This window comes from Phacochoerus africanus, chromosome 7 (genome assembly GCF_016906955.1).
Source record: "Phacochoerus africanus isolate WHEZ1 chromosome 7, ROS_Pafr_v1, whole genome shotgun sequence".
Classification (NCBI taxonomy): domain Eukaryota; kingdom Metazoa; phylum Chordata; class Mammalia; order Artiodactyla; family Suidae; genus Phacochoerus; species Phacochoerus africanus.
The window spans coordinates 19147763-19372888 of NC_062550.1; the positions used below are offsets into that span (position 1 = coordinate 19147763).

General features: G+C 47.3%; 3 protein-coding genes and 1 pseudogene across 7 annotated transcripts; 2 read left to right on the plus strand and 2 right to left on the minus strand.

The window, feature by feature from the left end:
- Positions 1-668: 668 nt before the first annotated feature.
- CELA1 (chymotrypsin like elastase 1) lies at positions 669-27134 on the minus strand. 2 transcript variants are annotated; one of them, XM_047786655.1, is made up of 8 exons: positions 26984-27134; positions 21170-21252; positions 19300-19400; positions 16872-16997; positions 14767-14903; positions 12632-12777; positions 2138-2287; positions 669-823 (listed from the first exon to the last, which is right to left on the minus strand). In XM_047786655.1, the coding sequence occupies exons 1-8, from the start codon at positions 27000-27002 to the stop codon at positions 806-808; spliced, it is 780 nt and encodes a 259-aa protein (XP_047642611.1). In that variant the 5' UTR covers positions 27003-27134; the 3' UTR covers positions 669-805. The 2 variants fall into 2 exon arrangements, with proteins under 2 accessions (XP_047642611.1, XP_047642610.1); XM_047786654.1 differs by lacking the exon at positions 26984-27134 and adding an exon at positions 21960-22456.
- Positions 27135-27262: 128 nt separating this feature from the next.
- GALNT6 (polypeptide N-acetylgalactosaminyltransferase 6) lies at positions 27263-65963 on the minus strand. 2 transcript variants are annotated; one of them, XM_047786653.1, is made up of 12 exons: positions 65881-65963; positions 58174-58296; positions 52660-53253; positions 51031-51203; positions 41746-41895; positions 40164-40398; positions 35759-35876; positions 33957-34157; positions 33266-33397; positions 32096-32197; positions 30519-30671; positions 27263-28955 (listed from the first exon to the last, which is right to left on the minus strand). In XM_047786653.1, the coding sequence occupies exons 3-12, from the start codon at positions 53148-53150 to the stop codon at positions 28842-28844; spliced, it is 1869 nt and encodes a 622-aa protein (XP_047642609.1). In that variant the 5' UTR covers positions 53151-53253; positions 58174-58296; positions 65881-65963; the 3' UTR covers positions 27263-28841. The 2 variants fall into 2 exon arrangements, with proteins under 2 accessions (XP_047642609.1, XP_047642608.1); XM_047786652.1 differs by lacking the exon at positions 65881-65963 and having other exon boundaries at positions 58174-58399.
- Positions 65964-91938: 25975 nt separating this feature from the next.
- On the plus strand, positions 91939-170964 carry SLC4A8 (solute carrier family 4 member 8). 3 transcript variants are annotated; one of them, XM_047786656.1, is made up of 25 exons: positions 91939-92143; positions 109087-109171; positions 118412-118558; positions 119095-119230; positions 121701-121861; positions 125301-125489; positions 126974-127065; positions 127985-128142; positions 129025-129112; positions 130062-130208; positions 131115-131215; positions 137756-137930; positions 138527-138660; positions 140014-140259; positions 143690-143795; positions 144368-144529; positions 147250-147363; positions 149838-149999; positions 151182-151433; positions 155007-155075; positions 156153-156326; positions 159938-160075; positions 161931-162022; positions 164245-164340; positions 165889-170964. In XM_047786656.1, the coding sequence occupies exons 1-25, from the start codon at positions 92099-92101 to the stop codon at positions 166103-166105; spliced, it is 3486 nt and encodes a 1161-aa protein (XP_047642612.1). In that variant the 5' UTR covers positions 91939-92098; the 3' UTR covers positions 166106-170964. The 3 variants fall into 3 exon arrangements, with proteins under 3 accessions (XP_047642612.1, XP_047642613.1, XP_047642614.1); XM_047786657.1 differs by having other exon boundaries at positions 109090-109171; XM_047786658.1 differs by having other exon boundaries at positions 165637-166017.
- A 33466-nt stretch (positions 170965-204430) lies between these two features.
- On the plus strand, positions 204431-219386 carry LOC125130337 (ubiquitin-conjugating enzyme E2 R1-like; annotated as a pseudogene).
- The last annotated feature ends 5740 nt before the right edge of the window (positions 219387-225126 follow it).

The window sequence follows — 225126 nt, forward strand, 5'->3', positions numbered from 1 at the left end:
AATTTGTCACGTTCATTGTCTGCTGGCATCTGAACTACCACTTAATCCTATACTCCTTTTTGCCATTTCTTGGGCCGCTCCCGCGGCATATGGAGATTCCCAGGCTAGGGTTTAATCGGAGCTGTTGCTGCCAGCCTTTGCCAGAGCCACAGCAACGCGGGATCCTTGCATTGTCTGCGACCTACACCACAGCTCATGGCAACGCCGGATCCTTAACCCCCTGAGCAAGGGCAGGGATCGAACCTACAACCTCATGGTTCCTAGTTGGATTTGTTAACCACTGAGCCACGATGGGAACTCCCCTATGCTCCTATCTTAAAGGTACCCTTGTAGTTGCCATGACCCAGAACCTTGGGGTGAGCACTGTTCTAGGCACTGAAGGGAGAAACAAAAGAAGGACCAGCCCACAGTCTACCTAGGAGAGTCCAGAAACACGGCCTTGAATTATAGCAAAGATGCGTTGGGGGAGGGGCATTCGGGCAAATGGATGGGTAGATCCTAATTTCATCCAAAAAGGATAATGTCAAACCACTCCTACGCAGCTTAGTTTGTGAACTGATAGAGGTGGCAGCAAATAGAAGAAACAGCCCAGAAATGTGAAATCCAGCTTGGGTGGCTAGAACTGCATTTCCCCTCGAGAGATTAATTACCAATAAAAAGACACAGGATGATATGTATATTCGGTTTTATTTGCTTTTTTGTATCTGACTCAATAGTCTCTTAGAATGTAATTTCTTTGGTGGCCTCAAGTCCTGCTGAGCATCTAAGAATCACCTCGGGAAGGCCGTTGGACTCCGGAAAATGTTCAGTTGCTGGCAATGACCTGAAGGAAAAACCAGTTATATCCTTGGAGTTCCCATTGTGGCTCAGTGGTTAACAAATCTAAGAACCATGAGGTTGCAGGTTCGATCCCTGGCCTCACTCAGTGGGTTAAGGATCCGGTGTTGCCGTGAGCTGTGGTGTAGGCCACAGATGTGGCTCGGATCCTGCGTTGCTGTGGCTCTGGTGTAGGCCAGTGGCTACAGCTCCAATTCAACCCCTAGCCTGGGAATCTCCATATGCCACGGGTGCAGCCCTAGAAAAGACAAAAAAAAAAAAAAAGATTAAAAACTCAATTATATCTGGTCAGCAACTTCTGGCCATCCCCTTTCTTTTCTCTTGGGGGCTCTCAGTTGAGTACAGCCCTGTACTGGGTTTATGGGGAGTTGAAGAGGTAGGGGCAGGAAGCAGTTCTCAGCTGCATCAGGACAATTCAACATTATAGACACATACTCAGGACTTAGTGGCAAGAGCAGACCTTGAAAGGGTTTGACTCAAGGTTCACGCCACAAAATTCCAGAAAGTGTCTAAAGGCTGGAGGGCACAGGTGGAGTGGCTGCGAAGCTCTACCCCCAGGTCAGTGTAGGTGGCATCTTTTTTTAAATTTTTTTGGTCTTTCTAAGGCCGCACCCATGGCATATGCAGATTCCCAGGCTAGGGGCCTAATTGGAGCCGTAGCCTCCAGCCTCCACCACAGCCACAGCCACAGCCATGCCAGATCTGAGCCGCATCTGCAACCTACACCACAGCTCACGGCAATGCCAGATCCTTAACCCACTGAGCAAGGCCAGGGATTGAACCTGCAACGTCATGGTTTCTAGTCGGATTCGTTAACCACTGAGCCACGACGGGAACTCCTGTAGGTGGCATCTTGTGGAACCCTCAAGCATTGTTTAAGGTAGTAAAACCTCTTTGAAAGGGAGAGCAAATGCTTATGATGCCCTTGGAAAGAATCGGTAGGGAGAATGTTCGTGCCTTTCTATTGCCCAGGAGTGTGCAGCCCAGGAGTGTGCAGGCCTTTCTGAAGCCATTTTCCCCTTGGCTTCGACTTGGACAGCAGTGATGTGTGCCTGCTTCAGATCTGCTGTTGCCACTCTCCATAAACAATACGGTGAAGCCTGCTTAGTGGTTACGAGGGGGAACTCAGGGTGGCAGCCTCATCGACAGAAAGCACACAATGGAGAGACGAGAAAGAAGTAAACATTTGAACGTGGTGAGGAAGAGGATGGCTACCCTGGACCAGCTTTTGCTTCCCACCCTGGCCAGTGCACGGGTCTCCAGGTGACCCTATTTCAACCCATCACTCGAGAGGACTCACGTTGTTTATCCAAGAGATGTAAGCAGAGACCCTGGTGAAGACTGTGGGCTTCCTGGTGACATTACAGCCCAGGCCGGACACGAAGCTGGTTACACCGTGGACAGCATACTGACCATTCACCAAGCAATGAAGGGGGCCCCCAGAATCACCCTGCAGAGAGAAGAAGCAGAGTCCTAAAACTCCAGATCTTTTGTTGAGTCTTTGCTTCTGCTTACACCCTGCCCAGCGCAATCTCTCTTTATAAAATTCTGAATTGTGTTAAAGCTCCAATTCAGATTCCTACTTCCTTCATATCCCCACAATCAAAATGAATCTCTTCTTGCTTCCTAAATATCCATAATAATTCTTCTTTTCTTTTCTTTTTTGTTTTTTTGGCCATGCCTGTGACATGTGGCAGTTCCAGGGCCAGGGACTGAACCTGTTCCACAGCAGAGACTTGAGCCACAGCGGTGACAATGCTAGATCCTTAACCCACCGCACCACCAGGGAACTCCTCTATGAGCTTCTTGGGACAGGAACTATGTCTTACTGATATTTTTCCTCTCCACAGTGCTAGTTTGAACATCTTAAGCTCAATAGCTGTTACTGATTTAAATTGAACCTGGGGTGGGGGTAGTAGGTTGCTCTAATGATTTCTTTATTCCCAGCATTTAGACTTAGCATTTAGACACAGGGGAGGTAGTCAACAGATGTTAAAACGAAACTGGGGTTAAGAGGAGAGAAAGTGATGTATGGGGTAGTGGTTGTGCGCTCACAGGCTTAGAATCAGAGGAATCTAGGTTTACAGAATATGCTCTTGACATTCCTTTCTCTGCTCAGTTCCCCAAATGTCATTTCTTTGTCTTTTTTTGGGCTGCACCCATGGCATATGGAAGTTCCCAGGCTAGGGGTCGAATCGGAGCTGTAGCTGCTGGCCTATACCACAGCCACAGCAATGCAGGATCTGAGCCGCGTCTGCGACCTACAGCATAGCTCACAGCAATACTGGATCTTTAACCCACTGAGCAAGGTCAGGGATTGAAACCACGTCCTTATGGATACTAGTCGAGTTGTTACCACTGAGCCACAACAGGAACTCCCCAAAATGTCAGTTCTGATTCTATACATAAAACTGGAAAATATTTCACTGGACAATCTGAGCAGCATAAGAGGCAAGAGAGAAGATCTGAGTTCCTGCTGTGGTGCAGTGGGTTAAGAATCCGACTACAGGAGTTCCCACTGTGGTTCAGCAGTAATGAACCTGACTGGTATCCATGAGAACGTGGGTTCAATCCCTGACCCTGCTCAGTGGGTTAACAATCTGGTGTTGCTGTGAGCTGCAGTGTAGGTTGCAGATGCAGCTCAGATCCCGCATGGCAGTGGCTGTGGTGTAGACTGGAAGCTGCAGCTCCAATTCTACCCCTAGCCTGGGAACTTCCATATGTTGCAGGTGAGGCCCTGGAAAAAAAAAAAGAGAATCTGACTCCAGTGGCTCAGGTCACAGCTGTGGCTCTCAGATTCCATCCCTGGCCCAGGGATTTCAATATGCTACAGGTGATGCCATAAACGAACAAACAAAACCCAAAAACATAAGAGGGAAGAACTGAAGGCATCAGAGACCCCCAATGAAATGGCTTAGCCTGCCTGAGCAATGACAAAGCCGTTCACTATAGATGAACCCAACCTAAGGCTCAGAGCTGCCTATCAGCTGTTCACCATCCCACTCTGAAATAAGAGCAGATGGTCAAGGATGACCAAACATTCGAAGAAAGGCTTCAATATAAAAAAGATTAAGGTGTTCCCGCTGTGGTGCAATGAGATCAGTGGTGTCTTGGTAGCATTGGGATGCAGGTTCAATCCCCGGCCCGGCATGTGGGTTGCCACAGCTGAGGCTTAGGTTGCAATTGTGGCTCAGATCTGATCCTTGGCCTGGGAACTCCACGTGCCGTGGGGCAGCCGAAAAAGAAAAAATGAATAAACAATAAAAGAGATCAAAGAGAAAGGAAGAAACAAACAAAAAATGAAGGCAACCTGCATTATGCAGGGAAAAGAATATAAGCGACAAAACTATGATTCATATTGCATCCATGATACAAGAAGAGCAAGTTATTAAATAGAGCATTCAGCAAACAAAAGGAGCCTTTGGAAATTATGAACATAATAGTAGAAATGAAAGGCCAAAGGGTTGGAAGATAAAGTAGAAAAAAATAGAGAAAATAAGAGGGCCAGTTTAGGAGGTAAATGTGTGAATAGCAAGGATTCTAGAAAGAGAATAAAAATGGAGGGGAAGGAGTTCCCGTCGTGGCGCAGTGGTTAACGAATCCGACTAGGAACCATGAGGTTGCGGGTTCGGTCCCTGCCCTTGCTCAGTGGGTTAACGATCCGGCATTGCCGTGAGCTGTGGTGTAGGTTGCAGACGCGGCTCGGATCCCGCGTTGCTGTGGCTCTGGCGTAGGCCGGTGGCTACAGCTCCGATTCAACCCCTAGCCTGGGAACCTCCATATGCTGAGGGAGCGGCCCAAGAAATAGCAACAACAACACAAAAAAAAAAAAATGGAGGGGGAGAAATTATCCACAAATAAACATTTTCAGAAGCAAAGGTCTGGGAGTTCCAGCTGTGGAATGACAGGATTTGTGGTATCTCTGCAGCACTGGGACATAGGTTCCAATCTGGCCCCAGAACAGCGGGTTAAGGATCCAGTGTTGCTGCAGCTGGGAACTCCCTATGCCTTGGGGTGGCCAAAAAAAAACCAATGATCTGGACTCTACAGAATAAAACAACCCACTAAGTGCCCTTCACAATTAATACAAATAGATCCATACCAAGACACAGAACCCTAAGGTCAAGAGAAGATAAAATAGGTCACACAAATTAGTGGAGAGTTTGGGACTGAACTAGCAATAAGTCGAATGCATATTATTCAAATTGAAAACAGACAATTATTAACTCCAGGGAAAACAAAGTTATTCAGGGAATGAAAAGTAATCCTAGGATACAAGCGGTTTGGTTGTGAACAGCATTTCTCATAAGCATAATAAATACTAAATGTTAATTTAACCAAAATCATTTGGAGAGGTTGGGTGGGGGTCAGAAAAGCTCATGCTGGTTGTGGGGGGTGGGGGCAAGTATACGTGCGTAAAAGGAAGAGAGATTCCACACCCGAACCGAAAAATTAAGGGGTGATGTAAGGATACGCTTTTGAAAGACACCAAGAGGAAGCAGCTGAAGAGCTGAAAGTGGTTGCCTCTGGGGAGGGAGAACTCCAGGCCACGGTAGAAGGACTAGATGACTGTTCTGTTCCACTGCTAAGCCTCATAAGTTTCTTTGCTACCTTAAGAAATGTAATATACATAGCCTCAATAAAAAGTAAACCTTAAAGAAAAGAATTAGAGAAAGAGACCCAAAGTTCAAAGTGGGGATAATTCTTTTAAAAAGGAAATGGGAGGAGTTCCTGTTGTGGCGCAGTGGTTAACGAATCCGACTAAGGAACCATGAGGTTGCGGGTTCAATCCCTGGCCTCACTCAGTGGGTTGAGGATCCTGTGTTGCTGTGGCTGTGGTGTAGGCTGGCAGCTACAGCTCTGGTTAGATCCCTAGCCTGGGAACCTCCATATGCCGCGGGTGCGGCCCTAGAAAAGACAAAAAGACACACACACACAAAAAAAAGGAAATGGGGGTTCCCGTTGTGGCTCAGTGTAAATGAATCTAGCATCCACGAGGACACAGGCCTCGCTCAGTGGGTCAAGGATCTGGTGTTGCTGTGAGCTGTGGTGTAGGCCAGTGGCTACAGCTGATTCAACCCCTAGCCTGGGAACTTCCATATGCCATGCGGGTGGCCCTAAAAGCAAAAATAAATACATAAATAAATTAATTAATTAAAAGGAAATGGCAGTATCCCATCCCAACCATGTTTAAGGAAAAGAAGATGTTTTCTTTAGATGATTATATTCATTTATATATTTTTTTCTTTCTAGGTTGGAACCCACGGCATATGAAAGTTTCCAGGCCAGAGGTCAAATTGGAGCCGCAGCTGCCGGCCTATGCCACAGCCACAGCCACAGCCACACCAGATCCAAGATGCATCTGTGACCTACACCACAGCTCACAGCAACGCCAGATCCTTAACCCACTGAGCAAGGCCTGGGATCGAACCCGAGTCTTCATGGATACTAGTCGGGTTAGTTACTGCTGAGCCACAGTGGGAACTCTAGATTATTATATTCAAGACAAAACAAATACTGCCTAAATCTCTCCCACCCAAATTCTAATAGGATTTGAAAGTATTCCTGAGCTAAAGGAATGGAAGGTAATTGAATATAATACTATGGTCTTATGCTAATTGACCTGAAAAGAACCAAAGGCATCTTTATAGAGATGGAGGGTGTGGCTGAGGATTTTAGGGTAGAAGGAAAAACTGGAAAAGAGCTCAGTGGGACTGGCTGAAGTGAGAGGGGATCAGTGAATCCACTCTGAGAAGAAGGGGTTGGGGACCCAGAAACCTGAAAACCCAGAAAATAAAGACACGGTATTTGGGAAATTCCAGTGGGAAGAGACCTGAAGACACAATTGCTCCAGAGAATTGACAATTTAGAATGGCAGCCAGAAGAAAAATACTCGTTTGGAGTTCCCTCTGTGTAGCAGTGGGTTAAGGATCCAGCATTGCCACAGCTGTGGCATAGGTTGCAGGTGCGGCTCGGGTTTGATCCCTGGCCCTGGGTCCATCCATATGCCACAGGCGCAGCCGTAAACAACAACCACCGCCCCCCAAACCATAACTCTCAACTTTTTTTTTTGTCTTTTTCTAGGGCCGCACCCGCCGGCCTACACCACAGCCACAGCAACACGGGATCTGAGTCGTGTCTGCGACCTACACCACAGCTCACGGCAATGCTGGATCCTTAACCTACTGAGCAAGGCCAGGGACAGAACCCACAACCTCATGGTTCCTAGTCGGATTCGTTAACCACTGAGCCATGACGGGAACTCCATAACTCTCAACTTTTAGGTTGTGTGTTTTTGTTTTTGTTTTTCAGTCTGCACTGGGGAAGCCCTGGGAAAACTGGGGTGAGTGGCTCACCTCACTTCCAGAGTTCTACATGCTCATTAAAAAAAAACAAAAAAAAAACCCTTTAATATTTTACTATTCTACTATTTCAGCCAGCCCACAGGCTCCTGCTGGCTTCTCTTTCTCCTCTACCTCCCTTTGAGCTTCCATTTGATCTGCTATCCTGTCTTTATGACCCAATAATGCATGAAAACCCAACTCCAGATTAATCCATCTCCTACAATCAGGTCTTTGAGTAAAATGGAGTGAATTATAAACTCAAATGATTATTGCGTGGCCACCAACCTCAGCCTATCAGTAGCATCTTGGAGGCCAATCCTTCCCCCATTCACCTTAATGAATCCAGACTCATACAACCCTTGCCCCGTCATTTTCAGCAATCTGATTGCTAGTCCGTGAGTAAGCAGAAGCCATAGGCAGAACAGCCACCAACTTCCAGCTCCCCAGCCTGTACTCTTTCATGTCCAGACACAGTTTTGTGTCCCTCTTGTGTTCACAGCCAGCTCCGCTGTTCTCTTGGTTCATCTCTTCCTTCTCCTCTAGGATCATATGTTATCCAGGATCCTTTCCTCTCTGCCTAGAAACACACTCAATTTTCTTCCCTCTTAAAAGATCTACCCCTCAGAGTTCCCCCATGGAACAGTGGGTTAAGGATCCAGTGTTGTCAGTGGCTCAGGTGACTGCGTATGGCACAGGTTCCATCCCTGGTTTGGGAAAGGGCATAGAGGAAAAAAAAAAAATCACCCCTTCCTTGACTTTCACTCTCCTTAAATTTACCAGACTTTTAAAACTCCTCTCTTTCATCCAATACTCTTTTTTGGGGGGAGGGGGCGGCATATGGAGGTTCCCAGGCCAGGGAGTGAATCAGAGCTGTAGCTGCTGGCCTATACCATAGACACAGCAACATCAGATCTGAGCTGCATCTGCGGCCTACACCACAGCTCACAGCAATTCCAGATCCTTAACTCACTGAGCGAGGCCAGGGATTGAACCCACACACAACCTCCTGGTTCCTAGTCGGATTCATTAAGCACTGTGCCACGACGGGAACTCCCCTTGTTCTGTTTCTTATTGCCTCTTCATTCCTTACCCTTCATCCAAGCTTCAGCCCTCACACTCCACTGAAACTGTTCCGGCCATAGTGACAAGTGACCCACCAATTGCCAAAGTAGCCACTTTGAGTCATCCACTGTGGCTCCACGGTGGCTGCACTGTATGCGATGCGATGACCTCTCCGTATTTTCTAGAGATTTCATAAAGCCCTCATTACCATGTTTTTCTCTTACCTCTTTTTCAGATTGTTATGAGTCCTTTGCCCTGCACCTATCCCTGAAGCACTGAAATATTTTTGTTATCACACTTCTTCGTCCAACTCACCAGTTTTTTCCTCATTTGACCATGTTTCCCTGAGGGAGGTGGCAGGGGGCGGCGGGGAGTTCTAGGGATCTCATTCCCTGCTAGGATGATCTCTGGCCCAGCTTTCTCCTCCAGGTTCCACTTTCGCCATTGTCTAATCTCTTACCAGTTAACTATAACTGACTGTCCCTTTGGGAGCTCGGATTCTACTTCTCCAGAGCCAGACCAATCATCCTCTTCCTCCCCTCCCCAAATCCTAGAAACCTTGTCTCATTTGAGGCAGCAAACCCCTACCCCAAGTCACTTAAATCCGATGCCTGGAAGTCATCCCTGGTCCTCCTCTTTTCCTTCTCTCCATGGCCCTAATTCAGGTCCCCAAATTTCTTTTCTTTTCTTTTCTTTTTCTCTTCTGTCCTTTTAGGGCCACACCTGCAGCAGATGGAGGTTCCCAGGCTAGGGGTCCAATCGGCGCTGTTGCTGCCAGCCTACACCACAGCCACAGCAATGCAGGATCCGAGCCGCATCTGCGACCTACACCACAGCTCATGGCAACGCCAGATTCTTGACCCACTGAGTGAGGCCAGGGATCGAACCCGCAACCTCATGGTTCCTAGTCAATTGGTTTCTACTGCGCCACGATGGGAACTCCAGGTCCCCAAATTTCTTGCCTAGATAATTGCAATAGTCTCCTAAGCAGTATCTCTGCTAATTCTGCCATCTTCAAAAACATGCTTGTCATCAGAGGGTGCTTTTTTTTTTTTTCTTTTCAGGGCCACACCCACAGCATATGGAAGTTCCCAGGCTAGGGGTCTAATTGGAGCTATAGCTGCTGGCCTACATCACAGCCACAGCAATTTGGGATCTGAGTCACCTCTTTGACCTACACCACAGGTCACAGCAACGCTGGATCCTTAACCCACTGAGGAGGCCAGGGATGGAACCCGCATCCTCATGGATCCTAGTTGGGGTCATTAACCACTGAGCCATGAAGGGAACTCCCAGAGTATGCTTCGAAAAGGCAAATCAGAGCTGCTGTTCTCCTACTTAAGACTCTTCAAGGGTTTCCCAGTGCCTAAGATAAAGTTCCTGTCCTCAAGCATGACATCTGAAGGCCTACATCACATGGCTCCTACCTGCTTCTGGTGTCATCTCCTGCCCTTCCCTAGTGTGGTAAGAGCTTATGTTCTAAGCCAGAGGTTAGCAAACTTTTTCTATAAAGGGCCAAAGAGCAAATATCTTTTTTTTTTTTTTTGTCTTTTTGCCTTTTCTAAGGTCGCTCCCACGGCATATGAAAGTTCCCAGGCTAGGAGTCTAATTGGAGCTGTAGCCACCGGCCTACGCCAGAGCCATAGCAACAAGGGATCTGAGCCGCCTCTGCGACCTCCACCACAGCTCACGGCAACGCTGGGTCCTTAAAGCACTGAGCAAGGCCAGGGATCGAACCCGCAACCTCATTGTTCCCAGTCAGATTTGTTAACCATTGAGCCACGACGGGAACTCCAAAGAGCAAATATCATAGGCTTGGTAAGCCATACAGTCTGTCTTGGAGCTGTTCAACTCTGTGACAGCAGCCACAAACAATATGTAATGAACAGTGTGGCTGTGTTCAAATAATACTTTTTTTTTTTTTTTTTTTTGGCTGCCAGTGTGCAGCTGCTTGATACGGGATCTCGGTTCCCAGACCAGAGCCACAGGGGTGCCTGTGTCCTAACTGCTAGACTACCAGGAAACTCCCTTCAATAATGGTGTTTTTTGTTTTTTGTTTTTTTGTTTTTTCCTTTTCAGCCCCTCCAGGGCATATGGAGTTCCCCGGCCAGGGATCAGATCCAAGCCACAGTTGCGACCTAAGTTGCAGCTGTGGCAACACTGGATCCTTAATCCACTCTGCCAGCTGGGGATTGAACTGGGGTCCCAGCACTCCCAAGACGCTGCTGATTCCATGGTGCCACAGTAGGAACACCAAGAATGCTTTTAAAATGAACGTGGACATTTTATATCGTTCATGTATCACAGCATATTATAACTTTCTTAATTTCTTTTCCTGCAACCATTAAAAAAAAGTAAAAACCATTCTGAGCTCTTGGGTCATACGAGAACAGACAGCAAGTTGGGTTCAGAGGCTGTGAGCCCTGACCCCTCCTCTAGCTGTAGGGAAGGCCTCTAATTCTCTCTGTGTCCTAGGTTCTGGGCCCATGCCTTTCTTCAAGTTTCCTCTCTCTGAATATCTTTCCCCTTTTTGCCTGGCTTTGTCCTATTTAAGCTTCGGGACTCTCTACAGACTCCCTCTCTCAGGGAAGACAAGTCTTTTCTGACGCCAACAGGTAGGCATAAGTGCCTATCTTTTGCAATCTCCTATCATCCTATGCATGTCTTTATTATAACACTTAACCACATTGTATTACAATGTTTTGTACAATGTTTGCTCTTCCCATTCCTCCACTAGAAACTGTGTTTATATTTATCTTTGCACCTGTTATATCTTTGATACAGAGATAAACACAAACACAGTGCGTGGCATTTAGTCCATGATCAAGAATGGTTTGTCAGAATGTTTGCCCAACTGCATTAGGAAATCTGTAAGATGATGTATTGCTTTAACAAAAACTCTTCTGAGCTAAAAAAAAATTTTTTTTTTTATGGCCACACTGGCGGCCTATGGAAGTTCCCATGCCAGGGATTGAATCCAGGCCGCAACTGTGACCTATGCTCCAGCTGTAGCAACACCAGATCCTTTAACCCACTGTGCCGGCCAGGGATTGAACTGATACTTCTGCAGCAACCCAAGCTGCTGCAGTCTGATTCTTAACCCACTGTGTCACAGCAGGAACTTCCAGATGCTGTATTGCTGACTGATCTTATCTAGAGGGAAGACGAGGAAGTTCCCTTGGTTCAGTGGTTTAAGGATCCAGCATTGTGGGAGTTCCCATCATGGTTCAGCAAAAGCAAATCTGATTAGTACCCATGAGAATGCAAGTTCGATCCCTGGCCTTGCTCAGTGGGTTAAGGATTCAGCATTTTCGAGAGCTGTAGAGTAGTTTGTGCTGCTGTTGCTGGGGTGAAGACTCTGATTCGATCCCTAGCCTGGAAACTTCCATATGCTGCGGGTGTGCCCCTAAAAAGACAAAAAAAAAAAAAAAAGAAAGAAAGAAAAAAGGATCCAACATTGTCACTGCCACAGCTTGCATTTGCTCACTGGCCCAGGAACTTCCACATGTGGTCGGTGTGATCAAAAAAATAAGTAAACAAGTAGACAATTAGAATCATCTTCTATATATACTATACTATATATACTATATACTATATATATATTATGATTATTATCATAAAACTATTCAGTGCACTTTCCCCTACCATATTCACCTGTTTACACACTGCTATCAATACTGCTGGGTCAGGAGTTCCCATCATGGTGCAGCAGAAACAAATCCAACTGGGAACCATGAGGTTGCGGGTTCAATCCTTGGCCTCACTCAGTGGGTTAAGGATCTGGTGTTGCCGTGAGCTGTGGTGTAGGTCAAAGATGTGGCTCCAATCTGGCGTTGCTGTGGCTCTGGTGTAGGCCAGCAGCTGTAGCTCTGATTAGACCCCTAGCCTGGGAACCTCCATATGCCTCGGGTGTGGCCCTAAAAAGACAAAAGAAAAAAAAATACTACTGGGTCAAAAGGGCATGACAGAGGAGTTATGAGAAAAATTAGGGAGGGGAGCTGCCTTATACACCATTACAACCACCACCACCAGGTCCTCTGAGGCTATAACAACTCTAGGTCACAAACAATTTCTAAAGAACACACACATACACCAACACACCAATGTGGGGCCACATACACACTTCTGAGGTGAGGGCATCAGGCACGCTGAATGTAAGGTTCCTTTCAACTCTGAGATTCTGTAAACATCGACGTACTAGGAATCATATCATACGTCGATGTTTACAGAATGACAGAATCACTGTCATTCAGATGCCAGCCTAGAAAGTTGAGTCTGGATGTAGAGGTGGGAGTAGGTGCAGGAAGGAAGGTGAGGAAGGGTGGGGGTGGGGGGCAGCGAGGGGAGGGGCCTGCGTGAGATGCTGCCCACGCCCCGCCCGGGGTTACCTGACATCCAGAGCGAACTCCGTCCCCTCCGGCGCACACCATGCTGTTCTTCACGGTGGAGCCCCAGTACGAGGAGCTGGAGCAGGTGGCGTAGTCCACGATGGGCAGGTAAGCCTGCTGCAGGGTCTGGGCCAGCTGCCCATTGGCTGAACAGGACAGACGGCATTGGACGTCAGCCCCGGAGGCCAACCAGACCTTCCCAAGCTCTGACGACAGCTGACGTCAGGGCAGCCCCTTTGCTCTGCCCGCGTCTTCCATTCGCCTCTTTCCTCTCTTTACATGGAAGCTAGAGGCCCCTTCCTTCCGGGGGTCATCCTTGACCAGCTTTCCCACACTCCAAACCACCTCCTCCTGCTTTTCTTTTAAACTCATGGATACTTAGTTAAGTATCTAGAATGGGGTTTTTTTTGTTTTTGTTTTTTGCTTTTTTAGGGCCACACCCAAGGCATATGGAGGTTCCCAGGCTAGGGGTCGAATCAGAGCTACAGCTGCTGGCCTACACCAGAGCCATAGCGACACGGGATCCAAGCTGAATCTGTGATGCACACCACAGCTCACCGCAACGCCAGATCCTTTACTCACTGAGCAAGGCCAGGGATCGAACCCACAACCTCGTGGTTCCTAGTCAGATTTGTTTCTGCTGTGCCAAGATGGGAATTCCTAGAATGGTCTTATTTGTTGATAACTTACTGTCTGTCCTGCTTCTTCCTTACACTATAAACCCCCTGAAGCAGAACTAGGACTGGGTACCCTTGTTTCATTTCTTTCTTTCTTTTTTTGTCTTTTCAAGGCTGTACCCACAGCATATGGAAATTCCCAGGCTAGGGGTCGAATCAGAGTTGTGGCTGCTGGTCTACACCACAGCCACAGCAGCATGTCTGTGACCTACACCACAGCTCATGGCCATGCCGGATCCTTAACCCACTGAGCAAGGCCAGGGATCGAACCTGAGTCCTCGTGGATACTGGTCAGATTCATTACCACTGAGCCACGATGGGAAGTCCTTGTTTTGGTTTCTTAAGAGCTGGCTGCAGCGCTCTTTATCTGGCTTTTTTGACTTTTCAAAGGGTTCGCACATAAATTATTTCTTTGGGTCCTTCCAACAACACTTTCATGTTGTATATAGATCAGGAAATTGAACCACAGTGACATTAAGTGAACTGAGAGCAGAGCTGGGTTAGAAGCGTGTCTCTCTCTCAGCCCTGGGTTTTCCCAGGAGACTGGCTGCTCACAGCAAGGCCTTGCGTTCTCCAGAGCTCACATCCTGCTGTGTCAGGCCTGCTGTCACTGCCCTTGTGAACCATCTCTGCTCACAGGCTCTCGCATCTTTCCACGTCCTGTAATGACTCTCCCTTCCAGAAATCTCCCCATGATTGACCAGAAGAGGGCTGAGGCCTCCTCTGCCTTGACTCTTCTGGACCTGCAGCCACCCCTGGCTCTCTCACTCCACCCCCCAGCCCAGCGACTGTCTATGGAGGTAGCATGATGCTGTAATGCCCACCAAGGTGGGAGCCAGGATGCCTGCGTTCTGGTTCCGGCTAACTAGTCATTAACTGGTCATATGATCTTGATCAAGTTCTTTAATTTCTTTTTTTCTTTATCTTTTCTTTTTTTGCTTTAAGGCTGCAGCCTCAGCATATGGAAGTTCCCAGGCTACGGGTCGAACAAATCAGAGCTGCAGCTGCCAGCCTACATCACAGCCACAGCAACGTGGGATCTGAGCCACATCTGTGACCTACACCACAGCTCATGGCAACACCGGATCCTTAACTCACTGATTGAGACCAGAGATCGAACCTGAGTTCTCATGGATACCAGTCAGATTCGTTTCCACTGCACTACAACAGGAACTCCCAAGCTCTTTAATTTCTTTGGGCCTTAGTTTCCTTATGTATAAAATGAGAGGCTGGTACAAAATATTCTCTAAGGTAAGGTTTTTCTTTTTAGTTATGAGTCTGTGGATCTCAGATTGGCAATTCCCTGGCTTGCTCTTAGCTGGATTTCATGCTCCAGTTATTTCATCTCTGATTTCCGACTTTGGCACTGAACACTAAGGACCACAGAAAAAGTACCCGAGGAGCTCAGCTACCCCACCGACATCCATGGGGTGGATGGGGCCAATGTAGGCAACTTACTCCTGGTCAGGCCCCAGCCTGTGATGTAGCAGGGACTGTTGTTAGCCAGGATGGTCCCCGCCCTTGGCAGAACACCCAGCTGGACGTAGCTGTTGAGGGTTACACTCTGGGCCAGGCGCAGCAGGGCGATGTCATAGCTGTGGGGGGGAAAGCAGACCGCTCACTCTGGGGATCAGGCTTTCAGGTCAGGGCACGGACAGGCCCTCCCTTAGCCTTGGGTCCTTGGAATTGGAAACGGGTGACTTTGAAGACCCAGGGAACCGACTCGCTGCTAAGCCTCAAAGCGAGGAATTACACATGTGGATTGTAGGACATTCTGCGTTTCACAGCAGCATCTGCTGGTAAGAGCTTGGCATTGTAGCTGAGCGCTGGTCTGCAGCCCAGGGGAGTGGAGCAGAGAGCTGTGATCCAGGTAGCAGGGAGAAGCTCCCAAAGGAGATAGATGTGAAAATGTTCTGTAGAAATATCCCGATTACTTGAATTCATCCCCACCCCACCCCCACCCGACAGAATTGGCCACCATTTTATTTTATTTTATTTTAAATTTATTTTTTGCTTTTTGGGCGGCACCCAAGGCTTAGGGAAGTTCCCAGGCTAGGGGGCGAATTGCAGCTGCAGCTGCCAGCCACAGCCACAGCAATGCAGGATCCGAGCTGCATATGTGACCTACACCACCGCTCTCGGCAACGCTGGATCCTTAACCCAAAGAGCGAGGCCAGGGATCCTAGTCAGATTCGTTTCCACTGTGCCACAATGGGAACTCCTATTTTTTTTTTTTTTTCCTGTCTTTCTGCTATTTCTTTGGGCCGCTCCCTCGGCATATGGAGGTTCCCAGGCTAGAAGTCTAATCGGAGCTATAGCTGTCGGCCTACACTACAGCCACAGCAATGCAGGATCCGAGCCGCGTCTGCAACCTACACCACAGCTCACAGCAACGCTGGATCATTAACCCACTGCGCAAGGGCAGAGACCGAACCCGCAACCTCATGGTTCCTAGTCGGATTCGTGAACCACTGCGCCGCGACGGGAACTCCCTATTTTTTTTTTAATTAAAAAAAAATTTTATGGCTGCACATGTCGCATATGGAATTTCCTGGGCTAGGGTCTGAATTGGACCTGCAGTTGCTGGCCTAGCTACAGCCACAGCCACAGCAACATGGGATCGGAGCTGGGTCTATGATCTATGCTGCAGTTTGCAGCTTGTGGGATCCTTGCAGCTTGCAGGATTCTTAACCCACTGAGAAAGGCCAGGGACTGAACTTGCATCCTCATGGATACTAGTAGGGTTCTTAAAGCACTGAGCCATAATGGGAACTCCTTGGCCACTATTTTAACTCCTTTCCAAAAGTTTCCAGCTCAGTCTTGTGGGGTTTTTTCATTGTAAGATTCACTTTAAGAAATCAACTTTTTTTTTTTTGTCTTTTTAGAGCCACACCCCAGGCATGTGGAGGTTCCCAGGCTAGGGGTCTAATCGGAGCTGCAGCTGCCAGCCTACACCACAGCTCACTGCCACACTGGATCCTTGACCCACTGAGGGAGACCAGGGATCAAACCCACGTCCTTATGGACAATAGTCAGGTTCATTAACCACTGAGCCACAATGGAATGCCCAAGAAATCTACTTTTAATAAACAAAGTCCTACTGTATAGCACAGGTAACTATATGCAATATTCTGTAATAAACCATAATACAAAAGAATTACAAAAGGAATACACACACACACACACACACACACATATAGCTGAATGAGTTTGCTGTAAGTAGAAATTGACACAACATTGTATATCAACTATACTTCAATCAAATAAATTTTTGAAAAAGAAATCTACTTTTGCTGATGGAGTCTATTCCAACAAATGGATAGTGACTAACAATAGAGCCAGGAACATTAAACTCTGCAGAGAAGGAGCTTCTGGGGGTCCAAGCATGCAGACCAGCCTAGATCATACAAATCCCCCAGACAGTCAAACATTCTCAAAGTGCTCCCATGTCTTAATTCTCAAAGTGCTCCTGGATGGATGTGAGGGAAGCCAAGACCCCGAGGCCGGCCGGCCGGCCGGCCGGTCAGCCCCCCGCCTCCCAGCCCCAAGCCAGCCCTGCCTACCCTGCAGCCACGTTGTTTCTGTTCCAGTAGGGATGCACCACGATCTTCTGCACCCCCACGTACTGCTCGGTGCCATCGTTCTGGTTCAGGTTGTGCTCTCCAACCACCACACGGAAGGTCAACTGTCTGGAGGGAGAGAGGGAAGCCCTGAGTCATCCTTCTCTTGCCCCCTTTCAAGAAAAGTTGGGGGGAGTTCCCATTGTGGCACAGTGGAAACAAATCCAACTAGTATCCATGAGGATGCGGGTTGGATCCCTAATCTTGCTCAGTGGATCAGGGATCTGGCATTGCCATGAGCTGTGGTATAGGTCGAAGATGTGGCTTGGATCGTGTGTTGCTGTGGCTTTGGTGTAGGCCGGCAGCTGTAGCTCTGATTCGACCCCTAGCCTGGGAACTTCCATATGCTGCTCATGCGGCCCTAAAAAAAGAAGCAAAAAAAGTTGGAAAGCCATCTTACACCTTATCTTTAGGACAGAAACCCATCTTATCTGGCCCAGGCAGAAGAAGGACGGAAGACCCTGGAAGAGGAGGAAGGAACCAGCCCTCTCATCTCCAATTGGCTAATGTGTGGAAGTGACAAAAACTCCATCAGCTTCATTTCCCTGGTCTACTAAGCTACACATCAGAGGCTGAATACCTCACAACCGGGGAGAGGTGTGGTGAGCTTAAATGAAACAATGGCTCTCAGCCCAGGGAGGGTTTGAGGGACCTGCAACTTCTGGACCAGTGGTTCTTTGTTTGCCTGGTGGCATATGGAGTTCCTGAGCCAGGGATCAGATCTGAGCCACAGCGTAGCTCTTAACCCACTGTGCTGGCCAGAATTGAACCTGCATCCCAGCGCTGCAGGGGCACCACAGATCCTGTTGAGCCAGATGGTGGTTTTTTTTTTTTTTTTTTTGTCTTTTTAGGCCCGCACCTGCAGCATATGGAAGTTCCCAGGCTAGGGGTCGAATTGGAGCTGCATCTGTAATTTACACCACAGCTCATGGCAATGCCAGATCCTTAATCCACTGAGCGAGGCCAGGGATCAAACCTGCATCCTCATGGATGCTTCGTTTCTGCTGAGCCACGACGGGAACCCCAAGCCAGAGGCTCTTAAAGCAGGGTCCCTGGACCAGCAGCATCAACATAACCTGGAAACGTGTTAGAAATGCAGATTATTGGGACTCAGTCTGGGCCTCTGTATCAGAAACTCTACTGGGTGGGGCAAGAAACCTGTGCCCGCCAGGTGATCCTGATATATGCTCAAATTTAAGAACCATTGCTCAAGATAAATATGAAAAAACAGTTACCAGACAGGTATTGATTAGACACTTAAATATTTACCTATTCACTCCTCATAATAATGTTACAAAGTAGGTATTATTACCCCATTTTAGAGATAAGAGAATGAGAGCTAAGTAAGTTATCCTAGTTCACAAAGCCACAAGGTGGGACAACATTTGAACCTGAGCTTGCCTGAGGCCATAGTTTGTACATTTTTTCTCTTTCTTTTTAGGGCTGCACCTACAGGATATGGAAATTCCCAGGTTAGGCGTTGAATTGGAGCTGCAGCTGCCAGCCTACACCACAGCCACAGCAACATGGGATCTGAGCCTCATCTGGGATCTACACTGCAGCTTGCGGCAACACTGGATTCTTTTTTTATTTTTTATTTTTTGGCTTTTCTAGGGCCATACCCTTGGCATATGGAGGTTCCCAGGCTAGGGGTCTAATCGGAGCTGTAGCTGTTGGCCTACACTACAGCCACAGCAATGCGGGATCCGAGCCATGTCTGCAACCTACACCACAGCTCACAGCAACGCCAGATCCTTAACCCACTGAGCAAGGCCAGGGATCGAACCCACAACCTCATGTTTCCTAGTCGGATTTGTTAACCACTGAGCCACAAAGGGAACTCCAATGCTGGATTCTTTGGCCCCTGAGCAAGGCCAGGGATCAAACCCACATCCTCATGGACACTAGTCAGGTTTTTAACCTGCTGAGCCACAACGGGATCACCCATAGATTGCACTTTTCATTCCATTCTGCTACCTCCTCACAGGCCCCAAAATACCTCCTAAATCTTGCCCTGAATGGGCAAAGGTACATATTCCAGACTCTTCCCCTTCTGGCTTCAGAAAAGTTGGTCTTTGGAGTTTCCATCGTGGTGCAGCAGAAATGAATCCGACTAGGAAACATGAGGTTGCGGGTTCGATCCCTGGCCTTGCTCAATGGGTTAAGGACCCGGCATTGCCATGAGCTGTGGTGTAGGTTGCAGATGAGGCTCAGATCTGGCATTGCTGTGGCTATGGCTGTGGTGTAGGCCAGAGGCTACGGCTCTGATTCGACCCCCAGCCTGGGAACCTCCACATGCCACAGGTACGGCCGTAAAAAGGACAAAAAGGCAAAAAAAAAAAAAAAAAAAGCTGGTCTTTGTTTTTCTCACCTGTCCACGCAGTGAGCGGCTGTCATCACCCAGTTCTGCCTGATGAGGGTCCCTCCACAGGTGTGAGCCCACGAACTTCCAGACTGGTACTGGAGGGAAATCTAGTTGGGGAAAGAAGCTAAGAGGGATAAGTTGGTGTTTCTTAAGAGGCTTTGCCCCAGGAATTCCCGTTGTGGCTCGGTGGTTAACAAATTCGACTAGGACTTATGAGGTTGCGGGTTCGATCCCTGGCCTTGCTCAGTGGGTTAAGGATTTTGGCGTTGCCATGAGCTGTGGTGTAGGTTGCAGATGCAACTCGGATCCTGAGTTGCTGTGGCTGTGATGTAGGCTGGCAGCTACAGCTAAGATTAGACCCTTAGCCTGGGAACCTCCATATGCCTCAGGTGCGGCCCTAGAAAAGACAAAAAAAAAAAAAGGCTTTGCCCCAAACCACATGTTACCTCCTGAAATTCTTGCCATCCCTCAGAACATCCTGTCTTGGCTAGAGATATGAATAGGATTCATGGGACCTGTCAGTAGCCATTGACTGGCTGGTAGTGGCTACCTGGAGAGGTGGTGGGAGGGGCATGGGATGCCTCTGAGGGCAGCAGGAGAGAGTGCTGTGTGGTTGGTGATGTTTGCTGGGTACAAGGATGGGGGGTAAGGGCACGCATACACTGGGTTTGGCATCCTTACCCTAGGTTGTGACAAAGGGCCAAGAACCTAGGTCCTTCTCCCTCCATTCCCTCTTGGGAAGGAAATGTAGCCAGGGAATTGCTCCATCACCTAAGCCACAAGCTGAGGCCCCTGGAGCTCCCCCTCCAGTGTTTTCAGGATACACCCTGTCCCCTCACTTCAGCAGACACTTAGAAACACCACTGGAGTATTCATTTTTCTCAGTTCACGCCTTCTCCTTCAGCCTCTCATATCACACACTAGCTCTATTCCTGAAAATAGAAAAGGGCCGCACCCTTTTGTAAATGGAATTAAATTATTTTCTTTAATTTTCACCCTGCCCACAGCAGGCAGAAGTCGCCAGGCTAGGAATCAAACCTGCGCCACAGCAGTGACAATGCCAGATCCTTTAACTGCTAGACCACCGGGAGCTCCCTTGAACTCTAATTGCAATGATTCCTCTCAAAGTGTGGCTATTCACCATTAGTTTGCCAGTTTTACATGTTTCAAATTGCTTACATCAAAGCCTAGCTGCCCTATTTTATTTTATTTTTTTTTTTGTCTTTTTGCCTTTTCTAGGGCCGCTCCCAAGACATATGGAGGTTCCCAGGCTAGGGGTCTAATCAGAGCTGTAGCTGCCAGCCTATACCACAGCCATAGCAATGCCAGATCCAAGCCACATCTGCAACCTACACCACAGCTCACGGCAACGCCAGATCCTTAACCCACTGAGCGAGGCCAGGGATCGAACCTGCAACCTCATGGTTCCTAGTCGGATTCATTTCCGCTGCACCACTATGGCAACTCCCAAAAGTGGAAATTCTTTAAACAGCCAAATGAGCAACATGGGGGCAGGACTATGTTCAAATGTGTAGCACACACTGGACTGCCATGTGTGTGTGTAAGTGTGTGTGTGTGTGTGTGTGTGTAAGTGTGAGGAGTCTGAGGTGTGAGTCTGCCAAACAATGTTGCTCTTGTGGCACAAGTGGTATCATTGGGCGTGTAAACGTGGTTTGTGTTTAAATCCCCTCCTCCCAGCCTTTTGCCTTTAGAAAAAAATGCCTAAGCCTGGTCCCATTCATCTTTAAAATCTAGAATCCAGGCAGCGGGAGAGCTTCCTGTTGATAAGGACATATACAAACCTACCTTACAATGTATATCAGGGCATGGGCAACGCTTATTTCATTGATGTCTGGGGCCGTGAAGGAACACCCACCTGAGATGGCCAAGAATTCCTCGGGGCCTCGGTCCCTCCAACTACCCGGGCGTTGGTTTCTGGAAAGTCCTGGGTGCTGTGTCCTTTGTGGGATAGAAGAAAAGTGAGTGATGACTAAGCGTGGGGTCAGCTCAGGGTGGGAGGGCGGGTGCCAGTTGTGCTTTGTCTGCAAACTCCGCAGTTCCTCCCTAGCAAACGAGGGGCCCAGCTGTGAGTTCTCTGAGCACCTTTTGAAAGCGGGGAGGTCGAAGTGCCTGCCGCTTGCCCCATGTGGCCCCAGAGCTCTGGCTGCTAGGAGGACCCATCTCACATCCCTGGGCTGAGGCTCCAGAGGCCCTTCGTGGTCTCAGCCTTGCTCAGGGTCGTCCCTTGGCCAGAGGTGACTCCTCACTCCCTCTCCACTCCCGCTCCCGCTCCCAGCCCCGCCAGCCCCGCCAGCCCCGCCAGCCCCGCCAGCCCTGCCAGCCCGCACACAGTGCACACAGTGCGGAATTCTCCAGGGGGCAGGCACCACAGTGCACAGGCCAGCCAGGCACCAGCTGAAGATGTCTTCCTGTCAATGGGGGAGGTGGGGAAGCCCAGGGCCCTCGAAGAGGCTTCTCTCCTGTCAACCAGAGGTCCCTGCCTTTCCTGTGATGGGCTCCAGGAAAGTAAAGATTTTGCTAGATGCTCAGGCAGAGTCTCGCTTTTGCCCTGGGATGGTGGGCAGGCCTCCTGGGCTTAGGGAGAGCTTTCCCACCCTCCCGCTTGGTCCCCCTCCCTCTGGAACGCAGCCGGATGGCCCACTTACCATAAAGGACCAGGGAGGCCACTACCAGCAAGCGCAGCATGTTGCTAGCTGAGAAGACCACTGCCCCCTGCCATAGACCAAGCCCTCTTTATACTCCTCTTATCAGCAGCTTTGCTGACCGTCTTCCTGCCAACTGGCAGGGCTGCGGGTGGAAGGCAGGGAAAATCACAGGTGACATGGAAACGCAAATGAAAAGATTGCTTTTCCAGTAAACTAATTTATCTATGTTCAAAGACAGAACAATGTTGGGTCTGAATTAATCATCTGCTCTCAGTTGAAAAGCATCCAACAAACTCTTATTTGGAAATAAGATGGAGAACCAGGCCTGGCTTTTCCCTCCCGTTGCTCCCCGCCTAGCCCTCATGGCCTCACTGTCTTCAGGGGTCCTGTAAGTGCAGAGACCCACCCTGTGCACCCGGAGGTGGAGGCAAGGCAGGCTGGAGGGAAGAGTGGTCAACGAGAGGCAGACCGAGGAGTTCCCACTGTGGTTCCGAGGGTTAAGAATCCGACTAGTATCTATGAGGATGCGGGTTCGATCCCTGGCCTCGCCCTGTGGGTTAAAGGATCCAGGGGTGCTGCAAGCTGTGGTGTAGGTTGCAGATGCAGCTCGGATGCAGTGCTGCGGTGGCTGTGGTGTAGGCCGGCAGCTGCAGCTCCGCTGTGACCCCTAGCCTGGGAACTTCCATATGCCCAGGGTGTGGCCCTAAAAGACAAAACAAACTAACAAACAAAAACCCAAACCCGAAAAACCCCAACAAAGCAGACAGAGGTGTAAATGCAGGGAGACAAAAGCAAAGTAGATGCAGTGGAGGGAATTCTGATGGCGAGGGGTGCTAGGAAACAGGTCTGGGGAGATTCCCAGGAGAGCAAAAAGAAGAGAGAGAGAGAGCTCCCAAAGAAGCAGTGTGTTGGGCAGGTGAGTAGAGGGGGCCTTCAGGATAGGGAGCTAGTCTGCGGCTATGGGGGTGGAGGGCAGAGGGGGAGGGGCTCGAGGAGCAGATGTGTCCTGCCCATCAGTCAGGAAGGGAGCCAGGAGGGAGGTGCCCTGGGCCTGGAGGTGGGTGGAGGACTCTGGGTTCCAGGTCCCTGAGCGGAGGACTGTGGGTGAAGCTGTGATTAAGGCCCAGGGAAGCTGAGAAGCCTAAGGGGAGGCAGGAGGGTCCGCCTGTCCACCTGGGGACTTTTGTTGCCTAGACATTCCAGAATTCAAGTTTCCTTGCCCTCAGGTGTGGGAGAGGCCTGAAAAAGGCTGAGGAAGGAGTGCTGCATGCACATTTCAGGTCCTTGAGCTGTTGGGGGGAATTGCCCTAAAATGCTCAGGTGCCCTGGGGCGCTCCCTCTCCAGCCCAAGCCCCGCATTCCAACACCGAGGAGACCTGGGGGAGAGGCTGCGCTTCCTTTGTCACCTCCTCCTGCCTCCCGGCCTCCTCCGGAGAGTGGAGAGACAGCCCCGGGATGAACAGTCCAAGCGGAGGCTTGAGGACCTCCTAAAGGTTACGCCTCCGCATCACAGGCTCCAAAGAGCCCTTGAGGGCAGGGTCAGTGTCAGATCCGTCTCTTAACGCCCTCATGCTGTTGCCTGATCCACGCGCCCAGCCTCATCTCCCAGCTGGTCAGACTCTTTTCATCCTGACTCTTGGGGTGAGGCGTAGAGGGGGGCTTTGGCTTTCATTTTGAGTCACTGCAGTTGTTCTAAGTGATGCTAGTTCTAGGAATTCACCCCTTTGGAGTAGACACAGGCGCAAAAATAATGAGGAATGTGGATTCTAGTACAGTTTGTCACCAAACTTTGTCTTGTCACAAAACTGGGCAAAACCTATGTATTCATCCAAAGAGGAAGGTTAGAAAAATTGCATTTAATCGTATTAAGGAATGCTATCCAGTTTTTAAAAAGAATGAGTTATAGGAGCTCCTGCTGTGGCACGACGGGTTGGGCAGTGGCTTGGGAGCGCTGGGCTGCAGGTTCGATCCCTGGCCTGGCACAGTGGGTTAAGAATCCATCGTTGGGAGTTCCCGTCGTGGCGCAGTGGTTAACGAATCCGACTAGGAACCATGAGGTTGCGGGTTCGGTCCCTGCCCTTGCTCAGTGGGTTAACGATCCAGCGTTGCCATGAGCTGTGGTGTAGGTTGCAGATGTGGCTCGGATCCCGCGTTGCTGTGGCTCTGGTGTAGGCCGGTGGCTACAGCTCCGATTCGACCCCCAGCCTGGGAACCTCCATATGCCGCGGGAGCGGCCCAAGAAATAGCAAAAAGACAAAAAAAAAAAAAAATCCATCGTTGCCACAGCTGTGGCTTAGCCAGCAGCTGTGGCTGGAATCTGATGCCTGGCTCTGGAGCTCCATATGCCACGGGGTGGCCAAAAATAAATAAATAATTAAAATAATGAGTTAGACTTTGACCTGATGTGAAAAGATGTCCTTGGTATTAAATGAAGATATACATTTCAAACAATACGGTACTGTGTGAATATGTATATTTGCATATTCATAGAAAAGGGGTATGGAAGGTTTATACCTAGAAATTACTACTTCTCTAGAAGTTATGACTTTTGGAGAAAGAACCGATAGGTTTGGGAGCCTCGTGAGGATGACTTTCACTTTTTATTTCTGTTATTTGACTTTCCTACAGCATTATTTTTGTAATTAAAAATAAGTGGAGGAGGAGCTCCCATCGTGGCTCAGCAGTTAGCGAACCCGACTAGCAACCGTGAGGATGCCGGTTCAGTCCCTGGCCTCGCTCAGCAGGTTAAGAATCCAGCGTTGCCACGAGCTGTGGTGTAGGTTGCAGATGCAGCTGGGATTCCGTGTTGCTGTGGCTGTGGTGTAGGGCAGCAGCTAAGTTCCAACTGGACTCCTAGCCTGGGAACCTCCATATGCTATAGGTTTTGCCCTAAAAGACAAAAACAAACAAAAAAGTGGAGGAGTTCCCTTGTGGCTTAGTGGGTTAAGGACCTGGCATCACTGCTGCAGCTCTTGTTACTGCTGTGGTGAGGGTTTGATTCCTGGCCTGGAAATTCTGCATGCTGAGGGTGTGGCAAAAAAAAAAAAAAAAAAAAAAAAGGAAAAGGAAAAGTAGAGAATCTTTTCTGGGACATTTGTCTAGTTTTGACAATGGTACCTATACTCTTCAAGTGGGAAACAGATTCCCAGGTGGACCAGCCATTCAGTGCTAAGGTGAGAGGTCCCTGGAGCCAGGAGACATTAGCACGGGGCGGGCTACCATCAAGCTTTTCTTTTTTCTTTCTTTTTTTTTTTTTTTGTCTTTTTAGGGCCACACCCAAAGCATATGGAGGTTCCCAGGCTAGGGGTCGAATTGGAGCTACAGCTGCCGGCCTACACCACAGCCCCAGCAACAGGGGGATCCGAGCCCTGCCTGTGACCTACACCATAGCTCACAGCAACACCAGATCCTTAACCCATTGAGTGAGGCCAGGGATTGAACCTGCAACTTCATGCTTCCTAGTCAGATTCACTTCTGTCGCACCACGACGGGAACTCCAAGATTTTAAGGAGGATTTAAGGTTTTAGGTGAGCCCTGAGAATGGTGAGAAGGGTGCATTTTATAGTGCAGATGCCAGGTGAGGCAAGGCCAGCCTCCGCTCAGGGGAGCCCATGGTTTCCTGAGCCCTCCCTCCTCCCTGGCAGTGCCCTCTCCCTCTTCTTCTTCTTCTTCTTCTTTTTTTTTTTGTCTTTTTGCCTTTTCTAGGGCTGCTCCTGAGGCATATGGAGGTTCTCAGGCTAGAGGCTGAATCAGAGCTGTAGCCACCAGCCTTGGTCACAGCCACAGCAAATCGGGATCTGAGCCACGTCTGTGACCTACACCACAGCTCTCGGCAATGCTGGATCCTTAACCCCCTGAGCAAGTCCAGGGATCGAACCTGCAACCTCATGGTTCCTAGTCGGATTCGTTAACCACTGAGCCATGATGGGAGCTCCTCTCCCTCTTCTGGAGCACCCCTCTTTCCTAGTTCCCCTTTACCTCCACACCTGACCTTCTCACTAGGCATGCATGGCATATGGTCTTCTCTCTCTGCAGCATCTCTCACTCCCTGTGGGTCACCCTTAGCTGACTGCCCCTGGGGAGGCCATGCTCTTGGGTCGGCTTGAGGAAACTCAGTACAACGACCAGGCACCTCGGTTGAGCGTACATCCTAAGACTGAGATAGATTACTGTTGGGCGATGCTACAGAAAGTGTGAGGGATATTAGGACAAACAGTAAACAATCCACGCCTGATAGCTGTTTGGATAATTCACGCAACCAAGAGTAAGGCTAAGATTGCAGAGTGGCTTCCTAGGGCTTACAGGACTTCCTGGCCTGGCGTCTAAGCCTTCTCAATCAGGCCCCAACCCCCGCGCGCAGTAAGCAGAGCAGGTACAGTGCGCGAGGCTCACAGAAATGTTTCAGTTTCTTTTAAAATCAGAATACAAACAGCCCGGGATTATATTCATCATCATACCATGCAGTGGTAAACCATACTACTTAATATTATTTTTATTTTTTTGCGTTTTAGGGCTGCACCTGCAGCCAATGGAAGTTCCCGGGCTAGGGGGCGAATTAGAGCTCTAGCTGCTGGCCTATACCACAGTCACAGCAACACGGGATCCAAGCCACATCTGCGACCTACACCAGAGCTCACGGCAACACCAGATCCTTAGCCCACTGAGTGAGGCCAGGAATTGAACCTGTATCCTCATGGGTACTAGTTAGGTTCTTACCCTGCTGAGCCACAGTGGGAACTCCTACTTAATATTATTTTAATGAAGGCACAAGGGCCTAGGGCCCATGGCAGCCAGAGCGTGGTCCTGATCGTGCAGTTTCTACAACCACTGCACCCTCACCCTGAGGTCTCCTGGTTCCCCGCCTCCCCTTGTACCTTTGTCCCCTGTGACTTTTCTCACACCCACAGCTTTGCTTCCTGAGCTCTTCCCATCTGAGGACCCATCCTTTGAGGTCTCGGGTGGAAGGCCGCCATCTTTGTGAGGCTCCCCTAGTTCTCTAAATGGAAGGAACGGTTCTCACTCACCTCGCACATCTCTGACCATCTCCAGGCCTGGCACGACTTGCTAACATTTCTGTTTTCGCGGCTAAAGGGTATGTTCCGTGGCGGAAGAGGCATCTATGGCCTCATGTCTACCCCTGCTTGACAGAGTCTGCTGGCCAGCTTGGGGACCAGAGGATGTGGGGAGCCCAGACACAGTGGCTGTGACTGAACTTTTCAGATGTGTGTGATTCTCCACAGGTTGAATCAGCTGATCAGCTAAGAGACGATGAGGGGAGGAGGAACCCGAGGCAGACTTCCTCGACAAATGCCATAAAACTTTTATTTCCACCAGGATCTCCCAGCCAGTTCTCTTCTCTTACTGCCAAAGGACTTTCCCCCCTCCTCCCCTGCTAGGACACATCCTGGCCCCTCTCTCCTCTCTCGTTGGCTGGGACCAAGGAGGTTGGGACCAAGGAGACGTCCTGCTGCGTGGAGTTGCGTGGGAAGGAGAGGCCGCTGTGGTCCCACGGCACCCTCGTGTGGTGATGCCCAAGATGACGGCCTGCCACTCCAAGAAGGATCCCCTCCTGGATGGAAGGAGTCCCCCTCCGGGCAGCTGGCTCTGTCAACTCAGGCAAAGCAGCCACGCGTGCTGGGGTCCAACTTGCTTGGAGAGGAGCGGACATGCGCATCAGGTCTGCTCCCCGTGGGGACTTCATGCGAGAACAGCCGACAAGGCATGTCAGGGCCGGTCAGGCAGTCACGCTCCCTGCCGCCCGCCTTCCCTGCTTCCTCAGCCGTCCCTGGCCTCCTGTTAGCTTAATCTGGGGCTTAGCCTCAGGGCTGCCAACACCTGGTTGTGTGGCCTTGGGCAAATGACTTATCTGGCCTTGGTTTCAGAATGTGAAAATGACAGGGTTGGACGGAAACAATGGTTTTCGAATGGTGCTGGCAGACCTTTGGAAGTTCAGGGGCGGGTGGGCACTGCCCTCAGCCATCCCCCTTTTCATCCCTGGCTACTCTGCCTTCAAACTACAAGAGACATGGAGCACTGGGACTTAGACCTGAGAATCACTGGTTCCACTGGCTTTCTTTCAAAATGAACATCCCGGGATTCCCAAAGGTGGTTTCCCCCATGGCTACCTGGCTCCACGGTTGCAGGCTTTACGGAGACCAGCCAGCCGGGAACAAGCAGTTTGGAGGGAAGAGAGTGCGGAGCTGAAGGCTGGCTGCCTAGTGTTCTCGTGGTGTGTTGGGAGGCGCCCTGGCTCAGAGTTCAAGGTGGAGCCTCAGTCTCGGCTCGAGCCGCCCACCAGCTGTGGGATACAGACAAGCTGCTTTACCTCTGCCTCAGCTGTCCCGTCTCTAAAATGGGTGTGGTGGTACCTGTCTTTCTCACAGGACAACTGTGCAGATGAAGTCAGAGAAGGGATTCCTCTTAAGGTGCTTCAAGTAACATGAGCAAGGGCAACTCTTAGACATTCAATCCTTCTGCTAGAATGTACTAGTTCACTGGATTCTGCAGGTGTTCTAGATGTCTGGGGATGCAGGATGTGGCTGCAGAGATACTTTTCTGGAATTCAGCATCATTGCCCTGGGCCCTATCCCAGCTGCCTCCTCGGCTTTGGAAGTCTGCTTCTGGGACAGAAGGAGTGCTCTAGGCCACGTATTATGTGTCCTTATGCTCTCGTCCACCAAGGTGGAGGAAAGGAAAATGGACCCAATGTGGCTGCAAGGAGTAGGAAGCTCCTGCCTCGACTCCCATTGGGTTTGAAATCCATTTTTAAGGCCGACAGGGAAGCTGATGACCAGGTTCTCAAACATCAGGTTCCCCCAAATCCTGTTTCCTGAGATGCTTGTGGGAACTCCCCCGGGGGGGGGGCAGGTGGTGGTTTGGGGTCTAGACGAAGAGCCAGTGTTGGTGGGGATCACTGGGGTCGCAGGGGGCCATGACTGGCTTTTTGTCCTTGGATGTCAGGCAGGTACCAGATCCTGAGTTCCTGATGAGTTGATCCTAAAGATGACATAGCAAAGGGTCAACTTAGGCCTCAGACCTGTGACAGGGCTACAGGGGGGGCAATGAGATGGGGGACAGTGGATAAAAGGCAAAGAAAACCCAACAAGGCACCAAAGGGGCACTTCCAAATTCCTGTCCTTGGCCTCCAGATACTCTGATGAGACGCATTCCGGCGTTTCTGTCTCTGCCCAGGGCCAATTCCTCACCCCCAGCTTTAGTACGAATGGCTGGAACAGAGGCAGGCAGGACCGCAGGCAGGTTAGCTGAAAATGCTTTCAGGACCCCTTCCTCCAGATGGTGGCCAGTCTCAAAGACCTAGGCCATCACTGGCCATCCCCGCCTTCTGCCTCTGACCACGTTTAGATTCCCCCCCTTCCCTGTTGACCCCAGGTTAGGCTCCTCTTTTCCCAAGCCAAGGACTGGGGGTCGGGATGGAGCGGGGTGTGGAGGCTCACTGGCGGGTACTAGTTCGGGCCCAGGACTATAGAAGTTACATCACATATCCCAAGACAGCGTGGTATAAACCTGTGCTTTCATGAAAGAACCCGTGCTTGCAAGTCAGACTTCTCGAGATCTGAAACCAGGCCTGCCATTTGCCACTGAAGGGTCTTGGGCTAGTCCCAAACTTGCTGAGCTTCAGCTGACCTGTCAATCGTAATGGGGACATCACCTACTTGGTTTTGTTTTTTGGCTTGGGGGTGTTTGTTTGGCTGCACCCATGGCATATGGAAGTTCCCAGGCCAGGGATCGAATCTGAGCCTCATCTGCGACCTATGCCATAGCTGTGGCAACGTCGGACCCTCAACCAGCTGTATTGGACCAGGGATCAAACCCGTGCCACCACAGAGACAATGCCTGTTCCGTAACCTGCTGTGCCACAGCAGGAACTCTGACACCACGTGCTGGGGAAGAGCCTCTGAAAGTATTAACCAAACCAATGTATGTGAGCGCACAGCTCTGTGCCGAGCACACAGCTCTGTGCCCGGAGCACAGAAGCCAGTTAGGAAGCACAAGTGACGTTGCCTTCACCTACTTGAGTCAGCCTAAAAATGCTTGGGCCACGGAGTTTCCATTGTGGGTTAAGAACCCAACTAGTATCCCTAAGGATGCAGGTTCGATCCCTGGCCTCACTCACTGGGTTAAGGATCCAGCATTGCCGTGAGCTGTGGTGTAGGTCACAGACGTGGCTCCGATATTGCCTTGCTGTGGCTGTGGTGCAGGCCAGCAGCTGCAGCTTTGATTCGATCCCTAGCCTGGGAACTTCCACATGCTGCAGGTGCAGCCATAAAAAGAAAAACAAACCCAAAAAACCTTGAGCCATGGCAGAGCTGGCCGTAGACCATAACCCCTGAACCCCATCTTTCTATCAACCAGAACCAGCCCTCCCCAAACACTACTGAAGCCCCGAGAACCCTGCCTGTGACCAAGCCCACCTTCTCCATACTTTCTACCTCGTCCAGATCCAGCCCGTGGTATCTCAGGCAGAAGATGCGGAAGGGAAGGAGGGGGTGGTTGTGGCTTCAGGTTCCTGACTCTGAGCTCTGCAGGCAGCTGACTCACCTGGGTCAATTCCCACTCCTCATCCTTGGGCACGTGGCTATTCTTGCCCGTGAAGTGGCAGCTCCTGAGGCCCAGGGTACCAGCACTGGCATGTAGACACAGCTGCTTTGCGATGTTGTGGCGAAGGTCCCTCTGGGTTGTGTACTCAAAGTACTAGAACACAAGACAAGAGGAGGTCCTGAGGGCCAGGTGGAGAGTTTGCCCACCTTCCCAAGCCACCTGCCCGAAGGTGCCAACCACAGGTGGCTCCCTGGGGAGGAAAGGGAGTGGGGAGCCAAGATATTAATAAATCCTGTGCCGCTTTCAGGATTTTTTTTTTTATCATACCTAGGTTAGATTGGAATAATGGTTACTTATTATTTTTTCCTTGAGTTAAAAATTTACCTGAGCCTCATTTTGAGCATAATCTGTAAAATCATGGGTTTGCTATGCTAGTTCCTTCTTTGCCAATAGATTACTATTAAAATAATGTTCACCAGTGTACCACCTAAAATCACTCTGCAGGCCGGTGGTTAGAGGAAATTGCTTTAAAATGACCTGGGCTTCATTTGCCTACATTGGCATCCTGTTCAGCGTCCCACTCCTTTCCTTGCTTCAGCTCTATTTGAAGTGCCTCTTTTTTGGGGGTGGGGGTGGCACACCTGCAGCATGCAGAAGTTCCCAGGCCAGGGATTGAACCTGTGCCACAGCAGTGACTATGCCAGGTCCTTAACTGCTAGGCCACCAGGGAACTCCTAAGTGCCTTTTACGCATCGAACGCTGGGCATTCAGGGTAGATTGAGGGGTTGGGGCCAGGGAGGTTACTAGGTATTCCTCATGGAAGAGCTGGGTATTTCGGAGCATGGGGGTAAATTCCCAAGACGCCAGGTAACCTGTGAGGTGTCAACAGATGGTTGCTTTGAGGTCAGTGATGGGTGGTAGGATCAGAGTGGTAGCAGGGGAGGCATTGAAGACACAAGTGGAGTGCAGGTGCGGGAAAGAGCTCCAAAATTTCCCAGTCACGGGAAAGCATCACTCAGCAGCTAGTACTCAGCATCCTCCAGCAAGCCTTCTCTAGTGAGCAGTCCTCCCCTCCCAGCCCCTCTCCAGCAGCCAGCACTGAGGCCCACTCCTGCCTGGGGGTTCCTGGTCCATACTTAGGGCCTTGTCTGTCTGCCTCATGCATCCCCCTCAGACTGGGAGCTTCCTGAGAGCAGAGCTGGTAACTCCTCCTCTCTCTGGACCTTCCCCGCCCTTATCCTCAGGAAAGGACTATTCTTCTTCTTCTTCTTTTTTTTTTTAGGGCCACACCCATGGCACATGGAAGTTCCTGGACTAGGGGTTGAATCAGAGCTGTGGCTGCCAGGCTACGCCACAGCCACGCCAGATCTGAGCCGAATCTGTGATCCACGCTGGATCCTTAATCCACTGTTTGAGGCCAGGGATCAAACCCGCATCCTCATGGACACCAGTCGAGTCCCTAACCCACTGAGCCACAACGGGAACTCCAGGAAAGGACTATTCCGAGTGGAGAAAAGGGGGCCTGTGGAGAGAGGAGATGCCCCAGAGACAGGCTTCTCTGGGGGCTGGGCTGGTACCTGGTTGCCGCCGAGGCCATGGCAGGTGTACATGATGAGGGGCTTGCCTCCGTTGTTGCTCTCGCCCACATCCAGGCAGTGATCCATACCGAGGTTCTTGATCTGCAGAATGCAGGGCAGAGAGGGGAGCCAGGAGAGCACTGTTAGGAACTTTTGGGTGTGTGCGGTGGGGTCCATCTGGAAGACACCTGCATGGCTGGATTTCTCCTCCCATTTTTCTCCTCTGCTCATTAACCCAGATGTCCGAAGCTAACAGCAAAGTGAGGAGCAGAGCCCCCGGGCTGGGCAAGGGCAGGATGGGCCCCCCTCCAGGTCCCTGGGAAAAGCCCTCAGCACATGGGAACGGCCTTATGAGCAGTGGTTCTTCTTCCTTTTTGCTTAATGGCTGAACCTGCAGCATATGAAAGTTCCCCGGGAGTTCCTGTTGTGGCACAGTGCAAACGAATCCGTCTAGTAACCACCAGGTTGCAGGTTCGTTCCCTGGCCTCACTCCGTGGGTTAAGGATCCCGAGTTGCTGTGGGCTGTGCTGTACGTTACAGACGTGGCTTGGATCCTGTGTTGCTGTGGCTGTGGTGTAGGCTCGAAGCTGTAGCTCCAATTTGACCCCTAGCCCGGGAACCTCCATATGCTGAGGGTGTGGCCCTAACAAAGCAAAAAAAAAAAAGGAAAGAATAATCTGCGTCTTAATAAAACTTCCTGGGGATTCTGATACATGTGAATGTCTGAGAAGCACTGCTTAGGGGCTGTTTCCTCCTTATAAGGTTTTTTTGTTTTTGTTTTTGTTTTGTCTTTTTTTAGGGCCACACCGGTGGCATATGGAGGTTCCCAGGCTAGGGGTCTAATCAGAGCTGAAGCCGCTAGCCTATGCCAGAGCCACAGCAACGCCAGATCTGAGCCATGTCTTCGACCTATACCACAGCTCACGGCACAATGGATCCTTAACCCACTGAGCGAGGCCAGGGATCGAACCTGCGTCCTCATGCATACTGGTCAGATGCGTTTCCGCTGAGCCACGACGGGAACTCCTCCTTATGAGGTTTTGAGCTAGCTCCAGAAGCCCAGCATGGCCTCTCAATCATCCTCCTAGATAAAGGAGTGTGGAGAGTAAAAACAATCACTTGTCGTGCAGCAGTGCGGCAAGCGGCCCTGAACTTCTCCTGGGGACTTACAGCTCCGTAGAAGGTGGGCTTCAGGTCAGGAACAAACATCTCCGGGTAAATGTTGTCCAGGAACCAGGAAAAGTTGTGACAGTGGAGTCGTTCCCTCAGCTGTAGTCGTTCCGAAATATCCCCGAAGGACTTCTGTCAACCAAGCCAGCCCCCTAAGGGTCAGTTCCACCGGCCTTCACCGTCTCACCCGGGTGGCAGTAGCCCAGCGTTTCTGGGACTGCTTTCTCCCAGAATGGGGCTCATGCTCATTCCTGCTCAGGACCCGCTGGGGCTACTGGCTCAAGCCCCACATCTAATGGCAACCCCCCTGCCTGCCTTGGCTTTGGGACCCCGCACTCCACCCCCCCCCCACCCCATTCCCTCATCTCCTGTGAGCTCCCAGCCAGTTTTCTCCGAGTCCTCAACTCTGAGCATCTCAGAGCAAAGCCGTCTTTCCTGTAAGGGGTTCTTCCTCCACACCTCTTCTCCCTCGCCTCCTAAGAGATGCTGGGACTCTCCAGGCAGGGACAACGCAGCCTCCTCACCTCCTCCTCTAGCCTTCAGAATAGAGCCTGGGCTCTAGCTCACAAGGTCTGCTGGGTACCCGTACCAGGTGGTGGAGATCAGAGGCCTCTGTCACCATTAAGCCCTTGACCAGGGTCTAGATTCTGCACGTCCCTTCCTCCAAACACCTGAGCGTCTCCCCTCTCACCTCCTGGGCCATCTTTGCTGCCTGCAGATTCCTCCTGTAGAAAATCTCCTTGTAGCTGTCCATCCAGACCTCGGCCAGGCGCACCTGGTTGCGAGCGATGACATTGATGCCTTTGGGGAAGGTGTGGGGGCTCTTGGTGCGGAACACGTGGCCCACCACCGAGCAGGGGATGATCTCCAGCTGGCCCCCGCACTGCCACACCTGCCATTAGAGGACACGGGATGGGGTGTTCAGGGGGTGGGAGGCACAGTCTCTGCCCAAGCAGCTCTGCTCCATTCCCAGGATGCCAGACCCCAGATCCAGGGACTCAGGGAAATGCTGCTCTCTCTCCCTGGAAAAAAAAGACACTGGCTGGGCTTCTTCCTAGGCCATAATGACACACTCCTTGGCTCTCTGATGCTGGGCCCTCTGATAGAAACAAAGGGAAATTTGCAGGGTCCTGAGGATCACTGGGGCCCGCTTTGGAGAAAAGACAGTTCGCTAATTTTGTGTCCGTACAGCTATTCTGAGCTCTGGCCATTTGACTTTATTTTTTTTCTTTTTAGGGCTGCACCTGCGGCACATGGAAGTTCCCTTGTTAGGGGTGCAATCGGAGCTGCAGCTGCTGGCCTACGCCACAGCCATAGCCATGCCAGATCTGAGCCATGTCTGTGATCTACACCACAGCTCACAGCAATGTGGGATCCTTAACCCATTGAACCTGGGTCCTCATGGATACTAGTCAGGTTCTTAACCTGCTGAGCCACAGTGGGACCTCCCTGGCCACTTGGCTTTTTGACCTGGAAATGTGATTTTTATCAGCTCACCCAGTTGTTACTGGAAACTCAAGCTCCTCCAAATCGAGATGGACTTGTGACCCAATCAGAGCCTCAGTTCACTCATCAACAGCAAGGACAGTCAGCGGGTGGGTGGCTTGGGGTGATCACCTGGACCTTTAGCACACTAGCCACTCTTTGGGTCAGAGGCTCGCTGATGAGCCTGGGGCTCAGGACCTGGGGATTTATGGTGCCTAGGCTGGTGACCCGTCTCTGTCACAGGGCTGGCTTATGACATCCCTTCCACCTGCATCTTCTCTTTTCTAGGTTTTTGACTGGGAGGTGCTGTCATTCATTTTAGTATAGGAGCAACAGCAATACACAACCATAGCCATAGTACTAGCAGGTATCGATGACGTGTTTCCATGTGCCGGGCCCTGTGCAAGGTGACTTCATAAACAAGCTCTGGGCCTTGATGATTATTCTGCACTGGCTGGGGCTTTGCATAGATGTTATGGAGAGGCAGTCCTTTCTTCCTAACCTAATCCTGATGTGCCTCATTCCTGGAATCCTGCCCATTCTGGGGTCCACTAGAATTCGGGCCAGCATCTCCTCCTAGTTATGAAGAGCTCGCTGAACATACGGGAGGGCAACTCCAGAGGCCACCAAGACATGTATCCTCTCACCTAGAAAGCAGAGCCCGATTCTCCCAGAAAAAGGATAGTTGCTGCTTACTGATCTGTTCCACCTTCACCCTAACCCTTTTCCCACAGACATCATGAAAGACGTCACCAGTCCCCAGATGTCCAGTCCCTATTACCCCTCCCTCTGACAAGTTCTGCCCAGTAATTCGTTCCCGGTTGTCCAATCTGATCCCCAAAGCCATGGACAGGGAGGGGGCAGAGGAAAGGTGGAGCCATGGTGGGAAACAGCCACCCTTTCAAGTTCCGTGCCAGCTGTGATAGCCCTGCGGCTGCCTAAGAGACAGGGTCTCAGGCTGTCCCCTGGGATGTCATGGTTCCCCCGCAAAGCCCTCTTCACTCTCACCCGGAAGGACATTTCCACGTTCTCCCCTCCCCAGATCTCCATCTGATTATCATAGGTACCGATGTGCTCAAAGTAGGACTTGGAGATGGAGAAGAGGCCACCAGCAAACGTCGGGGATCTGGAGAGACAGAGGGAGAAGCAGGTGTATCTTCTGGGGGGAAGAAGGGCCGGAACGGGGTGTGGAAATCTGCAGACTCACTGCTAACGCCCCCTAACCTCCTGCCGTCCTCCTTTCTTCTCTCTGGGGCTGTGTGGCTCCTCTTCCACTAACTTAATCATTTAGCAAATGTTTACTGAGCTTTTATTTATTTATTTATTTTTGGCCACGTCCATGGCATATGGCAGTTCCAGGCCAGGGATCGAATGAGCCACAGCAGTGACAATGCTGGATCCTTAACCTGCTGTACCACAGGGAACTCCCGACTGAGCTTTTATTATGTTCTCATGGCCTTCTCAGACCAGGTGGAGGAGAGATGTAAGTATCATTACTCTCCTCAAAAAGGCACTCATTCAGGGAGTTCCCGTTGTGGCTCAGTGGGAGTGAACCTGACCAGTATCCATGAGGACAAGACAGGTTTGATCCTTGGCCTTGCTCAGTGAGTTAAGGATCTGGCCTTGCTGTGAGCTGTGGTGGAGGTTGCAGATGCAACTGGGATCTGGTGCTCCTGTGGCTGCGGCGTTGGTCGGCTGCTGCAGCTCTGAATCTACCCCTAGCCTGGGAACTTCCATAAGTTGCAAGTGTGGCCCTCAAAAGCAAAAAAAAAAAAAAAAAAGCACTCATTCAGGAGGCACCCTGTGGCTCAGCAGGTTAAGGATCCAGCCCTACTGCTGTTGTCACTGCTGTGGCCCTGGTTATAGCTGCGGCACAGGTTTGATCCCTGGCCCAGGGACTCGTGCATGCCATGGGCTCGGCCGAAAAAAAAAATGGAGTTCCCGTAGTGGCTCAGTGATAATGAACCCAACTAGGATCCATGAGGACTTAGGTCCAATCCCTGGCCTCGCTCAGAGGGTTAAGGATCCTGAATTGCCATGAGGTGTGGTGTAGGTCGAAGACACAGCTCAGATCTGGTGTGGCTGTGGCTGTGGTGTAGGCAGGCGACTGCAGCTCTGATTTGATCCCTAGCCTGGGAACTTCCATATGCCTAAAAGTTCCAAAAAAAAAAAAGGCACTCATTCATTCATTCATTCAACCAAGGACATATCATACATGGGTTACCAGGGTCTGTGCCTCACGTTAGCCGTGCAGAATTAAGAGACAGAGATCTCATCCTCTGAGAGCTCAGTGTAATAGCAAAGGGTAAAGCCACTGCCTTTGCTTTTTGGAGCAAAGTTCCTAAAGCACAGTAGATACTTAGTGATCGGAAGCTGTGTGAAATTCCTTTAGGAAATAGGCTCTCCAGAAACAGAGTAAGAAGAGGGGTGAAATTAAGTGCACTTTGGACTAAAGGGAGCCTTGGGAGGTTACAAAAGGATTCTGGCTTTCAAAGTCAGGACAGCACAGACCCACTTTTGGATAAATTGACAAAAACTCCTAGAACTTAGATACCACGTTGCTCATAAGAGGGGCTGGCCTGAGGGTTGAAGGGGGGGGGTAGGCGCTGCAGAGACGGGGCCAGAGGACACACATACTCATTAGATGTTGGTCTCTGGGCCAGGCCAGGCTGGCTTGGATAGGGCTTTGCTGCCCTCAGTGGGTGGCTCCATGTGATACAACTCAGCAGAAACCTCTTTCTAAGCCCAGAGCCCATCAAGGTGCATCACTCAAAGCAAGGGCTCAATCAGGGTGAGCTGGCCTGACTGGTCACGGTGACTACTTAGGAACCTGACCTTGGTGTTATCCGGTGGTTGCTCTCGTCCAGGAAGTTGGCTCCTGCAGTCACTTCCTGGAAGGGATTTAGGCAGAAATCCTCAAGCTCAGGCAGCCTTTCTCTCCCTGGTTCAGCCTCTCCCAGAGATTCTAGGCCAGCCCGAGGAAGGCCAGGAAAGGACTCCCAGAGAGTCCTGGGACTCGAGATGAGCATTTTGGAACTAACTGGCTGCTGCTGCTGCTTTTTTTTTTTTTTTTTTTTTTGGTCTTTTTAGGGCCACACCTGTGGCATATGGAAGTTCCTAGGCTAGGGGTCCAATCAGAGCTGCAGCTGCCGGCCTACACCACAGCCACAGCAATGCCAGATCCGAGCTGCATCTGCGACCTACACCACAGCTCACAGCAATGCTGGATCCTTAACCCACTGAGCGAGGCCAGAGATTGAACCCCTGTCTTCATGGGTGCTAGTCAGGTTCGTTAACCGCTGAGCCATGATGGGAACTTAACTGGCTGCTTCTTAAGGGTCTCCCCGACCCGGAGCCTGTCGCTTGGCTTTGAGACGTGCTTCTGTGCTTCTGACCAAGAAGCCCCTGACAAACCCTAACCCTAACTACCTTGTCTAGATAGTCCCTCTACAAGAGGAGCTGCACTGCAGACCCGCCCCCAAGGGGCAACCTCTGGAAACACTGTATTTCCTGGGTCCTCTTCACCTCCTGTTAACTTTGGGAGTAGAGGATGGGAGGGGGCCCGCTCCCCACTGGCCTCCTGGTGGGAAACTACGCAGAGCCTTGCACGCCACGGGGCGTTTGGATCAGGGAGCAAACGCACTCCTCAAACACTGGGGCTTTGTCTTCCAATTGTATGGTCCTTGGACATCGGAGCAGGGGACGTCAGGGATGGGGGGGCGGTGGCCAGGTGCCTAGCCCCTGACTGTGCCACCGTGTGCCTGGCCCCCAGCCTGGGGGGATGGGGCTTTGGAGCTGCCCAGCCCACACAAAAGACGTCTATGACTTAAGCAGAGGGTCAGTAGGGAATTCCAGTTTCTTTGTTCTCTCCTGCCCTCTCCTCTCCCCTTTCCCCCTCCTAAAGGAGACAGAGCAGCTGGCTGTGCGGGATCCATGGGATTCCTTCCTGTGGCACCCACCCGAGCCCCCTCTACTGAGGCTCTGAGCAGCATTTCTTGGGATGTGGGCATATGGAGGGGGAGAAACCCTAACCCTCCCCTCTTATCTCCGCTCACCGAAACCACAGCTCCGCTACCCTCCGTTTCATGCATTCCTGGTTGACCCTTCAGTTTCTTGGCACAGATAGTCTAGAACCATAGGATGCTCTAAAAGCCACGCCCCAACTCAGTGTGGCAGAAACACCTGTTAAGATAAACTTGTGGTCTTTTTTTTTTTTTGGCTGTGCCCCCAGCATGTGGAAGTCCCTGGGCCAGGGATCAAACCCGAGCCGTAGCAGCGACCCGAGCCACTGCAGTGACAACGCTGGATCTTAACCCATAAGGGAACTCCAAACTTGTGGTCTCTAATAACACCAACAGGCAAGCTGGAGAGGGAGAGACGGGGGTGGAAGGCAAATCCAACTGGGCAGCAAACAAGAGATAAACTTTCAAGTATCTTCCCTGTGGCTCAGGGGTTGGCAAAGTATGGCCCATGGGCTAAAGCTGGCCTGGATTTATAAGGTTCTGGCAAAGAATGGTTTTTACATTTGAATTTATATTATTTTTTACTTTTTTTTTTTTTTTTTTTTTTTTGCTTTTTAGGGCCGCACCCTTGGCATATGGAAATTCCCAGGCTAGGGGTATAATCGGAGCTGTAGCTGCTGGCCTACGCCACAGCCACAGCAATGCGAGATCTGAGCCGCGTCTGTGATCTATACCACAGTTCACGGCAACAGCAGATCCCCAACCCACTGAGCAAGGCCAGGGATTGAACCTACATCCTCATGGACACTAGTTGGATTTGTTTCTGCTGTGCCACAATGAGAACTCCCTGGTTTTTACATTTTTAAAGGATTGTTTTTGTAGCTGGCAAAACCTACAGCAGCTGCTAGCCGGCCCTTTGGGCAACTGCAACACACTGCAAACTGCAGAGCATTTGTCTGTTTTCCTTGAATATGTTCTCAGTCTTTTCAAAGCTAGTGACCTTGGTGCACACGCCACCCCCTCTTATTACAATGGCTACATAATCACGGCCTCTACCCACCATCTCTCTGCAAGCAGCAGTCACGGCCTTCCACACGGAGGGAGGAATAAATGAGATAAACCAGGGCCTGGCACAGGGGAGTGGTTAGAGCCAGCTATCACTCTGTGAGGCAGGACAGTGCCGTGGCAGGGAGCATGGGCTTGCGCCGGGCTGGCGGATGGGTGTGCTTGTTCCACCCTCGCCAGCATGTAGTCTGAGGCCAGCTGTTCAGCCCCAGGAGCCTCAATGTTCTCACCTGCAAAATGGGCTCATCACATGCCTGCCTCACGGGGGATGAGGATTAACCACGTCGAGTGCTACACGGGGCGCCTCATAAATGCGGACCGGAGTTGGTCCAGGTCCCTGGGGCCACAGTGGCCAGGTTGGAGGCCCACGAGGCTACGGCCCTTACTTGATGGGGTAGGTCTCATCCTTGCGTCTCTGCTTCTCATGCGGAGGGAGTGTCTCCCAGCCGAAGGTCAGGCTCCAGTCGAAGTTGCCGCGACTGTGGACTCTGCCCCGCCGGATGGGCTTGGAGAACTCAAACGTGTTCAGGTCGATGGTGACGATGTCTGGACTCACCACCACGGTCTGGTCCTCCGCGATGCGAGCCAGGAGGGGCTCCAGCCAGCCATGGAAGCACTCACCTGCAGGGCGGGTGGCGGCGGTCGGGGTCCTGCCCAGAGCCGAGCCCACGGCCCACGTGCCAGCGTGAAGACCCGGGGGGACAAGCGAATCAGGAGCCCCCTCCTTCGTTAGAGACAGGGAACAGGCAAGCGGCAGCGCCATAGAGAGATCTCCCCAAACCCTCCCCCAACTGCCTCCTGTGCCCCAAAAGGTGGAGGTGGCTTTGGAGGGAGGGTGGAGAATGCAGGTCTCAGGGGAGTAAGACGCTCAACTCAAATGACCCCAAGACACCGGGAAGGCCCTGGAGGGGTGTCTTCAGGGTCTGGAGCCTATCCTCTGTCAGCCTTCCCCACCCCAGTGTGGGTTGCACAAGGGGGTGCCCCCTCTCCCAGGGGGCTCTGCACCTCGGAGCTTCAGCTCCAAGCATGGACTGATCACCCCTTTTCTTTGTCCAGCCTTTTGGGATTTTTCAATGAACTGCACATATGACTTTACTTGGGCCTCAGAGTAATAATTCTGTCGGTGAGTAAGGCTGGTGTCCTCATTCCGCTTTGCAAATGCAAACGGACACCGAGGCTCAGTTCATCTCAGGGTCAGCATGCAAACCCCTGTCTTCTGACTCCAAGCCCACAGCTTTGCATAACATGTAACACTCTTTTCAGGGAACCCTTTTTTTCCCCCCTTGACAACAGTGGGGAAATGCTTTGCTTTGGGGCAAGAGGCAGGCTTTCCTGGCTCCATGTGGCCCTATAGGAAAGCGTCACACAAACCAGTTCCCAGTGGTAACGGGAGGCCTCTCTGAGGGGCTGAGGTCAGAATGAGGTACAGATTGGGGATGGGGGAGGGAGAGAAGAGTGTCTGGCCAATTGTGGGGTCACCATTTTTGGTTTGTTTTGTTTTTTTGTCTTTTTAGGGCCACACTGGAGGCACATGGAGGTTTCCAAGCTGGGGTGGAATTGGAGCTGTAGCCGCTGGTCTATACCACAGCCACAGCTACACGGGATCCGAGCTGTGTCTGCGACCTACACCACAGCTCACGGCAACGCTGGATCCTTAACCCACTGAGCGAGGCCAGGGATCAGACTTGTGTCCTCATGGATACTAGTCAGGTTTGTTAACCGCTGAGCCACGACGGGAACTCCCTCACCAGTTGTTCTAAGGTTGTGTGTGCCTCCTGAGAAACATCACTGGGATTGGAACGAGAAAGGGGTAGAAGGAGCCGGGGAGTTCCAAGCTGGCTTCGCTCCTGGGACAGCAGGGCAGAAAAGGGCCCTGGTGACGCCATGGTCCCAGCTCTGCATCCTGCCAGGGAGGGAAGGGGGCAGACCCACCAGGCCTCCGGGCGCCGGCCGGCCTCTTCTACTCACAGTGGGCATCCAGGAAGGTGAGCACCTCCGCCTGGGCCACGCTGGCCCCCAGCAGCCGGGCTGTGATCAGCCCCTTCCGCTCCTCCTGCCGCACCACCTTCACCACCTGCAGCTGCTTCACGTACTGCTCCAGCGGCTCCTTCAAGTACTCTGGAAGGGATAGGGGACACGGTTGCCAGCTCACTGCTTTGCGGCAAACCTAATCCCCTATGGACCCCAAGCCCGGTGCTGTCAGGCTGCTGGCAGCCTTGCCTGCATTTTAATTAACTAATTAATTAATTGTCTTTTTAGGGCTGCACCTGTAGCATCTGGAAGCTCCCAGGTTAGGGGTCGAATCAGAGCTGCAGCTGCGGGCCTACGCCACAGCCACAGCAGCGCCAGATCCGTAACCCACTGAACCAGGCCAGGGATTGAACCTACATCCTCATGGATACTAGTTGGGTTTGTAACTTGCTGAGCCACAACAGGAACTCCTCTTTTTTGGTTCAAATATTTTTAAAATTATAGTTGATTTACAATGTTCTGTCAATTTCCACTGTACAGCAAAGTGACCCAGTCATACAAATATATATACATGTTTTTTCTCACACTATCTTCTCTTGTGTTCTATCACAAGTGATTGGCTATAGTTCCCTGTGCTATACAGCAGGACCTCATTGCTCATCCATTCTAAATGTAATAGTTTGGGTCTACTAACCCCAAACTCCCAGTCCATCCCCTTCCCCCTTGGCAACCACAAGTCTGCTCTCCATGTCTGTGAGTCTGTTTCTGTTCTGTAGATTGCTTCATTTGTGCCTTATTTTAGATTTGAATGTGGAATTCTTTAGGAAGCTAAAAAGATGCCGAGTGGCCTCTTTTTTTTTTTTTGTCTTTTTATCTTTCTAGGGCTGCACCCGCAGCATATAGAGTTTCCCTGGCTAGGGGTCAAATTGGAGCTATAGACGCCAGCCTACGCCACGGCCACCGCAATGCCAGATCCAAGCCCCATCTGCAACTTACACCACAGCTCATGGCAACGCCGAATCCTTGACCCGCTGAGCAAGTCCAGGGATCAAACTCACAACCTCATGGTTCCTAGTCGGATTCGTTTCCACTGTGCCACGATGGGAACTCCCCTGAGTGGCTTTTTAATTAAATTGAAAAAAACATGTACCCAGTGCCCCCATGGGCCAGGCACCGTGGTGAACTCAGCCTCCCAGGGAACGGGCGACTGTGGGGCAGGTGACCAGTGACCCACCAGAGGTGGCACAGGGCCACAGGAGTCTGCAGGAGGGGCAGCCATCCTGGATTGGAGGGGGGTGGGAAAACTCTTTGGGGAGGGGGTTATCTGCTGAGATTCCCCAGCAACTTCTGAGAGGGGGGCTTACTTCATGACTCCATTACTCAGTCGGAAATCCTCAGAGCATTACAAAATAGCCCTATTCAGAAGCAGCTCATCTTGGAAAATAGTCCAAACCCTACCGATGTTTCAGGAACTGTTAATTTTGGTTTATCTGTGTCACCGTTCCATTCTCCACTGTGCAGAATGGAGTTGCCTGTAGTTTCAGGAGATGCGGGGCAGGTTTGACGGGCAAGGGTGTCCTCTTTCTCAAGGGCTGTGCGATCGGCCCAGCGCTTAGGCCTCACTCCCGCCGCAGCCTTAGACAAACTGGTCTAAAGTCCGTTTTGTGGGGATGTGGCGGATCTCTCTCTCTGACACACTCACACTGTCCAAACACGTGAGCACCTACTATGTGCCAGTCATTGAACTAGGTGCTTTCGTGTTGACTTTCCCCCCTCCCCGGCTGCCCCCAAGACATATGGAAGTTTCTGGGCCAGGAACTGAATAGGCACCTCCACAGAGGCAAACCAGATCATTAACTGACGGCGCTGTGACCGGAATGCCCTCATGTATTTTATCTTCTCTACGAAGATGAAAATACTACGAAATGGGGAGTCTTGTCCCTGATATTTATGAGTCAAAATTAGCCTCACTTGGCAGCTTCGGCCCAGCACTCACTTAGCAAAACACCTGTTAACACACTGCCGGGTACCAGCCACTATTCTGGGCAGTGGGGTGGGGGTGGGGTGGAGGAGGAATGGGTGGGGGGAGGTGGAGGGGGTGGTGGTGGGGTGCCCAGTCTGGGTCCTGCCCTCACAGAGCTCCTAGGCTTCTACTCCAAGCACAGCCCCCAGCGCTGGCTCTAATAGGAAGGAGGGGAGAAGCCCACCCAGGAGCCTTCCTTGCTCAGCGTGGCTGATGCTTCCCCCTGAGAACCTGACTGCGCTCACCGGAAGTTCATGGTGGTGGAGATAAACCAGGGACCAAGCATCGCAGGAAGTGGGTTTTGTGGCGAGCGCCTGCCAAGCACTGAGCTGTGAATGTCAGCGGCCCTGAGCTCTTCAGAGTCCTTCTCCCCAGGCCTTCCCTCCGGTCTCTGGGGCTAGGCTGGACCCGGGGATTCCGAGCGAGAGGGAACCCCAGGCCCTTGGAGGGGGGTGAGACAGCTCCTAAGTATGCCCCTCCCTGGGCCACTGGAGCACGCCCTGGAGCTGAGTGTGGAGACACAGAGGGGCCCAGCCACCCTCCCTCAGGTCCCCCCCATGAGAGCCTTCTCACTTAGGTTCGACACCCCACCACCCCAGTGCAGCTGCATTCCTCGCGATTGGAGTCTGGGAGACTCCTGTGACCTGCTACACACACGCCTTATTCGGTCCCATGCCTGCAATACCATCTGTATGCAGAAGCTCCTGGGCCTTTTTTCCTGGCTTGGCCATCTCCTCACAAAGCCACAAACCCAACGCACCTGAAACAGAGCTCCAGATTTCTCCCCAGCCTGCCCTCCCAGCCTCCCTCGACGGCAGAGTACAGTATCAGAATTCCTCCAGCTGCTCTAATGGAGGCTCCCTCTGGAGAATCCCCTTTCCTCCCCCTCCACGAGCAGTCCTTCATCAAGCAAGGCTGGTTCTCTCTCCATCCCCCCCCTGCCACTCTAGCAATCTTATGTCTTAACTGGTCTCCCGGTCTGTACACCCTTCTTCCCAATATAGGTATATATTTTTTCTTTTTATGACTGCACCTGCAACATATGGAAGTTCCTGGGCTAGGTGTCGAATTGGAGCTGCAGCTGCTGGCCTACACCACAGCCACAGTAATGCCAGATCCGAGTCACACCTGTGACCTATGCCACAGCTTGTGGCAAGGCCGGACCCTTAACCCAACTGAGTGAGGCTAGGGATCGAACCCACGTCCTCATGGATACTAGTCATAGTAGTCGTAACCCACTGAGCCACAACGGGAACTCCTTCCCAATCTACTCTTGACACAGCAGCGATGGTGAGTAGCAGAGTTGGCTTAAAACTATAAATCTGGAGTTCCTGTTGTGCCTCAGCAGTAACCCTAAAAAACCCCACACGCATGCACACACACACACACAAAAACCTATAAATCTGATCACAACACTTGAGTGGTTTAAAACTGCACTTAAAAAACCAAATCCAAACAGGATGATGGTTCCTCCAAAAATTAAACACAGAATTGGCATATGATCTAGCAATTCCATTTCTGTGTATGTACCCTAGAGAATTTAAAGCAGGGACTAAAACAAATATTTGTTATACCCATGCCAAAGGCAACATTATTCACAACAGCCAAAAATGTGGAAACAATCCAAATGTCCACGGGTGGATGAATGGATAAACAAATGGGGTATATGCAAACAATGACACATTCAGCCTTGCAAAGGAAATTGACAGGTTATAACGCGGATGACTCTTGAGGACATGATGCTAAGCCAGACACAAAAGGCCACACGCTGAAATGATTCCACTCAGACAAGGTACGTAGAATAGTCAAATTCACAGACATAGAAAGTAGGATGGGAGTTGCCAGGGGCTGGGCTGGGGACACAGAGTTTCAATTTGGGAAGATGAATGCGTCAGGCGATAGATGGTGGAGATGGTATCACAACAGTGAGAATGTATTTAATGCCACCGAATGGCACACTTGAAAATGGTTAAGATGGGAGTGCCCGTCATGGCTCAGCGGAAACGAATCTGACTAGTATCCACGAGGATGCAAGTTCGACCCCTGGCCTTGTTCAGTGGGTTAAGGATCCGGCCGGCCGGTGTTGCCATGAGCTGTGGTGCAGGTCACAGACACGGCTCAGATCTGGCATTGCAGTGGCTGTGGTGCATGCTAGCAGCTACAGTTTCAATTCGACCCCTAGCCTGGGAACCTCCACATGTCATGGGTGTAGACCTAAAAAAGAAAAAGGCCAAAAAAAAAAAAGGTTAAGCATATTTTATGCATATTTTACCACACACATCGGAAAAATCCAAACACTGACTATAGCTTACAAAGGTCCTGTGATTCACCTCCTGTGTAAACTCACTTTGCGCGGGTGCTGTTTCTGCTGCCTTGCTTGCTTCAGCCATCTTGGTCTTATTTCTGCCCCAGGGCCTTTGCACTGGCTGTTCCCTTTGTGGGGAGCACTCAGAGTAGCCTTTTCTGGCTCCTCTGACTATAAGAGCTGCCTAATTACTCATTAGCCCCTCATCTGCAGTCTTATTTTTCCTCTTAATTTCTTCATAGCACTTATTACCTGAAGTGATTTCTGTCTTTCCCATTAAAAAAAAAAGTAATCTCTAAAAAGACAGATACCATGCTCAACTGCTTCCTGCTATTCTACACAGGGTCTGGTGCTCAGTAGGTAACTGATCAATACTTATGAAACACACCAGTGACCTGCATTTATTTACTCTTCTCTTGAGGACTCTCCCCCTCTTCTTTGGCTTCTGAAAAATCTAGAAAAGAAAAAACAGAAAGCCTTTCTTGAGGGAGGACTTCCTACTGTTTCCTATCTTGCTTTTTTTTTTGTCTTTTTTGTTGTTGTTGTTGCTATTTCTTGGGCCTCTCCCGCGGCATATGGAGGTTCCCAGGCTAGGGGTCCAATCAGAGCTGTAGCCACCGGCCTATGCCAGAGCCACAGCAACTCGGGATCCGAGCCGCGTCTGCAACCTACACCACAGCTCACAGCAACGCCGGATCGTTAACCCACTGAGCAAGGGCAGGGACCGAACCCACAACCTCATGGTTCCTAGTCGGATTCGTTAACCACTGCACCACGACGGGAACTCCTCTTGCTTGTTTTGATGCTACTTTCATGCCCATCTCTATTCTATTCAGCCTCAAATCTAACTGCAAAGGGGAAATTTTTCTTAATCCCTTTGGAAGGAGAAAAGGAGAAATGAATTAGTGTAACACCCGAGGGGCGTACTCTGCAATCCTCCTGCCCAGATACAACATGTAGACACGGGGCCATATTTCTGAATCCACATCAAGACTCAGCCTGTTTCCCACGTCCAGGTGTGAGGAATAAACTGGCAGGTGAAATTGACATGTGATTGTAGTAGAATTTCCTTATGGGGAAGAAAATATTGAAATGGAAACATTTCTAGAAAATCCAGGACCAAAAAAAACAAAAAACAGAAAATCCAGGACATAGAGTTATGACAGAGACATCTTCCTATCTTATAAAACAAGGACAGAAGTAAAAGCAGTAATAAAGCAACTTGATGGTAATAGAGCAACTTGACCTGTGGCAATAGACACTGGAAGTTGGAATTCAACTAGAATCGGAGTCTTTGTACAATTCCTGACTTGCATGACTGGTGTCTCTTAGGAGGTAAGAAGGCCACGAGAGGAACTGCCACTCACTTCAGTTCTGACGAGCAAGGGAAGATGAAAGTGGGAGAAACTGGGCTAATCCAAAGGATTCCCAGTTTATTTCCTTTTTTTTTTTACAGCTGCACCTGCAGCATATGGAAGTTCCTAGGCTAGGGGTCCAATGAGAGCTGTGGTGGCCAGCCCACACCACAGCCACGGTAACACTGGATCTGAGCATCATCTGCGACCTACACCACAGCTCACAGCAACCTCGGATCCTTAACCCACTGAGAGAGGCCAGGGATCGAACCTGAGTCCTCATGGAGTCCTAGTCAGGTTCTTAACCCGGTGAGACACAATGGGAACCCCAAGAAGGGCACAGCTTTGAACAGACTATCAAAGGAAACCAAATAAGAATGGCTGGTTTGGAGTTCCCGTCGTGGCGCAGTGGTTAACGAATCCGACTAGGAACCATGAGGTTGTGGGTTCGGTCCCTGCCCTTGCTCAGTGGGTTAACGATCTGGCGTTGCCGTGAGCTGTGGTGTAGGTTGCAGACACGGCTCGGATCCCGCGTTGCTGTGGCCCTGGCGTAGGCCAATGGCTACAACTCTGATTGGACCCCTAGCCTGGGAACCTCCATATGCCGTGGGAGCAGCCCAAAGAAATAGCAAAAAGACCAAAAAAAAAAAAAAAAAGGCTGCTTTGAGTTCTTCAGGCAGGTGGATTCCAAGATGCTGGAATTGGCTCTATGAGAGAGTCCAGGGGGACAGGGAGAGATCTCCAGAAGGAATGGGAACACATCTGGTGGCCTGCGAGGGGCAGGCCCTTTGGAGAGGCTACGGCCAAGCCCATCCTACTAGGCACAGGCCATTCTGCCCTTTTGAAGCTGATTGTGCCAGCCTGGCACTGTTGCTTGGCTGGCCTGGTCAGAGGAGTTGCCCAATTGGACAGTGTGCTTTATGGACTTTGACAATTCTTTTTTTTTTTTGTCTTTTTGCCTTTTCTAGGGCCGCTTCCGTGGCATATGGAGGTTCCCAGGCTAGGGGTCGAGTCGGAGCTGTAGCTGCCCAACTACACCAGAGCCACAGCAGCGCGGGATCCGAGCTGCGTCTGCAACCTACACCACAGCTCATGGCAACGCCGGATCCTTAACCCACTGAGCAAGGCCAGGGACCGAACCCGCAACCTCATGGTTCCTAGTCGGATTCGTTAACCACTGCACCACAACGGGAACTCCTGGTCTTTGACAATTCTGAGTGACAAGTTATTGACCGTTTAGAACTTACACCACTTGTGATTCAAGGGAAGAAGCTTCTGAGGGATGGGCAGGGGGACAAGAGCCCAATTTTGTTTTGTTTTGTTTTCCTTTTTTTTAGGGCCGTATCTATGGCACATAGAAGTTCCCAGACCAGGAGTTGAATCAAAGCTGCAGGTGCCAGCCTACGTCACAGCTGCAGCAACACTGGACCCAAACTTGCCACAGCTTGTGGCAAGGCTGGATCCTTAACCCACTGAGTGGGGCCAGGGATCAAACCTAAATTCTCATGGAAACTAGTCAGGTTCCTAACCCACTGAGCTACAACGGGAACTCTAAGAGCCCAGTTTGAGGAAGGCAGCTGATAGATACACTGGCTCCTGTTCCTGACAACCATTCAAATTGCTACTAAGATTCCCTGGAGGCCATTTCCAAGGCCACCCGCCCCCCGCCCCCTGCCCCTTTCCAGAGGGCATCTCTGCTGCTCCAGGTCTGCCCCCCTCCAGACCCTTCCCCCATCTGCCTTTGCTTTGTAAGCCCTGCTAGGGGGTCTGCCCTCCCTGAAGAAAAGGACTCATTCTCAGCTCCTCCTTCTACTGCCCTCACCCAGAGGGCAGGAGGGGGCTGGGGAAGGGGAGGGGAGCGGCCCCACAGCTCCTGCCCTCGAGGTGGGGGCATGGCTACAGGAAGCCAAGCTGGGAGAACTCCAAACCCCACGTGCCACCTGGGAGGAGGGCTAAGCTCCTGGGGGGCGGGGGGAGGGGCGGGGGAACCCCAGTCTACTGATGCATCGGACCCACGGTCCCTTTCCTGGTTCTGGCCCCCGCATCCTGCACTCTCAAGTGCGAGAACCTTCTCTCTGGACTTGGGTCCTCTGTCTCTCTTCCTGACAATTACCCCCCGCAAAGCCGCCATCCTTCTGAGACAGGGTCACTCTCCAGCTTAAGCACCTTCAAGGACCCCTACAGAAATACTTGTAGCACAGCGTGGATTTCAGTTCAGCGTCTTTGAAGTACCACTTTCTGCAGCACAAACACATCAATGTCTCCAGGGCTCTGCTGATGCTGTTCTCTCTGCCAGGACTGGCCTCCAGCACCTCTTGTCTTGGGTACCTCCCTCCTCTCAGGCTTTCAGGCACAGCTGTCATCTGGCCTCCACTGTGGGCCGCCCAGCCGGGCTGCACGGAAATAACGCCTCCCAGAGTGCGCAGCTCCCATACAAAGAATGAAAGGAAGTGACTGCTCATGGAGCTCTTACTCGAGGCTAAGGACTGGGTAGCACATGAGTTATTTCACTTATCACCCATCTCTGATCCCTCACCCACCACGTTAGGGAGTCACTTGTCTTCATTTTTAGAAGACGAGCCTGAGATTCAGAGAGGCATAGTGTCTTGCCCAAGGTCAGGGAGCGAGGAAGAGTCAGTTTTGATTTGAACTTGGGATTTGAATCCATGGGTGTCGGCCTCTCAAGCCCACGCCCTTGCCTGGCCGTTGGGGTGTGTTCTGGCCACACCACTGTGGTCGGTGTCGTAAGCAGTCAAGTGACCTAGGCAGGTTGTTAGCCTACTCAGGGCACGCTCTGTCTCATCTGTCATTTGTCATGCTATCCCCTAGGCCCAAGTGAGTGCCAGGCACAGAGCACTCAGTCGATGTTTGTGGAGTTGCTTTGAATGGCGGAAGTTTGGCAAGCCACCTCGCTTATCTGCTACAACTCGAGCGAAAAGAGCTTCTGAGGTGGAACCTTTGCGAGCTCAAGAGTGGTCCATCAGGTAGGAAACAGAGGGAAGGCCTGCTTGCTCCCACCCTCTGCCCTGACCTCTCCTGGCATTTATTTTTTTGTCTTTTTTTAGGGCTGCACCCTTGGCACATGGAAATTCCTCGGCTAGGGGTCGAATCAGAGCTACAGCTGCCAGCCTACGCCACAGGCATGGCAACACCCGATCCGAGCTACGTCTGCGACCTACACCGCAGCTCACGGCAACGCCGGATCCTTAACCCACTGAACAAGGCCAGGGACCGAACCCTCATCTTCGTGGATACTAGTCGGGTTCGTTTCCGCTGAGCCACAGCGGGCACTCCTCTCCTGGCATTTCTGACTTCAGGCTGGGCCTGGCAGCTCTGAAGGAGTGCTTGAAGCCAGAACTGCTAAGCTTTTGGAGCTCTTGGGGTGAAAAGTGAGTAACATTCAGGCCCTAGGAATGTGGCCCACCTACCCCCTTGCCCCACCTGCCCTCTTTCTGCTCCTGGCGTTTATGATGAGCTGTGATGCCAGGCAACAAGCCATGAAGAGGGGCCCGCTCCCTCGAGAGCCCCTGCCCTCTTTCCCAGCATACCAGCGGGGGACCCCAGGCCCATTCGTGGAGGGGGGGGTGCCCTAGCCTCACCCTCCGTGCTGGCATCATCCACCAGGATGATCTCCTTCAGCAGGATGGCAGGGGTGGTGTGCAGGACACTGTACACCGTTCGTAGCAGCGTGGACCAGGCCTCATTGTGGAACACGATGATGACGCTGGTGGCGGACAGGGGGGGGCAGCGCCGGAACTTCTGGTCGACGCACCTGCAAGGAGGGCAGCGGGGATACAGCTCTCCGGGCCCCTAGGGGGTTCCGTGGGCAGGGAGGGCGAGGTCCACGGATTCCCAGAACCATCCTCAGCGCCTCGGAACCCCCAGCCGCCATTCCCCGTTGGGGCTGGGAACAGCTGCTCCCTGCTTCTAGCTTTCCTTCTCTTTGCCACCTCCTCTGGGCCTCTGCACGGGCACTAACCACCCCTAAACCCCCCGCCTCCCCCAGAGCTGGCTTGGGGCCCCAGCTGTGAGGCCGAGGGCACCCCCCGCCAGCCCACTTTTTTCATCTGCTCTAGGAGTTCCCTGGGCTGGCTCTCTCTTCCTTAGTAACACGTGTGCTGCAGAAAGGTTAATCCTATCCAGGGGTCCCTGAGGGCAGGTAACCACAGGCAAATCTGACAGCTGAGAAAAGTGACTACAATTTTCATACTCAATGAGAGGAGAAGGCTTCTCTCTCTTTCTCTCTCTCTCTCTGTTTTTTTTTTTTTTTTGCTTTTTAGGGCCGCACCCATGGCATATGAAAGTTCCTAGGCTAGGGGTCGAACTGAAGGTACAGCTGCTGGCCTATGCCACAGCCACAGCAACACAGGAAATGAGCCACATCTGTGACCTACACAACAGCTCGTGGCAACGCTGGATCCCCAAACCACTGATCGAGGCCAGGGATTGAACCCATACCATGGATACTAGTCAGAGTCATTTCTGCTGCACCATAGTGGAACTCCCAAAAGCCTTTTTCTCTCTCTCTCTCTCTTTCTTTTTTTTTGCTTTGTAGGGCTGCACCCGCAGCATATGGAGGTACCCAGGCTAGGAATGAAATCTAAGCTGTAGCTGCCAGTCTACGCCACAGCCATGGCAAGGGGCTTTTCTCTTTAAAATTGACAGTTCCTCTCAAATCCATTTTCTCATGAATTTCCCTGTAATCTGAAACTACCATCACCAACAATTTCCTGTGACCCGCTGGCCTGATCATATTACTCTCCAGTCCCAACTCCTGGGATAAGGGCGACTAATCAGGAAAAGAAGTGAGGGCTTAGGAGTTCCCATTGTGGCTCAGTGGTTAAGGAACCAGACTAGTATCCATGAAGTTGCGGGTTCGATCCCTGGCCTCGCTCAGTGGTTAAGGATCCGGCGTTGCTGTGATCTGTGGTGTAGGTCGAAGACGTGGCTTGGATCCCATGTTACTATGGCTATGCTGTAGGCCAGTAGCTACAGCTGTGATTCAGCCTCTAGCCTGGGAACCTCCGTATGTTGCAGTGCAGCCCTAACAAAAGACAAAAAGACCAAGGGAAAAAAAAAAAAGAGAGAAGTGAGGGCTTAGAGGAAATCCTTGCCCATATTCTAAAATCCCCTCCAGCCCTTTCCCTGGCACTCGGCCTGTGGCCATGGCCATACCCGCCAAGCCTTTGGCAGAGCCTGGCCTCACTCCAGGCCTCGGCGCTACTTACTCAGGGGGTCTCGTGTCTGGCCCCAGGGCCCTCTGCAGGGAGATGCGGTCACTGGCAAAGGCATTGAAGCAGTGCTTCTTATAGCCCTTTTCCTTTTCTTGGGTCTCTAGGAGCGTCCACTCTTTCTTCTGAAATGCCTTCCCATCTGCCCCAGGGCTGTTGGGGTCCTGTGGTGGCCGTTCCCAGAAGGGCTTCAGCTCAGCTGGGGTGTAGAAGCCAGGGAGGCAGGTCTGGTTTGTGGAAACCAGTGTCTGCTGGGGCTCCGGAGCCCTGATTTGGAGTTTGGGCATCGAATCCCTGAGGTTATTCACCGCCCCCAGCATCAAGTCCAGGACGTGATCCTTCTGGCTCACCAAGGACCTCAGCCATGGTTTCTCTGTGGCCTGCTCCCTGTGGCTTACATCCCGCTGCAGGATGAAGAGGAAGAGCATGAAGGCGCTGCCCACCACGGCCAGGCGCACGGCCAAGTGGCGTCTGCGGGGGAGCCGCATCCTCTGGAACCAGTGGGGCCCCTGCCTGGGTCAGCTCCGAGGGCTGGGCCCGACTCTGGAAACTGCTTGATGTGTCGTGGTGGCCACACCCTGGGGCCTCCGCCTGAGAAGAGAGGGTTGAGAGAGAGAGATGAGCCGAGGCAGGGGTGAGGGTGAGTCAAGGGGGCTTGGGGTTTGTGTCCAGGCTCTGCTGCTGAATGGCGACATCAACTTAGCTCCGTTAGGTGCTATGGGGATGTTGCCATTAGTCACTTTACTTTCCTGGACCTAAATTTCCTCCATCCAGAAATCGAGTAAAATGGACTCTGTTTCATTTTTCTTGTTTTTGCTTTTTAGGGCCACAACTGTGGCATATGGAGGTTCCCAGGCTAGGGGCTGAATGGGAGCTGTAGCCGCTGGCGTACACTACAACCACAGCAACGCCAGATCTGAGCCGCGTCTGCAATCCACACCACAGCTCACGGCAATGCCAGATCCTTAACCCATTGAGCAAGGGCGGGGATCGAACCCGCAACCTCATGGTTCCTAGTTGGATTCGTTAACCACTGAGCCAGGACAGGAACTCCTACATGAACGTTTCTAGCTGCACTGACTTAGAAGGCAAAAATGAGAAACAATCCGAATGTCTGTTAGCAGTAGAATGGATAGTGTGAAATAGCCTCAGCGTGGAGGACTGCATAGCAATCGCAAAGAACGAGCCACACCTGCAAGCTACAGCACGAGGGTAAGGCTGAGCGAAAAAAAGCAAGCTGCAGAAAGAGATCTCCAGTGTGAGTCCATTTATAGAAAATTTAAAACAACATAAAAGTAAATGCGTTGATGAATATGTGGTAGAGCTGCATATGAAGAAAACTAAAGAGGCGTTCCCACAGTGGCACAGTGGGTTAAGAATCTGACTGTAGCAGCTCAGGTCACTGTGGAGGCGCAGGTTTGATCCCTGGCCTGGTGCGGTGGGTTAAAAGATTTGGCGTTGCTGCAGCTTTGGCTTGGATTCAGTCTCCAGCCTGAGAACTTCCAGATGCCAAGGGTGTGACTTTAAAAAAAAACAAAAACAAAAAAACTAAAACTAAACAAAGAGTGAAACTGGAGTTCCCATTGTGGCTCAGTGGGTTATGAACCCAACTAATATCCATGAGGATGTAGGTCTGATCCCTGGCCTCACTCAGTGGGTTACGCATCTGGTGTTGCCATAAGCTGCAGTGTAGATTGCAGATGCGGCTCAGATCCCATGTTGCTGTGGCTGTGGTGTAGGCTGACAGCTACAGCTCCAATTCGACCCATAGCCTGGGAACTTCCATGTGCCACAGGTGCAGACCTAAAAAAAGCAAACAAAACAAAACAAAACAAAAAAACCCCAACAATAACAATAATAAAACAACAACAGGAGTTCCCGTCGTGGCGCAGTGGTTAACGAATCCGACTAGGAACCATGAGGTTGCGGGTTCGGTCCCTGCCCTTGCTCAGTGGGTTAATGATCCGGTGTTGCTGTGAGCTGTGGTGTAGGTTGCAGACGCAGCTCGGATCCCGCGTTGCTGTGGCTCTGGCATAGGCCAGTGGCTACGGCTTCGATTCGACCCCTAGCCTGGGAACCTCCATATGCCGTGGGAGCGGCCCAAAGAAATAGCAAAACAACAACAACAACAACAGTGAAACCAAAGTTTCTGAAGAGAGAGGAAAGGCATGGGAATAGAGGCACACAGGGGACTTCAATGAAGCCTTTTTTTTTTTTTTTTTTTAAGCAGATGGTGGCTGCTAGTGGTTCTGCTTTTTTTTTTTTTTGTCTTTTTAGGGCCTCACTTGCAGCATATAGAGGTTCCCAGGCTAGGGATCAAATAGGAACTACAGCTGCAGGTCTACACCACAGCCACAGCAATGCCGGATCCCAGCTGCGTCTGCGACCTACACCAGGCTCGCGGCAACACTGGATCCTTAACCCACTGAGCAAGGCCAGGGATGGAACCCACAGCTTCTTGGATACTAGTCAGATTCGTTAACCACTGAGCCACGATGGCAACTCCGGTTCTGCTGTTCTTTACATCCGATGCATATTCTATAAAAATTCTTCTGTATCTCCTCATATTTAACAAAAAAATCTTTTTTAAAAAATCTAAGATTCTAAGGAGAGTGTCTTTCAGGCGGGACTGCACTGAGGTATGCCAAAGCAACTATCCCACGGCCACGGTTCCATGGCTCAGAGGAAGAGAGAGGGTGCAACACTTTCTGTGGACAGCTGTGCGAGGGTAAGGTTCAGGGCGTAAGCAGCAGATGTGGGTAGCAACAGATCTGGGCACAAATTCTGGATCTGCCACTTCTAAAAATAATAGCACCTACTTCCCAGGGTTGTTGGTTATAAGGATTAAGTTCAATGAAATAATTCACGGGAAAATCTCAGCAGTCTGTGTGTAAAGTAAGCACCCCAAAGTGTTATAGTCTTAAGTCATTTGCCCACGGATCACACAGCTGCTGTGTGACCCGTGGGCAAATGACTTAATCTCTCTAAGCCTCAACTTCCTCATCTATAAAGCGGAGGTAACTCATACCTAACCCACAGGGTTGTGGTGAGGATTAAATCCGAAATAATATATGTAAAATACTCGGCCAAGTGTCTGGCACACACCGAGCCCTCAATAACGGGTATCAATTATTTCTATTATTTTCATTAACAAATCCCTGCTCAGTTTCCCAGCAGTTTTCTCGGGCACCTGGTCCCTGGCCAAAGCCACACTCATTACCCTGTCTTACTTAAAAGTAATTCCGGGTGAGCTATCAGTGCTGTCATTCAAACACACAAGCTCCTGTCTAGGAGGACGCCTGGTGGTTGAAGCCACTTGGATCTGGGGAACATGTGGCTGTCATGATGTCAAGACGGGGGCAGGTGTCACTTTGGGCTGGGGGAGACAGGTGGTTTTCTTTTAAATCAGATTCAGCCGCGGTAGCAACAAAATCCAATCAAATGAAATCTTTCTAAGAGTCTGTTTTATATTAGATGTTGTCTGGGAGATGGGAAAGGGATTTGTTCATTCTGTCAGTACCTGGTTTATGTCAGGGAATCTGTCAGATGGAGGAGATAAAGACACGAGGAAGCGCAGCCTTCAAGGAATGTACAGTCAATCGGGGGAGTGAGATTCTTTTATTTTTTGCCTGTACCCATAGCAAATGAAAGTTCCCCGGCCAGGGATTGAACCTGCGACCCAAGCTGCTGCAGTGACACCACCAGATCCTTAACCTGCTGCGCCACAAGGGAACTCTAGGCAGATTTTAAACAGAGATCACCCAGTGAGAAGACAGCACGAGGAAAGTCACCATTGGGGCTTGAGGGAGAGAGGGTGCAGTAAACTTTGAGGGTTGAAGGATGACATTTGCAAAGTCCCTGAGGGAATAAGTTTGGGCTGAGCACCAAGCCACAGGGAGGAGGAAGAGGAGGAGGCTGGAGAGGCAACTGAAACCACGTCATCATGGCAAGACATTTGCCCTTGACCTGAGGTATGGGGAGAAATAAGGGATTAGTGGGAGCCCAGCATTACAGGAAGAGTAGCAGGACAGCTGGTGGAGGGTATCCAGGAGATGGACCTGACTGGCAGCTGGATGGCTGGTTAAGAAGAGCTTGGGGGTCTGAGCCATGACAGCAGCAGTGCCGACGAGGAGAGAGGGTGTGGTGGCAGCAAAACTCCCTTGGGGGACGGGGTGGACAATTCATCCCAGCTGGGACATAGAGGGACACAGAGAGGTGTAGGACCATCCCTTTCCTGGTGGGATTTTAATTTTGGCTGCATCCCTGGCATTCAGAAAGTTCCTGGGCCAGGGATCAAATCACCACCACAGCAGTGACAATGCAAGATCCTTAACCCACTGAGCCACCAGGGAACTCCCCCCATGGGACTTTTTTTTTTTTTCTCCTTTTAAGGTCACACCTGCATATGGAATATGGAAGCCTCTGGGCTAGGGGTTGAAGTGGAGCTGCAACTGCCAACCTATGCCACAGCCACAGCGATCTGAGGCACATCTGCAACCTATGCTGCAGTGTGTGGCCTCCCTTAACCCACTGAGGGAGGCCACGGATCGAACCTGCATCCTCATGGATTACTAGTCAGGTTCTTAACCTGCTGAGCCACGACAGGAACTCCCTATATTGGGCTCTATATCCACTGAGCCACAATAGGAACTCCGGGATTTTTAAATCTAGTTGGAGAACAAGAACTGGTAACACCAGGTCTGGAGAGCACTCATCCAGCTAGGGCAGAGAAGCAGGAAAAAGATCTTTTGCTGAATACCTTTTTTGCATGTTGAACGCTGACTACATTACTTATTCAAACATCAATCAAATTCGAACTCGATAATGGCACAGACAAGGTGAGAAAGGCAGAGTTCCCTGTGAGGCTAAAGAAGGCTTCAAGGAGGAAATGGGGATTCAGTGTAGAGGTGGTTTCCTGATCCAGGGGTTGAGCTGTGCTGGGCGGGCACAAAGGGTTCTGCCCGACCCTGACACCTCATCAGTTCCGTGACTGCCTCTGCTAAGCACGGAGGGCGACAGAACGGGGTAGTGTCTGCCACGCAGGTGTGGAGCCATCCTGCAGGGCGCATCTTCCCTGAACTCTGTCTACCTTCCAACTCCCGCAAGAAGGAGGGAGCACAGTTAGAAACAAAGGCGTGGTACAGGCAGACCTCAGAGACATTGTGGGTTTGGTTTCAGACCACGGCAATAAAGCAAGTGACACAATTTTTTTTGGTTGTTTCTTTGGGGGTTTCCCAGTGCATGTAAAAGTTATGGTTACACGATGCTATAGTCTATTAAGTATGCCATAGCATTATGTAAAAAGCCAAACAAAACAATGTGCATACTTAATTTAAAAATAAAGCTGTTGGAAAAATGTCAGCAATAGACGTGCTCCACACAAGGTTGCCGCAAACCTTCAATTCGTAAAAAACCTCACAATATCTGTGAAGGGAAATGAAGCAAAGCTCGATAAACAAAGTATACCTATAAAGCTTAGTTACCAGCTGCTGCCCAGTGCTTAAGACTCACCTCCTCGGGGAAGGCCTCTCAGATTGACTCACTCAGAATCACCCAGATCACTCCAACTCCCTCTTCCTGGCATTGCCTTGTGGTTCCTTGCAGCGTGGTTCGCCTTTATTCCTTTTCTTCCTCCTGAAGAGAGACTTAGGGTTAAAGTGAGCCCTTCCCAGGCATCTGCTCTCTCGATCCAACCTGGCTGTCTAAGGCTTTCTCTCTGGTGCCTGCAGTTCCTCAAGGTACTAACCACATCCTGAAATGAAACGAGACACCTGTGATTACCCTTGGCAGTAAGGGACTCTGGTTTGGTTTGTTTGCTCAGCATGAGGGCAATGGGAAAGAGTCCCTTGGAAGGGACACATAATTCGATGGGAGCCAGAAGACTTTGGGTTTAAGGCTGTCTGCTTTCTGCGTAGGAGACGATTCCCAGAAGTGTAGCTGGCGAGGTTGGGGAGGTCACCAGCCTTGGGGAAGAAACAGCCCCTCTTGCAAGAGATCTTTGGTCAAAAGTAGGGCTTCACAGGATCCTCTGCCTTGTCGATTCTTCAGCTTTGGGCTGGTCACCAGGGTCACTGGCAAGCATGGCCACTACCCTCATCCACTCAGTCCCCTCCCGATGCAGCTGTGCGATCGTTTCCCACCGTCTTTCCTCCAGCCACCCTTGGGATTGCAACGCATCAGACCATCTTGGTTTTAGTACTGAGAAGACGCCAGAAATCCTCTTATTCTTGGGAAGATTTCCTATACAGAGCCAACTGGACCTGTTTTCCTGGCCTCACCATTAAGATCACAAATGTACCATCTCTCACAGGTAGAAGGGAACTGAGGTGTCACCCAGTTCAATGTCTATCAAGCCACTGACTGCAACTCATTGTAGGATTGTGACATAAATTTAAAGTGTTGCAAATCAGCATGACAGAAAATTCTTTAAAAGTTCAGATTAGAGGAGTTCCCACTGTGGTACAGTGGGTTAAAGGTCCTGTATTGCCTCTGCAGCGGCTTGGATTCAATCCCTGGCTGGGGAAGTGGGGAACTTCCATGTGCTGTGGGTGTGGCCAAAAAAAAAAAGAAAGAAAAAAAAAGAGAAAGAAAATACCAAAGTGCATCACATGTAATTTGGGTAAGCACTGTTTTGTTAAAATTTCTTTTTGGTTATTATACATACATATATAGAGTATACCAAAAGTCCTAGTGCAGTTTTAAGCTTTAATAACTTTAGAAATATACATGCTATGGATTTACAAAGAACATCATTTGAAAGTTTCAAATTTCTTTCACCTTATTTTTATGAATTTTGAATATATTTTTATTCAAAAATTTTGTTTGCCTCTGTCCATTGGAGATGATAAACATTTCCTGGTAGAAAATTAAAATGAGAGATTTGTTATTCAAAATTCACAAAGGTAAAAGAAATTAAAATTATTACATTTTCACATGATGTTTTTTGGTTCATTTGTAGAATTCAGACCTCTTATGTGCTTACAATGTAAAACTTCCCGAAGACTTGTGGGATACCCCGTGACAGGTAAGTGGGTATTAAGTTCCTTATAAAATGTCTTCCTTACTTTGGTCCAGTCAAAAAGCCAGTGACACAGTCCAATCCCTCCATTTCACATCCCCGCCTCCTCCAGGAAGCCTTCCCAGATTTCTAGTGGAATTCATCTCTTCCCGTTTTACCCTCTGGGCAAACTATACTTCTACTCTGGCCTTATCACAGTCTGCCCTCTCTCACACCTTCATGAACTTCTGGATCAGAGAGGATGGGTTGTTTTTAACCTTTTTATCGGCTGCTAAGTCCAGCAAAAGTTTTGTATGTAGCAGGTATTCCATAAACTCTGGCTAAACGAGATGAAGCCGGAGGGGTTAACATGACCTGTTTACATCGCAAGGGTGAGTACTGGCTTGGCTAAATGATGTTTGTTGTTGTTTGTTTCTTGGCTGCGCTCTAGGCGCTCTAGGCGTATAGAAGTTCCCAGGCCAGGGATCAAACCCACACCACAGCTTCAACCTGGGCTGTAGCAGTGACAACACTGAATCCTTAACCCTGCTGAGGCACCAGGGAACTCCAGTCAATGACGTTTTGAATGCACTTATGCCAATATGTGAATTACATGATATTTGGTTGTCACATACTGGTGTGCCACTTAGGCTAGGTCTGCCTTTGAGTCCAGTTCTCTCATTCGACAGTGAGGCCAGAGTGGCTAGGTGACCTCTTTAGTGTCACACAGCTCACGGCTGCTGGGTATGTCAGATGCCCATTTCCCAACTCCCAGGCCAGTGCTCTGTGCTCTTTCCTCCCCCTTGGAAGTCACCTGGGAAGTTTGGGGACTGGGTCTGGCTCTGCTGATTCTGGGGCAGGGCTGTTTTCCAGAATGTCTCAACTCTATGGGTAGAGGCTCCCTCCTACCTCTACCCCTCCCCCTTCCCCTCCCCTCCCCCACTGCTGGCGCTTGTCCTCCTCCAACTCCCACCCAGGGAATAGAAATGCTTTAAAGATGCCGCAAATGAAAGTCCCAGGCAAAGTTTCAGCTTTTGTGAATGCCAGGGGCAGCCACCCAGAACACACCCTTGCTGGCCAGGTGGCCTCTTTGTAACAAAGTTTCTTTCTATTTATCAAGGGAGCTGCTCACCTCCTGCAGACGTGGCGGCCAGGAAGTTAGCCGTCAACGCCACCAACAGGGATGTTTGCTCAAGTTAGTCAGACTACCAATTATAGGTTTCTTCGAAAAAGTGAGGACTGCCCCCACTTTCACTCAGCTCAGGTGTATGGAGGAGCTGGACACCGTGTTGGGGAGGGGACAGGTCAATTTCAAGCTGCTGGTTTGGAGGGAGGGAGCCAAGAGGGCGTTTTGGACAAGTGATTCTCGCTTGCTTCCTGGCAAGCACTTTCTGGCTCTCAAACCCAGCATGCATTTCACTTCCTCTGTTCTATGCTGCGAACCAAACAGCAAATCATCTCCTCTGAACCCCTCCTCCCATCCCTGACCCTGATTACAGAATGCTGGGAGGTTTTCACTTTCCCCGTAATTACACCTTCAAGACACTTCAGCTTTCCCCTAAGACTAAAGCTGCAGGACGTGGCTTATTTTCCCAGAAAGACTCACTGAAAGTTATTTCAGTAGCTAGTCTATCAAGTTTTCTCCCCAGTGAATCTAGGTTCATGTTTTGTTTGCGTAGCATTTTAAGCTTTAGTTACCCCAATACTGATTTCCCATGGAAAAACCCAACCCAACTTTTTGCTCACACTGTAGACCTAGAAGGTGCTCAGTAAATATTTGTTGATTTATTCCAAGTTTGTAATAGTCACTGAAAATCAAAATAATATATGACCAAGAAGGAAATTCAACACCTCACACTTTTTTTTTTTTTGGCTAGAGGACCTCCAGACCCTGCCAGGTGGGGCTGGGATGTACAACTATCTCAAATTGAGCCTTTTTTTTTGTCTTTAGGGCCATACTTGTGGTATATAGAGATTCCCAGGCTAGGGTGGAATCGGAGCTATAGCTGCCGGCCTACGCCACAGCCACAGCCACGCCAGATCCAAGCCGCATCTGTGACCTACACCACAGCTCACGGCAATGCTGGATCGTTAACCCACAGAGCAAGGGATAGAACCTGCGTCCTCATGGATACTAATTGGGTTCGTTAACCACTGCGCCATGATGGCAACTCCTCAAATTGATCCTTGAGAGGCCTGGGAAGCCTGCCTGAAGGAGGACCCCAAGTGCACAGGAACTGGGATTCCGTAATTACCTAGGAACTCCGGTGACAATTAGGCAGGGTTTGCGAGAAGGCAAAAAAAGGAACTTGCATTGAGTCTCATCATCCGTGGATGGGCAGGGGGAAGAGAACGGATGTGGCATTTAACCAGAGGGCCATCTTAAAGGCTTGCACTGGTCTCCAGACTGGGGTGGGGGGAAGGTGACGGCAGAGGACAGAACTGAAGTCTTCCCTTCTCTCCCCACCCCCCAGTGTGCCCCTGGCTGTAGGATACTCCCCTGGGCCACCGGATACTCAAAGTGCCACACCCGGCACTCAGGGTCTGTGCCCTGCCCCCCAAGCTCGCCAGCCTTTCCAATTTCCCCATTGCTGCCAATAGCATCGAAACCCTTGAAACCACTCCCGCCCCTGCTCTACTCCTGGGTGCGGGGTTTTTAAAGTGTTTTCAATGTTTTGGCTGCACTCCGTGCCCACTCCCAAGTCCTGCTGATTCATTCTTTGCCACTTGGGTCCTCCTCTTCCTCTCCACCCTCAAAACCCATCATCTGAGGCTCTTATCATGCCCAACATCTGGAGGATCAGCAGACACTGCCTGCCAGCCTTCTCTGCCTGAGGCCTCTCTCTCCCTTTCACAATCAGAAGAGCCATGTTCATATTCCCTTGGCGCCATTTTTTTGTCTTTTTTTTTTTTTTTTTTTAGTGCTGTGGCATACACAGGTTCCCACGCTAAGGGTCAAATTGGAGCTGCAGCTGTGGCCTAGGCCACAGCCACACCAGATCCGAACCACATCTGCAACCTTTGCTGCATCTTGTGGCAACACTGGATCGTTAACCCACTGAGCGAGGCTAGGGATGGAACCCACATCCTCATGGATACCGGTTGGGTTCTTAACCCACTGAGCCACAATGGGAACTCCATCTAGATTCTTTCTTCGTCCCAATCCTTAAATCCTGGTGCCCAATCTTCTGCCTCTAGAATGCTTTTCCCAACCATTTACATAGGTTTCTTCTTTTTTTGTCTTTTTTGGGCCGCACGCACTGGCACATGGAGGTTCCCAGGCTAGGGGTTGAATCGGAGCTGCAGCTGCCGGCCTACGTCACAGCCACAGCCACGCCGGATCCTTAATGCACTGTGTAAGGCCAGGGATCGAACCCGCCACCTCATGGTTCCTAGTTGGATTTGTTTCTGCTGCACCATGACAGGAACTCCCACATAGGCTTCTAATCTCTGCAGCATCCCTCAGTCCTGAGGTATTTGGTTATGTTATTCCACTGCCCTGGACTGTCTGTTCTTTGTTTTCTGTTATATGCAAAGCTGAGGGGGAGGATTGGGTTTCTTCCTTTCTTCAAATCTCTACATCGGGCTCAGGACCAGGTTGCATGGGGGACAGGAGAATAACCTGACCTCCCAGGGCTCTCAGGTGCCACAAAAGAGTCTTCTGACAGCCCTTTCTCTCCCCAGACTGGGCCCATCCTTGTTCACTGGACAAGCCTTTTATACAGCACAATTACAGCATTGAGCTTGACACAGAGACAGGCACTGCCCTGCACTTGACCTCGCATTTATTCAAACCCTCACTCTCATTCCCTTTCTCAAATGAGAAAGGACGTTTTAGGCTCTCCCAGGGAGGGGTGGAGGGCTGTATGATGAGCTGAGGTCACCCAAATCTTTGGCACAGTCCCTGGGTCCCTCTGGTACACAGACACCCACTTTTATCCTCAGCTTCACGTCCAGGGCTGGAGATGTCAGAACATGTCTGTGGAGCCAGGGGAAGTTCAGGGAAATAGCACCACCATTTTATTTTATTTTTTTTTATCCTCTTTTTTAGGGCCATGCTCGTGGCATACGGCTAGGGGTCAAATCAGAGCTGTAGCCTCTGGCCTACACCACAGCCACAGCAACGTAGGATCTGAGCTGCATCTGAGACCTCCACCACAGCTCATGGCAATGCCAGATCCTTAACCCACTGAGTGGGGCCAACAATTGAACATGGGTCCTCACAGATGCTAGTCAGATTTGTTTCCACTGAGCCACGATAGGAACTCCTACCACCACCATTTTAAATATCACTACGTACCCTGTCAGGTCAAGAAACAGTTCTCTCTTCCACTTCATACATAAGAAAACTGAAGCAGAGGGAGGTTCAGTAACCTGACCAAGGTCACATAGCTCGGAAGTGGCAGAGGCAGAATTTGCTCCCAGGCCCATCTCTCCAAAGCCCAATGCCTTAACCATGGCACCATGATGCCTTGCATCTGGCTGGTGCCTGGAGCTATGCCAAAGCATGTTCATATTCACCTTCTCATTTGCTCCCCACCCAGGGAGTGTTTATGTGATTTGGCAAAGGTTAGACAGCTACATTAGTAACAGAGCTGAGTCAGCTCTCTTGTCTCCCTGACACCTACTGCCTCGGCCCTAGGGGTAGCTGCCCCTCTGGTTCCTGATTTCTGTTCTAGGCCACGGCTACAGGGGCTAAGCCTGTGGTCATATCTCTTGTTCGTGGGCTGAGATGAACCTGGGCTCGTAACTGAACTTGGGCTGAGATGTTTCTGATCTCAGAGGGCATCTGACTTGTATCAGGGCTTCCCCTTTTCAGGCCTGGGTTCTTCCATGCTGCTGCGGATAGGAGTCAGCTGTTCTGCTAACTGTGGGCAGTGACTGCCAAGGATGAGGCCATCTCGGGCAGCCCAGTATCCTTCATGGTTCCACTAGCTCCAGATGACCTCTTCCTTTTGACAGGCCTGCCCTGCTTACTGCCCCAGTGCCCCTGATGATAATTTTTTCTTGTCGCCTCTAATGCCTAATGGCATTGTTAAGGTACAGGAGCCAGGGAAGTACGGGCAATGATACTGGCATCTGCTGGAGAAATGGAACCAAGGTATGCTTCAAACCCCTCACCTTAGCTGGTACTATTCATCACATGCATTTGCCCGTCTCTTCCTTTTCACCCCTCCTGTGATGGGCAGGGACAAGCTCATCTGTCGGAGAGGAGACGAGGGAGTGGATGGTGCACACACATCTCTGGCAAAATGAGCACAGCCTTGGGTTCTTTGGTGTGTCCAGTCATTAACCTTATCAGTATCTGCAAACTGCGTTTGTGGGTCTGGAGATGCACTAAGAGCCCAACATTAAAACCCTCCCTGGGAATGTTGCAATAGCTGGTTGGCTAATCGAGGGGTCTGTTCTAAGCTTTGCTGGCAAATTGACACCCCTCCTCCACTCCCATGCGCAAAGGAGAGCCCTGTCCCGCCCTCGGGGATGTCTGGCTCTGGGCGCAAGTAACAAACTGTTTCTCCTTTCGGTTAGCCTGGGGTTCGGAACAAGTGACAGGAAATCAGGAAGTTGGTGACAGTCACAGTCATGAATACTCAGCAGACTCCCTCCCCACCGTACCATGTACACAGCTCCCACCCCTCAAAGGCCCCAGCCCCCAGAGGGAGGACACTGAGAACCTTACTTCCCACCAAGGAGGCTTCTGGCCGCTTGGAGCTTCTGCTCAGGAGCAAGTGGCGCTGGCAGGAGGGAACCCCTCTGAAAGATTTTCTGCTGCGGAGCACAGGGGGTGGCTCAACGTAGGGAGAAGGGGACAGAAGGACCGTGGGGGCATGGGTGGGTGAAGGGCGGAGGCTGTGGAGTCCTGGAGGGAGTGCTATGGCCCGTCCCTCTCCCATCCTTCCTCTCCAAGTCCCAGAGACCTGAGCTTTTCTTTTTCCTCCTTTAAGGAAGGCGCAAAGGTGGCGGGGTCCTACGGAGGGAGGAGCCAGAGGCCACCACGACCGACGGACCAGTCCGGTCCTGCCCCTTTATTTTACTATGGGGGATGGTGAGGAAGAAGAGGAGGAGTAGGAGGTCGGCGGAGGGGGGCGGTGGGGAGCAACGACTTGGTAGACGCCAGCTCGAGGTGGCGGGAAGTCGCGAGACGCAGGAGAGCTCTGGGTTCCAAGGCCGGGGAGGGGCTCGGGGGCCTGTGAGGGTCGCGGGCTGCTTCTGCCGCTTACCTGTGGCGCCCAGGCAGAGCCGCAGCGGCGCCGGCGTGCAGCTCGCAGGTTTCCAGACGGGATGTCCTGGAGGGCGGGGTCGGGGCGGGCCCTGCACAGCCGCTGGAGCGCGTCCTCCCGCCCCTCCCGCGCCAGGTGCCCGCCGCCCGGCGCCACGCCCCGCGCGCCGCTGCGCTCAGCGGAACGGCCCGCTGCTCCCCGGCCGCCCCCGGCCCCTGCACCCCGCCCGCTGCGCTGCTGGGAGTCCGGCTGCTCCAGCTCCTCCGGATCTCAGTAAACCCCGGGGTGCAGTCTCCGCGGCCAAGGCTTTCAGCGCCGATAAAGATCGGAGGGTCCGAACCACCCCCAAGACTCCAGGCAGTAGCCCGGGCGCCGCCGGCGGAAGCGGCGTGTGCAGGGAACCGCAGCGCGCGGCCGGAGTGCTCAGAGCCGGGGGCCAGAGAAACAACGCCGGCCAGAGAGGCGCCCCGGGGCTCCGTGCTAGATTTGCTTCTAGTAGGCGGGGTGGTCTTGGGCAAATGACTTCTCCCCTCCACCCAACAATCAGAGCACTGTGCGGCCAAGAACAATGCCAAGGGCTTCATGTGTCAGCTTTCAGGCAAACCCAGCCCCAGCGAATACCTATGATTGTTGTCCGGAATATACGTGGGAGGCGGCTGATCACACACCTGGAGGGTGCTACTCAAAGTGTGGTTCCCGACATGCAGCATCAGCATCAACTGAAAGTTGTTAGAAATGTGGATTCTTGGGCCCCACCCCAGACTTAAATAATTTGAACTCTGGAGACGGGGCCCAGCAATTTGTAGTGTTAAAAGCCCTCCAGGTGATTCGAGTGCACGCTCAGCTTTGAGAACCATTGAACGAGTAGTGGCAGGGCTGGAATTAGAATCCAAGTAAATTCAGTTCCTAAACCCACGCTCTGAATCATCCCGCGGAGCCTCGGGCTGCTCACCGATTCACTCCAGCTCTAAGGTTCTATGATGTACTGTTTTGGGTCCTTGTTTCAGTAATACAGAAGGACCACCCCAAAAAGCAGATAATTCGGAATTCCTTGGTAGAAAGCTTGACCACTAATTCTGTTTTTCTTCTGTTTTGATATTTACATGAACTTGTATGCCTCGGACCGTGAGATCTGGGAACAGGGATGTGGGTGGGTAGCTCTGAGCAAGAAAGTGGTTACGACATCAACTGGGAAGGGCAGGGGAAGCCACTGGGGGTTAACAGTTGGATGGGGAGAAGTGATCTTGTTTTCTAATCTGTACTCCACGGTAGGATTGAGCTATTTAGAAGGAGGCCAGAGCTTTTCCAGTGATGGACCCTGAAGAGAGGAGGCCAGTGGAGCGTGGAGAAGATCTTGCCCAGATACACTAGATTAGGAAGCCAGCGAAGGGTGGACTTTCCCAAAGGAGTCGAAAAGTGAGGCGTGTTCATGTTCCCCTGTCGCCTAACACCAAGTCGCCCCCCTCCCCCTCTCCCACCGACCCCCTTTCACATGAGACTGCGGTTTCCATTCCTAAAGAGAGACTTTCTCCAGTTTGCCTTCATCATCCATTTTGGTCCCTTTACAGACCTTTGGGGCTCATTCTAACCCCCACTGCTCCCATTGCCACCGTTGCCTCTTGCCTGGTTCAATAGCTATCTTTCTCAGAATAAGGGCCTTTCCTATTGAAGACGGTGGGATGCTCCCCCTCATTTCTCTCTTTCTGGGGGCTCCCCATTCCTATGCGGGTCTGACCCTATGGTTTTTGCTTCACCCTTCCTCTAACTCTGCTCTGTGACCCTCAGGGGCTGTGCGATCCTAACCTGCCCCTTGAGCCTTAGTCAAGACCCAACCCGACCTGAGGGTGATGGGCTAGACTGGACTCAGAGCCTCCGTTCTCCCCCAGGACAGGGTCATGACCACTCAGCCCATCTGGAGTTCCTGAGAGGGTAATGCCTAAGGAAACAAATGACTCATCCAGTTTTGCTTCAGCTGACTCTGACTTTAAACGTGACTTTGAGTCCTCAGAACAATTAGCTGCCTAATTTGGAGGCGCCTCTAGTCCACAGGATGTGTGACCCCACCCCTAACGCGTCATGCACTGAGCTGTTCTCTCCCTGTCCTCCGCTCCAGGAAGATCTGGAGGTGAGCCACGCAGAATGGTGACTGTGTGGCAGTCTGCTTTAAAAGAAAAAAAAAAAAAGTTTTCTTTCATTGAAAACATTCTGAAAGCACCTGGTTTAAAAAAAAAAAATCCAGGCACTAAAAAAAGGTAGACAGTAGAAGACACATTTCCTGTACTCCACTCCTGAAATCATCTCTGCCTGCTCAGACTTCCCTTCGTGAAGCTCTTTGGCAGGCCAGGCCTGGATTCCTCACTCCTTGGGAAATCCTGAGTATTTTTTTTTTCTTTATCCCTCAGAATCTTATTCTTATCTCTTGGCCATTTTAGATTCTGTTTTGGGGTGTTCTGAAGTTTCGATTTTCACAGCAGTGTGCTTCAGGGGTCCCCCCCCCATAAGGCAGGAAGTGTGGTGGAAGCAAGTCAGATAAGAACAGCTCTGTGAGGCTATTTTTTTGGTGTTTGTGTGTCTTTTTTTAGGGCCGCACCCGTGGCATATGGAGGTTCCCAGGCTAGGGGTCCAATTGGAGCTGTAGCTGCCAGAGCCACGGCAACATGACCTGTGCCACAGCTCACGGCAACGCCGGATCCTTAACCCGCTGAGCAAGGCCAGGGATCGAACCCGCGTCCTCATGGATGCTAGTTGGGTTCTTTGACTGCTGAGCCATAATGGGAACTCCATCTATGGGCATCAGCCTTGGCCCTTAGCGAGTCTCTTCCCTCTCACACATGGTCCCTGGTGAGGAGATCCTCCCCACCCCCACCCCACCTCCCTACCAGGAGGAGGTGCTGCCTCCATTCAAGAGGAAAAAGAGGGAGTTCCCATCCTGGCTCAGCGGAAAGGAATCCGACTAGGACCGTGAGGTTGCGGGTTCGATCCCTGGCCTCGCTCAGTGGGTTAAGGATCCAGCGTTGCCATGAGCTGTGGTGTGGGTCACAGACATGACTTGGATCTGGCATGGCTGTGGCTCTGGTGTAGGCCAGCAGCCACAGCTCTGATTCTACCCCTAGCCTGGGAACCTCCATATGCCGCAGGTGAGGCCCTAAAAAAGGACAAAAGACAAAAAAAGGAAAAGGAGCTTCCAGGAGCTTGGCAGGAAGGTCGGGAGGGAGGGCAGGCAAGACTGTACCCCTCCCCCACCCTGTGCGGGTGGCTGACCAGCAGAAGGAACCTAACTCGTCCCTTGAACTTTACCTTTAAGTCTCCATTTCTTATCTGAAAGGACTAATGCTGCCTTGGGGTGGTTGTGCAGCTGGGGTGGATAAGTGATATGAAAATGTGGCCTTCTGTTCTCTGGTTACATCCATTTACCTCTTTTCTCCCCTAATTTCCCCTTCCTCTTTCTCATCTCGTTCCTGTGCTCTGAAGAGAAACAATCAAAGCAAGAAATGTTTTAGAAACCCAAGCAGAGCCCGTCCAAGTTCTGCTGCAATCACTCATGCATGACAGCTCACTCTCCTCTGGGGGCTTCGATTTCCTCATCCATGAAAAGGCGGAATAATACTATAATTATTTTGGCTGCACCTGCAGCATGTGGACGTTCCCAAGGCCAGGGGTCAAACTGGCACCACAGCAGCGACCCTGAGCCACAGCAGTGACAAATCCTGATCCTTAACCCACCAGGCCACCAGGGAACTCTGGTGTGATGTTATTTTTCTTGTCACATTGTTAGAGTAAATAAGTAAATGTTTACCCCAGTGTCTGGTATACAATAAGCGCTCAATAAATGACAGGGTGGTAGTCGATATCATTAGCTGTTTTCCTTCTTCCCTTCCTACCTTTACCATGTGTTAGCCTCAGTGCTAAATATTGGGCAGGACCAGAGACACAAAGGTAAGTCACTTCTTTCTCCTTAGGACACCCTTAATCTGGGGAGGGAGGTAGATAAATGTAAAAAGGACTGTGACAGGGCAGAGCCAGGACTCTAAAGCGAGCCAAGTGCTTTGGGCACAAAATGGATGGGGCACCCAAAAACCCATATGCCGCAGGTGCAGCCCTAAATTAAACCCAAACACCATCAAAATTAATGTAAAAAATTTATGACAAAATATCAACAATGTAAATTAAAGAGTAAAGACTAGTGCTCTGCTGAGCCATGTTGCAACCCAAGGTAAAAGGAAAAATATGCACCCTGTGTCCATATTTTTCTGTATTTTTAAATGCTTTTTCAAAATAGCATATAAAAGCAGTTAAAAAAAAACATTGAAAAGTTGAAGGTATTGTAAAACTCACAATATTATTTTATTTTATTATTTAGTTATTTATTTGATTTTTAGGGCCACTCCCGTGGCATATGAAAGTTCCCAGGCTAGGGGGTCAAATCCAAGCTGTAGCTGCCGGGCCTACACCATAGCCATAGCAACGCCAGATCCAAGCTGTGTCTGCAACCGACACCGAAGCTCGAAGCAAGGCCAGGTCCTTAACTCACTGAGCAAGGCCAGGGATTGAACCTGCATCCTTATGGATGCTGGTTGTGTTCGTTACCACTGAGGCACAACAGGAACTCCTAGTTTTGATGTACTGAAAGTAACTCCTTCCCCCCAGAAGTAGGGAGGGGTGTGTGTGTGTGTGTGTGTGGTGTGTGTGCGTGCATGTGAGTGTGTGTGCGTGCGTGCGTGTGTGTGTGTGTGTGTGTGTGTGTGTGTGTGTGTGTGTGTGATAATGACCCTGGAAGGCACTAGGGGACCAATGAAGGTAGTCAGCTAGGCTACAGGAAAGTGAGATGTTATCTGTCCTTTTGTGGTAGGAGGGTTTAAAGGAGAAATGCTGACCCCCTTGAGGTGAATCAGGGAAGGGAAAATGGTCTGTGTGGGGAGGGTCCAGGAGGCACCTTGCTGCTGGGAGGTGGCTGTGACGGTCAGTTTTATGCATCAACCTGACTAGGCTGCGATGCCCAGTTGTTTGTTTAAACACTAGATGTTGGCATGAAGGTATCTGTGTATGCCACTAATGTCTTCTTTAATGATGTTTATAACTACATGACATCAAAGCAGACAACCCTCCATGATGGGAGTGGGCTTCATCCAATCAGCTGAAGGTCTTAAGCCTCGGGGAAGAATCAGTTCGGCCTCATAGAAGCGCTGCCTGAGTTTCCAGCCCACTGGCCTGCCCTAAGGATGTCGGACTTGGTGGCCCCCACAGTTGTGTGAGCCAGTTCTTTAAAATAAATCTCTTGGAGCTCCCATCATGGCGCAGAGGAAATGAATTCGACTAGGAACCATGAGGTGGCGGGTTTGATCCCTGGCCTCGCTCAGCGGGTTAAGGATCTGGCATTGCCGTGAGCTGTGGTGTAGGTTGCAGATGTGGCTCGGATCTGGTGTTGCTGTGGCTGTGGCGTAGGCCAGTGGCTATAGCCTAGATTAGACCCCTAGGCTGGAACCTCTATATGCCACGGGTGCGGCCCTAAGAAAGCAAAAAACAAAATAAAACAAATCTCTTTTCTCTCTCTTTCTATGTATAACTTGTTCTTTTTCTCTAGCGAGCTCTGACACTGATACAGTGGCCCTGCATGAGGTATGACCATGAACATGGCAAGTACTCACCGTGGCTCCACTAGAAAATACAGCTCGTATTTTCTATAAAAAAAAAAAAAAGCTATGCACATTGAACCTTCAGAAACAAAGGTAACTGGATCTCAATCTGACAAAAATATAGTAATAAACTCTCTACCAGAGCAAACTCTCCCCCTGCTAACAACAAAACCTCTGCTATCTATCCCTAAACAATAGGAGAGGAGGTTCTTGTCTTCTTAGACATTTGGAAAAAAAAAATACATTTCATCCTAGAAGGTTGAAATCTATCTGAAAGCATTGGCATGTTGTTTTAATATGGTGGTTTGTGTGTGTGTGTGTGTGTGTGTGTGTGTGTGTGTGTGTTTTAGGGCCACACCTGCGGCACATGGAAGTTCCCAGGCCAGGAGTTGAAATCAGAGCTACAGTCACAGCAACACAGGATCCGAGCCGTGTCTGCTATCTACACCACAGCTCATGGCAACTCGGGATCTGTAATCCACTGAGCGAGGCCAGGGATCGAATCTGTGTCCTCATGGATACTAGTCAGATTCGTTTCCGCTGAGCCGTGATGGGAGCTCCCACAATGGAATCTTATTCATTTACTTTCAAGAGGTAACATGTGCATGTGGCCTGACCATCAAAAGTCCACAGGTACAGTGAACTACTCTTCTCCTGTCACCTAGTTTTCCTCCCAGGGCAGGGGGGCAGCCAGCCATTGTTACCAATTTCTTTGGATTCTTTCTAGAAAAGTAGCCCTGAAGAGTCACTCTGATTTGAACAAGTACCTTAGATAGTACCTTTTTTTCCATTATATTATCTGACATGGTTAAAGTTATTTTATTTTATTTATTTATTTTTTTGTCTTTTTGCCATTTCTTGGGCCGCTCCCCCGAGGCATATGGAGGTTCCCAGGCTAAGGGTCTAATTGGAGCTGTAGCCGCCGGCCTACACCACAGCCACAGCAACTCGGGATCCGAGCTGCGTCTGTGACCTACACCACAGCTCACGGCAACGCCGGATCATTAACTCACTGAGCAAGGCCAGGGACCAAACCCGCAACCTCATGGTTCCTAGTCGGATTCGTTAACCACTGCGCCACGATGGGAACTCCCTAAAGTTATTTTAAAAGCAGTCAACTTAGAGAGCTCTCTTTGTGGCTCTGACAGTTGCCCGGTGGAACCCTCTTGGGTGTTCTGGGTGGGCAGACAGAACAACAGCATATGATATTGGGAAAGTGAAAATGGCTTTGGAGTGAGACCTGGGTTGAATCCCTGGCTTTGTCTGATTTTAAATCCAGCCTTTACAACATGTTGGCCCTCTCCAAAGTCACCACCACCTAAGTACAAAGTGGCGGGTACGTACCCAGGCGTGGTGGGTCTGAGTCGGGGGCAGAGGTCGCACAGAGCCAGGGGCTGCTCATCTGCCCTCTCCTGGGTTTGTTCTTGCCTGGATCTGCGGGTAGATCCACAGAGCTTTGATCTCAGAGATGTCTAAACACCCAGCGATCGGGAGGAGAGACTGAGGGGGAATCCTAACCTGGAACGACCTTCTCTTTCTCCGTGAATGGAATGTGAGTTATGTTTGCTGAGCGCAGATTAAAATAGACTTGACTGTTTGAAATCATGGATTTATAGCTCTTTAAAGAGCTGCTGATTATCAGCAAGGTCTGCAAACCCACCCCACCCTCAATGTAGTAGAGGGAAAGAAACAGCCTGGCACAGGGAGGGGGGCCGTTTTCTCAGAGGAGACTCGCTGCCAGACAGGGAGTGGGTGGTACTTGGTGAGGAGTGGTGCCAAGACACATCTTGGTTAGCGAGGCAAAAAACATTCTTACTTGTCCATGGAATCTTATCCACTTGAAAGGATGACCCAGAAGCATCTCCAGGACCTCGGATCTCTTTGACCACTCTATGGCAAAGATGACTGGATGCGGATTATCTCGTTATTTATATCACCTCATTCTTTTCTGGCAGGACCTTAGAGGAGCCTGAATGGATGCCTTCATATCTCGCACGGCCAGGAAAAGACAGACCTGAGTGGGAGCCTTGATATAAGCATTTTCCCTCAGACTTCAGTACGATGGGACAGCCTTATATTGTCACAAGAAGGGGTGAGCTCAAATTTTGAAAAGATCTTGGCTTTGCCTATTAATTATCAAGTTCTAAAATATCCTATGATAAGCGGTTTACAGAAAACTCTGCCAGGCTTGCCAAACCACCGAGTGTCTGAACTGGTACAAAACAAGGATGCCTCAAGAAGGGCGAAGCCCTGCCATGGGGAGCTGGAGACAGATTTTTAGGACCTGATGGTCTCCTGTAATGTGTTATCCTATCCTGGCATTCAGGACTCTGATGAGTCCATAGGTGCTGAACTTGAAGGCTATTGTGGTCAGGGTATTTGACCTCTTGGCATTTTGGGTCCCTTGGCCATTAATCTAAGCTCAATATGGTGATCTCTTTGCAAGTGCTGGACAAAGAATGGTGTCTGCTGGGGACCTTCAATTTTTTCATTCCTTTGAATGAAACAGATGCTAGACTAAGACAGCCCCTCGAAAGCCTATCTGAGAACAAAGCCCACACAGTGAGAGGGTGGAGCAGGGTGGATTCAGTTTGGGTCACACTGACACTGTTGAGCGGGAGCTTCTACTGCCCATACGGTCCATCCCACCCTGGCATCTGTCTTGTGAGATAACTCAGTGGGCTCTTCTGGAGCCAAAGGAAGGATAGGGGGCACCAGCCCAAAGGGACCGAGATGTCCTCTAAGGGCATTCAGATTTTGCTTAGAGTGTGCAAAAACTCAAGTTTTCTACAGCACCTGGAACACAACAGTGGAAACAATCCTACCTGGGGAGCCAGAGAACCCAGAGCCAATTTGACCCTCATCTTTTAACGGAGGAAGCTGTATCTGAAGGGAGCCTTAGCCCTTGCCCCCAGGAGCAGCTCTGCTGAGACCTCAAAGCAGAAGGAAACCTTGGGGCTGGGGCTCATGCACTTCTTGCCTTTGGGATTGGAGATTTGGAGCCTAAGGCACATTCTGGAGGTGCCAGGTCACCTCACTCTTCCTTCACAGGATTATCCCCGCAGCCAGATGCTGTGGGGGGGCATATCTCAGTATATAGGCTGAGAGGCTTGATAGAAATCCCCCCAATCAAAGGAAAGACTTGGAGAGAGTGATGGCATGGGGCCTCTCAGTCCCTGGCAGTTCTGTAATGTAGGCAAATTACTCAACCTCAGTTAAGTTATTCAACCTCAGTTTTCTTTCTCTCTCACTCTCTTTTCTTTCTTTTTTAGGGCCACCCCTGCGGCATATGGAAGTTCCTAGCATGGTTCCTAGGCTAGGGGTAAAATCAGAGCTGCAGGTGCCAGCCTACGCCACAGCCACAGCAATGCCGGGTCTGAGCGGCGTCTGCAACCTACACCACAGCTTGAGGCAACGCTGGATCCTTAACCCACTGAGCGAAACTGCATCCTCATGGACACTATGTCAGGTTCTTAATCTGCTGAGCCACAACAGGAACTCTAGTTTTCTCTTTTTTAAAAAAGGTATTGAAGTGGATCTGTTGTGGAATTTGATGAGATAATGTATGTAAATCATTGGCAATGTGCTCAGAATATAATACATGGCTTTCTTGGGGGTGTGCCCAGAACCCCACCTGAAAGCTTTCCTTACTCCTTTTCAGAGTCTGGGCAGGAGTCTCACTGTTGATAAGCTTGGCTGAATGTGGAGTTTGATCTGGGTTTAAGTCTGAGGAAGAATGCCCACTTGGATCCTGCTCCAAGTTCTTCTTCTTTTTTTTTTGCTTTTTAGGGCTGCACCTGTGGCATATGGAGGTTCCCAGGCTACGGGTGGAATCGGAGCTGTAGCTGCCAGCCCATGCCACAGCCACAGCAACGCCAGATCCGAGCCGTGTCTGTGACCTACACCAAAGCTCACAGCAACACAGATCCTAATCCACTGAGCAGGGCCAGGGATTGAACTCTAGATACTTAGTCGGGTTTGTTATTGCTGAGCCACAGTGGGAACTCCTGAAGTTCTTTGATTTTGGTTTCCTCCCTAAGCAGCTGAAAGCAGCGCAAGGGATAGAAATGAGACAGGGTATATCCAAGTGGCTGGTAGCCACTCCCTGTGGCCTCTTGTGTCAATTCCCAGGGAATCGTCTCTCCCCAGAGGTTGTGACATTGACAGCCCGTGGGGAGGAAGGCATCTGCCAGACCAGAGAAGGGCAGGACTGCAGGTTGGCTGCCTCTGTACCCCTACCACAGCACACCCAGAAACAACAAAAATACCAGAAGGCCATCATTCTGTTATTCAAGACACATTAACCCGGGTCGAAAGTCCAAGCCGTGAAATTCTTTCTGGACCAGCCTTGGAGCCGTTTCTCTCCCCTTCTCTGTTTCTGGGCCACAGGTAGGCGGTTGTCAGCCCATAAAGGGTTGTGAGCAGGCCCCCTTCCTCTGGGCAGATGCAGACCTGTGTTAAGGCAGAATAACTCAGGGAGTCAGTGCAGGAGCAGCGGCTTCCATGCATTCTTTGGTATGGCTATCAATTGACATTTGTGGCTTAAGGGCTCCAGGTAGTAACATCCCCACCGACCTTGTTTACTGTAGGGAGCGTACCTACGCCCAGATGGACATTAATCTCTAACCCTCTGTGACTCAGGCTACCAGAAGAGAAGGGCAAAGAAACCACGAGACTTCCGGAATATTTCCACCCCTAAGACTCCTATCGGACAAGGACTGATATAGGTAACTGGGCAAGGCCAAGGGGAGAAAACCACACCTTTCTGGACCCCACATTGGTAACCCCCCATTTTTAAGGGATTAAAAACTCCAATAGGACAATAGAGAGGGGGACTCTTCTTCCCCCTCCCAGCTGTCCTGGGAGCTGTTTGCTTTCCTGTAATAAAGACTTTGCTTGCTTGCTGCCTGTATGTTCGCAAAGTTCATCTTTGGCTCCGTGAACAAGAACCCAGATTCCGGGAGCATCTTTCCAGCATCAGTGTCAGGGTCCTGCTGGGCAAGCTAAGTGTGCGTGGGGTGCACGCTGGACAGCTACCAGTGTCGGCCTTGGAGTGCCTGTTTCTGCCCTGGGCCTGCCTCAGTGATCTCGTCTCAGAGCCAAAGGAAGGAGGCTTCAGAGTTCCTGTTGTGGCGCAGTAGTTAACGAATCCGACTAGGAACCATGAGGTTGCGGGTTCGGTCCCTGCCCTTGCTCAGTGGGTTAACGATCCGGCGTTGCCATGAGCTGTGGTGTAGGTTGCAGACGTGGCTCGGATCCTGCATTGCTGTGGTTCTGGCGTAGGCTGGTGGCTACAGCTCCGATTCAACCCCTAGCCTGGGAACCTCCATATGCCGCTGGAGCAGCCCAAAGAAATAGCAAAAGGACAAAAAAAAAAAAAAAGGAAGGAGGCTTCAGTCAGGGGGAAACCAGACTTAGGGTCACACTCTCGGATTCGTCCTGCTTAGCTGCTGTTGCTGTTTGCTGTCAGAGCAGACCCAGATCTGATGGGAGGAGCTGCACGGAGAAGACTGATGACCGGCCTGGAAGGGGGTTGCCTGTTGCACATGAACCTGTCAGGCTGTGAGAGTGACTCCTGAGCAAATGCCGGAGAGACTGGGGAGCTTGACTACATATGGGGACAGGTGGAGATTGCGGCAGGGCTGGTCAGGTGTAAAGGACCTGCTTTCTTCATTGTCTAGTATGTCTTCAAGGAACTACCTTCCTTCAATTCTTCGTCCATGAAGGTCAGATGAAGGCCACCTCACTCCCCAGCACCAAGGGTGGACGCGGGATATGTATGTATACGTATGTTGATCCTATGGGCACCCAGCCTTTGGCCACTGTGACTGGTTTAGGGTTTGGCACATTACCCAAGCCAGGCTACTCAGAGCCTTCCCTAATCTCTTTTCTGGAACTAGCTAAAATAAGACAAAAAAATGACTTTTCCCCCAGCTCCACACTCTGATCCCTCACCCCCAATGACCACTGATGGAGGAGCTCTCATTGTGGCTCAGCAGTAACGAACCTGATTAGTATCCATGAGGATGCAGGTTCGATCCCTGGCCTCGCTCAGTGGGTTAAGGATCAGGCATTGCCGTGAACTGTGGTGTAGGTCACTGATGTGGCTCGGTTCTGGTGTTGCTGTGGCTGTGACATAGGGCAGCAGCTGCAGCTCCGATTTGACCCCTAGCCTGAGCTCTTCCATATGCTGCAGGTACAGCCCTATCAAAACAAAAACAAGGAGTTCCCGTCGTGGCGCAGTGGTTAACGAATCTGACTAGGAACCATGAGGTTGCGGGTTCGGTCCCTGCCCTTGCTCAGTGGGTTAAGGATCCGGTGTTGCCGTGAGCTGTGGTGTAGGTTGCAGACGCGGCTCGGATCCCGCGTTGCTGTGGCTCTGGCGTAGGCCGGTGGCTACAGCTCCAATTCGACCCCTAGCCTGGGAACCTCCATATGCCGCAGAAGCGGCCCAAAGAAATGGCAAAAAGACAAAAAATAAATAAATAAATAAATAAACCCAGGCCTGGCAGAGAGGAAGCAGGGAGGTACTCCTAAGAAAAGCTTAGGACATGACACTTCTGACTTGCCAAGGAGCAGAGAAAGAGAGCTGAGCAGTCACTCAGAGTGTTGTGGGGGAAGGGTAGAATTACTGGAGCGGGAGGGAAGGATGAGCCATCTTTCTGGACTTCATCCTGTGAGATGCCCTTGAACCAGACAATTTCCCAGGTAGGACTTGGAGACAAGGGAGATGGAAGCCTTCTTCTGCCTGGGAGATGTCCCCAAGACTAGGGAGGGGAGGCTGCTGCAGGGGCAGTTGGAGAGATTGCCATGTCTCCACCCAGTTACAACCTCGGGTTCATGCTTAGCCATGTCCCCCGTGTTCACTTTGAAGATTGTACCAAATCCCCCAGTGGGGTCTTCCCTGTTGCATATATTTTTTTATTTTTTATTTTTTTGTCTTTTTGCCTTTTTCAGGGCCGCCCTCGCGGTATATGGAGATTCCCAGGCTAGGGGTCCAATCGGAGCTGTAGCCACTGGCCTACGCCAGAGCCACAGCAACGCGGGATCCGAGCCGCCTCTGCAACCTACACCACAGCTCACGGCAACGCCGGATCATTAACCCACTGAGCAAGGGCAGGGACCGAACCCACCACCTCATGGTTCCTAGTTGGATTCGTTAACCACTGCGCCATGACGGGAACTCCTTCCCTGTTGCATATAAAGAATGCTGCTGTAGGGAGTTCCTGTTGCGGCTCAGCAGGTTACAAACCTGACTAGTATCAATGAAGTCTTGGGTTTGATCCCTGAATTCACTCGGTGGGTCAAGGATCTGGCATTGCCATGAGCTTTGGTGTAGGTTGTAGATGTGGCTTGGATCTGGCATTGCTGTGGCTGTGCTGTAGGGCAGCAGCTACAGCTCCGATTCCACCCCTAGCCTGGGAACCTCCACATGCTGCAGGTGTGGTTCTAAAAAAAAAAAAAAAAAAAAAAAAAAGAATGCTTCTGCAACCCATCTCTGGCCGTGAGCTGTGGTGTAGGTTGCCAGAAGTAGAGCTTGTTGGATCAAAGCCTATGAACGTCATTAAGATGTTTTGTTTCGTTTTTGTTTTTTTCATTGTTTTGGCTGCACCCATGGCATTTGGAAATTCCCAGGCCAGGGAATGAACCTGTGCCACAGCCATGACAATGCCAGATCCTTCACCTGCTGAGCCACCACCAGGGAACTCCAAGATTTTTTATTCTTATTCCAGGAGGCACTATTATCCCATTACTAGAAAGGAGCTGTAAAAAACCCTCACCCTTGTCAGCAAGGAGAGGGCTGATGGCCAAATAACTAATGTAAGAGGTGACCTGTTTTTCAGAAAAACAGGGCCATGTCACAAGATCTATAATAAATTGAATGAAGACCATAAAATGTGGTGTGGTTGCCGCAGATCCCATGGCATTAAAGAAATTGGACTGCCTGGTTCTCTGGAGACGAAAGGGTCAGAAAGTACCAGAAAGATGTAATGGGGTTATCAGGGTGCTTCCTTGAAAGTAGAAAGTGTGGGGGCAGCTGCTGAAGTTGCATTAACTGAAAGCGACTTTTGTGTAAATGGGGTTAGGACCCGGGGAGGCAAAGAACACAGCTTGCTCTCTCAGGGAGCTCTTTGTTTAATGAAAGAGCCGACCAGCTACAAATCAAATGATCCCAGGAGAGAGATTTTTGTCCTGGTGTAAGTAAGATGGTCCTAACATTCTACCCGCAGTTGGAAGGGTAAAAGCACGAGACCTTCGAGAAAGCCCTAGCGCATTGCTGGCGTGGGTGCGGGGCTAAGCCCGAGGGGGTCAGAGATGAGAGCGCTCCTTCCCCGTGTGTAAGGAGCTCCCGGTCTACGGAACCAATCCTCTAGCGTGGGATGAGAGCCGTAATGGAGAAACGTGTGCAGAAGGGCTGGGATGGTGCAGAGGAGGGGTGATTGACTTCCCTGCTGGAGGAGGAGGTGCGGTGACCTGGTGTGAAAAGAGTAGGTAGAAGTTTGCCAGGTGGACAAGGGAGAGAGATGCAGGTAGAGGGAGGGGCCTATGTGTGACCTGGGTGACCCCCCACTCTTTTTTTTTTTTGTCTTTTTGCCATTTCTTAGGCCTCTCCCGCAGCATATGGAGGTTCCCAGGCTAGGGGTCCAATCGGAGCTGTGGCCGCTGGCCTACACCACAGCCACAGCAATGCCAGATCCAAGCCGCGTCTGCGACCTATACCACAGCTCAAGGCAACACCGGATCGTTAACCCACTGAGCAAGGGCAGGGATCGAACCTGCAACCTCGTGGTTCCTAGTCGGATTTGTTAACCCCTGCGCCACGACGGGAACTCCGACCCCCACTCTTTGGAATGCAAATAACAGGTCCCCAGAATTCAGTGCCCCAGGTCCCTCGGCCTGCCATGTCAGATCCAGAAGTTTAGCCTGGGGCCCTCTGAGGCTCTACTTTCCCCGGGATCCCTGAGGTTACTAGTGTTGAGTAACATCAGAGCCAGGTTGGGCCCGGCTCGGCAGACTCATTGCAGAAAGGGGCCAACGTTAAGGAGGAGGGGCCAGCCCTGGCCAGCCGTCCTCAGGGCAGAGTCGGGTAAAGTTGGAGGCAAATGAAAGGATGAGGATGCTGGAGTGATTTCTTGCCCCAGGAGTGTGTCTCTCAAGCATGGGATCCTTGCACTCCTGGCTGGCCCAATCAGTCAGAATTCCCTGTTTGAAACTCTATTGCTTTTTGCACCAGGCCACATCCAGTGGACGCTCAGCCTCCTGCCCTGGTGATAAGGAGTGCAGAGATTCTAACTGGAGACATTTGGGTTTGTTGCCTATGGCTGCTGTGGCAGAGTACCACACACTGGGTGGCTTCAATCAGAAATGTATTGTCAGGGAAAAAAAAAAAAAAAAAAAAAAGGAGTTCCTGTCATGATGCAGTGGAAGCGAATCTGACTAGGAACCACAAGGTTGCGGGTTCAATCCCTGGCCTCCATAAGTGGGTTAAGGATCCGGCGTTGCCATGAGCTGTGGTGTAGATTGCAGATGAGGCTCAGATTCTGTGTTGCTGTGGCTGTGGTGTAGGCCAGCAGCTGTAGCTCCAATTAGACCCCTAGCCTGGGAACCTCCATGTGCCGCCGGTAAGGCCCTGAAAAGCAAAAAAAAAAAAAAAAAAAAGCAAAAAAACAGAAATGTATTGTCTTAGGTTCTGGAGAAATCTGCAGGCCATGCTTCCTCTAAAACCTGTAGGGGAACTCCCCCTGCCTTGCCTCCTCCTAGCTTCTGGTGGTTTGCCATCCATCCTTGTCATCCCCTGGACTGGAGACACATGTCTTCATGTGGTGTCCTCCCTGTGTCTCTCCGTGTCTTCACCTGGCCATCACTTTATAAGGACACCTGTCATATTGGATTAGGGGCCACCTCTACTCCAGGGTAACCTCATCTTCATTAAGTACATTTGCAGTGATCACCTGTTGCCAAATAAAGTCACATTCTGAGATACCTGGGGCGGGGCGGGTGGAGCCGGGGGGAGGGTTTAGGACTTCAACATATCTTTTTGGTGTTTTGGGGGTTGGGGCACAATTTAACCCACAATAGCATCTCTCTGAGTGGCGCCTTCCAGGGCTCTGACGTGCCACTCAGGGGTGACATCCCGGGAACACAGTGTTTACATCTTTCTGCTTGCAGTCCCAAGGCTGCAGGGGTTGTGGCTACAGGAAGGTGTGGGCCACAGGGAGCAGGGGGAGGGTCTGCCACTCTGCCGTGAGGTTGGATCTGGAGGTGGTTGTAGAGTTGAATCCCCGTTAAGGGAGCCCTTTGGGGGCTCTTTCATGGCCGTTCTTCAGGGAAAGAGGCTCTCGAGCATTTTCCTTCAGAAGAGATAAGGAGTGAGGAAGGAATCGAACTAGAGAGCCAGTTGTTTTTTTTTTTTTTTTAATTTTTTTGTTTTCCGCCTCCCAGGGCGTTCCTGGATTTTTTGACTGTCCACAAAAAAAAAAAAAAAAGGTAGTTTTATTGTGATGTCCTGAAATTTATGGATGAATGGAAGGAAGATTAACGACTTTAATAAACTTGAGTTTTTCCTACCAGACACAGCATGTGTCTTTTGATTTACCCAAGGCTTCTTTTCTGCCACTCAGTTGACGTTTTCATCTAGTTCTTCCATATTACTTGTTTGCTCAATCTTTTCATCTCTTGGTTTATTAGTGGAATTGGAATCTTTTCTCTCATTCTATTATCTAATCAGTTGAGTTTTATGTTATAGGAAACTATTCATTTTTGCATAACCTTGTGCCCAGCCACTCTTCTGAACTGTCTTTTGTTTGCAATAGTTTTTAGTTGATTCTCTTAGGTTTTCCAGGTTTCCAAGGATATAATTTAGTCTGTTCCTTTCTGATTGTTATCGGTTTTGTTTTTTTCTGGTGTCACTTTCATTGGCTAATCCCTGCCCTGCCCATTATGTAGTAGTGCTGATTGGGGTCATCTTTAACTAGTTCCTGACTTTACTGGAAATACTTTGATTGTTTTCCCGTTAACAATGGTGCCGGTGGAGAGTTCCCATTGTGGTGCAGTAGAAACGAATCTGACTAGGAACCATGAGGTTTAGGGTTCGATCCCTGGCCTTGCTCAGTGGGTTAAGGATCCAGTGTTGCCATGAGCTGTGGTGTAGGTTGCAGACGCGGCTCAGTCTGGCATTGTTGTGGCTGTAGCACAGGCCGGCAGCTACAACTCTGACTCGACCCCTAGCCTGGGAACCTCCATATGCCGCAGGTGCAGCCCTAAATAGACAAAGACAAAAAAAAAAAAAGATAAAAAAGAATGGTGCTGGCGAGGGTTCCCATCATGGTTCAGTGTAACGAACCCCACTAGTATCCATGAGGATGCAGGGAAAAGTGTAAATGTGAAAAATAAGAAATGATGTAAATAAGCTCATTGATGCAAAGAAAATGTGCTCAATTCTGTGTAACTGAAAAACTCAATTAAATGACAAATACTCAAAAAAAAAAATTGCTAGAAGAGATAGAAAATCCAAACCATGGGTGGTGGGAGGAAAGACAGAAAGATTTTAAAGAAATACCCTCCACTAAAAAGATGAATATATTCAAGCTCGGATGCATTTAGGGGTGACTCTAACCAAAACAAAGCTGGCACCAATTTTTTTTTTTTTTGCTTCACCCACAGCATGCAGAGGTTCCTGGGCCAGGACACCAATGCAGTGACCCAAGCCATTGCAGTGACCCAAGCCATAGCAGTGACAATGCCAGATCCTTAACCTACTGAGCCAACAGGGAACACCCATTTTTTTTTTTTTAAGTGGGTCTTGACCAGAATTATTTTTATTACTTTAGTTAAAATGTAGTTGATTTACTTTTTTTTTTTCTTTTTAGGGCCATACCTGCAGCATATGGAAGTTCTCAGGGGTTGAATTGGAGCTGCAGCTTCCGGCCTACGCCACAGCCATGGCAATTCGGGATACAAGCCGAGTCTGCAACCTACATCACAGCTCACTGCAGCTCATGGCAATGCCAAATCTTTAAGCCACTGATGGAGGCTAGAGATTGAAACCTCATCCTCATGGATATTAGCCTGGTTCATAACCTGCTGAGCCACAACAGGAACTCAGTATTTTAGTTTTTTAAGGAACGCACACACTGTTCTCCACAGTGGCTGCACCAGCTTATATTACCACCAACAATATAAGAGGGTCCCCTTTTCTCCACAGCCTCTCCAGCATTTATTGTTTGTAAACTTTTAGATGATGGCCATTCTGACTGGTGTGAGGTGATACCTCATTGTAGCTTTGATTTGCATTTCTCTAGTAATCAGCGATATGGAACATCTTTTCACGTGCCTCTTAGTCTGTATTCTTTGGAGAAATGTCTGCTTAAATTTTCTGCCCATTTTTCAGTTGGGTTGTTTGTTCTTTTTGATATTGAGCTGTGAGAGCTGTTTATATATTTTGGAAATTAATCCCTTGTTGGTCACATCATTTGCAAATATTTTCTCCCATTCCATAGGTGTCTTTTCATGTTGTTTAAGATTTCCTTTGCTGGGCAAAAAGCTTTTACATTTAATTGGGTCTCATTTGTTTATTTTTGCTTTTATTTCCATTGCTCTAGGAGATGGGTCCAAAAATATTGTTGCGGTTTACATCAAAGAGTGTTCTGCCTATGTTTTCCTCTAGGAGTTTTATAGTATCCAGTCTTACATTTAGGTCTTTAAACCACTTTGAATTTATTTTTGTATATGGTGTCGGTATATAGGGCTTTTCCGTCTCTTCCGACAATTCTTAGAGGACAGGGACATGAAGTTCTGGAGAGACCCTGTCACACCTACTGGTTATAATCGAATTGTAATGGCCCTTGTTCATTTTGCCTATCCTAAACAAAGTTGACTGTTCCTATATCTGTTTCAAGGCTGGATTTTTTTTTTTTTCTTTGCTACTCCTTGACGGACCATCTCATAGCCCTGGTTGTTCTTGGTAACTATAGCAAATATTTTTTCTTATATTTTGTAAGAAAGGACCAGAGAAACTCAGCCATCTTCAAAAAGGAGCCTGGCCTTTTGGAACAAAAGACTAGAGGTGGAAAAAGATACATCCATAAAATACATTCAAATTCTATATCCATTCCCTTTTGCCCCAGCCCAAATGTCTGAGTGGGTCTCTTTTTTATTAACTGCAAAATAAAAGGCCTCAAGGGGTGTTTTACTGGGAGTGAGAGTAGCTTGGATTGAATTGATACCTATGTCAGATAAAGTGCTTCTTGAGATAAGAAGCAGTAATAGTTATCTTCAGAACTTCATGAAAGTTTGTTTGGTAAACTAATGAATGGGTATCACTGGAACCTGCCAAAGTGGAAATTATATGAAACTATAATCTGATGGGAAACGGTAACAGAGGAGAAGCCCTCGGTTTCTACTGCAGGGAGTTCATGTCAGCCCTGAAGGAGATTCACAATTCACTGTGCAATGGAAGCCAATTCACTTTTATGCAGGAAGCAGCTGGAGGGAAATATATTTCTAGGAATCCACCCAATAAAGTGAAAAGCATGAGTGGTTCTTTTTTTTTTTTGGTCTTTTCTAGGGCCGCTCCCACGGCATATGGAGGTTCCCAAGCTAGGGGTCTAATCAGAGCTGTAGCTGCCTGCCTATGTCAGAGCCACAGCAATGTGGGATCCGAGCCGCATCTGCAATCTACACCACAGCTCACTGCAATGCCGGATCCTTAACCCACTGAGGGAGGCCAGGGATCAAACCCGCAACCTCATGGTTCCTAGTCGGATTCTTTAACCACTGAGCCACGACAGGAACGCCGCATGAGTGGTTCTTGATCCAGCTCTGCTATTAACTGGCTTGAACAAGTCCCCATTCTAGGCATATTTCAGCTTTCTAGTCTGTGAAATATTCTGTGTACATTTACAGACCCATTGGAGAGAAATGAGATAAGGTGATTTTTAAGGAGTGGGGTATATAGAATTATACAGACGCAAGGTAGGGAATTTGCTGCTACCTTCAGGATATCCTAGGTCTACTGGCTAAAAGTGAATAAAACTTCCATAGTTAGTATAACCAGCTCAAGAGGTCTTATCCCCAAATAGATAAGATGTGGAGCGAAACCATGCAAACAGACCTGAGTTCTAAGCTGAGCTATGTTGGTTAGAAACAGATGAAATAAATGTATTTAATGAATACAAATGTGTTCAAACCTGATATCAAGGACTTGGCAAGTGGTTCTTGGTTAACACCTGTTTCTCCCCAAATCCTGAAGGATTTCCTATCTAGATCCGGAAGTCCCAAAGCTTCTTTCCTCTGATCCCTCTGTAAGTTCTTTCCCATACCTCTTTCTGTCTGAATGTCTCAATTTGATTCCAGAGAAAGCAGAAAGTTGGTTTTTGCCATTTTACCTGGGTTCTATCTCCTAGAGCCTTGCTTAGTCTGGAGTAAGGTGTACATGAGTACAGTATAAGCAATTTCTTTTTTTTTTTTTTTCTTTTTACGTCTGTACCTGCAGCATATGGAAGTTCCTGAGCTAGGGGCTCAAATCAGAGCTGCAGCTGCCAGCCTACGCCACAGCCACAGCAACGCCAGATACAAGCTGCATCTGCGACCCACATCTCAGCTTGTGGCAACGCCAGATCCTTAACCCAGAGTAAGGCCAGGGATAGAACCTGCATCCTCACAGACACTATGTCGGGTTTTTAACCTACTGAGCCACAATAGGAACTCCTGTATAGGGCAATTTCTAAGGGTGATGCTGATGACGCATGGATGGGAAGGGATTTTTCCCAGTCGATAGTCAGTTTTTGTGGTGCTGTATGGTTCTTCCCTGTGATGTGCAGTGTCCCAGGCTGGCAGCATGCTGTGAACAAAGACAATCACATTCTGTCGTCTCTTTAGAGATGCTGTGACTTGGCAAGGGCTCAAAGAGTACCATGCACCTGCATCACCCTTTTACCTTGACAGTGAACAATGCCTCTCTCCGTTCCCCTCTCCCTTCACAGGAAATGCTCCCAGACGACAGCGCAACAAGCTCTAATTAAGTGTTTCCTTGGATCCTGATGTCTTCTCCTCCAACATTTCCTTGGGTTTAGATGTATAATTAAGAGGAAGGAGGAGAAACAAAATCAGGCATGAGATGCAGCTGGGAATTGGAAGCTACCTAATGGCAAGTAAAGACCAGACCCTCTTGCCCTGGTGGCTCTTTTGACAATTTAAACAGAGCAAGAAGTATGGTTAGGTTGATGGAGAAGTTAAGATGCTTTTGATGGAAAAAAATGACTGCAATTATGTGAGAACGTTTTTCTCAGACCTTTTGAGTGTTTCGTGTTTTTATCTTTTTGTCTCTGAATCAGAGAATTTCAATGTTTTCCAGCCAATATTTTAAAACAGTATATGTTAGGTGTCTTGTGCTTCGCTGGGCAGGCTGTGAAAATATCCTTACAATGATATGGAAAATTGGGGGCTTTGTCTACTTACCTGAAAAGAGTCCCACAGATTTTTATCATGTCCTGGGAGGGGTTCAAGACCTACCCTCTCCCTTCAAAGTTGAAGAACCACTGGTCTTAGAGAAGGGAAGGATCTAGAGACAAAACAAAAACACAAGACAAAAAACAAACATTTGGAGACCACGAAGAAAGGATAGAACCTATAAAAGTTAGAGAAGGACAAAGGCTCCAGGCAGCCCCATGGGAGGCAGTAGGCAGTTAAATGTGTGCACGCTGCTGTCAGATACTATTGACCTCAGAGCTCAATGTCTCCATTTATTAACTGTGCCGGCTGTGTGAACGGGGCAGGTTACATCTCTAAGCCTCAGTTTTCAGTTGTCTCATCTATAAAATGGGATGGTAGAACCTACATCATAGAGTTGTTTCAAGAACTGAAGTCAACCGGGGAGTTCCCGTCGTGGCTCAGTGGTTAAAGAATCCAACTAGGAATTGGATGAGGTTGCGGGTTCGATCCCCAGCCTCTCTCAGTGGGTTAATGATCTGGCGTTGCGGCGGTGAGCTGTGATGTAGTTTGCAGACGCGGCTAGGATCCGGTGTTGCTGTGGCTCTGGCGTAGGCAGGCAGTTACAGCTCCGATGAGATCCCTAGCTTGGGAACCTCCATATGCCGCGGGAGCGGCCCCAAAATGGGCAAAAAAAAAAAAAAAAAGAATTGAGGTCAACCATGTAGCATGCCTCCTTGCTTTGTGTGTGTGTGTGTGTGTGTGTGTGTGTGTGTGTGGTCTCTTTCTCCACCCATATTTCACATTTTCCTGTCCATTTTTTTTTCCTTTTTAGGGTCAAACCTGTGGTATATGGAAGTTCCCAGGCTAGGGATCAAATTGGAGCTGCAGCTGCCAGCCTATACCACAGCCACAGTCATGCTAGATCTGAGCCACATCTTCCACCTACACCACAGCTCATGGCAACGCTGGATCCCTAGCCCACTGAGCGAGGTCAGGGATCGAACCTGTGTTCTCATGGACACTAGTTGGATTCTTAACCTGCTGAGCCATAATAGGAACTCCTTACATGTCCATTTTATGTCTCCTTCTAGGCCAAGCCACCTGTGCAGGCCTCAGAAAGTTGTGAGTTCTGTTCTGCTGGTTTTTTCCCCCACCGCTTTCTTTAGCGTGAAGTGGAGTCCGTGGTGGAATATCCTCCTTCCGGCTAACTCCAGCTCCTGTTTGCTGGCCAGGTGAGAGCTGCACATTTGCACTCTTCCAAGCAGTGTAGGGAGAAGTAGGGGCTGGGAGCCCGGAGCCTGGAACCAAGGGAGCCAGCCTCCTTTGGGAAGGAGAGACCAAAACAGCCCTGCATGTGAGGGGAAAGCCTGTCTCTGCAGCACCCCAGATAACTGGTGCCTCAGGCTAGCCTCAGAGGCTGCCTCTGTGGCCTAGTTCCTTTTGTCATTTGCACAATAGACCAGAAGATGGGGCTCTCGACCCTGAAGTCAAGGGCCAGAGGCACTGCCTTTTCCCACATTTCAGCTGAAGGAAAATCAGACCCATTGGAGCTCCGCTGGAACTCTATCTCCTTGTTCCTGTCCCTGCCCAGCCCACTCATACCCACTCCTCTGAGAGCACCCTGGGAACGGCTTTCTGTGGAGTGGGGGGCACACCTTCCCTTTGGTTGCCATCCTTAGTCCCTCCTGAATTACCACGGTGCCCGTCCGTCTCAAGGATCCTCTGCCTCGGGTTCCACCCTCTAACTCATCTCGCTCCCAGGGGCAGATTTGGGCAACGGTAGTAGTTATGATAGGACAGGGTTGCGTAGTGGCCAAGAACCCTGGAATCAGACAGATTCATCCTCGACTCATCTCATCAGATGAGCGTCTCCTCACCTCCTCAGAGAAGCCCTCCCTGACCACCTCGTCTAAAGCAGCTCTCCCCACCCCCAATGCCTGTTATTCTATTGCATAACTTTGCAATTTACTTCTCAGCAGCTCTCATAACCTGTGATGGTCTTATTTGCTTGCTTATTGTCTCCACACTAGATAGTAAGGCTCAGGAGGACAGACTCTGTTTGTCTTATTGCTGTTTCCCTAACACCCAATGCTGAACACACTGATTCTCAGTAAATATGTTCTGACTTAATAAATGATCTAATCTAAGCTTAATGACTGCCTGACCTTGAGAAAGCTGCTAAGCTTCTCTGAGCCTCGGTTTTCTTACCAGTGAAATGGAGACGTAATGGAGTTTTAGGAATATTCAGTGACACTCTGCATTACACCACTAAACCCAGGTCCTGGTGCATAGAAGTGTTCTTCTAAAGTTTCAGTAGTGTCCTGCTTTCTATCAAGTGAGAAAATAGAGAGTGAATTTATTGGCTGGTTCTCCATAACCTGGCCATAGTTGTTCTTTACTACAATTTTTGCTTGTTACTGCTCTTTTCTGTAACTTTCTGTTTTGGTTTAAATCATGGCTCCCCTGAATGGGTCATGTGCATTCCTTTTGATAAGTCTTTGTGCAAGACCTGAGATGTCTGCTTTCCTTACCGTGGCTTGACTTTTTTTTTTTTTTTTTTTTTTGCTTTTCAGGGCCACACCTGCAGCATATGGAGGTTCCCAGGCTAGGGGTCGAATCGGAGCTACAGCTGCCAGCCTACGCCACAGCCACAGCAATGCCAGATCCGAGCCTCATCTGCAACCTACACCAGAGCTCATGGCAATGCCAGATCCTTAATCTACTGAGCAAGGTCAGGGACTGAACCTGCATCCTCATGGATGCTAGTCAGACTCGTTTCCGCTGAGCCAGGATAGGAACTCCCTTGACTATCTTTGGATTTAGCCCAAAACTATGTCTTCTGTATCATATTCCGTAAGTGTCCCAAGTCATAAAGTTTATTTTTTCTTCTGAATTTTTTTTTCTTTCTCTTTTTCGGTTGCACCCAAGGCATATAGAAGTTCCCAGGCCAGGGACTGAATTTGAGCCACAACTGTGACCTACACCACAGCTGCAGCAACAGTGGATCCTTAACCCACTGCCATCACAGCAGGAACTCCTTATTTTCTCTTCTGAATTTTTATAATCTTTATTGTCTGTACTACTCATATGGCTCTTGTTTTATGTTCTATTATCTTGTCATCATATTAACGTATATCCTTTTCCCCTGATTATAGACTCTAAGCCCTTTGGAGATGTGTATTTTATTGTAGATTTCCATGCATCTCAAGTGCCATTTTGGCTTGTGGTTAGTAAGTGTTCAATATGTTTTTGGTTAGACTGAATTAAGAGCACATATATTCACTTATGTGTTTATAAATTATGTATAAGTTTTTATATACTTATATAACTTACATATACTTATGTAACATATATTTATGACTATGTTCTATGTGCCCAGCATTCTTTGAGGCTCTGTGGAGTATATAGAAGGGCATAAGAAAAATAATTATTGCCTTCAAAAACTTACTATATTATAGTAAGCTGAAGTCAACATATAATTAAAGCATGTAACCACAGCATGGTAACTGCTATAAGAAAAGTACAAAGGGGAGTTCCCGTCGTGGCGCAGTGGTTAATGAATCCGACTAGGAACCATGAGGTTGCGGGTTCAGTCCCTGCCCTTGCTCAGTGGGTTGATGATCCGGCGTTGCCGTGAGCTGTGGTGTAGGTTGCAGACGCAGCTCGGATCCCGCGTTGCTGTGGCTCTGGCGTAGGCCGGTGGCTACAGCTCCGATTAGACCCCTAGCCTGGGAACCTCCATATGCCACAACAACAAAAGACAAAAAGACAAAAAAAAAGAAAAGTACAAAGTGCTACCAGGATTCAGAGGAGGGAGTGATAACATCTCTTAGGGGTGTAGGGGAGAGTGGAGTAGAGAAAGGCTTCTTGGAAGAAGTAGCCTTTGAGACTGACTTCGAAGGATGATTAAGATTTTGATGGGCAAAAATGGGAGTGAATTCCAGACTCAAGGGACAGGATTAGTAAGGAGAGCAATAGAGGCTGTGGCAATGAACACTAAGACTCAGAAATGGGACCAAGGCCTTGAACCAGAGATCAGAAATATGGTTCTGCCTCAGGGACACTGAAGCACAACCTTGTTTCAAATTTCAGGGCCAATGCAAGGAGGGGTAGGCAGGTTTTGCAACTTTAACATGCACCAGATTACGTTCCCCAAGTGTAGGTTCTTTGGAGGCTGAGAATTATTTGCAATTGCTCTTTTTCTTTTAATAGTGTGGACTGGCTTATGGTCTGATGTGATGGTGGACATAAAACAAAAGACCCTCTTCCTCCTTTTGGAGCCAGAGGTTTGGTTGGATTACGGCCAGCCTCTCTTTTTTTAAAAACCCAAATCAGATTGAATGTGTTACTCATGGTTTTCTAAAGTTGCCTTAGATCAGTAGGTCTTCTGTTAAATAATTTGCCCTAGAACATTTCTTGTAACAGTTGGAAACATTTTTGTGTAATTATTTCAACAATCATCCTTAGCTCAACTCTGTGTTTTTCACTGCCAACCTGGAGCCCAGGGAGAAGATCTAAATCATAGTGAGTCCATGGAAGGGGTCTGATCACTCCCTGACTGCTTCCCTTTAATGTTCTTTAATCTGGCCACTAGCTCGAGGATTAACAAGTAATTTTAGAAGGCCCCTCCTCCTCATCCTCGGTTGCTTCCTTGTGCGACCCCAAGGGATGGTTCTCCAGAGTTTAAAAATCATAACCCGAGAAATAGAATCACAATAGACAAACCCGACACTTCCTCAGTTTTCAAGGGTCAGGTGCATCCGCAGATGGAAGCACGAGATTTTCGATTGGTAGCAAGCAGTTGGAGAGACCTTCAAGCCCAGAGGCCCCTGAAGGGAGGGAGAAGGTTTCCAAGGCAACCAGGCCCCGGAGCTGTGGGCTCCCCAGGCTCCCCCCTCCTCCTGGTAGCCCAGGGTACCGCCGGACAGCGTCCTCCTGTGCTCCGCGCCCTGATTGGCCGCACAGGCCGCGCGCTGATTGGCTGCGGCGAACCCTCGCGGGCCGGTGGCTATGGAGGCGGCGGCGGTTGATGGTTGACCGTTGGCTCCAGGGTAGGGGTCGCCGCTTGGGCGATCCGCTCAAACCAGACCAGAGCGCGTGGGCTGCTAACGCTCGACCTGGAGCCGGCGGGCGAGACCTAGTTGGGCTCCGCCATGCCGGCTGGGAGTAACGAGCCGGACGGCGTCCTCAGCTATCAGGTAGGGCCCCGCCTCCCGCCCCTCCCCGGGGCTCAGCCTCCTCATCCTCTGCCCACCCGCTTTCCTCTGCCCCCGAGCCGGGGCTCCGCAGGCCACTCCCTGAGGGCAAGGGGAGGCCAGCCCGAGACACCAGGGGGCGCTCGGGGCGGTCGGGGATCGGGCCCGGGCTGCGAGAGGGTGACCTTGGGCCAAATCCGGGAGCCGGCGGATCACTGTCGCATCCCTTACGCGGCCGACTGAGTAGCCCTGACGGCCCGCGGCCGGTGACCTCTGTTCCTCGGATCCTCGTTGCTGGGAAAGAGGCCTTGCAGTGTCCTGCTGAAACATGGGAGAGAGGGTAGCCAGGAACCTCGCTGTGGTGGGGCAGGTTCTTCTCTTTGTGTTTTTATTTCTGACGGTTTCTGCTTCCTCACGGGCTCAGAGGAAGAGCTGGAGAAACTGGAGTCTGGGACCAAACCCTGTTTGTGTGGCCAGCTTTGTGACTTCCTTCATCCCATTGCATAGATAGCTGACAAGTTCTAGGTGGGGAAGTAGAAAGGGGCCGGGGGAGGTGCTGAGGAGTCAGGAACAGGTGTTTATTTAGAGGAACAAGGAAACCAGGTTTCAGTAACTGATAACCCAACTGTAGGGGTGGCTCATGTAAGGTAAAACAGTGGACTAGGTGTCAGAGACTGTAGGTTCAAATCCTGCATCTATTTCACACAGGTTTTATGACCTGGAGTAAGTCACTTGCTTCTCTGAACCGCATTTTCCCCATCAAGTAAAATGGGAATGATATTTACGTTGCTTACCTCACAGGGTGGTTTTGAGGTGCTGTTTGTGAAAGGGCTTTGCGAAATGATGATGTTTACTGTGTGGCAACCAGTATGTGAGTGGTAGCTCATTCAATCCTCACTCCCCCTTTCCCGTGCGGATCAGGTGATGATATAGTTACTGCTCTGGAAAGAGGTATCGAAGGGAGGTCAAATCCGAAGTGAAGGGCTGCGAAGCGAATGATGGACCTTCTCAGAAGGATGACAGGTCTTGAAACAAGTACCATGTTGACGTCAGGATGCTTTCTGTAAAGAGGTAGAGAAAACTCTTGAGTTTGTAGCAAAATGGGTATCAGATACTGACTCACTTCTCTAATTTAGGATAATAGTTTGCTACTGGAAGGTCCATCATTCCTTCTTTGCTTGCTCCATCAAAAGAGGAACCATATCTAAGACTTTGGAAAAATCTTTCCCTGTCTAATCTTCCTAAGGTCTACTGAACTCAGTCTATGTTTGTGACACAGTGAGGAGCAAAAATAGGCAACGTTCTTGCCCCGTTGGAGTTTGCTATTTAGTGTGTGTGTGAATAACCATTTTTAATGAAACAATCACACAAATAAATGTATTATTATAAACTGTGATGCATGCCTAGAAAAAAAGATATGCAGAACTGTGTGTTATCGTTCCAGCTTTGGTCTCATATCAGAGAAGATTTTTGCTAAGGGAGGTAATTTGGGCAAAGAGCTCAAGAATAAGTGTCAGCTGAGGGAGGAGGGAGATCAAAAGGCCTTGGAGACAAAGAACAACAGAGGGGGCAGATCTGGTTTGAAGACCTGAACAAAGTCCAGTATGGCTGGAGCTACAGGAAGCAATGAGGGGAATGGTATGAGATGAACTTTGGGATCATAACCTATAGAGAGAGGGCAGGGGGAGAGAAGAAAGCCAGAGAGAGAATGAGAGCCAATGAGATCATGACCAGATTTTCCTCCTGAAAGATCTCTCTGGCTGCAGTGGGGAGAACAGGCTGGAACGAATATGAGGAGACAGTGTCCTTAACATGCAGAATGTGTTCCATTTGTATTGCCAAGATCACAATAACCCCCAGGCTTCTGTTAGTGCTCTGTGAAACTGATAAGTCCTGAGTGCTTCTGGGGTAGGACAGAAAATAATTATCTCTTTACATCTAGTTCATGAAACTTTTGTGGATGGTGGGGTGAGGAGAGAGAAAAGGATAGAGGGTACATTAGGACCTCATAAAGGCTGAGTCAGGTGGTGGTCAAGTGGGTACTTGAGGTATAGTAAGGAAAAGAAGTGAGGGTAGAAGGAGGAAGGGAAGTGGGGCGATGTGGGGGAGACACAGTCAGCCAATTGAAAATTACCAGCTAAGCCTCCTATGTGCCAACTGGGCTGTGTGCAGGGGAGACGGACCTTGCAAAGTGAGCAGATTGTATAACTTGATCTAAACAGAGATTCCAGGCATCGTATCTAAATATCCCATCTAGGCTGTTTCCTCTGGTTTGGACTAACTGTGCTGGCAGTTCCCTCTGCTTGCTTTCCTGCTCTTCTTTCTACAGTCCACTTGCCACACGGCAGCTAGAGTGAGCTTTTAAAAACACAGATCAGATCAGATCATATCCTATCCTATCATTGAAACCCTTCAGTGGCTTCCCAGTACATTTTGGAATGAAATCCAAACTCCTATTCATGACCTACCAAGCTTCAACGTGACCAGGGCCTTGGCTACCCTCGCTGATGACCTCTCTTGGACTCTCTCACCATGTTCCCCTGCACTGATTCTCTTTCTGTTCTTTCAATATGACCAGCTTCTTCATGCTTTGGGAGCTGTGTTCTTGTCGTTCCTATGGACATTCTTCCACTCAGGCCTTCTCGTGACTCAACTCAGATGTCATTGCCTCAGAGCGACTTTCTTTTGCTGTCACTCTCTCTCTTTCATAGATTCTGCTTTATTTTCTTTTTTTGTCTTTTTTTGCTATTTCCTTGGGCTGCTCCCACGGCATATGGAGATTCCCAGGCTAGGGGTCAAATCGGAGCTGTAGCCACTGGCCTACGCCAGAGCCACAGCAACGCGGGATCCGAGCCGCGTCTGCAACCTACACCACAGCTCACGGCAACGCCGGATTGTTAACCCACTGAGCAAGGGCGGGGACCGAACCCGCAACCTCATGGTTCCTAGTCGGATTCGTTAACCACTGTGCCATGACGGGAACTCCCTGCTTTATTTTCTTAATAGTATATATTACTTATCTGAAGTGTTCTTGTTTTGCATTCTTTTTTTAAAATATTATTTTCTGTCATGGTCTGTCCCAGGAGATTTGATATAATTCCCTGTGCTGTACAGTAGGACCTTCTTATCTATCCACTGCAAATGTAATAGTTTGTATCTGTTAACCCCAAACTTCCAGTCCACTGCACTCCCTCCATGCCCCACCCCCCACTTCCTGCAACCACAAGTCTGTTCTCCAGTGTCTGTGAGTTTGTTTTGTCGATAGGTTCATTTATGCCATATTTTAGATTCTACATATAAATGATTTCACGTGGTGTTTGTACTTCTTGTCTTACTTCACTTAGCATGATAATCTCTGTTTGTATCCACTGAAGTATTTTTTTTTGATTTCCTGTTTATCATCTTTTCAAATAGAAGCTTCGTGAGGGCAGAGACTGAGCAGAAAACTTTGTCATCTAGCACAGTGTCTGGTATAAAATAGGTGTGCAATTGCTGAGTTAATGAGTGACTCTCCTGTATCCAAAGCCAGTGTACCTCTCCCCAAGAAGCTCATGGTTGTGTCAGAAGTGGCACCGGCACCTCAGATAGCCACTGCTTTATTACACAAAAGCTCTCCCTTCTGTGCTGCTGTCTCCACTCAGGTGTTCCAGCTGGAAAACTTTCCCCTTCCTCTGTACCTGGAATATTCCATTTTAATCTTTAAGGTCTGGCTCCGTATCACTATCAGAATTTATCACTCAGTCTTTTCTGCTCACATACCCTCCAAGTGCTATTACTTCTTCCACCCCTGACTTGTGGAATCTCCATGTGCATCTCTGCTGCTAACCCGAAAGCTCCCTTTGATGCTGGTTATGTAAATTAACTCGTTTGGAGTGCTCGCCATATGCCAGGTACTGTGCCAGGTGCTTTCCATGCATTAGCGCCTTTACTTCTCTCAGTAGCCCTGAGATTTACATGCGCTTATCCTTATTTTCCAAATGAGGAAACCAAGAAGTAGAGAGGTTAATTAACTTCTACGAAGTGGCAGAGCTGCCCCTCTCCAAAGAATGTGCCCTCCTTCACTGTACAGTACTGTAGCTGGGGTCTTTGACACCTCGACCAGGGTCTGAACACTTATATGTTTGAGAAGATAAGTGTGGCCAGGTGTACAAAGGATGTATTAGAGTGGGAAGAGCTGGAATGAAGGAGGCCAGCTAGGCATCAGCTGGTATAATTTATTTTTTTGTCTTTTTTCTTTTTCTTGTCTTTTTAGGCCGTACCCATGGCATATGGAGGTTCCCAGACTAGGGGTCGAATCAGAGCTATAGCTGCTGGCCTACACCACAGCCACAGCAATGCAGGAACCGAGCCACGTCTGTGACCTACACCATAGCTCACAGTAACGCCAGATCCTTAAGCCACTGAGCAAGGCCAGGGATCAAACCCGCAACCTCATGGTTCCTAGTTGGGCTCATTAACCACTGAGCCAGGACGGGAACTCCCAGCTGGTGTAATTTAGAATGAGTTAATGAAAGCATGCATTACTGAATTCTGTTGAGTTTTCTGGAGGTGGTTATTGCAATTTCGGTGATCTCTTTTTTTTTTTTGGCTTTTTTAGGGCCACACCCATGGCATATGGAAGTTCCTAGGCTAGGGGTTGAATCAGAGCTGCAGCTGGCCTACACCACAGCCACAGCAATGCGGGATCTGAGCCAAGTCTGCAACCTACACCACGGCTCACGGCAACGCTGGACCCTTAACCCACTGAGCGAGGCCGGGGATCAAACCCAAGTCCTCATGGATATTAGTCAGGTTTGTAACTGCTGGGCTACGACAGGAACTCCCTCATGGGCTCTTTTTTTTGTTTGTTTGTTTGTTTTTAATGATTTTTATTTTTTCCATTATAGTTGATTTACAGTGTTCTGTCACTTTCTACATTACTCTTAAAAGGAGCAGTAATAGCAGAAGATCAGAAAACTTGAGGGAGAGCCCCTAGTTGGGACTGGCACCAGGGACATCTTGTAGCTTTAACATTCTCCTACCAGCACTTTCAGAACCGAGCACAAAGAAGCTCTAGAAGAAAAGGCTGATGAGGTTAGAACCATCAGCACTTGAGCCAAGGGGTACCAGGAGCTGCAGGGAGGTTCAGAGAGGGTACAAGTGGCAGAGGGGGAGCAAGTGAATCGGGCAATTACCAAGACTTTTATGTGAACCAGGCCTGCTCACAATAGGAACTTTTGCAGAAATCTTCAGAATAACAAACGCTGGCGAATGGGTGATAATTGGGAAGCTTGGCAAATGGGAGGAGAGTCACACTTCATGTCTTAAAGTGGATCTGAAAAAGAGTTCCTGAAGGAGAACTGAATGCTAGTGCCCAGGGGCCATGGGATGTGTTGGCGCTTGGTAAATAATTTGCTGAGCAAATGGATGAATGGCTCTGTAGAGAGTGGCTAACTTTTCTGAGGGTCATGGTCAGTTCATGGGAAGCAGTCTGTATATATTTGCTGAATGTCATTGAACAAAGTATCAACCACAGCAGCTTCTCCTGTCTCTGCATTGCAATGTCCAATCCATCCTCCTCAGCCTCTCCCAGTGCAAACTAGGGGTTCCCCTCCTGGGTGGGAATTGGGGAACATGTGAGCATCCCCTTTACCTGGGGAGCTTCTACAGGAGAGGTGTGGGCATTCCTGCCAAGTGGAGAATTGAGGCAGGCTGGGGGACAATTAAGCCTACAAGTTTACTTCCTTCCGAACTTGGAGATAATTGTCTTAGCTCATGGTTTGCCTTGTCAGGGTAGGCAGGGCAAGCCAGCCACAGTGGTGATTAGGGCACAGAAAAGCAATGAGTCCATTCTAAACCTGCTGCTAGGTAACAGCAACAAACCTTAGATAATGGAGTGGTTGATTGTTTCCTGTAGGGTAGTAACAAGTTTGCTCTGGTCTTGGTAGTTAGGAAGCCATAATGTATTAGTGTCTATCGCTGCCCTAACAAATGACCACAAATTTAGTGGCTCAAAGCAATATGGGGAGTTCCCATTGTGGCTCAGCAGGTTAAGAACCCGACATGGTGTTGGTGTGGATGCGGGTTTGATCCCTAGCCTTGCTGCATGGATTACAGCTCCAGCATTGCTGCAAGCTATGGTGTAGGTCACTGATGTGACTTGGATCCAGCATTGCTGTGGCTGTGGCGTAGGCCAGCAGCTACAGCTCTGATTTGATCTCTAGTCCAGCAGGAACTTCCATATGCCGCAGGTGCAGGCCTAAAATAGAAAAAGAAGAACAGGAGTTCTCATTGTGGTGCAGTGGTTAACGAATACAACTAGGAACCATGAGGTTGCGGGTTCAATCCCCGGCCTTGCTCAGTGGGTTAAGGATCTGGTGTTGCCGTGAGCTGTGGTGTAGGTCGCAGACGAGGCTCGGATCCTGCGTGGCTGTGGCTGTGGTGTAGGCTGGCAGCTACAGCTCCGATTCGACCCCTAGCCTGGGAACCTCTGTATGTCGCAGGAGCGGCCTTAGCAAAGGCAAAAAGACAAAAAAAAAAAAAAAGAAAAACAAACACAAACTGATGATCTCAGAGTTCTGTAGTTCAGAGGTCCAGCACAAGAGTCAGAGGGCAAAAATGAAAGTGTTGACAGGGCTCTGCTTCTTTCTGGAGGCTCGAGGGGAGAATCTGTTTCTTTAACTTCTTCAGGTTTGCGAGACTGCCTGCTCTCCTTGGCTCATGGTTCCCTTCCTCCTTAGTCAAAACAGCAACCAACATAGCCTCTCTCAGACCTTGCTTTTGTCATCAACCTCATTCTCCCTTGCCACTCTTCTGCCTCCCTCTTCTATCCTTGAGAGTCCACTGAGGCCACTGGATAATCCAGATCATCTCCTGATTTGAAGGTCCATTGATGAGCAATCCTGTTTCCATCTACAACTTTAATTCCCCACTGCCATGTAAGGTAACACATTCACAAGTTCCAGGGATTAAGATGTGCAAATCCCATGGGGGCCATTATTTTCTGCCAACCGCAGTGTGCTGACTAGTAAGCTGTGCTGAACAGGAGTGACTCAAAGCGGGGCTCAAGAAAAAAAAAATTTCTGAGAAACCAGGGTCACTTCGGAATCTTAGGTTCCTAGCAGGCTCCTGAAGAGTCAGAAAAGGAAGCTCATGGGTGTTCAGGAGCTCATGACCCCTGAGAGGAGGTCTAGAACCGCTGCACTGTCCTCCTGGAACCCCCCCCCTTTCTTGATATGGGATGTCCATATTCAATGGAAAGCAAATCAAGGGCATTAGAGAGTTGGGGACCAGTGGGTCAGAATGAGTGATGAGGTCTGCGTGGGGTCAGAATTCATGGGCTTTTTGGAGGAAGAGAAAGTTGGAAGTGAGTAAGGGAATGAAGAACTATTAGAATTCTGATCAGTGAAGGTAGGATGAGGTACAAGGGTTTAAGAAGGTAACAATGGGGAGTTCCCGTCGTGGCGCAGTGGTTAACGAATCCGACTAGGAACCATGAGGTTGCGGGTTCGGTCCCTGCCCTTGCTCAGTGGGTTAACGATCCGGCGTTGCCGTGAGCTGTGGTGTAGGTTGCAGACGTGGCTCAGATCCTGCGTTGCTGTGGCTCTGGCGTAGGCTGATGGCTACAGCTCCGATTTGACCCCTAGCCTGGGAAAACCTCCATATGCCGAGGGAGCGGCCCAAAGAAATAGCAAAAAGACAAAAAAAAAAAAAGAAGGTAACAATGTAGATCTTGACTTGTTTTTGCTGTGGACATGAATCCATGATTAGGTGACCTGAGCTCTCTGAAATGTCCAGGTTTTTTGCTTTTGGCAACATTAGTATATAATGCGTTTGTTTGTTTGTTATTAATTAATTAGTTGTTTATTTGGACATGCTGGTGGCATGCAGAAGTTCCTGGGCCAGGGATGGAGCCCATGTCACAACAGTGACAATGATCCTTCACCACTAGGCCACCAGGGAACTCCAATAGTGTTAATATATTATAGTGTGTAATATTCATACAGAGAGGCTTGAGTTGGAGTTTCTCCCATCTCACTTAGCTCTTGTGGGATCTTACTTAGCCTTGGTGTAGGACTGCTGTGAGGATTAAGCCAGGTAATATATGTAAAAGCACAATTCTAGGTATACTTTATACTTTAAGTGCTCAGTAAATATTGTCCTTAATACTAATTGTAGTGACTCAGTTTGTTCATTAGAAACCCCAGGAGTCACTTTTTTTTTTTTTTTCTAGGGCTGCACCCTTGGCATATGGAAGTTCCCAGGCTGTAGGTCGAATTGGATCTGTAGCTGCCGGCCTGCGCCACACCCGCAGCCACGTGGCATCCGAGATACATCTGTGACCCACACCACAGCTCACGGCAACACTGGATCCTCAACCCACTGAGCGAGGCCAGGAATTGAACCTGTATCCTCATGGATCCTAGTCGGGTTAGTTACCCTGAGCCACAATGAGAACTCCCAAAGTAAAGAGATTTGAAAAATGAATTATCACGTACCCCACGGTCTGGCTTCAACAATGAACATACAACCTGTCTTATTTTGTCTATGGCTCCACCCCTTCTCCAAGTCCCAGACATAATATCATTTCATCAGTAAAAATAAGTGCCTATCACTGGAGATTAGGCCCCTTTTCTTTTTAATGGCCACACCCATGACATAAGGAAGTTTCTGGACCAGGGACTGAACCTGAGCCATAGCTGCAACCTACACCACAGCTATAGCAACTCTGGATCCTTTAACCCACTCTGCAGGACTGGGGATCAAACCCCGACCTCCGCAGTGACCTGAGCTGCTGCAGCCAGATTCTTAACCCACTGTACCACAGTGAGAATTCCTAGTACCCTTTTTAAAAATGACGTAACTACAATGTCTTGGTTATATGGGCCTACCCTGGGGGATATTGTGGGTTCCGTTTCAGATCACCACAGTAAAGTGAAAATCACAGTAAACAAGTCACACAAATTTTTTTGATTTCTCAGTGCTTATAAAAACTGTGTTTACACTAGACTATAATCTATTAAGTAAGCACTATATCTTAAAAATGTACACACCTTAATTAAAAAATGCTTTATTGCTAAAGGATGCTAATCATCATCTGAGCCTTCAGTCAGTCACGATCTCTTTGCTTATGGAGGCTCTTTGCCGTGGTCTTGATGGTTGTTGGTTGATCAGGGTGGTAGTTGCTGAAGGTTAGGGTGGCTGTGGAAATTTCGGGGTTTTTTTTCCCCTTCTTTCTTTTTTGGCCACAGCATGCAGCAGCTTGACGTGGGATCTCAGTACTCAGACCAGAAATTGAACCTGGGCCACAGCAATGAAAGAGCCAGGTTTGCCACATCCAATGACTCTTCCTCCCATGAATGATTTCTCTGTAGCCTGCAAGGCTGTTTCATAGCATTTTACCCACAGTAGAACTTCTTTCAAAATTGCTGCCTTATTAACTAATTTATGTAATACTCTGAATCTTTTGTTGTCATTTCAACAGTCTTCATACCATCTTCTCCAAGAGTAGATTCTATTTCAATAAATCACTTTCTTTGCTCATCCATAGGAAGCAACCCCCATCCATTCAAGTTTCATCATGAGATAGGAGCAGTTCAGTCCCATCTTCAGACTCCACTTCTAATTCTAGTTCTCTCGTTATTTCTACTGCATCTGCAGTTACTTCTGCCTCTGAAGTCTTAAACTGCTCAAAGTCACCCATGAAGTTTGGAATCACTTTTTTCTAAACTGAATCGAGAATGTTCTTAGTGGCATCTGAAAAGGTGAATCCTTCCCCGAGGGTTTTCAATTTACTTTGCCCAGATCCATCAGCTACTAAATCTATTTGTACATTTACAAAATGTATTTCTTAAATAATAAGATTTGCAAATCATAATGACTCCTTGATCCATGAGCTGCAGAGTGGATGTTGTGTTAGCAAGCATGAAAACAAGGTGAATCTCATTGTACATACTCCATCCCAGCTCTTGGGTGGCATTGTCAATGAGCAATATTATTTTGAAAGAAATATTTTTTTCTGAGAAGTAGGTCTCAACAGTGGGCTTAAAATATTCAGTAAACCATGCTGTTGTTATTCCGTCGATAGAACACAGAGTAGGTATAGTATAATTCTGAAGGGCCTCAGGATATTGGGGGATGGTAAATGAGCATTGGCTTCAACTTAAAAGTCACCAGCTGCATTAGCCCATTGCAAGAGAGTCAGCCAGTCCTTTGAAGCTTTGAAGACAGGCATTGACTTCTCTCTAGCCATGAAAGTCCTAGGTGGCATCTTCTTCCAATAAAATTCATCTACACTGAAAATCTGTCGTTTCATTTAGCCACCTGTATTAATTATCTGAGCTAGACCTCCTAGACCACTTGCTGCAGCTTCTACATCAGCACGTGCTGCTTCACCTTGCACTCATGTTGTTATAGAGATGGCTTCTTGCCTTAAACTTCATGAATCAAGCTTTGCTAGCTTCAGACTTTTCTTCCGCAGCTTTCTTACCGCTCTCAGCTCTCACAGAGTTGAAGAGAGTGAGGGCCCTACTCTGGATTAGCCTTTGGCTTAAGGGAATGTTGTGGCTGGTTTGAACTTCTATCCAGAACACTAAACTTTTTCCACATCAGCAATGAGGCTGTTGTGCTTTCTTATCACTCGTGTGTTCACTGGAGTAGCACTTTTAATTTCCTTCAAGAACTTTTCCTTTGCATTCACAACTCAGCTGACTTAGATTGGTGCGACAAACTCAGCTTTTGGTCTGTCTCAGCTTTCAACATGTCTTCCTCACTAAGCTTAATCATTTCTGGCTTTTGATTTAAAATGAGAGACATGCAACTCTTCCTTTCACTTGAACACTTGGAAACCATTATAGGGTTCTTAAATGGCCTCGTTTCGATATTGTTGTGTCTCAGAGAATAGAGAGGCCTGAAGAGAGGGAGAGATGGGGGAACTGCTAGTCAGTGGAGCGGTCAGAACACAGACTACAATGATTAAGTTCCCTGTCTTCCATGCGCATAGTTCTTAGATCCCCCGATCTATTACAGTAACATCAAAGATCACAGATCACCATAACAGATATAATAATAATAAAAAAGTCTGAAATATTTCGAATTACCAAAATGTGACACTGAAACACGAAGTGAGCGAATAATTCTGGAAAAACGGGGCCAATAGTCTTGCTTGACAATTGCCTATTAGACCTTCAATTTGTAAAAATTTATAATATGTGAAGTGCAGTAAAATGAGGCGTGCCTGTATTATTACTATACCTTAAAATTAACAATAATTCTCTAATAAATCAAATATCCATTCAGCTGATTAGATTTCTGTGAGCCCCTTATAATTTTTTTTTAAAAGTGTTGGCTTATTTGAACCAGAATCCAATTGAGGGCCACGCATTCAGAGTCAATTCTGACCTTTCAAATGCTCTGGCTGATGGTGTTTGACAGGGGCTCTGTTTTCTTTGGCAAGACAAAGAAAGCAGGGAAACATTTATTCAGTGACTTCAGACTGTGATTAACCATTCTGAATTAAGGAAACAAACAACAAGTCAATTTTCAACCTGAATTTTTCAGATGGTTGACCTTGCTCTTTGCATTGTGCTTTTATAGTCTTAGAGTCAAGACATCAATCATCCCTCCCTCTCCCACTTCCTCCAGTTTGTTTGAATCAGAATTCAAATTAAGTCCACACATTGGGATTGGTGTGTTTTTTTTTTAACCTAAAGGTTTTGCCTTCCTCTCTTTCTGTTTCTCTTTCTCTTCTTGTAATTATTTATTTGAAAAAAGAGAATAGGGAGAAGATTTGTTCTACAGCTTTAGAGTTTCCCACAGTCTGGATTCTATTGACTATACTCCTGTGGTGTTGTTTTTCCATGGGACTCTATGTCGCTGTATTTTCGGTAAATTGGTATTTGGGCCTTGATGGGATTCAGGGACAATTTATTTGGTAAGATTACCTCATGGGTGGTGATAAGGTCTCCATTAGGAGGCATATAACGTTTGGTTGTCTCTCCTTTTGTGATGTTAGTGGCCTTGAAAATCAATGCAGTCCATTAGTGATTGCAAAATAGTGGTGTTCTAACATTCCTTTGTCATTTATTCTTTTCTACAATAAGAAACTCCTCTCATCTACTCTATGATACCACTCTATGGTACATTTATAGGAAAGCCAGGATAAAGTTTAACCAGTTTGCAAAATAGTAAGTTGGTTTACTAGTATTATCCTCCAATGTTGACCTGTTAATTACTTTTTAAAGTGATATTGTGAACGGATGGATTTTTAACGTATTTGATATATTCAGTCTGTTGCAGTTACTGATTGATGCTCAGAGTATCCTATTTTTTAGCAAGGGATCTCTCTAGGTGTTTATTATTATTATTATTATTTGCTGATGCCACAACGTGCGGAAGTTCCTGGGCTGGGGATTGAACTTGTGCCATAGCAGTGACAATGCTGGATCCTTAACCTGTGAGGCCACCAGGGAACTCCCAGTAAGGGACCTCTCTAAGTGGTAGCTTGAGTCCTTTTGGCACAACCCTAGGTCTTTGAGTACCTTTTAGTAGAAAATGATATTTTAAGAGACCACAGTCTAGGTGTTGATACTTATTGCTACAGGCTGATCAGGCCTTTTGTCTGGACAGAGATGGGAATATAAACTTATTAAATTTAAAAACATTTAAAGGTAAAAATATATGTTCTTCCTGATACTTCCAATTCAAATTCAAGACTCTGTAGTTTTTTACTTAACTTCTTACAACTGTATCTCCTCTCACCCCTGCAAGCCCCAGTTCTCAGTCACACTGAGAGTGCTGGAGTAGGTTCACATTATTGTTCATTAATTTTATGTCTCAGTACACAACAGTCTCAGGATAATAACACCATCAGAACAATCAGCAATATAACTAGGAGTTCCCGTCGTGGCTCAGCGGTAATGAACCGGACTAGTATCTATGAGGACATGGGTTCGATCCCTGGCCTCGCTCAGTGGGTTATAAGGATCCAGTGTTGCCGTGAACTGTGGTGTAGGTTTGCAGACATGGCTTGGATCTGGTGTTGCTGGGGCTGTGGTGTAGGCAGCCTCTGATTCAGTGCCTAGCCTGGGAACTTCCATATGCCACAGGTACGGCCCTAAAAAGAAAAAAATAGAAGAACCCCCCCCCCCCCACAAACCCAATATAATTAAAAAGCTGCTTAGAATGTTTTCAAATTCTTTTTGCCCTTAGGGTATATATCAGTAAGGGTGTTTAGGCAGTTTATTATTATGTTTTAAAGTTATAGGCTTGGTATATGCACACTAAGGTATGTGGAATGATTGGCCAATGGGGACCTGCTGTATAGCACAGAGAACTCTACCCAATATTCTGTGATTACCTATGTGGGAAAAGAATCTGAAAAATGGGGAGTTCCCTTCCTGGCTGAGTGGTAATGAACCTGACTAGGATGCAGGACGCAGGTTCGATCCCTGGCGTCACTCAGTGGGTTAAGGATCTGGTATTGCTATGGCTGTGGTGTAGACCAGCAGCTACAGTTCTGATTAGACCCCTACCCTGGAAACTTCCACATGCCACCGATGCTGCCCTAAAAAACAAAACAAAACAGAACAAAGCAAAAAGAATCTGGAAAATGATTTAGGTGTGTATATGTATAACTACATCACCTTGTTGTACAGCAGAAATGATCACATAATCGTAAATAAACAATATTTCAATAAAACTTTGAAAAAACTTAAAGGTACTTAGATAATTTCTCTTAGAAGGGTTATGTCATCAATTTGGCATTTATTTTCATTTTGTTTCTTATTTCTGAGAATTGCTTTTTAAATTTTAACTTAAAAAATTATGTAAAGTATTTGCAAGTAAGTTATCTTCAAAGAAGTTTAGTTTCTATCCTTGTCTTTACCTCCCTCCCTCCCTCTGTAGGTAACTATTTAAAAACATCTTTTATGGCTTATTCTTCCTTTATATGTTTTGAAGTATAAGCAGATGCTTTTGTTCCAACACCCTTTCTTAGATACAAGTTAGCAAATTAAACAGTTTTCTCCACCTTGCTTTTTCTTTTTCTTTTTTTTTTTTTTTTGTCTTTTTGCTATTTCTTTGGGCCGCTCCTGTGGCATATGGAGGTTCCCAGGCTAGGGGTTGAATCGGAGCTGTAGCCACCGACCTACGCCAGAGCCACAGCAACGCGGGATCCGAGCCGCGTCTGCAACCTACACCACAGGTCACGGCAATGCCGGCAATGCTGGATCGTTAACCCACTGAGCAAGGGCAGGGACCGAACCCGCAACCTCATGGTTCCTAGTCGGGTTCGTTAACCACTGCGCCATGATGGGAACTCCATTTTTTTCTTTTCTTTTTATTTTTTTTTCACCTTGCTTTTTCAATTTAATATTGTATCTTAGAGACTATACCATGGTAGTAATAATATATAACTTTAAATATGCCTACAAAACTAAATTCATAAATAAAATATTATAAATAGACATTTGGCGATTTCATCTATTTCCCTGCAAGTTTGTTTGGCCTTAAAAAACTTTTTTTGAATCTTTTCATTGAGAAAGAGTATGGGGTTGTCTTATTTGGAAACATAGATGGTAACTACGAAATAGTAAAATTAGCTGGACATTTGAGCAGGATCCGGAAGGATGGTGAGGGTTTGGAATTGGGGAAGGGCCTGTTAGATGACCAGACAGTGTGGGCATAGGTGTGAAGTGGGAATATGCATGGTGCTCGTGGGATTAGAGAGCCTGGCTGGACTGCAGGTTGGTAAAGGAAACTGATTGGCAAGGAAATTAGCTAAGATCTTTTCATAGGGCCCTACCCGAGGCATATGGAAGTTCCCAGGCTAGGGGTCTAATTGGAGCTACAGCTGCTGGCCTATGCCACAGCTCACAGCAACTTGGAATCCTTAACCCACTGAGCAAGGCCAGGGATCGAACCCGCATCCTCACGGATACTAGTTGGGTTCATTACTGCTGAGCTGCAGAATTAGCTAAGATCTTTTTTGAAATAATTCAAGATTTGGTGAGGGCCTTGATAAGGTAGGTGCCATTATATTCATTCTTTTTTCCTCCTAAGGTTTTATTTTTTATTTATTTTTTCCTTTTTTGGGACACACCTATGGCATATGGAAGTTCCCAGGTGAGGGGTCGAATGGAAGCTGCAGCTGAGGCCTACACCACAGCCACGACAATGCCAGATCTGAGTCACATACGTGACCTATGCCACAGCTTGTGGCAATGCCAGATCTTTAACCCACTGAGCAAGGCTTGTAGAACCCTATTGGTTACTAGTCAGGTTCTTTTTTTTTTTTTTTTTTCCTGTTTTAGGGCCATACCTGCGGCATATGGAAATTCCCAGGCTAGGGGTCGAATCCAAGCTGCAGCCATCGGCCTACACCACAGCCAGCCACAGCCACACTGCATCCAAGCCGCATATGCGACCTACACCATAGCTCACAGCAACACCAGATCCTTAACCTGCTGAGTGAGGCCAGGGATCGAACCCTCATCCTCGTGGATCCTAGTTGGGTTTATCAACCGCTGAGCCACGATGGGAACTCCCATTAGTCGGGTTCTTAACCGGCTGAGCCACTATGGAAACTCTGTCATTCTTTCAACAAAGATTTATTGAGCATCTACTCTGAAAAGTCTGCAGGGTTCTGTGGAAACAGTGATGAGGAAGGCAGATATAGTCCCTTCCCTAAGGAGCAGAGACATTCCATTATGAAGGAGAAATACAGTGTGCTGTGGGGGTGTAGAAAAGTGGGGGGGTAGTCAGGGCAGGCTTTGAGGAAGTGCATTTAGATTCAGATCTATAGGATGAAGAATAAATGTTAGCTGCTGGTGATGGAGGTGGGAGTAGCAGGGAAGAGATAGTTCTAGGCAGACAGAGCAGTACTCAGGGAAGAAAATGATGTGGTTCTAGAACTGAAAAAAAGGTCCATTGTGACTGAAAGAGCTGGAGCGTAGGGGATAGAGTGGATGAGAGATGAGAGTGAATCAGAGGGAAACTGCATAGGAGGACTTGATAGGAAAAGGGAGAGTTCCTGCTGTGGTACAATGGGCTTGGCAGCGTCTTGGGAGCTCTGGGACGCAGGTTTGATTCCAGGCCCAGCACCGTGGATTAAGGATCTGGCGTTGCCGCAACTATGGCCCTGATCTGATCCCTGGCCAAGGAACTCCATAAGCTGTGGAAAAAGAAAAAGAAAAAAAAGAAAAGGGAACTATTCCTGGAAGGCACATAATGGGCACTCAGTACACCTGGAGTGGGTGAATAAATAAGTTTGAAATTTCAAATATGGACTAAGAACTGATGGAGCCATGGGTGGGAGTAAGTGAATGAGCACAGGGGTGCCAGCTTAGAGGGAAGATGAGTTGGGTTTTAGACACGTGGGTTTTGAGGCTCGGCATCCCAGTGGTTTGTCAATACTGGACCTCACAGTGCCAGGCTGCTATTGAAATTATAAGACTCAAGTGTGGAAAACAGAACACTCTTCCTTAGAATCATGGTTCGAGGAAGAGGAGCCTTGGATGGGACAGAGGAGCAGGATGGAGAATTTCAAGGACAGAGTGATAACAGGCTCAAAGCTGCAGAGAAGTCAAGGAGACCAGTTTATACCAAATGCCAACACTTGCAAAATGCCAACTCGTTATACAGATAGATGGGTTGAGTGGGGAGATGGCAAAGGCATGGGATCTCTAGGCACAAGACTTGGACTCCGTTCCAGCCCTGCCATTTACCATATTTCTGACCTTGGGCAATAATTAAATTTCTCTGAGTCTCAGGCTTCTTATTTTTGAAAGGAGGAAGAATGGCTGCCATGTTTGTGTCCCCAAGTTATTGTGAGGTTCAATTTAAGAGAATCTGTAAACCATTGTGTTTCCCCCCATGCTGCTGTGTAAAGCTGTGGCACACACACGGTGCTTGCATGGGTGTTTGAATGGATGTGTGGATATTACTGTGGCTACTTATTTATGTTTCAGCAGAGACCAGATGAAGAAGCTGTGGTGGATCAGGGTGGGACCAGCACAATTCTCAACATTCACTATGAGAAAGAAGAGTTGGAAGGTAAGCACTGCTCTTCTATGTCCTGGGGGAAATTAGCGCAAGGCAGCCTGGTGTGGGAGGAGCAGCTTTGCCATCAGGAGACCTGAGTTGAAGTCCTAACTCTTTCTCATTCATGGTAAGACCTTGGAGAAAAATCAGTTAATTTCCCTTAGTCTCAGTTCCTCATCTGTTAAATAAAAGTGGGAATAATAATACCTGTCTTAGTGTTAGCTTATGCAACAGTGCTTTGAGCACAGTAAAGTCCAATATAAATCTTAATAAATGACCAGTTCCTTGAGAATATGAAGTACTCAGATCAGTTTATTGATTCTTAATGTCTACTTAGAAATGTAAATACAAATATACACAACATTTAAAAAGAAAATAAAGTACAAATGGTTTAAAAAACCCAGTTTGGCCATTACCCTGTTTCTACTCCATTTCCAATGTTTGCCCTGCCCATTCTGACTGTACCCATTTCTACCTGGTGTTTTCATCGGAACGTGCATCTCTAACATATTCGCTCTGAGTCCACAGCGCAGAGTTGTATAAAAACCCCACAGAAGTGGAAGGGAAGAGGCCTTTTAATTGACCTGCTCTGTCTAGTCTTGCTTATCAAGGCCCATCTTCCCCTCTCTCCTTCCCACCCCCAGCTCCCCTCAGGATGCTTGTGTGCTGTCCTTCTGCTCTCCTGTTTCCCATGGGGCCTAGTTTCCTATAAGAGGGATGCTCCTTTTTATGAAAGAAAGGCTTGTGTCCACTAGAGCTTTAATGAGAACCTACATTTGGCTCAAAAGCCTTGGTAAAATCTCACCAGCATCTCCTGCAACATTGAAGACTATGATACAGCAACTTTCTTTCTTTTTTTTTTGTCTTTTTGTCTTTTTTGTTGTTGTTGTGGCTATTTCTTGGGCCGCTCCCTCGGAATATGGAGGTTCCCAGGCTAGGGGTTGAATCAGAGCTGTAGCCACCGGCCTACTCCAGAGCCACAGCAACGCGGGATCCGAGCCTCATCTGCAACCTACACCACAGGTCACGGCAACGCCGGCAATGCTGGATCGTTAACCCACTGAGCAAGGGCAGGGACCGAACCCGAAACCTCATGGTTCCTAGTCAGATTCGTTAACCTCTACGCCATGACGGGAACTCCCTGATACAGCAACTTTCTAATGACTGAGACAGCATGTGAAATGTTCTCCCTGTACTGCTTGCTCCCAGGCTGTTTTTTTTTTTTTTCATCAAAGTTGTACAATCCCCAGAGAAAACTTGTCCTTTGGATGGGAGAGCGAAGGCTGTAAAGGCTGACTCAGCCTCTGGGTCTGTTACCATGAGAACTTATGTGGGTGGCTCTGTGGAGGTCAGTGGAGTTCAGATACAGCAAGGTCAAGCTTGCCAAGTTATTTGACCAGATGGAAGAGGAGCCAGTGTGGGTTTCAGCAGTTGGGAGAAAGTGGATGAGGGAAGGGTGTGGAGGTAGGTGACTAACGTGCTGAATGCCGCTTATGTGATTGACATTTCATTAGGCACTTGGTACAAGGTGTACTTTTTATCTTCACAGCCACCCAGGCAGGTAGGTCACATCCTATTTTATATGGTGAGGAGACGGCTCAGGGTCATCTATGGAAGTCTGCTCTTTCTTTCTTTTCTTTTCTTTTTTTCTTTTTTTTTTTTTTTTTTTTGCTTTTTAGGGCCGCATGCATGGCACATGGAAGTTCCCAGGCTAGGGGTCCAATCGGTTGCCAGCCTACACCACAGTCACAGCAACATCAGATCCAAGCCAATTCTTCAACCTACACTGCAGCTAACAGCAACGCCGGATCCTTAACCCACTGAGCAAGGCCAGGGATCGAACCAGAAACCTCATGGGTCCTAGTAGGATTCATTTCCACCATACCACGATGGGAACTCCTGGATGTCTGCTCTTTGCATTCTACCACACTGCTTGCAAGGGAGGACGGTACCCAGTGTTAAGCACCCACCTCCAACATCATGCTCCATTGAATGAACATTTTTATGCATTGCCACACCCCTTTCTGCTCCAATAATCCTGTTGCCTCTCTACCCTCTCGTTGCACCGTGGCAGTTACGCTCAGTTTAGTTGTTTGGGCCCACTAGACCTTTGCCCTCAGCTAGGAGGTAACCATTTCTGAGAGCTCTTGTTTAACAGAATAATAAGCCTGAATCCTGGGGACTGGGTTCCACCACAGAGGTCAGCTGAGTCCCTGGAAGGAGGAGCATCTTCTCAAAATGACATTATCTATTCCTCATGCGTTCTGCGTTTTGCTGTGAAAGAAGGCCATCTGGATGATGGCATTACCAGGGGATAGTGTGTGGGGAAATGGTCCTTTAGGAAAATGGGAATCTTATGTTAGCACTTAAAAAAAAAGCACTGCAGGAGTTCCTGTGGCACAGCGGAAATGAATCTGACTAGTAACCGTAAGGTTGCGGGTTCGATCCCTGGCCTCGCTCAGTGGGTTAAGGATCTGGCATTGCTGTGAGCTGTGGTGTGGATTGCAGACATGGCTTGGATCCCCACTTGCTGTGGCTATGGTTTAGGCTGGCAGCTGTAGCTCCGATTAGACCCCTAGCCTGGGAACCTCCATATGCCAAGGATGCGGCCCTAAAAAAAGAAAACAAACAAGCAAACAAAAGCACTGCAGGCAAATGAAGGAAAAATGGTGCCCACTGCTTAGGCCTGATGTGGTTCTGAGTAGCTCTGGTGAGGAGAGGAAGTTGGGATCTGCTGTTGGATGGGCCATGCTGTGGGTTCCACCTTGACTCTCTCCAAGGGCAGCCCTGGGCTCAGTGAGGCTGCATGCAGGGAGGTGTTGTCTCCAGAAGGTGTGGAATAGAATGAGTCCCACTCTGAGGGAACACAAGTAAATTGTGTTCTAATTCACCGTGTATGCCAGGATAGGAGGTTCTGCAGCTAGTGGTAAACCTCTGGGTCTTTCCTCCTCTTTGTTCTCTATCCCCTACATCATGTGACACAAAACATTGCCTCATCCATTTTCAGAAGTCTTGCTGAGATGTAGCCTCTGGATCATTGTTAGAGACTTTTGTAAATGTGAGTCTTTTTGCCTGAGTTAACTCCCATCAGCAGGAGAAGGTGCGTTAAAACATGACATTGCTTTTTTTTTTTTTTTTAAATATATGAGAAGGTGGAGTTCCCATCGTGGCTCAGTGGTTAATGAACCCAACTAATTTCCATGAGGATGCAGGTTCGATCCCTGGCCTTGTTTAGTAGGTTAAGGATCTGACGTTGCTGTGAGCTGTGGTGTAGTTGAAGATGCGGCTTGGATCCTGGGTGGCTGTGACTGTGGTTTAGGCCAGCAGCTACAGCTCTGATTTGACGCCTTGCCTGGGAACCTCCATATGCTGTGGGTGTGGCCCTAAAAAGACAAAAAACAAAACAAAACAACAACAACAACAAAATATATATAGGTATATATAGAGAGAGAACAGTCAAAAGCAGATATTAGGGAGTTCCTGTCGTGGCCCAGTGGAAACGAATCTGTGAGCTTGCGGATTTGATTCCTGGCCTCGCTCAGTGGGTTAAGGGTCCAGCGTTGCTGTAAGCTGTGGTGTAGATCACAGACATGGCTCAGATCTGGTGTTGCTGTGGCTGTGGTGTAGGCTGGCAGCTATAGCTCCAATTAGACCCCTAGCCTGTGAACTTCCACATGCCGTGGGTGTGGCCCTAAAAAAACCAAAAAGACAAAAAAAAGAAAGAAATCCGAAGGAAGATCTATGTCCTTCCCTCACAGCCAAAGCACATACAAGGAAAGGATCAAAGAAAAAAAAAAAGAAAAAAGAAATCAAGAAAAAAAGAGAGAGAGAAAAAAAAGCAGGTATTAGGACAGATTTCAAAAGAGAAACTCACAAAGAGCAATAGTCCATGATTATACCAGTGAGCCTGTCCAGTCCTGGGAAAACACAGAGCTTTAGAGGAATGGCTTTTTCCATTTATTCTGGCAGATCATTATTCCTGATCAACTACTAGACTTACAAATCCTAGCTAAGTTTAGTGCCTTCTAGTGAGTTTTTAACAGAGGTAAGAGCCATTTGGTCTTAGTTATAAGTTGACAAAAAAAAAAAAAAAAAGGGGCTTGCATGTACTCCACGTGTTAGACTCCCCCGGCTATCAATGACTTTAAGTCAACCTGAAACCCAGGGGATGGGATACCTGTCAGTGTGTGATAATGAGTTCTGTGCACATGCTCCATTGACAGGATGCACAGAATGCACCCTGCCTTGGAAAGCCCCGTCTCCATCTGCAGAGTGGGCTGAACCTGTGATTTCTGTCCTGCTCTGCAAGAATTGGTCCCAGGCCACTGACTGCCGTCTTTATGTGTGTACATACTTATTTAAAAAATTAACTCTAAAATCTTCTGATAAATTTTACTAAATGAATACTTGTGTTTGCACATAGTCCCCAGGGGGTAGTTTTAACAATAACTGGAAAAAAGACTGGAGAATTAGATGGGAAGAAGGCGGAGTTTGGGTGAGTAGGTAGGAGCATGCAGGGGGACGAGGACTGTGTGGGTAGGAGAGAAGTCAAAAGGCCAGCAAAGTGAACACAGTACTGCCAGCATCCCGTCAGATGGACTGGATTCTGTTGGTGCCGAATTTGTTTCCTAGTGTCTGTTTGTCATCTTTTCTGACTTCACTGAAAATATCGAATCCTAGCTTCAGAGTCTCCAGCCTATAAACTGATATCTAGTTTTCTTTTTTCTTTTTTAAAATTTTATGGCCACATCTGTGGCATGTGGAAGTTCCCGGGTCAGGGACTGAGTCTGAGCCACAGATGCAACCTACGATGCAGGCGTGGCAACGCCAGATCCTTTAACCCATGTGCCTGGGCAGGGGATTGAACCTGTGCCTCCATAGCAACCTGAGTCACTGCAGTTGGATTCTTTTTTTTTTTTTTTGTCTTTTGTCTTTTGTTGTTGTTGTTGTTGTTGCTATTTCTTGGGCCGCTCCTGTGGCATATGGAGGTTCCCAGGCTAGGGGTTGAATCGGAGCTGTAGCCACCGGCCTACGCCAGAGCCACAGCAACGCGGGATCCGAGCCGCGTCTGCAACCTACACCACAGCTCACGGCAACGCCGGATCCTTAACCCACTGAGCAAGGGCAGGGACCGAACCCGCAACCTCATGGTTCCTAGTCGGATTCGTTAACCACTGCGCCACGACGGGAACTCCGGCAGTTGGATTCTTAACCCACTGCACCACAGTGGGAACTCCCTGATGCCTAGTTTTCTGATAGCCACTTGGTCATTCTTAGCTCTGACCCCTGCTGGGGCTTGTTTTTGTTTTTGCCTGTCTCTCCGGTGTTTTCAAAAGGCAGGTGCTGTGGTTGGCTAATGTTTGTGGGAGCTGATTGAACCCAAAAATCTCTTCCTTCTCCAAGATTTAAACTTTACCTTACTTCCTACGGGGCCATCAAAGGTATCTGAAGGATGTTGTCCCCATTATGCCTCAGATCTGCCTAATGGGAATTTAGATATCAAGCAAAACCATACATTATTCATTCAACAAACACGTACTGAACCCCTTCTATAGTCCCTTTTTGCAACAGGAAGATAGTGAGAACCACTGGACCATCACGTCTTCTCTGAAGAATAATGTAGCCTGAACCTTTCCTACTTTTGAATGTTAGAATTTGGACAAGAACTGAAAAGTCATTTGGCCCAACCTCCTTGTTTGTTTTTTGAAAAAGCCCTTGTTCCCATTATTGAAACTTCTTCCATGTGGCTTCAAGTTACCAGGACATGGGCGCCCCCCTTAGTCTTCTCCTTGCCTCTTCTGCTGATGAATTTGGTCTTCACAGTGACAGGCTGCTTTGGGAGCTTCCCCTTCCTCAGTGGCCCACTGGCACTGCATCAATGCAAGAGGTTGTTTTTGGAGCGTTTGTGGTGTCTGCTCAGTGACCACTGTCCACAGTTTGTCAAAGCTGACAGTTGGGCGGAAGCTCTGATTGCTCTTTAAGCAGTTATGCCTCACACCAACTTTCCCAATGACACCTGGGTGGTATTTATCGAAGTAGAGCTTGTGGTGTTGTGTGCCCCCCCAAATCACGTGGGCTCCTGGGGCTTCCTGTGCTGGTGAGGCTATGGGTGTGGTTCATGTGGCCCAGAAGTATATCCAGGTCCTTCCTCTGGATGGCATGTCAGCAGCTGAGGTGATAGCGCCTCCTTGTTTTACTATAATGGGGACAGCGAGTAAATTAACCAAGAAAATGAGATGTAATGACACAAGTTCTACTACCTCGCCACTGCCTGCTCAGTTTCTCTTTAGAATGTAGTTGAAAGTGAATAATACTAGCAGTACATCAGCCGGAGCCCAGGGAAAGCCTGGAGGATGTGGTTAAAGGAGAAGTGGTGGCCTCACCTGGCTCCCCGACTGGGGGCTTTTCCAGGAAGAGGAAGCACATGGTTGGGTTGGCTCCACTGAAGGACTGAAAGTCACCCTCAGTGAGTCTGCTTCACGTAAGTCCAGTCCTACCTAGAAGCACTGGATTTTACAGCACATAGGTCATTTATTTAGGGGCTGGTTCAGGGGTTCTGTAGGATCTAATTACACTTTTCACACCCCCCCCACCCGAGTTCTTCATGATCTGTCTGACGTGTTTTCCCCTCCTCTGTCACCTTGTTCTGGCCTTGCTGGCTGTCCTTTTGCCTTGGAACCAGCCCTGTATGTTCCCAGTGTAGGGTCTGTACCCTTGACCTTCCCACATCCTGGTGTGCTCTTCTCCCAGGTCTTCTCATGGCCTCTCCTTCTCATCACTCAGATGTCCCTCCTCATCATCTTGGCTGAAGTCTCCCTTCTCTATCCGACCCTGGCCCCAGACACTTTACTGTATTTTATTCATAATAATTAGGACTATTCAAAATAATATGTTTTTGTCTTCTTGATACCTGTCTTCTGCAACTAGAATATGTGTCTTGAAGACAGGGACTAGATGCTGGTCACTTCTGTATCCCCAGCCCTTGGGAGAGGACCTGGCACAATTAAGTGACTTCAGTCTGGGTTGATCTCAGTGATACACTACAGGGACTTAATTGACACACTATCACGGAGCATCGTTAGGTAACAGGTGGTATTTTATTAAGGTGGTACTCAATTTAGTCTTTTTCACACTTCATAGTTTTCGCTGATAATATCAGATGTCTGGAATCCCACATCTTATAGCAGATGACCTCTTCTGGCTCTATCCTTCTGTTTCAGTGAAGTTGCAAGGCAACCATATTATATTCAGAGATCTGCCCATCAAAAATGCCCAGAGATGTGCACAAGTCAACATATGCCTGTCCTGAGACAGGATAAGGATAAGAGGAACAATTGATTCTACCAGATGCTAAGTATTTTATCCTCTTGCCTCTCAACACTTCAGCTAATCTCTGATCGTCTTTCCCTCTAATCCTCACTGTTTCTTATTTTGCTTTATCACTTTGGAATTTGGAAGACAGAGGAGGACAAAGAAAATGAGATTAGAAATGGAGACAGGGATGTTAGAACTGTACCCCTTGTTAAGGTACTTTACCCCCTCTTGGAAGAGGAGAGCACCATCCAGGAATTCTCAAAGAAGAAGTTGAGCAGTCTTAGGAAGCCCCATTGCTGGGGAAGGAAGAAGATGAAGAGTTGCGAACTCTTTCCGAAAGTCCCCTTATCCAAGAAGTCTTCCTGGATTACGCTCTCCATTCTCAGATTGGCTAGGACCTTCTTAATCATCTCATGCGCTGGTGGGTATCTCATTCACCCTAAACACATTCACTTTGCTTACATGTTCCTCTTGCGGCCCCTCTCAGATCAGAGGCCCTCTTAGGTCAGATTGAGTAATCCTGAGGGAGTCCTAAGGGGTTATGCTCCTGATGGGGGCACTGTGGAGCAATTCCATTTTCTGAACACTTGTGGAGTGCTGACCACGTGTAAGATACTGTGCTTTGGTAAGCACTGCATTCCAAGAGGAAGACAGTCTGGCACTTTGAGGCCCTTGCAGATGAAGAGTGGGGAGAAAGGCATAAGATTAGTGCATATGAGAATGCTAGCCAAGGACTCTGGGGATTTGGAGGAAGGAGGCAGCCCATCTGATCAGAGGGATCAGCAAGAATGCCAAGAAGGAAGGTGCATTTGCAGTGAATCTGGAAGGAGTGAGCCTAGCCAGTATCCAGAAAGCAGTGGCACACAGCTGTGGCAGAGCAGTTTGGTTCAGGTAGAGGAGAGGGAGAGTGAGGGTGAGTGCAGCAGCCAAGGCCGTGAGGAGGAGACGCGTCCAAAGCTGGCTGCCCTGTTGTTGGGGTAGAGTCACAAGGTGTGTTCAGCCCTAGATTTTTTTCCCCCCAGAACATTTATTCAGTGTGAGCATGTGTGGGATTGGCACTTTCATCTCTCTTGAGCTGATCACTCGGTTCTTTTAGAGAGCTTTCCCTTTATTTCCCTATTGAATGTATAATTTGCTGTAGGTGTCATAGAGTGATGGCATTGCTTTCTTTTTTTTAAGCACAAAAGATTTTTTATTATAGTTGATTTACAATGTTCTGTCAATTTCTGCTGTATAGCAAAGTGACACAGTTTTAAAATATATATACACACACGTGTGTGTGTGTATGTATAATATACATTGTTTTTCTCATACTACCTTTTTTTTTTTTTTTTTTTTGCTTTTTAGGGCCACACCCGAGGCATATGGAGTTTCCTAGGCTAGGGGTTGAATCAGAGCTGTAGCGGCCGGCCTATGCCACAGCCACAGCAACACAGGATCCAAGCCACATCTGTGACCTATGCCACAGCTCATGGCAACTCTGGATCCTTAACCTGGTGAGCAAGGCCAGAGATTGAACCTGAGTCCTCATGGATACTAGTTGAGTCCATTACCACTGAGCCACAGTGGGAACTCATATTTTATGTTTTATCACAAGTCTTGGATATAGTTCCCTGTGTGCTTTTTTTTAATTGCTCAAATTGTCCTTGTAGTGGCAACAACTAGCATTTGTTTTGGCCTCTACAGTTTTGCAAATCACATGCACACACATTATTTCCTTTGATCTTAGTAACACTCTTGTGAGGTTTGCAGCCACGTGCCGGATGGGGATCTTCAACTCCCCCATCTCCTCATCTTCCGTCCTGGAGTCTTTGAACTTTTGTCCTTACAGAGTTGTGACCAGGCCAAAGGCCGGTGATCTTTTCCTTCTTCCTCTCAAACAACCTAGTTTCTTTTTCCAAAAGGGGTTCCTTCTATAGATCTTCTGCTTCTTTGCAGGTCATAGAACTCTGTACGTGGGGGTCCGGATGCCCCTGGGCCGGCAGAGCCACCGGCACCACCGAACCCATGGCCAGAAGCACCGGAGACGAGGGCGGGGCAAAGGAGCCAGCCAGGGGGAGGAAGGCCCAGAGGCCCTGGCCCACGGTAACACCTGGGGAGAGAGGGCAGGTGTGCGTGGGGGGCTGTGAGGCTGAGGGGGCATGGGATGACATCAGGCAGGTGACGGTTTTCATTCTCCAGCCCTTCGTCGACTTTTCCCAGCTTGTTTCCAAGAAGCAGAAGAAATACCTCTAAGAATCAAAAATAGCTTCCTGCAAACTTCTCAGTTCAGCCCCCTCCCCCCAGTCAACACCATAGAAGGTGAAATTATTTGCCAGAGAATTAGCCCTTCCTTTTGATCAAAATCATCAGATTTCTGGTTTCTTGTGGATTTTCTTCAAAGAGTCTTACATAATCATTTTTTCCTCCCATGGAACTTCTTCCAAAGAACAGCTTTTTTTTTTTTTTTTTTTTTTTTACCCCTCTGGGAATAAAGAAATCTTTTTGATCTGAGTTTGAGCTGATTGTCTTCTTACGTTCTTGAAGTTGGGAGGCCCTCAGGTGCAGTGCATATGGCAGGAGGCTATTTCTGTTCTGAGTTGAGGCTGGGGGCAGACCTTTCTCTGTGGCTGTTTTCCCAGACACACCATCTCAGCGCGTTCAGTTCATTCTCGGCACCGAGGAGGATGAAGAGCATGTGCCCCACGAGCTGTTCACAGAGCTGGATGAGATCTGTCTGAAAGAGGGGGAAGATGCCGAGTGGAAGGAGACAGCCAGGTGAGGCCCTGCAATGGCCTGGGTTGAGGTCGCCTTGGGCAGGCAAGAGTGTACTTTTCAGCGAGGGATGGGCCGGCTGTCCTGCCTTTTGTTTCTTCATGGGAGATTGATGACTGACACGGGGACTGATGTTCTAGGGTCTTCTGTGGGAAGTCTTGATGCTGGCCTCTTTGTCACATCTCTGGCAACACCTATGCCAGTTAACCTTGAGCCTGGGATTGGTGACAGAAACATGGAATGTTTGGGGGATCCTCTCTCATTTGTTTAGGGCCCAGAGTTCATGGGTTCTTGATTTTATAGGTCTAGCTTAGAAGAGGCCTGAGGGGGCCACCTTGGTTTAGATGTAGCCTAGCAGATGTAGTGTAGGCCCAGACTTTTGGGCAGGTGAACCACAGCATTGTTTAGGGTTTTGTTGTTGTTGTTGTTGTTTTCTTTTGCAGCTATCCCACAGCATATGGAGTTCTTGGGCCAGGAATCAGATCTGAGCTGTAATTGTGACCTAAGCCTCAGCTGCAACAATGCCAGATCCTTAACTCTGTGTTCTGGGCCAGGGATAAAACCCGCATCCCAGTGCTCCCAAGATGCCGCCAATCCTGTTGCACCAAAGCAGGAACTCAGTTTAGGTTTTAATTCACTGGAAAATCCAGAATTTTGGGGACATCCTATGGGACAATCCAACTTGATAGAGACCTTTGGGATTATAGCCAGCCTGACAGAAGGCTTCCTGGATTAGTTGTAGAGTGACTATGCTTGGCTAAGTCTCAGACCCCAGAAGAGCACTCAGACCAACCAGGGCCATGTGTAGGGCTCTTCTAGGTGGTACAAAGCCAGCATGTCTGAGCCTTGGGGGAGAAGGTAAAGTGGGTAAAGTGTGGCCCCAGTAATCTTTGGAACAGCTCTTCCCGAATACTTGCTGAATCTGTGGCTGTGTTCTGTGGGTAGAGAGGATTAAACAAGCCAGTCAACCTGATATAGGCAAGAAGGCAATTAGTTTTGTCATTCTGTTTGTGCAAACTTCTGAAGGTCGCACAGATGGGCTTTTTAAAAAAGAAAAATATCATCTTATTAATGTGATTTGTCCGTGTAGCCACATGATATAGATTAGATCTGTCTTTTAAAATTGCATAGGTAGGAGTTCCCGTCGTGGCGCAGTGGTTAACGAATCCGACTAGGAACCATGAGGTTGCGGGTTCGGTCCCTGCCCTTGCTCAGTGGGTTAACGATCTGGCGTTGCCGTGAGCTGTGGTGTAGGTTGCAGACGCGGCTCGGATCCTGCGTTGCTGTGGCTCTGGCGTAGGCCGGCAGCTACAGCTCCGATTAGACCCCTAGCCTGGGAACCTCCATATGCCGTGGGAGTGGCCCAAGAAATAGCAACAGCAACAACAACAACTACAACAACAAAAGACAAAAATAAATAAAAAAAAATAAATAAAAATAAAATTGCATAGGTAATGCATGTTCACTCTAGAAAATTAGAAGATAAAGATAAGCAAATAGAATGTGAAAATTAAGTGCAATATTACTACCCCAGGGACAATGGGGAATATAACATTTGGTGTCTTTTTCTTTTCTTTCTTTCTTTCTTTCTTTCTTTCTTCTTTTAAGTGCTGCACCTGCGGCACATGGAACTTCCCAGGCTAAGGGTTGAATCAGTGAGGCCAGGGATCAAACCTGCATCATCATGGATACCAGTCGGGTTTTTAACTCTCTGAGCTGCAATGGAAACTCCAACTTTTGGTATCTTATACATCTGTGTGTTTGTATTTTTTTTTTCTTTTGTCCTTTTAGGGCTGTACCTGCAACGTATGGAGGTTCCATATGGAGGTTCCCAGGCTAGGGGTCAAATTGGAGCTGTTGCTGCCAGCCATAGCCACAGCCACAGCAACGTGGGATCCAAGCCGAGTCTGCAACCTACCCTGCAGCTCTCGACAATGCCGAATCACTAACCCGCCTGAGCAAGGGATCAAACCTGCAACCTCAAGGATCCTAGTCGGATTCGTTTCCCCTGCACCACGAGGGGAACTCCCCGTGTTTGTATTTTAAAATTTTTCTTTAGGAGTTCCTGATATGGGGCAGAGGGTTAAGAATTTGACTGCGGCAGCTTGGATCACTGCAGAGGGTGGGTTCCACCCCCAGCCCCGTGCAGTGGATTAAAGGATCCGGAGTTGCCACAGCTGCAGCATAAGTCACCGCTGTGGCTCGGATTCAGTCCCTCGCCTTGGAATTTCCATATGTCATGGGTGTGGCCATAAAACTTCTTTTCTTTAAATAAAAGTGGAATCAAACTATACTCAGTTTTACCGCGTATAGTTTACAACCTACTTTTTTTTCACTTACCAGTGTGCCCTGAACATACAGATTAGATCACAGTGTTCAGTATGGTTATTTCTTTATGGCTTACATCCACAACTCTCTCCTGAAAATTCCTCCTTCTCTGTCTCTGGCATCTGGTTGTTTATCATGCTTCCAGGTGGCTGAAGTTTGAAGAAGATGTTGAGGACGGGGGAGAACGCTGGAGCAAGCCTTACGTAGCAACCCTTTCACTGCACAGCCTCTTTGAGCTAAGGAGCTGCCTTATTAATGGAACGGTCCTTCTGGATATGCGTGCGAATAGCATAGAAGAAATTTCAGGTAAGGTTTGGTGAGGGAAAACAGAGGAACATTTGTGTCCATTAAGAAGCATGGTGTAGAGGAGGGAAGAAAGTGGCGATGTGTCCATAGGCAAGTCTCCTACCTTCCTAACCTCAGCATCCTCAGCTGTGCAATGGTGACTAAGAAACTACTGGACCTATTTCACAGGCCTGTTATGGGATTCAAATGACATGATGTGTGGTTTTCCATGTGCCTGTTCATTCAGCAAACATTTATTTTGTGTCTGTTCATGTTTGATAATGTGCTAGGCATGGTGAAATAAAAACAAGATACAATTGCTGTCTTCAAGGAGCTCACTTAAGAGTAAGGAAAACAGCCAGGGAACAGTTAACATAAGTGCATTAACAGAGATGTGTTTTGGCGATAGTTAAAGGAAGGGGCAATTGGGAGCTGTGCAGAGAAAAGGGGGTTAGATTTAGAGAAATCTAATATGGCAGCCCGGGAAGACACGTGAGAAACGGAGCCAAAGTACCCCCACCTCTTCTGCGAGATGCGAAGAGGAGATGTCTGATGGAGTTTCCCGGTGTGCTTCAGGGTTAGGTTACTAATGGAGTTTGAGAAACACTTGAGGGTATGTGAAGATTTTTTTTTTTTCCCTCTCAGCTTGGCTCTTTGGCTGGACATGCTAAATAAAGGTTTCTGCAAACTCTTCTCCATTTCAAGTATCCAAGTAATTCTGCCTCCCTGGGATCACAGGGCAGGGTCAGCACTGATGGGCTCTTGTGTCACCTCCGAAGGCTCTAAGGGAAAGTTATTCCTTGCCTCTTCCAGCTTCTAGTGGTTTTGGGCATTTCTTAGTGCATGACTGCATCACTCCAATCTGTCCCTGTCCTCACCTGAGCATTGTCTTACCCGTCTCTCTCTCTCTTGTCTCTCTTTTTTTGCTTTTTAGGGCCACACATGGCATATGGAAGTTCCCAGGCCAGAGGCCAAATCAGAGCTGTAGCTGCTGGCCCACGGCGCAGCCACACCAAAGTGGGATCCGACCCACGTCTGCGACCTACACCACAGCTCACAGCAATGCCGGATCCTTAACCCACTGAGGGAGGCCAGAGATCAAACCCACATCCTCATGGATCCTAGTTGGATTCATTACCCCGGAGCCACAATGGAAACTCCCACCTGTGTCTCTCTTATAAGGATATTTGTCAGTACGAGCCAAGATGATCTCACCTTGAGATCCTTAGTTACAGCTGCGAAGACCTTATTTACAAAGAAGGTCATACTCCCAGGTTCTGGGGGGTTAATACATAGACGCACCTTTTGAGTGGCCCACTGTTCAACCCATTACAAAAGTTAAGAGGGGAGAGAATGTCAGTTCATCAGTGTCAAGTGCTGTAGAGAGGTCACCTTATAGGTAAGCACTAGACACATCCACCAGGTTTAGCAACTGGAAGGTTGTTGATGATTTCATCAAAAGCAGTTTCGGAGTTCCCATTGTGGCTCAGTGAAATGAACCCAACTAGTACCCATTGATGATGAGTACTAGTCAAGTCGATCCCTGACCTCACTTAGTGGGTTAAGGATCCAGCATTGCCATGAGCCGTGATGGAGGTCACAGACCTAGCTTGGATCCTGTATTGCCATGGCTGTGGTGTAGGCCGGCAGCTGTAGCTCTGATTGGACACCTAGCCTGGGAACCTCCATGTGCCATAGGTATGGCCCTAGAAAGCAAAAAATAAAACAAAATAAAAAGCAAAAAAAAGTAAAAGAAAGCCAGTTCCACTGTGTTAGCCAAATTGCAGGGGCCTGAGGAATTTTTCTTTTGAGAACTTTAAGTGATAAGAGAGAGAGGGAGAGAAAGGAGAGACATGAGGTGGACATTCTTTTTTTTTTTTTTTTTCCAAGATGAGGATCCTGAAGCATGTTTATAATATGGGGCAAGGAACCAATCCATATAAAAGCTAGAGCGAGAGATATGGATTTTTAGCTTGATTATTTGAAATAGATTTCCTTTATTTATTGCTTCTAACACTTGGATAGTCATGGATGGAGCTGGGGATGACAAGGGCTTGCAGTTTGGGGACGGCAGGGGGCTAGGTATGGAGGATTGAGGTAGCACTGCTGTGGTTTTTCACACTAGGTACCTGAGGTATTCACGTTAGTGATAAGCAGAGGCACACGGTCTCAAGTATTGACCGTGAATCAGCACTTTCCCTTGTATTAACTCATTAATTTTTCATAACAATCTTCTAAGGTGGGTGGTAATATTAGCTTCACATTACAGATGGGGAAACTGAGGTACAGAGGTGTTAGATAACTTGCCCAAGGCCACACAGCTAGAAAGTGGGAGAAGTGGGATAAATGTGGGCCTTTAGGTCCAGAACTCAGGCTGTTAACTGCTGTGCTGACTGCCTCGCAGTAGTAGGTATCGGGATTTTTTTTTTCTCTTTAACTCTGCCAGGCTTAGCAGGGAAAGGTTGATGCTTGGTGGTAATTGTCTGGGGTGTTTAATCAATAACAAACTTAATTCCGGAGTTCCCGTTGTGGTGCAACAGAAATGTATCCGACTAGTATCCATGAGGATGCAGGTTCCACCCCTGGCCTTGCTTAGTGGGTCAGGGATCCAGCATTGCCATGAGCTATGGTGTAGGTCTCAGGCTTGGATCCTGTGTGGCTGTGGCTGTGGCTGTGGCTGGTAGCTGTAGCTCTGATTAGACCCCCAGCCTGGGAACTTCCATGTGCTTCGGGTTCAGCCCTTAAAAAAAAAAAATTTAATTCTTCTTTTTTTAATGGTCGCACCTGTGGCATGTGGAAGTTCCCAGGCCAGGGCTCAAACCCATGCCACAGCAGTGATAATGCTGAGTCCTTAAGTGCTAGGCTGACAAGGAACTCCAAGGACAACTTAATTATTCCTACAGGCTCCACCTTCAAGTAGCCATTTGGAATTCTACAGTTGTAGTTTCTCTTGGCAGCAGCGTTAAAATCTCAGAGGAAGGGAGTGTAGAGGAATACTGGCAGATGACAGAGCAAAATGGTAATTATGTGGCTTTTGAGTCCTGGGTTTGAACCCCAGCTCTGCAACTTGACTAGATGTGAGACCTTGGGAATTTTGTAATGTTTGGGCCTCAGTTTCCTGATCTGTAAAAATTGCTATAGTTCTCCGTACTTAGAGTTTTTATAAGGATTAGATCAGATAATTATGTAAAAAGTTCCTAGTATAGTTCCTAGCACATGTTAAGTGCTCAATAGTTTCCATTTCTGATAATAATGATTTGTTACATGTAGAACATATAATGTGTCACAGCTGCTGTCATCAAATATCTCTTTCAGGCACTAAAGCAGATTGTACCTCACTGGCTTGGGTAGAACTCCTTCCCCCTGCTCTTTGTCCCTCACCCCTCACCCCATCTGACCTTAACCTCTTTGGGTTCACTGGCCATCAGTTTGAGTGTTCCTGTTGGCACCTGCTTTCCAGACCTGATCCTGGACCAGCAGGAACTGTTCAGTGACCTGAATGACAGCATGAGGGTTAAAGTACGCGAAGCCCTTCTCAAAAAGCATCACCATCAGAATGAAAAGAAGAGAAATAACCTCATTCCCATTGTTCGGTCCTTTGCTGAGGTTGGCAAGAAGCAGTCTGATCCACATTCAATGGATAAAAATGGTAAGATTATTAGGAATACTGTTCTCTCTCTCTCTCTCTTTTTTTTTTTTTTTTGTCTTTTTAGGGCTGTACCCACGGCATGTGGAAGTTCCCAGGCCAGGGGTCAGATTGGAGTTGCAGCTGCCACTCAGTACCACAGCCACAGCAACGCCAGATCTGAGCCGTGTCCGTGACCTACACCACAGCTCATGGCAATACTGGATCCTTAGCCCACTGAGTGAGGCCAGGGATTGAACCCTCATCCTCATGGATACTAGTTGGATTCGTTACCACTGAACCACAACGGAAATTCGTTTTCTCTTTTTATTAATAAGGCATTCAGGAACTAGTTGGAGATGCTGAGTTGCTAGAGGGTAGGGCTGTGTTTCTCTAACATGCCTTCATGCTCGCCTAGCCATGGTCCTTGTTGGTGATGGGTAGGGTGAGACTGGTGACCACCTGTCTCTTGTGGCACTAGGGAGGCCCACCTCACATGGATCTTGTGGACCCCAGGGGAGAGGCTTGTGCCCCAGAATGGCCTCAGAACTGATGTGGCTTTTAGGAATTATCTACCTTGGGGATAATTTGGGGCCAGAGGAGGTCAAAGGGAGCATTTTAGAAGTAAAGAAATGGCTTAGGTTAGGGAGACAGTATACACTAGTGTAGGTTCTTGAGACAGACTTCCAGGCTTGAGATTCTGGCTTCACCTCTTACCCAGTGTGTGACCTTGGGTAACCTCCTAAATCTCTTTAAGTCTCACTTTCTCCTCTGTAAAATAAGGATGATATTAAGGTCTACACCATCAGTTTATTGTGAGGCTTCAATAGGTTATTCCGTGGAAATCCCTTACGCAGGTGCATGGTGGGTTGTAAACGTGATGAATTTTGGCTGCTGACTAGCTTCCTTTTCTGTAGCCAGATCAGGGCCAAATCTATACCTTGTCCCCACATTTACTGCATCATAGTGATGCAGTAAGTCTTAGGGGATATGCCTGGGAATCTGTATATTTGGAAAGTTCTCTGTAGGAGTTTCTGATATGCACTCCTGGTTAAAGGTTATTGCCTTTAACAGAGGAGGAAAAGAGGGTCACAAATGGTTCAGGAAAGGAGTCCCCGCTGTGGCTCAGTGGGGTTGGTGTGTCTCTGCAGCACCAAGGACACACACAGGTTTGATCCCTGGCCTGGCACGGTGGGTTAAAGGATCCAGCCTTTTGATTGTGGCTTGGATCTGATCCCTGGCCCGGGCACTCTATATGCTGCAGGGCAGCCAAAAAAAGAAAAAACAAACAAACAAAAACCCAAATGGTTCAGGAAGAGGGTTGAGGAGTAGTAAGACCTTTGTCCCCCCTTTACCACTAACTAGTAGGTAAGAGGTATGTGTGGGTCCCAGCTTTGTAGTCATCTGAGCCTCTCCTCTGAGTTGCCTCTGTAGGAGTTAGGCACAGGGTGTGTCAGAGGGGAAAAGGGCAGCACTAGGAGAATTCTGTTTGGTTTTTTTCCAAATAGGTCAAACTGTGTCTCCTCAGTCCGTTCTGACTACAAATCTTGAAGTGAAAAATGGAGTGAATTGTGAACACAGTCCAGTGGACTTAAGCAAGGTGAGCAGAGATGTGGGAAGTTGGCGTACAGGCCTGCGCATACCTCCGGTGGAACCCAGAGTCTAATGGCTGGAGGCTGGGTAAGCTTTGGCATGTCACCACCCTTTCTCCAGGACCAGAGCCCCTTCTGCAGGAAAGGAGGCCTATCTGCTCCTGTCTTCTTCCTTTCCAGCCCAGGTGGGGCTGACTCATCAGTTTGTTCCCCAGACTCAACATGCTGAAACCGACTATCCGCGATAATCCTCCCTGCCACACAGCTCCTGTTGTTTCAGAATCTTTTTCTGGGACCTACTCTTCAGCAGCTCCCTCTGACCTCCACGGGTTTTGCTGAAACAATATTTTTTTCTGCTGTCTCCTAAAATTGCTTCATGGTTGAAACTCTTCTTGGGGACTGTGACTGTGGTGTCGGAGGGCTGCCTCAGGAGCAGGGCCCCGCTGCAGCTTCTGGCTTAGACTCCATCTTTCCTTGCTTTGGTTTCTTCTAGACCCTGTCTTTCCAAAGCACAGATAGTGTCATGTCACTTCTAGGCTCATAAGGCTCCCTGAAACCTCTGACAAAACAGTCAAGTGTTTTAAAATAGAAATAATTTGACCTAGAACTTCAGGGACATTCTTCTTTGAGGAGGCATAGTGGAGCTCGCACCTGAGCCCCCGGATTTCAGTTCTCTCTCTTAGAAGCTGTCCTCCCAGGCCAGTCAGCTTCACCTCTCTGGGTCTCAGTTGCTTCTTTTTAAAAAAAATAAAAATAAAAAATGAGGCTAATTAGACCTATCTTATCCACCTTACAGAGTTACCATAAGGATGAAGTGAAATAGTGTGAGAAAATGTGTTCCGTCATAAAGCAATGTATGAGTGTCAGTTGAGGAGGTTGTGTGAGGTTCCGGCTCCTAGACTGTCAGGGGTTCTTTTGCATTTTCAGGTGGACCTTCATTTCATGAAGAAAATTCCCACCGGGGCAGAGGCCTCGAACGTCCTGGTGGGAGAGGTGGACTCTCTGGACCGGCCCATCGTCGCCTTTGTGAGGCTGTCCCCAGCTGTCCTTCTCTCAGGCCTGACAGAAGTGCCCATCCCGACAAGGTAGAGGCCAGGACCACAAAGCTCAGTGTGTTCTGTGCAACGAACAGGTTTATGTGAGCTCTGGTGGAGGAAACCAGCTAATGCCCACATTTAGGATTAATTAATTTGGGGAACGCTGTTGAAAATTCAGCAGTGGTCTCAGAAAACTGGGGTGTATTTGGTTAAGCTCTGTGCAGAAGAATTGTAAGACTTCTAAGGCTCTGTTTGCACAATTTCTATGACCTTGGAAATGGAGAACCGAACGGCATCCAAAGGGCACGGCAACAGCCCCTCACTTGTTAGAATGGGAGGCCTGTCTTGCTCTCGCAGCTCTGCGGAGCTGTCTCCTAGGCAAACGTCTCTGAGCAAAGGTATTGATGTCTCTCTCCACCATTCTGGCAGGATTTGTATGGTTTGCACATAGGCCCACATTTGTTCAAAAGGCTATTCATACGCTCTGAAGGTAGCGATTCAGAGCCCCATTAATTACAGAGTATTCAGGTGACCAGGACACAATTTAGACTCCTCTGCAGGGCTTGATCTTTCAACTACCTTATCCCTCTCCTTTCCCCATCATTTTCTTATTAGAGCAATGAATGAGATTCAGATAACCTTGAATTTGCACTACAATGCCATGTTTTGAAAAAGCATCCTTTCTATAGCAAAGAACTGCATCTCTGGAAACCTTGAGTATTATAACCACATAATTGAATGGAGTCATGCAAATAGCTTCCAATGCCTGTAGCTACTTGACTGCTCCATCATTAGTCTGTCTCCTTTAATTGCAGGTACGTACTGTGATGATTTCTGATAGGAAAGAGAAAGGGTCTGCTGTTGAGAGAAGAGAGTAAGATGCCACTTCTTTATTTTATGTTTAATTTCATCCTCTCTGTGTGTTGCCAGATTTTTGTTTATCCTATTGGGTCCAGCAGGGAAAGGTCAGCAATACCACGAGATTGGCAGATCCATGGCCACCATCATGACAGATGAGGTATGCGCACCACTTCTGCTTTTCATGCATTCATCTCATACATATTTATTGAGTATTTCCTCTGAGCCAGGCACAGTGCTAGTTGTTGGGGATAAAATACTTGCAGTCTTGATGTCTGCTGGAAAGCAGTTCAGGCCATGTCTCTGAGGATCAAGCACTCTGGGGAACTTTGTTTCCTATGTCATCTCTCCCTTTTTGAACAATCAAGGATGCAGAGAAATCTTTTTTTCTGGGAAAATTATTATTGCCAGGTAGAATACCTAGAGAGAAAGATATTAAGGATGACTTAAATTTCTAGAGAAATGCATCCAAGCTATTATATAAAGAAACCTCACTCCCATTTCACATAAATGAGACCAGTTAGTATACAGGTCAGAGGGAGGCTCCTGGGTACTCGAACGTGAACATGCAGAGGTTACTAGACATTTCAGCTCCATGGTCTTGAACCAACCCCCTGGTGAGGACTGGGCTATCAGGTAAGTTGCAGAGTCGGGCTTTCAAGGCATATGTCTTAGCAGGTGGAGTGAGGTGGGGCTGTATTTTATCAGCTCTCCTCGATTGGGAGGCTTATTTCATGGAGGATCTTCACTAGTGATTAATTCCATCTAGGTTTTCCAACCATTATGATCAGGAAAATCTCCCCACGCACCTTGGCTTTTGTTTCATTCTTTGAGGAGATAACAGAATTATAAAATTTTAGAGTTATGTCTGACCTCTTCCTATACTAATAGACATATATTTAGTTCTTTTGGCCCCATCTAATCTTCACATTCATTTTTTATCCTTTTATCCTTGCACTTCTCTAAGTGCTAAACTTATCTACATTTCAGATCCCCATGACACAGATAAAAATGCAAAGATAGTTTTATCCATCCTTCCCCATATCTATTGGTGATTGTTTCAAGTAAAGCGACTTTCAGTTTTCCTGAGGTTTTTTTCTTCTCTGTAGATTTTTCATGATGTGGCATATAAGGCAAAAGAGCGTGATGATCTCCTGGCGGGGATTGACGAGTTCCTAGACCAGGTGACGGTGCTCCCCCCAGGGGAGTGGGACCCCTCCATTAGAATTGAGCCACCCAAAAACGTCCCTTCCCAGGTAATGTATGCACGTGAGCCAGCATTGGTGGCTTCATGTCACTTACTGAGTGCCCAAAGACCCTGTGGGTGTATGCTAAATAAACTGAGCCATGGTTCTGTTTGGGGCCCCTAGAATGTCAGAACAGTAATAAAATACGAATATTCAGCAACATAGATTGGCTCAGGTGTGGTGGGATCAGTGAGGGTTGTCCTGGGATGAATTTTAAGCCAGCTTTTGAAGGATTAATGTGGAATGGCAGAGGGGAGAGAGGAGGACATTTCTTGAGAGTATATCATGAATGAAGCCATTCAGTGAAAACAGTAAGTTGTGTAGAGAGAGCAAACAGTTCCCCACACTTTTTTTTTATGACCACACCCATGGCATGTGAAAGTTCCCCAGTGAGGAACCCATACCTTGCAGTAACCCAAGTGGCTGCAGTCAGATTCTGAACCCACTGTACCACAGCGGGAACTCCTCCCACTCTTTTTGGAGATATTAAGAGGGAAGGGGACTTCCCCTGTGCACTAGTCCCTAGGGGAGGTGCTTTACATGTGCTGATTCAGTCTTCCCAGCAACGCCTCCTAAGAGACACTGTTATTCTTCGTTTCACAAATGAGGAATAAAAAAAAAAGTGTCTTCAAGCTTTTAAGGTAATTATTATGCTGAGGCAGTTTTGAGACTTGAACTTCGGTCATATCTGATGCCAAAACCTCCACTTTTCTGTTTCTGGGCAATGCAGAGTATATATATATATACCCCCAAGGAAAATTGATAAACTGCCCCAAGTCAGTAAATGTGTTTGAAAATTATAATAATCACTTGGGTATTTGGTATTTTTGGATTTTCTCATCACCATTCCTCCAGAGAGCAAGAAAGACAGAGCAGAAGGCTGACTTTGCTAATTTTGTGGTCTTTTATTAAAAGGAGAAAAGGAAAATGCCTGGAGTTCCAAATGGAAATGTCTGCCACATAGAACCGGAACCACACGGAGGCCACAGCGGGCCAGAACTTCAGCGCACCGGGCGGTAAGTTCTGGAATTTCACAGCCAATGCTGGACACAAGTTGTGTAAAGGAATGTGTTATCCTCTTTGCTTTCAGCCTTCTCTGCGATATGTTTATTGTCTGGGAATGACTTTTCAAATGGAGCACTGACTCTTAAGTATTACAAATATTTCAAATATTCTTTGCATTCAATCAAGTTTCCCAAACCACCCACCTTGTTCTCTCTCACCTTCCATCCTTCCCCCACATTGTTCCCTCGACTTGAACCCTCGTCCTGTCCTCATCTCCTGGCTAACTGCTCCTTATCCTTTGTCTCAGCTTAGGAGCCACTTCCTTTGTGCAGCCTTCCAGGAAACTCTATAGAAGAAATTAGGTGTTTCTGCTCTGTGGTTTCACAGCTTTGAGCTCTGTCCTCTGCCCACCCACCACCCTCAACCCAGCACCCTGTTACAGCCCTGATCGTACTTTATATTATTTCTTTTTTTGTTGTTTTATTTTATTTTTTATTACTCAATGAATTTTATTACATTTCTAGTTGTATAAAAACCATCACAACTATTCTTATTTCTTGATTCAATGTCTTTCCTGCCAGAATGTTTGCTCCATGAGGGCGGGGACCTCATTATATTCCTAGCACCCGGCACAGTGCCCTGCACAGAGTAGGTCCTCAATTAATATCTAATGAATGAATGGACACTTTTAGAATGATGCCTGTTCTGTAGCATTTGAATGGATAGGCATGGGGTAGGGAAATGGGTACTATGTTAGGTGTGTGCCTCAGAATGGACAGTCTATGCTCAGATTTTAAGGGGGGATGTCCAAAGAGGAGGTTCTCTTTGGTAGGTGAGGAAAGCAGGTCCCCAGACTTGGAGGCTTCATATTGCAGGTAGGAGGGTCGTAAAAGAGGATGATACCTGGGCTTGGAGTGGCATGCAGAGGTGTTCCTCAGATCGTGGGAGAAGGTTGAGACTATGGTTCTAGCTCTGTAAGTTGTGCTTGTGTTTAAGAAGGATCTCTTGGGAGGAGATTCTCAGGACAGAACTCAGATGATGGAAAGCAGCTTTTTTTTTTTTTTAATTTTTTTTTTTTTTTTTGGCCATGCCTGTGCAGCATGTGGAAGTTCCCAGGCCAGGGATCGAACCCATACCACAGCAGCAACCCAGGCCACTGCAGTGACAATACCAGATCCTTAATACACTGCATTGCAAGGGAGCTCCTAGAAAGGAGCTTTTAATTTCCTCTCTTCTGTTCCTTTCACTTATTTTCCCCCCCTTGCCTGAAGTTGCTTTCTTATTTCTCTCTCCTCAGTACTCTACCCAATGGAAACTCAAGTTTTGTTTGTTTTTTGTTTTAAACGTGGAGAGTCATTTGTTTTTCCATCTTAGAAATTCAAAAAGAGGACAGAAGAGGCTGAAAAGCAAGAGAGAAGACACTAGGAGTGTCTTGACGGGGAATATGCTTCCTGGTTGGAGGGATGTACTAGAGGGCGGAATGGATAACTTGGCTCTGTCGGGGGTGGGGGGACCCCTGGAGGAGAGGAGGAGCCCTTTGATGGAAGGGGTCACTGAAAAGAGGGAGCAAGCTCCAAGAGTAAGTTTCAGATTTTCTTTAAAGTTGGAAGAGGTCTGAATTGGTATTGAGAAGCAGTTCAAAGGAAGCGTCTGTCTTTAGAATAGTTTCCAGCATTAAGACTGCCTTAGAGGAGGCGGTGTTTTTTTAAGGGACAGAATCTTGGGTGGATTTGATAGAATTTCAGAGTTATGATTTATCCTTTTGAAGGGTGTCCACACCTTGGGACTTAGAATTTGGTAGCAGAAATGAGGCCAACAGCTTTTGTCCAAACACGTGATCCAGGTAGACGTGAGAGCTTATCTTTCTTTTGGTGTCAGAGGGAGAATAGGAGTTCCCACCATGGTGCAGTGGATTAATGACCTGGCTTGTCTCTGTGAGGCATCAGTTTTGATCCTTGGTTCAGCAGAGTGGGTTAAGGGTCCAGTGTTGCTACAGCTGTGGTGTACGTTGTTACTCTGGCTCAGATTCGATCCCTGGCCCGGAAACTTCCATATCCAAAAAAAAAAAAAAAGAGGAGAATGAAGTAGATCCCAGCCTTCAGGGGAGGGGTCACTTATAATCAGTTCCACACGGGGGTTTGGGAGTCCATTAGATTGCATTTCAGCAGCTTCAGGATCTTGGAAATGGTGTTCGACATCCCCAAATAAAGTCCCATATAGCCGAGGCTGTCACACACTCTATCACCAACTGCAAGTGTGGGGAGCTACTGAAATCAAGCTGGAAGGAAGGGTTATCTGGACTCAGAGCCTCAATCTGCTTGGTGTGGGAGATGCTGCCTCCTCCTGAGCTCTGGAAGTTTTCCTCGGAGCCCATGACCTTCTGCCCGCGTAGCCATTTTAGGCCAGGAGACCGAATGCCTGCATCGGGGATTATAGTTCATGCCAACTCTGGCCCCTTTCCCAGCCTCACCCTTCTCCTGAAGATGGACATTGCAGGATTTTCTGGACCTCCCTAAACATTGGCCTGAGTCTCCTCATTCTTCATACTGTTAGCTGTGTTTCTCTGAGGTGTGAGCAACTTGGGGACGCCTCATTGGATGGAGAGGTGTTAAGATGCAGCAGTGTAGGCTTTAAGAGGAGGGAAGGGAGGCAGAGTTGAAAACAGCCTGGGTTCTATATGATCTGACCTGCTGAGCCAGGGCTCAGAGAGCATCTTGGGCTCCCTGAGGCCGACATAGGCAGTGATGCTGTGTGTTCTGACCAGAGGGTTCCTGGGCCAGAAGCTTCACAGCAGAGAGGATACTCTGGAGAGGGGTTTTCCAAGCTGGCTGTGTGTGCCTTGTTGGGCTGCCACTTTCGGGAAGGGTTAATGAGGACAAGGATCAGAAGCGGCTCTCTCGATGATCCCCGCTCCCCACACTTCAAACAGGTTTCTTCCAAAGCACAGCAGACAAACGGACGGCTGGCCTGTCCCTAAAGCCCTCCTGAGAGGGCATCCTAAGTCAGTGCTCCAGAGCCTAGTGACCCTCTGCATGGGTAAGTCCTTTCTTGCATCAAGATTAAATTCATATCCTCTGTGCCTCCTGCCCTGCCCCCACCCCCAAACCTGAACATCAGGGTAGTGTTGAAACGGAAAGGGAGTCTCTAATGTGGAGGGAAGCGCTCGTGTCTGATTACTGCCTGTGCTAGATGTGCGATTGCGGTCTGCATGCGTGAGGGCTGAGGCTGACTCCATAAACTGTATTCAGAAGTCACCTTATGGTTTTATAGTCAGACCATCAATAGAGCCTCAGACCTTTTCTCTCCCCTTTCAATCACTGCCAGGCAGATTGATGGCCTCCCTCCCTTCCTTCCTCCCTCTGTCCCTGCCTTCTTTCCTTTCTTCCTTTTTTAGGGCTGTACCCACGGCATATGGAGTTCCCAGGCTGGGGGGCTAATCAGAGCTGCAGCTGCCAGCCTACACCAGAGCCACAGCCATGCGGGATCCAAGCCGCATCTACGACTTAGACTGCAGCTTGAAGCAATGCTGGATCTTTAACCCACTGAGCGAGGCCAGGGATGAAACCACATTGTCATGGGTAATAGTTGGGTTTGTAAATTGCTAAGCTACAACGGGAACTCCTTTTTTTTTGGTCCTCCCTTTCTATGGCTTCTCATAAACCCATTTCACATAAATCTTTTGCCTGTTACTCACAGACCCTCTTGCCTGAAGGCTCCTCCCACATCCAGGAGGACCAGTCACAGCAGCGTCATAGTGTGAGGCTTGTTACTGCAGGTTATTCTCTCAGAATAGTACCCTTCAGAGGAAGGGCATTGGTGATTAGAAGGTGATAGTCACATGTGCTAAAGATGCCATGTTGTTTATATGTATATTCAGTTTAGTTGAATTTATTTATTTATTTATTTTTTGTCTTTTTGCCATTTCTTGGGCCGCTCCCACGGCATATGGAGGTTCCCAGGTTAGGGGTCGAATTGGCGCTGTAGCCACCGTCCTACGCCAAAGCCACAGCAACATGGGATCTGAGCCACATCTGCGACCTACACCACAGCTCACAGCAACGCTGGATCCTTCACCCACTGAGCAAGGCCAGGGATTGAACCTGCAACCTCATGGTTCCTAGTTGGATTCGTTAACCACTGAGCCACGAAGGGAACTCCTAGTTGAATTTATTTTATTGTTGGACTTATTACAAATTCAGATTCACAATTCAAAATAAATAAATAAATAAATAAAGATGCTATCTTGGGTAAGGATCTGGAAACATTTGAATCTTGCCCCAGCCTGACGGTGGCTGCCTATAAGATCCCTGAAGGGCTATTTACCCAGAAGAGCTAGCAGGACCAAGTGTAGCCTTGGTCCCATACCCTGAGGCTGAAGGTTGAGGAAGGGTGAATCTCAACTGTGCCCTCCAAGCCAGAGGCAGAGAGCAAGTGGGTCAAATAGAATAGTGTCTGCTCTGTGTCTACCTGCACAGCCGTGGTACCCGGAGATGAGAGGGAGAGCTTCAAATAAAGGAAGAGAGCTGGCTGGGCCTTCCCCCTGACATACAGCTCCCCGCCCATGTGGGACACCTCTAGGCTCCTGGGCAAAGAGAAAGGAGGAGCTAGCCAAGCCTCCTTTCATGACAGAGTAGCTTGTGGGTTTTTTTTTTTTTTTTTTTTTTTAGCTTTTTATTATGGAAAATTTCACACATACAGACAAGAAGAGAGGATATGGAGCTCTTGCCATGGTGCAGTGGGTTACAAATCTGACTGCAGTGGCTTGGGTCCCTGTGGAGGCACAGGTTTGATCACTGGCCACATGGTGCGGTGCATTAAAGGATCCAGAGTTGCCACAGCTGTGGCCTAGATTCAATCTCTAGCCTGGGAACTTCCATATGCTTCGATGTGGCCATAGAATTAAAAAAAAAAAAAGTGGGAAGATAGTGTAATGAACTACCCATCAATAGTTATCAATATTTTGCCAGTCTTGCTTTATATATTTCTCCCCCCTTAATTGTTTTATTTTTATGTTTTCTAGATTATTTTAAACCAAATCACCAGTAGCATGGTCATTTCACCTGTAACTACTTGAGCAGGTATCTCTGTTTCATAAGGACATTTTTAAAAAAAACTATCATGCCATTATAAAATCTAACAAAATTAACAGTAATTCTTGACATTGTCTCATGCTCAGTCCATATTCAAATTCTCTTGAATATTGCCTTAGCAACATCTTTTCAGATTTCAGTTGTCTGGCATAAGATCCAGTGGAGGTTCACATTTGGTTATGTGCCCATTCTATGACAGCCCTCCCTCCTTTTTTTCCCTCTGCCATTCATTTCTAGAAGAACTAGGTAATTTGCCCTGGAGAATGCGGAACAGCTCTTTCCATTACTTACCTGACAACCTCCTCCTTGTGCAGCGACCCTCCTCTTAGAAAAAGTGCCCTAGTCTGTGTGTACCTCTCCTCCTTGAGGAAGGACTTCTTGCTCTTGATCTGTCTCCTTCTTGGGAAGTGGAGAGGGGTCCTGCAGTCCTGCCACCAAGTGCTGTTGAATCTGCCTCCCGATTAGCCCTTGAATGCACACACTTCTCCTCTCTCCAATCCGTGGCCTCCAATCTTGCCCTGCGTTCCATTCATCACCCCCCTGCCAAGTGACCCTTCCAGAATGCCTGCTTACTTATGCCGCTTCCCCGTTTATAGTCGTTCAGGACCTGACACGCCATCAGAATAAACTTCTAATTCTTTTTTATAAGGCCCTTTGTGACTCAGCTTTTCCAGCATTTCCAGGAGGATGTTCCAGCATCTCTGTTGGTATTTGCCTCTTTCACTGTCTTATCCGGCCGTAACACAGCCCCTTGAACCCGCCATGTGCTCTCACCTCTAGATGTCATCCGTGCCAGCCCCTCTCCTTATCTAGCTAATTCCTGGTCCATTCTCGAGTCCCCACTGAAACGCCCTTCCCTGTTCTTTGCTGCCCTGGCGCCCTCACCATCCTGCCTGTTCCCTGCTCTAGACTGTTGGTCCTGGAAAGAAGGGCTGTGCTTGCCTGGCTACTGCTGCCTCTCCAGTACCTGGCACAGAACCAGGCATGAAATATCTGTTCCTACTTGTCAACTGCTTGAATGAATTATTATGCTAATTTCTCAAGAGTAAGGTGGGTAGCTGTTCAGAGTAGGAAAGTACGTGAGATAGGAGCTTTTTAACTAGAAAACATGTAATAAAACTAACAATTTTAATACCTTTATGGTTTTGCACATTGCTTCCTAACAGCTCAGAATTTGAAATGTAAAGCTAATACTTAATTTCAGGTTAAATTTTTGGAACTTTTGTGGAATGGGTAATAGGTACACCCAGATGAATTCTTTTTCTGCTTGGGATAATCATTCAAATTCATGCCCTTGGTTACAAATAGAATCTGTGCTGGCCCCAGAGAGATCTCTTGTACTTGGGGTCAAATCAAAGCCAAAATCTTTTTGAATATTTAAAGTGCTTTCAGATGTATGCTGTTCACACGCTTTTGTGGGAGAGGGACTGCGTTAGAGCCCTGTCTGCCGTGTTTCTGCAGGCTCTTTGGGGGCTTGGTGCTGGATGTCAAGCGGAAGGCCCCCTGGTACTGGAGCGACTACCGGGATGCACTCAGCTTGCAGTGTTTGGCCTCCTTTCTGTTCCTGTACTGTGCCTGCATGTCGCCTGTCATCACCTTTGGGGGGCTGCTCGGAGAAGCCACTGAGGGACGCATAGTAAGAACTTTTCACCACTTCTAATGGCCCCAAACAAGAGTAAAAATATTATAGCAGCAGCCACGTCTACTGGGAGGGAAATTCCCTGGGCGAGGATTGAGGAGATTGGATTCTTTGTGCTGAATTACTGTGGTCTTCTGACTTCATCACAGCTCTCCCTTTAGAACAGATCCACTCTGGCTTGAACAGCAGTTTCACTAGCGGATCACCCAGTTGCTTTGCCCATTGCTCCAAGGACGGACAATGACATATCATGTCATTTGGAACTAAGATTTAAGGGGACTCTGATGAGAGCGTGTAGTGTGAATGGTATCACGGTGCTTTCTGTGTGCCTTTATAGATACTGAATTGAGTCACGCAGAACAGGACTTAGGTAAGGACTCACATCTGGATGGATTTGGGCGCCTGAATTATCAAAACAGTATCCGTTTATAGCAGGATTAAGCTGTGTACACATCACTCTTGCTAAGACGCAGTGCAAGCAGATGACTTGTCAGGCAGGCACATCGGAGAGCTGGGTTGGGAATGTACACAAGCCGGCATCTCTCGTCGCGGATGAGCGCTGGACTCACTGATGATTTTTTTTCCCCTCTCAGAGTGCAATTGAATCCTTGTTCGGAGCCTCCATGACTGGGATTGCCTATTCCTTGTTTGCCGGACAGGCTCTCACCATCCTGGGAAGCACTGGGCCAGTGCTTGTGTTTGAAAAGATTTTGTTCAAATTCTGCAAGTAAGACATTTGGTTTTCTGCAAACTCTAACTGGATGTGTCATTGTACTGTTAAGGCTGAGTGCTAGGGGCCTGGGCGAGTGTAAGCAGGCAGATATTCTGGACCCTGAAAACAGGAAGGATGAACATGGTTTGGTCCATTTCCTTGTCCCCAGGGAGGACCACACCTAAAATAGCAGATCTCCGGACTTACAGAGTGTTAACATTGCTCAGTCACTACTGAAATCTTGACTTTTTATTTTATTTTTTTCTTTTTTTGTATTTTCTAGGGCCACACTCGTGGCATATGGAGGTTCCCAGGCTAGGGGTCTAATCAGAGCTGTTGCCGCTGGCCTACCCACAGCCACAGCAACACCAGATCTGAGCTGCGTCTGCAACCTACACCACAGCTCACGGCAACCATCAGATCGTTAACCCACTGAGCGAGGCCAGGGATCGAACCCACAATCTCATGGTTCCTTGTCAGATTCGTTAACCACTGAGCCACAACGGGAACTCTGACTTTTTACCTTTAAAAAAACTTTCCTGGAGTTCCCGTCGTGGCGCAGTGGTTAACGAATCTGACTAGGAACCATGAGGTTGCGGGTTCGAGCCCTGCCCTTGCTCAGTGGGTTGACGATCCGGCGTTGCCGTGAGCTGTGGTGTAGGTTGCAGACGCGGTTCGGATCCTGAGTTGCTGTGGCTCTGGTGTAGGCCGGTGGCTACAGCTCTGATTCGACCCCTAGCCTGGGAACCTCCATATGCCGCGGGAGTGGCCCAAGACCAAGAAATAGCAAAAAGACCAAAAAAAAAAAACAAAAAAAAAACTTTCCCTAGCTAATCCAAACTCCTCCATTTCCATTTTCAGTCAGTTTTTATTTGACATAATACTAGTTGCCATGAGCTGTGGTGTAGGTTGCAGAGGCAGCTCGGCTCTGGCATTGCTGTGGTTGTGGCATAAGCCGGCAGCTGCAGCTCCGATTCAGCCCCTCGCCTGGGAACTTCTATAGGCCATACCTGAGGACCTGAAAAAAAAAAAAAAAGTAGGAGCACGTGGAGCAAGGGTCAGCTCCTTTTTCTTAACTGCAAGAAGAGGATCTTAATCACGTTGGGCAGTAACAGCAGAATTGTGGAGGGGGCAGTGTTTAGTTTCTTCACTTTCCATGTCCTTGCTGGGGCGAACCCCCCCTATAAAGCAAATCTGTGTCACAGCCGTCCCAGGGCAGCCTTCAGGAGCAAAGTGCAATCAAAATTAGGGACAAGCTGGGCTGCAGTACTAGGATGGACAACGTGAGATGAATTAACCACATTTCTGGCCCTTTGCCTCTTAATGCCGTCCTCTCATGATGTTTGATGGACTTTGGTCTTGTTTCAGAGACTACGCTCTTTCATACCTCTCCCTGCGAGCTTGTATCGGACTGTGGACCGCCTTTCTGTGTATTGTCCTTGTGGCAACTGACGCCAGTTCCCTTGTCTGCTACATTACCCGCTTCACTGAAGAAGCCTTTGCCTCCCTGATTTGTATTATTTTCATCTATGAAGCAATAGAAAAGCTGATTCATCTGGCAGAGACCTACCCCATCCACATGCATAGCCAGCTGGACCACCTTAGCCTGTATTAGTAAGTGTGCTTTCTGCTTGTCTGTTAACTTTTTTTTTTTTTTTCCCAAATAAAGCAAAGGGCCTGAGGATAATGGCTAATGTAGTGTGCCAGACAGTGCTTATAGCTTCTGTTAAGGAAGTAAGTGCCTTGGTCCTCAGTGAAACAGAGCTCAGACATGGATGTGGAGACTTGGCGGGCTGCCAGGAGGAGAATAGTCAAAAATGATCCATTGATGGGGAGGATGAACCAAGAGTGAAACTCTAGAGGGTATTTGAGAAATGGTTTCCAGAGCCTGTCTTTGGGGCCCAGGCGTTGAGACAAAAATAGGCTGCAAAGAGCAGAGAGTTCAGGTTAGTTGTTGAGAAGAACTTCCTTTTTTAAGAACTTGTGAGACCTTGACCCCCATCAAGATTCTCTGTAAGTGTATATAGGCTACCAGGAATCATTAGGTAGAGAATATTAATAATCCCTTACGGATCCATAAGTTTCTTACTTGGTATCCTAAAGATCTAGAAATCTACTTACCTAGATTTCAACTCAAAAGACTGTGTTTCCTCAGGTGTTTAATATAGTGTGGATCAGTTGGAAAAAAGATACAGTATTTGGCTGTGTTTTCAGCCCTCTACGAGAGTCTGGTCCTAGAAACACTTCTTCTCTAGAACCGTATTCTCCAAATTTTGACTAAATAGAATGTTCCTCATCCTTTAGCTTTGCACATCAAGTTCCCTCCCTTCTGTCCCACTCTGATGTGGAAGGTCTGGTTTCGAAGTGAATAATCTCAATCTGAAACTGCCGGAGCAGAGAAGGTACACTGCAGGGAAGCGCCTGCCAACTAGCACAGATACCCTTTTTTAGATTCTAGCTCTCCAGTCATTCACTTTTAAAAATCAGAACTCACAAAACATTTATTAGAATTTAAAAATTATTTTGTGGAATTCCTGTTGTGGCTCAGCGGGTTAAGAACCCGACATAGTGTCTGTGAGGATGTGGGTTTAATACCTGGCCTCGATCAGTGGCTAAGGGATCCAGTGTTGCCACAAGCTGCGACGTAGGTCATAGACGCAGCTCGGATCCAGCATTGCTGTGGCCTCAGCTTTAGCTCTGATTCGACCCCTAGCCCCAGAAATTCCATATGCCACAGGTGTGATCCTAAAAAAATCATTTTTTTGGCAAAATAATCACCATTAAAGAGTATAATCTTTGAAGCCTAGAGGATTACTGATTGGCATTAGTGTTCTGCATGCCTGTTAGCATTGGAGTAAGCTTCGTTTTTTGACCTTTTTTTATTATTCATTTAACAAATATTTGTTGGGCACCTACTATGTGCCAGGCACTGTTTAGGCCCTGGAAACATCTCAGTGAACATGACAAAGGGCTTACCCTCATGAGGCTTATATCCTAGTGAGAAAAGACGGACAAAAGTGACCAGATCTGCACTGAGTGGACTTTGGATCTGGATACTGCTATTCTTTGTGAATAAAGCCCAAGAAAATATTTTTTTCTTATATTCCAGTTGCATTCCACTGTTGGTTCATATGGAGCTAAAATGAAGCTAGAACTTCCCAACTTTTTAAATGATTTTATATTAATATGTTTAGAACTGATTTTTTAAAATAGACTTAATTTTTTAAGAGCAAGTATTAGAATCACAGCAAAACTGAGCAGAAAGTACAGAGAGTTCCCATAAACTCCCCCACCCAAAATGCACCTGACCTCCACAGAACCCCTCACCAGAGTGGCAGGTTTGTAGGAGTCAATGACAAATTGTTATTTAAGCCCATGTTTACCCTGGGGCTTACTCTTGGTAGTGTACGTTCTGTGGGTTTTGACAAGTGTATGACACATCCATTGTTATAGCTTCTTCCAGAGTAGTTCCCTGCCCTAAAGTTCCCCTGTGCTCTGCCTCTTCATCCCTCCCCATCACCCCACACCCTGGCAACTGCTGATCTTTTTACGCCATAGTTTTGCCCTTTCTACGGTGTTATATAGTTGTAATCAAACAACACATAGCCTTTTCAGATTAGCTTCATTCACTTCATCACATGCATTTAAAGGTCTTCTGTGTCTTTTCATGGCTTGATAGTTCATTTCTTTTGCACACTGAATAACAGTCCATTGTCTAGATGTACCACAGTACATCCCATTCACCTACTAAAGGACATCTTTGTTGCTCTCAAGTTTGGAATTTTTTTTCCCGCTTTTTAGGGCTGCAAGTGCAGTATGTGGAGGTTCCTAGGCTAGGAGTCAAATTGGAGCTTCAGCTGCTGGCCGACGCAGCTCAAGGCAATGCCAGATCCTTAACCCACTGAGGGAATCGAACCCACATCCTCATGGATAGCCACAATGGGTACTCCCTGGAATTTATGTTTGTTATACCTAAATGTAGGACTTCATAGCTTTCCTTGTTTTCATTTTGCTGACTTCCTCTTTTCTTGTTTTTTTTTTTTTTAAACCAGTTTAGATCTCTTTGAAATTTAATTCTGTCATACTATACCCTTAGAAGACATGCTCATTAAATTCAGAGATGAAACAAAGTTGGTGGGAATGGCTCTATCCATTGAGTATACTGGGAGTCAGTTCAGGCATGAAGCATGATGGGACCAGGAAGCAACATGGTGACCAGTGGGACAGGTCTGGTTTGAATGCGGGATAAGACCAGGGAACCCAGGGAACAGCCAAGATAGCGAGATATTACCAGAGATGATGCAGCTTCCATTGTAGTCCCAGGAGGCTCTGACATTTATTTTATTTATTTTTTATTATTTTTGTCTTTTTATGGCTGCACCTGTAGAATATGGAGGTTCCTAGGCTAGGGGTCAAATCAGATCTACAGCTGCCGGCCTACACCACAGCCACAGCAACATGGGATCCGAGTAGAGTCTGTGACTGACACCATAGCTTACGGCAATGCCGGATCCTTAACCCATTGAGCAAGGTCAGTGATCAAACCCATATCCTCATGGATCTTAGTCAGATTCCTTTCCACTGAGCCATCATGGGAACTCCGGCGCTGACTTTTAGAGCAAGAATGTAATGGGGGTTCAAGAAACAAGATATTTAGTCTTGGGTAGGCTTCTGAGAGCCAAATAGGGTATCTGGTCCTCCTGGCTGTGTATGAATTTCACAGGAAGAGTCTAAGACATAGAAACTAAGCAAGGGAACTACCAGGGCTCATGCTGGTCACATCCGATGCCAAACTTGGTTGTCAGCACAGTTAAATGCAAGATCCACCTACTGATTTGAGCTCAATTTTAGTGTGACTGACTGAAAAGTCAGAGTGTGGCTGGGTCTCAGTGAATGGGACCGACCTCAGGGGTCTGAAGTGGTCGAAGAAGAGATAACGTGGGCTTTGACAGGGCCTTTAGCCTGTCGTGGCTAGAAATATTTAACTGAATACTTGGCCTCTTCCCTCAGGAATCGTTTTTTCTCCCCCCCCCCACGCCCCCAGCTGCAGGTGCACTGTCCCAGAGAACCCAAACAACCACACCTTACAGTACTGGAAGGACCACAACATCGTGATCACGGAAGTGCACTGGGCCAACCTGACTGTTAGCGTGAGTCTGGGTGCTGCCAGGCAGCTCAGCGTTGTGACTGCCAGGCTGAGGGGTGCCTTCCTGTTAGAAATGGGGTAGCCCTTTAGCTCGCTCTGGCATTCACAGAAATAAACCTTTTAAGAGATCTATTCTTACTGCCTTTCCTTTCCTCTTCAAAACTCTCTGGTACATAAAGTGGAAGGACAATTACCCATCTTCTCTCCCATATGGTCCCTCCCCACTGACCCTCCACTGAGGAAGTGTGGGGGTGAAATCAGGTGGGGTGGGGGGGCAGATCCAGGTTTTGTTGGGCTTGAAAAGCATTCATGTTTGGAAGTCCTCTGTACTAAAAATAATACAAACTGCTAGGGCCCTCCCAGAACCTTGTGTTTACTCAGGACGGTTCTGGCTTCATTTTCATAAGTGTCTTAGTTAGGACCCTAAGTAGCCACCCTACCTGCAAGGGACCTATGCTGGCGAGAGCCCCACAGCCACATGGAGGGCAAGCAGATGCCGCAGGCAGCCTGTGCTTCCCAGCAGCTGAGGACTCCCTCGTGCCTGCTCTCTGTCACCCAGAATGCTTGTTCCCCCAGGAATGCCAGGATATGCATGGCGAGTTCACTGGCTCTGCGTGCGGCCACCATGGACCCTATACTCCTGATGTGCTCTTTTGGTCCTGCATTCTCTTCTTCACCACCTTCATCCTCTCCAGCACCTTGAAGACATTTAAGACAAGCCGCTACTTCCCAACCAGAGTAGGTAGCACGCTCTTGCATTTCTTGCCTGATGGATTTCAAATAGCCTGTTCTCAGCCTCCATGCTGCTGGAGGTTGGCAGGTGCAGGGCTCCAGATGCCCTGAGGAGCCACTCCGTGGCTCTCTCTTCTTCCTGTGTCCAGCAGCCTCTGTCCTAGCTGTGTGGTCTGGGGTGAGGGGTGAATCCTTAAAAGGTTTTGATTGAAAGATGTCAGGTGAGTTTAAGGCTGTGGTAGTGTTCTCGAAGAGCAATCAAGTCTTCTTTCCAGAATCCTGGGACAGGTGGCACACATAGCTGGAGCTGGGTCCTGGAGACAGTAGATCGTGTTCGTTGCTGGGGATACAGAGGGGACCCCAGAGTCTCCTCCCAGGGATGGCCCTTAAAATAGCTCACTGTGAGATCACTGGTCACATTGATAGCAGAGGCCAAAACCTCCTGACTGGGCTTGCGTGATGGTGTCGAGCCTCAATCACCTCTTCCTGATGCAGATGGCATTGTCTGCCGGTTTTGGCAGAATTAGAGGCTGAGGGTAGAGTGGCTAAAGAGGCCTTTGCTTTGAAGAGGAGCTGAAGTCAGGAGGAAATGGTGGCTTTTCTGTATGTGAGGCTTCATTTAGGTACATTTGCAGAGCAGGATGTGTGAATGGGTGGGGGGCTCAATTGATTAGACATTGTCTGTGCGCATCTTCACAACCGAAACCCACGTTCAGACCTCAGCCTGCATAGTGGTTAAGGGAGGCACATGTCAAATAAGCTCTGGGTCATTGTTTCGGGTCTGGACAAATAGTTAACAAGTGGCAATTGTGTAATGACTACTTGCTCAGGCTTGGGTTACATGCTATGGGGGATACAAAGGAAATTTAAAATCTGGTCTCTGTAACAGATACACGACTATAAATAAAATGGATAAACAAAAAGGACCTACTGTGTAGCACGGGGAACTATATTCATTATCCTGTGATAAACCGTAATGGTAAAGAAGCTGAAAAAGAATATATATATGTTATATTATTATATATATATATAATATTGTATGTATATTATATTACATATGTGTTATATAAAAGAATATATATATATATACTGAATCACTTTGCTGTACACATGAAACATTTGTAAATTAACTGTATGTCAATAAAAATAAAAATAATAAAATGAACTGTAAAATGTGAATTATATCTCAGTAAAGATAGTCTGTAATTCAAAAAAAGATATGGTCTCAGATAGGAAGGGGAAACCCATGCTACATCAAGGCCGTAGGAGGCAGTAGTAAGTAGGGAGATGCCAACCTGGGATGTAAGTGCCATGGGACTTTGGGCCCCAGGATGGTCAGGGTGGGCTTCATGGTGGAGCAGCTACCTTTTCAGAGAATTTATATAACATTCAGAGGAGAACAAACAAAACCAGGGAAGGGGAGCTGGAAACCTCGGGTTTCAAAGGAAAGTGAGGCCAGATGAAGGTGTTAGTGATGTTATATGTGGCTAAGATGTATTTGGCTCTGTCTCATTAGAAGTTCAGATTATGGGGAGTTCCCGTTGTGGCTCAGTGGGTTAAGAACCCGATGAGCATCCATGAAGATTTGGGTTTGGTCCCTCGCCTCGCTCACTGGGTTAAGGATCCAGTGTTGTCGTGAGCAGTGGTGTAGGTCACAGATGAGGCTCAGATCCCATGTGGCTGTGGCTGCGGTATAAACTGGCAGCTGTAGCTCTGATTCAGCCCCTCGCCTGGGAACCTCCATATGCCACAGGTTCGGTCCTAAAAAGAAAAAAAAAAAAAAATTCAGGTTAAGGATTTCCTGCTATGGCACAATAGGATTGGCAGTGTCTCTGGAGCACTGGGACACAGGTTCAATCCCCAGCCTGACACAATGTGTTAAGGATCTGGCATTGCCATAGCTGCAGCATAGGTCAAAACTGCAGCTCCGATCTGATCCCTGGCCAGGGAACTCCATATGCTGCAGGGCGGCCAGAAAATTAAAAAAAAAAAAAAAATCAGATTACGGTGGGCACTGGACATTGTATTCTATTAAAACTACACTAAGCTATAAAATGGGTTAGTCAGTCCTCTTAGGGGCAAAATGGTGATAACTGCTTTGGAGAAAAACAAAGTAGGAAAAGGGTACAGGAGGTGCCAGATGAGAAGGGCTCAAATCCTGGGTGTGAGCTGAAGGCAGAGTCAACAGGACTTGCAGATGCAGTCAGTGTTGGGTCTGGGAGAGAAGAAGAGTTGGTGCTGCTGGAGATTCTTGGCTGGCATAGCTGGACCTTGCTGGTCCCAGGAAATCTTATCCCAGGTTCTCAGAACTATTCCCTGAATGCAGGGCCTAGATGCTCACCACAGAACTCATGAGAGTTTGAAGTGGGTTCCAGTGGAGTTTATTAGAGGATCCATTCTCTCCTGTCATAGCCACACTTGGGGGTATTAATTTGGGCATGTTAGCATATTCCTATTGTTTCAATATGCTTGTATTAATTCAACCATGAAATTAAAGCATCCTTCTGAGGATTTTTTTGGGATATATAATAGTGTTTATTGAAAATAGTTAAGTAGTACATTTGATACATTATTTATTTTTGCTTCTTAATATTTTTGATCTTTTTTTTAATGGGATACGCAAGAGTAGTTTTTCTTCCGAGGGCTTTTAAGCCTCTTACAACACCTGAGTCTTTTCTTTCGTAGTGAACCTACTAAAACACGTCTCCAATCCTTTCTCATGCCAGGTCCGCTCCATGGTGAGTGACTTTGCTGTTTTCCTCACCATCTTCACCATGGTGATTATTGACTTTTTGATTGGAGTCCCATCACCAAAGCTTCAAGTTCCCAGTGTGTTCAAGGTAAACAGATCTCAGATACTTGGTGCCCTTATGTAGTTTCATAGACTCTGGTCCCGAGTTTTTTCAAAGGCCTTTCTTGATCCTAATCATGAATTTTGCAGTCCTCTAAATCTGAGCCTTGCTCCCCATGCCTTACCATTCAGAAAAACAAACTCTTCAGGGTTGGCTGAGTTCAGGTCAGAGAACAGAAAACCTAATGCTGTTTAATGAATGAAAAGTATTATTTATTTTCATTAGTGCCACTTATTGTTTTTAACATATGAGGATTTAAAATGATGGAATGTGCATCTTTACACAGATACATACCAGAGACCGTGGAAACGTGGGTCTCTGGCACAAGTCTGGTTCACAGCACCTCACTGGACATCAGCTGGCTAGGGCAGCGGGAAGGGTGAAAAGGCTCTATATAGGCCTTGATCCCAGCCCTCAAGGATCTAGGGCCCCCCTAGAGTAATCATGACATCGCTTCAGCCCTAATTCATCATTCGTAGAACTCTCTATAATATTTATCCAAAAACTTATACGAAAAAGTAAAACAAATTGTCAAAAGCTGGGGACTCCAAATCAATTTCAGTGTGGGGACACTAACTGAGTAAACTGAGAAGATGGAAAAGCTGAGCTCAGTTCCTTAGATCCCCACAGGGTGGAGAGGGGAGAAAACCTGGGAGTTCGAAGGGACTGGAGAAGAGCCAGCAGAGGGGGAATGAGGAAGCTGGGGAGGAGGAGGAGGCCCGGAACTTTAAACACCCGCACAGTCCTCCATCTTCCCTCTCTCTCCCTCTCCCTGAAGTAGGCCTGGTTAAAAATATCTTTTTCCATATTGCTTGAAAATTTTTTTTTTTAAATTCACTGAAATGCCACCACTTAGAAATCGATGAATTAAAACACACCTTCTTTAAAAATATAATAGCTCTGAGAATATATCATTCTCATCTTTGTGTGAATGAGTGCCGTCAGCTCTTTCTCTAATACGTGGCTGAGGTCTGCCCTGCAGGAGGAATGGATTTTGTGTAACACTAAGTAATCCGGGAGCATTAAGCTGTCCTTGGAGAGGTTCCCTGAAGGGTAGGCTTAAGAGAGTCAGAAGGCACTGGATTTCTGGGACATCTGGGAAGAAGGCCTCTGGGAGGTTCCCTGAAGGGTAGGCTTAAGAGAGTCAGAAGGCACTGGATTTCTGGGACATCTGGGAAGAAGGCCTCTGGGAGGTGGCAGAGATGAGAGGGGAAATGGGAGAATGTCAAAGAAAACAGTGCCCTTGGCAGGCCTCGCTTTTAGGAAGCAGAGAAGGAATTTTCTTCTTCTTCTCTTCCCTATTACCCCGCATGGCCCCCAGTGACCAAGATCCAGTGTGAAGGCTAGTGCTTTTACTAATGGGTTAATGTCAGTCAGGGTTTAGGAAGTTTTTGTGTTGGCCTAACAATTTAACTACCACTCAGAACACTGTTACTAAGGAGAGAGATTCTGTAAACTTTCAGAACCTAACCTGTTCGTAATGTGGGACTTGGTGATGTTATCGAAGGGTGTTTGAATCCTAGAGTCATAACCAATACATGTCCAAGTACTTTGGATATAACAGTCTTTGCTTTGTTCCTTGAGTTTGGGTGAATACTGGGCCCATCTGTATTCCTGGCTTTTATCCCCCATCACTACTTGCCAGACAAAGTGCATTTTTTCCCCAGAGTACCTTGGGGTTTTGTGGAGATCCAGGAGGGTTTAGGTATTTTACAAACACCCAAATAGGGTTTATGAACAGTGGTCTTACACTGCTAAGAGGCATTGGAGAGGGTCCTAGATCACACAAGTCCCCAAGCTCAGCAGTCTTGGGCTCCTCTGTCAAGTCCACTGCCTGGTCCCGTGTGTCACTGCTGATGGGAAGAGGTCCTTGGACCAGTCCCCTGAGATTCCGTGCACCTGGCTTTACTTTGCCTTTATTTGTGCTGTGGACATAAATGATATGGCTACTGGAGTGGAGCAGTGTGGAAGATAATCAAAGTTACTGTGGGTGTTAGTCTTTGGAAATTGTTAAATTCTTTTTTGACAATAAATTTTGTTGTTAATTATATTTTACTTGTACTAATGTTGAGATAAAGTCTCAGAGAACACAGGAGTTTGGAGAGTAGGGGAAAGAAGTGAAGGATTAATGAATATTCTGTAAGAAGCTGACAATTGAGGACTGACTTTCAAAGGGGATTTGGGATGAAGTCTTAGATTTCCTAAGGAATTGTTATATTTCATGATTTTTTCTTTGTTTTGGCCGTACTTGCAGCGTGTGGAAATTCCCAGGCCAGGAATCAAACCCAAGCCACAGCAGTGGCACTGCCTCATCCTTTGTCTGCTGTGCCACCAGGGAATTCCTTCATACTTTTTTTTTTAAAGGATTCAAGAATAAGAATGAGATTCCGTTTGATCTGTTTTGCCCTAATGACTATAGTTAACTTAAAATACAAAAATAAAACCTTGTTTTTTCCTATTAGCCAACAAGGGATGATCGAGGGTGGATTATTAGTCCCATCGGCCCCAATCCCTGGTGGACTGTGATAGCTGCAATTATCCCAGCTCTTCTCTGCACTATCTTAATATTCATGGATCAGCAGATCACAGCTGTCATCATTAACAGGAAGGAACACAAACTCAAGGTAACAGGAAGTTCTGACCTAGAAGGACTGATAATGGCAGCCTGTTATGGTTTTTGTTTGTTTGTTTTTGTTTTTTTTTGTCTTTTGTCTTTTTTTTTGTTGTTGTTGTTGCTATTTCTTGGGCCGCTCCTGCGGCATATGGAGGTTCCCAGGCTAGGGGTTGAATCGGAGCTGTAGCCACCGGCCTACTCCAGAGCCACAGCAACGCGGGATCTGAGCCGCGTCTGCAACCTACACCACAGCTCACAGCAACGCTGGATCGTCAACCCACTGAGCAAGGGCAGGGACCGAACCCGCAACCTCATGGTTCCTAGTCAGATTCGTTAACCACTGCGCCACGACAGGAACTCCTGTTTTGTTTTTTAACTTTAGGGTAAGCCATTTAGACCAGGAACTATAGAACCTAGATAAAGGTAGTCCTGGGAGGAGCTAATACAGGGCTTCCCTGTGTTTCCCATCCCTCCATCAATGACAAAGATTGGTTTGAAATGAGTAGAGCACAATGGTGTGATGTGAAGGCAGCTTGGAGTCCATTACTCTCCTCTCCAAACCCATGGGGGCAGTGGGTGGGCAGAGTTCCTGATGGTCCCTGTATAGACACATGCTCTGGGTTGGGCTTATCTTCCTGAGACTCAGGTCAGCGCTTGGGCCACAGTTTTCTAGAGACAGGTATTCTTCCGTTGATGTCCATGACCAAGGTCTCCAGACAGAACCCTGAGCCCAAGGACCTAGGAGGTACAGTTGGTGCCAGTAGTGAAAGACTTCATGCCTCATTTCTATTCCTTCTTTCCTTAGAGCAGACAACGTCCATATTTGGCAAGGAATGGGGGAGTGTTCATAGGAACCTGTTTATCTACAGCTCCTGTAGGGACTACCAAGATGTGGCTTGGTCTCTTGTTAATCTACCAAGAAAGGATGCATCTTTTTCTTCGTGAGACTTGGGGTGAGATCAGAGGGCATGGGAATAAAAAATGGATATTGGCATGTGTAGGACAGGCTAAGGTTTCTCTTTTTCTTCTCTGTTCCCTCCAAACCAGGAGGGGCGGGAAGATTCTTCTGGAATCCCTGGACCTCTTCTTCCTTATCCATACCTGCCTTCCTGCTTTGGGCCTCTTGGCCCACTGTCCTGTGTCCCACTACAGCCAGACCACTAATGGTGACGGAGACTCTGTTTCCCCACAGAAAGGATGTGGCTACCACCTGGACCTGCTGATGGTGGCCATCATGCTGGGTGTCTGCTCCATCATGGGCCTGCCCTGGTTCGTGGCTGCAACTGTCCTGTCCATCACACATGTGAACAGCCTCAAACTGGAATCTGAGTGCTCTGCCCCTGGAGAACAGCCCAAATTCTTGGGTATTCGAGAACAGAGAGTGACAGGCCTCATGATCTTTGTGCTGATGGGCTGCTCAGTGTTCATGACAGCTATATTAAAGGTAACCATTCATTCATTCATTCATTAGGAAAATTCTGAGTGCCTCATTTGTGCCAGGAATCCTATTAGATGCTGGGAGTAACAGTGGTATGCCAAATAGGCACACATACAAATAGCTGCCCTGAAGGAGTTCATTCTTGTGGGATAAAACAGATAAAATGTACTTAAGAAAGTTAAGACAACAGACATGGTAACTACAGAATATGATGTGTGATAAAAGGAAATATACAGTGCTCTGTGGTACTGTAGAGAATTAAGGGGATGTGTTTTATTAGTTAGTGTGCTCAGAGAAGGCCTCTCTAAGGAGGTGGTATGTAAGATGAGATGGAGCCAACCACGCCATGGGTGGTGGCAGAGGGCATTGGGCTGGGGGGTGGGGGGAGAGAAAAGCAGTCTAGACAGGCCTTGAGGTGGGAAATAGTGATGTGTGTTCTAGGAGATATCAGGGTGTGTGGCTCAAGGGTGTTGAGTTAAGGCAAGAGCGCAGTGAGATGAGACTGAAGAGTCGCCAGGGACGATCCTGCAGGGCCTTGTGACACTGGTAAAGGTAACCTTCCAAGGGTTTTAACAGGAGGGGGACATGTCCCATTTAGTATTCTAAAAAGATCTCTCTGGCTGATGTCTAGACAATAAGTTCTTAGGGTCAAGGTAAAATAGAGGCAGAGAGACCAGTGAGTCTGTAACAGGTGAGAGGTAATGGAGGCTTGGATGAGGAGATTGGCAGCAGGGATGCATAAAAGGCATGGCTTCTGTATATCTTGGAGGAGAACCAAAGGTCCTGCTGGTTGACTGGACAGGGAATGGGGTGTGGAAAATGGGAAAAAATCAAATGCCTGCTAGGTTTCTGACTTGACACCTGGATGGAGGTTGGGTGGCGAGTGGGTGGCATGTCGGATGGAGAAGACTGCATGAAAGAGGAAGTGATTTGTGACCTGTGTCAGGTTTTGAGTGAGATGTCTGGGGGGCATCTGAGTGAAGAGCTAGAGGAGGGTTCTGGACTAGAAATGTAAATGTGGGCGTCAGCAGCACACCCACAATGCCCTCGGTATTGAAAGCCACGGAAGTAGATGAGACCTGCCGAGAGGAGGATGGCTACAGGGAAGGAGGCTCAGAAGGCAGAGCAGGGTCTAAGGGGACCGGGACTCGAAAGTCAGGTTGAGCCGGGTAGAGGAGACAGAAATGGAGACCAAAGAGCTGCCCAGCAGGCGACGGGGACCAGGAGGGTGTCCAGCAGGGAAGCCATGCGAAAGCTGGCTAGAAACTGTCCGGGAAGATGAAGACCAGACCCCCAGGCCACTGGATTTGGCAACATGGAGGCCTAAGGTGACTGGATAAGGGCAGGTTCATTGGAACAGCGGAGCAGAAGCCACCTGACAGGGGACTGAGGGTAAAGAGGTGGTGAGCAGAGTGTGGGCAGCCCACTCTTTCAAGAGGCTTTTTCTGTGGAGTGGAACAGAAAGGTGGGCATCTCCAAAGAAGACGTACAGATGGCCGAGAAACAGATGAAAAGATGTTCAGCGTCACTCATTATTAGAGAAATGCAAATCAAAACCACGATGAGGTACCACCTTACACCAGCCAGAATGGCCAACTAGTACACTGTTGGTGGGATTCTCAATTGGTGCAACCACTGTGGAAAGCAGTATGGAGATTCCTCAGAAAACTACACATAGACCTACCATTTGATCCAGCAATCTCACTCCTGGGCATCTATCCAGAGAAAACCACGACTCACACAGACACATGTACTCCAATGTTCATTGCAGCACTATTTACAATAGCCAAGACATGGAAACAACCTAAATGTCCATTGAGAGAGGAGTGGATCCAGAAGATGTGGTACATATATACACAATGGAATATTACTCAGTCATTAAAAAGAATGAAATACTGGCATTTTTTGCAACATGGATGGACCTAGAAACTATCATGCTAAGTGAAGTCAGCCATACGATGAGACACCAACATTAAATGCTTTCACTGACATGTGGAATCTGAAAAAAGGACAGACGGAACTTCTTTGTAGAACAGATGCTGACTCACAGACATTGAAAAACTTATGGTCTCCAGAGGAGACAGTTTGGGGGGTTGGGGGGATGTGCCTGGGCTGTGGGATGGAAATCCTGTGAAATTAGATTGTTATGATCATTATACAACTACAGATGTGATAAATTCATTTGAGTAATAAAAAAATGAAAAAATAAAAAATATATATAAAAAAAGAAAGGTGGGCAGTAGCTGGTGTGAGATGGGTTAAAAGGGGATTTTTGGAAAGATAGAAGCTACTGGGAACATGAGAAAAAAAATTTTTGTGTGTGTAAGGCCTGCATCTGGGAAAAATGGGATGAAAAGGAACCCTCTGTCACCAAGCCCACCCATTCCAGGGCACTTGCTTTGCTCCCTTGCCTCCTTCCCCTCTTTTTGGTGAATCCTCAGCTACCTATTTAAATGCTATTTAAGGGCGAGAAAAAAGAGAGCTGGGAAAGGATTCTGAGCCACCTTCCCCTTAATCTTATCCCCTCTCCTCAGGCCCCACCCCTCTCCATTCTCTGCCCCCAGCCCTGCCCCCACCCCCACCTCTGATCTAAATGCCATCTGGGGAGCCCAAAGTCGATGCCCCTCTGGGAGTGTAACCATGACAGCATGGCAGTGGGCGTTGCCCGGCCTTCCTATAACTGTCTCAGGAGGGTTCTTTTAGGAAACCATTCCAGTAGATCTTCAAACGAGGTTATTTAGCACCAAATGTCTATTCACCATAGAACCTGAACAATGTAGAGTCCAATGGGGATTTTCAAATCAAAGAAGAATGGTTTGGGGCAATGTTCTTTAGCCCTGGAATAAAAACATGTTGAGTTTAGTCTTTGTAATGAGACTTTCCTCGCCTTGATGCTGTAGGCCTCCCTTCTCTACCTTATAAAGTTGTTCAGAAAGTCACCCAGATTGATGTAACCTAAGTGTGTATGTATGTTCAATGCAATGGAATAATGTTGATATTTCTCGCCACATCACTCCTCCTCTGATAAGATACCTCCCTACTCCTGCCCGCATTTCTCTGGTAAATAAAAAAAGCAAATGTTTTTAGTCTATATTTAAAATACACCAAAACCCTGAGGATATGAGTGTGCGATTACAAAAGATTTAAAAGGTATTGGTTCTGAGACAGCAGAGTTTCACAGCGGAAGCACGCTGGGGCCATAAAAGGTGTCAGTTCTGTAAAAAGGTGTGCGTGTGTGTGTGTGTGTGTGTGTGTGCGCGCGTGCATGTGAGTGCGTGCACATGTGCCGATTTCCATGGGGGAGGAAGAGCCAGATGGGGAGAAGACGTGAGGCCTGTGATTTAACCAGGACCAGATTATACTTATGTGTAATCATTTCATTTCAGAACAAAATGATTTTTATCCTTGTCAGCTTCTGTTTTTGTTTCTCCCTCTAAATCATATAAAGGCAGCAGAAACTAATGCAGCATTTATGTAGCAATTTTGTGACTTTGCTTCCTTCTCGGAGGTTTGGAAGTTTTGATCATATTGAGTGTGCTGTGACCCTGAATTTAATTTCTGGTCTTTCTGCCCTTTCAGTTCATCCCGATGCCAGTCCTCTATGGAGTTTTCCTCTACATGGGAGTGTCTTCACTGCAGGGGATTCAGGTATTGAATGGTTGAGCCAGGCAGTGTCTTCTCTCTGAGAGCTTACCTGTCCTGACTGGAGAGGGACTTGGGAAACCATTTCCTAGTCTTTCTAGTTAAACTGTTTGAGGCATTTCTTTGGACATTGGGCAAAATGTCATGTCAGCATGAGGGCATAGAGACTTCCAGGGCCTGGCTCAATGTCATGGTTCCAGCTATTGGTCAGTTATTCAACAGACAATTTTCAGGCATGTATTAAACACTAGGTGCTTTGTAAGATGCTGGTAAACTTAGATCTGAAAGGTTGTTCAAGAGCCAAATTGGTTTCCATGCATGGTCAACACTAGTTTTAATTCTTGGCTAAAGCATGAGAGGGGTTTAACGGGGGGCTCATTGGTAAGGAGATTGGGAGTAGTGAGAGCTGCTGTAGGTAAGCAGGTAACACTTCCTGTTATGCTGCTCTGTCTTTTCCCATCTGTCAACTCATTCCTGAGTCCTGTGAACAGAAAAAAGCAGGCTCTTGCCAATGATTAGCTGGGTACCCGGACAATACATAACTTAGTGGCTGCTTCTCTTGGTGGCTGGTTCCCTTTGCTATTTTGGACTGCCCAGGGGTCATTCTTCTACACTGAGGTCTGATGTGACTTTGGGCAGATTATTAATTTCTCTGGGTCTCTGTCCTCATTTTCATCCTATAAGGCTGGTCATATTTTCTATATCCAGAATGTTCTGAGGTTTCATTTTATCTTTTTACCATAAATAATGAAAAGCTCCAGACTCCTCAAAGAACAAATGAGAGATTTGGTCTTTTAAGCAGAAAGATGTCACGGCCTTATTTTGTTTTCCCTGAGAAAGATCTCTTGGGAGCTAGGAGAAGGAAGTTGGAATCCAGAATTAGAAGAGATAGATTCAAGTTTTGACTCTGTCACTTGCCAACCTTGGCCAAGTTACCTGTTCTCTCTGAGACTCAGTCTCTACTTCTGTCGGGTAGAAAAGGTCTCACCTACCTTTTGGAGCAGGTGATGTAAGACACATGAACAGGCCTAACAAGGCCCCCAAGAAGCCACCTGAAAATAAATGCTAGTTCCCTCCTCCCAGTTCTTTGATCGTCTGAAGCTCTTTGGGATGCCTGCCAAGCACCAGCCGGACTTCATCTACCTGCGGCACGTGCCGCTGCGCAAGGTACACCTCTTCACCCTCATCCAGCTGACCTGCCTTGTCCTGCTCTGGGTCATCAAGGCGTCTCCAGCTGCCATCGTCTTTCCAATGATGGTGAGTTTAAAAGGTATTAGAATTATTTTTTTTAAATAGTGATAAAATATATATAACATAAAACTTACCATCTTCACTAATTTTTTTAATGGCTGCACCTGCGGCACATGGGAATTCCTGGGCCAGGGGTTGAATCCGAGCCACAGCTGTACCTTATACCACAGCCACCGCAATATCAGCTCCTTTAACCCACTCCTCCTGGTGGGGGATCGAAGCCACGCCCGCACAGCAACCCGAGCCACTGCAGTCAGGTTCTTAACCCACTGTGTGGGAACTCCCATCTTCACTATTTTTAAGTGTACATTTCAGTGGCATTAAGTGCATTCACATTGTTGTGCAACCATCACCAACATCCACCTCCAGAGCTTTTTTCATCTTGCAGAACTGAAATTCTGTACCCATCAAACAATAATGCCCCATTTCTCCATCTCCTCAGTCCCTGGCAACCACCATTCTTCCTGTCCATCTCTTATGAATCTGACTCCTCTAGGGACCTAATGTGAGTGGAATCTGGTATTTGTCCTTTTGTGACTGGCTTGTTTTGCTTAGCATAACAGCTTCAGGGTTTATCCATGTTGTAGCCTGGTGGGTTTTTTTGGATAACAGCCATCCTAATGGGTGTGAGTTGGTATCTTGTTGTGGGTTATATTTCTCTAATGATTAATGATGTTGAGCAATGAGATGCTGCTATATAGCACAGGGAACTATTCCCAGTCTCTTGAGATAGAACGTGATGGAAGATAATACAAGAAAAAGTATGTATATGTATGTATGTCTGGGTCACTTTGCTGTAGGGCAGAAATTGGCACAACAGTATAAATCACCTATAATTTTAAAAAAATAAAGTGTTTTTTTTTTTTGTTGTTGTTGTTGTCTTTTTAGGGCTGCACCCGCAGCATGTGGAAGTTCCAGGCTAGGAGTCAAATTGGAGTGGTAGCTGCCAGCCTACACCACAGCCACAGCAACATGAAATCCTTAACCCACTGAGCAAGGCCAGGGATCAAGCCTATGTCCTCATGGATACTAGTCAGGTTTGTTACTACTGAGCCATGACAGAAATAACCCAAAGTGGGTTTTTTTTTTGTTGTTGTTGTTGAGTTTTAGCTCTCTCTATATTCTGGATATTAATCCTTCATGATGGTGAGTTTGTTTTTTACTTGGTCTTGGCAGGAGCAGCATTTCTAGGGGGGCCTTGAGGTGTGGATGCATATGAATAATAGTTTTCCATGTTTATTTTCAAGGCCATCAGTCGGCCTCTCTGCCTATCTGTCTTTTTTTTTTAGCGCTGCACCCACGGCATATGGAGGTTCCCAGGCTAGGGGTCGACTATGCATACTAGTCAGATTCATTTCTGCTGAGCCGTGACAGGAACTCCTCTGCCTATCTGTATTTCTTTCTATCAATCTCTCTCTCTTTCATGAATGTGACATGGGGAGGATTCTTCATGTTTGCAGTAGTTTGCATATTATCTCAAAGCAATATGGTTCCATTTAGAATCTATTGCAATCGGAAGTTTCTTGGAGTTCCCACTGTGGCACAGTGGGTTAAGAATCTGACTGCAATATCTTAAGTCGCTGCAAAGGCATGGATTTGATCCCTGGCCCAGCTCTGTGGATTAAGGATCCTGCATTGCTGCATCTGTGGCATAGGTCGCAGCTGTGGCTTGGGTTCAATCTGTGCAGCCATTAAAAAAAAAAAAAAGTGCCTGTATCGATGAAAATGTACTGTTTCAAGCCACTGGAAGAGAGGAAGAGGTTGGCTTCACACTAGTGGGTGACTGGGACATCCTTCCCTCCTTTTTAAAGGGGCTTTGGAAAGGGGACTTGGACAGCTGAACTGTGTGATGCAACAGGTGACAAGCTGTTCCCTAAATCTAGGGTGATGGCAGATCCTGCCACATGACCAGCTCACTGTTTCATCTTCTCCCCTTGATGCCTTCCTGTCTTTGGCTCACCCTGTGTCATGAGGATGCTGAGAATTCAGCGGGCTTTTTGAAAGTTTCCTCTAGGACAGACCTCAAGAGGGAAAAGGCAGTGAGGGTGATGTCTGGTACTCGTTTAGTAGGTACTTTTGAACTTGGTCTTACTAGGAGAATATTCAAGGGTGAGGGAACTAGAGATTTCTTTCCCCCAATCTCCTAGATATAAACTGTCCTGATGGGTTTCTCAGTTTTATCAGAGTACACGTAGTGTTGGAATTTGAGTGTTGTGGTCAGAGAGTAAATGGTTAGAGAAATAGCAAATTCCTGGCAATTCCTAGAAGGGATACTATCAATTTTGGATTTGTTGGGAAAATGGTTATTGAAATTAGGGGGAAATGAATTTGCTTCATTCCTTATCCAGTCCCAGATAGACAAGGTGAACACCAGTCTAGCCAGGCAGATCATTCTGGGTTATTATGGGTTCTTCTTTGGCTGAAATAGCCCTTATAGGGAGAAAGTGGAGCTGCAGTTAAGAGCCCTGGTCATTTATATTGAGGAAATTAGCTGTCAGATTTTAGGCAAGTCATTTTCTCTCCCTGGACCTCAGTCTCCTCATTTATAAAATGAGTGTCAAGCCAGGCCAGGGGGCAGAGACAAAAACCACTCGAGATCCATGATTCAGGCATCAAGCAAGGCTTTTGTGAGTAAATGCATAGGCAGAGATGGTCCTTAAGGCCTCTCACTGCATGGTGACCCATGTTGGGGTTGGGCAGGCTGGCCCCAGCAAGGCCGGCTCCTCGAGAGGCCCTCCACCCCCTTGCTGCCGTTGTAACCCTTGCTGGCCTCAAACCAGGGGAAACAGCTCTTAGGCCCATCTGTAGATAAAGGGTTTCTCTTTTCAGTGAAGGAATTAAGTTAGTTCAGCTAGGGGATCAATAAGTTGTAGGCTTATTATGGTGATAGTTAAAATAAAATAATGTGTATAATATAGTTAAACTTAGTACCTGGTACAAAGAGAGCCTCAATAAAAGGCAACTCTTTCTCTCTTTTTAATGGCTGCACCCATAGCATATGGAAGTTCCCTGGGCTAGGGATGGAATTCAAGCCACAACTGCAACTTGTGCCACAACCATAGCACCAGATGACAACTGACAACAGCTGACAATGCCAGATCCTTAACCCACTGCGCTGGGCCAGGAATTGAACCTGAGTCTCCACAGCGATCTGAGCTGCTGCAGTGCTGAAGTTGGATTCATTTTTTTTGTTTTGTTTTTTTGTTTTTTTGTCTTTTAGGGCTACTCCTATGGCATATGAAAGTTCCCAGGCTAGGGGTTGATTTGGAGCTACAGCTGCCAGCCTATGCCACAGCCATGGCAGTGCCAGATCCGAGCCATATCTACATTGCAGCTCACTGTAACATTGGATCCTTAACCCACTGAGCGAGGCCAGAGATTGAACCTGCATCCTCATGAATATTAGTCGAGTCATTACCACTGAGCCGCAATGGGAACTCCCTGCAGTTGGATTCTTAATCTACTGCATCAAGTGGGAACTCCGAAGGCAGCTCTTAAGATTGTTTTGAGTTTGATTTTGCTTGACATGACCTAGTCTGCTGAGAAAATAAGCCTTTGCTATTTAACTTCAGGAAGGAAATGAGCCCCTTTAATTCACTTTCTTTATTTTTCCTCAGGTTTTGGCCTTGGTCTTTGTCAGGAAAGTCATGGATCTCTGTTTCTCTAAGCGTGAGCTGAGCTGGTTAGATGATCTCATGCCCGAAAGCAAAAAGAAGAAGTTGGATGATGCCAAAAAGAAGGCCAAGGAGGAAGAGGTCATAGTTCTTGTACCAACTGTACACTTTGGGGCAGCCTCAAGTTACAGAACATAGGAAGGGCCACATGAAAAGTCAGGATGTCTGGAATCCCAAAGGGTTATATTTAGGAGCTGGGAAGATTACTCCAAAGACATTCTCAGCCAATGGCTGTCCTTAATTTTCAGATTTGATAACCAGTTGTTTTTGCCCCCTCTGTTTGTCTACAGTCTATTCACCAGGTTCACACTTAGAATATGAATATAGAACCTACTCTTATTATCAGATCTAATGGTTCATATTCTCCTCAAAGATCTAATTTGACAAGTATACAGAACCTATTATTTTCTGAGAGTATACATGCCTCATTGCAGATGGTATTGCGGTTTGCAGAGGTAGCTTGCATAGGACTTTCTGTCCTTCCTCATTTCCATCAGCACTTGACATCTGCCATCCACTCAGTGGACCCTCAATCAGTGGCCTATACGTGCAAAGAGTGGATGTGTAGCAAAATGAAAGTACCAGTCCAAGAAATGAATGAGCCTGAAAATGTTTCAAAGTACAGTTAGTGCCTGAAATAGTGTCCTTTGAAATTTATTTTAAAGGATTTTTTCCTAAAATCTTGGATTTTAAAAACCTTGTATTATTTTCTCCAGCTTTATTGAGATATAATTGACATATAACATGGTGTAAGTTTAAGCTGTACAGTGCAATGCTTTGATATATGTACATATTGTGAAATGATTACCATAACAGGGTGAGTTAACAACATCTGTCACCTCACATGGTCGTGTGTGTGTGTGTGTGTGTGTGTGGCGAGAACTTTTAAAATCTAATCTCTTAACAACTTTCAAATACATGACACAGGATTGTTAACTTTAGCTACGGTGCTGTACATTCCATCCCAGAACTTACACATCGTATTGATCCCCTTCACCCATCCCCACCTTCAACCCCTGGCGACCTGTTCTCAGTCTCCGGGACTTCAGTTGTTTTAGATTCAATATGTAAATGAGATTATATAGTGTTTGTCTTTCTCTGACATTTCATTTAGCATAATGCCCTCAAGTTTCATTCACGTTGTTGCAAATGGCAGGATCTTCTTTTTTATGGCTGAATAATATCCCTGTGTGTGTGTATTTTATTATGGAACATTTCAAACACAGTCAATACTCATATTTACCCAGTTGCTTTGTTATTATTTTTAACCCTTTGTATCAGGATCCAAATAAGGTCCATATATTACAATTGGTTAATATGTTTCTTAAATCTCTTTAGGGGTTCCCCTTCTGTCTTTTTTTCTTTTTGTTGAATAATCTGGGTCTCTGACTTATGGGGTTTCCTGCCACTTAGATTTCACTAAATACGTCATTGGTATCATTTAACATATTCTTCTGTCCGCTATATTTCTGGTAAATTGGTAGTTGTATCTAAAGGTTTACCCAGATTCAAGTCCTTTTTTTTTTTTTCCTTTTTAGGGCTGCACTTGCAGCATAGGGAGGTTCCCAGGCAAGGAGTTGAATTGGAGCTGCAGCTGCTGGCCTACACCACAGATCATGGCAACGCCAGATCCTTAACCCACTGAGCGAGGCCAGGGATCAAACCTGCATCCTCATGGATATTAGTCAGGTTTGTAACCCCTGAGCCACAACAGGAATGCCCTCAAGTCCTTTTTTAAAAAATACTATTCCATAGGTACAGATATTGGGTGGTCTCTCTTTTTGTGGTGAGTCAAATCTATGAATGAAAATAATTATATGCTCTTATAATACATGTGAAAGAAAATTAGGTAAAAATTATGGTGATTGAAAAATGGGCTGCTGTAGATTATTGGTTTCATTGGTCCAGGATAAAATAATATCTCCCTTTCTTCTAGGAGGCCGAGAAAATGTTAGAAATGGGAGGAGACAAGTTCCCCTTAGAGAGCAGGAAGTTACTGAGTAGTCCTGGAAAGAACAGCAGTTTCAGGTAAATCTCCCCAAACTCGGAGGAGCTGACTGTTCGGGTTGTTCTGTGAAAGCTCTAGCTCTGGGTGGCGGTGGGGGGGGTCACAAAGGCAGCTGTTGGTCTAAAGAGCTAAACCTTCAGCCTCGCTGTTCCAACCTGTGAAAACCCCTTTGCTTCATCGGTTTACTAAGAGCCTGCCATGCATCAGGCACTGTGCTGGGTGCTGGGAGTCACAAGGGCAGGGGGAAGGGAGCCCATGTGCTGAGCACCTTCTCTGTGCTAGAAGGTTTACCGCGTGCTCTCATTTACCCTGTACAACAACTCCGTAAGAAATAGCAAAAAAAAAAGACCAAAAAAAAAAAAAAACAACAACTCCGTGATGTAAGCCTCACTATCCACTCTTGTTTGGTGAAGACACAGAGACTTGGAGAGTTCTCGGTCATTTGTCCAAGGTCACACAGTGTTTCTAAGTAAGGTTCTAAGAAAGGTTCAGTGTTTCTAAGTTCAAGGTTCAAACCCTAGTCTTCGTACTCCACAAACCAGTGCTCCTTCAGCCTTTCTCAGCCACCTTCCAAAGATGAGTGGCATATAGCCTTTGTTTCTCAGCCTGCTGGGTGTGACATGCCCGAGCTGAGGCCAGCCTTTGGGGATCGCAGAGAGGCAGAGACAGCCCCTTCTTCCAGCTTAGCTCATGGCATCTACAGTCCTAGGAGCCCAGGAGGAGCCAAACTGAAATTCCTTACTTCTGCCAGTGATCTTAGCCCTTTGGTCTGTCTAATTGGAGGCTCACCACAAATCGCTGGAGACCTAATTGATCCATTTGTTTATTCCTGGTATTTTGTTTCTGCTTTGGAAGAGGAACACACAAACAAAAGAAGCCCAGAAGTGGAGAGGGGACGGAAAAGAAAGAGAGCGGGAATCTGGGTCATCTAGATGCTGAATAATATACTGCTGAATTATTGAATTGATTGTGGTTTATACTGAGGGGGAGATGAGGCAAGTCTTTTCTTTGGTCATGATACATATATATTTTTTTATATATCATGAAGGTAAAATATATATTTATTTTAACCACTAAATAGAGTATATATTTAGGGTCTATGACATGATATATATATATATATATATATATATAAATAATACATACCAATATATGTGACTATATATATCAAAGTAACAACACATCCATCGCCTCCTATACTTACCCTTCTTTCCTGTGTGTGCTGAGAACACTCGAGATCTACTTTCTCAGCACCTTTCAAGTGTACAGTACATGATTATTATAGTCAATCACCATACTGTACCTTAAGTCTTCAGACTTTTTTCATTTTATAACTAAAAGCTTGTACGTTTTGATCAGTATCTTCCTTTCCTATCCCCCAGCCTCATTTTTTAACTGATCCCAAAGAAATGGAGTCTTTGGTCCTTAACTAAACTTTCTGCAAGTTGTCATGAAAGGAGCCATAGGCTTCGTATTCTCTGTGCCAAAGCACGAGCCATATTCCTTCTCTAGCAGATGCTGTCTCCTCTCTCGGCCATTTATTTATTTATTGGCCATACCCGAGGCATGTGGAAGTTTCCGGGCCAGGGATCAAATCCAAGCCACCGCCTTGGCAACAACGGATCCTTAACCCACTGCGCCACAAAATTCCTCTTGGCCATTTAGAAGGAGACAGTCTGGCATGTAGAAAACTGTGAGTCCTGGGGGTCTCTAGAGACCAAGGACTGGATTCAAGGTCGTGTTTCTCCGCTTACGGATGTTTCACCTTGGAGAGTCTCTTAACCCTACGAGCTTTGGTTTCTGCACATTCAAAATGAGGATGTTAATAATCTCCGATGCTGTGACAGTGAAGAGAATATATTGCAACCGTCCTTTGTCAACTGCACATGGAAAAGATTTGGCCATGTAAATGAGAACGTGCATGAAGAATGCTCAGCACTGTGCCTGGCACGGGGGGAGGCTGAGTGAATGGCAGCTCCTAAAGCATCCCCAGAGAGCCCCGCATGGAGAGCAGAAGTGTGGGGGCAGTGCTGGCTGCTCACAGCCCCAGCCAGGCCCTCAGCCTACCTCCCGGGCCACCTTGCCTCTCGACGTCCCAGCCATCTGTTCTAGCGCTCCTGAGAGCTGCGAGACGGGCTCCCCCGGGCCTCCTCTTTTCCCTTCTGGCGGGTGGTGGGCGTTAGAGACCGCGATGTCTCTTATCCATTTGTCTGACATTGACTGTCCGAAGCCTTGGTTTCAGGTGTGACCCCTCTGAGATTAATATATCTGATGAAATGCCGAAAACCACAGTCTGGAAAGCTCTCAGTATGAATTCTGGAAACACAAAGGAAAAGAGGTAAAGAAAACTATAATTGCTGATTTTTATTTATTTCTGGCTTTTAAAAATAGCAACCACGTTGAAAGTAAAATATATCTTAGTTATAAAACTGAATTTATCTATTAAATAGCACATCTAGGACTGCTGCTAACCCCACAGAAATAGCTATCAGCCTAAGAAAAGTAATCTGAGCTTATGCACCGCTTTGAGCTGCCCATTTACACAGGCCCAAAGTCAGGATGAAATGATTTGGGGATATAAATTTGCTGTATCTGTTTCGTTCCCTTAATCCTCTTTCTAGTTCCCATTTCAAAATCTGGTTACTTGAAACCACACAAACTGGAAAACCTTTTTTCGGCACAACCACAGCAACGCCGGCTCCTTAACCCACTGAGTGAGACCAGGGATCAAACCCGCATCCTCATGGATACTAGTCGGATTTGTTTCTGCTACGTCACAACAGGAACTCCTTGGAAAATCTTTAAAATATCTGAATAGTGTTGACAGTATTGACTTTAAATACCATTGGCTAGTATTGACTTTTAAAGTTGATAGACTTTAACCTATTTAACTTGTTCCATAATGAGAATTATTGCCAAGTGAAGATTTTGAAATATTACATTGTAACTGCTCTCTTATTTTGGAAACTAAATTCTGAATATCATTCGTCATTAGCGTGGATCAGTTTTAACCTGGTTGTTGAAAAAATGGAAAGACTTGAGACATTTTTGTCTACACGCAGGTGGGCTTTGCACCCAAATTACATGATTAATTTGGTCCAGACATTAAGTCATCAGATAACTGAAGGCAAAATCTTAGGTCTTATTAGAGGCAACTTTTCTAGTTAAAAATAACAAAGCACTAGGCTAAGTTAGGAAGCTTGGCCCAGCCATTAATTCCGTGTACAACCTGGCAGGCCACTGTTTCTGGCGCTTGGTCTATTTAGCCATGAAATGGGGTAATAATAACGAACTGCCTCACTCAGAAGGCTGCTCTGAGGAGAAACCGGCGTGCTTTGCAAAGTCACAGCCACCAGTGGGTGGTAGTGGTGGGTTATTTCTTCATCGAATGGGTTAAAATAAATCTGTGCTGAATGCGTGTGAAATATAGAATCTTGTTTCCTTCAGAGGAAAATCCAGGCAGCTGTTGAAATGTATAACGCACGTGGTTATTTTTAGTTGAGAACTCGTCTACTTGTAAATGAACTTAAAATATAGCCAGATCCAAACTGTGGTGACATCTTCAAAGTATTGTGTTAAAAGCAGGAATGAATCATGTGTTCCCTTTTTGTCTAATTGTAACACTTTTATTCAGTCTCTTCAACTAAAAGTCTTTGCTGGGCTGGAGGCTGTGGGCCGTGAGGTGCCTCAGGGAAGTTCTGGTTACAGAGAAGATGGCGCGTCTCCTTGAGAAGCGAGCCCAAGCCTGGCCCTGTCCTTGGTCCTGTCCAAGCCATGCCGAGCCTTCAGTTATTCGTGATGGGCATTGGAGGGCATCGCCAGGTGTAAGCGTGGAAGCGGAAGTCTACCTCCTGTTGGCACTTCTCTTCCTTCTCTTTCTCTTCAGAACCGCCGCCATTGAAGACCCAGCTTCCCATTTTCCAGACATTTCCTCTGAAACCCTCTGCTGGCCTGCTGAGCCATACGGATCCATTCTGCCTCTGAGGATTGCCTCAGGGAGGTCCCTCTTCCCCCAGGATGAGGTCGGGGAGTGGAAGGCGAGCAGAGAAGAAAGGGAAGCCTCTCCAGTTCCGGGGCGGTTGCAGGCTCCTGGGCAGCCCTGAGCCTTGGTTTGGTTGCCTACTCTGGGGGATGCTGGTCAGACCCAGAGGCTGTCAGGAGGGTCTGCTCCTAGGCGGGGCAGTGCCCACCGCTGCAGCCAGAAGATGCCTCTGACCCGGGCGCATCTTCATTGCTCCCTAGCAGCAGCCTGCAGAACTCAGCGAGAACCTTGGATGATGAAGGGGCCAAGGGGGACACTGGAGTTGCTTAGCTTAGACAGGAAAAGGCTCAGGGGGACATCAGTCATGATGAGTGAGGATGAGCAGCTGCTCTCGGTGTTGTTGATAGAAAAAGAGAATGAACCTAAATTGCTACAGAAGGAAGTAGTTTAGATACCAGGAAGGACTTCCTAGCCTGAAGAATGGTCATGGTGTCTGCTTTCTAGGTACCTGGGAAAGGTTTGATTGTAGTTGTTTGTGAGTAGAAAGGGAGATGAGGTGTTTTTATTGGCCGTGTTGTGGAAACACCCGTGTCTTGCTGCTGTCCCTTAAAGACACAGTCTGATTCCCCTCCTGGAGAGATCCAGGGGCTTACGTAATGTCTCCTTAGCTGCCTTAGTAGCAAACCATCCTCAACTCAATGGACCAAACCACCTTCAGCCGTGTGGTTGCTTCATCATCGTGAGGGTTTTTTGTGGACAACTGTTCTGACTTTCAGATGTAAAAAGCCACATTGGGAAATGGACTGTAAGTGGTGAAATTAATTTTGGTATTTAGCTTAAAACTATAGTTTTCGTCTTCTCTGTTGCAGTGAATACTGAGGGTTTGGGCTCCAATGTGTATAGACTTTCCCTTCCTTTGTGCACAGAACGTGACTAGCAAGCATGTCGGTACCCAGGGAATCAGATCAGCTCAGTTTCCATCCTAGAAAATAGTTCTCCAGTGGGACCCTCGGTGTGTGCTCCTTTCATAGGTGAAGAGTTGGCTACATAACTTCTTGGAGTTTGGTATTCTTTAGACGACAAAAATAGATCAGTCTATTCTAGTCTTATTCTTAAGGACCTTTGATATTGAAGGAATCCTGCATTTCTTTCATATTTCCCTATCTCCTGGAGCCACAGTTATTTTAATACACAGATGATTTTCAAAATATTTAACAACTGGTACGGGATGGACACCAACCATTCAGAACGGATGCCTGCTGTAAACTACCAGTAGGTATGGCTGTACCAGTGCCACTGGCTGAACGTCACGCTGCTTTCAAATATTAAAATGATATCCCTTTGAATTGTGGGTATTGTTCCTGGTTTGTCTGATTTCTACCCACCAGGCTGTTTTAGGGACAACCTCGGCTTCCTTTTCTATGGTGCAGACAGGAACAGTTATGCTTCTTTGAACTCTATGGGCATTAAAATCTTCGAGAGCCAAAGCTTCACATTTTATCACTTTAGCATTAATGTAATAATCATCATACCCACCTACCTGCCCATTTAGAAAAACATCGAAAGGCAACCCGTCAATGGGAAAAGCTTTCTTGCTAATCTTCCCTGTCCCTCTCTGGCTGCTTCCTTGAGCCTGCCTCCTTTTTCATCTTCTCTGTTCCCTTAGAACAAACCCTTACCTTCCTCCACCTTCCTCCCCCATCTCTTCTTGCTGCCTCCGCTCCCGTGTCGCAGCCTCAGTGTGGCTGAAAGGCACAGAACGGGAAAGAATACATCATGTGACAGAACTAGGTGACAGTTCAGCGCACCTCACACACTGAGGTCTTGTGGTGCCCTGTGCCACCAGGTTTCTGGAGAGTGGGGGGCCTGTCTTTGTTAACTCGGCATAGTGCATGCGCCCCGAGCCAGACCCTCCCAGGTTACTGCACCTTCAGAAAGTTGGCTTGGAAAGGCTGGGCCAGTCTTTAGGCTCTTAGATTTCCCTCCAGCAGTAGGTGGCCTCATCTGTACCGCACGTTGGTGGTAGGAGCATTCCCTACTCTTCCTCACTCGTCTTTCCCGTGTCCCACCCAGCACTCCACCTCAGTCCTGGCTGCTTCCTTGTTCAGGTCTGCAGCCATGACCATGGGTGGCAGAGTTAAGCTGGGTGGTCTGTAGGGTAGGAAACTGGGAGTGATGGTGAAGAGACAGCCACATGTGTGTGTGTGCGTGTGTCTGCATGTGTGTTTGTCAACAGATGAATGTGGACCCATGAGATTTCAGCGCTGTTATTAAACAGCCTCATGCACCTAGACTGTGGGGATATTAAAAGGTTTAATAAGGTTATTCTCCCACTTAAGGCGTCCCTTCTCTACTCTGACGGAACAGCTTGAGGGCAAATACAGGCACATTAGTCTTGAAAAAGGTGTTTCCACTCAACATTACAGAGAAACTGATTGAGGAGTAGAAAGCAAGGCAGGTAGTTAGGGAATTTCTACACCAAGGCTTGTTTGGGCCAGAGAAGTGGGCCACCTCTTTTAGGACAAGGGGAGATTTCAAGAATAGTTTGAGTGTTGGCAGGCCAATGCCCTGATAGGTTGGTAGTGTAGAAGAAGGGAGGTGGGGAGGCCAGGGATTTAAGAAAGTGATGGTGAGTGGAATCTCAGTTCTAAGGGGAAGAACTGGCATCACTAAGTGGGTGGGTTCCTTCCCAGCCCTTGACTTAGAGAAGAGTTGGCCTAGGGAGAAGGTGAAGGCCAGCAGAAATATGCTGTGAAACTGCCAAAAATGTTTGGTTGCACAAAATGCAGGCTAGCTCCTTTTAGGTATATATGACTTCAGACTTCTGCTATTGGAGTAATTGGGAGAGCTGGTCCTTGCTGCACACAGCTCCTATTCCTATATCCTTGTTCATACGCATTTGCCTTTGGGGTAGAGAGGTAGGGAACCATATATTTTCAAAAAATGTTATAAATAGTCTCTATTTGTCTGGAATATGACTGGCTTTTCAATTAGTCATAGGTGTTTGATAAAAAATCTGGTATACGCCAAGTCTTAGATGTGGTTGACATCTCAGGCTATGACAAACGCGACCTTCAAGAGGTCTCTGGTTTGGGGAATCTGGTTTCTGGTCATCCAAAAAAAAGAATTCCCAGTTCTACTTTATTTTCCACCTATGCAGTGCTCTGGACTTCCGTCTTCATGGAGGAATTGGCCATTCTCCCTGAAATTCCTCTGTCAATGTCAGTGTCCATGTTTGGAGTCGCCAGGCTTTCCTGAAGCTTAGGAGAAAGCTTGAGCTCAGGGCCCGTGGCTTTCATTTTAACCAGCATCACACATACTATGCGGTCTGTTCTCTCTGCTACTTTATCAGCTGCTCTAAATGTCTTCTTTCCATGGAGAGTTAGCACCTCCTCCGAGGATTTTTAAGCAATCTCTGCTAGTCTGTTACCGCATTTCCCCAGACTTCTCAGGTTTCCCAGCCGCATCCTGGCAGGACACTGAGCATGCACTGGATGTTTTCAGCCGTCTTGTCTTCCTCTGGTTGTAGCTCTCAGGCCTCCTGCAAGGTCAAAATCCCTCCTCCTGGCCCTGGGCTGGCCAAATGTGACATCATCCTCAGTTTTGTCCCCTTTTACTGACCCAGCTTTTTCAAGCTCCCTTTCCCCTCCTTTCTGCTTTTTCCTCCATCTTTCAAGTTCTCTTTGGAAAGAAAAGGAGTGCTTGGTCACAGGTCCTTCACTGCCAGTTGGAGGTGGTGGGAGAGGTGAGGAGCCTGGCGGGTTCTGGGGCTTCTCAAAAAGGGAACTTGGTGGTTATTTGCCTTATTTAGAATGAGGGACAAAGGATTCGCAAGCCCTCAGGCTCATCCGTATTTCAGCGTATGAGAAAGACATTCCAAACCCAAATCGAAGGGATTTTTTTCTACCAAATCTACTGTTTATGATTCTTGGTGCCCTTGGTGTCTTATATTAATTACAGAGAATGCCTAGTTGACCCAGTTCGCATTTCTTTACCAGAAAGGAGGCTAATCTTCATCACCAAAAGAAGTGTGAAGTCACTGTATTGCTTGAAGCTGAAAAGAGGAAAAGGAGGGTCATGTGAATCTTTTTAATGGGAAAATTCAGAAAGTGGAATGATTCCTCCCGAGGCCTAACTCGTAGGAGATTCTGTGCGCAAAGGGATATGAAATGGTTTTTCTGATCCTTCTAAAAAGAAAAAGGATAGCGTTTTCTTAAACCCAGCCCACTTTCAGCATTGGAGAAAACAGAATTCTTCTGTCTTGTCCAATGGCATTAGTATTTCTGAGAGAGAGAGAGAGAGAAAGCGACCACCCACAGCCTGCCCGAGCCCAGCAGCAATCAGCAGAGCTTGGGCTGTTCTCAGCAGCTTCGCAGTTGACTCCAGCATGCAGGGTTTTCACACAAGCAATAACGTTGGAAACAGAAGTACCAAACTGAATGTGCAACTACTCCTTTTGCAAAAGAGGCCAAAATCCTCCTCCCCGCACCTCCCTCCTGTATTCACTCCTCCAAGATGATAATAAGCCTCCCTCTCGTCTGTCTGTGTCTGTCTGTCTGTCTGATTGGTTAGATACAGCCGCCCTCCCAAGCAAATGGTGTTGAGTGGAGAGCAGAGCAACCTTCCCACGGAAGGGACCACTTGAGGTGCTGGTACATTTCCCTCGTTTTCTATGTTCTTTCTAGTAGGTCTCCTGTAGAGATAGAGATATTTTTGTTTTAGAGATTCCAAAGTATATATTTTTAGTGTAAGAAATGTACCCTCTCCACACTCCATGGTGTAAATAGAACAAGAGCCAATGCGTCGTTGTGCTAATCCCGTAGCGAGCTGCGGTAGGAACAGGCCCCCCCCACCCCCGCCCCACCCCCGACCACCAAGTCTCATGGTCTGTGTGAACCAGGGGAGGTGATGGTGACACCTCTGCCTGCCCAGACCTTCCTGTGCTCAATGAGTGACAAATAAAATCTGTGTAACTGTTCAGACCGGTGCTGTTCTTTGAGCCTGAACCGCGGGGCTGAGCCAAGGTGACTCCCTTCCCAACATGGAGAGGAGAGTTAGGAAGATGGGGAAAGTTGTGGGGTCTGCCCGGCGAGCCTGAGGAGGAGCCTGTTCACCCCCTGGGTGCGGACCCCGAGTGGTCCCCTGGCAAAGCACGGAAGGAGGCTGGAGGGCCCTTTCTTTGGGGACCGCTTAGATTTATGTTTGGGTCAGGGGACAGGACAGCATGTCCAGGACTCCCAAAAAAGGCCCATTTCTGAGCTACAACCAGGTTGATGAAACCAATGGCTAATATTTAAGGACTCTCCACTGCCTAGAAACCCAGCTTTTAAAAATCTGCTGTCACTCCAGATATTTTTGGCTTGAGGGGGCGCTGGAGGGTTTCCATTTCTTGTCCTCTCGAATCCAGTTGTTGAGGAAAAGAGGAAGAGGGGAGCAATGAGTAAGAATAGAGAGGCGAGTGAGGCGGTGAAAGGCAAGGGTTGGGGGAGAGCCAGCTTTGTGGAGTGACTGGAATGGCATCGCTGTGAATACTCCATCAAGGAGAGACAGGGCGGGTGGGCTGTGGACATGGAACAAGCCGGCTCTGAGGACTTTTGCTGTCTTTGGCTATATACACATTATGTCACTTTATGTCACAGAGGGACGTGCTTATATTGCCCTGAGTAGCGGGTAGGGTATGGGAAGTTCCCCTGCTGGGAATGGAGCCAGTCTTCATCCATGAAGTAATACATGAAAAGTGCTTAGGACAGCACCAGGAACATAGTCAGCATAGAGAAGTCCCAAGAAGTCTGGAGCTGGGTGGCTCTGGGGTTGGTTAATGGCAGTAGCCACATCAGGGCTCTGATTCTCTGCAGTTTTGGTTTTCCCGTCAGAGTCACAAGATGGCTGCAGAAGCTCCAAGCATCACATCAGTCAGCATAACTCCCAAATGCAGGAGAAGGGGAAGGGGCATTTCTCTAGCTTCTCCCTCTCTCTTCTAAAGGGGATAAGGTCCTTCTTCCTTCCTGCAACATGCTGTTGGTCAGAACTGGGTCACACACCCCTCTGAGATGAGAGAAATGGATGGCATGACCTCATTTGGCCTGGACCGGTTGGGCTTCATCTTTGGGGTTGGGCCCATCTTGCTTGACCATGTTGCTGCTCTAGTGCTTGTACAAAATGAGAGTTCTGTTAGCAAGGGATAAGGCAGGAGCTATAAGCGATTAAATATCCAAAAGTGTCTGCCAAAGGCCCCAGGAGAACCTGAGCCCTGGGGCCTCCTGCAGGGCAGGAGCCAGGCTGCAGCAGCAACTGGAGTCTGGGAGCGTCCCCATGGGGCCACAGTCCTGCATTTGTCTCCACCAAGAGCCACCTGAGGAGATTTTTAACCTCCTAATGCCCGGCTCCTACCCCACACCAATCACATTGAATCCCTGGGGTTAAGCGCAGGCACTAGTATTTGTTCACTTCTCTCCGGGTGGTGGTTTTTTGTTTTTTTTTTTCCTTTTTGGCCACACTCACAGCATGCAGAAGTTCCCGGGCCAGTGATCGAACCTACACCACACCAGTGACAATGCTGGATCCTTAGCCTGCTACACTCCCAGGGAACTCCTCTCCAGGTGGATTCTTAAGTGCAGGCAGGGTTGAACGTCACCCGCTATCATGCTTCATCTTCATCTTGGCCTGACTCGCTCGTCTGTGTCTGCCTCACTTCCATCCGGCTTGTTCTCCCTCTCCATATGCGTATGTTCTTCTATATTCTGGTGCGTCTGCGACGTCAGTGTCTCTCTGCCTGACCTGTCACAGCCTTAACCACCCCCGGACCCTTTCAGCTGCAGTCCCCATGGCTCACAGCTTTCACTGTCTCTGTATTTCCAAAATCAGGTTCCCAAGATTGAGAATGTGGTCCCTGCTCATCATTTCTTAGCCACATGGTAGGTCTCTGATCAGCCTATGAATCGGGGGCCTTTGAGTCTGGGGCCACCCCGGGGGCCAGCTGGGGGAGGGCTGATCAAGTGGTTAAAAAAAAATATGGCAGATGAGTGATGTTCCTTCAGCAGAGGCCAAGACTTGTCTGTTCCCTTAGAAGGAGACAAGGGCCGGGAAGACAGAGTCGTGGATGCAGCCGGTTATCTCAGTGATGTCCAAGGTGATCCCTGGGTTACAGACCTGGTCACAAGTGCGCCCCTTTTACCTTTTGGTTGTGTTCAATTACTGGGACTCACAGGTACACACATGCAGGAAAAGTGTGGAAGTGTTGCCTTCTCCATCGGGTGCTGCGCCGAAGGCCCCCAGCATGGCACCCCCACCCCACCCCACCCCAGTCTCCCCTGTCTGCTGGAGGGAAGCGCAGGGCCTCCCTGTCAGGAGGCTAAGGGGTGTGATGGAGGCTCTTAGCCAGCGGCAGCGTAGACAAAAGGCAAGCCAGGAGCAAGCCTGCCTGGCCTCAAGTCCCAGCCCAGCCATGTAGCCTTGGCAACTTGCTTCATCTGCGCCTCAGTTTCTTCCCCAAATGGGGGAGAGAGTAGCATCTACCTTATAGGTATTTGGGAGAGACTAGATTCCTTAAGCATGTAACGGCTGTGCCCCCTCCAGGAGCAGGCCGGCCTCTGTCCTGCCCTTCCCGTCCACAGACTTGCATCTGGGTGGTGAAGTGGACCTCCAGAGTCAAGGGGTAAGGGGTCACAGTCCCTGTAACCTTTGTCTGTGTGGCTTATCTCTATTAACTCAGGAAGGAAGAAGCCTAGCTGGGGCTTCTTGTCCTTAGCCATGCGCTCCAGCTCAGCTTCCATTGGAGTTGGGGGTGGGGTGCTAGCCCAGGGCGAGGCACCAGTCCCTCATTCAGCCATCAACCTTTGGAGGTACACTCCCTGGGTGCAGAGGGGAGAGGCAGGGTGGCTAGGGGGTTCTCAGGCTCCTAAAGGGTAATGGCCCCTTCTCTGTTATTAACTATAGTCCCCAAAGCCCCTCCCTACTCTCAAAAATTGCAAAATGTATTATCACCTGATTCCCCTAGTAGACATAGTGGGTAAAGAGAAGATGCCCAGACCTTGACTACTCAAGCAAAATAGTGGTCAATTTTCTAACTTTGGGCTCTGTGGGTCTAGCTCGAATTTTGAGTCATAAGGGCTTCCACGTCCTCTTTTTTTTTTTCTTTCTTTCTTTCTTTTTAGGGCTTCACCTTCTGCTTATGGAAGTTCCCAGGCTAGGGGACCAATCGGAGCTGCAGCTGCCAGCCTACACCACAGCCACAGCATTACCAGATCCGAGCCACATCTACAAACTATGCCCCAGCTTTTGGCAACGTCAGATCCTTAACTCACTGATCCAGGCCAGTGATCGAACCTGCATCCTCATGGATGCTAGTTGGGTTCTTAACCTGCTGAGCCACAACAGGAACTCCCCATAGCCTCTTTTAACAGTTTTATCATCACTGTCATCACCATCAAAGGCCTTCCTTGGACATCTTGCCATCTGCCACGTGGGACTGAAGCACTCCCTGAAGAGTCATTGGCAGTAATGGCCACTGTCTGTTATGTGTGTGACGTGCCTGGCTAAGCTCACCATACATACACGGTCTGATCCCCACAGTACATGGGGGGGAGCTACCTCAGATGAGGAAGACTGAAGCGCACAAAGATTATATTATGTAAGTCGCACAGCTGCTGTAGCAGGGACTTGAGCGAGCCCACGTGTGTGTGTGTGTGTGGGGGGGGGGATCTGTGCCCTCAGCTGCAGCTCTTCCAACTTTGTAAGTTTCCCGACAATGAGGTCGGCATCTGAAATGCACACCCTGACGTACACAGAAAAGGAATAGGACGGATTGAAAAAAATCAATATAGAAACATGCAGTCAGAAAACATACCCATTACATGGCTTGTAAACAGCAGGCCAAGTTGAGAAAACAAAGATTCCGTGTTCCAGAAAGAGTGCCCATGATATGGCAGGTATGCGACAGTTTTAACTGGATGGTCAAGGGAGGTGGTCCCTTCCGAGCGATCCTGGAAACTTTCTCTCAGGAAGAACTTTAAGATGCATTGTGAAGAAGGGAAGAACTCGAACACCGATCAAATATTTGGGGAACCTGGGCGGCCAAATTGTTTCATCATAACCCTCTTCATCCCTCCCCCTGCCTTTGGCTCGGGGAACTGCCATTCCATCAGACCTGACAGTGGTCAGACCCCACAGAGACTACCGCGTCCTCTTCAGGGGCTGCTGGAAAAACGGAGAAGGAAGAACATTTGAAGAAAATGGTGGAGAGACTCCGGGAGTCCTGGCAGCTGGGTTGATTCTCATCTTTGTCCTCAAAACTCATGTGTTGAGTGCTTATCTGTGAAAGGGGTTGGGGGGATAAAAGTTCTCAGAAGAGCTACAATGGGGAGTTCCCAACTAGGAACCATGAGGTTGGGGGTTCGATCCCTGCCCTCGCTCAGTGGGTTAAGGATCTGGCACGGCAGTGAGCTGTGGTGTAGATCGCAGATGAGGCTTGGATCCTGCGTGGCTGTGGCTGTGGTGTAGGCCGGCAGCCGTAGCTCCGATTTGCCCCCTAACCTGGGAACCTCCATATGCCACAGGTAAGGCCCTAAAAAGCCAAAAAAAAAAAAAAAAAAGAGAGAGAGAGAGCTACAATGGGACTCATATCAAAAATAAGACAGCACAGGGAGTTCCCTGGTGGCTCAGCAGGTTAAGGATCCGGTGTTGTCACTGTGGCTCCAGTCACTGCTGCAGGGCTGATTCATTCCCTGACCTGGGAATTTTCACATGCTGTGGGCATGGCCAAAAAATAAGACAGCTCATGCAAAGCATAGTAGTGAGGATTGTAGGTTCTGTGGGATGTGGGAGGGCATCCTTTCAGAGCCTAAGGTGGTCAGGGAGACCTCGAAAAATGATGCAGGATTAGAGGAGAGAGAGAAGAGGTCCAAGAGGCAAGAGTGCTAATGGAAGGTTCCGATGACAATGGATTTGACTGGCTTGCCTGCAGCTAAGGCTTTTGTGTAGGAAAGCAATTGTACATGAAATTGGAGACAGGAAAGAAGACCTTGAACGCCAGGTTAAGGAAGACTCTTTTATAGGTTCCAAGGCCCCCTCACAGGGGAGATGCATGCTGGCTGATGTTTTGGAAAAATTCATTGTGAGGCAGTGAGGAGGAAGACTTGGAAGAGGGGAGAGGCTGGGGGCGGGCCAGGCACGCGGTGGTGAGACTCCGGAGCAGGCGGGGGCAGTGCTGATGGGGAGGAAGGGCGGATGAGGGGGTTGAAGGGAAAAAGTGGCTGGATGTGGGGGACCCTCAGGCAAGAGTGGACATGACTTTCATGTCACACGTCTGAGCGAATAGAGTGAACTCGTTTGACAGAGCTCCAGAGGACATAACCAGGACCAGCTTCTCTTCTAAGAAGGCAGATTTGGGCTCAGGGTTAGGAACTGAGAGCTAAAGCCGATCAAGAACGGAATCTGCTGCCTCAGAGCCAGGGAGTGCCCAGCTCATGGGCGCGGGGTGGACATCTGCCAGGAACCTGCAGCTGTGGGAGGACGGACGTGCGGCCCGTGACTCTGTGACAGGGATTGGGGGGGGGGGGGCGCCACAGACAGACAGCATCACCCAGGAGGAGGAGGAGAGAGGGGAGGTGGTGATGAAGGAGTGGGTGGGGAACAGATGTCTGAGTCGGGTGGAGGGAGCACACGGTGCCGGGAAGAGAGAGTGGGATGCAGTTGTCTGCGTCTGTGGCCGAGCAGAAGGATGAGGGCCTCAGTGCTTTGGATCCCCACTGCTCTGGGTTTTGTGGGTCCTGGATTACATGAGTCTAGAGTAAAAAATTAGGGTTCCGTAAGAACACAAGAGGGTATTTTCCTGGCTGCCTCCTGCCCTGCACCTGTTATTATAGGACTTCCAGGCCCTCTTAAAAGCCCCCAGAGCTGACTCATGTCTGCTTATGAACATGTGCACCTCAGTGATAACTTCACATCCAGGGTCCATGTCCCCTGCTGCCACCGCCACCGCCACCTCCGTCACTCCTGTGAACATGCCATGCCGATCCACTCTGCATGGGGCCATTACCTTCATGTGCTGATGGCATTGGCTCCCCTGAGCACTTAAGGCAGCAGCGCTGAGCTGCTGCTCACCCTGACCCTCAAGGGTGAGGAACCTTTTTTCCCAGCATTGAGGCACCCTCTTCCAATGGGTTCCCAAGGCTAAATTACCTTGGTTCATCCAGCGGCCAAAAGGAGAGAATTCATTATCAGCAGGCAACTGCCTGGAAGGTCCAGGTCTCACAAAGAGGGGAACTAAACAGGTTAACCCCTACTAATTCCCTACCCTGGTCCAATCAGCTATGTCCAAGGTCAAGGTCATGGGGCCGCAGCAGGGGCCGTGAGTAGGGCTTGCTCCTAGAAGGGGGTATGGGTGAGAGAGGCATCATTGCTCACTTAGCATCTCTAATGTAAAAAGCTACCATACTTTGAGGGCTCGCGGTGTGCCAAACACTGGGCCAAGCACTTTAAACGCATAATTCCTTTAACTCTTCTAACAACTCTTCGAAGTAAGCATTTTTATTTCTTTTTTATGGGCATGGAAACTGAGGTTAAGGAAGTTAAGCCTGATGACATGCAGCCAGTAGATGGCAGAGCTAGAATTCATACCCAAATCTTTCGGAGTCCAAAACACATTCATGCTCAAAACCACATCATGACATGATATCACATATGTGGAGTCTAAAATATGGCACAAATGACCTATCTACAAAACAGAAACAGATCATGGACATGGAGGGCAGACTTGTGTTTGCTGGGAGGTGGGAAGAGATAGGGAAGTTTGGGGTTGGTAGAAGAAGACTTTTCATTTAGAAGGGATGGGTGATGGGGCCCTGCTATACAGCAAAGGGAACTGTATCTAGTCTCTTGGGTTAGAACCTGATGGAAAAAAAAATGGGTCACTTTGCTGTACAGTGGAAATTGAAGAAACATTGTAAATCAACTCTAATAATGATTTAAAAAAAAAATCTCGACCCAGCAATCCCACCCTTAGGCATATACCTGGACAAAATTTTCGTTGAAAAAGATACATGCACCTGTGTGTTCGTTGCAGCACTGTTCAAAATAGCCAAGACATGGAAACAACCTAAATGTCCATTGACAGATGAGTGGATTAGGAAGATGTGGTATATATATATATACATACAATGGAATACTACTCAGCCATAATAAAGAACAAAATAATGCCATTTGCTGCAACATGGATGGAACTAGAGAGTCTCATACTAAGTGAAGTAAGTTAGAAAGAGAAAGACAAATACCATATCACTTATATCTGGAATCTAATATATGGCACAAATGAATCTTTCCACAGAAAAGAAACCCATGGACTTGGAGAACAGACTTGTGGTTGCCAAGGGGGAGGGGGAAGGAGTGGGGTGGACTGGGAGTTTGGGATTCATAGATGCAAACTATTGCATTTGGAGTGGATAAGCAATGAGATCCTGCTGTATAGCACAGGGGACTATAGTCACTTGTGATGGCACATGATGGAGGATAATATGAGAAAAAGAATATATATATATATATATATATATATATATATATATATATATATATATGACTGGGTCACTTCGCTGTACAATAGAAATTGACAGAACACTGTAAATCAACTATAATGGAAAAAATTAAAATTTTATATATATATACACACATATATATATGTATATATATATAAATAAAGAAAACACATCATTGTTTATGGTTCTGACCACGCTATTTCAGCTCATTCAGTTTCTGGTCCCAAATGATCACATTGAGGGCTGAGGAATTTGGTTTGGCCGTGCCTACACTGACTAGCTTATTAATTAAAGAAATAAGGGAGTTCTAGTTGCTCACATCTGTGGCATAGTTTGCAGCTGTGGCTCAGATTTGATCCCTTGCCTGGGGACTTACATATGCTATAGGTTTGGCTATAAAAAGAAAAAAAAATAAGGATGATGGGGTTCTCATTGTGGCTCAGTGGGTTAAGAACCCGACAAGGATCTATGAGGTTTTGGGTTCGATCCCTGGCCCCACTCAGTGGTTTAAGGATCCAGCATTGCCATGAGCTGTGATGTAGGTCGCAGACTTGGCTCCAATCTGGCGTTGCTGTGGCTGTGGTGTAGGCCAGCAGGTGCAGCTCTGATTTGACTCCTAGCCTGGAAACTTCCATATGCTGTAAGGGTGGCCTTAAGGGAAAAAAAAAGAAAAAAAAAGAAAAAAAGAAAGGGTGGTGCACTCATTCTAAGCCAGGCACTGCCCCTCACACTTGGAACACAACGGCGAACAAACCCATGGTCTTCCAGTCCAGGAGGGGGTGACATAAACGGGCACAGTACACTGAGGGGGAGGCTGATCTCACCAGCAAGATGGGCAGTTTGGGAAACTTTTGTAAAGGACTCCCAGCCTCACGGTTGTCACACGCCCCTGGGGAAAGGGGAAGTCAGGAGATAGGGTTCTGGTCCTGACCCTGCTGTTTGCTAGTTTTGGTTTCCTCCTCTGTGCTTCTGTTTCTTCATCAGTATAAACCGGGTTGTTTTTTGCTTTTGTTTTTTTGTTTTGTTTTGTTTTGCTTTGGGGCTGCTTATGTGGCATATAGAAATTCCCAGCCTAAGGGTCGAATTGGAGCTGCAGCTGCCAGCCTACACCACAGTCACAGCAATGCCAGACCCAAGCCATGTCTGCAACCTACACTACAGCTCATGGCAATGCTGGGTCCTTAACCCGCTGAGTGAGAACAGGGATGGAACCCACATCCTCATGGGTACTAGTCAGGTTCATTACCTCTGAGCCACAACAGGAACTTCCAAAGGGTCAAGTTTAGATAGTTTCTTAACTCTTGGAGTTCCCGTCGTGGCTCAGTGGTTAACGAATCCAACTAGGAACCATGAGGTTGCGGGTTCGGTCCCTGGCCTCACTCAGTGGGTTAAGGATCTGGTGTTGCCGTGAGCTGTGGTGTAGGTCGCAGATGCGGCTTGGATACTGAGTTGCTGTGGCTCTGGCGTAGGCCGGGAGCTACAGCTCCAATTCGACCCCAGCCTGGGAACCTCCCTATGCCACAGGAATGGCCCTAGAAAAGGCAAAAAGACAAAAATAATAATAATAATAATAAAATAAAATAAAAATTAAAAAAAATAATAAAATGCCCCTGTACTCGGCCAGAGAGTTTGTCAGAAAGAAAGGTATCTCCTAGTGCCTTAGAATGGGAAGCAAAAATGACTTTGAACCAGAATCAGTCAAAGCACATAAGGACAGACTTTTGGGATCCCTTGGGTGGGAATAGGAGCCTCTCCTTCCTCTCTCCTTTGCCTAGGCTGGCTGGGTTGGAAGGCACCCAAGTTCCCCAGAAAGCAGCTCTTCTTTTGTTCAGTTTGTCTTCAACTGGAGGTGGGGTGGAGGGTGGGGGTGGAGGGGCTGAGGGGGAGTTGCCAGGCTGGGGTGGGGGGGCAGTTGGTGGGAGGGGCAGGTTGGGGAGTGGAAATCTGACCCTGCCTTCTATTCCCCCAGCAGGGGGCGAGCAAGCCCCTTGCGCTACAGTTGGGTCACGGTTTGGGGCCACTTGTTTCTGGTTGAGTTGAGAGGGTCAAGCCTCCCTGAGCAGGATCACAGGGTCTCCAGCGTGAGCACCGTCCTGCCACAGGTAGGGCGAGCCCAGATGCTTCACCAGCCCCCCCAGGGCTTGACCAGACCCTTGCCCAGAAGCACAACTTTCCCCCAGTCCACGGAAACTGACAGATGCCAAGCTGGGCGAGGGCTTCCTCCGGACATCCCAACATTGAGAAAAGAAAGAGTGGGTTCCCAAATGTCGGGTTGTCCTGCTGTTTGAGCACAGTACAGGGGCACTTCCAAAGAAATAGAAACTTCAAGGAATATTTTGAAATTTAGAAACCTGTGTCCAGATTTTGCGGATTTCTTCATTTTTTAAGGGAACATCCTCCACGTATAAGACCAGTGTGCTAGAGAGCCCCTTTCCCTGTTGAGATTCCCATTATGGAGAGATTTTCTGTTCGGTGCTGAGCATGCTCAGTGAATAGGGAAAACCCTTCTGCTATTTCTCTACCCAAACCCACAGCACTTCTGACACCAGACAAGTGGGTTTTCCAGACCAAGCAATTCTGACGCTAATTGCCTCGCTCTAGCACGGCCCCCGGAGGTTAGGGACTCAGTCCCACAAGGCTGCACCCCCCGTCCCCTGTTCAGATGCCAATTGCAAGTAGTGGGCCCCCAGTTTACCCACAGCCGCTGTCAAACTTGCCTGCGATCTTCCCACAAACTCCCCACCTTTGATAATTTGCTAGAGTGGCTCAGAAAACCCAGAAAAACAGTTTACTGACTATTGCCAATTTATTTCAAAGGACATTTTTTTTTCTTTTCTCTTTAGGACCACACCCTCGGCATATGGAAGTTCCCAGGCTAGGGGTTGAATCAGAGCTGCAGCTGCCAACCTACACCACAGCCTCAGCAACACCAGATCCAAGTCAAGTCTGTGACCTACACCACAGCTCACAGCAATACTGGATCCTTAACTCACGGAGTGGGGCCAGGGATCAAACCCTTGTCCTCATGGATTCTAGTCAGTTTTGTTACCGCTGAACCATGAAGGGAACTCCAAAATTACAAAGGTTTTAAGAGCTCTGTGCCAGGAACTGGGAGCAGAGGCAATACTCTCTTTTTCCATTATCTCATACTCAGGACTTCCCTTTCTGCTTCATCCACACAAGTGAGGAGCAAAGAAAAGGCCTGGCCCCTCCACCATCAGCAAGCCTTCTCTCTGCTGCCAGGCCCCAACTCCACTCCCCATGTATTATTTCTAGTCCTCATCCCAGCTCTGCCATTCGCCAGCTGTGTGACTCTGGGTAAGACCCTTCTCTATTTTGGGTATCCGTTTCCTTCTCTGTAAATGGAGGATGTTGAATTTCAGTGAGCTTAAGGTCACTTCCATCTCTGCCACTTTATGATATATTTGAAGTTACTCTGCCACAAGGCAAAGTACACATTATGTATTTAATGGTTTATTTTATGGCAGGTAAACAGCATATAAATGGTGGCCACAGCAAAAATGGGTCTCTGGGTTTAATCCACTAGCATTTACTGGGTTCAAGCAGAGCTGATGCTGAGCTGACACGTACAGCTTATGATGTAGAGTAACAGAATCGGAGGTGCTGGCATGGGTGTGGGACTTGGGTGTCTCGGGGAGGATGGGCTGAGGGTGGAGACAGGAGGTAGTGACATGGAGAACTGCTTGCCTGGCTCCCTGGTTCTTGGGTCCCAACTGCCACAGGACCCCAGCATTAGGCTGGAGACCTACCCCTTCCTCATTCCCACTAGGTCTGGGGTGAGTATCTAAGGTCTTTCTTTCCAGGTCCAGCCCTTCCAGGGCATCGCCCAGATTGCCACCAGATGCTGCAAACCGCTGCAGCCCAAAGTCCACAGCTGTGTCTGCCCTGTCCCTTGGATCGGAATGCTTGGACTTGGTCTGCTGATCTCATCTGGGGAGGAGGATGGAGACAGGCTGCCTCATCTGCCCTGGGGTTTCCCATAGCCACTCTGTGTATTCACACGAAGGCTGCTCTGAGAGGTGCCCAGCTCTGGGGGGGGGGGGGGGAATGGGAGCCGGAACCCAGCTCTCACTCCACTCACCGGGCTGCGTGCCTGACGTGGCTTTAGCTGGGTGGGGGAAGGAGCACCCTTTCCAAATGTTCTCAAAGATGCCCCAGGGGCTAATGGTGGCTCTGGGTTTCCCAAGCTTCTGCCACTTCATCTGTCACCCCCTGGATCTGTTGCCACATGTCTTTGCGTTCCTCACCTCTTCTCACCTGCCCAAATGAGACTCTGGGACCTCATGATCTGTACTCGGTTGTCTCTTCCTTTCTTGGGCCGCTCTCGCGGCATATGGAGGTTCCCAGGCTAGGGGTCGAATCAGAGCTGTAGCCACCGGCCTACGCCAGAGCCACAGCAACGCGGGATCCGAGCCGCGTCTGCAACCTACACCACAGCTCACGGCAACGCCGGATCGTTAACCCACTGAGCAAGGCCAGGGACCGAACCTGCAACCTCATGGTTCCTAGTCGGATTCGTTAACCACTGCACCACGATGGGAACTCCGAGTGTCTCTTCTTGAGCTCCTGTTTCTGTCCCTGTTATTGCCTTAACTTGCTGCTCAAACTTCAGACTGATTTTGTCCCACTTCATCAATTACCTGAGAATCAATATATCTGGGGAAATCCTGGCTTTGGCGAAAGCCAAGTGCTGGAAGCAGTAGCAGGAAAGTTCGAGAATATAAGGGAGTATGTTGCTATGAGAAAGGGGATTCTTAAGGACATGATGTAAGGGACTGGTGAAGGAGAGGCCACAGAGGACGTGAGCTTGGGATGGGAGGGCTGAGCTGAAGGGGCTCCAGGAGCAGAGCTAGCGGCGTCCGCTGCCCTCCCCAAGCCATGCAGCCTGCATCAGGAGCAAGGCAGGAGCTGCGGACAGGGGCACATTGTAGCTGCCATGTAAGTGTTGGATAAATAAATATGATTGTGGCATTAATATTCTCCAGCTGCCCTATATCTCAGAAGGCAGCCTTGCTACAGGCAAAGCTCCAGAGCCTCAGAGGAGCCACAGAACTTTCCCCAAGACAGCAGCAGGTTCAAAGGGCAGAGCTGACCATATGGGAGGAGCTTTCTCACCTCCAATTTTGTTGTTGTTGTTTGTCATTTTAGGGCTGCACCTGTGGACCTGTGGTATATTGGAGGTTTCCAGGCTAGGGGTTGAATCAGAGCTGCAGCTGCCGGCCTACACCACAGCCACTGGTCTACTACATCGCAGCTACAGCAATGCCAGATCTGAGCCACGTCTGCAACCTACACCACAACTCACGGCAACACCAGATCCCTGACCCACTGAATGAGGCCAGGGATGGAACCCGAGTCCTCACGGATACTAGTTGAGTTTTTAACCCACTGAGCCACAACAGGAGCTCCGTCATGGAGCTTATAAGTTCTAATGGAGGAGTTCCTGTCTTGGCACAGCAGAAACGAATCCAACTAGGAACCATGAGGTTGAAGGTTCAATCCCTGGCCTTGCTCAGTGGGTTAAAGATCTTGCGTTGCCGAGAGCTGTGGTGTAGGTCACAGATGTGGCTCAGATCTGGTGGTGGTGTGGCTCTGGTGTAGGCCGGCAGCAGCAGCTCCAATTTGACCCCTAGTCTGGGAACCTCCATATGCTGTGTGGACCTAAAAAGGACAAAAGTCAAAAAAAAAAAAAATTCTAATGGAGAAGCAATAAACACAATAAATAAGGTAATAAAAGCTATGATAAAAAGTGAAAAATCAGGCAGATACAGGGGATTGAGCACTGGGTGGGGTGGGGCTCGCTGAGATGAGATGCAGCTGGATGGAGAGGAAGGCATTGGCCCCCGGGTTATTGCTAGAAAGTTCTCTGGAGGGCTTGCTCTGACTCCCCACCCCACCCCCACAGGTGCTCAGCTGTGGTTTTCACTCTTTAACCAGCATCATCATCATGTAGGCGGCTTGTGGAAAAAAGCAGACTCCCAGGTTCCTTTGCGCGTGTGGAGGGGAAGGAGGGCTCATATTTTTAGAAGCACTTCCTGCTAGTCTGACGCTGGCGGTCTGTGATCCGCAGCTAGAGCCTCCTTATTCTGCAGCCTGGATGGTGACTAAGACACAGCCCTGCCCTCAAACAACTTACTCTTCAGTGAAACAGAGGGGCATCAGGATAAAACGTACCACCTCCTGAAGCCTTTCTCTGCCATTAATACACACACGGGGTTTCCCGAAGTGATGCTTGCTGGGAGCAGAGAACACAGAAGGGCTACGCTTTGAGGAGGAGCTAAGGGAGGAGGGATTTGGGGACAGAGAAGAGAAAGCCAGCAAGGAAGATCTGGGTTCCGCCGAGCAACAAAGGAGTTGCTGAGATCCTGGGAAAAGCCTCTTACAAGTCGGTGAGAGGGCTCAAATCTTCAGATTTTTCCCAGATGCTCTGCCTGGGGGGACAAAGTCTGCAGTCATGGGGAGTCCGATAAATAGAAGGGGACTTGGAGAGAGGAGCACTCTGGGTGCGGTTCCATCCCCTTCAGATCTTCTCACCAGCTCCACGTCCACCCCCAGCCGCTTGTGTTCACTCCTAGAGGGTCCTGCCAACAACTGTCCGCAGAGGGTCAAACAAGGGTTACAGGAACTGCCTCACCCAGGGGCACCAAGAACTGAAAGTGCCTGTGAGTTTATGGCCCCTGGAGCAGGAGAGCCAGTGACTGACGGGTGCAGGGTGTGAAAGAACCATCCCTTTGTCTCCAGATGGGCTACAAATTATACTCCTGAGCTCCCCGCAGGGTCAGGCTGAGGCTGAAATCAAACACTGGCTTCTCCTAACCTTTTCTGCTTTCTCCATTTCCTTACGGAAGTGGGACTGTTTCCTTGATAAAACACTTGATCTAAGACAGCAGAGAGTTCAAGCAGCAAAGCAACCCCTACTCTGGCTCACAGTTCATCACGGAGAAGGGACAAAATGAGGGGTGATGGGAAAAGTTGAGGCTCTTTCTGTGGCAACCTGGAGAAGCATTTGTCTCCCTTGACCAGCCTGGACCCTCAATCCTGCCTGGCCTGGCTTCTCTAGAAAGGGCATTATTCGTGTCCAAGGAGAGGAGGCACCAGGCTTCAGTCTGCCCTGAATTTTAGGAAACTGACGGAACATGCAAACTTGCTATCAATTCCAGGCAAAGCCAAAGGTGTAAATATGGAGCCCAAACTTGGGACAAATAACTCTAAAACTCACACAGAGAGGACTCACCCTTTTTAGGAAGCCTAGAAAGCTGTCTAGACAGTTCAGGATGTGCTGAGACCAGCATGAGAGACTTGGCTAAAAGATCAGACTTTCCATCCCATCTTTGCTCAGCCTGCCCTCTGCTGGAGTGACTTGTGAACAGCAGCTAGTTCAGACCGACGCAGCCAAAACCAGGAGACCTCCAGAATCCCTCTCATCCTTCAGAGGCCAACTTAAATGTCACCTCCTCCAGGAAGACTCCCCTGATTCTAGCAGTTGGAAGCAAGTTCTTTTAATGTGAGCCTTTACAGCCCCTCATTTACACTTCTGCAATGGTGCTGTCTACCTTATGTCATGGTTGTATGGTGCATATGTTATCTCCCTGACTCATTTGTGAGCTCCCGAGGGAGAAAGATTTCCTTTTTAGTTTTGTGTTTTGAAAATTTTCTCCCAAGGATTTTGCACCTGCCCAGAAATGTGTCCTACAATTAAGCCCTAAATTTACACCATTAAAGGGAATCCTCTGAATTCAGATGCATCTTCAAAAAGGCCCAATTAAAATGCAATATATACACACTACCATATACAAGATAAGTAACCAACAAAGACCTACTGTACAGCACAGGGAACTCTACTCCGTATCTTGTAATAAGCCATATGGGAAAAGAATCTGAAAAAGAATAGATGTATGGGAGTTTCTCTATGGTGCAACAGGATTAGTAGTCTCTGGAGCCCTGGGACACAGGTTCGATCCTTGGCCCGGCACAGTGGGTTAAGGATCTGGCTTTGCCCCAGCTGTGGCTTAGGTCACAACTGTGGCTCAGATCTGAACCCCAGCCCGTGAACACCAAATACCTTGGGACAGCCAAAAAAGAAACAAAAAAAAAATAGATATGTGCATACTGAATCACTTTGTTGTACACCTGAAACTAACACATTGTAGAGAAAAAAATTATACTCCAATATAAAATAAAAAACAAAAATAACCCCCCCAAAAAAATGTAAATATGAAAAGATGTAATCATCTGGCCTGGACTGTAAGTTATTAACTCCTTAAAGGCATTAGCACATCAGCTGTGCCCAGAGCTTGGAGCCATAGTGTTATGGGAAAATGTAAGTGGCGAAGAAAGATGATAAAAGAAGTAAGGAATGAAGGAGAAGTTGAGGACGAGGTACTTATGAGGTTGGCTGGGGAGGTTCAGGAGGGGTTGAGGCGTTGGAGGGGGCAGAGGGGGCAAAGGACACACCCTGAGCCAGAGGTTCCAGAAGGAAAGGTGTGGGACACATATTGAAGGAGTCATTGGATCTTGTAGGATCCAAAAAGAAAGTATTGGCTCCAAAGACAAAAAGAAAACAGGAAAAAAATTAATATATACTTAATTGTCAGTAAATCACAATGTCATATCAACTTGACTAATTGTTAAATTTAGCCTTTATAAATACTCATTCCATTTGCAAAGAATTTGGGGGTTAGGTTTTCTCACTTCCTAAGAATTCCTGAGGAGAGACAGTGACTCCTGACAAATCGTAGCCAACTGCAAATTAAATATTACTCATCGCGAAATAGTTTCTAAAGCAGAATTATAAAACTCCATTCAAATTTTCAGGGCAAAATTATATTTAGTATAGGATGTGAGTGATTTTAACATACTTGATATAATGAAAGTAGGACTCTCTGGGGCTTACGAAGGTTTTAAATGGCCCTGAGTATCAAAGATCAATTTCATCCATTCCCTTTAATTTCGCTCTTGGTGACATCACACCTTCCGCAAACAAGCTGCTTCCTTTTCCGAAATGCAACTTGCATTGACCTTCTTGCGCACATGCAAGGGCTAGTCTTTTAGAATTAATTGACTAAGGGCTTGGAATAGATAACTGGAAATGTTTCCTGTTCCCAAGAGATGCTCCAGAGGGAAACCAGTGTTATTCATTCCATACGTGTATCTTCCAAGCACCTTCTGCCTTTACAAGCGAAAACTGAAGGCATGCTTTCCAACTGTACCCTTGACATAGTGTGTATATGTTATTAACATCATTCACACCGTCGTGATCCCGGTCCTTTCTTCTTAACAATTGAACCCCCCTCCACCCCTCCTTTTTTATGGGCTGCACCCACGGCATATGGGATCTCCCAGGCTAGGGGTCGAATCTGAGCTGCAGCTGCCAGCCTACACCACAGCTACGGCAACACTACATCTGAGCCAAGTCTTTAACCTACCACAGCTCATGGCAACGCCAGATCCTTAACCCACTGAACGAGGCTAAGGATCGAACCCACATCCTCATGGATACTAGTCAGAATTGGTACCACTGTGCCACAACGGGAACTCCTTGAATGCCCTTTTAAAAGAAAACCCTAATTATGAGGAACTTACTAGTAACCCTCCCCCCAAAATGGTGATAAGGGGAAGAAACAGCCCTTTTGGAGGTAGAAGCAGTTTGTATCTAGTCAGAAAACACAAAGCTGCAGAATGCAGTTAAAGAGAACTCCTAAGTCATTTTATGCAGAAACACTTTGGGCATGGGTAGAGAATGCCAAAGTCAGGGGCTATGGATTGAGTGAGCACTGTAGAAGCCTGATGGCCAAGAGTGACATTTTTTATTGCAAGAGAAATGGTGTAGAGGAGGTCAATGCATCAGCTTTCTCCTCCTCCTCGCCTGCCTCCTACTCCTTTCTTCCCTCTCTTATTCTTGCTGGAAATAAGGGTGGCTGAGAAGTCTGGAGGTACAGGCACATGGCAGCAAAGAGAGGCCGGCTCTTCCATAAAAGTTGAGCACATGCTGGTGGCCGGGGTGTGTGTGGGGGCAGGCGGGCAGGCAGGGGGACAGAGGGACTATGGGTTGGAGAGCCTGGTCCCAGCAGGGCTACAGAGAACTCAACATCAATGCAAGAGACCAGAGAAGCTGGGCTGGAGTCCATAGTTGTCTTTTTGGTGTTTTTTTGTTTTTGTTTTTGTTTTTTTTTTTTAACTGGAGTAGATTTGACTTAAAATATCGTATTAATTCCAGATGTACAGCAAAGTGAATCGGTCATACATAAGAATATATCCATTCCTTTTTCCCATATAGGTTATTACAAACTATTAAGTAGATTTCCCTATGCTCTGCAGGAAGATATGTTCTCGTCAATCATCTATTTTACACAGTAGTGCGTATATGTTATTCCCACCCTCCCGGTTCTTCCCTCGCTAGAGCGGTGTCACCTACGGTAACCATCAGATTGGTTCTGAAATCTGTGAGTTTGCTTCTGTTTTATAAATCCGTTCTTTTGTGTCTTTTTAAAATAGATTCCACATATGAGGGATATCACATGATATTTGTCTTTCTCTGTCTGACTTACTTCACTCAGTATGACAACCTCTAGTTCCACCCATGTTGCTGCAAATGACATTATTTCATTCTTTTTTATGGCTGAATGACATTCCACTGTATACATGTACCACATCTTCTTTATCCATTCCTCTGTCAATGGACATTTAGGTTGCGTACATGACTTCGCTATTGTAAATAGTTGCTACAGTGAATATTGGGGTACATGTATCTTTTCAAATTATGGTTTTCTCCAGATAGATGCCCAGGAGTGGGATTGCTGGATCATAGGGTAGTTTCTATTTTGTTTTTTAAGGAATCTCCATCCTGTCCTCCATAGTGGTTACACCAGTTTACATTCCCACCAATGCTGTGGGAGGGCTCCCTTTTCTCCACACCCTCTCCACTGTTCATTGTTTGTAGACTTTTTGATAATGCCCATTCTGACTGGTGTGAGGTGATACCTTATTGCAGTTTTGACTTGCATTTCTCTAATAATTAGTGATGTTGAGCATCTTTTAATGTGCTTTTGGTCACCTGTCTGTCTTCTCTGAAGAAATATCTATTTAGACCTTCTGCCCATTTTTTATTGGGTTTTTTGTTTTTTTAATATAAAGCTCCATGAGATATTTGTATATTTTGAAAATTAGTTCCTGGTCGGTCACTTCGTTTGCAATGATTTTCTCCCGTTCTCTGGGTTGTCTTTTAGGGCTTTTTTAAAATGGCTTCCTTTGCTGTGCAAAAGCTTTGAAGTTTAATTAGGTCATACTGGTTTTTTGTTTTCATTTGTATTATTTAGGAGGTGGATCGAACAAGGTATTGATGTGATTTATGTCAAAGAGTGTTCTGCCTATGTTTTCCTCTAGGAGTTTATTATTATTATTATTATTATTATTATTATTATTATTATTATTAGAGTATAGCTGATTTACAGTGTTGTGTCAATTTCTGCTGTACAGCATAGTGACCCAGCCATACACAATACACATTCTTTTTCTCATACTATCTTCCATCATTTTCTATCCCAAGAGACTGGATAGAGTTCCCTGTGTTATACAGTAGGACCTCATTGCTTATCCATTCTAAACATAACAGTTTGCATCTGCCAACACCAAACTCCTCATCCATCCCACCTCCTCTCACCTCCCCCTTGGCAACCACGTCTGTTCTCCAGGTCCATGAGTCTGCCTCTGTTTTAGAGATAGGTTCATTTGTGCCATATTTTAGATTCCACATGCAAGTGATATCATATAGTATTTGGCCTTAATCCATTTTGAGTTTATTTTTGTGTGTGGTGGTAGAGAATATCCTAATTTCATTCTTTTACGTCTAGCTATCCCGTTTCCCCAGCACCACTTATTGAAGAGACTGTATTTCCTCCATTGGGTGTTCTTGCCTCCTTTGTCATAGATTAGTTGACCATAGGTGCTTGAGTTTATTTCTGGGCTTTCTATCCTGTTCTACTGATCTGTATCTGTTTTTGTGCCAGTAACATACTGCTTTGATGACTATAGCTTTGTAGTATAGTCTGATCCCTCCTGTTCTGATTTACTCTTTCGAGATTGCTTTGGCTATTCGTGGTCTTTTGTGTTTCCATACAAATTAAAAAAAAATTTGTTCTAGTTCTGTGAAGAATGCCATTGGTATCTTGATGGGGATTGCATTGAATCTGTAGATTGACTTGTGGAATTCCTAGTTAGGGAGGAAAGAAAGAACATCCAAGGTTTAGTCAAGTCATGCTTTCTCTACTTACATTTAGAAACTTGGTGACACCCACAAAGTGATGATACCTACTTAGTGGCTGCTGTGTACCAGGTGGGAGGCCACAGACATGAGCAGAACACATCAAGTCTGTGTTTCATGGTCTGACTTTCTAGGCAGGGAGAGACAACACACAAATGGATGGCAAATGCATGGAACATAATATCAGATTGTGATCAGCGCTACAGAGACATAGAAAGTGGTTTGATGGGACCGAGAATGACAGGATTATGGGGGGAGTGTGACTTTAGCCAGGGTAGTCAGGGAATGACCTTCTGGAGGTGAGGAAACATGTGGGCAGAGAGATCAGTGCGAGGTGAAGGACTGAACTATTTCAGAACCTGCGTAATGGTGTTGCAGGTGCAAGTGAGGGCACTTGGTAAAGCTGGGCTGGGTGGGAGGCGAGGCTGGGGAGCTGGTCTTATGGGGCAGAGTTCCAGGGAGAGGCTCATTAGTTGGGGGAGATGGTATGTGAACAATGAAATAGAATAGAAATGAAAACATGAGAATGCACTGTGGGTGTTACAGTAAGTATGGTGTTAGGAACTTTTTGTTTCAAATATATATGTGTACAGATCATAAACAGTATTTTTTATGCTAGCTGCCCCAGTCAGAAAAGTCTGAAAGCCACTGGTGTGAAGGTACTTAATCTGACCTGGATCAGCTTTACGCACACACTTATTCACATATTGTAGTAACATACACACTATCCATATATACACAAATAGTAATATACATAAACAGCAATAGACATTTTTTGTCTTTTTAGGGCTGCACCCTAAATATGGAAGTTCCCAGGCTAGGGGGTCTAATCGGATGTACAGCTGCCAGCCTATGCCACAGCCACAACAATGCCAGATCCCTAACCCACTGAGCTAGGCCAGGGCTCAAACCCGCGTCCTCATAGATACTAGTTGGGTTCATTACTGCTGAGCCACATCAGAGCTCCTGACTTTTTATTTTGAAATAATTTAGATTTTTTTGGCTGTGCCTGTGGCTTACAGAAGTTCCTGAGTCAGGGACTGAATCTGTACTATAGCAGTGATCAGAGCCACTGCAGTGATGGTGCCAGATCCTTAACCCTCTAGGCCACCAGGGAACTCCAAAATAATTCTAGATTTTATAGAAAAGTTGTAAAGATAAAATATAGAGATCCCATATACCGCTTCCCCCATCCCCACATTATCTAATGTTAACCTCTTATATTAACATGGTGCTTTGTCAAAACTAAGAAAACAACATTAGTCTATTACTATTATTAACTAAGTTCTAGGCTCTATTTGGATTTCAGTGGTTTTTGCCATTTTTAGTTCCAGGATTCAACCCAGGACACTGCCTCACATTTAGTCATCATGCCTCCTTAGCCATCTCCGGTCTGTGATCGTTCCTGTCTTTCCTTGTTTTTCATGACCTTGACAATTTTGAGGAGTGTTGGCATAAGGTATTTTGTAGACTGTCCTTCAGTCTACAAACCCTCCAGAAATAGGATTTGGGAGAGTTTTTCCTCATGATTGGAGTTATGAGTCTTGAGGAAGAAGCCTGAAGAAGTCAAAATCTCTCATCACATCTAGTCAGGCATAGATGCTGCTGACCTGACTTATCACCAGGGCTGGTAACCTTGATCATTTGGTTGAGGTAGTGTTTGCCAGGTTTCTCCACTGCAAAGTGACTCTTCCCCTCTTCCATCTGTATTCATTAATTGCAACCCACATGGGAGGAGAATTAAGCTCCACCTAGTAAGGGTGGAGCATCTGCTTATATCATTTGGAATTCTTCTGTAAGGAAGGTTTGCTTTTGTCCCCTATTTATATATCAAATCATTGCTTTATACTAAGATGACATGCCTGTGCTATACTTTAGGTTGTAATCCAATACCACATTATTTATTTTGTTGCTCAAATCGACCCAGCTTTAGCCATTGGACTCTCTTTCAAGCTGGTTCCTCTGTCTGACATCCTTCTGATTTTTGAGCTCTTCCTTGCTTTCTGGTGTAAGTTTTGTTTTTTTTTTTTCCACAATAAGACAGCATTTTATTTCAGTGGTTAGAGAAAAAGAATCAAATGAGAAATTGATAAATCCATATGTTTTACCGGACAAACACAATGTTCACTTCCACATGTTTGTTATCCGTATGCCTAAAAAAATAGTCTTTTTGAAGTTTGCTAACATATATGACTCCTGGCTCCATCTCTGTCCCTTCTCCAAGGCTGAGTATAATGAGATCTCATGTCCTCTACCTGAGATTCAAGTCTCCTTTTTCCCATCTGAGGATCATGAGAACATTCCTCCCTGTTGATAAGTCAATCCATCTGCCCCCCTCCACCTCCCGACACCAAAAAAGTCTCCTATAAAAAAGAAAAATATAATTTTGACCTACTAAGAAAATGAGTTGGCAATCCTCACCCTCTAACTGGTGAGCACTTCCTTCCTGCAATGCAGTTCTTTATAAGAGCAAAATCTTCATTGCAAATTTGGGGTCCGTAGTCTTTCTCTTGCAACATGCCTTAGCACATAAGTGTATCTAATGTGTTATATATTTTGTTTGCGCTTGATGTAATTTGTTTTTGAGTCTATTCTTGCTTTGTTTGAAGAAAAACATAATTCCGGTGTAAGTTTCTGATTTTCTTTTAATTGGGTTCCTTTTTTTTTTTTTCAATTGCCACACCTGCAACATATGGAAGTTCCTGGGACAAGGATTGAATCCTAGCTGCAGCTGCGACCCATGCTTCATCTGCAGCAACATTGGATCCTTTAACTCACTGCACCTGGCTGGGAATCAAAACCACGCCAGCGACCCGAGCTGCTGTAGTTGGATTCTTAACCCACTGCACCACAGCGGAAACCCTGTGAGTTGCTAATCTTTATATTTTTAAAGTCCTGCTGCTCTAAATGTATCACTCTGCTGTTTTTTGTGTTTTTTTTCCTTGCAGAAATGTGCATATTTAGTCTGTGTATTAGCTAGCTGGCAGGGGGAGTGGGTGGAGACTCCTGCTGTCCTCCAGTATCTGTTCTGCCCTTCTTCCAAATTCCCAGAGGTACCAGGAAAGCCTAGCTTTCCGAGCCGTTTTGCAGCCAGAAGTGTCCCTTGACTGAGTTCTTGCCAATGGTTTATAAGTGGAAGTAATGGAAGCCACACCCCAGTTCTTGCCCCCACCAAGTCGGGGCGCCAATAAGCTCCCCGGGTTCCTCTCCTCCTGCCTGCTGGCTGACAGATGGCAAGAGCCACAGCCACCATGTCCCATTAGCTGCAGCAGCGAGAGCCCAGACCTCATGTAGGTGTTGGGAAATGGTTTTCCAGCAGCTGAACTGAGGGAGTCCCCCAACCTGTTCTCTGTCCCTGGGAGCCTTCAGATGTCCCACACGGGCAGGACCAACAGACAGCCCCAGTGGGAGGACCTCACAGTGAAAGGGCATGGGTGAGCAGCACATGTGCTCAGAGAGAGAGGAGATGCGGAAGCCACCTCGCCCACAGCCCACCTCCCCCGTCAAAATGTGCCTGGGCAGAGGTGGTCGCCTGTGAGGAGGCTTAGCTTGGGTGGACAGATGAAGGTCTGAGGCCCAGCTTCTTACTGTCAGTGGGTAGTAAGCTGATTTGATTGGTTGCAAAAAGGAGATATGGTTCCAATTTACTTTGCTTTTCTTTCCTCTTTCTCCCCCTTTTCCCTGCTCTTTTGTTTGTTTGTTTCTTTTGTTTTGTTTTGTTGTTGGTTTTTTTGTGGGGTTTTTTTTTGGCCGTATCCACCACATATGAAAGTTCCCGGGCCAGGGATCAAATCTGAGCAGCAGCCGTGACCCATGCCACAGCCATGGCAACACCAGGTCCATAACCCACTGTGCCGGGCTGGGGATCGAACCTGAGCCTCTGAAGAGACAAGATCCTTAACCTGCTGTGCCATAGTGGAACTCCCCTGATCACTTTTAATTATAGCAAATGCTAATAATCAGAAATGTGATATACTGGAGAAATAAAAAGAGCCAAATGATATCCTGAATTCCTAGATAAGGATCAAGGGAAACTAACATTTATTGGCTTCCTATTATATGCCAAATAGTATGTCACACACATTGTAATAGTCTTCAGAGCCACATTGAAAACTAAGTATTTTATGTCTCACTGTTAAAAGAGAGAAGGTGATCAGAAAGATTAAGTAACTTTCCTGAGGTTGCACAGCAGGAAATCAGCAGAACTGGGATTGAACTCAAGGCCGCCCGTCCCCAGTTCTTTCTCTTACCTGGTCATTGCTGTGTCTCCACAGGTGTTTAGGGCTTGCCAAAGAGTTGGTATTTTTCTACTTGACCTTGTTCTTTCTGTGGGGAGTGGGGGGTGTCATAATTTGTTGGACCCCAGTCTAGGAGCCCTCTCATTAGGACCCTTGGCTTCCTTTCCTTCTGGGCCACTGTGATGAAATCTCTCTTACTCTGACACTGGATCCTCTCTGCGTTGTGGTCCATCCTGCAGCCCTGAAGCCCTTTTGGGTTCCTCCTATAGCATCATGTGCGAAAAAGTTTGCCTGGAACTGAGGGAGGGGCTGTAGGCAAAGATCCTGATCCGTCTAGTATTATAGAACCAATTCAACTGTTCTTTGAAAACACGCAGAATGCTCGTGGGGTCAGTTTTTTGCCTGGCGATGGCTGCTAACATCAACCAAGCAAGTAGCCTGGTGCTTAACTGCATAAGCTTTGGAGTCAGCCTGGGTTCATCTCCAAATCTTGCTACTATGCCAGTTCTCTATGGCGCTGTAACAAAGCTGCCTTGAAACATTGTGGCAACTATTTTTTTAATGTCACATGATTTTGTGGATCAGGAATGCAGACAGAGCTCAGCAGGACAATTCTTTTGTCCACATGGCACTAACTGAGGTCATTTGGTGGTCTCCAGCTGGCAACTGAACTGGTCGGGAGGGTCCAAGGTATTTTCATGCAGGAGTTCCTGTTGTGGCACAGCAGAAATGAATCTGACTAGGAATCATGAGGTTGTGGGTTCAATCCCTGGCCTTGCTCAGTGGGTTAAGGATCCGGCATTGCTGTAAGCTGTGGTGTAGGTAGCAGACACAGCTCGGATCTGGCGTTGCTGTGGCCGTGGCGTAGGCCAGTGGCTGTGGTGTAGGCCGGCAGCTGTAGCTCTGATTCGACCCCCAGCCTGGGAATCTCTGTATGCCGCTGGTGCAATCGTGAAAAAAACCAAACTGCCAGTCCTGTTAAAGAATCCACAAAGCCCCTCTCCTGCTGTCAAAGCGATGGAAGCCAGCCCAGATTTAAGAGGAGGGAAAAGAGACCTCACTGCTCTATAAGAAGAATGTCAAACGATCTGGGGCCATTTTCGCCCACAGCCATTCCTCACGATTCGGTGTCCGAGGGCAAGTTTCTCAACCTCTTTGAGCCTCAGTTTCCTGACCTGGAACAATGGAGATAATAACACAAGCCTCACAGAATGGTTCTGAGGATTGAATCAGAGGGCTTATGGGGAGCACTTCAGACATGGCCATGCTACGTCAGACACTCAAGAAGCGGCAGCCACTCTCGTGCCGCGGTTAAATTCACAGGCTCTGAAGTCACTGTCTAGGATTCAGTTCTGCCACTTGACAATGGTGTGACCCTGAACTGGATACCTAACTTCTTCTGCCTCGTTTTCTCCTCTGCAGCCACCTCATAGGATTATGTCGTTAGGACTGGGGTCCTATGTGTAAGCACTGGCTCCTAGAAAACACTCACACGCTGTCTGGGTGGTGGGAGTGCGTTCCCAAATCATAGGAAGCATAGCTTCATCCTGGGCTTCAGCAACAAGCGATGTCTTTAGGTCAATCCCTGGGCACCCTTAAAGAAGGTGAGGGCAAAGTGGAGGTGCCACGTGATGCTGGATGCTGCCAGTGGCCCTTTAGGTCCTAACTGTGAGTCAGGTACCAGATAAAATGGGGTGGGTCCTGCCTTGCAGAAGAGTTGACAGTCCGGCCATAAACCAGTGCAAAAAAGTCAAGAGTGAATGTTGGCTGTTTTCTATACGGCGCAAAAGGCACAACCTCTCCAGACAGGATGAGGCAAGTCACTTCCATGTCCTGGGACACATCAATCAGAAGGGAATCTCAGAACAGCAGTAGAGTGAAGGATCAAAACTGTCAGAGGCTTTCAGGAAGGATGGGTGCAGGGCTATGCCATCCAGCTGCATTTGGGGATTCTGCAGAGCCCAGGGAGTGACTGGTGGCAATGGAGGCTCTGGAAACTGCCCACTGGACTGACAGCTGGGTAATCCCCATGTCACACAGGCCCAAGGTAACAATAGAAGGGGATGGCATCAGCAAATCTCAAAGCTGGGAGGAATTCCAGAGGCCTTTTCAGAGGCATGAGTAACTTCTACGTTCCAGGACAGTGGCTGTCACAGAGGCACTTGCATCTGTGTGCAAAGCGCAATGGAGAGTGGGTCCTATCTCTCGTGGTTGTGCCTCCCATTTAGGTTCATCTCTGACCTCTAGTTCTCTCTCTCTCTCTCTTTTTAAAATTTTTTATTAAGGAGTTCCCGTGGTGGCTCAGTGGTTAACAAATCCGACTAGGAACCATGATGTTGCAGGTTCGATCCCTGGCCTCACTCAGTGGGTTAAGGATCCGCCGTTGCTGTGAGCTGTGGCGTAGGCTGGCAGCTACAGCTCCAATTCAACCCCTAGCCTGGGAACCTCCATATGCCGTGGGTGTGGCCCTAAAAAAAAAAAAAAGACAAAAGACCAAAAAAAATTTTTTTAAATTAAAGTATAGTTGATTTGCAATTTTCGATTGCAAATCAATTTGAAATTTTCAATTTCTGTTGTAGAACAAAGTGACCCAGTCACACATATACGTACATCCTCTTTTTCACACTATTTTCCATCATGTTCTAACCCAAGATTGGATATAGTTCCCTGTGCTCCACAGTAGGACCCCATTGCTTATCCATCCAAATGGATAAACTAGTAGCAGCAGTTTGCATCTACTGGTTCTTTCTTAAATTAGGGAAAATCTGTTTTCCAGGCATTTCCACTCCCCTGGTTCTAGTTGTGCTCTTGGGTAGCACACAAACAAGCCTCAGAGCACCTACTAGCCTTCTAGCCATTTGAAATCAGTGCCCCATCCCCTCGCAGTCTCCCCTTCATCAGGACCAAAAGCTCCAGCTCCTTCTGTTATGTCTTGATGATCCGAACTCTCTCCACCATCCTCATGACCCTTCTCTTGACCTTCTCTTTCTAGACATAAAATCAAACAACCCAGGTACCCTACAGCCAGAAAAACAAAAACAACTTTTGATTCGTCTGTGTTGCCTATCTACTCTGGGGCTCTGTGTGCTGACACTTTCTTACACAGTTGGTATCCTAGTGTTTGGGGGTGCTACTGTTTTCACCTCACATGGTGGATTAAAATGGCCACAAATTCTTTGCTTCTCTTCCCATCAACAGATGGAGCCTATTCCCCCCCACCCCAACCCTTGAATGTGGGCAGAAGCTTTGATTTGCTTTGGCCCATAGAACAGAGTAGGTGATGTATGACTTCCAAGCAAGTTTCAAGAGACCTAGCAGCTCTCATTTCGGGCCTCTTTGGGTTCTGGTCCAAGACCACCATGCTGAGAAGTCCAAGATATGAGAGCTAGTGGAGAGAGAGGCCCATATCTTGCAAACATTCCAGCCATGGCACCCGAGGCCCCAGACACCTGAGTGAGACCATTCTGTACCATCAAGCCCAGAATGCAGCTGTCTGAGAGGGGCGAGGAGAAACCAACATAGGAACTGCTCTTTCAACCCATAGGATGTAAAAAAATACATAAATTGTTCATGTTTTAAGCTATTAAATTTTGAGGGATTTATTACATGGCAGTAGATAACTGATGTTTACTGGAGCAATCATTTATTGAGGGCTTTTGTTCTACACTTAAGCAGAGGGTTTTTCCCCCTTAAGATAGTGAAATATTTATCTAAATGTGTGCCCAGGGAGGTCCTGTCATGGCTCAGCAGTAACGAACTCAACTAGTGTCCATGAGGATTTGGATTCGATCCCTGGCCTCGCTCAGTGGGTTGGGGATCCGGCGTTGCCATGAACTTTGGTGTAGGTTGCAGATGACACTTGGATCTGGCATTGCTGTGGCCGTGGTGTGGGCCAGCAGCTACAGCTCCAATTCCACCTCTAGCCTGTGAACTTCCATATGCTGCAGGTGTGGCCCTGAAAAAGATGAAAAATTTTAAAAATAAAAAATAAAAAATTAATGTGTACCCAGGATGGGAATGAGCTGCTCAAGCCAGGAAACTAGACCCCTGGGGTTTTTGTTTTTGTTTTTAGGTGTTTGTTTGTTTGTTTGTTTTGCTGCACCCACAGTGTACAGAATTCCCTGGGCCAGGAATCGAACCTGTGCCACAGCTGGAACCAGAGCCATAGCAGTGACAATGCTGGATCCTTAACCCACTGAGCCATGAGGTAACTCCTAGACCCTTATTTAATTTAATTTATTTATTTATTTTTTCTGAAGAAAGCTTGGAAAGCTTTTATTGTTTTAGTGTCCCAGCCACTATATGATCTTGCAGGAGTCATATGGATTTTTTTCTCTCTTTTTTTCTTTCTGTTTTTTGTGTTTTTTTTTTTGTTTTGTTTTGTTTTTGCCTCACCTGCAGCACGCAGAAGTTCCCAGGGCCAGGGAGCCAACCTGCCCACAGCAGCAACCCAAGCCACTGCAGTGACAACACCAGATCTTGAACCCACTGTGCCACAGGAGAACTCCACGTTATTTGAAATTGAATGGATTAGAGAGCACGTCTAAACAGAAGTCTCAGAATAACAATAAGGAGACCCTTATTTTATTTTATTTTGTTTTTCTTTTTTTTTGGTGTTTTTTTTTTTGCCATTTCTTGGGCCACTCCTGCGGCCCATGGAGGTTCCCAGGCTAGGGGTCGAATGGGAGATGTCGCAGCAACGCTGGATCTGAGCGGCATCTGCGACCCACACCTCACGGGCAACGCCAGATCCTGAACCCACTGAGAGAGGGCAGGGATCAAACCCTCAACCTCATGGTTCCTAGTCGGATTCGTTAACCACTGCGCCACGACGGGAACTCCAAGAGACCCTTATTTTAAATGACAATGGTCATAGAAAAACAGTATGCTTGAAACTGTCCTCAGAAACAGTGTCTTCTTCAGTGGCTGGTATCTTAGTGCCTGATACCGGGAGGAGTTGGCAAGTCAAAGGGCAACACAATGGCAGGTGGAAGAGGCCAAGCGGCGGCCCCTCTGTGGCATCCAGAAAGGAACAAAATACTCACTTCCGTTTCCCAGAAGTCCTTTCTTTTTTTTTTTTCCCCCTCTATCTTTTTTTGAGTCTTTAGGTTACCAGACAGCAAGACATTAACAGAATTATAGAAATAAATTCATTCCAACAATTTTGAGTCCCTTTTAAGGGCCACACCGGTGCCTGAGGAGGCAGGAAGAAAACCACAGTCTCTGCCCTCAAGGAGGTCAGGCCTACTCAGCATAAGAAAGGACAAATAATGCCATTTGCAACAGCATGGATGGAACTAGAGACTCTCATACTAAGTGAAGATAGTCAAAAAGACAAAGACAAATACCGTATGATATCACGCGTCTGGACTCTCATATATGGCACAAACAAACCTTTCCACAGAAAAGAAACTCATGGACTTGGAGAACAGACTTGTGGTTGCCAAGGGGGAGGGGGAGGGAATGGGATGGACTGGGAAGCTGGGGTCAATAGAGGTAAACTATTGCCTTTGGAATAGATAAGCAATGAGATCCTGCTATATAGCACAGGAAACTATCTTTAGTCACTTATAATGGCGCTTAGTGGAGGATAATGTGAGAAAGAGAATGTATACTTGTATGTGTGACTGGGTCAATTTGCTGTACAGTAGAAAATTGACAGAACACTGTAAACAAACTATAATGGAAAAAATAAAAATCTTTAAAAAAATTTTTTAAAAGGAAGTAGGGCCAGAGTTGTTTGAATCCAGAAGCCTTGGTTGCAAGTAGCAAGGCATATAAATATTTCAAGCCATCTGCAGTGGCTGTGATGCTTTAGCTCTGGAATCAGCGATTTCCCCAAGGAGCTCTGGTTCACAGAAGAAAGCATAGTCTTGGCCAATAAGCACATACCAAAGGCGCTCGAGAACATTAATCGGCAGGAAATTCATATTAAACCACAATGATATACCATTACATCTGCTAAAATGGCTAAAATTAAAAGAATGACAATGAAATCCTTGACGACAATGTGGAGGACTGAGATGCTCATACACTGCTGTTGCAACCACTTGGGGGAAAACTTGGAAATTTTTAAATAAACTTGTATTATAAAGTTTTATACTTATGAAGTTCCCGTCATGGCTCAGCAGTAATGAACCTGACTACGAACCTTGAGGTGGCGGGTTTGATCCCTGGCCTCGCTCAGTGGGTTAAGGACCTGGTGTGGCCGTGAGCTGTGGTGTAGGTTGCAGATGCAGCTCGGATCTGGCGTTGCTGTGGCTGTGGTGTAGGCTGGCAGTTGCCACTCTGATTCAACCCTCTAGCCTGGGAACTTCCATATGCCTCAGGTGCAGCCCCCCAAAAAGTAAAAATAAAATAAATAAACATTTTTAAAAAGTTTTATACTTACTGCGTGACCTAGAAATTTTACTCCCGCCTATTAACCCAAGAGAAATGAAAACATATATCCACACAAAGACTTAAACATGAAAGTTCTTAGCCACTTTATTCATAATAGTAAAAAACTGGAAACAATGCAGATGTCATTATCAGGTGATGGGATCAATAAATCATGGTAAATCCATATGCCCATGGGTGAGGCCCTAAAAAACAAACCCCCCAAAACCCAGAAGATATGTGTTTGTTTTCTTATTTCCTCTTTTTTCTTATACATAACGTATCATACTGCATATGCTTTTTTGCGCTTTTCTTTTATTCATTTAACAATAGCCAGGGTAGCTCCCAATTCAGTCCATAGGAATTGCCTCCATTGTTTTTTCAGCCACATAGTACTCCACTCTTTGTACTAGAGTTTTTTCAACGCCATTTAAGTGGTTTCTAGTATTTTGCCATTAGACATAATTGCTATAGTAGATAACCCTGTGCCTATGTAGTTTTGTGTTGCTGGAGGTATCTTTTGAGCTTAAATTCTTAGAAATGGGATTGCCAGGCTGAAAGGTACATGTTAGATGTTACCAATGTCCCCTCCACAGGGCTGTGCTATTTTGTATAATGACCAGCAGTGTATGAAAGTGCCTGTATCATTGCCACTTTGCCAACCATGTATGTTGTTAAGCTTTTGAATTTTTGCCAATTTGATGAGTAAGGAATGGTATCTCAGTGTCATTTTAATTTGTATGTCTCATAATGAGTGAAGTTAACCTTTTTTTTTTTTTCTTTTTAGGGCCGCACCTATGACATATGGAGGTTCCCAGGACAGGGGTCAAATTGGAGCTACCACTGCCCACCTATACCACAGCTCACAGCAACGCTGGATCCTTAACCCACTGAGAGAGGCCAGGACTCGAACCCACAACCTCATGATTATGAGTTGGATTCGCTTCCACTGCACCACAAGGGAACTCCAACTATGTGTAAATGCTGATCTAGGCACCATGGAGAGGCAATTTTTTTATATTAAAAACATATACAACACCTTCAAACCAGTAACAGAAGTAGAGAACATATATAATGAAACTCCATGGACCCATCATCCAACTACAACTATCAACTCATTTCCATTTTTTTCACCTGTAACCGTATCCTCCTCTCCCCATGGCTTTATAGCATCTCATTTGTATTTCAGTGTAACTCTCCAAAAGATAAGAACTCTTCCCTGTAAGAACATAACCATAACATAATTATCATGTCTTAAAAATTAACAATAATTGCTTCATATCAAATATTCATTCAGTTCAGGTTTGCACATTTGGTTGTTTTTCAGTTTGTTCAAATCAAGATCCAAATAAGGCCCATATATTATAATTGATTGATAGGCCTTTCAAGTTTCTTTTCGTCTGTAGCTTCTCCCTTCTCTCTCTCTCTCTCTTTTTTCCTTTCAACTTACATATTGAAGAAACCAGATCATTTGGCCTATCATTTCCCGCATTAGAGATTTTGCTGATCGCATGCCTGTGGTATTATTTAAAATATTCCTCCATCCTCTGTGTTTTTTTAATTCAGATTTTATTTATTTATTTATTTTTGCAAGACTTTTTTTTTTTTTTTTCTTTTTAGGGCCACACCTATGGTACATGGAGGTTCCCAAGCTAGGAGTCGAATTGGACCTACAGCTGCTGGCCTATGCCACAGCCACAGCAATGCCAGATCTGAGCTGCCTCTGCAACCTATACCAAAGCTCACTGCAATGCCAGATCCTTAACCCACTAATCAAGGCCAGGGATCGAACCCACAACCTCATAGTTCCTAGTCGGATTCATTTCCACTGCGCCACAACAGGAACTCCTATTTTTGTAAGACTCTTTTCACATAGACATAAATATATGGTTGTCTCTCTCTTTGAGATGTCAGTAATCATGTTCAAGCTATTATTAGTTCTTCGGGGATTCAAAGTGGTGATATTTTAATTCTTTCATTTCTTCTTTATATATTAGCTGAAATATTTCTACAAAGAGAAACTTCTCATTACTTATTTGGTTATTCCTTTTTATAGTTGCCATAGGAAAGGCAGACTAAATAGTTGAAACAATTTCAACACAGAATTGGTTCCTAGCATGGGAAAAGCAGTTGTATCTGACATGGATCCTACCCTCTAGAAGCTTTCTATATGGTTGGGGGATAAGACATGTGGACAGAAGGGATAAGAGAGGAGTTCCCATTGAGGCTCAGTGGTTAATGACCCCAACTAGCATCCATGAGGTTGCAGGTTCGAACCCTGGCCTCACTCTGTGGGTTAAGTATCCGGCATTGCTGTGAGCTGTGGTGTAGGTCGCAGACATGGCTCAGATCCTACGTTGTGGCTGTGACCTAGGCCAGCAGCTACAGCTCCGATTCGGCCCTTAGAATGGGAACCTCCATATGCCATGGGTGCGGCCCTCAAAAGACAAAAGACCAAATAAAATTTTTAAAATAAAAAGAAGTGATAAGAGAAACCAAGAGGTGTAAAGGATCCTGAACATGCCCAGAGGACTATAGTTCCTAAGAGGCAGAGCTGGCTGGGACTCTGGTTACTGGGCATCAGGGGGACCTTGAAACGGTGGTGGCATTTCAGGTGAGCCTCCAAGGATGGAGTGGCAGAGAGTTCCCCAACATCAGTTCTTCCCTTCTTCTATGACAAGGCTTGTGGTCTTCCAGAAATAAGGTAACTTTGTATTCTTCCTTTCAGTACCCTGTGGCTTATGGCAAGGCTCTGGTCTATGGACTAATAGGAGACTGTACCCTTAAAGAGAGGGGCAGGTCTTTTCCCTCCTCCTCCCCCATCCCAGTGCTCACAAAGACGTGGTGGTGCGTCATCTTGGAATGAGAGGACCGGGAAGCCCCATAAAGATGGCAGAGCAACAAGACAAAAAGAAACCACTTCTTGGATGCCCACCTAGAAGCCACCACACCAGCCCTGGGTGCTGTGGGACTCTGATAAGAAGAAGAAATAAACCTCTTCTCCTGCGGGAGTGGCCGCGGAGATGGGAGTGCCAGCTGGGGTCTCCCTGGAAGCATCTAGTGCCTGCTGGTGCTGGGGAACGGTGGGAAAGGGAATCCAATTCGAAGAGTGTAGGGACAGGAAAAGTGTAAGGCAAGGTAAATGTTTTCACATTGAGGAAGAGGAAAGAGCGATTAAAATATCCCTAAGTCTCTTAAGGGTAGGGTTAGGGGTATTTTTGAAAAGCATTGACTCTTCCTTTTCATTCCTGCAATTTTCTCAATGTGAGAATCAGGCTAAAGGTGTCTGTTGCATGAGCAGTCACAAGGCCCAAGGCATCATTCATGCACTTTAAAAAGTGAAGTGTTTTCTCACATATTTTCTGTATATTCTTGGAAATTATCTGATAGAAGCTCGTTCTTTCTTTCTTTCTTTCTTTCTTTCTTTCTTTCTTTCTTTCTTTCTTTCTTTCTTTCTTTCTTTCTTTCTTTCTTTCTTTCTTTCTTTCTTTCCTTTTTAGGGCTGAACCCAAGGCATGTGGAGGTTCCCAGGCTAGGGGTCTAATCGGAGCTATAGCTGCCGGTCTGCACCACAGCCACAGCAACTCGGGATCCTTAACCCACTGAGTGAGGCCAGGGATCAAACTCCCATCCTCATGGATCCTAGTTGGGTTTGCTAACCACTGAGCCATGAAGGGAGCTCCTAGCATTCTTTTATTCTCATTTAAATTTGAAATTTGTCTGGAATTGGATTTTGTGGATCGTATGAGGTAAGAGCACTCTCTCGACTGTTTTAAAAACCATTCTCTTATTGTTCTGCAGTGATAACTTTGTCACAGATCAAAGGCGTGTGGCAATATCTACTAAAATTGAACACAACACACACACCCCCTATGTTCCACTAAGCCTACTCCCAGATGTAACCCTAAGAGAAATGCATTCATCTGTGCATGAAAAGACAGATTTGAGAATGTTTATAGCAGCACTACTCAAAATAGCCCAATAGGCAGCAATATCGCACTGTAATCATCAAACTTGCTAAGAGACTAAAATTTAATGTGTGTGATAGAAATGCTAATTATCCCACAAAGGCAATCATATTACAATACATAAATATATCAAGTTAACATGTTGTACACCTTAAATTTGTGGAATGGTATACATCAAATATATTTCAGACTTAAAAAAAGTTTAAAAAACCCCACCCTCTTGGATAGCCTTAATATGAAAACAACCCAAATGTCTATCGATGTAGAATAGATGAAGGAATGGCAGTATATTCGTGCAAGAAAGTAGCATGCAGCCATGAAAACAAGTAGCCAAACCACGTACAATAGCTTTGATAAATCTCCCAAACATGTTTTTGAGTAAAAGTCACAAGTAAAATAATATAAACTATCTCATTCTATTTATATGAAGCTTAAAAATGGGCAAAATGAATCCACGGTGTTTGAAGGTTATCTTTGGGGGAAGAGTAGAGTTAGTAACTCGGGGGACACACAGAGGATTTCTGAGGTAATAGCAATGTTTTTTCTTTTCTTTTTCTTTTTTTCTTTGTCTTTTAGGGCCACACCTGAGGCATATGGAGGTTCCCAGGCTAGGGGTCTAATCGGAGCTGTAGTTGCCAGCCTACACCAGAGCCACAGCAGTGGCAGATCTGAGCTGCATCTGCGACCTACACCACAGCTCACGGCAGCACTGGATCCTTAACCCACTGAGCGAGGCCAGGGATCGAACCCAAAACCTCATGGTTCCTAGTTGGATTCATTTCTGCTGCACCACGACGGGAACTCCAGTAATGTTCTATTTCTTAATCTGAGTGGTGGTTACTTTGTGGTAATTCTTTGAACTGCATAATGTTTGCATTTTTTTTTTCCTTTTTCAGCTGTCCCCACAGCATATGGAAGTTCCCAGGCCAGGGATGGAATCCGAGCTGGAGTTGCAATCTATGCCACAGCTGCAGCAATGCTGGATCCTTAACCCACGGTGCCACAGTGGGAACTCCAATGTTTGCCCTTTTTTTGGTATGTGTATTATATAACAATGGAAAGTTTATTTTAAAAAAGAATTTTGTTGTTATGCTATATGCTAAAGGAAGAAAGACTGAAGAGAGGCATGATAAAGTTAAGACAGATCCTACCTGGAGGTCACCTTCTTTTGGTTTCAAAGTAGCTGTTGCATTTCTCCAGTAAAACACCAACACATATAATGGATATACATGCAAAGCAATGTTTGATATTTGATATAAGATGGTAGATGGAAGAGGAAGACAAAACTAGTAGTCAGATTTCAGCAAATCTCAAATAGCACTGACCATAGAATGCGCCATTATTTAAGTAAAACATTTATAGGGAAAAATGCTGCTAATTAAATGCGAAACCTTAACAGTGGGCCTGGGTGACACAGGCATTGGTCCTATCAGCTCCTCATTGCTTTGAGATTTCTTTGATTTATTCCAACAGATCTGGCAATTTGTCCTCACTTTACTTGCCTTATTTGCTTGGCATCTGTTATTAGGATTGTCATTGCTGTTGCAGATACATCAAGTACAAAATGGCACACAATTTCACCTTGTCGTGGGCTTTTTTCTTTGGTCTTCTAAAGCTCTTGGTGAGTCTTTACCAGAGAATCAGAATTTTGGCATTTCCTCCAATGTGAAATGTTTGCTTTATTACCACCAATTTGCCCCTGCTGCTCTGTTTCTCTGCCTTTCTGTGACTATAATACCCTTTCGTTTCAATGAGCCATCTTTTAAAAGGCATTTTTAAGCATCAATTAAACTCATCGGCAGTGATGCCAATAGGAGAGCTAAGGCCAAGTTCATACATGTGAAGGCAGGGACACAGCTGCTGCCTGGCCAGCAGGGATTGTAAGAGGATTCTCGACTTCAGAGATGTTAAAATGTGAAAAAATGTGCATCTTTGAATTGATGAATCAGTGTGTTGAAGGAAAAGGCAGAGTCAGAAAATTACTATTTACAGAATTAGAGGAAGTCTCACATACTTGCATAATTTGGGCTGAAAATAAGAAGTGATGTATTTCAAGGGCCCAGAAGAAAATCAGGGAAAAGGTCAAAAGAAAATAACATGGTTTGCCTAAAATAAATACACCATACTTATGGAGGCTGCTAGGCATTAACTGGATGTAGAGAAACATCACTGGTCTCCTTCTCCCCTTGGGAGGCAGGTGATACGATAACTTAGAGCAGTGGAGTGCAGGTGAATGTTCAGCAACAGCCTTTCCAGAAAAATACGCATATATAAGTTTATTAAAAATTTTACTGATGTAAAGAATCTGTAGCAGTTTACAAATACTATTAAATATACTACTCTTTGTTTTGTAGTTACGTATATAGTACCACGTAACTAATTAGCCAATTGATTCCCCCAGAATGCTAACTTTTTAGGGGCGTACCTGTGGCACATGGAGGTTCCCAGGCTGGGGGTTGAATTGGAGCCGTAGCAGCCAGCCTATGCCACAGCAACAGCAACGCTGAATCCTTAACCCACTGAGCGAGGCCAGGAATCGAGCCTCCATCCTCATGGATACTAGTCAGGTTCACTACCATTGAGCCACAATGGGAACTCCCAGAATGCTTTTGATGATTTTTCCTGAACTCGGTATCCATTGCCAACTTATGCTAACAGTTGTCAAATGAATACAGTTCTGACATGAATGTTGGTTGGTATTTTTGTTTTCATTAATAAACAAGAGCAAAGTGAAACAGCAAAGACAGATGTTGGAAATTCACTGGTTTGTCAATGACATAAGTGTCTTCCTCACTGAGCCAGATAATAGTCTTTTAATACGGAAAGAAGTTTTCCTCAATGTTTTTGTGTTATGAAAAACATAACAGCTGTGGACACAGCACACTTTCAAGTTTAGCCTATGTTACTAACATTTTACCCCCACCTTCTTAAGTCTAGACAATCAACAAAATGATAAATCAAGTCCTAAACTGTATCACCTGCCAATTGCTATGTTGTAAATACTCCCATCATGGTCAATTTCAACCTATCAGTGTGCTTTTGCTGAATGTGGAGTTGCAAAGAGATGCAAGATGCAGGGTAGCACAATATTATTTAGTATTTCCACCCCACAGATACAAGAGATGCAAATAATCTTAAGAGCTTAGGCATTAGTCAAAGGTAGTGACGATAATTAGGAAGTGATAAATTCTGAGTATTTATTATCTCATTTTAAATATAATTTAGTTAATTGTATGTTTGTATAACTGAATTTTTTTTCCATGGCCACACCTGCAGCATATGGAAGTTCCCAGGCTTGGGGGTCGAATGGGAGCTGCAGCTGCCAGCCTATGCCACAGTCACAGCAACACCAGATCCAAGCTGCATCTGTGACGTACGCCACAACTTGTGGCAACACCGTTTACTTACCCACTGAGCAAGGCCAGGAATTGAATCTGTATCCTCATGGATATTATAGTGGGTTATTGACCCACTGAGCCACAGTAGGAACTCCTAACTTAAGTTTTAATAATGGCTGTGCTGGAGTTCCTATCGTGGCTCCACGGAAAAGAATCTGACTAGTATCCATGAGGACAAAGATTCGATCTCTGTTTTTGAATTTTATATAAAGGAAGTAATCAACTCCATCTACTTAGTGCCTTGCTTCTGTGTCTGACCCAATGGTTGTGAGTCATTCATGTTGTTTCCTGTAGGGCTAGTTCATTTTCATTGCTGCAGAATAGTCCTTTCTGTGAATATACAGCATTTAACTTGTTCATTCTAGGGGTGAAGGACGTTTGACTATGGTAAACATTGCTTTTGTGAACATTTTCCCCTCATGCATCCTGGTACACACGACCCTGAGTTTCTCTAAGGTACATCTCTGAGGGTGAACTTGGAAGCACATGGAATGTGCCCATCTTTAGTGTGACTGGATAATTCCATTCTGCTTTGCAAAGTGTGCCCATTAGTGGTGTAAGAAAGTTCCCCTTGAACTAGTCAATATCCTGGGATAAGCCATAATGGAAGAGACTATACAAAAGAATGTACATATGTGTGTAACTGAGTCACTTGACTGTACAGAAGAAAGTAACACAAGGTTGTGAATCAACTCTACTTCAATTAAAAAAATAAATTAAAAACAGAAAGTTCTCCTTGCCCCAACATTTGGCATTGTCAGACTTAAAATTTTTTTGTCCATCTGGTAAGCAGTTCATTGTGGTTTGATTTGAATTTTTCATCATTAATAAGGTTTAACGCCTCTTTGTATGTTTGTTGGTGATTTAGATTTCTTTTCATGTCAAGGACTTAAGTTTTTTGCCCAGGTTCTAATGGTGGTTTTACTCTTGACTGCAGGAGTTCTTAATCTTAGACCTGTGTCAGTTATATGTGTTTCAAATATGTTACCTCCCCAACCTTTTCTCTTTTCACTTTCTTTGTGGTATCATTTGGAAAATAGACTCTCAGGATTGGATTTATCTTTTTCTTTACAGACAGTGCTTTTTGTGTCTTGTATAAGAAATCCCTCTTTTCCCTGAGGTTATGAAGTTATTTTGCAGTATTATATTCAAAGCTTTTTATCATTTTGGCTTTCACATTTAGATCTTTATTTCACATGAAAGTAGAAGTCTAATTTCATTATTTTCCATGTGATTACCCAATTTCAGCACCATTTATTAAAAGTCTGTCATTTTCCCCATTGACCTGCAATGCCACCTCTGGTCCTACATCAAGGGTTTAGATATGTGGGGGTCTGTTTCTGGGATTTCCATTCTGTTCCATTGATTTTTTTCATCTAACTCTGTGGCAACACCATATACATTTTTCCATTTCAGTTTTCCTTTTGTCATTCATTTAATACGTTTATTTAGAAAGCCTGATAGACCCTCTTTTAGGTACGGCGGATAAAGCGGTGAATAGAGCAGACATAAAATCCCTGACCTCCCAGAGTTTATGTTCTATTGGGAGAGTCACAATCAACAAGAAAAATAAATTAAATAGACAGTATGTTAGATAATATTTGCTAAGGGGAAAAATTAAGCAGGGAAAGGGAATAGGCAGTGTTGGGTGGGACTGAAGTTTTGGATAGGATGAGCAGGGAAGGTGTCATTGAAGAGGAGACACCTGAGTTTCTATCTAAAGGCAATAAGGGAGCGCCCTATGGCTATCGGGAGGAAGAGAGAAGAAGGCTGATCCAGGCAGAAGGACCAGCAAGTGCAAAAGCCCTGAGACGGGACTGTGCGTGATGTGTCTGAGTAGCGGGTGAGACCAGGGAGAGTGTGTGCTGTGGGTGATGCTCGAAGGGGACGATGTCAGAGAATTAACCCAGGCCGGTCATGAGGGAGCTTGTAACTCATAATGCAGGTGTTGGCTTTTATTGCTATTAGAGGGTTTTGAGTGGAGTAACTTGATCTGATGTCTCTTTGAGAGGATCCTTCTGGATGTTGAGTCGAGAAGAGACTGAAGGAGGGCCAGGGTAGAAACCAGGAGATTAGCTAAGAGGCTGTTGAAACAAGTCAGGTGGAAGATAATGATGACTTGGACCAGAGGTGGCTGTGGTGACAGAGGTCAGATTCTGGATCTGCTGATGGGTCAGATGTGAAGTTTGAAAGACAGTAGTTGAAGAGGACTCCAGAGTTTCCTCTTGGGAACATTTTCCATAAAGGCACAAAGTTTTCACCATTTGATGAGCATTACCATACAGAGAATGCTGACAAACAGAGAAGAGGAGCTTCAGCACGATGTTAAGGGCTGGGCCAAACTCATCTGCCACCATTTCTTTCAGTGAAAGTCAGAAAAAACTTCTGTAGCTCCTGTTGTGGCTCAGCAGGTTAAGAACCCGACTAGTATCCACGAGGATGCGGGTTCAATCCCTGGCCTCGCTCAGTCGGTTAAGGATCTGGCGTTGCCACAGGCTGCAGTGTAGGTTGAAGATGTGGCTCAGATCCAACTGAGGGTCTGAGCTGTGGAGTAGGCTGGCAGCTGCAGCTCTGATTCAACACCCAGCTTGGGAACCTCCATGTGTCACAGGTGCAGCCTTAAAAAAAAAAAAAAAAAAACTTCTTGGAGGAGGCTGAATCCAAGCTAGTTTTTCCGAAGGACAAATAAGAATTTGCCAGATGGAAGTTCACGTTGTGATTCAGTGGTGACGACCCTGAATAGTATCCATGAGGATGCAGGTTTGATCCCTGGCCTTGCCCAGTGGGTTAAGGATCCGGCATTGCTGTGAGCTGTGGTGTAGGTCACAGAAGTAGCTCGGATCCTGAGTTGCTGTGGCTGTGGCATAGGCTGGCAGATGCAGCTCCAATTTGACCCATAGCCTGGGTACCTCCATATGCAGTGGGTACGCACCCCCCCCCAAAAAAAAAGAAAGAAAAGAAAAAAAAGAATTTGCCAGATGAATCCCGGGCTTTCCAAGAATAAGAACAGCATGGGTAAAGGAAGAGTGAAAAAAGCATAGAGTAGACAATCCCAAATTTTCTCAGTTTACTGCATCCTTGATGTCTTGGTGATCTTTTCTGGCATCCTGAGGCCAAAAGTAATGCCTAACAACTCCATTATTGACTAATTAGGTCCAAACAACTTCACAACTACTTATGTCCTAACAACTTAAGTGGCTGCTTGAAAAAATAATACATTTAAATGGAAAGAAAATATTTTCATTTTATTCATGAATAACCACAATGAGATGTCAATGGAACTTGTGCCCCCGTGGAACATTACACAATCCCTCAGATAGTGGAATCGGATTGGACAGCACCACCGTGCCTTCCCATTCCACCCTGATTTTTCACATGACGTCCGTCTTGTTACAGCAACTCTTGGAAGCTTAACTTCGCACAGAGATAATGTCACTGAAAAGAATACTTATCATCTAGTGCTGAAATTGTGAATTATCTCCAATTAGTAGTTGGTACAGTGTGTAATAGATGTTAATTATTCCGGTGTTTCCCTTGAAAAGTTAAAGTATCTTCCAAAGCCCCTGGGAGTTAAGTGTTCTGGAGTGCCTGGGTTCATAGACTGGAAGCTGCAGGTGTTGGACATTTGGGGGAACTAAAAGCATTTCAGTGCTGTTGGGAGATAATACGTTTGTGCAGGGGGAAGTGAGCAGATATGAAGTTAAACTGTTAGGCAGCAGTCCACTTAGCCAAGGTATCATCTGTCACATTAAGTTTTATCTGGCTCAACAGGGCACCAGGAATGCATAGTCTTAGTCTCTGGAGATGCACATTATAGCGGGAGAGATAGACTAAGAAACATACGTAACTGCAATACCTTGTGATTTTTTTTTTCTCTAACAAAAATGTATAATAAATGATTGGTTTTGATGTGGGACGAAATTAGAGACGGCTTCGTAAAGCATCGAACATGTAGGTTGATCCTTCAGGAATGAATAGTTGACTAGGGAACGAAGTCAGCTGCACAAACAAATGAGCAGGTCCGGTGGTATATTTACGAACTGCACAGGACTCGGGTGGCTGGGGCCAGCGAATTAACACGGCAGGAGCTGAGGATGAAAACATCTTCTGGGGCCTAACGGTGAAGAGCTTTACTTCACAGCTCAATCAACACTGTGGGATTTCTGATTTATTCTGAGAACTATACGGAGGCATCAAAGATTTTTAAGAGGGGAATTATTTGATGAGTTTTGTGTTTTAGAAAGACACATCTGGCAGCATGAAGATGGACTAAATAGCGAGAGATGGGAGGTAGGTATACTAGCTTGGAAGGTGGTTGTATAAGTCAGTTGCTGCTGCAGTAATGCTATATAACAAACCTCTTTAAGAGGTTCTCACTCATGGGTCTGTGGATTGGCTGCAACGCAGCTGAGGCAGGCTAGATTTCAGGCTCCAGGCTGCAGGGTGCATCTAAATTCATCCCATGTGCCTCTATTAGCCTTAAACCAGAGACTACTTGGGGGCATGCTCTTCTCATGGTAGCTCTCAGTGCAAGAGACCATGCCAGATGGTATCCAGGCATGTGTCAAGCCTCTGCCTGGATTCTGTCTGCAAACTTTCTATTGAAAGGAGCAAGTTACATAGTTCAATCCAAAGTCACTGGGGCAGGGAAATATGTTCTACCTACTCTAAGACATTGCCAGTTCCCAGGGCTGGGGAGGGAAGCAAGAATTAACAATACTCATGTCCTATTAGTGGCAAGAGATGATGAGGGCAATGACTGTGAAAAGGAGGGTAATAGAGTCAAAGGCATTAGGGGCGAAAGATCCCAGGACTTACGGTCCACTTAGAAGTGAGGTGAGTGAAGAGGATGCGGTTGACATCTTGAGCAGGTGGACAATGAACTAATGTTTTCACAGTGCTGAGGTGTGAGGCACCACTCTACATGCTTATGTGCTCAGATTAATATAACCTTTTCCTAACAACCCCATGAGACAGCAACTATCATTATCTCCATTTAACAGATAGGGAAACCAAAGCCCAGTAGTTACATAACTTGTCCGAGATCAAAAGGCATGATGATGCTTGAACTTGAATCCCTGAGAGCTGGCTCCGCAGTATGCATGTGGACCACTGTGAGGACCCCCTCTCATTCTGCCTATCAAAGAGTGTACGTACCGAGTTCCCGCTGTGGCTCAGCGGGTTAAGAATCTGACGAGTGTCCATGAGGATGTGCGTTCGATCGATGGCCTCGATCAGTGAGTTAAGGATCTGGCGTTGCTGTGAGCTGTGGCATCAGCTTACAGATGCAGCTCAGATCCCGTGTTGCTGTGGCTGTGGCATAGGTGGTAGCTGCAGCTCTGATTCAACCCTTAGCCTGGGGACTTCCATATGCCACAGGTGTGGCCCTAAAAAAAAAAAAAAAAAGAGTGCACTTACTACATATAATGCATAGCAGTGCCATCATTGGAGTTCCAGATGCTGATCTTCTTTTTTGTCTTTTTAGGGCCGTACCCACGGCATATGGAGGTTCCCAGGCTAGGGGTCCAATCAGAGCTATAGCCACTGACCTACACCACAGCCACAGCCATAGCAATGCCAGATCCAAGCCGCATCTATGACCTACACCACAGCTCACAGCAATGCGGGATCCTTAGCCCACTGAGTGAGGCAGGGATGGAACCTTCGTCCTCATGGATATTAGGTTTGTTTCGGCTGAGCCACAGTGGGAACTCCCCAGATGCTGATCTTGAGGCCTGAGGTATGCTCATGTAGATGCAGTTTGACCAAATTAATTGGTAAGTTATTTGCCAAGCTACACTCAAAGTTAAGATAAGCCAAAAGTAAGGTAAACCAAAAGTAGGATAGTCCAAAATCCACAGGCTAACGCCTGAGTCACAATGTCGCAGGGGATTTCACACTGGCTGCAGTGCAAAGGAAGACGAGGATGAGTGATATCTTCCACATCACCAATATTTCTGCAGGACTTGCCAGTGTGGGAGGAGATTAGGAGTAATCTCAGAGATAAAATCTCCAGACTGGAGTCTGCTGGCATCACAGAAAGCTAAGGAATTAAATCCTGTTTCCACTGAAGGGAACAGTAAATTTAGAGGAAGCAATAACGTCTGGAATGAGGGATGGAAGATTAAATAAACTATTATTGGGTCAAAAGGTAGAAGTGAAGCAGAACATCCAAAGAGAGAAAGTACTTCTGCCAGATTTTCATCAGGTAACCCCAGATGACCTCTAAAGTCAAGGTGAGGAAAGGGACAGAACCAGAGGCTCAGAGGCTCTCAGGGTAGGAAGGGGCACTGTCCTCCTTCACACTTTAAACATCTTTGTACACCAGGCATTCTTTTGTTAAAAACGCAATCGTGTGTATTATTATTTAGCCATGCCCACAGCATGTGGAGGTTCCTGGGCCAGGGATGAGCCAAAGAAGCAACCTGAGCCACAGCAGTGACAACACCAGATCCTTAAAGCTCTGAGCCACTAGGGGACTCCTATACCAGGCATTCTTAACCGGGGGTTCAAGGACACGTTTCACAGTAGAATGTAAAGATATGCATTAATGTGTGTATGTGCATTAGAATGTAAAGATGTGCATTAGCATGTGTATGTGCATTAGTGTGTGCATTAGAATGTAAAGATGTGCGTGTGTGTGTGTGTGTGTGTGTGTGTGTGTATGGATCTGTGAATTTATCTGGGAAAGAAAAAAGATCCATAGGTTTCATCACATTTTCAAAAGGCTCCTTGATCCTAAAAATGTCCACAATAGCTGTTCTTACAGTTCATCCTTGAACAAACACTTTGGCTTCTTTCCTCAGGGGTGGTTGATTAGAATATCCTTCCTCATACTGATCTGGAATCTATCCTCTAGAAACTCCTACCCCTGGTCTTGGTTTTGCTCCCTGGAGCAACACTGGGTAAGTCTAATCCTCTTTCGTCTTTCTAAATGGAAACTCATTTCTCAGTGTATTGAATTTTTTTTTTTTTCTGATATGAGCTTAGTTGTTAAAGGAAATCCTTGGCATTTTTGATGGCTTCAAAGATTCTCATGAAGTCAGCAAATACTCTCATATTTTGAAAAGTTTGTAAGTTTAGCTACCTGGAGCTTAAAAGTAACAGATGTTATTACTTTAACCTCATGTTTAACCCTGAGGCTGAATTTCCATGTTTGCTAAAATCCTAGAGAAAAGATACAGAACTCTGTCCTTTCTCACTGTATGGAAAATAATGACTAATGATAGTTTCAAAGGTCTGATTTTCAGGCGAAGGGGTTTAAATAAGGAGGACATAGGAATTCCTGCTGTGGTACAGTGGGTTAATATTCTGACTCAGCATCTTAGGTCACCTTGGAGACACAGGTTTGATCCCTGACCCAGCTGAGAGGGTTAAAGGATCCAGCATTGCTGCAGCTGCAGCTTGGATTCAATCCCTGGCTCAGGAACTTCCATATGCCATGAGTATGGCCATTAAAAAATAATAAACAAACAAACATATAAATAAATAAAGAGGACACACATCCTGATTGTAAAAACAATAGAGCTCCCAAAATGCAAAATAAAAACTATTTACAAAGGCAAGGAAGAAGACAGCTTTCCTGTCATAGAACTAAATTTTTAAAAAACTGTAACCTCAAACTTCTCTAACTTATTTACACATTTATTATAAATTATCCTACATATAGCCTTTATAACTCTACTTTAACCATTTTTGTGGATTTCTCTTCCTTTTTTCTTTACAATCATTTTGATTTAGTTACCATATTGGAAATCAGTTCTCTGTCTCTTCATCCAGTATGGGGACTGCTCCAATTGAAAACAACTTCTAGGTCAGTTATCTGGAGCACCCTGAGCAGGTAATCACTAAATGTTTGTTGATACAAGATGAGAAGTAAATGCTCACTCATTCAGCGAGTATGTATTGAAAACCTACTGTGTACAATGCACACAAAGTCCAAGTGGTCAAAGAACTTACAGTTTAAGTTTGTACCCAAGTTAAGGCAAATACTTAAACTTATACAGTGACAAAATAACACAACAAAGAGTTACAGCTAGCAAGTCAACAATAAAATGGACTCATGAAATATATTCTAATTAATGAAGATAAGGCAGAAAAAAAGAAGAAACAACAGAAAGAACAAATAGGAAACAAAACAATGTTAGATTTAATCTCAACCATATTAATAATCACATAAACTATAAATTGTCTAACCACCCCAATTGAAAAACAGAACTTGTTAGATGGCAGGGCGGGGGGAGACTCAACTATATATTGCCCAAAAGAAACTCATTTTAAATATAAAGACATAAGTATGTTAAAATATAAATTTTTAAATGTAAAAAGAAATAACATGCCAATAGTTGTGTGTATTAGACAAAGCGACTTTCAGAGCAAAAAAAATGTTACCAGGGATGAAGAATTCATTTTACAACAATAATGGAGCCAATTCACCAAGCGGACATAACAATCCTAAACATTAATGTACCTAAAAACAGAATCCCCAAATGCATGAAGCAAACGCTCATAGAATGGCAAGAGGAAACAGACTAATCTGCAATTATATTCAGAGATTTCAGCATCCCTCTCTCAATAACTGACAGAAGAAGCAAAATGAAAATCAGAGAAGATACAGAGTAATATCGTATACCTGAACATCACCATCAGTCAGCTCAACGTAACTGACACTTACAGAACGCTCCCTCCAGCAGCGGAGAACACACTCTTCTCAAGTGCAAATGGACCATTTCCCAAGATAAGTCATATTATGAGCCATAAAAAAAGTTTCCAAAATTTTTAAAGCAGTCAAGTCATACAAATCATGTTCCCTGAACACAATGCAAGAAAATTAGAAGTTGATAACAGAAAAATACCCGGAAAATCCTTAAATATTTGAAAACTAGATAATACACTTCTAAACAATGCATGAGGTGAGGAAGAAATCAAAAGGGAAATTAGAAAGTTTATTTAACTGAATTAAAATGAAAGTCCCACATATCAAAATTTGTACGAGGCTGCTAAAGCAGTACTTAGAAATTTATAACAACAAATGTCTGTTTTAGAAAAGGCGACGGCCTCAAATCAATGACCTCAGCTTCTACTTTAAGAAAGTGGGGGGTAGGGAGAACAAAAGAAACAAAGCAAGCAGAATAAAGGAAATAATAAAGATCATAGTGGAAATCAATGTGTAGAACATAGAAAATCAATAGAGAAAAATCAATGAAACCAAAAACTGGTTCTTTGGGAATATCAATAAAAATGATAAACTTTTAGCCAGACTAATCAGGAAAAAAGAGAATGAGAGAGAGAGAAAGATGAAAATTACCAATCTCAGGAATGAGAAAGTTGGCATCACTATTGATTCTATGGAGAGTAAAAGAATAATATGGGAGTATTATGAACAATCTTATGGCTATAAATCCAATTACTTAGATAAAATGGTAATTCCTTGAAAGACATGGCTACCAAAGTTCACTCAAGAAGAAATAAAAAATCTGAATAGCCCTAATATTAAAGAAATTAAAATTGTAGATAAAAACTTTCCCACAAAGAAAACTCCAGGCCCAGATGATTTCACTAGGCAAGTCTACCAAACATTTGAGGAAGAAATAATATAAATTTTACACAAACTCCTCCAGAAAATTGAAGAGGAAGGACTACTTCCTAACCTATAAGAGATCAATATTACTCTAATGCCAGAAACAGACAAGGTTTTTTAAGAAAACGACACACCAAAACACCTCATGAACACAGATGTAAATTTTTCTTTTTTTTTGTCAAGCCTGCACCATGTGGAAGTTCCTGGGTCAGGGACTGAACTCCCGCTACAGCAGCGACCCAAGCCACAAGAGTGACAAGGCCGGATCCTCAATCCTCTGTGCCACAAGGGAACTCCGTACAATTCCTAACAAAATGTTAATAAATCAAATTCAACAACATTTGATAGCATGCCATGATTGATACATTGTCCTAGGTTGGTTTAACATTTGAAAATCAGTCAATATAATTCACCATATTAACAAACTAAAGAGAGAAACCAGGGCAGCGCTGACGCAGAGGAGGAGATCAAAGGACCCCAGGAAGAGCCAATGGAGGGCTTCCAGGTGACCCTGATGGACGAGGGTGACCAGTACAACTGGGCAGCAGCCATCTTTGGGCCTCCCAACAACTACTACGTGGGTAGCTACTTCAAGGCTGCCTCATGTTCCCCACTGACTACCCTTATCCTCTGCTGGCCTTTTGGTGTCTGACCCAGAGGTGGCACCCCAACATCTATGCGACTGGGAACTTGCGCATCTCCATTCTCCACCCACTGTGTGAAGAGCTGCCCTCAGAGCCGTGGAACCCCACCCAGAACATAGGGACCATCTTCCTAAATATCATCTCCCTCCTCAACAAACCCAACATCTTCTCCCCAAAGAATCTGGACACCTCTGCAATGTACAGGAAGTGGAAAGAGCAAAGGCAAGGACTGGGAGTACATGGACATCATCTGGAAGCACGTCCTGGGGACCAAGGTGGAGGTGGAGTGGGACACCATGAAGGTGCCCCCCATGCTGGCCAGAGTATGTGTAAAGACAAAGGACCCCGCACTGGATGAGGGCTTAGACTTTTCTAGGACGCTACCATGAGGACGGCAAGGCCAGGCCAACAGCTGCTTCCAGGATGAGCTCCAGATGACTGCCTCTCTTATTGGCTGGAGCCAGAGACTTGGGATCCCAGCTCAAGTGGAAAGAGTAAATTAGGGTCACTCTTGGCTTTGCTTTGGTTTGTTTGGCATCTAAATTAAGTGACTTTGTGAGAAACAAACAAACAAACAAAAAAGACAAGAAAAGAAAGGAAAGAAAAACCATATGCAAAAAAAAAAAAAAAAAAGGAGTTCCCGTCGTGGCGCAGTGGTTAACGAATCTGACTAGGAACCATGAGGTTGAGGGTTCGATCCCTGGCCTCGCTCAGTGGGTTAACGATCCGGCATTGCCGTGAGCTGTGGTATAGGTCGCAGACGCGGCTCGGATCCTGCGTTGTTGTGGCTCTGGTGTAGGCTGGCAGCTACAGCTCCGATTCGACCCCTAGCCTGGGAACCTCCATATGCTGCAGGAGCGGCCCAAGAAATGGCAAAAAGACAAAAAAAAAAAAAAAAAAAAAGAAAGAAAGAAAAACCATATGCAGAAAACAGACTGACAAAATTTAACACTCATCTCTGAAAAAAATTCTTACGGAAGTGGGAAGAGACCTTTCTCAATGTAATAAGGAATATCTAGTAAAACCTACAGCTAACATCACACATAATGAAGAAAGATTGAATGTGTTCCCCCTAAGATGAAGAAGATATTTGCTCTTACCACTTCTATTCAACATTGTACTGGAGGGTCTAGCCAGTGCAATAAGGCAAGAAAAAGGAATAAAATGCATTTAGATTGGAAAAGAAGAAACACAATTGTGTTTATTTTCCAAGGACATAATTGTAGAAAATCTGATGGAATCTACAAAAAAATCTACGAGAGCTAGTAAGTGAATTTAGCAAAGTTGCAGCATATACGATCAATATATAAAATTAATTGTACTTCTTTTTTTTTTTTTGTCTTTTGTCTTTTGTTGTTGTTGTTGTTGTTGCTATTTCTTGGGCCGCTCCCGCGGCATATGGAGGTTCCCAGGCTAGGGGTTGAATCGGAGCTGTAGCCACCGGCCTACGCCAGAGCCACAGCAACGCGGGATCCGAGCCGCGTCTGCAACCTACACCACAGCTCACGGCAACGCCGGATCGTTAACCCACTGAGCAAGGGCAGGGACCGAACCCGCAACCTCATGGTTCCTAGTCGGATTCGTCAACCACTGCGCCATGACGGGAACTCCCTAATTGTACTTCTATGTACTACCAATGAATAATCAGACACTATAAAACACTATTTAATATAATTAAACACTAATTAAAATATGAAATACTTAGGAATAAATTCCAGAAAGGTGGATAAGACTTCTATCCTGAAAACTCCAGACCGTTGTTGACAAAAATTAAAAAGAACTGAAATAAATGGAATGATACACTGCGTTGCAGTTAAGATGTCAAATTTTCTCCAAATTCATCTATAGTCAATGCAATCTTGAGCAAAAGCCCAGGGGGATTTTTTGCAGAATTTGACAAGCTAATTCTAAAATTCACATGGAAAAATGCAAAGGACCTAGAATAGCAAAATCGATACTGAAAAAAGAAGAGCAAGTCAGAGGGCTTATACTATCTGACTTCAAGATTTATTATAGAGCTAGAGTAATCAAGACAGTGAGGTATTAGTGTTAAGATAGACAAAAAAATCAATGAAACAGAATAGAGAGTCCAGAATTAGACCCTTAAGACACCTGATTAATTGATTTCTGACAAATGTGCAAGGGTAATCAGTGCAGGAATAATTAGATATCCACATCAAAAAAAAAAAAAAGGAACTTATATACGACTCCAAAAGCATGATCCATAGAAGAATAAAAAAAATAAATCAGACATCATAAAAATTTCTGCTTTTTAAAAGACATTAAGAGAATAAAAACAACTCTCAAAACTGTATAATAAACAACCCAACTTAAAAAAATAGGCCAAAAAACCTGAAGCCACTTCATCCAAGAGCATTTCCTAATGACAAGCCCAATGCTCAATATCTTTAGTCGTTAGGGAAACTCCAATCAAAACAACGAGATTACACTATTTATCTGGTAGAATGGCTAAAGTGAAAGACCGACTATACCTAGTGCTGTCAAGAATGTGGAGCCACTGAAATTCTCACATACTGCTAGTAGGAATGTACAATGATACAGCCACTTTGGAAAGCAGTTTGGCCTTTTCTTAGTATGTTAAATATACATCTATAATAAGACCCAGTCATTCCATTCTTAGATATTTATACCCAAGAGAAATGAGAGCATATGTCTGTACAAAGACTTGCACACAAACACTCATAACAACTTTATTTATAATGACAAAAAACTGGAAATAATCTAAATGTCATCAACAGGTGACTGGATAAACAAATTTTGGTATATCTCTGCAATGAATACTACTCAGCAATAAAAGGGAAAGAACTATTGATAGACAACTGAATAATCCATAACAAAATAATTTCAAAATAATTATGTGGAGTAGAAGAAGCCATACCAAGAAAGTACATACTGTATGATTCCATTTATTTAAAATTCTGGAAAATGCAAACTAATGTACAGTAATAGAAAGAAGATTGTGGTTGCCTGGAGAGGGAGTGAGTGTGGGAGAGTGATGCATGGAGGCCTGGGGAAATTTTCGGAGGTGATGGGTTTGTTTATTGGTGGTGGTGATAGCTTCGTGCATGCATACATATGTCAAACCTGTTCTCTCTAAACTTGCATTGTGTATCCTATTTCAAATATACCTCAATTAAGCTATTTAAAAATGTGTGTAGTGGGCACACTATTATGTGTCAGATTTGTGCTCTAAATGTGTGAAATGCTTTATCCTCTTTAATCCCACAACAGACTTATCAGGTCGGTCCTATGAAAGGTCGGTCCCTTTCACAGACAAGAACACTGAAGCTTAGCGTTGTTCCCATCCACGGCTACCCAGTTAGTAAGTGGCAGCCCGACCATACTTTTTCACTCTTAACTGTGAATTCGTGGTAGAGATATGTAGAAGAGAGGCACAGTTAAAGAGCTGAGTTCTCACATTTATTACCTAGATCCTCGTAAGAGAGTGTGGAGTAAACAATTCAAATGCTCGTGCCTACTTTACAGATGGACAAACTGAGGTTCAAAAAGATTAAGGTGACCTTTACAATTTCAAACCTGGGGGAAAGGCTATCACCCTACTCCTCATACCATGGCCTTGTCCACTGAATCACAAGGTTCCAACTGCTGTTGATAGACTTAAGCGTTCCCCCCCCCCCCCACAAGCGGCCAAAGATCGGATAAATTGAGTTCCTAGTGTTTACAGATGTCAGAAATCCCAACTGAACATTGCAATAACACTGGGCATTTCCTTCTGCAACTGCCGTTCAGAAGAAAGGAAAGATTTGGCATTTACAAGGGTCCCGGGGCCCTGGAGTCAACATAGCACCTTGTGGGTTTCAACGCTCGGTCGCTGGCGGACCGCCCAACAGCGTCCCGCGGCCGCGGAGCGGAGCTCTGCCCGGGTGCCCCTCCCGCGCAGCTCCGCGGGGGCGTCGGGGAGGCGGGCCCGGGGACGCTCGCGCTGCTCTCCCGCGCGGCGCCCCCTGCCGGCGCCCTGCTCCCTAGCCCCGGATCCGGTCCGGGCGGCGAGGGGACGCCGGTCACACAGCCAGCGAGCGAGCGGGCAGGCGGGCGGCGCGGCGCGCTGCGGCCGAGCGGGCGCGCCCTGCAGGGGTAGGTGGGCCGTGGGGCGTGGGCGGGTGGGCGGGGGCGGTGCGCGAGCGGGCGGGGGCCGGGGGCGGGCGAGGGGCGCGCGCCGGGGGTCCGCGCGGGGGCGGGGCGGGCGAGGGGCGCGGGGGCGGGGGCGCGCGCGGCGGCGCGCGGCGGGCGCGAGTCATCAATTATGCAAGGCCTCGGGCGGTGCGGGGGGCGGGCGCGGGGAGCGCTCCAAGATGGCGCCCACCGCAGTCCCGCCCGCCGCATCCTCGGCGCCTCTGCAGTCCGGCCGCGCCTCCCGAGCCCCGCGCTAGGGCCGTCGCTGCCTCCCTCGCCGCCGCTGCCGTAAGTCGCCCCAGAGTCCCTGCCCCGGCGCCGCTCCTCGTCTGCGGGGTTCCCTTTCTCGCCTTGGGACCCTGCAGCGGGGCTCGCCCATCTCCAGTCAGGGGCTTTGCCGCAGAGTGCGCGGCGGGGCTCGAGGGACCGTGGAGCGGGGTTTCTGCCCTCCCTGTTTTGGACAGCCGTTTGGAAGTCTTGCTTCCTTCTACCGTGTTTACCGGGGGTAAACCTGAGGAGAATTGAGGACCACCGGTCCCCACCCCCATACACCCTCTCCTCCGCTCTTAGCTGCACTGGGGGACACGGACACTGGCCTGCCCTCGGAGCCCCTTTCGTGGTGCAGCACCTCCACCCCCATCTCGCAGGGCCGGAGCAGAGTGGGGACCCCTCGCCCGGTGGCACTGGAAGGGCCGCGCTGTCCGGATCTTCTCCAGCAGCTCCTCAGCTCTGCCCCCTCCCCCATGTCTTACTGCATCCTTCTCCCCCATCCGGCTCCAGCTTGTTACCAACTGCAGAAGCCGGGGGCTCCTGGGTTCTTAGGGCAGCCAGGACTCCCCTGTCCTTTCCTCGGATGCGTCCGTCCCCCTCTCGACAGGGTGTTCTGGGGCTGTGTTGCGCCCCCCCCCCCCCCCCCCCCCCCCCCCCCCCCCGGGACCTTCCTCCGCAGGCTAGGATTCCTGCATTAGGGAGCACATCACTTTCAGAATATCCCCTTCCCCCACCCCCACCCCTACGCCACCCGATGCAGAGCTTGCTCCTCTCCTCCTCTCTCCTTCCCTCCCCCACCTCACCACCAGCGGCACCCTGGGCTTCTTGTCAGCTTTGGGCTTACAGGACTGCCCAGCTCCACAGGCTTGGACCCCTCCTCTCTCCAGTTCTCTCTTGGTACTTAGCGGACCGCAAAGCCTCTGCATTTTTCCTGAGAGCTCAGCTCGACCCCGCTCCGTGCCAGCAGCAACCACCGGTGGAGACTTGGCTGTTAACTTTCAGGGGGCTTAGCCAGGGCTTTCAGACCACTTCAAGGGCCCCAGCTTGGAGGTGGGATGGAGTGGGAATCATTTTCGAGCCTGCTAAGTACGATTCTTCAAGCCATGCATTGCTTCCAACTACCCCACCCTGTGCCCTCTTTCTCACTTACACTGCAGTTTTTGAAACATGGGGAATACATTTCCTATCTGGAGATTCTGAGGGTCCAAGGTTCAGCTTCAGTGTTCATAACAAAAGGATGTCATCTGTTTTGGGGTGGGAGGAGGGGTAGAAGAAACTTTGTATTGCATCTGGCTTATTCAGGGGGAGGGAGAAATAATCAGCGTGGAGCAAGCTCTACCAAACAGGGAAAATTGCTCTTAGTGCACAGTGGGCACCAGGGATGCTGAGATGGAAGCAGGAAGTGTGGGTGAGGGCTCTGGGGGCAAAGGAGGAGAGAGTGCTTTTTATAACTTTTCTCAAGTTTGAACCTGGAGAGCCTTTAGGGAGGTAGTGGTGTGTTAGGGCTGGGGGATGTTTTAGCTTTCCCAGCGAGATTTCAGGTGTGGTAGATTTTCAGTTTCACGGTCTTTCTGTACTTCTATTTTCCCCACGTGCGTTAGAAGATAATGGTGGTTGGGAGAGAAAAATTTTTTTGATGTGTAATGCAAATGGCTGGATAACATTACCACCTGGTACTCTCCTGGTAGGAATCTCGGGGGAATC

Excerpts from the sequence above, each read along its gene's own strand:
- CELA1 (XM_047786654.1), bottom strand. The coding sequence starts at position 21,999 with ATGCTGCGCTTGCTGGTAGTGGCCTCCCTGGTCCTTTATG. Across the intron at positions 14,904-16,871 it reads AGAAACAACGTGGCTGCAGG|CTATGACATCGCCCTGCTGC; the intron begins GTAGGCAGGGCT and ends TCCCCCCCACAG. Across the intron at positions 2,288-12,631 it reads GAGTTCGCTCTGGATGTCAG|GGTGATTCTGGGGGCCCCCT; the intron begins GTAACCCCGGGC and ends TTCTCTCTGCAG.
- GALNT6 (XM_047786653.1), bottom strand. The coding sequence starts at position 53,150 with ATGCGGCTCCCCCGCAGACGCCACTTGGCCGTGCGCCTGGCCGTGGTG. Across the intron at positions 51,204-52,659 it reads CCAGACACGAGACCCCCTGA|GTGCGTCGACCAGAAGTTCC; the intron begins GTAAGTAGCGCC and ends CCCTCCTTGCAG. Across the intron at positions 33,398-33,956 it reads CAGCAAAGATGGCCCAGGAG|AAGTCCTTCGGGGATATTTC; the intron begins GTGAGAGGGGAG and ends CTTGGTTGACAG.
- SLC4A8 (XM_047786656.1), top strand. The coding sequence starts at position 92,099 with ATGCCGGCTGGGAGTAACGAGCCGGACGGCGTCCTCAGCTATCAG. Across the intron at positions 125,490-126,973 it reads ACATTCAATGGATAAAAATG|GTCAAACTGTGTCTCCTCAG; the intron begins GTAAGATTATTA and ends TTTTCCAAATAG. Across the intron at positions 156,327-159,937 it reads CCATCGTCTTTCCAATGATG|GTTTTGGCCTTGGTCTTTGT; the intron begins GTGAGTTTAAAA and ends ATTTTTCCTCAG.